This window comes from Leptodactylus fuscus, chromosome 1, assembly GCF_031893055.1.
Source record: "Leptodactylus fuscus isolate aLepFus1 chromosome 1, aLepFus1.hap2, whole genome shotgun sequence".
NCBI classification, from domain to species: domain Eukaryota; kingdom Metazoa; phylum Chordata; class Amphibia; order Anura; family Leptodactylidae; genus Leptodactylus; species Leptodactylus fuscus.
Genome location: NC_134265.1, coordinates 131,732,792 through 132,021,149, shown reverse-complemented (window position 1 = coordinate 132,021,149; position 288,358 = coordinate 131,732,792). Strand labels below are relative to the sequence as shown.

Here is a 288,358-nt window from a genome sequence, read left to right as displayed (position 1 = left end):
ACTGAACTCCTCTTCTGGCTATGACTGTCAGACATATCAAGTGCCCCCTCTGAATCCAAAGGAGTGTTACTATTCCTAAACCTCTTCCAATCTAGAGAAGATGAAGTTGACTAAGAGGTAAAAGCTATTCCCATTCTGTTCCTCCCTCCATGAGTGTATTTCCTTTCAGATATATAATAAAGGGTTCAAATTGCCGTTGTCACTGCTGACAAATTTGTTCGCCTCTTCAGGCCGACACTCTTCCCTTATGAGCCTCCAATGACAGATCTCGAAATAACACAGGGTAACCGCTTTCTACTGCTCGCTCAGAAACTCCAGCATGTTTAAGGTGGCGTTTCAATGAGTTGGAACATCTCAGATTAGGCGGTGCAAAGGCAGGCTGTTTTGTTATTTTAACCGTTTGCTGCAAATTCAGCAAGGTGGATTTTTGCGACATAGGAATGGCTGAATGAGCAGAACCTTTTCTGGCCGTGAGGAGCACTTCTATTAAGTCACTATATATTTTAATAAAGCAACACACCATGAGATTCAACTTGCATCATACAGGGACAATGTGTTATTCAACACAGCTACAGTGCAGTGATAATATTGGTGCCATTGTCATTGGCAATGCTACCCAATAGAGTGGAGGAGGAGCAGAATACAGTGAAGCAGCTGTTCCACTGTGATCCAGACTCATTAATAGTAAAACTGTGTGGCAGCGCTTCACCTCACATGATATGATGGGAGGAGGAGTGGAAGCAAAGCCTTGCCCTGGTGAAGATGGGAACAGGAAATGGTCCACTAAGGAGGATCCAGAGGAGCTGGATGAGCCCTGCATGGTGTTAAAACTGGTCCTGCACAAACAGGGAGAAAATAACATGTGGCCTTGTTTTGTTTCTGGCCTGTGGCCACATCAGCTCAATATATTGACCCAGTGAGTCGTTACAGCCATGTATTTTCCTTGTACATATTTGCAGATTCACATGTCAACAGTGGTGGGCACCTTTCTCCAGACTAAAATATCCAGGGAATGGCCCACATTCTCTGACACAAGGTGAGATAAAGCAGGAGCAGTTTTCCTAGCAAAATAATGCGGCTACGAGGTATCCTCATAGGTATTAACCATCAAGGTTGAGTGCATGCCATCGGTCATCGAAATAAAGTGGAAACCACTAAGTGGTACGGCACCGACTGCACTGTCATCAGCTTGGCCAGGTGTAAGTTACGTGGCAGAATTGCCAGGTGAGTGGATGCGTATTGCTGTTTCCTGGACACACATTCCCTTATGGATAACAGATGTTTATGTAGAAGAGGAGGAGTAGAAGAAACAGTTGGTGCCGAGGATGACAACGACAACCAGGTGCTAGGTGTAGATGTGGACCAACTACAATGCAGATAACAGGGAGAAGGAGTAGAACACTTGCTCACTTCCCCTGCCTGTGCCACTGTCATATCTATTTTGCCAAATAAGACGATGATGGCTTTTCATGTCAGTACACAGAGATGTTGTTCCTATATTTGATCCTGCAGAGTCATAATTACTGTAAGTTTCTGCTAGCAGATCTTGCTCATTGCTATGGACAAAAAAAATTCCTACATGGGAGATGACCCCGTGTAGTTACCGCTGTTAACATTAGCAGCAGTTGAAACCTGTCCGTCACTACCGACCCCAACCTGCAAGTTTCCCCTAGGTGTTCCCTTGGATGTTGGGCCTATGCAATGGCTGGTATTGTTACTATGAGCACTGCCACCTCCCTCATCTGATGTCACTACCCTAAATTAACAGACATTTTTTCAGATAAGTGCTTGTGGAGTCAGTGTTTTGCTGTTAGAACAGCAGTTTGTATATATTTATCGGAAAAAAAAAACTTAAACTCTTGCCCAAAAACCATTAAGATAAGATTTTTCACTAACAGGACTGACTTAGATTTTTACTGACAATGTTAAACAATCTGTGGACAGATCAAACTGCTCTACTGCAAAACAGACAAAATTAGATTATTGGCAATGATAGGGTTATCTGTCCATATAACTACTGCAGTCAGGCTCACACAGTACAGATATTCTCCCTCACTCCTATCTATGATTTCTATCACTAATCTGCCTATAATTGATTAAATCTGACCAATCATCCTCAACTTCCACCATGACTGAAATGCCTCAGGTTCCAGTTCACACAACTTTCTATATTGTACATGATATCATCACTGTAATGTGTCCACCTACCACTAACTATTGGCTGCGAGGCTGTATAACTGTTTGCTGTGCAATACATGAGATGGCGGCCACTTTAGTTTGTCTGAGACATATAGCCATCCATTCACTTGCATTAAAAAATGAACAATTTGGAATAATCGGGTCAAACTCAGCTTGTAACGAATTGGTTGGCCCACCTCTAATTCTAACTGCCTTCCTACACTCAGTGTGTGGTCAGTGCTGCTCTGAGCTCTCCCAACAACCAGCTGACAGAACCTAATGCTGCTGCTCCCCTTCATTGTGAATCTTATAAGACTGGAGCAGTGATTGCAACTTACTACATTGTCCAGTAAAGAAAAATCAGTAGGAGGTACCATCCTTAAATACCTCTGGCACATGTTATTAACCTACATTATGTCCTTGCCTTGACCAGTGCCCCTTGAAATCACTTAGAAGATGGTCCTTTGTGTTTCTTGACCTCCATAGCAAAATGTTGTTTTGGGCCTATTCATCTCTACTGTCTGGTTGTCCAAGAGTGAAGCAAGCCATTAACTACTTTCTGCTTCTACTGATAGCCATGCCTTAAATAGGGTGTTAAAGAATTTGCCTCCTCTTGCACCATATGTGCCCAGTGCCATCCTGTCTGCACCTTCAAGTGTCCTCCAGATACTGTCTAAGGCCTGGTTCACATACGCATTCGGTATTCTGTTCAGGGAATCCGCTTGGGGACCCCCCGAACAGAATACCAAACATATTGACAAGCAGTGAGCAATGAAAGCACACGGACCCCATAAACTATAATGGTGTCCATGTGTTTTCTGCACACAACATGCAGAGAGAAAAATACTTCATGAACTACTTTCCTCTCTGCATGACTCAGGCGGACCCCATTATAATCTATGGGGTCCGTGTGCTTTCATTGCTCACTGCTTGTCAATTGCGTTCGGTATTCCGTTCAGGGAATCCTCACTCCCTGAACGGAATACTGAATGCAGATGTGAACCAGGCCTAAGTCAAGTGAACTGTGCACCTTATCCAGTGCCATAATAGTGGCTTTGGGAATCTGTATGTGACAGTAACTTACTATTTATGACTATGCTCATGAGGTGTCACAAATATATTTCTAACAAGTACCTATTTTAAAATTATAATTAGTTTGCAATGTATCTAGGAGTAATTGCTTCTTTACTTTTAGAGCATTTAGTAAGACCTTTAACTGTATGAGGTAGTATTGACTTTATTCCACTAGGTGTCACTGTTTTATTGTTTGGTTAGATCTCATTGCACTTGCACAGGTTTGCATGTACCAATCATTGTTTTATTTAAAACATTTTTAGAATTATTTTCTTATGATACTATACAACCTGATTTATATAATATATTTATTAACTGATATTTCTCTTATTTACCAGTTTTTTTGGGGTACATGGGACAATGAACCTTAACGGTATGGACAGGATCAACAAAAAAACTGAAAAAATTGTATAAGGCAATGAAGTAGTACAAAACTATTAGATACCCTTCTGTTCTAGTACTACCATTCTGGTGTTCCCTGCCAGTATTTCTTTACTGTGTTGTAGGAATGGTGTTATATGAGCACACATGACTGCACAATCCAAACACAGATCTCAACAGTAAGGCCACTGAATATTTTATATATAATTTTCCACCATTGCCTCATTTTTTTCCCAGACAACCACTTTAACCCATTCCATGCCACACTATTACATCACGCTGAGCATATAGTTAATGCTGAGGACTGTAACAGTATTGAACTGTAATGCTGCAAGCACAGAAACTGTACATACACTGCTCAAAGAAATAAAGGGAACACTCAAATAACACCTCCTAGATCTGAATGAATGAAATATTCTCGTTGAATACTTTGTTGTGTATAAAGTTGAATGTGATGACAACAAAATCACACAAAAATCATCAATGGAAATCAAATTTATTAACCAATGAAGGCCTTCATTTGGAGTCACCCCTAAAATTAAAGTGGAAAAACACACTACAGACTGATCCAACTTTAATGTAATGTCCTTAAAACATGTCAAAATGAGGCTCAGTAGTGTGTGGCCTCCACGTGCCTGTATGACCTCCCTACAACACCTGGGCATGCTCCTGATGAGGTTGCGGATGGTCTCCTGAGGGATCTCCTCCCAGAACTGGACTAAAGCATCTGCCAACTCCTGGACAGTCTGTGGTGCAACGTGAGGGAGACATGATGTCCCAGATGTGCCAGAACCACATAACAACAAAGCTAAGATGGTAAATAATGGAGGCGATTTATACTACCATAGGGGCTCAAGATGTACAATGCACATTGCATCTTTTATTTAAAGGGGTTCTCCACTTTCAGACCAATATTGAGAGGCAAATGTTATGGTTTGTATAATAAAAAGTTGTACAGTTTTCCAATATACTTTCTGTATCAACTCCTCACAGTTTTCTAGATTTCGGCTTGCTGTCATTCATTATGTTACTTCCAGTGGATAAAATTCAGACTATGGTCATGTGATTTACGGTCCATGGTCATGTGATTAGCTCACAGCTCATTATAGTCCCAGCACAGTAATCAGACATCTGACTGGTAATCAGCTCTGTGTGCTCATCACATGACCATGGACTGTAAGTCACATGACCATGGTCAGACTTTTATCCTCTAGAAGTAACAGAATGAATGACAGCAAGCAGAGATCTAGAAAAATGCATCTCATCCTTCAAACAACAAGCCCTTAGGGCTAGTTCACACGTGAACTGCCCGCGCGGGTTTTGACACAGAGAGAGACGCGTCGAGCCGCGTCTCTCTCTTGTCAAAACCCGCCCGCCGCGACCATCGCTGTCGCGGCTTAACCCTCTGCTGTCAGCTCAAATGAATGAGCCGACATAGGAGGGAGCTGCCGGGGGCGGAAGCCACGCGGCTGAGCCTGCGCGGCTTCCGCCTGAAGAAAGGACATGTCCTTTCTTTTCTCTGCTAGCAGCAGCCCGCCGCTAGCGGAGAACAGAAGCCCGGCGGTCTCCATAGACCACCATTATAAGGGGAGGTTTTGGACGCGAAATCCGCTGTCAAAAACCTCCCCTTATACTCACGTGTGAACTAGCCCTTATATGGCCACATCATCAGAAAAACAAAGAAAATATAGCATCTAGCAATGTGAAGACAAAAACCCAAAAAATCGCCAAATCATTAGAACACAACTGGCTGCCGCAGGAAGGGAATATATAAGCTATGCGAGCGTATACCAGGGGAGACCCCCATATTTACAGCTTATAAGGGAAAATAAACTAAAAGTGACTCCCTCCCCAATCATAGGAGCAATTGGGGACATAGTAGGAAATGTGTGTACCCGATGTACTCCACACAGTTTTGTATTCAATTTTCACTATCCGCTGTGCAATCCCGCTTGGGATACTAATGCTCATTACATCCCCTGATAAATTCTGTGAGGGGTGTAGTTTCCAAAATTGGGTTACTTTTGGGGGGTTTTCATTGTTTTGCTACTCTAGGGGCTTTGTAAATGAGACATGGCGCCTGAAAACTATTCAGGCAAATTCTGCTTGTCATACCCCCACTGTCGCTCCTTCCCTTCCATGCGCTACCATCTGCCTAAATATCAGTTTACACCCACATGTGGGGTATTTCTGTGCCCCGGAGAAGTTGCATAAAAAACTGTGGGATGCATTTTCTCCTTTAACCCTTTGTGAATGTGCTAATTTTAGACATAAATTAATATATTATTGGACAAAAATGAAATTTCATCTATGTATTCTTTTAATTCCTGTGAAATGTTTAAAGGGTTCACAAACTTCCCAAATGCAGTTTTTAATTATTTGAGGGGTGCAGTTTTAAAAATGTGGTTTATGGGGATTTCTTTTATATAGGCTTTTATATTCCTCTTCAGAACTGAAGTCGTCCCTAAAAAAAAGGAGTTTGGGAAATTTTCTTGTAAATCTGGAAAATCGCTGTTAGGCTGCTTTTAACACTCCACTCATTCTGACACGTTAACACATTCAGAGTGAGCGCAGTAAAACAGAATCCCGTTGAGTTCAATGGGTTCAGTCTTATATGCGCTACCCATTGAACTCAATGGGAGGCTTTTTTACATATTGCTTTCAATGTGATACGCGCGTATCGAACAGCTTGACGTCACATGGCCTGGGAAATGGAAGCAGAGTTTCAAACAGCTGCTCCAAGGGATTCCCAGGTACCATATTCTCACTGATCTTTGATGACATATGAAAAGGATGTGTATTTACAGAGAATGCAGAATATGAAAAAGTTGGGAAACACTACCCTAATGGAAGGTACATGAGCATTAAGGTTTCTAGTGTCCATGTGAAGGTGGTTTTGTTAGTTTGCTCATTTTCTAACCTATGCCTCATACCTGTTTTGGAACATGTTACCTTTACCTGCCCTGACCTTCCCTTTCTCTATTACTTTCCAATATACAAGGTCAGTAAACATGAGGTCAGTAAACAGAGGAGTACCAAACCATCATGCCACTTCCAGATATTGCAGAACTTCCATTCAATTACGGTTTGGAAAATTTCTATTACAATACTAGTAGATGGGGTTTTCAAAACCTATAGCAACACATAGAGCAAGTAGTAATTCTGGAAATCCGGGGTTTGCACCATATTCCGCTCCCTGGGTGAATAGACTTGCAAACAACCGATACCAGATATTATACTACATTTAAATACATATAAGCACTACATATGATTTCAAGGACTTTATTGGAATACATGTTAATAGAAAGTTAACAAAACTGTACAATGCACCATGAGAACTTCAAAAGGTTTAAGTTATTTGTTTTTACAAATCACAAATACGCAATACAAATAACAAGTGTGACGGTGTAATGAGTAAAAAAAAACACTTCACCCCTGGCTTTGTACAGCGCACTACTGCAACTTCAGTATTTGTTAAAATATCAATATAGAATATATTTTACTTAGTGCTTCTTTTTAACTAGTTTAAATAGAATCAATTTAGTTACACTTAATCTTAAATGTATATATTAGATTATTATATAACTTAGTGGTTATCAATGTGACAAATGAACACAAATTCAGAAATCAATTACAAATAGCCAAGTACTGCCACAAGGGGGCAGCAGCATCTCAAAACCTGCTCTGAATTTTGCCTGAAATCTGCCTGCCATTCATTTTTTCTAGGCTGATATTTTCAGCTAGCAGAAAAAAACAAAAACAACAAATATCATGAATGAATAGGAGGCAGAAAAAAAAACAAAAACACTTGGTTGGGGCAGAATTTCGCAATGTGTACATAGCCCTAGCCTCAAAACGTGTAGTTCTGAAGCAGTTTGAGGAACATTTTATTGAGCCAAACTCAAAATTGGATTCAGCAGGAAGGAGACAAAAGTTTTTGCTTTATGTTTCCCCATTCCTTTCGATTCCATTCCAGATTTTTACTCAAAAATAAAACTACATGTGTGACGCCAGGATTCAGCTGACTCATTTACTGCAAAGATTTGGGGATAGTTATAGCTAGAGCAATATAGTGCCATAGCAATATACTTGTGCAGGAGGAGCAATAACACTTAAGTGGTGATAATATGCAAGGCACTTACGCAATGCCCTGAGACGATAAAGACATCACTAGGTGTGCATATAGTTCAAGATTGCTACACTGTAGAGGTAGGTAGTCCAAAGGCTATGGCTACTGGACGTAACTCCATAGTTGAAGAACATCAGAAGTACAAAACTATAAACTGGGGGGTGAATGCATTAGAAGCATCTATAGAGAAAAACCTACAGGAGTAAAGGTAAATTATAAAGGATCGGTGTAGCCATACATGGTATTTCTCAATAACATGGGCACAAAAATAATATAAAACTACCCATGCTTGACAAAACTTATATCATGGGTTTAAGTGCAAACATGGCCTCTAGAAATACAGTAACATACACATTATATAAATGAAGCCCCCCCCCTCCAAGTACATACTGTATCAATTCATAGGCCTAGTCAAAATTATTACAGTAAATTTCTTGTGTCATAAGATATATAAACTAGTCAGGACCCTTTTTACAAACAGAGGGCTATAGAAGGAGTTAAGATTTTAGCAAAGCCAAGGCAAAGCAGGACAGAACTCACCAAAAATACAAAAACACAATATACTTGGCAGTGAAAACGACTGGCACAAAATTCATTCTTAACATTGATTCTTACAATTACTGGTACCTAAAATCGAGGTAGTTCTATCAACATTCACAATGAGCCCCTCAGGGTTGGGGGCATCCAGTCACATACAAATCCGTATATCAAGCCAATTTGATGTGTGCTTCTTCAGTACTACAGTAACTTGGGGCAGATTGAAAGGAATCACAATTTAAATAGCCTTTTCTTGCAATGGAAGTACTGTGACATATTGATGGCACCTTGCAATAATAAAACATTCTTTGATTTGGGTCTATACATTGCCCTTACATCAGTAGTGAGGATTCAGACTTCAATTTATTTAACATGAGGTTTCCAAAAAGCGGAGTAACCTCGTGCTCAGAAAGCACTTTTAAGACACATAGCTGACATGAGGCATAGAGGTTGGTGAATGTCACCAAAAACGGGTGCTCATCCTGAGGAGGACATCAAAATGGCACAAGGTTATAAAATTTATTGTGCCCTCTAAAAATACCCAGTCACAAGTAGACAGGTCAGAGAAGAGTCGCTTCAGATGCTTTTGTCTAATTTAAAGGAAAGCTTCCTTCCAGGATGGCGGAGTAATCTCAATCCACTGCATCACAAATCTCTTCAACCACAGCATTGAAGACTCTCGGCTGATCGGCATATACATGGTGGGAGGCACCTTTTATGGCCTGCGGATGTAAATGTAAAAGAAATTAATTGTATTTGGGTCTCAAAAACCTGTACCAATTGAAATTATGCAATGGAATTAGGGAATTTATTTAAATAAATAAACAGACCTACAGTTTTCTGCAGCATCATTACTTTAAAAAAAAGACCTTTCACCACCTCTGATTCAAGTTCTTAGTATCCGTTAATAGGCACCACTCGACTGATTCCATCACAGTTGGAATTTTTTGTCTAGCCCCACCATTCCTGAGCAACAAGGACAGTTAGTTTTGGTGTCTGGTGTGCTATTTAAGCTCTGTAATGTCAGAAAGGCGGTGTCAGGCAGGGGAACGTTAGTCAGGGCTCCAATCAGAGGCAGTCAAAGCTCAGAATCACACCCCTTGTGTGCTCCAGCCTGACAACACCCTCATAACCGTACAGAGTCTAAACAGAATATCAGGCACCAAAACTAAGAACAGCTGTGCTAGAACCAGTGGAGCAGCATCTGATGAAATGAACTGGATGTGTTGGAGGTGATGAACAGTTCTTTTTAATACAACTATATAGGCAAGTACAGTGGGGAAGATTTATTAAGAATGGCATTAAATAAACCAGTCTCAATTAAAGGCCTCCAGTGGTGCAAGGTATTGCCTGAATTATCAAGAGGCTCCAGCCTCCCTTTAAAAAAAACAACAAACAAACAAAAAAAACTGGTGTGAACTATACTAAACATGTCATACCAAGGCATACCTGGCCCACACTTCCGCTGGCTGCCCCAAATTGACAAGACACATCTCGGGAGTCAAATCATACAATTCTGACTGCCTGCAGCTGACACTAGGGAATCTAATGCATATATTCTTAAACATCGGCGCGCCCCATTGACTGTAATAGGATCTGCCAGGTATCCACAGTTTCAAAACTAAAACCGGCGGAGAGAAACATCTTTATGCATGACTTTTTTTCTCCGCCAATTTTCTGAGGCAGATTCTCCAACGGAGTGTCCATCACAGATGTTAACTTAGCCTATGGCTGAGGCCACACATTGCTGAACAGCAACTCAGATTTCTGCAACATCTGGTCTCAGTGAGCCCTATTTTATAATAAATGTTGAATATTCACTTTGAGAATGACCTGCTGATTCTCCTTGAATGTATTTTTAACATATATTTGTTACTCCTTATGGAATACTAATTATTGTTATAAGCGCTGCCATACAATGTATTGGGGATCAGTACCTAATGAAAAACCTAATCAAAAGCTTTCACATTGCTAGGTCGACAGAAAAACAAAAGAGTAATGAATTTTGGAAGGTGGGGAAGAAAAACATTTAAAAAGCTGCCAAGCATTAACATACAAACTACCCTGTGTCAAAGGGTTAACAAGATATAAAGCAAAGTTAATATCCCCCTGTACTACTTATGAAATGTGTTTTATAATTGATGGTATACTTTAAAGAGGACCTTTCACCATCTGCGGAACATGCGGTTTTATATACTGCTAGAAAGCCGACTGCACTGAACTCAGCGCACTGTCAGCTTTCCCGTTCTGTGCCCCCGGTGAAGAGCTGTTGGTGCTGGTACCGTAGCTCTTCACTGTCAGAAGGGCGTTTCTGAGAGTCAGGAATGCCCTTCCTTACAGCAGCGTGTATTGCGCTGTACTGTGAGAGGGGGCGTTGCTTACCGCCCAGCGATGACACTGAGCGGTCCTCACCGCTCTCAAAGTACAGTGAGATAGACGCGGCTGTGAGGAGGGGCGTTCCTGACTGACTGTCAGAAACGCCCTTCTGATAGTGAAGCGCTACGGCACCGGCACTGATAGCTCTTCACTGAATTCAGCGCACTGTCGGCTTTCTAGCGGTGTATTACACCGCATGTGCCACAGGAGGTGAAAGGTCCTCTTTAAGGATTGGCTACCTGTGATTTCATCAATCTGGAAAAATGTCAAAACCATGGGGAGTTACAAAGCATCAGAAACAGGTAGATATCATTCTTTGACATGTATATCTTACCAAAGTGTTGACGTAGGAGTCAGGTCGCAGCAGTTTGGCCTTTTCACCTGAATTTCGATCAATCCAAGTCTCAGCTCCATAGACAAATGTGATGGGGACGTCTTTTGGAATTAAATCAAGACGGGACATCATTGGACGCTTAGCCCAGCCAAACTTCTCCATCATGGTTTTAAAGGCACTTTCACCGCTACCAGAAACATGAAGGCATGAGATGGACAGGAAATAAAATATCAAGCAAGTTTACTTAACACATTTATGAGGACCACCTTACCTTGGGGTTTGGGCATTGCAGTGGTAAATATATTCCATGATGGTGTCATCATCAAAAAACTCTTCAAATTTCCTCTTCAGATCTGGACGAAATCTTTGCACCAGCCTGGGCCCTGGTAATTCAGTTACATAAAACAGCATATAAGTTATGGAAGTTTCATCAAAACAAGATATTGAAGGAACAAATAAAAGTCCGTCATTGTGAAGACAAAAATAAAAAGAAACAAATCCAATGTAGAACATCTGTGACACATGCAAGGCGATATAAAGTAATTTATATCAAACTAATCTGAATACAATATCAGTCACAATACAGCCAGTGGGAGCCCATGCAGGAGAGAACTCTCATCATATAGTTAGGAGTCAACTCATGCCGCACATCTCAGAATACGAGGGGCAAAGATGGACACATCTGTAACTGCAGTGACTCTACTTGTCCGTAGAAGGGTTTTCCCTTAGATAGATGTTATAGCATATGAAACGTGACTAGTGGAACACCTTATGATCACAAGATTTTTTCCCTTATAGCACTGCCCCCTACAATCTGCTATACAGGTACCCTTGAATGATTTTGTCTTATAGTTCTCTGTACAGTGCAGCCACTAACCAGATGTCCAATCATTCTTTGAGATCTCCTAGTGGTCATGGGTTTCAACAATCAGAAAATTATGGCATATACTAGTTATACATCACTTAATTTCAAAGCTTTCAAGAAATATTTCTGAAGTTCGACACAATATTGAAAATTTTGCCTAAAGGCAAAAAGATCTATTGTAGAAATTTCTACGACTAAAAATCCATATTACACATTTGAGTGGGATTGTTTTGACAGTAAGTATGTGAATTTCTGAAAACCCCATTTAGATAAATTTCTGCTAAAATCTTGCTGTTTTAGTTTGCTACAATGAACCGATGTGCACTTTTTTCAGATTTTGTATGTTTTTAAGATGCTTTAAAAATGTGTTGGTTCTTCTTGCAGGGATCCAGCTGGCTGGGAGAGCTTTAAGGGTTTTCAGGACTAAAATACTCACAGCCTATTTGCTTAGGTGAACGCCACTTCTGCTCCATAGGACTGTGACATTATATTAATGAATCACATTAAGCTCAGTCCCATCCAAATGAATGGCAGTGAATATGCTACAGCACTTATCCCAACACTGCGTCATCTTCAAAACAGATAGTCTTGGAAGATGAAAGGCCCTTAATAACAACAAAAATTTTGTGGCATACATGTTGATGAATATGGCATGGGCAGTGACCCTGAACCTACATCCACTTTCAGAAAGGTGGCAGGCTGGCACAGAAATACCACATATTACTATTTTAGTTGCAAGTGGTGTGATAAATAAGATAAATTCCAACCCCCCTGTGTACTCACCCCAAGGTCCTGCTGCTCTGACAACTGCCAAAGGGTTAGATCGCCCGAGAACTGCAGCCAAAGCTTTCACCCAAGCTGGGGGAGAACGCATCTCACTGGGGTCTGTAGGCAGAACAGGGAAGCCCCAGGGGTCAACAAGAATAAGATGCCTCACTCTAAGGGATAAAACAAAATGGATCAGTAAACAATGAAAAAAAAAGACATTAATAGCATTAAATCTATGCAACAAAACAGCAAAAATGCCACAATGCACAGTATAAGCCACTCACTATAATATGTTAAAGAGACATCAGTCATACTGAGAAAAACGGTTTCATATATAAAAGAATAGCAGCGTCTACATTTACAGTACTTCCTTCATTTGCTAAGAAAAAACATACCAAAAATATTCTTAACATGGATCTTGTACTCTTTGTCTCAATGAGACAATATAACATGGCGTGGCCACGTTTGGTGGTTGGTTACATTATTGCTGAAGAGAGACAGTGCTGCATCAGATTAGGGAGCATGCCAGAAGGCCGTAAACAGCGAAAAGTACCAGAGTACAGCGAAAAGTACCAGAGCCCCATTACTAGACTGACAGGGAATAGAAAAGGCGAGTAACACTTTTTTTTCCGTAAAGTATCAATACCTTATTACAAATTTTAGTGTTTTTGTCAGATTTTTCTTCAAATCAAGTATCAAGTTAAAAAAATAAGATATTAGTCAATAATTGCAGTTCTTTCTGAACAGGTTCAACTTAGAGGGAGTTAACACTAGCGCTGTTGTCTGTCCTTTGTGATTCCGTCCAAAAGCCAGGCAACACTGCTTAGGGATGTCTTGCCGGCAGTCAGTTTAAAAACCCATTAATTTCAATGTGTTTTTAAAGCAAATCGCCGATGTCCATATGCAGGCTCTCCGCCATGAAACCTTAATTTTTGCAAAAAATAAATAAATTTTTCAGCGGAGAGGCTGCATACGGACACCGGCGGTTCGCTTTAAAAGCCCTATGAAATTAATGCATTTTTAAACTGACCACCGGCAAGCCGTCCCCTATCCAGTTTTTCCAGGGATTTAGGCAGAAACACAAAGGGTGGACAAGTGTGAACACCGCACTAGGTTCATGGATTTTGGCTGAGGGCTGATTTTATTATTAGAATTTTTTAAAAAAAATTTTTTGATGCATTCACCTCAAAATAAAAACATAGATCTGTAGAATAATTTCCCTTAATAGTGGCTATTAAAAGGTTAAAAGGAAACAAATTCTAACGTAACATAAAAAAATAAATCCAAAAGAAGTATCCCCCCAAAAACAAAATGTTAAAATAACCTTTATTGGTCTGCATTAAAACTAGGTGGCTATGCGGCCCCTATTGTATCCAATTACCGTATTTTTCGGACTATAATTTTTTTCCCCCAAATTTCGGAGGAAAATGAGGGTGCGTCTTATAGTCTGAATGTGGGTTTGCAGCATGGCCGCGCTACTGCCACCGCTGGTTTTCTTCAGCGGCAGGAGTGTGACAATCTTGCAGGCCCCGGCAGCTAAAACACTCCCCGGCATCCGCCGGTCTATTACAGCAGATGCCGGGGACTGTCTTAGCTGCCGGGGCCTGCGGATTGCCGCGCTACTGCCGCTGAAGAAAACCAGCGGTGGCAGTAGCGCGGCCATGCTGCAAACCCACTGCTCCTCCGCAGGTCCCGACAGTTAGTTAGCCCCCCCCCCCCCCCCCGGCCTCATACCTTTAGTGATGCAGGCCGGCTCCTGCACGGCGAGGCCGCAGGAGCCGGCCTGTTCCGATGACAGCCGGGAGCCTAATGAAGGCTCCGAGGCTTGTCATAGATATATATTACTATCGCGGCTGGTCTAGGACACTCCGCGATAGTAATGTATAGAATCTCCCATAGACGGCAATACACTTGTATTGCCGTCTATGGGACTTGCAATCAAATGATTGCAGGTTCAAGCCCCCTAGGCGGGGGATATTAAAATAGTAAAAAAAAAAAAAAAAAAAAAAACCACTTAAAAAAAATATAATAAAAAATAAAATAAATAAAAGTTCACCTCCTTTCCCTAGAATACAAATAAAAGTATAACATTACTGTGAAACATATACATTAGGTATCCCTGTGTCTGAAAATGCCCGGTCTACACCTGGCCCCACAAAAAAAACGCCCTATACATCCCCGTACAGCTGCAGGGTCACCTGTCAATGTGGCCTTGCAGCTGTTCCAAAACTACAACTCCCATATATTAAATATTTTACCATTTTTTGCCTGAAAATTTTTTTTCCCTATTTTTCTCCTCTAAAACCTGGGTGCGTCTTATAGTCCGAAAAATACGGTATATATGTGTCGATACTACACATCAAGTTAAACTTTTTTATTTTAGTGTTGGTAATCCCAGATCCACAGTGCTATAACATAAATAAATAAATAAGTCTGCCATATCTCTAGGACCATTTACATGCATAATAACAATGATGGGAAATAATGCCAGTCTCTGTCACCATGAAATAACACACTGCATTCTCCCACACAGCAGGTGCAGATTAAAAAGAATACAGGTTTAGGTTGAGTGCACACGGGGGTTTTTTGTTCCGGAGGCCGCTTCAGTTTTCGGACCAAAAAACAAGTAGCTGCTACTTGATGCTGATGCGCGGTCGCGCACTCCCCTCCGGATTAGGCCCAATGAATGGGTCTAGTCGGGAGGGAGTGTCTTCAGGCGGATTCGCGAGGCGAATCGACCTGAATAATGAGCATGTCCATTTTTTTTTCTGGGAGCCAGAACAAACAGCTCTCGGAAAAAAGAACTGACCGGCTCCCATTGATTTTAATGGGAATCATCTTTTTGGTAAGGATTTTGAGGCGAATTTGGCCTCTAAATCCTGACCAAAAAAACTCTGTGTGAACTCAGCCTTAGTGCCCCTTTAAGCCAGGGTGGATTCCACTGAACTGCTTGTCAGTGTGAGTAATATGTATAACAGCTGCAGAAATGGATCCATCTAAGAATATGTTATATATATATATATATATATATATATATATATATACACACACACACACACACAATGCAGTTTTTTCTTTGAATTTTTTTTTTTTTTTTACACACTATAAGGTCCTGGAAAATTCACTTTAAAAAAAAGAAAACCTGTCAAAACCAACATTGGTTTTAATGAGTTTTTCAAGACGAAATCGTCATGTTGCTTTTTTTTTATTTTTATCCCTCTAGCTGAAAAAAAAAAATCAGCTAGAGGAAAAAACTGCTACTGACTCCCACTGAAATTAGTGGAAGGCGGGTTTTTTTTTCGACAATTTTTTTTTAGCCGGCATGCGAGCGCTCCCCATAGAAATGAATGGAAAAAAGCAGTCCATTCATTTCTATGGGGAGCGCTCGCATGCTGGCTCCCATAGAAATGAATGGGAAGTGTCCGGCAGCCCTGCTGTAACGCCGGCGTGTACGGCTGTGATACACACTGGCGTTCGGTAGTGTGAATGCACCCTAACTGTTTTCCATCTGGTTCACTGAAACAGAATGTGTTTTACTTTCTTCAACAATGACGAGACTTACTAATTTCTAACTCTTACCTCTGAGGGTGCTTGATGGAATAGGCGGTAGCAAGGAATCCCCCTAAACTGTGCCCCAGAAGGATCATGTCCTTGATTCCCATCTCCTGCCTCCACTGCTCAATGGATGAAACAAACTGCTCCTCTGCCCCCTCTGGATCACTAGGGAAGGTTGGTCGAGAGCTGCGTCCAAATCCCAACAAATCAAAGGCATGAAGGGTTCGTCGACTACTCAGAGCATCTATGTTCTGGATCCAGAGCCCCACTCCTCCTCCGAATCCATGAACCATCACTAGTGGAGTCTTATCACGGCGCTCAGGGCTCACAGTTAGAGTCCAGATCTTATTTGCATCAGGTAGGGAGACATAGCGAGCAGAAAATCTGTTCCGGATACCTAAATAAATAAGAATATTTATTTATTTGCTTACTTGTGTAGCGCCATCATATTCTGCAGCACTTCACAGACATTGTCAGTTGCTATACAAAAATTGATGGGTGTATCCAGCAAATATATATATATAAAATAAAAATATATAAAACTTAACTTATATTCATTTCAAGACGCAGTCCATAAAAAACATCGTGACGCTAGGTTCACACCTGCGTTCAGCCCTCCGTTCTGTGCTTTCCGTCTTCTGCATGCCAGAAGACGCAAAGCACAGACCGGGTCCGGCCGTGAGCGGCGGTGAGTGTTTCATGCTCTCCGCCGCGAAACCGGATTGTTTAATCCGGACACAGAGTACTGCATGTCCGATTCTGTGTCCGGATTAAAAAACCCGGTTTCGCGGCGGAGAGCATAAAACGCTCACCGCCGCTCACGGCCGGACATCTTTCTCACCCATTCAAATGAATGGGTGAGAAAGACTCCTGCAGATTTCCGTATCCTGCTCTGTTTTATGCAGGAAACGGAAACCTGCAGAACGGAGTGCCGGGCGCAGATGTGAACGAGCCCTGAGGTTCTGAGTGTGAATAAAAATACTATTTACAAAAACATGCCAAGATGGAAAAAATGGACCAACATATGTATGGTTAACCGCTGACATGTTTCAAGGAGTTCACCTCTTAGTCATAGTAGTTCGCTATGAACAGGGTCTCACGAACAGTAGCTCTATCTCGAGCAGGGCCCTCAATCCCATTGTGTGAATTGATTATTACTCTGTAATGTATCTTTAAGTCTGTACTAGAACACTACATTTTGCAAAGTGCTGTGGAATATGTTGGGGATATATAAATAAAATGTATTATTATATTATTATTTTAATTAAACTATAATGACTCTTTAAAACAAAACAATAAAAAAACCCATAAACTGGACTTCAAGCGTTTGGTGTGAACTAGATTTTATAACAAAGAAACATCATTATTCCTTACACTGAAGAATCCTGGTTTCAACAGCTTTTAACTGAGACATGGAGGTTGGGCACCAAGACGGGATCCAGCCAGTAAACCAACTTTGAGACCTTTGACAGAAAAAATTGAAAATTGAGGTATTGGTTCCTAATATACTTATTTTTACTGAATCATAACACTACCATTTCTTGTATATGATCTACATCATACTGTTATATAACTGTTGATGGGTAACTTATGCAATATGAACCTTTAATACAAACACAGGCATAAGAGTGGCTGTCTACGTCCTTACCATGCTTTCACTCTAAATAGGTACCATTCTCAGAAAATATAGATTACTTTACAAACGTGGAAGGCAGATACGGTAACCGGAATGCATTTTTGTGAGTGAGCGGAGACACCCCTTACTCTAATGTTACAGGCATAATTTTTCTACCTGTTACAGTCCATATTTCTTTTTCAAGTGGTGGTGTAGTACAACTATTTTATTTTGTTTGCCAAGACAACACATTGGAAAATGACAACCAATGAACCAACAATAGCGTGCTGGAAGTTATCACTTTACTCCCCTTTAGGCTAGGTTAGGCTATATTCATTCTTTTTCTATTACTAAAAAATAGGATAAGCAGTATAGTGTAGAAGTCAGTGGCAAACGTATGGAATACCATTACATGGAGCGATATATCCCCTGTACACCTCCAAAGTGCTATGAATAAAGCTTTACATAGAAGCCCGCTCTCTGAATAAGCACTGTGTAATACAACATATTCCCCAAGGAACAAGTACATGGTGCTATCTGATTATTACCAGGGGGGCAACGGGCAGAACCACAGTGATTGTCCGATAATTTTCTTTTCAGACAGGTTGTACCCAGAGTGCAACACACACACATATATATATATATATATATATATATATATATATATATATATATATATATATATATCAAGTCCTATGAAAAAGTTTGGGCACCCCTATTAATCTTAATCATTTTTAGTTCTAAATATTTTGGTGTTTGCAACAGCCATTTCAGTTTGATATATCTAATAACTGATGGACACAGTAATATTTCAGGATTGAAATGAGGATTATTGTACTAACAGAAAATGCGCAATATGCATTAAACCAAAATTTGACCGGTGCAAAAATATGAGCACCTCAACAGAAAAGTGACATTAATATTTAGTACATCCTCCTTTTGCAAAGATAACAGCCTCTAGTCGCTTCCTGTAGCTTTTAATCAGTTCCTGGATCCTGGATGAAGGTATTTTGGACCATTTCTTTCTACAAAACAATTCAAGTTCAGTTAAGTTAAATGGTCGCCGAACATGGACAGCCCGCTCTCAAATGATCTGAAAACAAAGATTGTTCAACATAGTTGTTCAGGGGAAGGATACAAAACGTTGTCTCAGAGATTTAACCTGTCAGTTTCCACTGTGAGGAACATAGTAAGGAAATGGAAGACCACAGGGACAGTTCTTGTTAAGCCCAGAAGTGGCAGGCCAAGAAAAATATCAGAAAGGCAGAGAAGAAGAATGGTGAGAACAGTCAAGGACAATCCACAGACCACCTCCAAAGAGCTGCAGCATCATCTTGCTGCAGATGGTGTCACTGTGCATCGGTCAACTATACAGCGCACTTTGCACAAGAAGAAGCTGTATGGGAGAGTGATGAGAAAGAAGCCGTTTCTGCACGTACGCCACAAATAGAGTTGCCTGAGGTATGCAAAAGCACATTTGGAGAAGCCAACTTCATTTTGGAAACAAAGATTGAGTTGTTTGGTTATAAAAAAAGGCGTTATGCATGGCGTCCAAAAAGAAACAGCATTCCAAGAAAAACACTTGCTACCCACTGTAAAATTTGGTGGAGGTTCCATCATGCTTTGGGGCTGTGTGGCCAATGCCGGCACCGGGAATCTTGTTAAAGTTGAGGGTCGCATGGATTCCACTCAGTATCAGCAGATTCTTGAGAATAATGTTCAAGAATCAGTGACGAAGTTGAAGTTACGCCGGGGATGGATATTTCAGCAAGACAATGATCCAAAACACTGCTCCAAATCAACTCAGGCATTCATGCAGAGGAACAATTACAATGTTCTGGAATGGCCATCCCAGTCCCCAGACCTGAATATCATTGAACATCTGTGGGATGATGTGAAGCGGGCTGTCCATGCTCGGCGACCATCTAACTTAACTGAACTTGAATTGTTTGTCCAAAATACCTTTATCCAGGATCCAGAAACTGATTAAAAGCTACAGGAAGCGACTAGAGGCTGTTATCTTTGCAAAAGGAGGATCTACTAAATATTAATGTCACTTTTCTGTTGAGGTGCCCATACTTTTGCACCGGTCAAATTTTGGTTTAATGCATATTGCACATTTTCTGTTAGTACAATAAACCTCATTTCAATCCTGAAATATTACTGTGTCCATCAGTTATTAGATATATCAAACTGAAATGGCTGCTGCAAACACCAAAATATTTAGAACTAAAAATGATTAAGATTAATAGGGGTGCCCAAACTTTTTCATAGGACTGTATATATATATTATATATATATATATATATATATATATATATATAGCAACAATAAGGCTTCATTCACATCTGCGTAGGGCATCCCTCTGGCACAGATCTCGCAGAAATTGGCAGACAAAAAGTGCTGCAAGCTCGAATTCTTCATCCAGTAGTTTCAGTTGAAAAAAAAAAAATTATAACCGACCATGTTGTCTATTTTTACGCACTTGCGACATACAAGGAGAACAGATAGGACAGAACAAAAGTGAACGTGGCATAACACAATTAGTGAAGTTGGATGAAAACATAGGTTAGATGAAGTACTACATACAGTATAACCCTACAGTAATGATCCAAAGGAAGGCAAAAACCCCATGAGTCTGATGCTCAGTTACCCATGTCGGGGGGGACCTTCCAGATTCCAAATCTGACCAGTAAACAACCCTGGACTGTCTTGACCAAAAGCCTAAATCTAATGGTTAGGGGGTGTTCACACTACTGTTGGTGGCCACTCAGCAGTGTCCGTGGCTATTGTCCATACAAGATTTTAGCAATGGACACTAGCTGGTTTGTTTGCAATTTCCATTCATTTCAATGGGATTTTATCTTGTGTCCTTTAGTGTCCATTTACAACCATGTCCCTTTCTTCAAGCGGACATAAAATCCTAGATGCAGGACTTTTCTGTCCGTTATTTTTTTAACATTGAGGTCTATGGGCAACTGACATATAATGGACAGTAACTGATAGCCTCAGTTACTGTCTGTTTGTGTCCATTTTTTTTTTTTTTTTAAAGGGACACCTGAGCGGACACCAACGGTAGTGTGAATCCTACCTTAGGAGAATATGGCATGGAAGCCCATCAGCAGATAGCTGACAGACTTCTGCAGATAGCCCAGGCAGGCTACCACTGGGGTTCAGAACACAATGCTGATCAGAAGGTCATATTAGGGTACTGAAATGTATGCAAATTTCACTTATAAGTGTTGGCCAGCTTTAATGTATGTATTCCACTTATTGGCTCCTGAGAACCATGGACATTGCGTTATTTTACTAGATAGGAGGGCTCTTAGGGATTATAAATAAGGGTCAGCTTTTCTTCCTGAAACACCACTCATGTCCATGGCTTGGGTGCGATACTGCTGTTCATTCTATGTGACTTTACTGGAATGCCAATAGTCACCATTGAAGAGGGGCAGTTAATAAAACAAAATAACATTCATATCCCAGACAATGCAGTTCACCTCTGGCGTTTATTACTCACTTACCTCCCCTTACTTCATGAACTAACTTCATGTAGTCATACAAGGATATACAGGGGTTGTTCTCTCTCAAGGCCCAAGACCAGCACCCTCATCTGAAATTCTTTGTCCTGCCGTTAAGATCCTATCGCCCTGCTTAACTATGATGTTCTACCCAGCCCAACTGCACACAGATACTCAGGAGATGAGTGATCAAGATAGGTGCAATGAACCTAGTCAAAGCCACCTGAAAGAAAAGGAGAGGAAAGAGAAAAAGAAAATGTAATGCCAACAAAAGAGCAAAACCCATAAGCCCCCATTAACAGATAGTGCCCCGTTAATGGGCGCCTGTCACCAGGGTGAAGCATATTAAACCAGCAACACATTCAAGCTAACCTGATTGCAATGAGGAAACTTCTGCTAACGTTCATTAAAAAGTACTACGGGGAAAAACGGCAATGTGTTACCATCATGGTTTTTCATGCATCCTTTTCTTGCTTCAGGATGCTACTGGGGGGGGTCTTAGTCTTAAGCCCATAAATATCTGATGGATAAGCCATAAATATATGATAGATGTGGGTCTCATAACTTAGATAGCAATAGCAGTCAGCTTTGGTTGTTTCAGTAACTTCTATACCAGTGATCAGAGAGATACACGCATGCACAACCCACCTATACTCAATGTGTGTGTGCTTGCCAAGTCCCTGATGTCGAGAAAGACGTAGATCCCATATATCAGGAATTTATGGTATATCCCATGAATATAGGAAGAAATACCGAGTTGGGAATATTGGTTGCACACAGACATTTGCCTTGTCCAAACAAACATGCCCATGGGGATAGAGTTATTTCATGCTATGTTTTAAGCCTATATCAGAAGAATACATCCATACAGGTATACAATGTATACTACACCCCCATAGGGTTACACTATACAGGTTTATGACAGAAACATTCTCTTATGAATATAACACATGTACAATTTGAGCACCTTATCTAAGAGTATAGGTAAAGTACAGCCTGCTACAAGAAAGGGAAGGTTTATGAGTAAAGTGTTACATACTTATGTACTGTATATACTGTATGTTTGGATTTTTGTTTTTATTTAAATGTAGATTGTGAGCCCCACATAGAGCTCACAATGTACATTTTTCCCTATCAGTATGTCTTTTTGAAATATGGGATGGAAATCCATGCAAGCACAGGGAGAACATACAAACTCCTTGCAGATGGTTTTTTGCCCTTGGCGGGATTTGAACACCAGGACTCCAGCGCTGCAAGGCTGCAGTGCTAACCACTGAGCCACCGTGTGGCCCCTTGTATGTTTGGATTTGTGGGTAAAAATAAGGCAAAATGTTTCTTTGAACTGGATGGAAAGAACAGAAGAATCGGTCATAGAAAAGCCATCCCATTATAAACTTTTATTCTCTGACTCCAGACTCCTATTCTCTGACTCCTATTTGCTAGGCCTCATGTACGGACTGTCCGCAATTCCAACATCAAAATGGAATAGTAAAAAAGTAATATGTATAGTCAGAAATAAGCAATGATGTTTACATGCTACAATAGCATGCTGGACTATATCTAGGTCACTCAAGAACAGAAATAGCTATAATAATCACTTAGTAATGAGAGAAGTGGAACAACTGAATAGCAGCGTATGGAGCGGCTGCAATCACATGACCTCTCTGTCATGGCTGTCAGTCTATGCTGAGTCACTGTCCTGTTAGTTGTCAGGTGAAGTGATTTGTGCAGTCTCCTCCTGCCACATAGTTCACTTACTTCCCTATTGCATAAGGTAAGCACAATGACGATAGAAAAACTCAAGTCACCTTTTATATCTCAACCTTATGCCCAGTAATAACATTGTCACGGTAATATTGGCTTTGTGCTGATCACTGGTTAAAAGCCTTAGGAAAAGCTATGGTGAGCGAAAACAATAAAAATCAGTGATGAAGAAAACCAGCAAAGAGTTTGTAAGTTCTGCCTGTTTCTGCGTGGGAGTCCCCCCATACTGATAAGGAATGTAGATTGTGAGTCCTATATGGGACAGTGACTTGCAATGTCTGTAAAGTGCTGTGGAATATGTTGGCGCTATATAAGTAAGCTAAATAAAAATGGAACTGCAATATTCCACAGGATTGATTAACAGAATGAGGGTTAGAGCTCCTCTATGGCTCCCATATTGAGAGATAAACAAATGTAATGTCACTTAGAATGAACTATGTAGGACCTAGATTTTGACCTAGGCCTGAAAAGTAAAACACAAGCCTGATGTTTTAAAGAGACTGCAGCCATATATCACTGTCCACCGAAACGTGCAAGTTAATGTGACTGCAACATGTTGTACAGCTTTGGCGCTCCTCAGCAGCCATATTCCAATACAAATAAATGACCGTCTCAGAATCTGTCACCACATTCCTGGGTTGTCAGTGTGATGTTGGATAAGCAGAGACCTCTAGAGCCAGACATACAGGCTCAGATTTAGCACTGTGTTTACAATTAGACACAATGAAATGTTTCACATCTAGCTTGGGCTAAAAAAAATTTAGACTAGTTAGACATATGGGTGAGGATTCTCAGAAAAAGGGAGTGTGGCTTAAATGTACGATGCTCCAAAATTGTGTCTCAAAGTCAGCCAAGTTACACTAGGATCACACTAGCGTTCAGGTTTCCAAAAGCAGTTACTCGTGGACCCCACAGACTATAATGGGGTCTGCTGGGTTTCTGTCGATTTCAGGACTTTTCTCTCTGTCTAATTTAAGCAGACTAGGGAATGGAATACGCAAACGCTAGTGTGAACCTTATGTAAAAGGTGTTATAAACGTAGATTAGACAGTGTAAAGATTCACCAGATTTATCTTCCTGCATCAGCCACTGTGATAAATCGGGTGTATTTTCATACTTCCTGTGTAAGCTTACACTATCTAACTAGTCGTAAATCTGGCATATAGCCTCTATAGTCACATGAACCACGTGGCTGCACTAAATAGCTGGTTACCATAGCACTTTGGCTTTCCTAATATGCCGAACGATTCTTCTTCCTACCTTTTTCAGAAGACGTGGAATAAAAAGATTTTTTCTTCTTTAAACTGTAACAGTAAATATGGGCCACTGTCTCTGTTAAACCGGACGATCACCTTAGAGGGCTTATCTGGGAAGTTTAGATTAATTTACCTAATCAGGCAGACTCTGTATGATGGACCCTCGGGTTCATGCTTGGTTCCGACCCCCAGGTCACGTGATTGGAACCAGCATTATGTCCCCCGGGTAGTTCTGCCCTCTTCCTCATCTCACAGGTATTTTACCTGTGTTATGGGGGCTGGCTGACCGAATGAATCTGTGTGTATTTTCTGCTTGGATTTGTAAGTAGATTTCTCTGCGATTGTGAAACTAAATCTGTTTGTGTTACATTGGGATCTACTTTATCTTATATTTTACACTTCACATGGCAAAGGATACAATTTGCAATGATATGCTGTAGATTTCAATATCTACATGGTAAGTCAATTTACACACAGAATTTCCATAATCCTATCTGCTTACGATTCACACTAGCGTCACTTCTCCATTGATGGGGTCCGTCAGGGTACCCAGACAACAGAGAGATGGGCTAAAACTGTGGTCACATACAAAGCCCGAAAAACCCCACTGACTATTATAAGATTCATGCGGGGAGGAAAAAGTTTTCTGTGCAGGAGACTACAAAGGAGTCAGAGACTCCAGGTCAGATATGAACGTAGACTGTTGATGGTACCATAATGTAATCTGCAGATGAGACACAACATGTGTATTCACCCACAATGACAACTAGTTGCGTAATTTACATCAATCTCTTTAACCCCATCCTGCCTGCTGGGTGAAGCCTCAGTTACACAAGCGCAGTGACTAGTGAACCTTATAGCCATTTACCAGAGTGTGAATATGATCAGATCTACAGCGGTCAGTATATGTCAATGAAGAGGACTAACAGAGGTCTATAATGACATAGCTGGCTACATCTATAGAACAATATTGTGATCAAATATTTCCTTCTCCCCAATATAAACAATCAGCTTAGTCTGTAACCTGAAGTGGTCCTACAACTCCCGGCATAACAGGAGAGCTACCCATGCTGGGAGTTGTAGTCACCAGGCCAGATCTCCATCACTATAGCACCTGTAGCTGTTACACAACCATAGAGGAGCCGCTATACAAGCACTGTTGTGTAACCAGGGCCTATGGCTAGGCCGGCCTGTGTATGGTTAATACCCCATCCCATCATTACTCTGCCCCCATGATGGCACTTACTGCTCCTCCAGCTCCTCGGCCATCACAGGATCGCTCTCCTGAAGTCCTGGCATTACACAACCTGGAAGAAGCTGTTCCGCACCGGTACAAGAGAGGCACAACTGGGAGGTGGCAGGAGGAGGAGGCAGCCAGAACTCAGAGGCTGTGGGCGGGGACTGGATGACAGCGGGGCGGGGTTATCAGGGTGTGGGGCGTGTTTATGGCTCGGCACCGCCCACAGCAGAGCAGGCGTAGTGTAAGTGTATTACAAATGAATGGGAGTGGGAGGCAGGGCTGTCTGAGGAGGAGGAGGAGGCAGCCAGAACTTAGAGGCTGTGGGCGGAACTGGACGACAAGATAGGGCTGTCGGAGGAGGAGAGGTGGTGGTGGGAATAGTTTCTGCTCCTTACATCATCGCCTCTTATTATCATACCTGCTGTGTCATGATGAAAGAGAAATCTGGGACACGCGTCATAATATCAGTATACAATGTAACAGGACATGTTCCCGGGGATCCACAGAGAGACTGACTGTGAGAAAGCCTGGCCTGGCCTCTTCAACTGCTTCAAGGACGCTATCTGAAACCGGCTTGTTCTCAGGAGGGAAGAAGTCACCTTTCAGGACTGCTGCAGGCTCATCCATAGCCTGCTCCAGGACTACTCCATCTTGGACAGCCTGAGAGGCGAAGACGAAGAAGAAGACTGAGGCCTTTATCTTCGATTGTTTCCTCCATTTTGTGCTTTTGTTTTTGCAGGACTGTGTATTTGGTATGTTACCCTGCCAAAGCCCTAAGCCAGTCTCCCTCTCTCTCTCTCTCCCCCTCCCCTTCCTCCCCCACGCTGGCTTGGCTGCTCTGGCAGAGCTATTGTTCTAGTTAGAATAGGAATTGTTTGCCTCCCTCATGTCTGTGTGTTCTTCAATAAAGCTTTGGACACTGTGTTTCCCCCCCCTCCTCCTCTGTCAGATAGCTAGTTGTTGAATGCATGCATGCTGTGGGGCTAGGAAGTACTGGTATGGGGTGGGGGTGAGATGGAGCACCTAGGGAGATTTCTTCCTGGAGCTCTGTCTTACCTTGCTCCATGAGGTAGGGGAAATGTAATTTATTTATTATGCAAGTATTGTATGTGGTGTATCATATGCGCTGCGTCGCAGTACTTTGTAATACTTTGGCTTGACGACTGATTGTGAATAAAAGCTATTTTCAATCAAAAAAACAGGACATGGCAGTACTTCTAGACATGTCCATGTACTAATAAGCGCCCACCTAGAGAGAGTGGGAAAAGAGATAGTGTTTAGAGATGAGTGAGTAGTATTTGATCAAATATCTCGCGCCATAGGTATGTGTGTTAGTAGTGTTCTATTAAAATATAATACTTGGCATTCCCAGCCTGTGTAGTTAGCTAGATGTGTTATTATTTCCTATACCATAAGGGGAGTGGGCACAACAGGGGACTGCCAGCCATCCTGTCTACCTGAGGCCTGGTTCACATCTGCGTTCAGTATTCTGTTTAGGGAGTCCACTTGGGGACCCACAAGCGCAAACCTATAAGCATTAAAAAGCGGTTAGGAAACCACACGGACCCCATAGATTGTAATTGGGCCGAGTGGTTTCTGCTCGGTTTTGCTCACGAATCATGTGGAGTGAAAAGTACTGCTACGGCACTATCTTCCACTCCCAGACAGTATAATTTAGGGTGCATTCACACTACGTTTCCTGAAGCTTATTCTGAACGTAAAACACGTTCAGAATAAGCGGCGTATACAGCAGCTCCATTCATTTCTATGGGAGCCGGCATACGAGTGCTCCCCATAGAAATGAATGGGCTGCTTCTTTCACTGCGAGCAATCCCATTGAAGTGAATGGGAAGTGCCAGCGTATACAGCAAGCTCTGCTCATGCTGAGCTGTACACGCCGGCACTTCCCATTCACTTCAATGGGACTGCTCGCAGTGAAAGAAGCAGCCCATTCATTTCTATGGGGAGTGCTCGTATGCCGGCTCCCATAGAAATGAATGGAGCTGCTTTATACGCCGCTTATTCTGAACGTGTTTTACGTTCAGAATAAGCTTCAGGAAACGTAGTGTGAATGCACCCTTACTGGCTTAGCGTCACCGTCTCGGCAGCCTGGCATGGGAAGCGAGCGGTGGATTGGGGCAGCCCTATGGACGCAGCGCTGCTCCAGCGGCCGCCCCTCACGCTTAGCAGAGAGCACGTCCTCTCCCTGCCTGCTAACGACGCTCGCTCCAATCCGCACCGTCCGTTCGGCCCCAACGAACTTTCTGATGTCTACCTCAGGCGGCACAAACCCTAGGTTCACCCCTGGGTGCGTGGGGTCCCCTGAAGGGGAAGTAGGGGCAGAAGGGGAAGCGGAGGTAGCCGTAAGCAGGAGCAGGGATTGATAAGTATGGTCGCGTGATTGCAGCAAGAGTATTTGTTAGGCGAACCCCAACAAATACTGCTATCAGTACAATCGGAGATCTCTTTAGACAGCCAAGTATAATGATCAGAGGCCCAGGAGAGGTCAGTGAACATAAAAACCAGTTTTGGTACAATTCCACAGCATCTTCGGGCCTATGTAGTAACGTCACAGACGTCACGTTGGTCAGGCCAGCCATTCTTGTGACGTCATTGAAGAGGGCCAAAAGTAGCAGGGAGTTACACCAGGAGAAATGAGTAACACTGGTTTTTATGTTTATCACCTACCCTGGACCTCCGATCATAATACTCTGTCTAAACCGAAATTTTTGCAACAAACACCGTAGGGGCCACGATGGGAAATAATACTGTGTTGAGAGGGCCGATATAAAATATGATACTGTGTGGAAAGGGCTGTTATAAAATATTATACTGTGTGGAGGGTCCACTATATTACATTATACTGTGTGGAGGGGTTACTATGCGACATTATACTGTGTGCCGGGGCCTCTATGAAACACATTGAGTGCAGAGGCTCCTATGGGACATTAAACTGTGTGGAGGGGCCGATATCAATCATAACCAGATCATGGTCCAACCAAGCACGGTATACGGTGGGCGTGGGTTCAGGGAGTATTGAGGTAGAGGTCAGGGAGGAGGATCCTATCAATCTTAGCATAGTGGTGATGTGCGGGGGAAAGTATGTATAACCCCTCCAGTTCCCATGAAAGTCTCATCAAGCATCTGCAACGTTGAGGGACTGTAGGGCAGAGCAAATCTCTCCCTTAGCCTTACAGGAGAGCTTATCGGCAGGTGGGGAGGTGCAGTCTAGGGTAGCAGTGTTGTAAGCAATAAAGAACATTAACAGAGAACAGTGGCTGTAAACTCAGAAACAGGGTGAGCACTCCAGGGTAACCGATGGGGCCATTTCCAGTAGGGGCTGTAGATTTTGTGCCTCCGAGAGAATCTGGTTACAGAGCTCTGGGTAGCGAATAATGTCCCTGGGTATATTTGGGCTCTTGGGACGTCCCAGTTCATGGTAAATACAATCCATTTGAAGCAGTGTGGGGTCAACAGAATCCCACAGGGTAAGACACACAGTAGTCAGCACGAGCACATCTCTTGGGACAGCAGGGCTACAGACACAAGTGAGGCAGGGGCTTACCCTGTATGAGATGCAGGAAGGAGGGTTCAGCAGCTCAAGGAAGCTGCAGTGCCTTCAGGGTCCGTTCCCAGAAAGGAGGATGTTGCAGGGGAACCTGTTTGTTGATGTGGGCCAGGAGGAGCAATGAGAGGGCCAAAGGCAAGACAGTGTGGATGTTACAGCGTAACCAAAATGGCGGCTGAGCCACACAAGCAGGTTGGAGTGCAGGCACCAGCTGGATCAGACAACGGGGTCTGCAAAGTAGACAGTATAGAGAGCTAGTATAGATTTTTTTTTCGTCATATTTCGACACACCTAACTTATGTAAATTTCTGTGTACGGGGATGCATAGGGCTTTGTTTTTTGGGTTTTTTTTTTGCAGGGTCAGCTACACCATTTTGGGAAATGTCTATTGCTTTTTATTCAAAATTTTATCGGAGGCAAAACAGAAAAAAAACTGTGGTTTGGCACTTTTTTCTCCACTACGGCATTCACTGAAGAGGAAAAAATTTTTAGAAGTCTGTAGACCGGGATATATAATCTGCTTCACAGTATTTACTTACTATTTACTTAAATGTACAGTATTCTAGAGAAAGGCGGTGACTTCAACTTTTAGACTAATGCCCGGTTCACACATGCTGATGTGTTTTGTCCGGAAGGGTCTGCATGAGGACCCCTACGGACGGAACACAAGCGCAACTGCAAGCGCTGTGCAGTTCAAGCGCACAGGCCCCATAGACTATAATGGGGTCCATGTGCTTGCCGCACACTGCCCACACAAACGATTCTACTCCTAGCTTTGGCTCAAAAAACCGCAACAAAGAAAAGCTGTGTTTCCGCAACGTGGGGCCTTAGGGTCCATTCACACGGGAGCGCTTTATTTGGCGATGAATTTTCAGCGCTGAAAAAAAAGCCTCCCATTGATTTCAATGAGTTCTGCTAGCTTTTTTTTTCACTAGCAGAAAATTCCTAAAAAAAAGCTAGCGGAGCCCATTGAAATCAATGGGAGGCTTCTTTTTCAGCATTGAGAATTCAGCACCAAATAAAGCGCCATTTTCCTCCTTGCTTGAACCTGCATTCTTTTGATTATAGGTTCCAAAGTCTGCAATACAACTGCTTTCAAGTCTACGGGAGTTTTGCTTTGTTTATATAGTGGCTGATCATAGGCCATTGCTCAATAGTATTATTCCTATGACTGGCATGAAAACCTTCAGCAGGCTCCAGGGTGTTTTTTTTTTGTTTGGTTTTTTTTTAAAATTAAAGGGGCTCTATCACTGGGAAAAGTCATTTTTAACTAATCACATCCTTGTATAGCCTTTAGAAAGTCTATTCCACACCTACCTTTAGTATGTAGATTGCCTCAGGGCTCGTTCACATCTGCACCCGGCACTCCGTACTTCAGGTTTCCGTTTCCTGCATAAAACAGAGCAGGAGACGGAAACCTGCAGGAGTCTTTCTCACCCATTCATTTGAATGGGTGAGAAAGATGTCCGGCCGTGAGCGGCGGTGAGCGTTTTACGCTCTCCACCGCGAAACCGGGTTTTTTAATCCGGACACAGAGTTGGACATGCAGTACTCTGTGTCCGGATTTAAAAAAAACGGTTTCGCGGCGGAGAGCATAAAACGCTCACCCCCGCACACGGCCTCATCACATAATCATGGACCATAAGTCACATGACCATGGACAGAGTTTTATCCTCTAGAAGTAACAGAATGAATGACAACAAGCAGAGATCTAGAAAACCGTGAGGAAGTGATACAGAAAGTATATTGGAAAATTGTATATCTGTCTATTGTACATTTGTTTGTCAATATTGGTCTGAAAGTGGCCAACCCCTTTAAGACAGGAAGACCTACAAACAAGCTACAACTGAAGACAGCAAAGTTCTGGCAAAGCATCACAAGGGAGGAATCCCAGCGTTTAGTGATGTCCACGGGTTCTGGACTTCAGGCACTCAATGCCTGAAAAGATTTGTCTACAAAGTATTACAAATTCACTTTTTGTTCAAAACAATGATAAGGTTTTGTAGAAAAATTGTTGCAATTCCTAAACATTTCAGAGGATATGCTTGGACTTTTTTGGAATTTTCTTTTGCCTTTTTTCTTCAATTTATAAATATTTCCACGTCACCAAGTAACACATCGGATGTCTTGCAGCTGTGTCGTATTCTATTATAAGGCATTATTATACATAATAGAGGATGTCAGATGAACCCTCCGGACCAGCCAAGCACCTATAGTACATGAAATGGTGTGCCAACATATCTTTGGGGTGCTGGACATCCTACCCTTTTCCATTCAGAACCTATATTTGGTCATCCAGTCCAAGCAATCTCATAGATTGTAAGCCCTCGCGGGCAGGGCCCTCTACCCCACTGTGCCAGTCGGTCACTGTTAGTATTATATCTACCTGTATATTCTGTGTATTTTATGTAACCCCCAAATGTAAAGCACCATGGAATTAATGGTGCTATAGAAATAAATAATAATAATAAGCATGAATGTGTGTGGTGGGGTTGAAAGAATAAATGAGAATTCAGCCAATAGCTAGTGAAGGCATGTGGTCATCTTAAGTGAACAACACCTATATGCAATACAATTCTACACTTATAATATACTGTCTAATTAGGCAAACCATCTTCCTAGTAAAGACACCTGCTTCTTTTTATGGCATGTATATATTATCATATACATACAGTAACATAGTCCCATACCTGGTGCAAGTAATAGGATAGATTTATGCATTTTATACTACTTCTGCATGCTATCCTTTAATTTCTGTGAAAATCTAGTTACATAAATCAGAGAAAATGGAAGTATCTTGTAAAGCACCATGGGATTAATGGTGCTATAGAAATAAATAATAATATTTTTGCTCAACCCCTTCTGTTAAACCTGAAAGTATAAACTTCAATTGCATCTCAGTTGTTTCATCTGAAATCCAATGTGGTGGCATGCAGAGCCCAAATCATGAAGATTATACAGTCCTATGAAAAAGTTTGGGCACCCCTATTAATCTTAATAATTTTTAGTTCTAAATATTTTGGTGTTTGCAACAGCCATTTCAGTTTGATATATCTAATAACTGATGGACACAGTAATATTTCAGGATTCAAATGAGATTTATTGTACTAACAGAAAATGTGCAATATGCATTAAACCAAAATTTGACCGGTGCAAAAGTATGGGCACCTCAACAGAAAAGTGACATTAATATTTAGTACATCCTCCTTTTGCAAAGATAACAGCCTCTAGTCGCTTCCTGTAGCTTTTAATCAGTTCCTGGATCCTGGATGAAGGGATTTTGGACCATTCCTCTTTACAAAACAATTCAAGTTCAGTTAAGTTTGATGGTCGCCGAGCATGGACAGCCCGCTTCAAATCATCCCACAGATGTTCAATGATATTCAGGTCTGGGGACTGGGATGGCCATTCCAGAACATTGTAATTGTTCCTCTGCATGAATGCCTGAGTCGATTTGGAGCGGTGTTTTGGATCATTGTCTTGCTGAAATATCCATCCCCGACGTAACTTCAACTTCGTCACTGATTCTTGAACATTATTCTCAAGAATCTGCTGATACTGAGTGGAATCCATGCGACCCTCAACTTTAACAAGATTCCTGGTGCTGGCATTGGCCACACAGCCCCAAAGCATGATGGAACCTCCACCAAATTTTACAGTGGGTAGCATGTGTTTTTCTTGGAATGCTGCTTTTTTTGGATGCCATGCATAACACCTTTTTGTATGACCAAACAACTCAATCTTTGTTTCATCAGTCCACAGGACCTTCTTCCAAAATGAAGCTGGCTTGTCCAAATGTGCTTTTGCATACTTCAGGTGACTCTGTTTGTGGTCTGCTTGCAGAAACGGCTTCTTTCTCATCACTCTCCCATACAGCTTCTCCTTGTGCAAAGTGCGCTGTATTGTTGACCGATGCACAGTGATACCATCTGCAGCAAGATGATGCTGCAGCTCTTTGGAGGTGGTCTGTGGATTGTCCTTGACTGTTCTCACCATTCTTCTTCTCTGCCTTTCTGATATTTTTCTTGGCCTGCCACTTCTGGGCTTAACAAGAACTGTCCCTGTGGTCTTCCATTTCCTTACTATGTTCCTCACAGTGGAAACTGACAAGTTAAATCTCTGAGACAACTTTTTGTATCCTTCCCCTGAACAACTATGTTGAACAATCTTTGTTTTCAGATCATTTGAGAGCGGGCTGTCCATGCTCGGTGACCATCAAACTTAACTGAACTTGAATTGTTTTGTAAAGAGGAATGGTCCAAAATACCTTCATCCAGGATCCAGGAACTGATTAAAAGCTACAGGAAGCGACTAGAGGCTGTTATCTTTGCAAAAGGAGGATCTACTAAATATTAATGTCACTTTTCTGTTGAGGTGCCCATACTTTTGCACCGGTCAAATTTTGGTTTAATGCATATTGCACATTTTCTATTAGTACAATAAACCTCATTTCAATCCTGAAATATTACTGTGTCCATCAGTTATTAGATATATCAAACTGAAATGGCTGCTGCAAACACCAAAATATTTAGAACTAAAAATGATTACGATTAATAAGGGTGCCCAAACTTTTTCATAGGACTGTATATACACTGAGCAACAAAAGGGTAACAATGTTTTGAACTTTTGACTTTCAGGGTCAGTTCACACGTGAACCGCCCACGCGGGTTCTGACACAGAGAGAGACGCGGCGGTCTGCATAGACCACCATTGTAAAGGGGTGGATTTTGAAGCGAAATCCACTGTCAAAATCCACCCCTTTGCCCACGTGTAAACTAGCCTTCAGGCTTCATATCTCACCATCCACTACAGCAGGGGTATGTAACCTTCAGCAGTCCAGCTGTTGTAAAACTACAACTCCCAGCATGCATACTTGCTGTTATTCTTTGAACTCCCATGGAAGTTAATGGAGCATGTTGGGAGTTGTAGTTTCACAGCACCTGGAGTGCCGAAGGTTGCGGACCCCCGCACTACAGTTTCAAACATGCGACTATCATCACTTTATGGACAATCATCTTGGCTATCTCATAAATACAATGGCTTGCAAAAGTATTCATACCCCTTGAATTTTTTCACGTTTTGTTACTTTTCAATCGCAAACGTAAATGTATTTTATTGCGAGTTTAAGCGATAACCACCACAAAGTAGCAGATAACTGTGAAGTGGAAGGAAAATGATACATGGTTTTCAGAATTTTAATTAAATAAAAATCTGAAAAGTGAGACGTGCAAAACTATGCAGCCCCTTTTGCTGCAATTACAGCTGCAAGTCTTTTGGGGTACGTGTCCACCAGCTTTGTGCAGCTAGAGACTGAGATTTTTGCCCATTCTTCTTTATAAAATAGCTGAATCTCAGCCAGATTGGATGGACAGCGTCTGTGAACAGTAATTTTCTTGTCTTGTCACAGATGCTCAATGGGATTTAGGTCTGGACTTTGACTGGGCCATTTATACACATGGATATTCATTGATGTAAACCATTCCACTGTAGCTCTGGCTCTATGTTTGGCTGTATGTTTAGGGTCATTGTCTTGCTGGAAGATGAATCTTCTTCCCAGTCTCAAGTCTTTTGCAGCCTCCAACAGGTTTTCTTCCAGGATTGCCCTGTATTTAGCTGTATCCTTCTTCCCATCACCTCTGACCAGCTTCTCGATCTCTGCTGAAGTACAGCCTCCCCATAGCATGAGCCTGCCACCACCATGTGTCACAGTGGGGATGGTGTGTTCAAGGTGTTGAGCTGTTATTTTTTTCATTACACATAGCGCTTTGCATTTAGACCAAAAAGTTCAACTTTGGTCTCATCTGACCAGAGTGCCTTCTTGTACATGTTCGCTGTCTGTCCTATTTGTCTTGTGGCAAACTGAATGTCTTACGCCTTTCTTTCAACAATGGTTTGCTGGATTGGTCCCCAGACCTCAACCCAATCATACACTTTTGCGTAGAGTTAAAGAAAAAGCTGTATTCGTACCCAAGTGAATCAACCAGTATGCACCAACATTAGGAACATGCAGAAAAGATCTGGGATTATATTGTCAGATTTTGCTCTTGAACCCACCAATTTAAAGATCATTTTGGTAGGTGGGTACGAACACCCAGGACTCCAGCACTGCAAGGCTGCAGTGCTAACCACTGAGCCATCGTGTTGCCCCTTGGTAATTTGATTTTTTAGAAGAAGAGAAAGGGAGGCTGTAACTGGGATATAGTCTAAGTAAGGGATCGTACAAACATTTTTTAACCTGAGACAAGCTGCTAACTGGAGCTTGAACTTCCTGTTTAATCAAGGATCTTATCTCTTCTGTACTTTCTTCACAGGGGGATTGCAAGTACATCCAATATGTCAGACATGACGGCGTTTGTTGTCTATTGCGCATGCACGGGCCAGCAGACATTTTTGTGACATTGTCAGGCAGTGCACATGCGCAATTGCTCACAATCACCCAGGAACTCTACTGCACATGCCCGAGGTGAAGATGATGCTCCGTAACAGGATATTCCAGTATCAAGGAAGGTAAGTATGTCGGGGAGGGGTGTAGTGAGGTGAAGGAAGGGAAAGTTAGGGGAAAGGTGGGGAGGGTAAAGGAAGGACAGGGAAGGTAGGGGGACAGGGATATAGTACGTGACGCTCCGTTTCCAGAAGCGGCGAAACGGAACGTCACGTGACCGCTCCAGTGATGATGGTAAATATGCATTTTTGATGAGGCAAGTAATTTATAAAGTAGGTGGAGAAGGGGGGTTTAGTTCAATGTTTAAATCTTTTTTTTTTATCCTGGACAACCCCTTTATACCTTTCTGATTTGAAATTGGCTCCAAACAAAGGAGCCCTGCCTGCTCTACCGCTCAGACTGGAATATAGAGGAAGAACGAACACGACTCTGGCCTATGCAGATTTTCAGACAGCTTTTTCAAATTTCCCAACTGGTGACATCATCAGGCGGAGCCGACATACCGAACTGAATCACACTCATGCCTATCCCTGGAACTGCGCTGCCTGCACACACGCAAGGAAAAGTGGAGGCCCCAGGAAGGACCCACTACAGGGCAACATGGGCCAGGTATGGTGATGCCAGGTACTTGAATTCCCAAGGAGCACAGTTCACCAGCAAAGAAGGAGCCCCAGCAGGAAGATTGTACCCTAATGGCAGACTTCATACAAGAAACGTACCAAGTAAGTAGTGATCCTCTGTTGCCTTAACACCATTGGAGAAAGAACTCTGCACCTGATCCTAATAGAAACAGGAAAAACACTGAAGAGGTGAGGGTTCTTTTAAAGGGATTCTACCACTAAAACACTTTTTTTTCTAGTTACCACGTCGGAATAGCCTTTAAAAAGGCTATTCGTCTCTTACCTGTGGAAGTGCTCTCCGCCGCGCCGTTCGTTCAAAATACCGGTTTGTACCGGTATGCTAATTAGTTCTCTCGCAGCGATGGGGGCGTCCCCATCGCAGGAGCAGCGATGGGGGCGTCCCCATTGCAGCTTGAAAACCGACCGCAGCGCCGCCTCTCTGGTCTTCGGTGTCCTCCCCTTGCTTCTTCAGCGTACTGTCGGACGCCTGCGCAGTACGCTCTGTTCGGCGAAGATTGCCGAACGTACTGCGCATGCGCAAAATTGCGGTCCCAGCCATAGTGCGGGCACCGCACTTTCGCGCATGCGCAGTACGTTCGGCAATCTTCGCCGAACAGAGAGCATACTGCGCAGGTGTCCGACAGACGCTGAAGAGGCAAGGGGAGGACACCGAAGATCAGAGTCGGCGCTGCGGTCGGTTTTCGAGCTGCAATGGGGACGCCCCCATCGCTGCGAGAGAACTAATTAGCATACCGGTACAAACCGGTATTTTGAACGAACGGCGCGGCGGAGAGCACTTCCACAGGTAAGAGACGAATAGCCTTTTTAAAGGCTATTTCGACGTGGTAACTAGAAAAAAAAGTGTTTTAGTGGTAGAATCCCTTTAATCTTTGTTTTAATCCCGTTCCTATAAGGATCAAAGGTCAATCCATCCCGTTTTGGTGCTCTTGGTGGTGAGGTTAAGGATTATTTCGAAAAAAAAATACTAAAACGTTAAGGTGCATGTATCTAAACATGTCAAAGTCCAGTTAATGTTTTTGTGTATGTAATTTAAAAGGAGTCTGTCAGCAGGAAAATCAGTATCAAACTAATGACAGTACATTGTAGGACGGCTTCTCCACTTTTCAAATGCTTGGTTGGTTTTGTATTGCAGCTCCATTTTAATAAAAATTGTATTCTTATACAAATTATCTACAACGTACTTTGGAAGTGTTTTGTCTCAGATGTCACTCAAGCAAAAGAGTGGAGCAGGGTGGCGGTTAAGGCGGAACTCTGGCAGGAGAAGAAACGCCCCTAAAGAACTTTTCAGTTCATTTGTAAAGGAATAAAAAGCTTATCTGAATGAAAATGGAGCTGCAGTGCACCTTACCAGTGCCACTTCTGTCTTCGGTGCTATTCCCTGATGTCACATGGAGTTGCAATGCTTTTATTTATGCGTCACTATGCCACTTGATGCTGACGCCCCGTGAGCCAGAAGCGCCAAAGACAACAGGGAGTCATGTCAGTGAAGTGACTAACACTGTTTTTTATGTTTTCTCAGCTCCCCTGGCACTCTGCTTATTATACGCTGGGGTCTGAAGACATCCCAGAGTATAATAATAGCAGTTTCAGTACAGCCATGTTCTTTTTGAATGAAACCGCCAGAACCTGGCAAGATGAATCTCGCAGGGTTTGCCCAACATTTAATCATATTGTAAAGGGGCGTAACCTAAATAATCACCATTAATCGATATCAAGGTAAAATTATTATTTGCCCGCTTGATTTAGTTTAATTTAGGTCAAGCTTCAAGTAACACGTTTCAGTACTTCACTGGATGCTGGATTGCATGTACTTCAAAAAAAGATGAAGAAATTTTGACACCAACCTTTTCAACATATAAAAACTATCTATATCTCCAGTACACCTGAAACATTAAAACCTGTTTACCAATACAGCATGCTACTCTTTTTTGCTTGATCATGTGGGGTGAAATGGTGCTGTTGCACTGAGGATGCATCGCAGTGAAAGAGTGTGTATACGTTAGTTTGTATACTGTGAATCCTACCTGCCAATTTTTTTAAACTGGCATTTGGGAATAAGAATGTGGTGAGCTAAGTTTAATTCGGAATTTCTCTGTTCATAACCAAGCCCCCATTTCAATAGCTATACACAATATTTTCACTGGCCATGTCCTCTATTCAAAATCACCCACGACTCTACTTTTGGCCACCTGAGTCCCTTCTTAGGATGTAGTTTCCTGGAGGCATGTACAGAAAACACTGCTTGCAGGGAGGCTGCTGTAGCTCAGCTCCATGTCCCAAGTCAATGGGAGCTGAGCTGCAGGGACAGCACTTGGCTGCTATACAAGTCACGGGGCCAACTACGTATATTGGTTAGTTGGCCCCCTACTGACCAGATACTTATTGCCTATGCTAATGATAAACCAGAAAATAATTAACTAGAGTGATAGGTGTAACTCTCTTTCCCATTTCAGGCTAAGACCCCACACTGCAGAAACGCAGCATTTTTTGTTGCAGATTTTGCTGCGGTTTTTTGAGCCAAAGTCAGGAGCGGCTGACGGCGGAATGGAAAATATAAGGAAGCTCTTAGACGTTTCCATTTCGTTAAATCCACTCCTGACTTTGGCTAAAAAAAAAAATACAGCAAAAGCTGCAACAAAAAATGCTGAGTTTCAACAATGTGGGGTAGGCTCAAAAAATATGAGCTAAAAATCTTTCCACTTGAACAAACAACGAATTAGAGGAACCTGTAAGGGTATGTTCACATGAATTTTTATTTTTTTTTTTTTGCTTGGAATTTGATAAGTTGAGCACACCAATATTAAAAACTTGCAAAAACACTGTTTTCAATGGAAGTCAATGATGGATTCATCTGTCAGCTCGCTATAAGTCATAGACATTGCTAAAACCCGGGAGGTTGCCAGTATTCTGGCGCTCTGTGTGGACTATATGCTGACTACTCTTCTCCCACCCATACAGACACGGACAATACAAGTACAGCGGTCTTATGTAGTTATAGTAACACAGTGCATGCTGATAACAGAGAAGCCACAGCTCTAGCACCCGGTCACAGCTATGACGGAGTAATTCACCCAATCCCAGCACTCCACTTGCCTGCTACTGACAGCTGCAGTAACTTCCGGCATCTGGTGATGACGTCACCGTCACTGTAGCAGCGCCACGTCTCTTTGGAGCGGTGTTTCCGGCGGATCCAGTGCCCGGCTACTACCTGCAGTCATGTCCGTGTCCGTTCTCTCCGTTGTGTCCCGCTTTTTGGAGGAATATGTCAGCTCCACTCCCCAGCGGCTCAAGCTGCTGGACGCCTATCTGCTGTACATCCTGCTGACAGGAGCCATGCAGTTCCTGTACTGCCTGCTGGTGGGCACCTTCCCATTCAACTCATTCCTGTCCGGCTTCACCTCCTGCGTGGGCTCCTTCATCCTGGGCGGTAAGACGAGGCTCATGTTATTGCATTGCAGGGCATGGGGTTAATACTCAGGTGTATGTTTACGTGGTGAGTGTATGGGAGGCCCTGCATGTTTCAGTGCTGTGTGTCATCCTCTCCTAAGCATTGACAAAAGCTGAACTTATACAGTGCAGGTTTGTTTGTAAAGGGGCTGTACTACTACAAACACTTATCCCAATTCCACTCTGGTGATCTGACCACTGGAACCCTCTAATGCAAACTGCCGGCGTCCGTATGCTTCCTCTCCGCCTTTAGGCTAAGGCCCCATGTTGCGCAAACGCAGTATTTTTTGTTGCAGTTTTTTGAGCCAAAGCCAAGAATGGCTTCAAAAGGAATGGGAAATATATAGGAAACTTACACTTCTATCTTCTGCACAATCCACTCCTGACTTTGGCTCAATAAACCGCAACAAAAGAAGCTGCTTTTCCGCACCGTGGGGCCTCAGCCTTAAACAGTTTTTTTTGCATGTCCGACTTTGTAGCTGTGCAAAAAAAACAAAACAGTATCTTGGAGGAGAGGCTGTATATGGACACCGGTGGTTTGCTTTGAATGAATGGGTTTTCAAACTGACCACCAGCAAGCCCTCCTCAAGCAGTTTTTCCTGGGATTTAGGCAGAATCACGGCAGGCAGACAGCGGCGCAAGTGTGAATGCCTCATAACTGTGATGCTGGTTTAATAACTTTTATCCTGATGATATGCTTAACTATTTTTTTTAATGAAGCTGGGGGATGTAAAACTTAAAGAGGACCTTTCATGTCCTCCTGCACAGTGCACTTTCAGGAAAGCTTTACTGCAAATCTCCCCGGGTTATTTATTTAAACATATATAGTGTTGCTTAATTTAGCACTCCCCTCCTACTACTGTGCTAATGCTTTCCTGTCCCCAGCCAGTCTCTGTTTACTAGACTGCAGTGAATATTCGTGACTGCATCGGTATCATGTTGACAGCATATAGCTCTGCTACTCAAAAAAATAGATCACCCTCGTGTGTTCAAGATTTCATATCTCAAGTGTGAAAATGACCAATCACAAATTTTCCCATTAAAAAGTAATTAGGTTATTAAGATTCTATTAAGAATCAGGCAGCGGGATAACTTTCCAACTCGGAGTATGTATAGACAGTATGAGCATGTAGAATAAATAATTGGAGGACTTGTGCTGCATGATATTCTCACTTGCTTATATGTAAGAGATGACTTGCTCCTATATAAATGTTGGCTAATGTCTGGTTTCTTTTCCTGCAGTGTGTTTACGGATCCAGATCAACCCCCAGAATAAAGGAGAATTCTTGGGAATCTCTCCAGAAAGGGCCTTTGCGGACTTTCTTTTTGCCAACACTATACTTCACCTGGTGGTTGTTAACTTTGTCGGATGAGTTTTCATTCTTTCTGCATGTTTTGAGGTGAGTATATAGTGCGTGGAGAGTTGAACTAACTTGTCTTATTCTATAATTAGGGATTGACTGTTTGCAACTTTCTAATATGTTTTCTGATTTAATTTTTAATAGAAATTTGTAATCGAAAAATAACAAAAAACGATCATCAGCCAGGATAACCGACCTGATATTGTTCACGTTGGTTATTTTGGTTCACTTATTCCAATACCTGCGGTTTCATTTGGATGAAACTACTTTTAGACTCTGAGGCCCATGGAGATGAGACATTAAAAAAAAAAACGGTTACTCACTTCTCCTCGGCTCTGGCATGACTCCCTGCTGTAGTCAGGGGCCTCAGGATCAGCCTCCGGCACTTCTGACTGACGCCAAAGACAGCAGGGAATTGTGCCAGAAACCAGGAGAGGTGAGTAATACTGTTTGGTTTTTTTCCTGGGCTTCCGCTTATTACACTCTGGGGTCTGAAGAGACAGTAGGGTATAATAATAGTAGTTTCAGTTTAGAGGTGTTCTGTGCGAATGAAACTGATGGGCGTTCCTCATGTGTCTTTGCCCGACACTGTAAAAGTGGTGTAGTTTAAAAGGGTGTGACCTAAATCATCATCATCATTAATTGTAATCTAGGTAAAATGCCTGATTAATCTTGATTTAGTTGATAATGTCCGAGCCCTAATTTGTAAGACCTCTTACTGCTGTCAGTGAATAGAAACATTTGTGCTTACACCTGTATGCTGAAGCCTGATCATGTCCCATTTGTACAGTGGCAGGACTCATTACATTGTATGAGATCTCTTGTAATCTGTGCTTCTGTCTCAGTGGGACATAACCAAAACAGAATTTCTGCTTCTGAACGTAGAGAATAATATTTACATTCACTGACAGCAAACAGATCCTAAGAATCAAGGCTGCAGAGTTGGTGGATCAAACCACTTAAGACTCCTCTATTTTTCCACATCCTGACTCTGAGCCTTCATGAAAGGCTGCCGCCCATAGCTAGGCAGTGGCAGGAAAGCTCCTCTAATTAAAGAAAAAGACAGTGATTTTGATACAGCGAGTGAGACCTGGACCACAAAAAAATGGCTTATTTTACCAACTCCACAACAAACACGTCTAGCTTGGTTTGCATATTCATTTTAGTGGGGTCGAAATAAGGTGCTAACAGGCACCTCTGAAATGAAGCATGTCCAGATCTTATCCACACACGTCTACGGAGCAAGGCTATTATTACATCGCCTGGCCACTGAAGCAAATGGTGTGCCATGTGAAGAGAACATAATGCTTGCATAAACGACACAGAACCTTCAAACAAATTACCAGCTGGGCCCCCAAGTGTCAGATCCCCACTGATTTTTTTTTTTAACCTATTCAGAGGGTAGGTCATCAGTAGAAAATAACTGGGCATCCTTTTTAAAAAGCCATTCTAGACTAGTGTTCTGTGCTATTTATGCAAGGGCATGCAGAGTGTGTGAGTACCTACACATCGTAGATGTAAACACTGCAGGATTTACAGTCTCTGCAGTCCTAGCAAATCCCACCCACACATTGCAGAAAAATATGCCTGGTGGTAATATTGCGATTTACAAAACCGTTGCAGTTTTGGAAATCGCAGCATGTAAATGATACCTTCAGATATGCTGGCAGTTTCCCTATAGGTGTCATGGAAGCAGAAAGTCCATAGATGCGTTGCCGCTGTGGTCTTTCCAGCAGTGCTTTTTTGCTGTATCTTGCTATGTGGGGCCTTAACCTTTGGGAGGTTTTTTTTGTGTGTCTTTTACTATGTAGTTTTTTGGGCTGCAGATGCCACTGTTTGGGTAAACAGTGGAGTATATTGCACCATTTATTTAGATGGATGCTTTGGAAAAATCCTCCTTATGTTTACTTTCGATGGTGGACACTAACAAAATATCAACAGAGACCAAGGTACAAGTTACAACATGCAAAAGATTGATTGTCTTTGGAAGGAAGAAAGCGTTCTTGTCATGTTGTTCCCCCATCTCTCCTTACACCCCTGTCTTGGTTTCATAGAAGTCAAGTTTCTTTTGCATTGGACATATTTGTGAATGAATGTGAAATGTGGTATTCTTATCTAATACTTTTATAGCATGTCCACATATAAACCAATATGATATAGATGTCCTATAGGTGCAGTTCCCAACTCTAGGATCCATATCAGTCTTAAGAACAGGGGTACCTTACCCCATTTCTCAGAGTTTCAGTATTTTGTGCATGCACCCTGTCTGCAGTATCCCTGCTTGGCTGTTGTAAGTGCCCGAGAGATGAATAGAGACAGCCATGCAAACATAGCCAACTCTCCAGTCACAAACAGGAGGAACAAGACACAGTTTGCTAGGGATAAACTACCTAACACCCAGTCTTTTCATATAAATACAAATTCATAATGATCTTCCATAAAGGTTGCCCAAATACTGCAGCATCTTCAGAAGTCGGCCATCTTCAGCATTCAAAATAAAGTGCAGAAAGAGTAGTAAAAATCGGATTCTTATTAATTGCACTTCTCATCATTAGTACAATGTGATTAGAGTCCACAAATCTCCAGTATAGATCCACTCTTTCTCCAGTGGTATTCAAGTTCATTATAAAAGCGAAACAAGGCAGAGAACGCAGTTGTAATAGTATAGCACTGTAGACTGAATCACAGAAAAGCACTTTAATTCTACTCCTAGAATTTCAGTAAAAGGCTATTTTTACCTGTTATGACAAACAGGCCACCAAACAAGGCGTCCTCTGCTCCACTTATTTATTTATTTTGGCCACCAATCTTTTTATGTGGTAACTGGTGTCTACCGTCTTGTTTCTCTACTTTTACAAGTGAAGTACCACCTAGTGAGGAAAAAGTCCTAACCAATAATCCCCCAAAGTGGTGATTTCTTAAAACCATTATATAATGGCTCCTACAGTGTGTATATTACACTCTGCACTGCATGCAGCTCTCGCCTTCCTGCAGGAAGAGCAGTAAGTGCTTCCATCAGTATGGAACAGGGTGCTCCTTATCTGCTCTTTGTAGGGTTAATGGTGTGAGAATTGTGGCTACTTTTATCTATACCTGTTACTGTAGTCAATCGGCTCCTCTGGCACATCAGGAGAGGAGGGAGGGGGTAGAGCAACCTGGGGTCGGAGCTGGTTCTGATCACATGACCTGGGGTCTGAACCCCTGGGTCCAGTATAAAGAAACTGTCAGAGTGTCAGGTAAGGACAACCTCTTTACAGTAATAAAGCTGTTAGATGTCTGATAGATTTCCTTTATAGAGATGCAGTTGGTAATTTTTCTACTACTGTCCTGATTTAGCCAGTAGAGGGCGCCATTTCTCTATTTTGTAATAAACATCTGCCTTTTGACAGCATGGGCTGCCTTGCCATAGCCAAAATCGTATATAGCCATGGAAAATGTATCAGATTTCTATTGTTTTACTGAAGAGAATAACCAGTTACTAGGTTTCATGAAATTAAGATAATCCCTCGACAGAGCCAAGTGTACATGTTTTTAGGAAAGTAAGGAGAAATCTGTTTTAATGACCAACTTTAATAGATTCAACATTACACTAAAAACTGTAGTAAAAAGACGTATTTATTTATTTTTAATTTCATCTGTTCTGTAGCTTGTCTGTGATGCCATAAAATCACTCGTGGGTATTGTCCGTGGATATTGTCCGTGGGTATTGTCCATGGGTGATCTTTAGCCCGTTAATATATGAGCTTATAATCTTTTTTTCTTTTTCAGTTTCTAGAGTTGGTGTTTCGCTGGAGTGAAGACACTTTCCACATTGCTGGATGTTGGCAGAATCTTTTACAAAGTTTTCCTTTCTGTGACCTCATACTATGTTGCCTCCTCAAGAACATGACTTGGAGCCCCCATATGACATGGCCAATAAAGATGTGACTTTCTTAAACTGTTGTCCTATCAGTTTTATTTTGTTGCCACAACAGTGGGTGTCTGTTTATAGCCCTACTGATATATCATGTAGATGTGGTGGCTTTTTTTTTTGTAGATGGGCAACTAGGTACCATTCCTTTAGTTACCTACTGACTTTACTGCCAGTGAAAAATTGGCAAGGTGGCCGTATACCTCATTAGTTACTATGGGCACCACCACTGCTTTGTCTTTTGCACCGCTTATGATACTATACATATACACATTTGCATTATTTCTGTCCTTGTAATCTATGGCTAGGTTTAATCTGTGAGGGGGAGTGTCCTTATCTACAAAATATTTTCTTATATGATGCACATTCATTTTCAAAATGGAAACAATAAAAAGGAGAAGCTTTCGCCTCAGGTGTGGAGATATGGATTGGAACTCATATAAGGGCGGTGCGGTATGGCTACATGTGAGCACAGTCCTTTGCTGGCCTGTATCTCTGCTTTCCATTTGAAGCAAGTACAGGTACAGCTCAGCAAATAGCGCCCACATGTCATTACCACAAATTACTGGGCTGCGCCTGTACTTAATACTGCTCAAAGCCTATTAAATTACTGCCGTCACATACTGCTGGGCCGCACCCTGTTTGAGTGCCCTAAGGGGCTTGGTCATTTTAATTTTATCGTTACATGTATAGGAAAGGTTTCTGTGTTGCTACCTGTCAGGCTGCACAGAGCGCTGCCTTCTCGGCAATGCAGTCTTCTCAGAGTGCGCAGAGCTTTTTTTTTTTAATGTTGTCTTGGTATTTTCCATTGAAAAATTTAGTACATGCACGCGTACCAAGCTGAACAATGGGTCTGGTTACAAGGCATAGAATGTTTATTACTATTATATTACTAAGTTGCCTACAGAACTTTTTCCTACACTTTAGTAAAAATAAGATTACAATGTTTGTGGAGCATTGAGGTATTCTCCCCTCTGAGTCCATGAGGATAGAAAATCATGTAGTTTCTGTGTATGAAAAGCTGGTACAATAAATGCCTTGGTATTAATCCTTAGCAGTAATGCTTGTAATGGAGTAACAGTCTGTAAAATGGCATACACTGGGACATTCTAGGTTTTTATTCACTCTATGAGGAAAAAAACTTCCATGTATAAATCAATTACCCACTTAGGTGCAGCAAGAATTTGCAGTACACCTTTCTATTAGGACACTAAAAACCGCATGATATAGCTATTGAGCCATAAGATGATGGCATATCACTAGATTACTTTAAAGGGGTTGTTCGGTTATGGACCTGTCCTGTGGATAGGGGGATAATTGTCCAATAGCCAGATCCCCCAGTGATTAGGTGAGACCAGCGCCCTATTTTGTTATATAGGGGACTAGTGCACCTGCAGCACCATAGAAGTGAATGAAGTTCTGGTCATGCAAGCGCACTGGTGTATCATTCACACGGAGGCCTTAGGGGAACTTTCAGTCCCCTATCCCGATCACTGGGGTATCCAGTGTGGGGTCTCCAACAATCAGACATTTATACCCATTCCTGTGAATAAGGGATAAGTGTCCAATACAGCACAAACCCTTTAAAAATGAAAGGGATATAAGGCAGTGTGAATACCGCTGGTATTCCTTGCACAACATGGTCCTGGTCACACAAATGCAGAGACTTGCTCACTGCAGTAGTGATGTCTCGTTCACAAACAAGCCAGCTCTATGTGCCCGCTCTTTAAAGTGAACGACTGGGAGCCCACTTTCACTTAACTCACCTTCACAATGTGTGGATAACCATGCCCCTACCTGACAAGTACCACCTGTGATTGAGTCACTACGTTTTTTTGTTTTTACCCTAATATTATGACATCCTGTGGAGGTGTATGAGTGGCTCCACATTATAAGGAGCTGCTCAGGAGCCAAAAGAGGTGGCTCTTTTTGGTGAGCGGATCAAAATCATTCAGCTCACTAAAAAGAGGCGGAGTTCCCACCACTACACTGCAGTTAGCATCATTAACTTTAAAGGGCTTGTGCAGGACTTCAAAAAAAAAAAAAAAAAATGGCTGCATTGTTCTTGGAAAGTCACATCGTATCAGTTGGTCACATGGCCTTTGCTGCAGGTCAATCCCATTCTAATCCCAAATACTTCACAACCCCTTTAAACGGATTTTATCATTAGGGTGACTAGGAGGATTATACTGTGTGGAGGCACAAAGAAAAATGGGTGAAATTTTCAAGTCAATGTAGAAGGAGGCGGAGTTAAATTTGCTATGGTGCGCCACACGTTTTGTTCCTCTTTCTGTCCTTTGAAAGTTGGGAGGTATATAGACACACAATCCTGTGATAATTACTGGTAATAGAGGACAATAGTGAGTGAGTGGTGCATTGTCCAGGAATCTCAGTACTTGGGCAGGAGGCCAGGGTATGTGAAACAAAAAAAAAAAAAAAAGAAATCATACTAATCTGTTCCAGTTGAATCTTCGCTACAAGTGACCGCTGAGCCCAATCAGTGACCTCAGAAAAGGAAGCAGCGATGTATCTATATGAGTGACACTAGTTCTGTTCCTGAGACCGCTGATTGGTCACATGTGGCAGCAGGGACAGAGGAGTATGATTTTTTTTTTTTTTTTTTTTCTGTATATTTCACCTTCGCAGCCCTCCTGCCCAATTACTGAGATTCCTGGACAACTTCTTTAAGAATCTAAGACCTGCAATGTTCTACTGGCTAATACGGCAAATGTGATATAAAGGCAGGTCCTTAATTTTGGAGCCATTGGTTCTATATTTGCATTTGTGAATATGTTAGGAACAGTAGGTCTTAGAGAGATGAAGCCCAGTCTAAAATCTTCAAGAGTGTCTGATTAATCTATGTGCTAAATTTGGTGCCGATTGGTCCAGTCCTTTGACTGTACTGGATCAATATGCACCAAATTTGGCACACGGTGTAGATAAATCAGACACTTCTGAAGTTTTAGACTGGGTTTCTGCATCCAATGTGAATTAAGTTCAACATCTTTTGTATGGCAGTGTGGACACTTTATTGTTACCATATGACAATAGAAAGAGTGATGGATCCTAATCTCTGATCCACCTTTATTATGCAACTCCCTTACGGGCACGTAGGTGGCAGTGCTGCCCACCACTTTTTTCTGTCTACATGTACTGCAGGTGTCATCCGACAACAAACAATATGAAATTAAACCACACAAAAGCATACAAAAAGAAGGCTGACGGCTAAAAATATTCCATCCTTTGGAGTTAACCCTGTCCTCACCTTAACCCTTGTGATATATTTGATTGTTAGGTATATGTGGGGTTCAATAACAGGGCTCTAAACATTTTTAGCGCATGTTGCATTGTTTCCGCTTTCATTTAGCAAAGACATCTACACCAAACATCTCCTTTAGCTTATAGTGAGGTTTCTGAAGACTGGCTGAGATAATAGTGACTCTCTCTGTTATGTGTACACATGTATATATTATATTAGCAGGAAATCTATGTACTACAGAGTCATGGGCATGATCATAGAGACATGCATATGTTACCTCACAATATAACATTGTTATAGGTTTTCGCATAATTGTGTGAAGATTTACCGCACGTACATGATGGCACACTTCTCAGCCCTTGTGGTTGCCCACCTGCCTCACGTACTCGCCTATGATGCGCATCCTGTTGATCATATCTGAATGTTTAGTCTGTATTTTTAAATCGGCAACTTTCAAAAGGATGTGGTCAACAAATTGAGAGAGGCTTCAAAGGCGGCCTAGTTTTGTTATAGAGCGGTTGCCTGAACAATGGGTTGGCCTTGTACACCTGCAAAACTCCCCTTCAAAACCGCTAATCTTGACCTATTTTATATTTTTAAGCAGTGGAAACAAGGAAGTGTCTAAGTGGAAGGTTCCACGTCATGGAACGGACGTGGGAACGTTATGCACCGGATATCTAAATGAAATGAGCTTCAAATAACAAAAAAACATTCTTATGTGTAACGTGATATTACCACATTAAAGTCGGAAGCTGAAACTAGTCTAAGTTTACAATAGATAGACTTCACAAGTGCAACATACTGATAAAAACAGTAATAAATGTGTTTGTATGTGTATTGGCAACACAGTGTTTATGGTTAGCCAGGACATTATAGCTAAAAACTACGATATTGCAAAAAATAAAGTTGAGGAATGGCCAGCTCTATATACCAAGAAAAGTGCAAGAATTGTCTCACAATCCCATATTCTTAAATGGTGCAATGACCTGAGCAAACAGTTTGCTTAAAGTGTTTAAATTAATGTTTTTGTCTACTTCACGTGCCAAGCGCCATGCACTTTGCTATTAGATACTATAGAGGTGGTACTTCACCCATATAAGCTATCCAAAATATATCCATCATCCTCCCCTTATTGTTGGAGGGATAGCGGGGGCATATAGACACTATATTTTCTACACTTTGGGAATACCCGTTAATATATCCTCTATGGAAATCTTTTAATTCGTTACTAAACACGTTAAGCCATCAACGCATCTACATTACCCCAGAACTAAGCCTTTTAAGACTAGACTTGGACATAATTTCCAAACCAATCAGAATACTATCATGATATATACTGTTACCAACTGTTTCGCCTTTAGAGCAAAACTGGAAATCATCCACGATCCCAAAAACAGAGAATATAGTACAAAAGAATATCCATGCATGTAACCAACAGAAAGATAGCAAATTTATGGAGCGGTGGAACTGTTGGATATTGTCCACTCTTGCCGAACCTTTACCAGGCAATTCCATAGAGAGGGAACTAACTTACTGATGTACTTTCTTATTTATCCTATGTATGCTTGAATTAATACTGAGATACAATGAACTATTTTTATAAACTTAGGCATATACAGCATCTCTATGTCAATACTTCAATAATACAAATATTGAAACAGAAATTGACAAAAAATTGTAATGCTGCATATCTTAAATGTATCCCTCTGCAGTATATAGGTACTGTTCCTATCTATGGGCCTCATGTACTACAGTAAATATATATGATAAAGGATTAATAAAGTATAATAGTGTAGCCCTAAAAGAGCTGATAACAGTGGTATAACTATAAGGCCCCTTCACACGGCGTAAGCGCTCGGCTCATTCCGAGCCGTACACACGAGCGCTTCTAAACACTTCCCATTCACTTCAATGGGAGTGCGCGTAAAGCCGGCTTTACAATGAGCCGAGCGCATACGCTGTGTGAAGGGGCCCTAATGCTGAAACTTCTAGTTACAATAATAGTATAATAAATGCTACATTATGGTGGGTGGCTGTCTTCTACATTTTATATTTGGGCTTGGGTGCTTTATGTTACTACTCTGGCTATTATTATTTTATTTAAAAAAAATTCCCACTTTAGACATTTATTATAAATTCATATGTCATTAATATCTTATAGATGCATGTCCAGTGTCTAGTACACATATGTGAAGAAGTGGGGTTCCTTGGCAGCATGCCCTTAAAAAAGTAATGGAAACATGGCTGCACTGTTCCCTCCATTTGCTTATATGGAAATTACATAAAGAACCAAACACAATCACCTACCCCCCATTTCAATGTAGGTAGGACCTGTGCCTACCAAACATTTATGGGATAGCCTGTTAATAACTGTATCTGTATTTTCTCAGAACTTGAAATGTGTGAAATCAGACATTAATGGAAACCGATTTTTCTGGGCTTCATGTCAGATGAGTAAGGCTGGGTTCATACTTGCATCAGAATCTCCATGAAAGACTCAGTCGTAGAAACCGCCAAATATCTTCAGAGATAAAAGTCTTGCACCAAAGCAAGCTTATATAGCCCCTGGAAGTAGATGCCGAAACCTTTGGACACACTTCTACTAACAGTATAGATGTCAAACAGAGGCGGCTCTATCACTAAGACCGGGATTGCTAGATATGGTTGTGTAAACTGGAGATGAATGTGAGGCCAGATAGACATCGATGATACAAAACAGGTTGTGGTATGACTAACATACGGCTACAAAATTATTCAGATAGAGAGCATTGTACAGTAGATCAGGCAGGACAAAATCACCCAGTATAACATGAGGTGATAAATGATTCAGTTATGGTCACCATTTCTCCAAACACAACATGAAGATAAATACAAAACCCGATTATGGGAAGAAGTACTACTGGTGAACAATAGAATAGTTTACACGTCTGCCTTCAACCCTGCATATCACTGAAGTATCAGATGTAGTTAACATCCTACAAACCCATAATCCCTATATGAGTCACATCGTAAGCCCCCTCAGGAGTCTGTATAAAGTCAATATTAAAATAATACACAATATTGGTATCCAATGATTGGATATCCATCTGAGGAAATATTTATTGAAAAAATATCCCTTCAGATCACTATCATCGTAAGAAGCGTCGGCTTCAGTTTGCAACAAGTCTGAAAAGTGTACAGTAGAAAACGAAATGGATGATTTGGAGCAATGAGATGAAAGTCAATAGCCTGGGCTCTGAGGTGTGAATAAGTCTGGAAGCAACAAGGGAAAAGTGGGTTAACAGATCGAAAAATTAAAGGAATTGTCAAGTTTGATGGAGGAAGCATGATGATATTGGGTTGTTTCACAGCCATAGGCATTGGATACTTGACCAGGATCAATGGTGGTCTTAGTGCTGCCCTACAACTAAACTCATACCTTTGCAATGATGACTGTCAGGTCATTAATCTATCTCAACTTATTCTGACAGAGGACAAGTTCTTGGTCAGGAAATTTCTGGTCTGAATTTGGATGATCTCAAAATGTTGGAGAGTCTATGGGACGATTGCCATGGTATTACAGATCCTAGTCCATTTACTGGGCTCCATGTAAAAAGTACTGCGACTCCTCCTGTTATAGATACTGATTTGATTGACATTTTCGAGCAAATGATGGTTGAGGGTTTATCTACTCTGCCATCAAAACAACAGATGAGGAGAAGAAATCTGAATATGGAGCAATTCTGGGCCCTTAGAAACTTAAGTCAAGATAACTGTGTTCTCATTAAACCCTCGGATAAGGGTGGTAACTAGAGATGAGCGAGTACTGTTCAGATCAGCCGATCCGAACAGCACGCTCGCATAGAAAAGAATGGACGTAGCCGGCACGCGGGGGGTTAAGCGGCCGGCCGATGTCAAAGCGGAAGTACCAGGTGCATCCATTCATTTCTATGGAGCACGCTGTTCGGATCAGCTGATCCGAACAGTACTCGCTCATCTCTAGTGGCAACATTGTCATCATGAACAGATTGGATTAAATACAAATGTGCCACACTTTACTACTAGACACAGAAACATATCGGGTTTTGGAATCTGATCCCACCGGTATTTTTAATAGAGATGAGCGAACAGTGAAATGTTCGAAGTTCGATTCGAGTAGCCGCTCAATAATCGACTGTTCGATCAAATTTCGAACCCCATTATAGTCTATGAGGAATAAATACTCGTTTAGGGGGAAACCACTCTTCGACTCAGGAGAGTCACCAAGTCCACTATGACACCTCAGGAAATGAGGACAACACCCTGGAATGCAACTGGGACAGCAGGGGAAGCATGTCTGGTGGCATCTAACATGCCCAAGTCACTTTATTATGTCGGGATCCCTGTCAGCTTACGATATGTGGGAGTTGACTTTTTCCCATAGGAATGCATTGACCAGCATTGATTGGCCTAATGCCATACAGAGTACAGCATTCGGCCAATGAACGCTGGTTTTGCCGGAGGCTCGTATGTGAGGAGGTGGAGTCTAAGATCAGACCAGAATGGAGATTTCTGTGGACTGATCTTAGACTCCGCCTCCTCCGGCAGAAACAGCATTGATTGGCCGAATGCTGTACTCTGTATGGCATTCGGCCAATCAATGCTGGTCAATGCATCCCTATGCCGAGATGTAGCAGTGCTGGCCGTGCGCTCAATTCTCTTGAGCATAGGGAGGAAACTAGCATTTATTTGGATACCATCTTGCACCCATTTGTTTAGCTTTAACATCCTATGTCCGAGACACTATGGACATTTTAAGACACCTTGAAGATGTCCATTTACCTCCGGCTAGTTTTTGTGTCGAGGTTCTGTATAGCTCCATACCCCATGACAAGGGGCTGTCAAACATTTTTTGCAGATGCGTGGCACACATCTGGGCCTACATAATAAATTTCTTTTGGAACTGTTGTAGTTCATCCTCACTAGGAATTACTTCCTTTTTGGCAGATGCTTCTTCCACCAGGACTGCGGTACTGATATGAGCAGTCCCACAGCACCAACATGTTAATGGATGTTTAATTCATTTATTTTTGATTATTGCCCACATATCAGTGAGAGGCAAATCTGAGGTGTATTTTGCATGAAGATCAGCATGGAAAAAGTGTATGTGAACTTACCATCCCACTTCTTTAGTGGGTGGAGATGTATAAAGTTGGTTTGAGTATGTCTTTAATTAATTTGATTTCAATTACTGGTAGACAGTTTTTAGGATAGTTTACATGTACATCTTCTAGTGAAATAGGTATGTGTGGCCTACCCAATAAAGAGGTTTCCTTATTGTAGAAATATGATAAATTATACTACTACTTTTGTCCACTAGTTGGTACTTGTTTTTCACCTTTAACTCACTGCACACACTGGTCAATTTTATTAGACTTATCGATTTTCAGTGTAAATAAATATATGAATACCTAAAACTAATAAAAAAAATGTATCTAAAGAAACCCCAGTGATGTCACCATCAGGTTACGTAATTGGCTGTTCATCTCTAAATTGTTGTATATAATTATTTTTATTTTTAGCTGTAGTGTTTCAGGACTGGAGAGATTGGAATTTTCTCTGATGTTTCCTGTTAAGACCTTTGTGTTCTCAAACCCTTTTAGTATAAGTATAGTAGGAGAAAGCCTAATTCCCTTTGTAAGATGCAGTACCCCTCCTCTTCACAGGGATTTTCCAGACAAACTGTGGGCTAAAATAAAAAAAAAGTGATACCTACCCCTAAGCAATGTGACTCACTGCTATCTGGAGGGGAGGGGGACTGACTTCTGAGGATCACACTTGCTCTCAGAGCTGTTATATAATGCTTCTGGGAAAATCAGGGCAGCTAATTACATTTGCTGATAAGGGAAGGACATTGCCTTTTATCTCGCAGAGATAAGTGTTGAGAATAATACAATCCCACTCAAATTTCTGAGCCCTGGCAGCATGCAAATTGTTTTCTCTAAAAACCTGTCTAATGTAATCTACATTTATTGTGCATATTATGTGATCTGAATTTATATTAGATTTCTAGTAATCACAATAAATAATCTTTCATGGTAAAGGTCCTGTCCATCAAACAGTCACCCACCAGCTTGTTTAATAAGGGCCCCTTCACACGGCGTATACGCTCACTGCTTTGGAGCGTGTAAACGTTCCGTAGCAGCGGCGTCTAAAGCAGTTCCCATTGTTTTCTATGGGAGCCGGCAGACACGCGCTCCCCATAGAAATGAATGGAAAAAGCAGCCCATTCATTTCTATGGCGAGCGCGCGTCTGCCGGCTCCCATAGAAAACAATGCGATCTGCTTTTAGACGCCGCTGCTACGGAACGTTTACACGCTCCAAAGCAGTGAGCGTATACGCCGTGTGAAGGGGCCCCGTAAGAATAAAGGAAGTGTGAAGATTCCCTAACAGTGTTAAAAAAAAACAAGGAATAGTGTAATAGCAGCAACTATTTGAGTGTTTTTTTCTGTTCCTCTTCCTTTCTTCATAGACTAATGATCCTTCTGGCAATGCATGTCTTCCCTCAAATAAAACACTTCTGATCATTCAGTTGTTTGGTCTTACAACATGTAAATACAGAAATGTAACACTTTGCTTCAAGAGTTGCATTTGTGCATTGGCAATCTTCATGGGAGATATCTGGCTTATAAGAAACTAAACTTCCTGTCGCCATGGTGTATTTTCCACCCACCAACGGCTCTGTATTACCAGCAGTGTGATTGTTTCCATCCTTTCACAGTATAAGTTAAATAGGCGTAAACATGACATATGGGATGCTTTCTATATTTTCTGATGTGTGAACTCAATTTCTTTGTTATAGAATGAATTTTTATGTACTTAGAATTGAAACATGATGACACTTGCTTTTGATAAAGGCTTTAATAAAACTTTAGTAATATTGTGTATATAGTACAGAAGCAACATCTATATTACAAATGTATACAGTATAGACATAACATTCATATGAAAATTAAACATACTAAGTATTGGTAACATGCACATGGAAATTAAAACTGCATATAGCGATATATTCTTTATCTTGTACCTATGGTGTAATAAGCTTGCATTTTAATGGTCTCAGGCCACATTGACATTCAAGACATATTATACATACAGTACAAAGCACATTGTAAAGATATATATACAGCTTCAGAAAGAGATTAAGGATTTCATCTCATTCAACAGAACTGATGAAGATAACTGAGGATCCCCTCTTAGATGCCATTGATGTGTTGAGCTCAGTTGATGAGTTCCTGTAGATGGGGAATAAGAGATGATTAGTAACGTACTATTTTAGCATGTGTAGTATGTAGCGTGTTAGCACTGTTATCTGCCTTACAAAAGTTGGATATCTTGCACTGACAGGTTACATTTATACATGTTGTAAATCTTTGAAAAAGAGATGGTCAAACCCACCATTATAGCACTAGATATTAAATCTAGTTTACTCATTATTTTATCATAGTATATTATTCAAATTGTTTACTATATGCTTGTAAGATAGGGATGGGGAAAATTAGGGAAGGAAGATATATTTTCTCCAGGTTTCTTTCACGTGTACTAGAAATATAGTGTCAGGTATGGAAAGCTCCAATTCCTAGTTAATTTCTGTTATTAGGACCAGGGTGCTGGTTAATAGCCGCGCCTGCAGCATCTTCATCAAAAGGCGCCTCCTCTGGGGTTGAGAGAACTCAGAATTTTACAGTATTCTAGAGGAGTCCAGTCTTGGACTCGATATTGCAATGTGTGCTGGAACTGTATTGTTTGGACCTCTGGCATAATAATTTTGGTGTACCATGGCAGATTCTGTGCCATGTGAAATAAAATCTGTACAAGTCAGCAACTGGCATAGTTTTCCGGAATAACTAATGTCAGTAAACCTTTCCTCGGTTGTTTAGATTACTGAAATTCTCACCAACTATTATAGAAAGTGGCAAGTGGGAGACAAAATGGACGGAGTTGAAATTTGGTAGCAAAAATCATCCATGGGTGACAATTTTTTTTATACTGTAGTACGTTAAAAAAATTATAAAAAAACTTGTGATGGCGGGAAAAAAGCTATGGTGTTGGCAATGGGTTAAAGGGTTCATTTATGACTAATAAGTGACAACTTTAAAGAGAGTTATTACCAATATTAAATTAATATATATGCACCTTTCAGTTTAAACAGTTAATGGAATTTACTGGATTTTTTCATTACTTTTGTTCTACGTTATAATATGTTATGTTTATCATTAAAGACCAGTGGTGTAACTAAAGTCTTGTGAGCCCCGGTGCAATCTTTGTCCGGGGCTCCCTATCTCATCCCTACAGCGAATTCTTGATAGTGATGGTTACAGGAGCTAAGGAGTATAATCAACTTTTGTATGGTTAGGGTAATCTGTGGGACTCCTTGGTTTATGGACCAGATGGAAGCTGCAATCTCAATACTGATGCCAGTGCTTATGGGCACCCTAAGGCTCCTGGGCCCCGATGCGACTGCACCCTCTGTACCTCCTCAAGTCACGCCCTTGCTAAAGACAAAATAGCTGCTAGTAGTTTCTATGAAAAAAGATTTTGGCACATGTACTGATGTGTTTGTGCCTAAATTTTGGAGTAAAATGTGCCAACATTTTTGAATTTGTAGTGCAAAATGTCTTATCTAGGTTTGTGAGATTTTTGCTGATTTGCACTGTCTACAACCGTACATGGCTTAAATGGAAAGGGGCACAGTGTGCACAGGGATACAGCATCATGGCCAAAATTGTGCTCAAGTTATGTCATGAAATTATGGCACAAACTAAGCCAACTTTTTTAGCAGGCATCATGTGCTGCAGATTTGTCACACAACCTGAACCACTGCGCTACATTTACAGCGTATTGATACTACCTATCTATTAGTAAACATGGGCCATTATTTTTCCACATTAAACCTTGTAAAGAAGAAAAAAAAAGGTGTTAGAAGATGTGAATTCACTCACCTTATTATGACCAGAGGCGCATGGTTATTATTAAGTTGAAGACAATGGCTTTGGCAGTAAGTATCCTCAGTCCAAGAACCGAAACTGACAATGTGTTCATGCCAGGGTCTGTGAAACAGTAACACACAGTTGTTAAAAAATCAGCATCATTTAATAGACTTCTACACAATGAACAGTAAAGTAAGAGTACTCTGGTTTTGCCAATATCCGCAGATTATAATAATGTAAAGGACATAGTTTTGATATTACTATTATTTTATTATAAACTATATCTCCTCTTATGGCTACTGTGAAATACAATCAGATGCTTTTTGAAGGTAACTTACTTGTCTGGAAACGGTTATTGATAGTTAGGGTTGTACAGGTACTAGTTGTTTCATCTGAAAAATGAAAAAGTTGTGGTTAGTTGTTGTTTGAATGGTGCGTAGTAATATAATGTTAGTCCCAATACTACATTTTATGAGTATGACTGTCTTCTTGGCTTAAGGACCATTAATCCGGCTAGTACAAATGTAATACAAGTAATAGATCACATTTCTTTGCCAACTAACAGTATGTAGAGTTGATGGCTAGCAATGGGAGGTACAACTCCATATAAATAGATCCATGCCATACTGCAATCCTATCAGGTATGTGTCCGAAATATGAAGCTTTAATCTAACTAATGCTGGATGGTCCAGTATAGATCCCTAACCATGAGTGTAAATAGATATGTAACCAACTGTGGAATCTACGAATATGGATGAAATATGCAGATGAATAGATATTAAGTAAAGAATGAACAAACAATAATAAACAATATAAACATGTTCTGTACCTATTGTATTTTCTGGCTGGACACTTTGTTCATCATATTTCACATTACAGGATGGGTTCTTGGAGGGATTGTCCCAGTCCCAAATAACCGCGCTGTATCTCCACACTTCGCCATCGTTGGCTTTATCCAGCACAGCCTGATCATTCAGGTTTATCTCTTGTTCATCTACTTGTATTGTTTTAGTTGGTGATGGGAAATCAGTAAGCAGGCACACTGTGTCCGGGAGACCCGCTTCTGTTTTGTAAGAATTCAGCTGATATACAGAAGGGACAGTCCGATCTGTTTCTGAAATATACAAGAAACAAAATGGAGTTTAATTGTGTATTCTGTGATTAAATATGCAAATGTACAAAAACATTTTCACAGATACTTTTTTTCTACGTTGTTATGTCTGGAGCAGTTAGTAACAAAAACATAAATCTCATCATATATTACTCTGTGTCAGTATACTTAAGTACAGAATGGTAGTATAACAGTCTTTCCCTCCTACATATTAGATTTCCTTGGGGATGATAGACTATACAGTACCTATTGCACATAGCATAATGGCGAATAGAGTAAAAATCAATCTTTACAGGGACTCTACGCTTTGGGTAAGAAAGGGCTGTCCTGTATGGAGATTCCCTGCTATTAACTTAGAACAAACTAATAATGTGTATAAAAAGGCTTTATTCAAGAATCAAACCATATCATGTCATTGAAATATTTTTTTTGCGCAGAAATTTGTGGAAAATAAAAAGATTACTTTTATGTATATAAGTGACAAATAAAAACTTGCTAAACCTGAAGAGATACAGAATAGTTCCTCTTTCAAATATCTTTGTTGGACTTTTCTATCTACCGATTTTCAGGAGTATGTATAACAGAGTTTCCAATGGCGCAGATGTGAATCTATCTATCTATCTATCTATCTATCTATCTATCTATCTATCTATTTGTCTCCTATCTATCTATCTATCTATCTATCTATCTATCTATCGTTCGTTCGTTCGTTATACCTTCCATATTTCCATCTATACATAAATATAGAAATATCTTCAAAATACATACTAGAACACATTTGGAAAAATGTCCATTTTTCATGGCCATCTTGCACCCGAGGGGCAACTATTTTCACAGATCCCCCATACATTTGGGTATATGGACAAAAACGGACAAAAATACATGACCTATATTTTGACGGTCTATTGTAACAGACCAACAAAATTCCGATCATATGAATAGCCCCCCTTCTCTGACATTGAATTTAATGCTGCCAAGTGGTATTGGTAAAAAAAAGGGACGTCACACGGCTATTAATCACTGTCATGTGAATTTAGCCCAACCGTGATGAACAAAAATGCTTGCATTAATGGAAGTAGAAATGCAGATGTGTGATAGCATCCATATTAGATTATTTCCCTGACAATGCAACCAACATATTTAAAACTAAAAAAAAAATTATTTTCAGGATAAAGTACTAATAATTTCTACTTACATACCAGGAATAATTATCAGCTTTGTCCCATAACCAAATATCTGTCTCCCATAGCTTGTCCCACTATACACACTATGATACAAATACATACAATAATATTTTTCCTCTTACTGTCCAGCGCGGGCTTAACCACATTTCTATAATAAGCCATATGAATTCATCTGACGGTATGGCATCAACGGCAATATTTTAAATCTGAGTCCAAGGAATATAGCTTATGTGGTCAAACTGAACAATGTTCAGAATGTTTTTTTAGAATTTTTATATTTCAAGTATTTCCTATATAAGTGTAGTCACTGATTATATTGCAACTCACCGGGCACCACTTGGAGTCGCGTTCCTTGTCCAAATATGGATTTACCATAATTATTATTTACACAGTGTTAGACAGTTTAGCAAGAACACATGGCTCCAGGACATCACACTTATTGGTGGCTTTCTGGTAGAAAGATGTCTGCTTTTCTGATTTCTAGTCTATAATCTATTATTTTAACCTACAATATTTGATAACGTTTTTGTTCTATCACATATCTACCTTTACAGTAGTGAAGCATTGAGGGGCTATATAGACCTTTGCAACCAATTTTGCAAATGTATATATAGCCACAGGTATGTATATATAGCCACAGGTATGTATAGATCATTTACATAATCTAAAATTTGGAAAAAAAAATTTCATATTACTTGCCTAATGCACAAATATCGCCCTTCTTAATCTAAAGCACTTACCAGGCTTAACTATAAGTTCTGTACCAGATCCAAAAATAAGTTTTCCGTATGCGGTACCAGTGAGCACAGTGTTATACACATGTGCAATAAAACATATCTAAATGGAAGTAGGGTTGTGGAAGATAGCATTCACATGACAAAGTATCTTGTTGGCAAAATGTGGAATTTCTGGTAAAATACTTATCTTCATTCAACCCCTAATGCTTTACCAGATTTCACTTTTGTAAGTAGACTATTTTATTGGCGCAAAAACAAGACAACAGCCTATTTGTAATCCATTACCAGTCTCAATCCATTATCTTATTATGTGCTGTCCCTTTAATATGCAAACATTTCAGAATTCCTTGGACAGTACTAGAAGCCAACTCACCTAGCAATACAAGGAGCTTAGTGCCTTTTCCAAATATGAATTTGCCATTAACATTATCACAGTGACACACAGCATATCAAGAACGCCTTATGTAGCCACCTAGTCATGACTTCAGAGGACTATAATAAAAATACCTCCAATACCTTTTACTGATTATTTATATTATTATGATTTGTGTCACAATTATTCCCATATTTGGCAACCTCATAAAGAATAAAATGTAGACACTACAAAAAATACAGAAAATAAGCTGCTTCTATTTTTGCATGGTTTTTTTTTTAATATTATTTTGCAGTTGTATATTTTTACTGATTTTATCTTCATGTACAAAATCAGTTTAATGAAAGAAATTATTAATTGATATATTATGCATTATATGTCTTAAGGTGCCCTTTATGTGCCCATGCACATAAGAGCAACCCACTGATTATTATGGAAGCAGACAACTTTCTTTTTAGTTTTGTATATGAATTTGCCAACTATCCCCTTTTAGATAAAGTTGGGAGTGGAGGAGATTTCCATAACAGAAAGTTATAAAAGATAACCTGATAGCAAAGGAAACATGGACCTTGGGGAAACATATCCTTGGCTGATCCAAGACAGCATATTTATAGGGCAGTTGTTGGCTCAGATGGCCTTTGGTCAACAGCTATTGAAAGTGTATGGCCACCTTTATACTATACTGATATTCCACACCAACATATATTCCATGTACAGCACCATGGAATTAGTGGTGCTATATAAATAATAATAATAATAATAATAATAATAATAATAATAATAATAATAATAATAATGTATTCCAACAATTTGGTTAATTTTGTTAATACTTGAATATTTTTGTAGACCACAGATGATATATTATATTCCATACATACAGATTATGCTCATATACACTAAAATGTATTTGGGATGAATATTAGATGCCTCCTATATATTCTCCATTTTATTAGTCCATGCATACATCTGTATAACAATATGGTGCTATATTTCATTTAATCCAGAAGTAAGATAGTTTACTTACAAAAAATATGTTAATTATTTTAGTTCTATAATAATCAATCAGATTTATTACACATTAGAAGCTACGTTATACCATTATATGGTATCTGCTATAAAGAAAGATGTGTTTTCAAGTGCCATTAAAAAATAAATATTTGGCAGATTTATTAGTGACAAGGACCTTTTGTAGAGTCACTGTCTTAAATAACCCGACTTACTTGGTGCTATAGTTAGTTGTGTTCCAGTTCCAAATATGAGTTTGTTACCTCCTTTCCAATTTCCACAGCAGTTTACACCATTGCAAAAATTCCTTATCTAGAGCAGTATCACACTTGCAGTTTTTGGTGCAGTTTTTTTTTTAGCCGAAACCAGGAGTGACTTACAATTCTTCTTCATTCTGTATCCACTTCTATCTGTGGCTCCAAAATGGCTCCCAAAACTTTAATAAAAACTGCATGTGTGTTTTCAACCTTTGGGAAGAATCATACACTCAGCTTTTTATGCAGTTTATTGAGCTAAATCGCTATATGGATCCAAATAAATAGGAAAGTATCCGTATTTCATTTATACTTTTCTATCTTTTGGGTCTACTCCTTGTGTCTCTTAGCTCAAATAATGGCATCAAAAACGGTGGATGTGATTCTAGCCCACTACATAACAAAATGTTTTGTGGTTTAGAAACTGATCTCAACATATTTGTGATCAAATATGTATTCAAATAAATGTTTAAAATTATTTGGGAAGCCCACCTGCTAGCAATTCTTTGGAATAGACCCAGTCTACCACTGGACTACTATTGTGTTAGAGCTTAGGCCCACCGGAGGATCCTCTGGTGGGCCAGTCCAACACTACTACTACAGGCCTCATTGTGTAGATATCTTGGCCAATACCTGAGTAGAATTTAGATTAGTTGTATTCCACTACCAAATATGAACTTGTCAACTTCTCCCAAATTTCCACAAGTTTATTTCATTGCAAAACTCGATCACTTTCTATTGACCCATTCCTTTGTATTTGCCACAACTTATGCCTAGCCATATACTTGCTAAAATGAGCTTTACTGATTGTTATATTTATTTATTAATAAATAATTTAAAATAATCTGTGTAAATAATGTAATTTATAAAATATCTTGACTAATTATTGTTATGTCTTTAACATAATTACCTATCTCAATATTAAGCCATATTATTAGTATACCTGGCCATTCTACAATTCCATACATACTGTACATAAGGATCACATAATAATATCCACATATACTCACCAATAATCACACTTAACTTGGTTCCTTTTCCAAATGTAAGTTTTCTACTGTTATCACACAGTGATTTATAACATAGCAATAAAACATACAAGCACATGCACACAAACACACACATATACACACATACACGAACAGCTAAACTTTAAGTAAACTCAGAAGAAAGAAAAATGTTGTTTTAAAACCAAAATATTAATTTACAAAAAAATTAAATATGAAAATTTTTATCCTCATGATTATTGGGAATCCCATAGATGTGACCCAACTGATCATAATGTAATGGTAGATATTAGCAATATACCAATACATTATTAGATTGACCTACTACTTACAACTCTTCCAATCAACCCAACCTCTCACTTTCTCCTCATCCATGGACTGATTATTGCTCCCAATGTTGAACCGTGCGGTTTTATGTGACAAAGTGAAAATCTGCCACAGAATTGGGATGAAAGGTTGGTGTTCTTAAAGATGTGGTGTCTTGGATAAGATTCACAGTATCATCATAACCTTTAAAAATAGCACCAAAGAAAGAGAAAATGGTTTGACTACAGTTGGTGGGATTAGAATACTAGAAAAAAAAACTTTTTCAAAATAGTATTATATAAAATAAAAATATATAACAATTTTCTTAGGGCATCTGATATAAATAGAATGGATTAATTAGCTTCATAATCAATAACCTCGTCAATCATCCCATGTATTCTCTGTATTACATAACAAATCCTGTCCAAGTTATTAGGTAGTTATTGGTCTGTTGTCTTATGGTCCACGTTTTGGCCATCTTAAGGAACCTTTTTACATATTTTAAATATTGTGGAATTTATTGTTTGGCATTTTGTTATTCTGATTTATTGTATTTAGAAAATATAAAAAATAAGGTAACATACTAAGGACACTTACCAATATTTACAATTAACGTGGTTCCTTTTCCAAAAGAAAGCTTGTTAAAGTTATTATTACACAGTGATATATTGCAAGGCAATAACACACATATGCATGCAAGTTTTCTTCTTTTTAGAGCTACAAAACTATTACAATAAAATTATCAAAAACAAAACCCAAAACAATAAACCACAAAAAAAAAAAAAAATTATCAAGAGATGTACCTACAACTTTTGTCACATGTATTCATTTTCTTACTGGGAATGTTAGGAATAAAATATTAGATTAGAGTCCAATCCCGAAGGTGTGTAATCTCAAAAGCTCACTCACTCATGACATAAAGGGATAATATAAAGACACCTGAATATTTTTCTAGAATGTTGAATTGGATTGTTGAATTCTAATATTATAGTAATCTGGATTCTAAAATTGTGGTTAAAAATTATACATAAATAAGTTAAAAATCATGTCTACGTTTCTGAACATTATGGCCTCATATTTCAGTATCATTGACTTACTGGGTTTAACATTCAGTTTGGTCCCTGATCCAAAGATTAATTTCCAACCAGCTTGATTCCCACACTGAGAACACTTATTACATTAACCTTACGAGACTGAAGTAGAATGTGTAAAGTATGCTACATGTATACAGTATGTATGGGGCATCTTCAATTATGTGTGGACTGATAGTAAGGTTTCTCTTAATGTATAGATATCTTACTTATATTGATGGCCAGTGAAGTATCTGACCATCCATAGACCCACATATACTACCAAAAAGCTGTTATAGTTCATGCTAAATGAGTATGATAAGCTCCATCCTTTATTCTACTTTGTCACAATTGATGGTTTTATCATACAGATTTTTCAAGAAATATCCACTTATCCAACTCTTTCATTCATTACAATGACTTATTACCCCATACTTGGCTAGATAATGCCCCCATAGTTTGAACTGTTATTGAACTACAATAGCTGTTAGTAAAAACTTCAGAAATATCTCAGATACCTAATTTATGGTAAGTCCTACTACATAATAACTGTAATACTTACTAGGCAATACAGTAAGTTGAGTTCCTGATCCAAATAGAAGTTTATTGGAGCCATAGTCTCACAGTGATAGCTTCCCTTTCAATAATTTCCATAGTACCTAAGTGTTTCAGGTGACATATCTTACCCAGTGCTTGAATAAAGTTCATTACTAACATTTAGGTTTAGTTACATACAAATATCACATAATTTCAGTACATTGCAAATAGTTGGTTTAGTAAGGCTGCAGTACTGTAAAGGTCTATTATGTATATGTCAGTGAGGTTTGGATGAAGAGGTCTGTACTCTGAAATGCATGGCCTGTTTTCTGACCAGTACAGGCTTTGAAACTATACCCAGAACTGGTATGATCTTTGAAGCTATCATTGATGGAGTATGGATAGCTGTTTTTCTGGGTTTGCATTACGACCATCCAAATTTTACTTCATATTATGCAAAATGCAGCACATTTACTACGTGTATCGTCCTTTAAAAAAAAAAATAAAATAAACATATATATATATATATATATATATATATATATATACACACTAAAAATGTATGTAGGAAATTGGGCTTTCTATAAAAACAGATTTTTCTGAATTAGTATTACTAATATGGGCTTGACTGTGGTGTACAATGTTTGCATTTATTGTATATATCCATGTATACTTATTCTATATATCCCTATTCTATATTTCCATGAAGCCAATACAATAGAAGTTGTTCTTTGCCTGGGATACACTAGTATTGGTTTTCCTAATAGTTCAATTAAAAACCCATTTTTGCTCAACATACTGTATTGCCATATTACAGTCTCTCTCTCTCTCTCTCTCTCTCTCTCTCTCTCTCTCTCTGTATATATATACTTGAGTCAGCTCACCTGGTTTCACAATTAGGTTAGTTCCATGTCCAAATATAAATTTTCCGTTGTTATAAGTACCACAATGATGCAAGATATGACAAGAACATGGTCAGACCCAGCTAGATTCACAAGCATTTTATATACTCACTTAAGTGCATTAGACATTTCATTCAATGTCAATAGTTTGAATCAAAGTAAATTCAGTTTTTTAAGCTGTGATCTCTTTTATTGTATATGCCCAGAATGTAATGCTATATAATATTTATTTATATATCACAACTTACTAGGTTTGATATTTAACTTGGTACCTGACCCAAAAGTCATCTTCTGTCCGAAGGTATTAACACCATGACACATTTCATGACAACAACCTAAGACCTACATACTGTATGCACATAGACAAGTTTTCTTAGAACAGAATTCTTATGGAGGCAGAAAAAAAATAACATTTTTGGCCAACGTCTTTGTGATTTTTCTAAATCATTATTTCTCAAAGGGAAATAATGAAGTTACGTGAAAGTAGAGTTACTGGGTGACCCCATGCCACCATGGGCCCTAGCCTTATAGGTTTGTCTGCGACAAGAATACTATTTGTTCCAGTTGTTTAAAAATTTATCTGCTTCAAATTTATTCTCAGCCTTTAATATCTGTATGGTCATAGGAAAATATTAGTGCATGTACAGTGTGTGTGAACAGGGCAGTGGCCCAATAACCTATAAATCTGATATTCTATATTCTTATTGATGGTATTGCAGATTGTAAACAAGGATACTCACTGAGCATCACAGTCAGCATGGTTCCTTTGCCAAATATCAGTTTGTTGCCAGCAAAATTCACACAATGAAACATATTATGACAAATACCTTTGCAGTATATACAAAAGTGGCATCCTGCATGTACAATATATACCATATACCTTGATGACCTGATTGTGTATGTATTATACAAATGCTGTATTAATTTATTATATTAAATACTGTTATAAATGTTTTGTGGGGCTGGATTATAGAGAGTTATCTCAGGAAAATGTGCACTAGTAGCTACAGTACATAGAACTGCCAATATTAATGAGATTTGGGTACTAAGAGCCAAACCAGAAGCTAAAATGAATGGACTGCACAGTGTCACTATGTCACTTATATGTGTCACCATTGACCCTTCATTGAAGGGACTGACGTAGTTCTCAGCCCCTGAACAGTATGAATACTATGTTCAGACATGAGGCTTAGAAACTGGAACAATTACTTTTAAGTGAAGGTGAATCTTGGTGAGGTTTTATACATTACATTATATATACATATCTATCATAGAACAACTTCCATTACAATAGAGAGTAATTTATGTAATAAAGCAGCATACTGCAACGTAACAACTCCTGTATTAACTAAATGTGCTATAGATTTCCTTCCTCTGTCTTGCACAATGACTTCACCTTAATTTATCACATCCTTATTAATTACAAGATAAGTGGACAGATATCTTACCCCGCATTCACATGACCGAGAAAATCAGTCCATGTGTTGGTCAGATTTATTGGCCTGAATAGTATGGCAGGAGAAGGACTCCTAGCACAATAGTTATCTATGCTTGTAGGAGTCCCCTCCACCCAGTGACATACTGTCATGTATTATAATTAGTATGTTGCTGGGAATTAGGGACTCCTAGCAGCGTAGATAACTATTATGTTAGGAGTTCCTCTCCTGGCATACTATTTAGGCCAGTGAATCTGACCAACATACAGACCGATTTTCTCGGTCATGTGAATACAGGGTTAGACTGAGGTCACATCCTCATTAGGAATTCCCTTATTCTGTTCCAACATACGAGAATAAAAACTCAATTTCAAATGATGGAAATTAATGGAACCCAATAAATTCCACTGACTTATAATGGTTATAATGGAACGGTCTGATTCCATCATGGTGTCCATCATTCTAGCAGAAAAAATAATAGGGCTGCACATTGTGACATTTTTTTCTGACAAATATGGCAGAATCTGTAGAGGAAGCAACACAGATATAAACAGAACCTTAATAAAACACATTTTCTGGGTAATGGTATATTAGTGATCTGTTACTTACTAGGTAGCACAGTGAATTTAGTGCCTGTGCCAAATATAATCTTCCGGGTACCATCATTCACACAACCTAAAACCTCTCTACATAAACTTGGTTCTGTTTCTGGATGCCTGTCTGCTTTACATGAGGCAAAGGAAATGGTGCAAAGTCTATCTATCTATTTATCATCAATGTATCAATATCGTATTGATCAACTACCTATTATCTATCTATCTATCTATCTATCTATCTATCTATCTATCTATTCATTTTACATTTCTCACTATATATCTATCTCACTTTTACCCATCTGTCTCATTATCTAATTTATCATCTATCTATTATACATTAAGATTCCAATTATAGTGATATTATTTATAAATGGATTTATCACATCCTTATATCTTGTAGAAGAAAAAATATATCTTTGTACTGTGTTAGCCAGTTAGCCATTAAAAAAGGTATCAACTACTGAGGACTTCTCTGATTTTTTTTTTTCATTTCATATCCTTATATCTTATAATATAAGCAGAGTAAATACATTTATATGCAGTGTAATGATAGTTACATTAGTAATCTGTTACTTACTAGATAACACAGTAAGTCTAGTGCCTGGTCCAAATATAATCTTCCAACCATCATTATTCACACAACCTGAAACTTCCTTACATAAACCCACCTCAGATTCTGGTTGCATGTCTGCTTCACATGGTGCTTATGAAATGAAGGCTACCTATCTAGCTTTATATCTACCTACCCTATTATCTATCTATTTATCTCACATATATGTAACTACTTCATATCTATCTATCTATCTAGAAAAATACAATCTGATCTGCCAGCAACTTGTATAGATGGAAAATGTCATTTTATTGGAAAAAGCAGTATAGCATGAATAGTTCCTCAGACAAACCTTTCTCAAGTTTTCAGGTTCCTGTGAGGACTCATACATGGTGTACTGTTTTTTTAATAAAAGGACATTTTCCATCCATATAAATTGCTGGAAGACTGGATTCATTTTTCTATTGGGAACCCTTTTGGCTGGAAAAGGGTTTCTGCCGTGCAATTTATGGAATGATCCCCAGATTTGCTGATGCAGCTACAATTGCTTTTTTGAGTCTATCTGTCTATCTATCTATCTATCTATCTATCTATCTATCTATCTATCTATCTACCTATCTCACTGTTCTATCTCCTATCTATCTATCTATCTATCTATCTATCTATCTATCTATCTTCTATCTATCTATTTATCTCATTATCTATCTCATCTCTGCATCTTTCTCTAAGTCAGCAATGACAGTGATAATATTTAGGAATGGATTTATCACATCCTTGTATCATATCTTCATCCTTATTTCATATCTTACAATATAAGCACATTTCCAGTGTAATGATAGATACATTAGTGATCTGTTACTTACTAGGTAGCACAGTGAGTTTAGTGCCAGGTCCAAATATAATTTTCTTCCCAGCATTATTCACACAACCTGAAACCTCTCTACATAAACTCAGCTCTGACTCTCTGGATAAAAGTCTGCTTCACATGGTGCATATGAAATGAAGGTTATCTATCTATCTATCTATCTATCTATCTATCTGTCTGTCTGTCTGTCTGTCTTTCTTCAGTCGTGAGATTATCACTGATCTATGTTCAGGATGATAAAAACGAGTACACTGTAAGTGTTGGCTGTCATGTTATAGACATTAAAATTCTGTCACGTTGCTCTCAGGAAGAATGACGAACCCAGCCACTAAAGGAAAAAAGTCATTCTAGCAAAAAAAAAAAAAAGTGCAATATTCTTGTAACTCATTACTTAGTAATTTTATCCCTGCTTTTCTACAGTAACTTACAATGTGAATCACAAATTACTTTCCTACAGTTTTTAATGGTGGCAACCATATTCTTTTCCATCAACATAATATATTCTCAATACATAGTATAGAAATGACTTCCTATGGACATTGCTTCCTACCTATGGAAGGAGAGGTATGATGAAAGAAGTTCCTAAAAAACATTTTCATTATGGATTATGGTATTTAGTGGTTAAACAACAACACTTTCATACATTCATTACATTTATTTTCTATATTTCTATCAGTTCTTTCTATTACAACAATAAACTTACCCGAAATAACAACCAGTTTTGTGCCAGAACCAAATAGTAATTTCCCATATCCTCCAGTATCACAGTGATATGCTGTTATACAATATGTTCCATCTGAACCTCTATACAATATAACACATCTTTTACCATTGGGCTTTTCTATCTGTTACTATAATTATGTCATTACTTTAATGGAAGTTAACCCCTTTGCAGATACTATACATATATGAATTATATTTTAGGAACAAAAACCAATATACTAACACTGCATTTGTGGCACCATGGTAACAATCACTTCTAACCAATACAAATTAACTAAACATATTCTAAACCAATCTCTGCAGATGATTCCTATAATTTACAATATACGTTTTCAAAGGAAATCTCAAAATTTACAGTTGGATATATTTTAGTTGAAGTTAATACTAAAATTGTTGCAACCATGGTGTTAGACTTATGCCCTATTGGACCCAAAATACAAAGTTTCCTCTTATATGGTACAAGTTTGAGTACTTTGTATAGGTTATCTAGATGGATTATGGACCAACTAAATATGGGGCCTAGAAAAGTCCTAGTTGTGCATTGACTGTATTAGCAAAGTTTTAGATATTTAGGTAGCTCAGGGGAAATCCAGGTGCTGAATGGGGACTTATGCAACTCAATGCTCCAAAGGAACAAACAATGAAAATTCACCTTCTTCCAGATGGAAGAGGTTGACTCCTTTGGAGGAGTCTCTGGTTTGGCTGATATGAGAAGGTTTTGTTTCATCTGGAGGATTTTTAGATAATGAAGTTTTGCAAGAAAATGTAAATTGTGCTACTGTATAAATATACTTCCAAAATTTGGATATTGACTATATATTATTTATAGATCTCCATATTTGTTGTGAGGTTTTCTTACTTACTAGGTAAGACGGTTAGCTTGGTTCCCTTGCCGAAGGTTAGTTTCCAGCTGCCTCCAGTATTAGCACAGTCATAAATGTCACTACTTAAACCTCACTCTGTTATAATGGCTTATGAGGAGACACCTGACTGTGGTAACCTTATACACTCTATACTGTACATATCTCACTATAAAATATATGTACTTGGGCAATGACTGTTCACTCCACTTGTACATCCATCTGGATTATAATCCATTATATAGGCTGTTAATTAATATTATGACTGTGTATACTTAAGACCCACCATAATGCATAGACATTTCTTTCTACATTCAATAGAGTATACATACAACAAATAACATATAGTATAATGTAAGGTAAAAGCATCACTTACTCGGCTGAACAATAAGCCGTGTCCCTGTGCCAAATATCAGTTTATTGATGCCTCCAGTATAAGCACAGTCATACATGCTAGTATATAAACCAGACTACCATAGGAGCATCCTGTCTATGCCAACAGTCTAAGAATGTATATTCAGTAAATGACTCTACAATTATTATATAATATATGGAATAACAAAGAAACACAAAGTAAATATTTTAAAGTATATTTTTTTGATTTTGTTTAAGTTGTATCTGCTGGAGTCTACATTGCCATAATTTGTCTCCAATATCACATGATATTTGATAAGCATGGTACACTTCAGTCTAGAGATATTACAACACCCCTTACTGGAGTGAAATTATGGCAATCTTTCAATTGTAGAAAGGACTTCACACTTCTCAATAAAGTATATTTTAACAACACTATAACTGCATATACCTTATTGAGAAGTGTGAAGTCCTTTCTACAATTGATATACTGGATTGGGACCCTATCTTCACATCATAGTCATGTGCAGTCTACACCTTATATTGCTTATGACAATCTTTGTGACACTTCATTTGATAAATCTGTCTTCCTCGGCTTGACAAGCTAGCCATGACCACTTTCCTGAACGCCTTTCAAAAAGGGCATAAGTGGTTCAAAATTGCAAAAAATAGCAAAATTGTATTTTGCATCTTTTGAATGTTAGAAATATGGAGTACATGTTTAATAAATTTCCCTCAATGTGCATTTGAAGGTGCAATACTCCTCAAAGGTGAAATTAAAGGGGAAATTGAAAAATGATTTGTAGTCATTCATTTAATTTTATTTAGGGACAGTATTCAATGTTGTAATAAATAAAAATAAATGATATAGATTTTATAATTTTATGGTTTCAATAATTTTATATTGTATTTCTCGGTGCTCACCTGTGTATGTATGAACTAAATGTAAGCAATAAAAATATGAACTTACTGGGTATAACCATTAGATGTGTTCCTCTTCCAAATACGAGATTCCTGCCGCTGCCAGTATAAGCACAGTCATAGAGACCAATACAAAAACCACTATCATTCCTCTTCTGCTACTATAATATACATATTATATACTATAAACTGACTCTATGTATATTGATGGCCATCTCTTTGCATTTTCTACAAATGTGATGTAAATGGCCCCTAAATATGTATGTGAACTGAAAACCTGTATAGTCCAAGTCCTATCCTCAGCCAAAAGAAGGATATAAATATAACAGTCTGGGCTCTGAACTGATACGTGGTAGCAAATAGGATAGGGAAGAGATATTACTGCCGCTGATCCTCAGAGGATTGAAGCAAAATGTCAACTCTTAGCAATTTTACTTCTATATAGGATTTTAGCTTCTCCATGTAACAAAGAATATTTCCATTTGTTTATAGCAAACAATGGAGAGGACATGAAATACAAAGTATATTATAAAATTGAGTGACTATACATAAATTAAAATGTAGCTATATAACAGCAGAAAAAGCATTGAAAACTGATTTGTTCTTTAAAAGGAAACAAAAAAACATTGTATGAATGAATAGACAATACATGTTATGATGAATGCATCATCTTATCACATACTGTACTCTATCTAGAATTTATAGGGACAATGAATCTAATGTTCGTTTCTTAAAACTTACTTGGATACACCGACAACCATGTGCCTTGTCCAAAAATCAGCTTCCTTGCCCCAGTATCATCACAGTAATATATGTCACTACATATACCTCTATGTACAACCTGCCTTCCCTAATCATAATCAATCACTATATAGAAAATAATCTACCGTATGTAGATTACTATATAATTTGTTAAATATTTCATCTAGTTTTTGCTAAATACTTACTGAGATTAACTGAGAGAACAGTGCCTTGTCCAAACAGCAGTTTGTAACCTCCAGAGCCATATGCACACATTATATAACCTTCTAACAAATACTCCACTTCTGCTATTCACTATGTACTTTGCTAATAATAATATGTAGCCATTTCTAAACAACTTAAATCTAAAGTTCCAGTAATTGCGGGGAAGTTATCATTGGTTGGTGTATCTCCTTCTACATATGCCATGGTAAAGATATTGGGGTGATTTATTATGGCAGTTGTGCCCTCTGATCATACACCAGTCTTTAACATAGAGTATTAAGTGTTATAATCTGCACTTCTACATATGTATGAGAGGGAATATAACCCAGACTACTGAAGGTCTCGCCTGACATTGTTAACACAATAACAATCTTCAAGAGGACCCTGAAGACTCACCTCTCAGGAAGGTGAACAACTTTCAATAGCACTACTGCCAGCACATATGGACAGCTTCTACTCTCACCTACTGCCTCTATCGGGGGATTCTGTTATAAACTGTAATTATTTCTAGGCCCTCAATCCCACTGTACCAGTTGGTCACTATTAGTTTTGTATTTGTTTTGTGTATTGTGTGTATTGTATGTAAATCCTCAAAAGTATAGCACCATGGAATTAATATAATAATGTACAGCACCATGGAATTAATATAATAATGTACAACACCATGGAATTAATATAATAATGTACAGTACCATGGAATTATATAATAATGTATAACACCATGGAATTAATATAATAATGTACAGCACCCTGGAATTAATATAACAATGTAAAACACCATAGAATTAATATAATAATGTACAACACCATGGAATTAATATAATAATGTACAGCACCATGGAATTAATATAATAATGTACAGCACCATAGAATTAATATAATAATGTACAGCACCATGGAATTAATGGTGCCTTACAAGAAACAATAATAATTGTTTATCACTAATTTTCAAACAAGAATTCAGAGAAACAAATTGAATAAATTATCAGAAAAGCATCATACATATGTTGGTGATGCTGAAATGTAAAAAAAAAAAAAAAAAAAAAAACATGATAAAAGACAACGACCAATATATTTGTTTCAGTATGTGATGCCATATTACCTATCTGCCAAATTTACTTTTCCTATTATGTTTTGTATTTGCATGATGTGGTATGACATGTAGAATACTTACTGGGAATAATAGTGAGAATAGTCCCTTGTCCAAATACCAGTTTGTAAGCTCCACTGCCATAATCACACAGTGTATAGCCTTTTAACAAATACTCCACTTCCATCAGGAGTCACACTTACTCCTGACGTGTGTTCTTTCCAGGCTGTTGACTCATAAGTATTTACTATGCCAATAACCCCCCATGTATTAATCTAGAAACAGATAATGCCAATAACAGGACATATTGTGAATGCATTTGGGACAGTTTTTCAGTGCCATTATATTGAAATAAATGGAGACTGAACATCATATTTGTCAGGTTTTTAGAACATTTGCTAAGAAGAAACGTGATAGAGAATATGTAGTAAACTGAAAAATGGAAAGTAATAAATATGTATTTGTGTGATACTATATTCATACCGATCATGGAATGTAGATTGGACTCATTTGCACATGAACAGCATGGTAAACAACAAATACCATATTACATACCCCATCAGTGCATTTTACAAGGGTTTACTACATCTATGATGTCTGATGACAGTTTTATATTTGTGAAATATTTACTCCTATGTGTTATAAAATGTAGATTACTTACGGGGATTAACAGTAAGAATAGTGCCTTGTCCAAAGAACAGTTTGTTTGCTGCACCTCCATAAGCACACAGTGTAAAGCCCTTCAACAAATACTGTACAGCCAGCACAAGTCACATTTACTGTACTGTCATTATCTATAGGTACAAAAGCTGGCTACCACATCTCCTACAAGAATGCCATGGTAAAGACACTGGTTGGTGATTCTGATAGCCTGCTCACCAGTTACTTGGTTTTTACAGTAACTCTTAAGACCCAATGAAGGAGAGGAGCCTCCGAACCTCCTTGGGCAAATGTTCTCCTTGAATCCACCATAGCCTCATCCTTGTATGAGAATATGTTAATGCATGTTATAACTGAATAGATTACTACCACTGGAAACATGAGTCTACAGATAGTTTACCCAATAAAGGAAATGTCATAAATGCACATTGTGAAGCATTGAAGGGCCCAGTAAATAAAGGGGTCCAACTTTCACCCTATGAATACCCAGAGCCTCTTATTTTCTAGTCCATTGAAAGCATAGAACATAATGGCTCATACAGAGTAACTAGTGGATTGTTATAGAGACATAAGGAGTGCACTATGATAAGCTACTGTAAACTAAATGGACCAGACACAGCATGGGTTCTATGTTGCTGTTGGTGTCTACATAGTAGTTCCTACATTGTTATATCACATGGAGATGGCTTCATTTTTTCTAATTTACTTTTTTTTTTTTACATTCCTGTATTATGTTTCATCTCAATTTATAGTGCACTGTACAGTGTCAGGAAATGGTGTTAAAATATATCTAATAGTAGTTCTAAAAGAAATAAAATAGACAAAAATGTGATCTATTACAAAAATGCAATACAGTATATATATGTAGTTGTTTATAAAAAAAAAAAAAAAAAAAAAAGAAAAACTGAGTGCTTGTAAGTGATGGAAATATAAATGAGTACTCACTTGGAGTTACTACTAACTTGGTTCCACTTCCAAAAACAAACTTGTAGCCGACATTACACAGTATTATATCCAGGTACAAAAACATCTCCTCTGCAGATACCTAAATACTGGTATCATCCTCCAAATCCAGTCTCTGGATTCATACCTGGGAAGCTTAACTCTTCTCATTATACTGTATAGTGAACATTATAAAACAATGGTATATGGGTGATATATTATTCAATGTGTATCTGAATACTGGCATATCTTAATGTCTTTTGTGACTTTTTATTATACTTTGCACCAAACTTATTAATGCCCTGTGCAATTTTTATAGCATTTTGTGCCTATTGCACCTTTTCATAACAGTCTGACAATATTGGCATAGTTTGGATACCTGATAGGTTTAAGCCTAAAGCCTTTTAAAATAGGAAAAACTATAATAGTCAGAATTTTTACTAGTATTTAGCAATAACTTTCATTATCCATCTATACATGCAATAAATAACTTACGTGGATTCACATGTAACTGTGTTCCAGAGCCGAATACTAACTTTCCCCAGCCAGATCCACTATTCACACATCCACAATTCTCTTTACACAAACCCTATAGTAGATCTACATAGCACCAGATGTGATATCTGTACCATGTACATCTGGCAGCACAGAATCTTGTAGGACACAATTTGCTAGATTTTATAATATGATATGGGAATCTAAGTAACCTCAATAAGTATGTGATTATTCACAGAGGTTTTCCATGTAAATGGCTTCATTCTCTTATTCTTTTAATTCAAAGATTTGCCAAAAAACCTAAACGCTTCAGTGACATCAGAGTCCAGCAGAAGTGTATACTGGTGGCTTTTGTTACACAACTAAAGCTGCTTTTGTCCACTTAAGTGAATCCTCATTATACATCTGGAAGTGACTGTGAGGGTCAATGACCAATAACTTAATTAGGTTACAGATGGGTTCAATGGTCTCTATCGCCATAGACTGAGCATTTTGCCATACACACAGTGCAAATTCTACAGTATCTCCTCTGGAGCCTGATACCCCATTTTGAGAAGCATGGATTGTACCACTAGGTCACTTGTCTTGTCTCCTTCATTAGTTTTACTTAATGGGTCCAAATATTAAGTTATCAATTGCTTGTATTGTCTCCTTTGATAAGATATTAAACTATAGAAAGTCAAGTTAAACACTGCTACATCTTCACATACAGAGGATTAATAATGTGTATATATACATATAATAAACAGAACAGTTGTAGTAGTAGAAAATCCTCCCTTACAGGGTCTCACAATGACTATTCCCAAAAATAAAGGCTTAAAATAAAAATAATAAAATACTTGTTATATCAATTATAAATTATGTTATGTTTATGTTGTGTTTATTAGGTGTGTTATATTATGTTGTGTTTATTAGTATTAGATGTGTTATGTTGTGTTTATAAGGTGTGTTATGTTATGCTGTGTTTATTATTATTAGATGTGTTATGTTATGTTGTGTTTATTAGGTGTGTTATGTTATGTTGTCTTTATTAGGTGTGTTATGTTATGTTGTATTTATTAGGTGTGTTATGTTGTGTTTATTAGGTGTGTTATGTTGTGTTTATTAGGTGTGTTATGTTGTGTTTATTAGGTGTGTTATGTTAAGTTGTGTTTATTAGATGTGTTATGCTATGTTGTGTTTATTAGTATTAGATGTGTTATGTTGTATTTATAAGGTGTGTTATGTTATGCTGTGTTTATTATTATTATTAATAGATGTGTTATGTTATGTTGTGTTTATTAGGTGTGATCTGTTATGTTGTGTTTATTAGGTGTGTTATGTTGTGTTTATTAGGTGTGTTATGTTGTGTTTATTAGGTGTGTTATGTTATATTGTGTTAATTAGGTGTATTATGTTATGTTGTGTTTATTAGGTGTATTATGTTATGTTGTGTTTATTAGGTGTGATGTGATATGTTGTGTTTATTAGGTGTGTTATGTTATGTTGTGTTTATTAGGTGGTCCGGCCCTGATAATTCACTGCAGAACAATAAGTACAATCATATTTGTGAGCTATGTACATACCAACATCATACCCACTGATCCATTGTTGCATCAGTTACATTGCCCTACTGGGTTTTTATTATTTGTATTTTTGATACCATTTAGTACTAGGAACTAGTACTAGGTAGTTGACATTTCATGGTCCATTATATGTTCAGGTGAACATACTGAACATACTTGTAGATACATGGAGGCAGATTTACTAATCTAATATTTAGACAAAGTAAACATACACAAGCAGTCTGAAAATCTACCAGATTTATCCCAGTTTCTGAATCTGGATAATAAATCTGATGCATATGTAGACTGTCTATTCTTATTCTATACCAAACCAGATGCTACACAATGCATCAAAATTCTACACATGTTGGCATGTTTTCTGTCTGTAGTCATTACTATAATAGTAAATCTGTCCTATTATTTATAAAAATCATACTTACTTGGGGTAACAATTAAATTTGTCCCTTGTCCAAAGATAAGTTTCCCATAGTTGCCTCCATAAGCACACTGAGCACAGTCTTTACATTTACTTAGGATGTTCTCTACACTATGTGATATGTATTGCTCTTTCCATAGTGACTTTAAATATGCTCTCCTACTAAAGCCAAAATTTGCTTCCAGTTTCCTCTTGAATTTCGAATATGTGTGACATATAATATACATATACATATATATACATACATATATATATATATATATATATATATATATATTAGAAGTCACTATGAAATTTCAACACTACTACCTTTAACACTTTTCTTAAGAATCGCAGTATTATCATTCTTATGCTAAAGAGTAGATATAAGTATATCTAGTCTAGATGTAATGTTAAACAATATATACAGGGGCCACACGGTGGCTCATTGGCTAGCACTGCAGTGCTGGAGTCCTGGGTTTGAATCCCGCCAAGGGCAAAAAACCATCTGCAAGGAGTTTGTATGTTCTCCCTGTGTTTTGTGTGGATTTCCATCCCATACTCCAAAGACATACTGATAGGGGAAAAAATGCACATTGTGAGCCCTATGTGGGGTTCACAATCCACATTTAAAAAAAAAAAAAAACAATATATACAATAACAACCAACCAAGTGTTTAGTCAATTTCACATTGCCACATTATATGGTTCATATAACCAAAAGTATATATTCTTCCTTTACACAGTATTGACAATGAAGAGATTCTGGTAGATTTTCCATTACTTACTGGGCTGAACAGTGAGTCTGGTGCCTCCACCAAAGATAAACTTCCAATTCCCACTACTAGCACAGTCATAAACCCCATGACATAAACTGCTGACAACCTAAGTGTTGTGTGCATCAATCTCTCTCAGCTGCAGTCTGTATGGAGTATTTCTGTTCAGCATTCAGAGTGAATAACATTCAGAAATAATTTTCAGACATATCATAATTATAGTACTGTATATAATATAATATAGTATTGTATATAATAGTTATAATTTAAGGCATTGACCAGAAGCAGCAAATAAAATTTACACTTGTTCACACTGTAATATTTAGAAAGTTAGTGCCTTTCTTCTGATGAAAATGCTAGATGTCCACTGCATAGCTATCTATATACAAATGTATACTGTATGTACACGCTCAATGCCATATAATCTGCAACTCAAAGGAGAAAGCTTTACAATTAAAATACTGACTTCAAATTAAATATTAATAATCATTTTACACGTTAAGAACTTACTTGGCCGAACAGTTAATCTAGTTCCGGCTCCGAATATAATCTTGTAGTTGCCCCCGTATGCACAGTGTTACAACTATCTACAAAAATACATCTGATGTCAGCTAAGTAAAGGAGCGGTTAGATATGGTACAGGCCTGTCACTAAGGCCATCTGGTCAATAAACTACTTGTACACTGTAGTAGTGGAGCTGTGCTGATCAGGTCTGTATACGTTATATATAGCTTCTGGTGGCCAAAATAGCTGATCAGTGTGGGGTCCAGTTATTGGACCCCAACTGATCTGTTACTGATGATCTATCCTGGAGCTAGGTCATCAGTATTCAATTTTCCTGGGTCTCAACAACCCCTTTAATCATAGTAATTAGATATGGAAATTACTCACATTTCTGCCAAACATTATCAACAAAGTGTATAAAATATTGCTTTAAGTTTTGTTTTAATTTTTACAAACTGCAATATTGTATATTAATATTCTCTTTAAATTAGTAAAGTAAATGGCTACATTATTAGGAATGATTATTACAAACTTACTTGGTTGCACATTCAGTTTTGTCCCTTTCCCAAATATCAGCTTAGTGACGCCAGTATTATAACACTGTGCTCAATGCCATTACATAAAATGTAACTGCAGGTGCACATTACATGTGACAGGATCTCCCTCAAGTGAGCTCAATATGACAGTAGCATCAATTACAGCACAATACCAACTGTAGCCATATATTAGTATCTACTCTATTTATCTATCTATCTATTTATCTATCTATCTATCTATCTATCTATCTATCTATCTATCTATCTATCCATCCATAAAGTCCTCAAGAGAGCCACAACAAAGGTTAAACAATGCAAAAATGGGTGCAAATCCCACAGATCAACAGCTTATTGACAATAAGTAACTCCAAGAAGACACAAGCAGCACTCCAAAAATGATGAAAAAATGGAGAAACTTTACGTTTCAGTTCCTACACAACTTCTCAAGCCCTTTTTCAAGGCTTCAGAAAGGTTCTGTAGGAACTGAAACGTAAAGTTTCTCCATTTTTTCATAATTTTTGAAGCCTTAAGAAAGAGCTTGAGAACATTTCTGTAGAATCTGATACATTGGTCTTGGGGGCTAATAAAGGCCTTCACCATTTTTGGAGTGCTGTCCGTGTTTTCTTGGAGCTATCTATCTGTAGAACTAGAAAAAACTCAGAGACTAATGAACTCTATTCTCATAATCTGAATGGGTCAATCCTAAAGTGTAACTAAACTTTTCTGGCAGTATTTTGTCATAAATAAATTTTGTATCCTTTCGGTGAAATCTTTTCACTCTTTCCCTTGTTTCTGTATTGAGAGCTGTTTCTGCCCCTCACTGAATGTTACTGTGTATGGAGTACGGGGCCATGTGACATGGAGAAAAATGGGGAGGGGGGGAGGGTCACTTCAAATAATTATATCTCAGACATTATAAAATATGCAAACTTAAAGGACTTAGAATATTTATATGCGGCTGTACAATATATATGATATAAAAATCCCATTCCCAACTGTGTTTTCAACCAGTGATATCTCTTCAAATAATTTAGATGCACTGCAACCTCATGCATATGACTCCAAAATCAAGTTTGTATTTTGTATAATGTCTTAGATATAACTGTTTAAAGTGACCCTCCCCTACCCTAATTTTCTATACATTTTACATAGTCCCATACTCCCATACACAGTAACATTCATTGAGAGGCAGGAACAACTCTCAATACAGAAACAATTCTCATACAACAGAGTGTTTGCCCCAGAGCTTTTAAGTTATTCAAAGTCATCATAATTTTCTGTACCGTGTACTGTATATAACTAATATATTTTCTTATTGCTCGAGTAAAGAATAGAACTGGGGGCTTTACCTCAGAGTCTATGAAACCTGAATCCTTGGATTTCTGACAAGTGCTGTGAATCATGTAATAGTCTGTATTGGACATACATGGAGGGTCACTATTATTTGGCATAATATTCTGAGCCTCAGAGTTACTGCTATTATCTTAGTAACATAGGGGCGTATTGAAGGTACAGAGTATTAGGTAAATGAGTACTATCCTGTAAATCTAGGACCATACCATTATGCAGTCATCTGTATTCCTTGTAAACCTTTCTGGTCTTAAAAAGTCCACTACTGATACTATAATAAAACACATGAATAGCTACTTACGTGGTGTTACTGTTAACTTTGTTCCACTTCCAAAAGTAATTTTGACATTATTGTTACACAGTGTGACATCTCATTGCAAAAAGCTGTGATCATACACAGGATGCAGTGACAAGCACAACTATGGTGAAAATGTATTCTCTACAATATAACCTTCACATACATCCAGATAGACAGTCCATTGTTATGTCTATATAGAACTTCATAAATATCCACTTACCAGATATATTTATCATATTGCCATAACCTGTACCCTCCACATACTGTAGATTCACACTTTATCACTTATTTCACACATATATTTATTAAGCAAGGGGCTAGAGAGAGAGAAAGAAAGAAAGAGAGAGAGAGAGAGAGAAAGAAAGAAAGAAAGAAAGAAAGGAAGGAAGGAAGGAAGGAAGGAAGGAAGAAAGGAAGAAAGAAAAGATGAGATAGACATTAGATAGATAAATGTTAGATAGGTGAATAGATCAATAAACAATAGATAGTAGTGTTTATTAATTTCTCTTTACAGTCTATAAATTTTGTTCTCTTCTTTCGTAGGTCTAGCTAACCATCTAGCTAAGTGTGTCTTAATGTTCCTTAACCACGTACCCCTTCATAAAATAACCCACAAAACTAGGATTATACCCTACATTGTCTTAAATATATGGCATGAGCCTAATGCAAGTACCCTGTAGAAATGCATTACGGCATGTGCCCCTGAAATTGTGAGGGGACATCTCAAGTTTCACTGTATGCATGGGCTGTATCTGTTATTACACACCTGACCTCTTACCTATCATATAGTTCTAAAAACATAAAAGAAAGATCTCTTACTTGGAAGAACATGTAATGTGGTGCCTTGTCCAAATATGAGCTTGTAGCTGCCAGTAGTACACATCACTTTACCTCTTAACATAAACCCACTCAGTGTCCCAGATCACATTCATGTGTGTTCTGTACACACAGCATTTATTCACATACAGTATATTTCTTATAAACCTGCAATGACTACAGTGTAAATTGACTATAATGTTATCTTATTTCTATACTTAACAAATATGTCACCAAAATATCACAACTAGAATTCTGACAGTATGGTTAAGGCTAAGGCACCATGTTCCAGAAACGCAGCTTTTTCTGTTGCAGATTTTGTTGTGGTTTTTTGAGCAGAAGCCAAAAATGGGAAATATATAGGAAACTCTTAGAATTGTACCTCGATCCATTTGCTCGATCCATTCCTGGATTTGGCTCAAAAAAACGCAGCAAAATCTGCAACAATAAAAGCTGTGTTTCCACAACGGTGGGGCCTCAGCCTAATATTGTTTTAGGCTGATATATGGACTGGGAAATATATAGGAATTTATTATACTTCTCCCTTCTGCTCAATCCACTCCTGGCTTTGGCTAAAAAAAAAAACGCAACAAAATCTGCAATAAAAAAAGCTGCATTTTTGCAACATGGGACCACCAGCCTTAAAAAGTTATTCCAGCCATTAAATTTATCACATGTCCACAAGACTGGTGAACAGCTGACCACTTGAGCCTTGAACACTGCCATTTTATCAAGTGAATATATGATACATATTAATGAACAGGATACCCCTTTAATTTGATTATATTACATCTGTCTTTTTAGTTGGGGGTCCACTAACACTATAACCATATGCTGAAAAAAATGTATATAAAGCATTTTAATGAGCAAACTCTGGACTTTCTACAGTTGGTTTGCTTATACATGCAGATTTATAACCCAATGACATACAATGACATACAGGATTTTATGGCTATATTTAAATATATACCAACTGCTCTGAATTGCTAACGTAGGCTTATTTAGTGCTCAGTTGATCTACATGAGCATATTACATGTACTCAGATATGTTTGCATAATTACATATTTTGGGTATCTAATGCATATTTATAATAGAAAAAGTAGTAGAAACCATTTGATAGGCTATATTTTACTGTCAAATACATTACATTCTAAGACTGTGATCCACATACAGCCCATATTTCACATACTGTAACTGTATGATAAATTTACCTTGACATGACTTAAGGTAATTTGTTGAATATATTGCTATAATACTTTTAAAAGCTTCAACATGTTCACTTACTTGGAGAAACGTGCAGTTTGGTTCCACCACCAAATATCAACTTGTTATAACCCGTAGAAGCACAGTGTTATCTACTCATTCAAAAACACTATCTCCCCATCTACTACAACAAAACTAGCCAATATGTAATATAAAATATGCTGTATTGTATAAAATCACAAATATACTACAATGGAGAATCAAAAGTGGTATAGAGCCCCTGAGAATGCAAGGCAGTAGGTTGAAGGCCAACAACAAGATCCATGATGTCTTTGGGATGGCTTTATAGATTGCATTCTCAGACCCCTTATCACATGAAATATTTAATAACTTTTGGAATAGTTGTAGCTTTTTAAGACTGGCTACAAACAGTATCTTAGAGAGCTCGCTCAGCTGGCAGATATTCCTTCTGACTCTTATGTACATACACATGGACAATCTGTTTGGTAGAACTAAGTCCAGTAGCCTCAACCTTCTTTTGGCATGTTCAACTTACATTAATCTAATGTCAAAAGACAACTTAAGACTTAAGGCTCCCAATGACTATTGCCTGAATGGCCGGTCCTTCCCAGTTACATGTTACCTGTATTTGGACAATTGATTCTTCACTTCTCTGTAGATATGCATTGCTATACTGTATCTGATCTTCTGCTGGATATTATTAAAATATCCTGGTACTGATCATACTACAAAAGCTTATACAATGCTGGAATTATTACTGTAAGCGGACAGAATATTTCACCTATGACGTGGTTAAGCATTTGCTTGATAATACATGTCAATCATCTTTATCTCTGTGAGTGGACGCTATTGAGAAGAAGATCTATAAGAATGTCTTGAAAACTTACTTGGCCTCACATTTAAGTTTGGTGCCTTCTCCAAATGTAAGTTTATTGTATCCTGACCCTACACAGTCATCAAAAGCTTTCCAAAAACTATAGAGAGTCAAATGTCATAGAAAATAAACATTCACATGGAGAGTCCTGGATATCAGTGTTTATAAGGCCCACCTGAAAAATGTGACATATCAAGACTTATAGGGCATAATGACATTGAACCAATCTACATATGCAAGTGCATGAATAAAGCTATGTTATATGATACATACGTGGCGTTACAGTGAGTTGTGTTCCGGCTCCAAAGATGACTCTATTTCCAGCACCAAGGCACAGTGATACACAGGCTTACAATAAAGCGGAGCCTACACTCAATATACAGCTGTTCTCAATCCAGTCACATACACAAATAAATTAACTTACTGTACTGCTGCAAAATAACAGCTTTTAACTCATGCTAGCCTGATGCAATGGTCTAAAAATTACAGATAATTGTGATTATAGTAATTTTGTACCATGTGAGTAATAAGGTAGAAATTATTTTTCTGGGTGGGTTATGGTATTCTTATGATCTGGTGAGGACCAAAACTTTGTAAAAATCTGTTGCAAGGACATCATACTATAAATGTCTCAAGAATTGATATGGAGAATTCTACATAGTGTATAAGCATTCTAATGTAGTCTCATTGATTAGATATAATAACATTTCCTATCTATCTATATCACATCTATCTATCTATCTATCTATCATCGATCATATCTATCTACAGTATCTATCTATCTATCTATCTATCTATCTATCTATCTATCTATATCACTTCTATCTAGCTATCTATCTTACATGTAGCTATCTCATTATATATCTAAACTATTATCTATGTATCTTTCACTAAGACACCATTTAGAGTGATATCATTTATGAATGAATTTATTACATCCTTGTATCTTACAAATTCAGCAGAGTAATGATAGATACATTAGTGATCTGTTACTTACTAGGTAGCACAGTGAGTTTAGTGCCTGCGCCAAATATAATCTTCCGGGTACCATCATTATTCACACAACCTAAAACTTCTCTACATAAACTCAGTTCTGACTCTGGATGCCTGTGTGCTTTACATTGGGCACATGAAACAAAGTCTATCTATCTATCTATCTATCTATCTATCTATCTATCTATCTCCTATCTATCTATCTATCTATCTATCTATCTATCTCCTATCTATCTATCTATCTATCTATCTATCTATCTATCTCCTATCTATCTATCTATCTATCTATCTATCTATCTATCTATCCATTTCACATTATCTCTCCATATATCTGTCTGACTGTTACCCATCTGTCTCATTATCTATCTAATTTATCATGTTTCTGTCTTGCACTAAGATTCCAAATATAGTGATATTATTTAATAATAGATTTATCACATCCTTATATCTTACAGTATAAACAGGGTAAATAATACATAATATATGCAGTGTAATAATAGATATATTAGTGATCTGTTACTTACTAGGTAGTACAGTGAGTTTAGTGCCAGCTCCAAATATAATCTTCTGCGCAGCATTATTTACACAACCTGAAACCTCTCTACATAAACTCAGCTAAATGGTGCACACAAAATAGGGGCTGGAATTATAGCGAAAATACAAGACTAGGCCTAGATCAAATGATCTATCTGTCTATCTGCTTGTCTATTTTCATATTTATCTATAATTGTATTATCTATCAAATACATAAAACATAATAAAATTTGATTTTGTCCCACATACGTTTTAAGTAACACAATAACCAAATAAAGAATTGTCTAGAATAAACCATATAGACTGTAATCTGTAACACTACTGTATTATATCACCGTTTCCTATTATTTTCTATTTTCTTCTAAAAGACATAAAGTTATTTTATGCTGCACATTGCTTTATTGGTAAGCTTACAGTGCGTATAGTACCTGTAAATAAGAGACTAATATATTACTGTATATATTAGTCATGTTACATGTACACTTACTTGGTAAAACCTGCAGCTTTGTCCCAATCCCAAAAATTTGATTGAAATTGTTATTACCACAGTATTTCCTGCCATAGCAAAAAGCCATGTGACATCCAGGATCCAGTCTACTGTTACTATGTTTTATTGTGACTACATCATTGAATAATGTGTGAGATTGTTATTATTACTCCTTAATACTATAAAAAGATTAATATTAATAATAATAATATCATGTATACATTATGAAATACCTAGGTAATAAGATATATAAGGTCATCATTTATTATATAATGGTGCTTTATGTTAACACGCTTTACGTTACATCTAATATTCAATATTGCAAAATCGCCAAAGAATTGTTAGTACTTACTGGGCACAACAGATACAAGGGTTCCAGAGCCGAATGTAAGCTTGTACCCACTAGTAGTACCCACAGTGACATCCTGAGGAACAAAAACAGCCACCTGCAGACTATATTGTATATGTGTGTGGAGGGTTTAGTAGAAACATATTTTACTGTATACCTGTCTTTTCACAAGCAGCGGGGGCATTTATCAAGCCTCTACTCCTTGTTTTCTTCTAAATCTTACTCTTTTTAAATTTTATCCAGATTGCACAAGATTTATCATGTGTTTGCTCCAATTTGAACACTTACATAATTTTGTTTGGGGGGGGAGGATGGGGTACAGGGGGTTTATATGTAGTAATATTTTAGAATACATGTGTTAGTTAAAAAGGGGCAACTTTAAATGGTTAGCATAAAAAACCCTGAAATATCTCACAGCAGTGGAATCACAATTTTCATGAGATGAATTTTGCGCAAAATTTATGATGCAATTGTGTTTTTTTAGTAACTTATGCACGTCGAATGGTGACATATAAAAAGGCACAAAATGTTATAATTGTTAGAAGACCCCCAGTAAATTTGTCAATGAGAAAAATTTTAGCATTACATTGCATTACGTTACATTACATCAATGTTGGTATACCTTATTATATCATATTTGTCTTAATAGCCCTGTCTCTATCCTACGTTATTTCTTTGGAAACATCTTTCTCACATCTTGAGTAAATGGATACGATTACTTACTGGGAATGACTGTCAGTTGTGTCCCTGCTCCAAAAGTGAATTTGTTGTAGTTATTATCACAGTAAAAGAGGCCTCAGCAAAAACCTACAGTTACTAAGAGTATATGGGTCACGCATACTACATTATAGGAATATGTTGTACGTAGATTTCTACATAGTCCAACTCCACATATTGTCAAACTATGCATAGATAATAGCAGTGACAATACCTGTGACTATCTATACCTGTTCTCTATCTTATATCTATCAATGGTATCTGTCTGTCTATTATCTATCTATCTATCTACCTATATCCAAGTACCTTTGATGACCCACGAACAAGGAATAGTCACACATTTGGAATGATTAAGTATTTTGCTCTCTATATGATCCTAGAAGATGGAAACAAAATAAGGATTCTTAAGAATAAGTCTGTAGGATGTTCTGACTCAGTAAAGAAGAAAAAACAGATACTTAATGTTATGGTGCACCTTAAGGTAGAATACTAGATATTAATCTTGCTAGAAATTGTCATATTTACTTACTTGGTGACACAATAACTTTTGTCCCTGTACCGAATATCAGTCTATTGACACCAGATGTAGTCACAGTGCTCAGCGTCATTACAAAAAGTCACTTCTGTCACTTGTACATCTCCATAGCACATACTGACAAGTCTTACCACTGCTATAATATGCCAGATTCATTATTACTAGGGTTGCTATCTCATCCTTTTCATCCTACATTTAGATACATTTGTCGCCAAAACTTACTGGGAGTAACATGAAGCTGGGTTCCTTTTCCAAATGTCAGCTTCCCCCAGTTACTTGAGGTTGCACACTGTCTTACAGCTTTACATCTTCCCTCAACTGATTTGTATCACTGAAAGATTTTAGTCATCCAACTTTAGAAGATACCAACAACACTTTACAATTCATTATCCCTAAGGAGGCATATAATTCACATTGTATCTAACCAGGAGTGTGTATTACAAATACCCTCAGACAGATTTATGTAATATTGATAAAGGCCTTTTCAATATTTTTCAAATTTTCATTGTTTCTCTCTCTCTCTCTCTCTCTCTCTCTGTATATATGTTAATTTATGAACATTATGTCAACTTTCTATTTTGATAAGTGGTGAAAAGCAACACTAAATCCAGAAATGTAACTTCAAGCTCCTGGGCCCCAATAGAAAATCTGTGTGGCAGAGGGTCCTCTGTGTCCCCCTCATGTTCCAGGGCCCAGTAGCAACTTCTACCTTTGCAACCCCTAGAGCTATGACCCTGACTAGATCCAACCTAATATAATGTTATAATTTTTTTGCCTATGCCATATTCTTCAATAGGCCATGCAAGTCTGATGCATACTGCTCAGGAAAGACATACAAGCACAGGGATCATATATTGCTCCAGTATTAATAACTCTCCCACAATATGCCGCACAAATACATTATTTTTTTCTATATTATTTTTACATATATAATATGTATGCTGTATGTTTCTCTTTAACTTCATTTTTTTAATTCCTTCTAATTCCTCACAAAAATAAGTTACAGGGTTTTTTTTATTTCTATTACCACATAGCTAGTACAAACTCTTACAGTTACTCTGAGTCACCAGTAATGTCATCCCACTGCCAAATAACAGAAAGCAGTATTTACCACAGTGCTTCAATCCATTTGGTATTGGTACAATCTGATATCAATGGATTCATTTTAGTGACAACTACTGCATTGTAGAATAGGAGAAGAACATTACCTTACAAATTATGATAATCCCATTATAGGATATATGTGAGATAGCTAATAGATACCTTAGATACCTAATAAACCCTATCTTACCATACTCTAAGATTAACAATAGTAAATTAAATCACATTTCTCATAATTTGGTCAATAAATAGATTATTAATAATAGAATGATCTTTAATTAATAATTAGTATAAATCTTATTTATTGTATAATATAATTATAATTATAAAAAATATAACATAGAGAGTTGTGCAACTATCTGACAAAATATTTCTTTCAATTTCTCATCAGTTATACGTACACATATATTATATATCTATATATACATACTGTATACTAGCTGTCTTTGAATGAAAACATTCTGTTTTTATGCAAACATTGAGGCAGAAGCCCCACATGGCAAATCTCATCCATACATTGCAGAAAATACCAGCAGCTGAAGCCATCACGTTTTTGGAAACCGCACCATGTGTCTTATACGTACAGAAACGCTGGCTGTTTCTATATAGTTATATTTAAGCAGAAAGTCTGCAGAATAAAAGTCTGTGGACTTTCTGTGGAAAGCGCTGCGGGAAAAAATGTGATGCATTTCTGCTGCAGTTTTTCCCGCAGCACTTTTTGGCTGCAATCTGCTATGTAAGGCCTTAGCATAAAACGGTGTCCTTAACACGGATTCATGATTTGTTGAGTTTTTAGAGCAACATGGTTTCTGGCTTACTTACAATCTTATCAATTTCAAGTGTTATCCTGTTTTGATATAGAAAATTTACATTTAAATTTACCTCTAATAAAAGCAGCCTGGTCTAAATGCATACAAGAATACTGGAACTTAATATATCAATGTAACTAATATGGTGATTTTCTATCTATCTATCTATCTATCTATCTATCTATCTATCTATCTATCTATCTATCTATCTATCCAATCTCTCATCTATCTATCTATCTATCTATCTATCTATCTATCTATCTATCTAGTTATCTATCTATTATTGGATCTGTCTACAATACCTATATGTATGTTTATCATTTTGAAAATACAGACTAGAATATTGTATATAATGACTTACTTGGGATGACATCTAGTTGGGTGCCCTTTCCGAATACAAGCTTGTCATACCCTGATGTACACAGTGTTCAGAAGCTGTACATAAACTCTCTACTTCACAGGAACAGCTCATGTGTTATTCTGATCCTAGTCTCTGAACTTTACTCATAAATACACTTATTGTACTTAGTTGTAAAATATAGAACAACACCCTAAAAAGACACAGCATGTGATAAACTAGAGGGGAGCAAAACAAAATCCTCTGGTCAACTCTGGACAATCCTGGTAGAGAATCAGACAATGTTTGAATCAGATACTGCTAGGCTTGCTTTGCTATATGAAGACATCCTGGAATAGAATAATACATATCTTGGCATCTAAATGTTCTCTACAGACAAAAAAAACATACTCTAAAAATGAATTAAGAGAAAAATGCATTTTAGAGTAATATTACATCATTATTTTTAGAACACCACTTACTAGGTGAGATAGATACGACTGTTCCTCCACCAAATATAAGCTTATAGCCTGCTCTGCTATCCACAATGATATTTCCAGCAACAAAAACCTCTGATGCTACATACAAAGTATTATGTGCAAGACAATGGAGTCTGGACTTTATGTTTTCATATAATACAAGTTATTTAGCTGTATACTAGGAATAATATAGCGTATATTGCTAGAAAAACATTTTTAATTCAGTTTTGCTGGAGTCCACATTAACATAATTTGCAATAAATTTATCAAATTCTGCACAATTTTTGCAAAATTTATTGCATTTATAAGTCTAACACGTATGACCTAAATTTTATTCCACTTTGTATGCCTCTCCCTTACTCAATTGAGATTGAGACATTTTCTGACACTTCTTTTTTTTTTTTTTAAAAAAGCAGAATTTCATAAAGCTAGTCTACAAACAAAGAAACAGGTTAACAATGGCTACTTATCATCCATCAAAAAGGGTTTTTTTCACACAAAAAAGTTTTTTTTCTAACACTAATATTTTGTATTGCAGGCCTGATAAATTCCACCATTATGGAGACTAGTACAGGGATACAGCTTTTAGAGCACTTGCACATGAGTCCTATCCATGGAAAATGGTCCATGTGTGGGCTGTTTTTCTTGGACTGAACTTGGCCGTGTGCATAGGTGTTATGATGCAGTCAGCTTCTGCACAGCACAATCGCTATAGTAATGAAATATTAGTATTATGTCTGTAGAGATTGGACTGTTCAGGAGCTCTCTGCATCATAACTGACTATAATGTAGGGACTCCTATACATGCGGGATGAGTTCTGTTGGGGTCCTACAGCCCAAACAAAGACCGTTTTTCACGGATAGGACTCGGTTGTATGCAAGGGCCCTAAAGCTTTCAATTCAAGTTTTTCATGCAGCAGCCTGCCTTTACAATCATTACGACTACAGAAAATGTAACGTGCCCCAGTATATGCAGAGCATGAGATGCAAATGAAATGAAAATTACAGAAAATACTACTCACATATAAGCTATGCAAAAATTGTCTGCATAACATGTTACTACTATAAAATAATTTCATTGCAACAAAGACTTACTTATCAGAACTTTGAGATTTGTTCCTTGGCCAAAAATCATCTTACGAGCGTCATTATCACCGTGATTGACATCATTACAAGAACTTAACCAAGCAAAAGCATGAAGGGGGTCATGTATAATAAATGCATGGAGGATGTCATTCTCTTCTGTAAGAAAATCTCTAAAACATATTCTGATACACTACACTACTAAATGGAATGATATTAATGGTTTGGTGTACTATAGAAACCAATTTACAAGTTCCCTGTTAAGGAACTATAGCTCAAAAGACATATATCCTTCAAGGGATAGGTATGGATGAAGGTAGAAGTGTGGCTATCTATACAAAATGAGTTCATCTGTTCGATCCAGAAGCAGGTAATAAATTCATAAATCAAATCTGCCCTAAAAAAGGAAATATCATCCAGATCCCAAGTTGTGATCTGTTGTGTCAGGCCAGTTGTTTTTTGCCTGAGCTGGGCATAACTAGCAAGTTTTTGTGCATTTTGTGCACCTGTACATTGCCCATTGCTTAAAATAGCCAAAACATACAAATGCAACATAGCCTAGGAAGACATCTTGCTATACAACTTATGCGGCTCCCATAGGAGAGCATAGGATTATTGCCGGTATCAGTTTCCAATCTGAATTGAAAATAGACTATTAACTCCTATTGCAAACTCTCTATATAAAATGGTGGCTTAGTAAATTTTAATTTTAACTATTACTTAGAATGATATAATTCTAATAATACTTACTAGGCGTGACAGATAAGACTGTTCCTTTACCAAACAAGATTTTATTGGTTGTTCCAGATGCACAGTGACATCTTCTGTACCAAAAACTACCTCTCTGTCTGCTTCACCTCTCCATGAGATTATTATTTATGGACAGCTGTTATTATACTTTATTTTGTTATAGTCTATTATATTGTGATGATACATATAATACACCTGCGTAACGTATATATATATATATATATATATATATATATATATATATATATATATATATATTTTTTTTTTTTTTTTTTTTTTTTTTTTTTGGCGCCGCCCCCTGAGAGGCTGGCTGCCTTTGATGCAGTGCTCCAAGCTGGGAGCAAACTTTTTCTTTCCTTTTTCACTCTTTTTCTCTATATCTTCAAGAATCCGGTAACCAAGCAATCTAGCACTATGAATTTAGCAACTATAAATCGAATGGAAGACCCTGTGGAGTTTTTTGTTCCTTTTGTTTCCATTGTAAAGCATGGACTCAAGACCTGGTTCAGCTGGTTTCCACATGTGCCTGTTACCATCCCCCCAGCTAGGACAGCATGGCTCAACATGCGGCATGGAAGAGAAACCTACATGGAAATGCGGACTTCTTCGTTCAAGGAGATGATTTCTGGCATCAATTGCTGATGTGTGAAGATGCTACAGCTGACTGGTATTTCTTTCTATTACTGTGGACACGTGGGACACTGTTACAGCCTGGGAACCATCACCCACCTACCCCAGGAGTTATGGAAGCTTGGCAAGAGAGCAGCACCATGTATACCTGGATGGTCTCTGACTTCCTTGGGGCAGTAGAACACTGTGGTAAGGAGGAGGAGGACAGCTTGTGATGAAGGACATTTGGGGCATTTTTTGTGGTTAAAAGGACAATAGTGCTGATGCAAGATACCGAACTATCAGCTGTGAGCAGGAGATCTCACCACCTACCAAAGGAACTGCCACATGTTATCATGATAGCTGCATATGCCCCCCACCTCTGCAAAAAATTTCTGCTTGTTATATCCACATGCTGTGACCCCCCTCCTCGTGTCCTACAACCAAGTCGGCTGTATTACTATTATTATTATTATTATTATTATTATTATTATAATTATTATTATTAACATCAATCTGCACAGAGAACTAAATGATCCTGCAGTGTGTCTGTGTTTCTTTCTTTTTTAGTTGCTATGATTCCTAGGATTTCTCTATCTGCCATGAGCTTCTATGTGTTTCTCTCTTGTTATATACTACTGTACCATCTATGAAACTGTATCACTGAAATTTCCCCATTGTGGGACTATTAAAGGAATATCTTATCTTATCTTATCTTATATATATATTATAGGTTAACTACTAAACTAAATGTTAGGTATTTGTGCAGCAGAAATATATTCATTAAGGCCAAAGTTCACTTACCCAAACCCAGTTAAGCTCTGACATAGAAAGCTGCCTACCACTATTTCGTATATATCATAGTACAGAAATGCAGGTACATATTCTATATAAACTTATAGAAAAATGGTGAATTTAACTTTTAAGCCATACATGGATTCTATAACACTTACGAGGTATCACAGATACTTGGGTCCCTGATCCGAATATATATTTGTTGTTGTTATTACCACAGTAATATACACCATAGCAATAACTCCCTCATAGTACTGTATGCATATAACCAGCAAGGGCCATGACAACAATGTATAATGTGACATCAATGCCACTAAGTCTTTCCTATATTTTTATAACTGGAAACAAATATGGATTGTCCTATCATTTTCCAACTTCATGCCATAGGGGATACACATGGTTTAGATGGCGCATACTCCTTAATAATGATATGAGACTTTTTAAGAAGTTGCAAATGATTGTGCAAGGATAGTTTACTGCTAACTTGCCACCAAATATTCTTAGTGAATTCCCTAAGAGAATTGTAACAACTTTATAAACCTGGGTAATTCATTGTGTTAAATTTGCTGCAAAAAAACTTGCTTGTAAAAAACAATACAAGTCTCCACTGATTTTAGACTCCATTGATTCTAGATAGTCAGATAGAGATATACTCACGTGGATTTACAACAACTTTTGTTCCCATCCCAAAGACCAGCTTTGCATTGTTAGTACACAGTGATTCCCACCTTTACATAAAGCCGACCTACATCTAGTCAGCTATCACAAATGTCAATTTTTACTAACAAAATATGATGCTCTGTGTAAGGCTACTTTCATATCTGCATCAGGGGACCTCTGCAATAAAAGACATATACAGAACCCGAGCGACCCCATTGACTATAATGGGGTACATCAGTTGCAGCAACGTAAATGGACACTGCAATGGAATCTCTGAATATAGGTGAATGCTATACTTCTATAATCTGGGATTTTTACATTACATTTTAAAGAGCACCCTTTATTTTATTATTTTCTATTATGGACACTTGTCTATTAATTTTCATCAGGGTGTATTTATATGTTCCATTTTAGTTGCATTGTTCGCTAAATGAAGTACAAAAAGAATCACAGTTATGTGAAAGAATAGCAATAAAAGTCACATCTATATACATATATGTATGTATATCTACACTCACACACATACTTTATTTCATAAGGAATAATTTTTTTAGATTTATTCACATTATATTTATAATATATATGACTCTCTCTAACATCCATTTTTAATAGCACCAGCGAAGCCAAAATTAAGTAATAAATGCAATCTATCCTGTAACTCCCCAATATCATAATAATATCCAATAAACCTTGACACCTGCAGATAGACTTCATATCTGAAAGTACAGACTATTTGTTAATAAGTACAAATAGAAATGGAAATATTAGATTGTAAACTCTGTGGAGGACACAGGCACTGATGTGAGTAGTTACAACCGGTGTGCTATATATATGAATAGATATGAATAATAGGATCATTCAAATAAGTCTACCATCTTAGATCTATACTTACTTGTTGTTACATAGAGTCTGGTTCCACTTCCAAATATAAGTTTCTGTGCTGTGCCATACACTGTGATATACTTACTTACAATATCATAGCATTGTCTATATTCTTGTCTGAACTGAAATTATTTGCTATAATACTGATTCCACATTATAAATAAGATTATTCACAAATTTCGGAGTCATATTCTCAGGTACAAAAGCTCAATATGCCACCTTAATACAAATATTATTGTCATATTATTAAGCTGGTTGCACTAATACTAATGATGTAATATGGATGTATTCTTGTGTCTACATTATGGCTGTGATACCCAGAGCCCATTAGATCCACAAACACTATAACAGCATTGTATTCACATTTACCATTTTATATCCATGTACAATCATCCTTATTAATGTGCACTGATCCACCTTTCAGTGTATATATGTAATATATTAGTAATTAGTATGAGTAGACTATACATTTTTAATATACATTATGTGGTTTCTACACTAATAGTTGCTACTTACTCGGTGTTACAGAAAGTTTGGTTCCACTCCCAAATACAAGTTTGTCAGCTGAAGTATACACAGTGCTTTACCTGCCTACAATAACCTAGCCTTGTAGAAACCTGTAGAAAGTCTGCTATTTACTGATAATACAGTCTCCGCAACTCCGAACTAAAGATGAGAATACCTCCTTAGTTTGTCATCCAAAGGAACATGGCGCAATTTTTCTTTTTCAAAGATATCACGTAAATCCATATCATTGCAGATGCACATTAGAGAAACATCAACTACTATGGATCTCATAGCTTTGTAAATGGAACTTGTAGAGTTGTAATACAATGTACCTGAACCCTATATCTAATCATTTTTCTTAATTCTGCTGTCTCAAAATTAAGATCAAGAATAAAAATAATAATAAATATCTGGTCGCTCTGCAAAGAACTTGGCAGTCAAGTGCCTTACACATGGTCCAGGCATGTGCCTGATATGGTGTTTAATATTATTGAAACTACAATCCAGTGGGACATGGCAATAATAATTGTACCCCATGATTAAAAAGAATGGTAGACACCCATAGAAAAACATTGAGTTACTATTGAGGCCATATGACCCTGATCAGGATATGGCCTGACTATAAGCCTCTACAGAAAGATGAGAAATTCTAAACTATTGCTATTACTATGACTGCTACTACGGTTACATTGACTATGAGTTCATGGATGGCTTTCTTGAAACTAAGAATATTATAGGTTATGGGACCTAAAAAATTTTGGGATAAAGTGTTGACCCAGGGACTTAGTCCAATTTCTATATTTGGATTTGAAAAGGATTTTTTTTTATCTTTGTGGGTGTTTTTGATCCACCCATCATTCACAGTGAAATATCCCATCGCTCCTTTATGTTACTAATCAGTAAAGACAGTGAAAAATAACTAAATTGTGAACATGTTAAAACTTACTGAGTACAACAGACAATTGGGTTCCAAAGCCAAAGATGATCTTCTCACCCACTCCCCCACAGTGATATTCTTAACTACCAAAACATCAATAGGCCTCCATAGCATCGAGGCAAGTAATAAGGAGTTTTACTATTATAGGTTACTATTATACCGCTCTACAAAACATTTTAATGATCCTACCATTATAAATATTCTACAGATTATTATTTTAGCTCTATGCTCATTCAGAACACTTACTTGGTAGTACAGAGAATATAGTACCACTTCCAAATGTGAGTTTACCAGCTTCATTGTACACAGTGATACACCTTCATACAATAACATAGCCTGCATTACCTGCAGTGTTAACTAGACAAACATGTAGACCATATCAGGGTTGTAACTAGGAAAGACCGGTCTTCTTAGCAAGCTTTTTATTGAGGCCCCTCCAGCTGCCATATAGTATAAAAAACTCTTTACTGCCTCTCCCCCATTTAGTATGACATTCCCTTTGCTGTATCCCCCACATGGTACAATCCTCCCTTTACTGACTCCCCCATGCAGTACAACATCCCCTTTACTCACCCCCCCATGATATATTGCACTTTTATTGGTCCCCGTAGAATATATAATTCCTCCTTTATTGGCCCCTCATACAGTATACTGTCCCTGTTACAGGCCACCATACACTAAGAGCCCCTGTTACAGGCTCCCATACAGTATAGGCCCCCTTTCCTGGCTCTCACACAATATCTTGTAACCTACAGAATTACGTTAGGCCACTATCTGTGGCTGTAGTGCTAACTACTGAGCCAACGTGCTGCCCCAATCTACTGAATTACGTCACCAAGTAACGGCCAATTTTCCGTTACCCATTCTCTCTCCTGTCAACGGTCCTCTACATTTAGGCCTCTAAAGCATTGGTACGTCATATTTTGACAACGTTCAGCATTGGGACACAATATGCCCCTATAGGCCGCCATGAAGACCACCACACACAGGAACGAGCATGGGTATTAACTGCTACTTGATTGGTAAGTGAGAATGTGGCCCTAATGTTGTGGGATCCATATGGCTGCAATGGTGTTAGTTCAACCCCTGGACTATAAAAAAAAAAAAAAAAAAATCAAGGTTATGCAAAAAAAAAAAAAAAAATCTTATTTAATCTTCTAACATAAATTCTTCTCTTTTGTTAGTTAATACTGTAATAATTCACTATGGTGCTTGGGAAACACCTAAAATATTTACATTACAATTTTACATTTTTATATATTAATATAATTATATGAAATATTTTATTGCTAATAAGGTGAGGTGATACTTACTATGTATAACTGCTAGATTTGTCCCTTGTCCAAACATCAGCTTTCTGTCATACATGTTGTATCACAGTGAAACATGGCATCACAAAATCTCCTCTGGAGTCAGCCTATGGATGACTGTGTATGTGTGATGCATGCGCTACCTATAGCACAGGCCGACTATAGACTATATTCAGATAACTGAGGTACAAAAAGCTGTCCATTTTTCACAGCTGTTTTTAAGGATACCCGACACTTTACAGTGTATGGAGGGATCAGTGAAAACAGACAAAAATAAGACATGACCCTTATATTGTCGGTCTGTGACAATGGACCATCAAAATAACAGTCATATGAATAGCCCCCATTCACTGACATTGGTTAAGGTTATGTAGAATATATTCACTGTATAACTACCTCATTGGATGTGGAAATGAAATACAGAAATACAACAATACAACTGGACTTGTAGCGATACTGCTGTCTTATGTTCATTAAAAAAAGGAAGTCACCCAGTCATTGTTCACTGTCATGTGAATGTAGTTGTTGATGCCTTTTTATAGCAAAATAGTATTGTTGCTTATGAAAATATATAGAATTTTTATTTCTTTATCTCATCCATTTAGTCATGCCCTTTCCCATCCCTTTAACTTGATGGACAACCTTACTATATAACTATACATTATGTATCTTAATGCTTTGTGTGTTTCTATAGCCATATTGTTTGCAACCTTTGTAATGCTGGTATTTCTTCTGTCATACCATGGTAAAATGAATAAATGAGTTTTGCAAGTAAAAAGTAGATGCCACTTGGCTACACTGACGTGCAGCTGTATAGTAACATACCGGTTATACTCGGCTGTACCTATAAATGTAAATATATGATATCCCATAAATAACTCACCGTACTGAACAATTAATTTGGTTCCATTTCCAAAAGTGAATTTATCAGAGATCCCGCTGATCACACAGTGAAAGCCTCCTTTACAATAACCCTCTGTGTTATTCCCTTCTGCCGAGACATCAAAGATGTTCATGAAAAATAGGTCAAGCCCTGACTATATTACTATATTACATTCTACTCATTAGCAAGACTGTATGTAGAATAAATCCACGTATTACATGTAGAAATGAAATACAGAAATATAACATGCAATACAACCGGACTTCAATGCAATGTTAAAAAGGAGATTGATTCGGAAATGTATATTGTCTAGTAATAATATGCATACAATATAGTTATTGGTTATGAATTATATTTAAAGAAAAAAAATAAAATACATGAGATTGCAAGATTTTTATAATTGACTTGAATAACTTTCTATGAAAATCTGCATTTTCATTGAGGGGAAACATTGTGATGTGAAGCCTTAAAGGGTTTATCCAGGTTTCTATCATTGATCACACTGTCCTAAGGACAGAAACCAGATAACCCCTTTAAGCATATCACATTGAATATTACAGGATAAATATACATATTATTATAGAATAGTGTATATTATAGGCAATATGTTTTACAACTTACTTGTTAATGTGATAACTTTGGTAAGGAGAAGCTCCAGTGCAGCTCACTATGTCAGACACCCATCCAAATGTGAATAAGAGTAAGTGCACAGGAGTTTACCCACAGGAAGAGGAGAGAAGAAAATCTAGAACAGCTTTAATGTCTTACCCTCAGAAGGTGGTGAATAGATGTCTAACAGAATACAGTAGCAAAGCAAAATATATTCAGAGGATTAATGAACTGAATACGTGTGAACATGTGTACTGGACGGCCATGACTATATTTCAGATTGTATAGTTAGAATGGTCTCTAGTTTATCGATTGATTCATCTGCCTTCGTATCATTGCTGGGATTACAATATAATTGACAATATAGTGTACAAAGCATTTAAGGATTTCTCTCTAGACACGCTTCCAGCCAGTGAAATTCCATCATATTAGTTTTATGCATGGCTTTTTGTGCTATTCCATAGATGGAAGATCAATACAAATATACTTTTTGGTGGTAAATGAAATGTTTAGACTAAACTTTTTACATGGAAAAATATTGTGATATAGGGATAAAATCCAACTTTATTAAATTAAAATTAAAAACACATACTGTATATAGTGATGACACAGTAAAAGGTGCATAAAGTCAAACACATCTGCCTAGATATCCAGATGGTACATATGATAATTTCATGGCCTGGCCACTGTTAGGGAGGATGCTAGTCCAACAGAATGGGTTCAGTGCCTAAATATACCTTTTTCTTTGGTGGCGTGGAAGATCTGTTTGATAACAGTGTGATATGATAAAAATGGGTTACGCATTTGTCTTTGTCATTGCCTGATAGACCTTTCACTTGGTGATTATATTTGGTTCTTTGTAGCCATATAATATGTACTATGGTCTTATGCGATGAGCGAACAGTAAAATGTCCGAGGTTCGATATTCGTTTCGAGTAGCCCCTCAATATTCGACTACTCGAATCGAATATTGAACCCTATTATAGTCTATGGGGGGAAATGCTCGTTTCAGGGGTAGGCAACGTTCGATCAAATTATACTTACCAAGTCCACGAGTGAGGGTCGGGCTGGATCCTCCGAGAAGTCTTCTCCTTGCAGCGTCCCTGCGGCGTCTTCCGGCTCGTCATTCACTCTGCCAGGCATCGGGTCTGGGCAGAGCCAACTGCGCATGTTCGTGCTACAAGCAGACATGCGCAGTTGGCTCTGCCTAGGCCCGATGCCTGGCAGAGTGAATTCAGAGCCGGAAGACGCCGCGGGGAATCTGCACGGAGAAGACTTCTAAAGGTAGGAGAAGAACCAGCGTTGATTGGCCGACTGTATAGCATTCGGCCAATCAATGCTGGTTCTGCATCGAACTTTTACATTCGAATAGCGAGTGGTACTCGATCGAGCACGAGTATTTCGAACACCGTAGTATTCGATCGAATACCTACTCGATGGAGTACTACTCGCTCATCTCTACCTATTACTTATTGTGTTACCCTGTACTACACATACCACCTTGGTTTTTTACTGGTAATATTATCTCTTTTATTCCCCACAATTTTGGATGATGTTATTTGTATCTGTATGTTTTTTATATTTAGATACTAATAAACTTGAATAGTTTTATATTATTAGGGTCAGTTCACACGTGAACTGCCCGCGTGGGTTTTGACACCGAGAGAGATGCGGTGAGCCGCGTCTCTCTCTTGTCAAAACCCGCCTGCCGCGACCATCGCGGTCGCGGCTTTCCCCTCCGCTGAGGCTCAAATGAATGAGCCGACATAGGAGGGAGCTGCCTGGAGCGGAAGCCGCGCGGATGAGCCAGCGCGGCTTCCGCCTGAAGAAAGGGCATGTCCTTTCTTTTCTCTGCTAGCTGCAGCCCGCCGCTAGCGGAAAAAAAAAGCCTGGTGGTCTACATAGACCACCATTGTAAAGGGGCGGATTTTGAAGCGAAATCCGCTGTCAAAATCTGCCCCTTTGCCTACATGTGAACTAGCCCTTAGAGTGTGGAAGTTTTTCTATTTATTCTTAAGTGTAAGTTGCGGATAAGACATCCTAGATTGGTGGACTAGGTTAATAGAATATCTGGGCAATGATACAAAAAAAAAATGTAGCTGCCCTATGTCACTGTAATTGTAGTTGCATAGTACACTGGCGGTCAATATAATGCCAACTACTACTGTACAACTGAAAGAGGTTGTTTGAGTGGTCCATGTATGTATTTTCATTGGATCCTTAAGAAGCCCGTTTCTTCTCAGGACCCCTTGCAGTGTTCAGGATCTTATGGAGCATACATGCCCTGCTAAGAATTCTGGGAAAAAAGAGACATGGGATGTTCCCCGTGTCCCCGCGGCTCCTTTCATTAAATTAATAGGAGGCACAGAAGCAAATTGAAATTCACATCGTCACGTCGTGTGTACAGGCCCATAGAAAAGAATGGGTCAGTGTTCTATCCGTAAGATACACAGATAGCACACTGAACATGGCCAAGGTCATCTGCAACCGGCCTCAGTTTCAGGAAAACTAGAAATTGATCTTTAGGGAGCTAACATCCAAGAAGTGCTGCAGCAGCAAGTTTCTTACTATAGCAGCTGCTAAGAACAGCTAAACGGTGGGGGTGTTGGACTCTCACAGATCTGATATAAATGACCAATCCTACTCCTTATTGATATCTTTAGCCCAGAAAATGCCTTAAGAGGTTTATATAAATATGGTGGCTGTATGTTCATAAGTAAAGGAACTGCAGTACTCTATGTATATAGGGACACTGATACTACAGAACAGATAAGAGGAGATATGTGACAGGTGGTGGCTGAGCTTTGCACACAGTGTCATGGCACAGAAATACTCTGCAGAGTCGCTATATTCAACAACATCTTTTTCCAGATGAAAATACGATTGATCTTTGTTGTCGAGGACAGAAAATCCTTTATGTCTCACCTGGGACAAGTGACTTATAAAAATCTCCAGACTTTTCCCAGGATAAAGGACATACCAAAAGAGATGAGTGGATTCAGAGGCAGAATATGAACATTTCAAGTTTACTGCTTCCCCTGGTAAGACGTAATAGACAGACGGATTCTGAGTGATATTCTGGCTATCACTTACGCCTGTAAGACACAATGAACACAAGCTTAGGCTTCTTTTTCCATCTTGCATGTTACTGTATTAGACAGTTGTACACACAGGGCTTTATTTTATGTCCAAAAGTAAAAAACAAGATGACCTTGTGAATCTAGATGACATTCTATTCCACCACAAATGAACAGCACTATGGACTTCATGCCGCTATACACAAAGACATGATAATAATAATAATAATAATAATAATAATAATAATAATAATAATAATAATGTTCATTTAGCATATAGTCATCATTGCAGAATCAGAAAGCATTGAATATGGAATGACTTACATACCTATAAGGAGCACCCACATCAGAAATGCGAGGCAGCCAGCCATAATACTACCAAAGATGTACTGATTCAGTCTTAAGAAATGTCTTTCCTTTTGTGTTACATGGGTGCATTGTATAGTTACCACAGCACAACATTGGTCTGAGATAGCATCAAAATATGAGATGTCATCAGCTTTGAAACCCTTTATTTCACTTCCTTTACACAACACACATATCTAAGAAGCATTCACATTTTCTCATAACTGAAGATGGAAATAAGTTATTATTTGTGTGACTTATCTTGAGAAAGTGGCTTTGTCTCATATCACAGAATTACTTGTCACACTGATACAAATGGGCAAACTGAGTTCATAATCCAAGATCATGGCATTTACCTGTATATGTCTGGATGAGATTTGGAGGAAGGAAGATTATTGGGGGTGACTACAAAACATAATTCCCCCAGTTATAGCAAATAATAATAATGCCACTTATAAAACCACTTTTCATAAATGAATAGTATAGGTGAATATAAGAAAAATATTTCCTTCTCCACTTAGGCTGTTCTCTTCCTTATCTTCACTCAGACTATTCATGTGTATAGAATCTGTCTCCATATTCACCTAACACATAAAAGTCTATGGAGAAGAGGGAAAGAAGAGGCTAGATAATTTTAGTAAGTTGATTTATTGCCTCATTCTGTGATGTAGTAGAGTTTTATCTTGAAGATACAGAAGGGTTCCCTAATAGAGATGAGCGAGTACTGTTCGGATCAGCCGATCTGAACAGTACGCTCGCATAGAAATGAATGGACGTAGCCGGCACGCAGGGGGTTAAGCGGCCGGCTGCAGTCAAAGCGGAAGTACCAGGTCCATCCATTCATTTCTATGGTGCGTGCTGTTCGGATCGGCTGATCCGAACAGTACTCGCACATCTCTATTCCCTAACTCACATTGTAGCAGAATTTATCAGCTGCAGTTATTAGCAGATAGTAGCTTCCTCCTCCCCTTCCCTCTCCATAGACTTCTATGTAAAGGGTAACTCAGCATGATAAGTGGAGAAGAAAACATTTCTAAAATAAGATATATAACAAAGTTTCTTATATTTTCCTGCAATATTCAATTATTATATTCAATCTCTGTCCCCCATCTCTTCAATCTCCTGTCCCAATCTGGCCACCAGTCACTATAATGATACCCTCAAAAATGCATTGGATGAGGTTGCTCCCCCCTCCACTCGTAAAGTCCCACATAGGAGGCATCAGCCCTGGCACACACCACAGACACAATTTCTTCAGCGCTGCTCTAGGTGTGCCGAACGTCTATGGAGAAAATCACGCTCACCTGCAGATTTCCTCCACTTCAAGTTTATGCTTAAAACATATAGCTCTGCCCTTTACCTTGCCAAACAAGACTATTTCACCGCCCTCATCTCTTCTCTCTCCAGCAACCCTAAAAGGCTTTTTGAAACCTTTCACTCCTTACTCACACCCAAGGTGCAGACGCCATTCACAGACCTTAGTGCTGATGACCTGGCCATGTATTTCCATGATAAAATTGATAAGATCCGTCAGGAAATTACTGCCCAAGCCCCAGGTGGCATTGACTCCCACACCTACGATAGTACTGATCCCCTCACCAGCCGCACTTTAGACTGTCCATTCTCATCTTTTGAACCTGTCACAGAAGAGGAAGTTTCCCAGCTACTTTCTTCATCTCGCCCCACAACCTGCAGTAGTGACCCCCTTCCCCTCACACCTTCTCCAATCTCTGTCCCCTGCTGTCACTACTTACCTTACTAAAATATTTAACCTCTCTCTCTCTTCTGGAATCTTCCCATCCTCCTTCAAGCATGCTGTTATAATCCCGCTACTGAAAAAACCCTCCCTGGACCCATCCTGTGCTGCTAACTATCGACCCGTCTCTAACCTCCCCTTCATCTCTAAACTTTTGGAACGCCTGGTTTATTCTCGGTTAATCCGTTATCTCTCTGCTAACTCTCTGCTTGACCCCTTACAATCTGGTTTCCGCGCTCTGCACTCTACTGAAACAGCTCTCACAAAAGTCTCTAATGATCTACTAAAGGCTAAATCCAATGGTGACTTCTCTCTTCTTATTCTTCTGGACATCTCTGCAGCTTTTGACACTGTTGACCATCAACTTCTCCTCACTATGCTCCGCTCAGTTGGCCTCAATGACACTGCGCTCTCCTGGTTCTCCTCTTATCTCTCAGGCCGCACTTTCAGTGTATCATTTGCGGGCTCTGTTTCCTCTCCTCTTTCCCTTGCTGTTGGGGTTCCTCAGGGCTCGGTCCTCGGCCCCCTGCTCTTTTCTCTCTACACAGCCCCCATTGGACAAACCATCGCCAGATTTGGCTTCAGGTACCATCTTTATGCTGATGACACCCAATTATACACATCTTCCCGTGACATCACCCCTGCACTCATACAGAACACCAGTGACTGTCTCTCTGCTGTCTCTAATATCATGTCCTCGCTCTATCTGAAACTAAATCTCTCTAAGACTGAACTACTACTGTTTCCACCATCTAACAGATCTGTCCCTGATATATCCATTGCAGTCTCAGGCCTTACTATAACTCCTAGGCAGCATGCCCGCTGCCTTGGGGTCATATTTGACGCAGACCTTTCCTTCACCCCTCATATTGAATCACTCGCACGTTCATGTCACCTCCACCTCAAAAACATCTCCAGAATACGCCCTTTCCTTACCAGAGATACACTAAAGACACTTATTGTCTCTCTGATTCATTCTCGCCTTGACTACTGTAATTCCTTACTAATCGGTCTTCCCCTCACTAAACTCTCTCCTCTACAATCTATTCTGAAAGCAGCGGCCAGGCTCATCTATCAGGCTAGACGCTACAGCGATGCCTCCGGTCTGTGCCAGTCGCTATATTGGCTGCCTATTCATTATAGAATAAAATATAAAGTTATTACTCTCATCCACAAGGCTCTCCATAATGCCGCACCTCCCTACATTTCTTCCCTCATCTCTGTCTACCGCCCAACCCGTGTTCTCCGTTCACTCAATGATCTAACACTTACATCCTCTATTATCAGAACCTCCCACGCTCGTATACAAGACTTCTCCCGAGCTGCACCACTTCTCTGGAATGCTCTACCCCGGACAATCAGATTAACTCCCAACTTCTACAGTTTCAAACGCAAACTAAAGACGCATCTTTTCAGACAAGCCTATCACAATTCCTAATGCACAAAATTGTCTGAACACTGTATAAGCAATGCCGCCCCTGCTACCTCTTGTGTCACCCTCTCTACCTCATAGATTGTAAGCTCTTTTGAGCAGGGCCCTCAGTCCCATTGTGTGAAATGATGTTCTTTGTTATGTATGTCTGTATCTGAACCCTATAAATTGTACAGCGCTGCGGAATATGTTGGCGCTATATAAATAAAATGTATTATATTATTATATATTATTAATGGTTTTATACTTGGAGATACACTTTAACACTTTTATATTTGAGTGGATCATATATTACAGAAATTCAGCATTTTGGGCATTATTTCACCATGATATTTTTTTCCTACTATCAAATGAATAGGAAAATGCCTGAAAAAAACACCATGCCCATAGTATAAAGAAAAAAACCCCACTGTGTATGTAAGATTTTTGGTAATTTTTAATGGAATAACCTGTAACATCTGGTTACAATAATTTTAACAGTAAAAACAAGCTGTTAAAAACACACATGAAAAAAACTTGTGTGAAACCAGTATTTGGCTAATGCCCCACGTTGCAAAAATGTCCCAATTTGGCTGCGGTGGTTTCTAGTACCTGAAAAGTCTATTGGATTCTGGCTAATCTCATCCACACATTGCAGAAAAAAAATCTGCAGCGGAAATGCTGTGATTACAAAAACCGTTGCATGTCAATTATACCTACAGAAACGCTGGTGTTTTAGGTATAATAGGGACAGAATGTCTGCAGAGGAAAACTCAGCGGAATTTCTGTGAAAACCACTGGAGAAAAAACATGATATGTTTTAGCCGTGGACGTTTCCACAGAATTTTTTGACTAGGGGCCACACGGTGGCTCAGTGGTTAGCACTGCAGCCTTGCAGCACTGGAGTCCTGGTGTTCAAATCCCACCAAGGGCAAAAAACCATCTGCAAGGAGTTTGTATGTTCTCCCCGTGTTTGCATGGATTTCCATCCCATATTCCAAAGACATACTGATAGGGAAAAATGTACATTGTGAGCTCTATGTGGGGCTCACAATCTACATTTAAAAAAAAAAAAGAATTTTTTGACTGCAGCTTCCTAAGTGGGGCCTTAGCCTCATAGTCAGATCTACCTAGAGCAGAAGCAGTAACCACATCAAAGGTTTCCAAACACAGGAAAAGCCAAATTTACAAATGACAATAATAATTAGTTGGGTGCTAGTGCCATCTCATGGTACATAACAGAACCTCACAGGAAAATATGTTTTCAATGTAATTTCAATATATTAGTCCTAAAAATCACATACTTCTGTTTGTATCCATTAGTCAGGAAAAATTTAATGCCCATTGTTCTGATCCTCTGACTAATCTGGAAAAAGGGTTTATCCAGCCCATAAAAACTGCTAATCCCGTGCCTCATTCTTCGGGTCCATCACCAGTCATGCTTTACTAACCTCCATTGATTACAGTTCAACATGATCATGTGCCCGCTGCAGAACTAGCTACAATAACTAGCTGCAGAAGACAAAGCTAACATCAGCACTCATAGTAATAACTTAACTCGAACTGCGCAGTTCAGGTCCGTGCCGAACATCAGGTACCCAAGCCTGCAATTCAGCGCTGAAGTTCGGGTTTGGCTCATTCCTAAAGCTGGTTGATTGACTGCTGGGAAAGTCAGACCCTTAACTAAATGTAATAATTGTCCTTTTCACGGCAGTGCAGCTAGGTAGGGAGAGGAGCCGGATACTGTGAAACTCCTAGCTCAGTAATAATAACTGCATGTGTACCCATACTGTCTCCTAGCATAGACTTTGACTTATATGCTGGATGAGTATAGGTGGATAAGTCTCCTGGTAGTGAGAGATTGGTCCTCTCCGTTCCATTTCTGGGTAGGGACATTGGACACAGGACCAGAGCTTGCCCTCTATGTATTGCAGGTGCCTGCCCTGCGGCAAATGTCCTATCAGAACGTGTGTTCAGCATCACAGACTTGTGTCATCACTGATAAGAGGATCCGCCAATCCACAGCCAATGTGGACATACTTATGTTCATTAAGATGAACTAGGCATTGATCCCACAGTACACAGTTCAATGGAAAAAGGGGAAAGGAAAAATACTCAGCCCTCCAAAGAGAAATCTTCACATCAGTCTGTATTCCACTCCTAGTCCTATATACTGCACAGCACGGATCCAAAACCTCTTCGGCGTGAGGCAGATGAATAGTTTCAACATGCGGAAAATGATCCAGCAGGCAAAATGAATTATAAAACGTAACCTTTAATCTTCTAATTCATCATACAACAATAGTCCAAGATAACATGGTCATAAAACACTGCCCGGCTGACGCATTTCAGAAAGATCCTTAATCATAGCCATTGAGATGAACAAGGCATGGATCCCACAGTACTTGGCTGTGCCAGCGCCTGAGTGAGTGGTTAAAGTGTGGGATACCTCCTCCTCCGCCTCTTCCACTTACACCGCCACATCTACCTCCTCCTGGACCTCTACCACCTGTTTCAAAATTATTATTTTATTTGGTTTTAATTTATTTTTATGATTTATTTCTTTATTTAACTTTTTTATTTCATGTCATTATTTTAAGTACTTACCCTACCCCATTTTTTGCAGGGCACTTGCCCTGTTATTACCACCATTTTGCAGTCCTCTACCCTTTACTATCACCATTTTGCAGCCCTCTCCCTCTTACTATCCCCATTTTATGGCCAATTTTGGGTCACCAAGTTCAGTTCCCCATTGATTTCAATGATGTTTTAGTTCGGGTCAGATACCCGAACCGAACTTTTGGGCAAAGTTTGGCCAAACTTTGAAAGGTTTGCTCAACACTAGTCATAATCTTCTGTCTCTTCCAAATTTAGGATTATGCCCGATTTGAATTAAAATTAGCAATTTTAATACTTTGGAAAATGGTGAGAAAAGTATGAGGCTAAGGGGAAACTGATATGATTTATTTCCATTTACATCAGAAATTGGCACGAGCTATGGAGCAAATCTATACCATTGTTAGTAGGCATAGAATTCTATTTGTAGCTTACAGACTGACAAAAATTTCTAAGATTTTTTAGCACTGCAGCCTGGAGTCCTAGGTTCGAATCCCGCCAGGAACAACATCTGCAAGGAGTTTGCATGTTCTCCCCGTGTTTGCATGGATTTTCTCCCATTATACAAACACATACTGATAGGAAAAAAAATGTACATTGTGATCCCTATATGGGGCCCACAATCTACATTAAGAAAAAAAAAATTCTCAGATTTAATTAGAGACTTTCATGTCTTTAATTCAGATTTAAGACTAGTATATAAAACTGCAGTGTTTGGAAATGTTTCCTAGTGTATACAGACTATCACATACTTTACTATATATATTTGCTTACAATCATAGTTATCTACTCAACACATTGCAGTGAATAAAGTGCTGCCAAATGCTTTGTGTGGAACTGTCCTCAAGGATAAGGCTTCACGTTGCGGAAAAACTGATTTTTCTTTCGTTGCAAATTTTCCTGTGGTTTTTCAAGACAAATCCAGTAATGGATTGAGAAGAAGGTGGAAGTACTTTTTATATAGTCCCCATTCCTATTGCAGCCATTCTTGTCTAAGGGTGCATGCACACTACGTAACGCCGGGCGTGTATGAGAGCCGTACACGCCGGCGTTACAGCAGGGCTGCCGAACACTTCCCATTCACTTCAATGGGAGCGCTCGTAAACGCCGCTGTTACGAGCGCTCCCATTGAAGTGAATGGGAAGTGTTCGGCAGTCTGCTGTAACGCCGGCGTGTACGGCTCTCATACACGCCCGGCGTTACTCAGTGTGCATGCACCCTAAGGCTTTAAAAAAACAAAACAAAATCTACAATAAAAAAGCTGGATGTCTGTAACGTGGGGCCTCAGCCTAAAATGGGTGCAGATTTTATAAGAGGATACAAGATGCAAAGCAGAAGTGTTAAAAAAGTTGTGCCCCTCTTCAAACTAGTGATGTGAGAATCTAGGACATAAGGTTGATGTTATTTCTGTTCCTTGTCCTGAATAAAGAGGGTATGAGAGGAAATGTAGTGACAGTAGTAGAGATATGTGACAGCTGAGCAGTTAGCTTTAGTCACTGTGTCATTGACAGCAGAGTATATGTCATATAAGTTTGGCTTATTCAGACAACCATTTTTCACAGTGTTGTACTGTCCGTGTTCTTGTTTTAGTGGCCGCATACAGATGTACATTTTTTTTTTCAATAGAATGTAGGTATGGGGAAAAAACGGAAGCTTACACTATTTTGTGGACCCAACAATCCCATTGAAGTCTGTAAGTCATTGAAAATCACAGGCAGCACCAGAACACTGTAGTTTTTCATAGATCTACACACTAATGATTTTTCAGATGTGAAAAACAGATCAACAGTGGTCAAAACAAATCCAAAAACCAATAGGTCTGTGTGCTGTCTGTGGAGAACACTCAATAAGTGTTATGGAATTGCTAGGACAGTAATTCCCCAGTAGCTGCTGCACAGCAATTCCCCAGTAGCTGCTGGAAACCCTGGGAAGGGGCACAAGAGACAGTGAGCCCTAAGCTGAAACCCCCCACTGTCCCTTCCTGCTTGCCTGGTCCTATCCTATGTAATAGGCGGCAACTGAGCGACGGGTCCTACCTATATACGTGAAACACAAAACGCAGACAAGACAAACAACACAAAAGGGAGGTCAGCAAGCCAAGGGTTTGGTAACAGTTGAGTTATGCAGTGCCAAATCGAAGTCCAAAGAATAGTCAATAGCCAGAGGTCGGAAGTCAGTAATATAATAGTAGAAGAAGAAAAGGTTAGCAGGGACAAAGTCAATAGCCAGCACGTCTATGTGAGCTGATGGCCTGTATATAGGAAGCCAAAGACCTTCCCTAGGCTTGATTGGAAGACAGGCTGTCAGTCAAACGGCATTGCTAGAATTAACCATTTCATGAATAGAGGCAAACGAGGTGCAGGAGACGGTTGTGGTGGAAATTCAATTACAGAAATAGAGCCGTGTCCACATAGTGCAACCAAAAACTCTAAGTAAGGAATCAAACTGCACATGCCTTCTGTACTGCAGCATGCAAGCAGGGGGTGGCGCAGTGACCTGAACAGGCAGAGACGTTACAATAAGTGTGAATAAGTGCTCAGTTACTCAGAAATATACATAGTGACTGTAGATAATCGCTTTCACACACTACGGAAATCGCAGCATGTCAATTATACAGAAACATCGCTGGGTTCCCTATAGGTCAAATGGAAGCAGAAAATTTGACTGTTGCAGAGAATGGAAACATACCGATTCTGTGTCCCTTCCCATTGACTCTAATGTAAACAATGTGATGAAGGCTATCTTTTGTCATGTCTATTTACTCTTGTAACAGAAGCTGAAGACACGTATACAGTACTTTATCCTTTCTTCTTACAAAAGTAAGCAAACTTCACTGAAAATAGTGTTAGAGTTTGTCATGTTTACATTAATATCAGTGGGAATTCACAGAATCAGTCTGTATCCATTCTCTCCAACAGTTTAATGTTTGTTGCTGTCATTTTATGATGAAAGACAACAACGGGCATTACCAACAGTACTGTGAATCCAGCCTTAGGCCCCACGTAGTGAGCTGCGCCCACAAAGCACTGTGGAAAACACTGTGGTGGAAATGCTTTTTCTAAATTACTTTTCACAAAAAGTCCATAAAGTTTTCCTCCGTGGACTTTTGGTCTCTATTATATCTATATGGAAAATGACAGTGTTTCCATAGGCATAATTGACATGATGCTATTTACAAACACCAGCGGTTTTTTAAATCACAATATTTCCGCTGCAGAATTTTTTCTGCGATGCGTTGATGGGATCAGCCAGTCCTATCCACTTTGCAGGTACTGTAAAACACTGCAATCAAATTGTGGCATTTTTACAATGTGGGGCCTCGACCTTAAGTGATTTTCCCACTAAACAAGATAACTTGCAGATCAGAAGAAAAGGAGAGTAAAACTGTCCCATTGAAATGAGTAGAATATTGAGCGTTCTGCCTGTCCTCTGCTCCATTCAGAACAGGGGTCAAAAGTTGCCCATTCTCCTGATCAGTAGGGGTCTGAGCATTAGCAACTCCACTGATTCTATGAATAGGGGATAACTTGTTTTGAGGGAAAGCTACATTAAAGGGGTTTTCCCATCTCACTGTTTCAGCTTTACCTTCAGTCTCTTCTCACTTCCTGTGTTTCTCCTCCCCCCCAGCTTGCTGAACAACAGTATGAGGTATCACAATACTTATGCAGATCAGATAATATGCAGATGGTTGTACAGAATTGACTCAGTGTTATCTGTGTGTTTACGTATTAGAGCTAACAGCCTTGGCTTTATCAACAAACTTCAATTAGCTGAACAATATTTCTGACAGTAAGTGATGTCATTGCCCTATCTCACAGGTCTGCAGTTATAGCAATGCTGTGTAAACAATGGAAGGAATAAGTTAACATAGCAGGCAAACAAAGCAGCATTTCTGAAAGCAATATATTTAGGAAAAGTCTTCAATTTACATTACCAGCTACCAGTACAGATAGGATCCTTGAGATTGGACAACCCCTTTAAGGTCAATATGACATTAAAATTTCTTTATGAAAATAAAAAATAAAATAATGCAAAACATTGAGGTCCTATAGATTTAATTAATTAAAACACATATTCAGATATATAATCCAGATTTACAACCAATTTATAATTGGTCAATGAAAAACCAGTGTTTTATACTTGACTCTTGCAACATTACATTTATAAAAATTTCTCTTTTGTCAATAAACTTGAAAAAAATTAAAAATTACTGTTTTATATATATGTATAACTTTAAAACATTTGTGGAGACTGACAACATCATCAGTCTTATTTTAGCTATTCTGTCATATTTGTAATTGCGTGCCATTACCACACTCTTAGGAATTGTTGAGAGTTGTTGTTATATGAGTTCACACCTGGCATACAGGCTTCAGATGAGCCAGACAGACCACCAGCAAAGAGGACAAGAACAAGCAGCTCCCAGTTTTCTTGGCCACGATTCAGACAAAGGTGACACCTCCATTACATTTCTCTATCCCTACCAGGACCATGTCAAGGTGTTTAACAGAAAAAAATATGTTGTCACAATACCCATTCAGTATCCAGCCATTGGCAGCCAGCCTCCATCGTCTGTGTTTGCAGTAGTTTCATGAATGAGAAACCATTACTGCTATGTAGTGGAACCAGGTTCCAGGTTCCAATGATGATTGAGTTTGAATATGGAAGCCTTGTGGTCAGGGCCGCCGATAGGCCAGTATTACTGGTACTGGCGTCAGGGGCCCGGCCAAATTGAAAACTGGTGGGGGCCCGGCTTTGGCCCGCCACCGTGTGCCGGCCCCCTGGCGCCTGTACCAGTCATTCAGGGCCGGCGTCAGCGCAGGGCATAGTCGGGCAAGTGCCGGGGCCCACAGAGCCTCTTGGGGCCCCCGGCACTTGCCTGCCCCAGCACTTGCCGGTCCCGATTTCAGCTGATCGGCGTCCGACGGACGCCGATGAGCTGAATACTTACGCGATTAAAGCAGGAGCTGTGACAGTTCAGCTCCTGGTTTAAACGCTGCTGTCCGGCTTCGGCGTCTGTAGGCGCGATGTGATGACGTCATCACATCGCGCCTAAATTATTTCAGTGGCGTGAGAGCGGAGCGGCGGGTGACACGAAGCGATGGAAGAGGTAAGTGAAGGGGCCCATGAAACAGGGGGGCAAATGGAGGGGAGGGGGGGAACGGCATGGCACGGCACTGTGGAAGATGAAGGGGGTGGGGAGAGCATGGCATGATACTGGGGCATATGAAGGGGGGGGAGAATGGCATGATACTGGGGCAGATGAAGGGGGGGGGAATGGCATGATACTGGGGCAGATGAAGGGGGTGGGGAGAGAATGGCATGACACTGGGGCAGATGTAGGGGGGAGAATGGCATGACACTGGGATGAAGGGGGGGAATGGCATGACACTGGGGCAGATGAAGGGGGTGGGGAGAGAATGGCATGACACTGGGATGAAGGGGGGGAATGGCATGACACTGGGGCAGATGAAGGGGGGGGAATGGCATGACACTGGGGCAGATGAAGGGGGGAGAATGGCATGACACTGGGGCAGATGAAGGGGGGAGAATGGCATGACACTGGGGCAGATGAAGGGGGAGAGAATGGCATGACACTGGGGCAGATGAAGGGGGTGGGGAGAGAATGGCATGACACTGGGGCAGATGAAGGGGGTGGGGAGAGAATGGCATGACACTGGGGCAGATGAAGGGGGTGGGGAGAGAATGGCATGACACTGGTGCAGATGAAGGGGGTGGGGAGAGAATGGCATAACACTGGTGCAGATGAAGGGGGTGGGGAGAGAATGGCATAACACTGGTGCAGATGAAGGGGGTGGGTAGAGAACGGCATGACACTGGGGCAGATGAAGTGGGGGGGGGGAGAACGGCATGACAATGGGGCAGATGAAGTGGGGGGAGAATGGCATGACACTGGGGCAGATGAGGGGGGGGAGAATGGCATGACACGGGCAGATGAGGGAGGAACGGCATGACAATGGCGCAGACGGGGGGACATGAAACTGTGGGCAGTTGAAAGGGGGAGAACAGCATGAAACTGGGGACAGAGATGGAGGGGGGACATGAAACTGGGGGCAGAGGAAGGGTGTATATGAAACTGGGGGAGAGATGGAGGGGGGTATATAATTTACAGGTGACTGTAGGAGGATTATACTGTGTGGGAGCACATGAAAAAATGAATGGGCGGAGTCAGCAGAAAAGTGGGCGGGGCTAAATTTGTCGCGGGGGGGGGGCCCAAAATTCCTGATGGCGGCCCTGCTTGTGGTGAGCGCTTTTGGTGAGCATTCCTGCCTGTGCTGTTGGGGCACACTGTCCCAACTTTTGGTGTGATGATATGGGGAGCAATCACATATGAGCTGGTCACCAATGGTAGGACATCCTGTGACCGCATGTGTTTCTGGAATTTTCAAACACGATAAGTGACCTACACACAGCAATATGTTCCTAGAAATGTCTCTGCCAGATTGCAACACTTCCTTAGACTGCCTGGTCACTGAATTTTTTTTTACTAATAGAGATTTTATGGGACCTGCTGGGATGCCAACTTTACCAACCTACTAGTGTGCAGGATACCATATGGAACCTATATGCCTTGATGCCCAACTGTAGTTAGGATTGATCAGATTTCACACTGATGATTCAAGTCCTTCAGTATTAAAGTGGTGTTATTACCTTTGGCAGTGGCGTAACTAGGAATGGCGGGGCCCCGTGGCGAACTTTTGACATGGCCCCCCACCCCCGACCCCACGCCGAAGACCTCGATCGACCCCCTCCTACGCCTTCCTGCGCACTCTATTGTGCCCCATAGTGGTCCCTGCACACAGTAGTATCCTTCATAGTGGCCCCTGAACATAGTATTATGTCCCTTAGTGGCTCCTGCACACACTATTATGTCCCTCAGTGGCCCCTCCACACTGTATTATCCCCCATAGTGGCCACTCCACACAGTATGATCCCCCATAGTGGCCCCTCCACACAGTATTATCCCCCATAGTGGCCACTTCACACAGTATTATCCCCCATAGTGGCCCCTCCACACAGTATTATCTCCCATAGTGGCCCCTGCACACAATATTGTACCCTATAGTGGCCCCTCCACACAGTATTATCCCCCATAGTGGCTCCTCCATACAGTATTATCCCCCATAGTGGCCCCTCCACACAGTATTATCCCCCATAGTGGCCCCTGCACATAGTATTGTACCCCATAGTGGGGTCTTTTCAGACCCCAGAGTATAATAATCGTAGACCCAGGGGGAGAAAATCATAAAAAAAAAACACTGTTATTCACCTATCTCCCGGCTCCTACGATGTCGGCCGCAGAAGTAGTCCATCTTCAATTACGTCAGACGTCACATGACCCGGGACACAGGCCGGGATCATGAGACGTCAGAAGACTAGGCTGAAGCCTGCCCGGATCATGGACAGGTAAGTAACAGTGTTTTTTATGTTTCTTACCTCTCCCGGGCCGCCGATCATTATACTCGGGGGTCCGAAAAGACCCCCGAGTATAATGATAGCAGCGATAGCGGCTGTCACTGGGCCCCTAATGTCCCGGGCCCTGTGGAAGCTGCCTCTGCTGCTACGGTGGTAGTTACGCCACTGACCTTTGGTATTTATGGCATATCTATAGGATATACAAAAAAATGTCTACTAGATGTGGGTCCACCCCTGGGACATGCATTTACTGTACAGGGGTTAGTGTACAAAATTATAGTTCAACCAGCTTTGTTAGTTGGGAGTCAATTTTATAGAATTTAGAAGCCAAAGTGGACTATGGAGCTTATGAATGATATTTGTCCTAAGAAAATACATTTCAACACAATTAGTCCCTACTTTATTGCAATCAATAAAACATAACCTTTACTTATATTCGTTAAAATATCCCTGTCAAATCCCCACCATATAGTAAAAAATCCTTTCCCCTATTTTGTTTTAAAGAGGAGTATGCCCAAATAGTGTGGTTAATCGGTTCAGTTAGGGGTTGTGGGGCTTCTTGTAATTGATCTCCACTCACCTCCACCCTATTGAATCTCTGCTTTCACCAACACTATTAACGATCCATAGCAATAGCAATTGATGCCCTGCAAACGATGTGCGGTAATAACCACAGTTCGCGGGACCATAAGTAGCGGGGCCAACCACTATGGTCCCGCGAACTGTGGTTATTACCGCACATCGTTTGCAGGGCATCAATTGCTATTGCTATGGATCGTTAATAGTGTTGGAAAATTGCTTTATCTACAAATCATTGAAATTCAAGCTCTCATACCCCGCCGTCCAGATGACTTTTTAGAGTAAGCAGCCCAGTCCGTATATGAAAATAACACAATTTCTGGCCATTATATCACTTGTTCTTTGCTGTTTTTTAACAGTTTTCCCAGCTGTAGGCTCCAAGTCAGTGGAGATTGCTTTGATGTCTCCCTAACTCTCTCACTCGATGAGAAGCAGCATGGATGAAGTTATAGAGAAGCACTGAATAGTATGATGTGAATAAAGACCTTAGGTGAGATAAAAAAAAAAACCCTTAGACTTCATGTTTATGTTTACACTGTAGAACTATTAGTAAATCTGGGCAATTGATTTTAATAGGGCTATTCACAAGTCCAGTTTTTTTAACTGTCCATTTTATCAGATAACCAAAAAAGATGACATCTTCTTTTTTTGATTGCTTTCATATATCTGTAAATAAACTCAGGACTATAAGGCGTCCGTGAAAACAGCTGCCTCATGGATGCAAAATAGACAGCAATAAAACGGACAAAGCATCTGATTCTCATGGACATTTTTTAATGATATTTATCATTTATCTAATTATCATGTAACATCAGCAAAGTCAATTATTAGATATTTTCCATAGCTGGAACAAGGTTTAAAATTACTATAATTTTGAATACTTTTATTTGTGCTGTCCCATAATGACTAGTGTTTGGAATGAAATATATGTTGGATCAGGTAAAAAACAGTGGACAGTGTCTTTTTACACCCAATAGGAAATGTACAGTATATGAGATATAGCAGAGTATTTTTATTAATCTGAAAAAGATACATAAATAAATAGAATATATGAAATAAAAGCAAATCTCCAGATTATGCTAAATTCACACTAGTATTTGCTTGTCTCCATCCCAGATAACCGCTTAAATCGGCAGAGCAAAAAGTTCTGCAGTAAGGGCCCCACTAATAAATGGGGTTCGTAAGTTTCCGTATGTAACTGCTTTTTACGCGGATAGGGTTTCCGTCTATTGTTTCCCTTTGCAGACCCAAAGGATGAAAACCCAAACACTAGTGTGAACATAGCATAACATAGACAAAATCCAAAGTGGGAAAAGTGCAATACTAGTCCCATACAGAAAATGCTTTTATACTGTAATACTTGGATCCTGGTGCAGTGTTTTACAATCTTATTCTGGATGTCTCTTTAGAACAGATCTTAGACAGTTATATGACAGGTGAGCTATGGGCTCTGTGCACTGTGTCACTCACAGCACAGTAATATAGACCTGAGTCCGTCACTTCAGCTTCAGCTTTGCTCATGTGGAATGATTCCTTGCTTTTATCTTGTTTGGCTGTAAATCCATTTTGCTCTTCATTTTCTAAGCCTTTTAATAGAAGATCTGGGGCTTTACCAGGATACTGTACGTACCAAAACAGATAAGGGTAACCAGAAACTTTATAAGTACATTCCAAGAATACGGGATCTCCTTGGAGGACAAGCAGAGGAGCCGATGTCTGGTTTACAGTCTGTGCATTATTTCCACCTGTTAATACAGATCCTTTATTGCGAGCAATATATACTAAATTTTATATAATATATATCTGCAATAGTCATATAAATATTATATATCTATTGTGCTGTTTATAGTCCAGATAATATATTCATATAGACCTTACCTAGTAGAAGTATCCCAATGAGGATAAACATGATGAGGACATCCATACAACTATCTGTGAGTCTTCTCTATTTTATGTCTATAGGTTTGTCTTTCTTTTTGTTCATGTGCAGGTGAGGTTAGAGATCTATCAGAGTGATTTGTAATCTCTATCACTTCCTGTCTACGCCTTCTACCAACAGCCTGTGGTGATAAAGAAGGCAGGTACAATTCTGTGAAGCAAAATTCTATCTTTCAACACAATCCACCACTAAAACATAATTTTATTTTTCTTTTCAATATTTTTTATTGAATTTTCCAGAATAACAAGGGTAACAAAGTAATACAATAGTCAAAAAAAGGACTGCATTAATAGAGATAATATTGTTGTTAGGCATTAACAATTGAATTAACTCCCTTACCAACGCAATCTTTTTTTAAATTGTTGATTTTTACTCCACCCTTCTTTTCAAACGCCATAACTTTATTTTTCCATTCACAGACTTATGAGGGCTTAATTTTTATTTTAAAACCCTTTAATTGATGTGATGTTTATTATGGTAGAAGTCTGCGTAGTGCACGACTATTGTCTTTGATTCACTATGTGGAGGTCGTGTACTATCTGGGCCTTGTAAAGAGGTGGTGTTGGTCTATATGTGATGTGTAATGCCTGGTAATTGTCTGTATAGTGGTTATAATTCTCCCCAGTATAGTGGTACATACATAGAAGTTTCACAACTATACAAATCTTTAAAAAAAATTTTTTGTATTCCTGATCTTTTGAGACTATTAGAGATGAGCGAACACTGTTCGATCGAATACATATTCGATCGAATATCAGGCCGTTCGGGGTATTCGATTGGAATCGAATACCACAGGGCAAACGCAGTAAAAATTCGTATCCCCTCCCACCTTCCCTGGTGCTTTTTTTGCACCAATAACTGCGTAGGGGAGGTGGGACAGGAACTACGACAACGGAGACATTGAAAAAAAAACTGAAAAAGTAATAGGCTACGGAAATCAGGTGACCTCCACTTTATATGAATGGTGGATTTAACATTCGATTAATTTGAGACTGTGAACTATGTGACTGTGAGACAGGGATAGATCTACAGGCAGGGTTAGCTAGGGATTACCTTTATTTAGGTGGGAATGTTACTCACCCAGCTATTTGGGGCTCTATCTGGTCGGGATCCCTGTCAGCTTGCGATATGCGCGAGCTGACTTTTTCCCATAGGAATGCATTGACCAGCGTTGATTGGCCGAATGCCATATAGAGTACAGCATTCGGCTAATCAACGCTGGTTCTGTCAGAGGAGGCGGAGTCTAAGATCGGTCCACAGCAGTTTCCATTGTGGTCCGATCTCAGATGTAGCAGTGCTGACACAGCTCTGCTACACGGAGAAGCAGCAGAACTCAGCACACACAGAGATGCAGCAGAGTTGAGTGTGCATCAGGGTTCAACGCACACTCAGCTCTGCTGCATCTCTGTGTGTGCTGAGCTCTGCTGCTTCTCCGTGTAGCAGAGCTGTGTCAGCACTGCTACATCTGAGATTGGACCACAATGGAAACTGCTGTGGACTGATCTTAGACTCCACTTCCTCCGACAGAACCAGCGTTGATTGGCCGAATTCTGTACTCAGGAGTAGCCGAGCTCAGCACACGGCCAGCTCTGCTTCAACTCTGATGTAGCAGTGCTGGCCGTGAGCGCAAGGCCAACACTGCTACATATTGGCCTAGGAAAGCATTGACCAGCGTTGATTAGCCGAATGCCATACAGAGTATAGCATTCGGCCAATCAACGCTGGTTCTGCCAGTGGAGGCGGAGTCTAAGATCGGTCCACAGCAGTCTCCATTCTGGTCCGATATTAGACTCCACCTTCTCACAGACGAGCCTCCGGCAGAACCAGCGTTGATTCGCCAAATGCTGTACTCTGTATGGCATTCGGCCAATCAATGCTGGTCAATGCATTCCTATGGGAAAAAGTCAGCTCCACCATATCGCAAGCTGACAGGGATCCCGACATAATACAGTAACTTGGGCATGTTTAATTCCCCCTAGACATGCTTCTCCTGCTGTCCCAGTTGCATTTCAGGGTGTTGGCATCATTTCCTGGGATGTGATAGTGGACTTTGTGACTCTCCTGAGTCGAATGGTGGGATCCCCTAAAACAAAGCATTTTTCCCCATAGACTATAATGGGATTCGATATTCATTCGAATAGTCGAATATTGAGCGGCTATTCGAAACGAATATTGAATATTTTACTGTTCGCTCATCTCTAGAGACTATATATCACTGCCGCTGGAAGTGCAGCCCTGACTTCTGAAATGACTGAATATGATAGTGTTGTCTAAAATCAGCCCTGATGTTCCTATATATATATATATATATATATATATATATATATATATATATATAAATATATATATATATGTATCAGCTCTGCTGCATCTCTGTGTGTGCTGAGTTCTGCTGCTTCTCCGTGTAGCAGAGCTGTGTCAGCACTGCTACATCTGAGATCGGACCACAATGGAAACTGCTGTGGACCGATCTTAGACTCCGTCTCCTCCGACAGAACCAGTGTTGATTAGCCGCATGCTGTACTCTATATGGCATTCGGCCAATCAACGCTGGTCAATGCATTCTTATGGGAAAAAGTCAGCTCACGCATATCGCAAGCTGACAGGGATCCCGACCAGATAGAGCCCCAAAGAGCTGGGTGATTAACATTAACATATATATATATATATATATATATATATATATATATATATATAATCTGTAGGGGCTCAGTTTACGCATTGAGTATTTTCATTAATACAGATGAAAGTGTTCATTGTATTATTAATAGAGATGAGCGAACACTAAAATGTTCGAGGTTCGAAATTCGATTCGAACAGCCGCTCAATGTTCGTGTGTTCGAACGGGTTTCGAACCCCATTATAGTCTATGGGGAACAGATACTCGTTAAGGGGGAAACCCAAATCCGTGTCTGGAGGGTCACCAAGTCCACTATGACACCCCAGGAAATGATGCCAACACCTCTGGAATGACACTGGGACAGCAGGGGAAGCATGTCTGGGGGCATCTAACACACCAAAGACCCTCTATTACCCCAACATCACTGCCTAACAACTACACACTTTCCACATTCAAAAAAACCTCTATCAAAGTGGGAAAATACCTGGAAACCTTCTTTACTCCCCAAATGGATGGACACAAACCCCAATTTAAGCTCAACAAACAGTAACAACCACCCCTTTAAATCACGTTCCCCATGACAACCACAAATGGAATAGGCAATGGGAATTCCAAAAGCCCTCACCCTTAACTGTCATTTTGAGTGTGTGTGTGTGTGTGTGTGTGATGTGGTAAGACCTTCCAAAATTCACTTTTCTAGCCCTTAACATGAGCCCTTCCAAACAAAGTTACATGACCTTAAGCTGAGCTACCAGCAGAGATTGAGGCCCTTGGCATGAGTAGAGCCTTGCACCAGCAGTGTTTTTGGCACTTAGGGTGAGTTGAGCCTTGTACCAGCGTGTGTCCCTTAACATCAGGCGGGCCCTAAGTTCTGCGCTTTGCACAAAAGTTCCACATTAACTAGGCTGAATGGTACAAAGATTAGTAGGCCCGAGAACCAGGAACAGGTCTTGCAATGGCTGTCGGATAACGCTTAAAGCACATTGTCCACCAGCCAGTCAGCCTCTACCTCCTCTTACCCAACAGTCTTGTCCTCCTTCCACCCAAAATTCCCAATCTTCTCAGAACAATAACCCCAACTGTCCCTGCTCCCCAGAGCTGTTCTCCCTTCCTTTGACTGTACCGCAACCTGCCCCTCCATTTCGCGATTCCACGGACCTAACAGACGAGTATCTGTGTCCAGATGCTCAAACACTAGAGTCTCCTCCATTCCATCTCCGGTCGATTTGGTGGCGGATGACCAGCAACCCACCCTCATCGACGACGATGAGACGCAGTTGCTGTCAGGGCAGCCAGTTGACATGCGCATTGTGCAGGAGGAGGAGGCGAGACAGGAGTTGGAAGAGGAGGTGGTGGACGACGAGGACACCGACCCCACCTGGACAAGGCAGATGTCAAGCTGGGAAAGTAGTGTGGATGTTGAGGCAGGTGCAGCACCAAAAAGGGTAGCTAGAGGCAGAGACATGTCCAGAGGCAGAGGTCAGCTGCTTTGCCGAAGCCAGGCCAGACCCGGAATGTCCGAAGATGTTCCCTTTTGTACCCAGCCCAGAAAAACTCCCCCATCGAGGGCACGTTTCTTGAAGGTGTAGAGTTTTTTCAAGGAATGCGCCGAGGACAGATATAGTGTCGTCTACACAATTTGCCTCTCGAAATCGAGTAGGGGCCCTGAGAAGAGCAACCTGTCCACCACTTCAATGCACCGTCATTTGGAATCCAAGCAATGGAATCAGTGGCAGGCAGCAACGGCAGGACAAACGTCGCCCGCCGTTCATGCCACTGCCTCTGCTCACAGTGCTGGCGATGCACTCCAGAGGACGAGCCAGGACATCACTTCATCTGCCTCCGCCACTTTGTTGACTTCTCCCTCATCCTCCCCTGTTTCTGTCTTATCTCCTTCTCCTGCACCATCAAAGGCACCATCAGGCGCTTCTTTACAACAACCCACCATCTCTCAGACATTGGAGCGCCGGCAGAAATACACCGCTAACCACCCACCCACGCAAGCCTAGAACGCCAACATCGCTAAACTGCTGGCCCAGGAGAGGTTGGCGTTCCGGCTTGTTGAAACTCCCGCCTTCCCGGACCTGATGGCAACTGTGGCACCTCACTATGCCGTCCCTAGCCGTCTCAACTTCTCCCGGTGTGGCGTCCCCGCCTTGCACCAGCACGTGTCACTCAACATCAGGTGGGCCCTTAGTTCCGCGCTTTGCTGCAAGGTCCACTTGACCACCGACACTTGGACAAGCGCCTGTGGTCAGGGATGCTGCAGTGCTTATCTTTAATGACAGGCAGGGTGAATGTGGTGGAGTCTGTTCCTCGGGTGCAAACTGGGGTGGCCTATCTCCTCTCCCAGGCCAAAATTCATGGCAGGAGTAGACTGAAACCCTACGACGCTGCAACCTCCACCACAGCTACTAGCGGCAAACGCTAAAACACTGGTGTGGGGAGACGTCAGCAGGCGGTGCTGAAGCTCATCAGCTTGGGGGACAGACAGCACAGTGCCTCCGAGGTCAGGGATGCCATCCTGGCTGAGATGGCATTTTTTTTTCCCTGCTACACCTGGGGCCTGGCATTTTTACGCCTGTGATAATGGCTGGAACCTGGTAGCGGCTCTGGAGCTTGCCAGCCTCCAACACGTTCCATGTTTGGCCCACGTCTAACCTAGTGGTGCAAAGTTTTTTAAAAACATACCCAAATGTACCGAAGCTACTGTTGAAAATGCGGCGCTTGTGCGCCCACTTTTGCAAGTGCACAGGAGTCGCTGCTAGCCTAAAAACACTCTAGCAAGGCCTACATCTGTCCAAACACAGGCTGTTGTCCGTCATTCACACACGCTGAAACCCTACAATACCATATCTTGAGCAGGGTGTGTGAGCTGCACAGACCTTTGATGGAGTTCCATCTACAAAACCCAAGGGTTCCTCAAAGTCAGCAACCAAAGTTTCTGCACCATGAGTTTCCAGGGGTGGCAGAGTTATGGCTAGGGGAAGAGGCATGGATAGGGATGATGTCTAGGGGCAAAAGCAGTGTGGATGTGGAGGCAAGCTAAGCAGGAAAAACTGGGGGTACAAGCTAAGGCATGGACTGGGGTGATGTCTAGGGGCAAAAGCAGTGTGGATGTGGAGGCAAGCTAAGCAGGAAAAACTGGGGGTACAAGCTAAGGCATGGACTGGGGTGATGTCTAGGGGCAAAAGCAGTGTGGATGTGGAGGCAAGCTAAGCAGGAAAAACTGGGGGTACAAGCTAAGGCATGGACTGGGGTGATGTCTAGGGGCAAAAGCAGTGTGGATGTGGAGGCAAGCAAAGCAGGGAAAATGGTGGCTAGAGGCAAAGGGATGTCCATAGGCAGCAAGGGCAAAGATGCAAAACTCTCCCGTTTCAAGAATTTTCCTGACTTGTTTCCCCACAAAACATTCCTGGGAGGAGGGCTGAAACACCACCCTCCTCCTCCTCCGCTGTTAGATTTACCCCAGCTACGAGCTGAAAACGCTGCAACACTGGTGTGGGGAGACGTCAGCAGGCTGGGCTGAAGCTCATCAGCTTGGGAGACGGACAGCACACTGCCTCTGAGGTCAGGGATGCCATCCTGGATGAGATGGCAATTTGTTTATCCCCGCTGCCCCTGGGGCCAGGTTTTTTAGCTTGTTGGAGGGCTCTGGAGCTTGCCAGCCTCCAACACGTTCCATGCCTGGCCCACATGTTCAATGTAGTGGTGCAATGATTTTTAAAAACATACCCCAAATTAGCTGAGCTAAGGGTGAAAGTGCGGCACTTGGACACCCACTTTCCCAAGTCTACAGTACCTGGAGCTAGCCGCAATACACTCCAGCAAGGCCTACATCTGCCTGAAGCACCTACTGTTGTGCGAGGTCACCACACGCTCTAACCCTAGATACCGTATGTTCAGCAGGGTGTGTGAGCAGCAGAGACCTTTGATGGAGTACCAGCTACAAAACCCAAGGGTTCCTCAGAGTCAGCTCCCTCACTTTCTGCACCATGAGTTTCCATGGGTGGCAGACTTATGGCTAGAGGCACAGGCATGGATAGGGGTGATGTGTAGGGGCAAAAGCAGTGTGGATGTGGAGGCAAGCTAAGCAGCAAAAACTGGGGGTACAAGCAGCCGGTGACATCATCACTGACAAGCACAGCTGTCTGTCAGCTGACAGGCTGACTTTCACCAAAATGAACAGACAATGGATAGACTCATCATATACATGTCAGTTACATGACAAATTTAGTGCAATTTGCAAGTCCAAGATGGTTTGGAGATCTGCGGAGAGGAATCTCACCACCTCTTGCGGGTGCCATCATTTGGAAGGCAAGCCCTGGGCTGGGGTGAGAGCAAGCGCAGGATAATCGTCGTTTGGCCTGGCGGCCACTGCCTCTTCCACTGTTGACAGGGCTGGCGCTGCAGTCCAGACCAGGAGCCAGGACACCTCCACATCTGCCTCTGACACTTTGGGGAGTTCACCCTTATCCTCACCTTTTCCTGCCATTTCTCCTTTTGCCCGCGCCATCATGCGCCTCTTCCCAGCAACTCCCCATCTCCCAAGCCTTTCATTTCATGCTAAAGTACAGCGCAACCCACCCACATGCCCAAGGCTTCAACGGCCTCATCTCAAGAAATCTGGCCCAGGAGATGTTGGAATCCCGGCTGGGGGACACTCTGCCCTTTTTGGGCAGAGTGTCTACTGCGCCACCGCACTGTGCCGTCCACACCAGCACTTTCCCCCAAACATGAGGCGGTCCCTAAATTCAGCGCTTAGCCCTAAAGTTCCATGTGACCAGTTACGAATGGACAAGTGCATGCGGACAGGGACGCTACCTTTCAATTTGGGCACAGTGGTTGAATGTAGTTGAGGCGTGGATCGGGTCGCAAAATGTGGTGGCCTGACTTGTCTCCCCACACAACATTCCTGGGAGGAGGGCTGAAACACCACCCTCCTCCGCTGTTAAATTGACCCCAGCTACGAGCTGGAAACGCTGCAACACTGGTGTGGGGAGACGTCAGCGGGCCGTGCTGAAGCTCATCAGCTTGGGGGCCAGACAGCACACTGCCTACAAAGTGAGTCATGCCATCCTCGATGAGACGGCAATGTGGTTTTTGCCACTGCACCTGGGCCCAGGCATGTTGTCATGTGTGATAATGGCCGTAACCTGGGATTGGCTCTGTAGCTTGGCAGCCTGCAACATATTCCATGCCTGGGCCACGTTTTTAACTCATTGCTGCTAATCTTTTGAAAAAGGTACCCCAATGTTCCTGAGCTACTGGTGAAAGTGTGGCGCTTGTGCGGATAGTTTTTAAAGTGTATAGTTGCCGCTGCTAGCCTCTATGCACTCCTACAACGCCTGTACCTGCTGGAACAACGGCTGTTGTGCGACGTCTCCACACTGCTGGCACTAAACATATCATGTGTTGAGCAGAGTGTGTGAGCAGCACAGACCTTTGATGTAGTTCCAACTCCAAAACCCTCGGGTTCGTCAAAGTCAACTCCCTCAGTTGCTCAACCATGAGTGGCCATGGGTGGCAGACTTATGTGAAATCCCATCCCATCCATTGCACTGGACACGAAACATTAGCATGCGCTCAGCACAACTTCGGATATGGCAGATGCGTTAAGCAGGGTGCAGGGTACAACACAGACCAGGCCCGAGCACCAGGAACAGGTGTTAGAAATACTGCAGCATCTGCCATTTCCTTCCAATTTTGGGGTTTTGGACCCGCCACCGACTTGTCTGGACCTAAGTGGGGATCATGAGACACAGTTGCCATCAAGGCAAGCTGTGGTCATGTGCGGTTTGCAGTAAGGGGGCAGTGCGCAATTGGAAGAGGAGTTGGTGGATGACGAGGCCACCGACCCCACATGGACAGGGGTGATGTCTAGGGGCTAAAGCAGTGTAGATGTAGAGGGAAGCTAAATCAACAAAAAACCTGGGTAGAAGCAAAGGCATAAACTGGGGTGATGTTTAGGGGTGAAAGCAGAGTAGATGTGGAGGGAAGCTAAGCAGCAAAAACAGTGGGTAGAAGCAAAGGCATGCAAAACTCTACCCTGTTGGAAGACTTATTCCTAGGTCTGGAACACGTTAATGGCCCCCCTGGACAAATTACTGCCACTCAGGGGCCTAGTGTCACCAGGAGGGACAAGTATAGGCGCATGTTGTGGGAATACCTGGCCGACACCAGCTCTGTCCTCTCCGATCCCTCTGTGCTCTACAGCCTAAACTTATTTTCTCATCTTTTTTTCTGAACTGCACATCTCTTGCCTGCTTCCTTTGGGATCTTAGAAATGGTGGTCCACTTCCACAGATGGTAACTTCAATAGACAGTGTAACGGGAGTAGCTGAGGGATCGCTGTCTTAACCACTTTTTGGCACAAAATTAACTTCCAAAGCCAAATATGGTGCAAGTATATGATGCAAGGACACCTACACACCTATCTCTGACACATTGGGGAGTTCACCCTCATGCGCCCTTTTGGCCTGCACCATCATGCGCCTCTTCCCAGCCACTCCACATTTCCCAAGCTTTTCATTGCAGGCAGAAGTACAATACAACCCACCCCCATGCCCAAGCCTGTAACAGCCTCATCGATAAACTGCTGGCCCTGGAGATGTTGGTGTTTGTTTATGCTTCTGGAGACCCAGGCCTTCCGTCAGCAGATGGCAGCTGGGGCACCTCCCTATGCTGGGCCTAGCCGTTACTACTTCTCTTGGTGTGCTGTCTCTGCCTTGCGCCTGCATGTGTCCCATAACATCAGTCGGGCCCAGAGCTCTGCGCTTTGCTGCAAGGTCCACTTGACCACCGACACATGGACAAGCGCCTGTGGTCAGGGATGCTGCAGTGCTTATCTTTAATGACAGGCAGGGTGAATGTGGTGGAGTCTGTTCCCCGGGTGCAAACTGGGGTGGCCTATCTCCTCTCCCAGGCCATGGCAGGAGTAGACTGAAACCCTACGAAGCTGCAACCTCCACCCCAGCTACTAGCGGAAAACACTGTAACACTGGCATGGGGAGATGTCAGTAGGCCGTGCTGAAACTGATCAGCTTGGGGGACAGACAGCACAGTGCCTCCGAGGTCAGGGATGCCATCCTGGCTGAGATGGCATTTTTTTTTCCCTGCTACACCTGGGGCCTGGCATTTTTGCGCCTGTGATAATGGCTGGAACCTGGTAGCAGATCTGGAGCTTGCCAGACTCAAACACGGTCCACGCATGGCCCACGTTTTCCAACTTGTTGGTGCCATGTTTCTTTGAAACCTACACCATTGTGCCTGATATACAGGTCAAAGTGGGGCCATTTTCGTAAGTGAGAACTAGCCTCTGCTAGGCAGAAAACATTCAGAGCACACTCCTCTCATCTTCGCACCGTTGGCTGGCGGAGGAAGACGAGGGGGTTGGAGTGGCATCTGATGTCCCTATCCCACACGAGGCTAGAGGGTGCACTTCAGTGCATCCCATTGCTTCACCACAAATGGTGTGAAGGGGAGTGGAAAATGGAGGAAATGGAGAGTGACCCTTACAGTTGGGGCCAGCAAAGGCATGCCAAGTAACACACTGGCACACATGGCTGACTTCATCTTGGGTTGCTTTTCAACACATATTTCACATCATGAAGAACAAATAATACTGGATTTTTTCAAGCCTCGAACCCCGGTCTAGGTCTAATGTCTGTTCCTTTCTTATATTAGGGGAGAGGGAAAAAAAATTACTTCAGTGATACGTTTAGCGTACATAGACTGACTATTAATGTGTATCCCACTTAGTGTTGTTAGGGTTACACACCGTCACAACCTGGCTAAAGCTTCTATAGCTGTTAATAAAGTCAACATAACTTTACGGTATCCAAAAAGACAGCTGGTACCGACAGAGAGCAAGACAAATGTCACCCAAAGCTGTGAGCTCTGAACACCCACAGTGACTTTGGCGTCATCATCATTATAAGGGAGTGGGTGGTAATAAATAACTTGGCAGTGCCTAAAACCCAAAAAGCTTATACAACTATATTTACATTAAGATACACAAATGAAACTTTTCAGTAGCATGTCATGAGACAAGCTGATAAGCTCTTCCTTTGTGCAGTGCTATTTGAAAGTTAAACGCTGCCTTTATTTTAATTCTGGAGAAGGTGCAGACATTAGATTTAGAACATGTTGTCTTCATTGTCCAAATCCTCTATATAGGTAACGCGTTTTTCGGGCCGAGCTGTCTGGGAACGAGCTGGTGCAGCACTGACAACCTGGGTGAATATGGCAAGAGCCTGAGATGTAGGGTGAATGAATCCCCAAATTATTTGTGGAATTCCCAGTGAGACAATGGCACTGTATACCAGTATTAAAAATTGTGGGTGCACGTAACCCCCATATATTCTTTGAATTCCCAGTCAGACAATGGCACTGTATACCAGTAGTAAAAATTGTGGGTGCACATAACCCCCATATATTCTTTGAATTCCCAGTCAGACAATGGCACTGTATACCAGTATTAAAAATTGTGGGTGCACATAACCCCCATATATTCTTTGAATTCCCAGTCAGACAATGGCACTGTATAGCAGTATTAAAAATTGTGGGTGCACGTAACCCCCATATATTCTTTGAATTCCCAGTCAGACAATGGCACTATATACCAGTATTAAAAATTGTGGGTGCACATAACCCCCATATATTCTTTGAATTCCCAGTCAGACAATGGCACTGTATACCAGTATTAAAAATTGTGGGTGCACGTAACCCCCATATATTCTTTGAATTCCCAGTCAGACAATGGCACTGTATACCAGTAGTAAAAATTGTGGGTGCACATAACCCCCATATATTCTTTGAATTCCCAGTCAGACAATGGCACTGTATACCAGTATTAAAAATTGTGGGTGCACGTAACCCCCATATATTCTTTGAATTCCCAGTCAGACAATGGCACTGTATACCAGTATTAAAAATTGTGGGTGCACATAACCCCCATATATTCTTTGAATTCCCAGTCAGACAATGGCACTGTATAGCAGTATTAAAAATTGTGGGTGCACGTAACCCCCATATATTCTTTGAATTCCCAGTCAGACAATGGCACTATATACCAGTATTAAAAATTGTGGGTGCACATAACTCCCATATATTCTTTGAATTCCCAGTCAGACAATGGCACTGTATACCAGTATTAAAAATTGTGGGTGCACGTAACCCCCATATATTCTTTGAATTCCCAGTCAGACAATGGCACTGTATACCAGTAGTAAAAATTGTGGGTGCACATAACCCCCATATATTCTTTGAATTCCCAGTCAGACAATGGCACTGTATACCAGTATTAAAAATTGTGGGTGCACATAACCCCCATATATTCTTTGAATTCCCAGTCAGACAATGGCACTGTATACCAGTATTAAAAATTGTGGGTGCACATAACCCCCATATATTCTTTGAATTCCCAGTCAGACAATGGCACTGTATAGCAGTATTAAAAATTGTGGGTGCACGTAACCCCCATATATTCTTTGAATTCCCAGTCAGACAATGGCACTATATACCAGTATTAAAAATTGTGGGTGCACATAACCCCCATATATTCTTTGAATTCCCAGTCAGACAATGGCACTGTATACCAGTATTAAAAATTGTGGGTGCACGTAACCCCCATATATTCTTTGAATTCCCAGTCAGACAATGGCACTGTATACCAGTAGTAAAAATTGTGGGTGCACATAACCCCCATATATTCTTTGAATTCCCAGTCAGACAATGGCACTGTATACCAGTATTAAAAATTGTGGGTGCACATAACCCCCATATATTCTTTGAATTCCCAGTCAGACAATGGCACTGTATACCAGTATTAAAAATTGTGGGTGCACGTAACCCCCATATATTCTTTGAATTCCCAGTCAGACAATGGCACTGTATACCAGTAGTAAAAATTGTGGGTGCACATAACCCCCATATATTCTTTGAATTCCCAGTCAGACAATGGCACTGTATACCAGTATTAAAAATTGTGGGTGCACATAACCCCCATATATTCTTTGAATTCCCAGTCAGACAATGGCACTGTATACCAGTATTAAAAATTGTGGGTGCACGTAACCCCCATATATTCTTTGAATTCCCAGTCAGACAATGGCACTGTATACCAGTATTAAAAATTGTGGGTGCACGTAACCCCCATATATTCTTTGAATTCCCAGTCAGACAATGGCACTGTATACCAGTAGTAAAAATTGTGGGTGCACATAACCCCCATATATTCTTTGAATTCCCAGTCAGACAATGGCACTGTATACCAGTATTAAAAATTGTGGGTGCACATAACCCCCATATATTCTTTGAATTCCCAGTCAGACAATGGCACTGTATAGCAGTATTAAAAATTGTGGGTGCACGTAACCCCCATATATTCTTTGAATTCCCAGTCAGACAATGGCACTATATACCAGTATTAAAAATTGTGGGTGCACATAACCCCCATATATTCTTTGAATTCCCAGTCAGACAATGGCACTGTATACCAGTATTAAAAATTGTGGGTGCACGTAACCCCCATATATTCTTTGAATTCCCAGTCAGACAATGGCACTGTATACCAGTATTAAAAATTGTGGGTGCACATAACCCCCATATATTCTTTGAATTCCCAGTCAGACAATGGCACTGTATACCAGTATTAAAAATTGTGGGTGCACATAACCCCCATATATTCTTTGAATTCCCAGTGAGACAAAGGAACTGTATAGCAGTATTAAAAATTGTGGGTGCACGTAACCCCCATATATTCTTTGAATTCCCAGTCAGACAATGGCACTGTATACCAGTATTAAAAATTGTGGGTGCACATAACCCCCATATATTCTTTGAATTCCCAGTGAGACAAAGGAACTGTATAGCAGTATTAAAAATTGTGGGTGCACGTAACCCCCATATATTCTTTGAATTCCCAGTCAGACAATGGCACTGTATACCAGTATTAAAAATTGTGGGTGCACGTAACCCCCATATATTCTTTGAATTCCCAGTCAGACAATGGCACTATATACCAGTATTAAAAATTGTGGGTGCACATAACCCCCATATATTCTTTGAATTCCCAGTCAGACAATGGCACTGTATACCAGTATTAAAAATTGTGGGTGCACATAACCCCCATATATTCTTTGAATTCCCAGTCAGACAATGGCACTGTATACCAGTATTAAAAATTGTGGGTGCACGTAACCCCCATATATTCTTTGAATTCCCAGTCAGACAATGGCACTGTATACCAGTATTAAAAATTGTGGGTGCACGTAACCCCCATATATTCTTTGAATTCCCAGTCAGACAATGGCACTGTATACCAGTAGTAAAAATTGTGGGTGCACATAACCCCCATATATTCTTTGAATTCCCAGTCAGACAATGGCACTGTATACCAGTATTAAAAATTGTGGGTGCACATAACCCCCATATATTCTTTGAATTCCCAGTCAGACAATGGCACTGTATAGCAGTATTAAAAATTGTGGGTGCACGTAACCCCCATATATTCTTTGAATTCCCAGTCAGACAATGGCACTATATACCAGTATTAAAAATTGTGGGTGCACATAACCCCCATATATTCTTTGAATTCCCAGTCAGACAATGGCACTGTATACCAGTATTAAAAATTGTGGGTGCACGTAACCCCCATATATTCTTTGAATTCCCAGTCAGACAATGGCACTGTATACCAGTAGTAAAAATTGTGGGTGCACATAACCCCCATATATTCTTTGAATTCCCAGTCAGACAATGGCACTGTATACCAGTATTAAAAATTGTGGGTGCACATAACCCCCATATATTCTTTGAATTCCCAGTCAGACAATGGCACTGTATACCAGTATTAAAAATTGTGGGTGCACATAACCCCCATATATTCTTTGAATTCCCAGTGAGACAAAGGAACTGTATAGCAGTATTAAAAATTGTGGGTGCACGTAACCCCCATATATTCTTTGAATTCCCAGTCAGACAATGGCACTGTATACCAGTATTAAAAATTGTGGGTGCACATAACCCCCATATATTCTTTGAATTCCCAGTGAGACAAAGGAACTGTATAGCAGTATTAAAAATTGTGGGTGCACGTAACCCCCATATATTCTTTGAATTCCCAGTCAGACAATGGCACTGTATACCAGTATTAAAAATTGTGGGTGCACGTAACCCCCATATATTCTTTGAATTCCCAGTCAGACAATGGCACTATATACCAGTATTAAAAATTGTGGGTGCACATAACCCCCATATATTCTTTGAATTCCCAGTCAGACAATGGCACTGTATAGCAGTATTAAAAATTGTGGGTGCACATAACCCCCATATATTCTTTGAATTCCCAGTGAGACAATGGCACTGTATACCAGTAGCAAAAATTGTGGGTGTATATAGCCCCAATTCTATTGCTAGGGGACTTGCAGGGTATTTCTGAGGTGAAGGTGGGGGGGCACACCGTTGGAACGGGGATTTGGGGTGTATATATGGGGTATACGGGAATACACTGTCAGTGTGTTCCATTCAGGATCCTGGGAAAGCTGGGTTGCGGCGATTGAGCCCGTCAGTGCCACGTTACACTGACAAGCTTCTCCCTGGAATTGAAGTTATATGTAAGCCCAATATATTCTTTGAATTCCCAGTGAGACAATGGCACTATATGGCAGTAGCAAAAATAGTGGGTGTATATAGCCCCAATTCTATTGCTAGGGGACTTGCAGGGTATTTCTGGGGTGAAGGTGGGGGGGCACACCGTTGGAACGGGTATCGGGGGTATATATCGGGTATACGGGAATACACTGACAGTGTATTCCATTCAGGATCCTGGGAAAGCTGGGTTGCGGCGATTGAGCCCGTCAGTGCCACGTTACACTGACAAGCTTCTCCCTGGAATTTAGCTCTTATAAGAGCTGTTGGTTGTCTTCTCCTTCCTATCCTAGCCTGTCCCTGCCTACCCAGAATCTAAGCCCTAGCTAGCTGGACGGAAACCTCCGTCCTCGGTGAATTGCAAGCTCAGAATGACGCGAAGCTGGGCGGCGCTGTTCTTTTAAATTAGAGGTCACATGTTTTCGGCAGCCAATGGGTTTTGCCTACTTTTTTCAACGTCACCGGTGTCGTAGTTCCTGTCCCACCTACCCTGCGCTGTTATTGGAGCAAAAAAGGCGCCAGGGAAGGTGGGAGGGGAATCGAGTAATGGCGCACTTTACCACGCGGTGTTCGATTCGATTCGAACATGCCGAACAGCCTAATATCCGATCGAACATGAGTTCGATAGAACACTGTTCGCTCATCTCTAATTATTAACAGTATCAGGCCCTGTTCACGCAGTGGAATCTGGTACTGATTTTGCAGTGGATTCTCCCTCTAAATCAGCGTCAGATTCTTCTCTCATTCTGACTCCCATTGAAAGCAATTGCAACAGGAGGCTGGGAAAAAAAGAAGGTGTCCTGCGCAATCTTGGCACGGATTCTTCAGCCAATTTGGGGGCCATGGCTTGAGACTCTGCACTGGTTAGGACCATTCATTTAGACCTAATCAGTGGTGGAAAGCCAGAACAGTATGCTCTTTACCCACTGCCATGAGATGGGGTAAAGGGGATAGAAAATAAAGAAGAGTCCGAATCAGATGTCCACCTCAAATTCCAATAAGTCCAATAAGAATGTACTTTCTTGAAGTCACCATCCAGCACACATTTTTCAAGTTTAAATAAAACTCAGCCTTTTTTTCTCCATTTTAGAGTAGGAAGACATCCATTACAAAGTTTAAAAAGCGCTCAGCATGGCCAGCATAGGAAGGAAAAACGCAGCGTCCGGCTGACGCGTTTCGGAGCCCTTATACTAGCTCCTTACTCATAGCCTGAGGCTATGAGTAAGGATAGCCTGGATGGTGACTTCAAGAAAGTATATTATCACCCTGGGCTGAAAGGCATACAACCTCCGTGCATACCATTTATGCCTTTATGCAAAGTTTCACCTGAAATTAACAAGAACAGTGTACATTCTCCTTTACATCAAAGTATCTGGACACGAAGGTGAGCTGACATATTATTTGTTTATTCAATAAGAATGTAGGACTCACTGTTTGGCATGTATTAGGCCTTTATGTTTTAAATACCATATATGGGACAATAAATCACTAGTGCAAGGATATGCTGGTGGTTTAAAAGGGCTCTATCATTGGGAAAAGTCATTTTTAACTAAGCACATACATGCATAGCCTTTAGAAAGGCTATTCCACACCTACTTTTTGTATGTAAATTGCCTCAGTGGTTTTTGAATGAGCTTGTTTTTATTCATATGCTAATTAGACTCTCAGTGCACCCCGGAAGTCTCATTGTGCACTCTCTGCTATTCTTTCCTATGTATGTATACAGCACAGGCTGCTGCTGATGACTTCCTGCTTCCTGTTTGCACACACACACACACACACACACACGGATAGGAGATAATAGCAGAGAGGAGGCTGCTGGGAATTTGCTGAGTTGGCTGGAATCTAATTAGCATGTGAATAAAAACAGACTTATTCAAAAACTACTGAGGCAATTTACATACTAAAGGTAGTTGTGGAATAACCTTTCTAAAGACTATGCATGTATGTGCTTAGTTAAAAATTACTTTTCCCAATGATAGAGCCCCTTTAAAGTCCCAAACCCACCTGACAATCTGTTTTACAACATATGCTAGATATGTAGATGCTGAGAAATACTCCGGATTAATTATACTGATGTCATTGATCTACAGTATGGCAGTGACCACCATCATAAAAAAATGTTAAGTATATAATATTTAACAAGAAAAAGATGAACTTGCATGAATAAAAATATGTAATTTATCTATCTTAGAAAATACTAGACTCAAAAAGCCCACTACATAAATTTAAAAACTATAGTCCCATAAACTAAAACCCTGCCTTAATCCCCTACAAATATGTATCAGACCAACATCCATATGTATATACTAAGTGCTGGACTAATCTATAATAATAATTATAATAATTAATGGTAATAATAATAATATTAATAGTAATAGTAATAATTAGAGATGAGCGAACACTGTTCGGATCAGCCGATCCGAACAGCACGCTCCCATAGAAATGAATGGAAGCACCTGTGATGCCGGCCGGCCGCCAGCAAAGTCAACGTCACAGGTGCTTCCATTCATTTCTATGGGAGCGTGCTGTTCGGATCGGCTGATCCGAACAGTGTTCGCTCATCTCTAATAATCATCATCATGATCTAAGTGTCATTCATATACATTCACTTTAAGGAGGTGTGTCAGCAGTAAATTGATTACTGCTGTTTAGCTTTGGAGCCCTATTTGCATGTAAATTGATGATTTATTTATATGATAATGAAGGGACAAACATTTTGTCCAGCAATCTAGAGCTGAAACTGAAGCAAAGACAAGCTAATATACCTCAAAAGCACTTTCCCTCATTTACAGATGGACACAAAGATGATTTAGAAGGGTCTCCAAAGCTGAATAACCTTGTGGTGGAAATTCTACAGTTGCCAAATATGCCTCTGTGATTAGGTTTATAAGCAATATATTGATGACAGACTCCATATATTAGATAGTAAATGGGGCAATATCTATAAGCCAAATACTATAATAATAATAATAATAATAATAATAATAATAATACACTAGTGTAATCCATACTAATATATGCTGTCAGACCAACATGCTTACAATCTATGAAGTAGAAGGAGTGACACGAAGTAAAGTGACCTTTATTATAAGATGTTCAGTGGTTGAACTTTAAAAGGATTTATGCTCAATGAAGAAGCAAAAAGGAAGAGTCAATTCTTTGTACATACCAAACAATTGGTTTGACTAATGAAATTTGGAGCTATTCTTTTGTACAAGAGTAAAGTCACATAAAAACAAACACTAAACATTTCTAAATGTGTCTTTAGTAGAAATAATCTGTTATTTGATGAAACCTTGTCTTTCATTACTGAGAAGAAAGGAAGTTGGATCTTTAAGACCATAATAAAGAAATAATAAATATATAATTTCAGAACATAACAAATAATACTTCTAGAAACAATTGTGATATTTTGATACATATTTATCACTTCTACCGTACATATCTTTAGAATACAGACTCCTATCAGAGTTACGTGACAGGTGAGCTATGGGCTCTGTACACTGTGTCACTCACAGCACAGTAATATAGACCGGAGTCCATCACTTCAGCCTCATCTTTGATCATGTGGAATGATTCCTTGCTTTTATCTTGTTTGGCTGTAAATCCGTTGTGCTCTTCTCCTCCCAAGCTTTGTAATAGAAGATCTGGAGCTTTACCAGGATACTGTACGTACCAGAAAAGAGACGGGTACCCAGAAACTTTATAAGTACATTCCAATAATACGGGAACTCCTTGGAGGACAAGCAGAGGAGCCGATGTCTGGTTTACAGTCTGTGCATTAGTTCCCCCTGTTAATATAGATACTGCTTTAGGCAACATACAGTATATATTGTGTATTACATGAGGGGAGATATATTGTCTCAAGAATAAACATTAATGAATACATTATCCTTATAATATCTTTATATACATGCATGTGCTGTTTCTAGTATAATGTATTTATATAGAGACCATACCTATTAGAAGTATCACAGGGAGGATAAACAGGATGTCATCCATATTTCAGTTATCTGCTCTTACTGTGTTTTCTGTATGTCTAAGAGTTTATTTAGTAGTGAAGATGAGGTTAGAGACTTCTCTATCTTTTCTGTATTTTGTGTCATTTCCTGTCTACCTCTCCCACCCAACCCATCCATACGTTCTACTCTTATTTACAGCTTTGCAAGTTTTTAGTTTTGGTTCATGATTTTTTTTTAATGTATGTTATAATTAAATATAGGGTTATACTTTAATGTTAGATACAGGAAAATAAAAAAATATATTTGTTTTAACCTGAAATAAGCCTATATGAAAAAGTTGTGTGCATTTTATGTCCTTTTTCTAGTGGTATCTACAATAAAAGGGGCTATGTGGTTTAGAAATGCAGTTTATCTGATGATCTCCTTGCAGCGCACCAGAGGAAAGATTGGTCTTTGTAGTTCTCCTCTTTAATATAGGATGGTCTCAAGCAGGGCTACTTTAACCATAGGGCCAATGGTGTACTTGCACCAGGCCCAATCTTAGCGGGGCCCCCTTTGAACAGTTGCACAGTCCTGCATTATGGGGCCACTAGGGAGGTATTAAGCACTAAGGGACGTTAAACTATGTGGGGCCCATCGAGGTGGGCATTAGAATTTTTGAAGGTCAGGTATTTCTAGGTGGTGGGGATGAGGGGGGGGGGGGGCACTTATGAAACACTAGCACAGGGCCCACGAATATTTTAAAACAGCCCTGATCTCAAGTAAGAAACCCTTCTATGTTACTAACCATATATTATTATATTATTAGACAGGGTTCCATTGCTGCAAATGAATGTACAGTTAAGTTTAGTGGATGATGCTGGAATAACTCCTGTAATATACCAAGCACCTACTGCAGCAGGATGTCATTTATTTAAACCCTTAGATGTCACAGTCAAAGGTGCTTTGACAGATCAATGTCCTCTTTCAGGGGTGTAACTGGGCCCCATAGCAAACTTTTGACTTGGGTCTTTCATCCCCACACAGCACAACACCACTTTTCCTGGCCCCACATGATATATTGCACAATTTGCACACACTATATTGTTCCATAGTGGTCCCTTTTTAGACCCCAGAGCATGATGATTGGAGGCCCAGGGGAGGTGAGCAAATATATATATATATATATATATATATATATATATATATATATATATATATATAAAAGTGTTACCTTGGGTGCAGGTCTTTGGGCCTCTTCAATGATATCACAGACATAGCTTATGCCAGTGTCCTTATTCAGCACCAGCCTGGCCCCCCCGTGATGTCTGTCAGATCACTGAAGAGGCCCGAAGACCCACAATGTAGCCCAGGAGAGGTGAGTAACATTGTTTGTTTGCTCACCTCCCCTGGGCCTCTGAACATTATACATGTTTGGTTCAAATGAAACCACCAGGCGAAACTTTGCGACATTCACTGAACAAATACTGAGTGCCACAGCCTTACTTATCGATCACCGCTCCTGCACACCTCATTTCTCCTTCAGCCCTCCAGAAGTTTCTGTGCATCTCATATCATGTTATTGTCGTCGATGTTCTGATGCTGCTCAGCAACTTGATATGGGATGAACAGGGGCACCTGGAGTTTTGAAAGGGAAGTGAAGGCGACTGTGGCGGGAATAGGGACCAATAAGTAAATAGGGCCCATTTCCTGCTGGAGGTTAATAAAGGCATTAAGGCCCACTGTGGCTGTAGGGCTATTAGTCCATACTAGAAGCATGGCCTAATAATTTGCATGCCAGTTTTACTCTAACAGACAACAGTTCTTTAGTATACTGAATAGACATACCAAGGCATGATAGAAGCAGATCAAATCATGAAGTCCACTAGTGATATTTAGCAAAAATAGGGTAAGATAGTTGCTTTAAACAAATGTATGGCTACATTCAAACTACCATCTTTCTGTTCATTGCACTGATCCGTCATAGGTGAGAACAATGGACTGAAATATTGACAGAATGAAGGCTATAGATGGAGCAACTTGCATTTGCATTCATCATTATTTACTTTAATGTTAAAGGGGCTCTATCATTGGGAAAAGTCATTATTCACTAATCATATACATGCATAGCCTTTAGAAAGTCTATTCCACACCTACCTTTAGTATGTAAATTGCCTCAGTGGTTTCTGAATGAGCCTGTTTTTATTCATATGCTAATTAGCTTCCAGCCAGCACAGGAAGTTCCCAGCAGCACTGTCTCTGCTATTCTTTCCTATCTGTGTGTGCAAACCGGAAGCAGGAAGTCATCAGCAGCAGCCTGTGCTGTATACATACATAGGAGAGAATAGCAGAGCGTGCATGGTGAAACTTCCGGGGTGCACCAAGAGGCTAATTAGCATATGAATAAAAAACTGTCTCATTCAAAAACCACTGAGGCAATTTACATTACAAAAGGTACGTGTGGAATAGACTTTTTAAATGCATGTATGTGTTTATCTAAAAATGACTTTTCCCAATGATAGAGCCCCTTTCATGTCTTTTCTGCTCCACAGTGGTCCCCACACAGTATAATCTGTTCCACAGATGGGTGCCCACAGAGAGGGCTCCGAGTGCCACCTATGGCACGTGTACCATAGGTTCGCCACCATGGCTCTAGACCAAACTGCAAAAAACAGTCTCTGGTATTCTTGGACCTCCTCATTGCCAGGTACCACCTTACTACAACACCTGACATTGACAAGCATCAGAGTGTTCAGGTCACCCTTACTAGGACCCTGTGTGTAGTGTGTGTGTGTGTGTGTATGTGTGTGTGTAGCACACTGTCTCCACAATAAATGCTGTGGTACATTGACTCCACAATAAATGTCATTTACCGTGATACATTATCCTCACAGTCAATATTGTCATAGTACCAAAATATGGTCTTAGGCCTGGTCAATATGGTCCAGAATGGTCTTAGGCCTAGTTCACTTCTGCGTTTGGTATTCCTTTCGGGGCGTCCACATGGGGACCCCTCGAACAGAATACCGAACTCAGTGAAAAGCGGTGCGCAATGAAAGCACACGGACCCCATAGACTACAATAGGACCCATGTGTTTTCCGCGTGGTGTCCGCACAGAACATACGAAGAGAAAAGTACTTGATGAACTACTTTCCTCTCCGCATGACTCGTGCGGACACCGTACGGAAAACACACGGACCCCATTATAGTCTATGTGCTTTCATTGCTCCCTGCTTGTCAACGTGTTCAGTATTTCTTTTGGGGGGTCCCCATGTGGACTCCCTGAACGGAATACCAAATGCAGATGTGAACCAGGTCTTACTGCGTTAGCAGGTATTTCGCATCATCATCTGTTTCCATTAAGTAGAAGTTTAGGTAACTGTCTTAACCTACACTCACGCTCAGTCCCCAATATGATGTCTGCCCTGACAAAGGCCGTTCCCAAACGTCACCCTATTAAATTCTCATTGATCATACATCACCTAAAGCGTTTTGTCTACAACAGACATTTTTCAACATTTTTCATAGGGGTAAATCCCATTAGAAATGTCTTATAATGCTTTATTACTTTCTTCCTCGGGATTAATAAGCAAAATATAAATTAAAAACTTAACAAAACTGTTCAAAAAATAATTTAAAAAATCATTGCCAATCATGAGGATATATTCACTTCGTATTCCACACTATATATATGATGGATAGTGTTGTAAAACTGATTCAAGACAGGGCTGTTAAGTGACAGGTGAGCTATGGGCTGTATTCACTGTGTCACTTATAGCACAGAAGTATAGACCGGCATCAGTCTGTTCAGCTTGAGATTTCCTCACGTAGAATAAAGTGTTTTTCTGATCATGCTCAGCTATAAAGCCATTGTGCTCTTTCTGTCCTATGCTATTAACAAGGAGTTGAGGACCTTTTCCAGAATGCTGCACATACCAGAACAGATAAGGAGAGCCAGAATATGTATATGCACATTTCAGGGTGATAGGATCTCCTTGAAGGATGAGCTGAGGAGCTGATGTCTGGTTCACAGACTGTGCATTATTTCTTCCTGGAAATATAAAGAATTTGTTATGGCACATACGACATTGAAGGAGGAGTAAATAAGTAAGTGAATAGCCATATCTTCACAAGTAATTCATGTCTTTTATCTTATGATGATTTCTTCTGGGCAATGAAATATATGTATTTAGTGGCATACGTACCTACTAGAAGAAGACCACAGAGAATGAATCTGACATCCATAGTCTATGCTTTTACTTCTGTCTACTGGTAAATGTGAAGTGGCGCGCTCTGTATTTCATGCTTTGCCCTCGGCTGAGGCTGTCACTTCCTGCCTACTGTCTCCCACCTTCCTAAAATCTTACATAAAACATGTGTCATGTAATGTTCACTGGCATAGCATAAGATGAGACAAATTATCACCCTGATGGTTGTGATCTCACTTATTATTACCATTAGTCCAGCGCTATTGTCATATTACCACATTGTCTGAAGACGGTATGAATGAGATCATATGACAGTGGTGGAGAATCCATTCCGGTCTATTAAGGACATTTTGTTTATTTGAAGATAGCAAAAAAGTGGACGAGAAACCCAGAATATGCCATACATGCACGTGGCACTCTCCATTACAGTTTCCATAAGTCCCCATATAATAGTGGAGATTTTGTTTAGTTTCCTGAATTCTTCAATTATAAGGAGAGGCTCTAACACAAGGACAGAGCTATGTTGTCAGTCTTTACCATGGTTATTGGTATATATCGGGGTCCTTGATGAAGATGTAGCAGAAACTCAGACAGACAGATAACTGGAATTGATTGAGGAAACCGTCTTATTGGCTGCAGAGACCTCACAAGAGGCAATAAGCTATGTGGTTATTAATAGCCTGAGGGGGTGCAGAGATTAGGCATCATTTACGAGTCCGTGTGAGGTCTGTGATATTCATGGACAGCATTGTGGGTTGTGTGCTTGTGCTGTCTGTGTTTGACTAGTTATTCACATCATGAATAACAGATCAACTTTACGTTTTTTTTATAATGTCATATATCCGTGTTGGGGATCCTATGGAATGCGTGCTTGAGGGTGCACTCAGAGCCCGCTCTGCTGGCATGCATGATGTCACCCAGATTGCTCACTAACGGGGAATCCAGTATGCCCTGCGGACCACTATGGAGCAGATTGTACTGTGTGGGGCCACTGTGGGGCAGATTGTACTGCATGGGGGCCATTGTGGAGCAGATTGTACCCTTCACTATTTTATCACATAGTATCTGTTTTATAGCAGACGTGATATGATTACAGGCTGTAATGACATTGCACAGTTACTATAAAGCAGATCCTGTGCAATGTAAATAGTGAGCATTAATTGTCCAAAAGTACCAAATGCAGTACAGAGTTGTTTTGTATCATTGAAAGCTCGGTAAAGCCCTATTCACACAACTACATTTTGCGGGTCTGTAACTGTCTGCAATTGTGTTGGCACTTTGCAGTAATTTAGTGGGTTTTGTGTTGCAGTTTCGGCACTCGGTCTCTAAAAGGTTCGCCATCACTGTCATATATTTTTCAATATCTCTGGGTCTATGAAAAATGGACAGTTGCATGCAAACAAGCATTTGCTTTGTTAGTGTGCTAGCCATATTAGCCAATGACCCCCGCCATACTATCCAATCTATCCCGGTGGGGGAGCTTTTGAGAACTAAGCGGGCTTGCTCTTTGGACAATGATTTCCTGGAACAGGAACGTGTAGTACACACTAGACTCAGATACAGAGGTTACCCCTCTTGGCAGCTGCAGAGGGCATCGGCCATTGTCAAGAAAAAAACTAGATCTTCCTTGTTATTAGATCAAAAAAATTTAAATGACAAGAGTGTTTCGAATAATATTTATTTTTGTACAAATTACAGCAGGGATTAAGATGCGATAGTGAAAATCATTAAAAAACATCTTCCGATACTCATGCAGGATGATGTGGCTGCAAAAATTTTGGATAGGGGATGTAGGTTTATTTCTCGCCGTGGTAAATCGTTGGGTAGTTTTTTGTCCCCTAGTCTGTATACAAACTCGATTATTAGGGATAAAAAAAACTGGCTCGATACTCAAGGTTTTTATAAATGTGGTGCCCCGAGATGTCAGGTGTGTCAGTTTGCAGTCAAATCTACATCCTTTGAAAATATGCATACTCATAGAAAGCACCGTATCAAACAATTTTTGAACTGTAAAACAGATCATGTAATCTATCTAATATGGTGTAACATCTGCAACCTTTTTTATGTAGGCTGTACGATTCGATCTTTAAAAGTTCGAATTTCGGAGCATCTATCAGACTGCAATAAGGTTGTAACCAGTAATGTGTCTGGAGCCTCTAAACATTTTATTCTTCACCACAATGGCAACACATCGTCATTTCGTTTTTGTGCAATCGAACATGTTGACCGGCCATTCCGGGGTGGGGATTGGCGGAGAAAGGTGTTGAAACGTGAGGCATTCTGGATATTCGAACTTGGCACACGTTTTCCCAAGGGGTTAAATTTTAAATCGGATCTTATCTATTTTTATTAAAATTGCCCTATGCATCATTTGAAAAAAAAATTTTTTCGGTATCTGTTTTCTCATATTTATATAATAGAACAATTCTTTCTATTTACATATGGACGCCGGCCCCCCCTTTTTCTTATAGTATTCCGATCATGTGATTTGTATCATGTGATCGTGGGCTGAAAGTCACATGTCTTTTTATCAGGATGTTTTGGTTATGGAGACGCTCTCTTCCTGTCACACAACGGTTATGTATAGACCGGGGATTCATTTTTTCGGGTAAGTGAGCTCTTTAATATGGAACATGTGTGTTCTTGTATTAGCTCTCATTTTTATAATTATGGTTCTGGGAATCTTTTGGATTTCGTAGCGATTTCACTTGGGGATATAGTGTAGTCCTTTTCTTTTCCTCCTTGGTTACACCTACATTATATGGTGAGGTCCGGGAGCGGGGACTTGATGACGATGTGTTGTTTTTTGCTTGTTTTTTCTTTCTTTTTTTCTTTTGAATAGTCCTCTGTGTATTTTGTGCTTTACCATGTGCATATGTTTCTCTGCATGTTTTGTTTTTTATTGATTGTTTTTAATCACATGCCATTTGATTGCTATACTTACACCTGTGAGCTTGATTACTTATAGCTCTAATGAGATGGACACAAGGGTATTGCCATGAGTAAGGGACGGATGTCCTGAAACGCGTAGGCTTGTCTGCTCTACTTTAACATGCACATTCTTATGGAACATATTATGTAAGTTTTGCTTTTTGCCTTCTATATCTGGTGCCTATTTTTATGCTTTTCCAATAAAAGCTAAGTTTTATTATAAGACCTTTTGTGCTGGGAATTTTTCCAATTTTGGTTTTTGTGTTGCTTTGCCCCAGCCGGGGGTGTACTTTTTCGTGCACTTAAGGTCTAGCTGACTCACGTTGATATTGGGGAGCTGTGGACTGTATGTTTTTTTCTTTACAATGACCCACTTGTCCCTATAGCCCCATACACATATCCGTGTATTATCACCGGTGTGTGTATGCAACAGTGAGCTGGGGCCAAACTTAGTGCAGGTTCTATACCTGTCTGTATTGCGGCCTGTGCTCATTAGATGAAGTTAATAGGTCCATATCCAATGGCGTAACTACCACCATAGCAGCAGAGGCAGCTGCCACAGGGCCCGGGACATTAGGGGGCCTGGTGACAGCTACCCCTGCTACCCCTGCTCTTATCACAGACAAACTGTTGTAACTGTATCTCCCCTCGGTCTCCGATTATTATACTCTGGGATCTGAAAATACCACAGAGTATAATAATTGTTCATGGGTGTTCATTATGGGGCATAATCCCATGTGCAGGGGCCACTGAGGGACATAATAGAGCGCACAGGAATGCGGCGTGGGGGGGGTAGGGGAGGGGGCGGTCGGTCGGTCAAGGTGTTTGGTGTCGGTCAGGAAGGGGGGGGGGGGCATGTCAAAAGTTCGCCACGGGGCCCCGCCATTCCTAGTTACGCCACTGTCCATATCCATGTGCCGTCTGTGCAGTTTTATCTCAGACCAGGCACATGCACATAGTTGTGTACATATACAGTCCTATGAAAAAGTTTGGGCACCCCTATTAATCTTAATCATTTTTAGTTCTAAATATTTTGGTGTTTGCAACAGCCATTTCAGTTTGATATATCTAATAACTGATGGACACAGTAATATTTCAGGATTGAAATGAGGTTTATTGTACTAACAGAAAATGTGCAATATGCATTAAACCAAAATTTGACCGGTGCAAAAGTATGGACACCTCAACAGAAAAGTGACATTAATATTTAGTAGATCCTCCTTTTGCAAAGATAACAGCCTCTAGTCGCTTCCTGTGGCTTTTAATCAGTTCCTGGATCCTGGATAAAGGTATTTTGGACAAACAATTCAAGTTCAGTTAAGTTAGATGGTCGCCGAGCATGGACAGCCCGCTTCAAATCATCCCACAGATGTTCAATGATATTCAGGTCTGGGGACTGGGATGGCCATTCCAGAACATTGTAATTGTTCCTCTGCATGAATGCCTGAGGATTTGGAGCGGTGTTTTGGATCATTGTCTTGCTGAAATATCCATCCCCGGCGTAACTTCAACTTCGTCACTGATTCTTGAACATTATTCTCAAGAATCTGCTGATACTGAGTGGAATCCATGCGACTCTCAACTTTAACAAGATTCCCGATGCCGGCATTGGCCACACAGCCCCAAAGCATGATGGAACCTCCACCAAATTTTACAGTGGGTAGCATGTGTTTTTCTTGGAATGCTGTTTCTTTTTGGACGCCATGCATAACGCCTTTTTTTATAACCAAACAACTCAATTTTTGTTTCCAAAATGAAGCTGCCTTGTCCAAATGTGCTTTTTCATACCTCAGGCAACTCTATTTGTGGCATACGTGCAGAAACGGCTTCTTTCTCATCACTCTCCCATACAGCTTCTATTTGTGCAAAGTGCGCTGTATAGTTGACCGATGCACAGTGACACCATCTGCAGCAAGATGATGCTGCAGCTCTTTGGAGGTGGTCTGTGGATTGTCCTTGACTGTTCTCACCATTCTTCTTCTCTGCCTTTCTGATATTTTTCTTGGCCTGCCACTTCTGGGCTTAACAAGAACTGTCCCTGTGGTCTTCCATTTCCTTACTATGTTCCTCACAGTGGAAACTGACAGGTTAAATCTCTGAGACAACTTTTTGTATCCTTCCCCTGAACAACTATGTTGAACAATCTTTGTTTTCAGATCATTTGAGAGTTGTTTTGAGTAGCCCATGATGCCACTCTTCAGAGGAGATTCAAATAGGAGATCAACTTGCAATTGGCCACCTTAAATACCTTTTCTTATGATTGGATACATCTGGCTATGAAGTTCAAAGCTCACTGAGGTTACAAAACCAATTTTGTGCTTCAGTAAGTCAGTAAAAAGTAGTTAGGAGAATTCAAATCAATAAAATGATAAGGGTGCCCATACTTTTGCACCGGTCAAATTTTGGTTTAATGCATATTGCACATTTTCTGTTAGTACAATAAACCTCATTTCAATCCTGAAATATTACTGTGTCCATCAGTTATTAGATATATCAAACTGAAATGGCTGTTGCAAACACCAAAATATTTAGAACAAAAAATGATTAAGATTAATAGGGGTGCCCAAACTTTTTCATAGGACTGTAGCTTGACTTACAAGTCTTTGCAGAGGAATATTTCTTGGCAGTTTCTCCTTACTCCTTACAGAGGCACAAACAGAACAAACAGAACAGGCGTAACAGAACACAGTCTCTAGCAGATACAAATGACATGTTAAGCTTATTATGTTAGTTTGTGACTAGGCTAAGGCTCCACATAGGGAAACACTATGGAAAAATGCATTAAAAACATATTGGGAATTTTTCATTGAGTGTTTGCTATATTTGCCTTATTATTCCTCAACTTTTCCACAGTGCTTTTATTCTGCAATATATAGATGAGCGTAATGAAATCTCATTCACTTTTCCTAGTACTGTAAAATATAGTGTTGCTGCAGCATGGGGCCTTAGCCTTATACTGTGGGGGCCACTGTGGAGCATAATACTGGGGGGATGATGCTCGAGTGGGGAGTATATCATATTGTGTAGAGCCACTGTGGAGCATTATACTGTGTTGGGGCTCTGGGGAGCATATTATACTGTGTAGGGCCACTGTGGGGTGGCTTAAGGGAGTATTGTATACTGTGGAGGGCACTGAAGAGCGTTATATATCATGTGGAGCATTATACTGTGGTGGGGGGGGGGCTGCTGGCAGCCCTGTGTGCTATGACAGCATCACAGCTCCCTCACTATAATCTTGCAGATACATGTAGTGCTCCATGGCCATGTCATTCCCCATACAGTATAAAGCTATTGGGGCGTTCACAGTACTATAGGGGATGACTATACTGGCAACATACTCAGCAACACCAGATAGTCAGCACATATGTAACATTTCAGTGACGGAGCCATGGTCTAGACTATTAGCAGGAAGCTGTTGGCTGGGCCCCCAGAACAAGTTCCACTGGTGGGCTGGTGTTCAGTCCGACACTGCATAAAGGGGTTTTTATTTATAAGGGAGGAACTATTATAAAAGGATGGGCTACTATATATAAGGGGGAAACTGTTAAATATAAGGGCAGGTTATAAAAAGGTGGAACTATTATACATAAGGCACCTATTATAAAGGGGGAGCTAATGTTTATAAGAGGGGAGTTATTTATAAGGGGGTATAATTGTTAAGTGGGTTTATTTATAAAGGGGGTTATTATTTATAAGAGGACTATTAGTGAAAATGGGGAATGTTATTTATAAGGCTATCTATTATTTATGAGAGGGTAATATTAATAAGGGGGAATCATTTATAAGAGAGAGTATTATTTTTAAGGGGTGATTGTTACTGATAAGAGGGAACTATTACAGATAAGTGGGAATATTACTGATACAGGGCACTATTTATAAGAAGTAACTATCATTTATAAAGGAGCTATTACTGACAGGGGTGAGCCTTCCTTTTTCACCGCCTGAGGTGGACGACAGAAAGCTGCCAGTGCCGGGAGGAGGGGGTGGAGGGGGCGAATGGGGGGGGCGGAGCGAAGGGGGCGTGGCGGAGCGGCGTTAGCAGGCAGAGAGCAGGCCGGGAGAGGACCTGCTCTCTGCCTGAGCGTGAGGGGAGGCCGCTGGTGCAGCGCTGCGTCCACAGGGCCTCCCCAATCCACCACTCGGTGACGGTGACGCTAAGCCAGTCCAGGACAGCTTGTCCTGGACTGGCTTAGGTAAGCAAATTTGCCGCCCTCACTGGGGCCCTGGTCATTTCAGGTCGCCTCATGGGAGGTGCGGCGCTGATTACTGATAGGGGTATAATATTATTTATAAGGAGGCGCTATAATAACTGATGACTGGGTACAAAAAGCTATTAGGTGGTACACAGGTGGTCATCTGAATTGTATGTGGGAAAATGGGGCTTGTTATTACCGTTTTAAGGGCAGAAGGGAAGGGAGGCATTATTGTCATGATCTGATTGTTTGTGTTGGTGTACTGTTCTGTCGGGGATTTGATCTGGGCTTCTGTGATCTGCGGGTGGGTTCCCTACCATTGAGCCATCAGTGTGCACATAGTGTTCTGGTCTTCTGAACACACTTGAGGTTATAGGAGTCTAGTCTGGGAGGAGGAGTGTTCTGCTTGTGCTTACTGACTAGAAAGGAGTTTGAGTGTTGTTTGTGTGTGAGTTGGTTTCCCTCCACACTTCTACTCTGCCCTGCCCTTCACGTCTGTTTGTTTGGCACTATCTGGTTGTTTGAGGTGGGTTCCAGTTTATTTTACCCCAGTCTCGTGTTTACCCTTTCCTCACCTCTCCACTGTCCCTCTCCTCATTTCTCTGGTTTTGTATTGTGTTGTGCTGCGTGTCAGTTGTCCAGCACCTCCCATCCTGTTTGTTTGTCCGCAGCTGCATCTTTATTTCTGCAGGGGTCACCACCCTAGAATCCCCAGTCCCTAGCTTCTTGCAGCTCTTGCCCTGTCTGTCTGTCAGGTCTTCGTGCTAGAGAGCCAGGAGTCGTCGGGGCCAAGGTTAGCTTGGAGACAGCTGACCACCACCCGTAGGCAGGGCCTAGCTAGCCACCATAGTGCCAGGGATAGTCTCCTTCCCCTGTCTCCTTAGCGGTGCAATCTGCAGCCTGGAATCTGTGTCTGGACTCTGACACGAACGTGACAATTATTAAAAGAGTTGTCACTGGAAGACAATGGTGTTATTTGTATATCAGAATTTGGGACCCTGCTTTTTATTTTGCCCAGGGCCACACTTTGTCTAAAACCGGTCATAACAGGAAGCACAGGGAATTCTCCAAACCTTATACAGGTGAACGGGCATTCACAGAAATTGGTATGTCCCAGATGGAAATATTAAATACTTCTGCCAATACATTAATTTTAATGTTCAATGTTAATAAAGTAATTGCCATTCTAACATTTCTCAAAGCTTATGTAGTTAAACGATAATGTCAGTTCTCTATTGTTATAGTTGTATCAAGCTCTTTCTGCCATCCAGTGCTTGTTCAGAATATTACATCCCAACAATTACATTAAACTCCTTTTCATTATGCCTCAGAAATGTGTTATATGCTACATCATTGTAGTGTGTTTATTCTTATAAATAGAGATGAGCAAACAGTAAAATATTCGATGTTCGTTATTCGTTTTGAATAGCCGCTCAATATTCCACTATTCGAACGAATATCGAACCCCATTATAGTCTATAGGGAAAAATGCTTTGTTTCAGGGGAAGCCACCATTCGACTCAGGAGGGTCACCAAGTCCACTATGACACCCCAGGAAATGATGCCAACACCTCTGGAATGCAACTGGGACAACAGGGGGCATTTAACAAGCCCAAGTCACAGTTTTACCCCACCATCACAGCCGATCAACCACATACTTTCCACACTCAAAAAAACTACTATGAAAGTGGGAAAATACCTGGAAACCTTCTTTCCTCCCCAATTGGATGGACAGAAACCCAAATTTTAAGCTAAAGAAACATTAACAAGCACCCCTTTAAATCACATTGCCCATGATAACCACACATGGAATAGGCAATGGGAAATCCATCAGTACCCACCCTGAACTGTCATTGTGTGTGTGTGTGTGTGTGTGTGTGTGTGTGATGTTTTAAGACCTTCCAAAATTCACTTTTCTGGCCCTTAACGTGAGCCCTTCCAAATTAAGTTAGAGGCCCTTAAGCTGAGCTACCAGCAGAAATTGAGGCCCTCTAGGTGATTTCAGCCTTCTACTTGCAGAATTTTAGGCCCTTTGGGTGAGTTGAGCCTTGCACCAGCAGAGTGTTAGTCTCTTTAAAATTCTTAGCCCCTAAAACGGTGGTTCCAGAACCATCACTCTCATTGTGTTGGATTGATGCAGTGGACTGGACTGAGGACCCAGACATTGACCTTGATTTGGATTATGAAATTGATAACATTTTGGCATCAAGTCCTGGGGGTAACTTTTATTTAGAGGACCGCAAAGGTGGAGAATTGGCTGCAACCACTACTAACAGTAATGGTCCTCTAATATCGGACTCTACATGGATCAGTTGTTAATAGTCCAAACAACATGTTTCAGTACTTTAGATGTAGATAAGAAACCACTTTCCCTTCCGACACCAGATTTAACCAAGCTTCACCATCATCATCCTGCTGAGATGGAGCCACTAAAGGAAATCTTGCCTTCCAAGGCATGTTCTGGAGCTGCAACTGAGCCAAATCTAAACACAGAGTCCTTTGGAACTGAACAAAATTCACCAGCAGTGTTTTTGGCCCTTAGGGTGAGTTGAGCCTTGCACCAGCACGTGTCCTGTAACATCAGGCGGGCCATAAGTTCTGCACTCTGCACAAAGTTCCACTTCACCACCAATGCGTGGACAAGTGCATGCGGCCAGGGACGCTACATCTCAATCACGGCACACTGGCTGAATGTAGTTGACGCTGGGACCGGGTCGCAAACTGTGGCGGCCTGCCTTGTCTCCTCGCCCGATATTCCTGGCAGGAGTGCTGAAACTCCACCCTCCTCCTCCGCCGCCATTAAATCGACCCCAGCTACGAGCTGGAAATGCTGCAACACTGGCGTGGGGAGATGTCAGTAAGCCGTGCTGAAGCTCATCAGCTTGGGGGACAGACAGCACAATGCCTCCGAGGTGAGGAATGACATCCTGGATGATATGGCAATGTGAATTTCGCCGCTGCACCTGGATCCAGGCATTTTCTCGTGTGATAATGGCCGGAACCTGGTAGCAGCTCTGGAGCTTGCTAGCCTCCAACACGGTCCATGCCTGGCCCACGTTTTCAACTAATTGGTGCAACAGTTTTTAAAAATGTACCCCAATTTACACGAGTTACTGGTTAAAGTACGGCACTTGTGTGCCCACTTTGGCAAGTCTACAGTAGCTGCTGCTAGCCTCAATACACTGCAGTAATGCCTACATCTGCCTGAAGCACCTGCTGTTGTGCGAGGTCACCACACGCTGAAACCCTAGATACCGTATGTTGAGCAGGGTGTGTGAGTAGCAGAGACCTTTGATGGAGTTCCATCTACAAAACCCAAGGGTTCATCAAAGTCAGATCCCTCAGGATCTATTTTCGGGTCCTTTTACTGTCTCCCTCTGTTGAACCACTTCCCGAATTCCAGGAGCTACCAGACAACTGTGTCCTGATGCCCAAATACTGGAGCATCCGCCATTTCCTGCCAATTTTGTGGTGGTGGACCTGCAACCGGCGTTTCTCGGCCTCAGTGATGATGACGAGACACTGTTGCCATCAGGGCAAGCTGTGGTTATGTGCGGTTTGCAGTAAGAGGAGAGTGAGCCATTGCAAGAGAAGTTGGTGGATGACGAGGCCACCGACCTGACATGGACAGGGGTGATGTATAGCGGGGAAAGCCGTGTAGACGTAGAGGCAAGGTAAGCAGGAAAAAAGGTGGCTAGAGGCAGAGGCATGTCCAGAAGCAGCAAGGCCAAAGATTTTCCATGTACTAGCCACTCGTGCAAAACTCGCCCATGTTGGCAGACTTATTCCTCCAACAGGCTAACAACTGCCATCCGGTCCACACCCACCAGGGGCACACTCTCCAAGGTCTGGAACATGTTAATAGCACCCCCTGGCCAAACTACTGCCACTAAGGGGCCTAGTGTCACCAGGAGGGACAAGTATAGGCTCATGTTGAGGGAGTACCTGGCCGACCACAGCCCTGTCCTCTCCGATCCCTCTGCGCCCTACACTTATATGGTCTACAAGTTGGATTTGTGGCTAGAACTTGCGCTGTACACAGTGACCGTGGTGCTGGCTGAGGACTGAGTCTGGGGACACAGTGACCGTGGTGCTGGCTGAGGACTGAGTCTGGGGACACAGTGACCGTGGTGCTGGCTGAGGACTGAGTCTGGGGACACAGTGACCGTGGTGCTGGCTGAGAACTGAGTCTGGGGACACAGTGACCGTGGTGCTGGCTGAGGACTGAGTCTGGGGATACAGTGACTGTGGTGCTGGCTGAGGACTGAGTCTGAGGACACAATGACCATGGTGCTGGCTGAGGACTGAGTCTGGGGACACAGTGACCGTAGTGCTGGCTGAGAACTGAGTCTGGGGACACAGTGACCATAGTGCTGGCTGAGAACTGAGTCTGGGGACACAGTGACCGTAGTGCTGGCTGAGAACTGAGTCTGGGGACCTAGTGACCATGGTGCTGGCTGAGGACTGAGTCTGGGGACACAGTAACCGTGGTGCTGGCTGAGGACTGAATCTGGGAATCTGTAATGATGCAGTTTTTTCCCATTGTCACATTTTATTTTTTGTTAACCATGTAAGGGTTTATTTTTTGCATGATAATTAATAAGATGTATCTCAAGTACATATACATTAACTTTTATAAACTCTTTATCTTGTGTTTTCATTGTTTCATATCTTTTTCACGTTTTAATTATGTGAGGTTTGTTGGTTATGTCTTTAGGAAATATGCCTTTGTAGATGGAAGGGCATTCCAGAATATTCCATTTCCAGGAAGAAAAGCTCCTGTGAAGTATGTAGCATGGTGAATTTTTATAGCTCATGCCCCCAAATTTACTTCTCTTTTTACGGGCCATAAAATCTGGCCAAAATGTAGCAAGCTAAGCCCTATGCTGCACCCCTCCATTTTTGACACATGACTGATTTTTATAGTATAATGCCTTGTTAGTGCCCCCACATAGAATAATTACACCTTAGAGGTCCGCACAAAATATTATTCCATCTTAGTGGTCCACATACAAAATCTGTTATTGGACCCAAGCTACAATGTGCCATTTAGGATAATGGTACATTTTACATGGTGGAGAGACTATAATATGATTTTTCAGTGAGCTGACCGTCCATCTTTAGGATATCAAGCTTGGGGCAGGTTCTTGCTACCCTTTATATAGTCTTCTAGCCCTCACTTGTTTGCTTTCTATTGTTTCTCTGAACGTGCTATTTACTGTTTTGCTGATATATTTCTGACCTTGACTTTTTCCCTTCTGGTTCTGTACAGAGCTGCCGGATTGGTTCTGACCCCTGGCTCGCTTAATTACCCATGCCTGTTTGTTTGTCTTGTCTGTATTTTGTGTATACACTTGTATTAGAGGAAAGGACTGTCACCCAGTTGTCCTCTACCGCCTAAGGTAGTTGAGGCAAGTAGGTAGGGACTGGGTCTGGGTCGAGCATTAGGACTCACTGTCTCTGTCATTCCCTCCCTGCCAAGTTTCAGCAGTAGCAAGTGGGGAATTGCTAAACTGGCGATTCTCTAATAGCAGGGCTTAATAGTTATATTGCTATGGCATGACTGGAAACCTTCAGAAGGCTGCTATAGCAATTGATCTTGTTGTGCGGGAGCAGTTCATAGGAGGGGGGAGTGAAAGTGATCACGACACCTGAGGGGTTAAGTGCCTGTGATCAGAGATGTCTCTGTTCACAGGCACTGCTGTAGATTCACTGCTATGTAAAATTGCACAGACACAGTAGGCACTATATTTAAAGTCCTGACATTCGCCATACTGCTATGGTGGATGTCAGGAAGTAAACAAGTACCAAATTTAAGAGCTTAACATCTCCGAAGGTGCTACACTCACTAATGACTACTATTTCCAGCTCCATCCTCCATTATGCCCTCTTGTGGCACCACACAGTATAACATCCCCTACTTAATCCAGTACAGTTGAGAGGTTTGAGTTTATTGCAGAGTTTAAGACTTACATTTACACATATTTCGAGATTATCAAGAAAAATACAGAAAATGTATTTGATATAACAGGTTGACATAACAACAGGTTTGGTTTTGTAATTAAATGGTCATACATTGTAGTGTTTGCTGCCACAGCAATATTGTTGCATATAACTAAGTGTGTTTCACAGAATATGAACTGGGAAGTACACATTGTTTGTGACAGACAAGCAACAAAGTTGCGGCCCGAGAACACCCTTGAGTACTGGAAGTTATTTTTTATTTTTTTTATCATGGAGATTACCTTGTAATAGGTTACTTTTTGTGTAGGAAGTAGATGTTTCTTAGTAATTCAGAATATATAGTAAAAGTAGGTATTCTAGGTGATAATGTGCATATACATGTATGTAGTAAATGTAGATATCTTTGTACATATAGAGTAAATGTGCTTACTACATACTGTATGTGAACTGCTATCATTTATTAGCCTGGGCTGAATTTTATTTCAAGACTGGACCTGGCTTGTGTTCTACTTGATAGGAGCTACTATATGTTGTCATGTATATCCACAAAAGGATTTCAATCATCATGAAAGTTACCAATGCCCAATATATTAAATGCTAGTTGATGAGTGGTATGTGCTGAGGATACTATTCATATATGACTGACATATGAACAATATCATGTAACAAGGAAGTGTATGCAGCAGAGAGTTATGTGACAGGTGAGCCCTGCAGTTTGTTCACTGTGTCTCTCACTGTACAGAAGTAGACACCACTGTCTGTCACTTCCACATTTTCCTTCCGCAGGTGGGAAGCTGAATTAATCTTATCTTCTATCAATGAAAATCCTTTGTTAGATTTTTGTGTCAGATCATTGACCAGCATTAATGGAGCTTTTCCCGAGTACTGCACGTACCAAGCAGCATAAGGGGTGCCAGACACTTTATATGTACATTCTAGGAGTACAGACTCTCCAGAGTGTAGAATCTGAGGAGTGGATGGCTGGTTTATAGTCTGTGCATATCCTTTATCTGCAGACAGAATGACAGCATAAACCATTAACATATACATTATAGTAATATATATTCACAGTCTCAAACATACATCATATACAAAGTGAATTTATATAAAATATATAGCATACCCATAAGAAACATCCCAGTAATAAAGGTGATGAAAGCGAGATACATGATGTCTCTGAATGCACAGTTATACATCTTGTGTAAACTACAGGGGAAAGAAATGAGCACAGAAGATGAGGGTGAGCTCTTATCACCCTATCAATGCGAGTGTATGTCACTTCCTCAACAAAAGATGTCACGCCTTCAGCATTTACCCCAAGACCATTGTTGGGAGAGCTGACAAACTGAAGTGGAGTTCATGTTCATGGTTCAAAATATTAGTAGAGGACACTGAGTAGTATTCAAGGGCAAACACATTGGGGAAATTTATCAAAACTTGCATTTCCAACATCAATATGGATCTACATTGCACCGTGGAAAGATATACCTAAATTATTATGAGACTGTACATATGTCCTGCCTTCTCTGCACCAGAATCTCAAATCTACACCAGCTAGGAACTGCTGTAAAATGTTTGATGAATCTCTACCAATAAATTTATAAAGGGATTCCCAAATATATTAGTGTTTTCAAACATTCCATCGCCGGTGTCTGTATGCAGCTTCTCTGCAGTGAAATTGGGTTTGTTTTTTTTTGTTTTTTTTTGCACAGACACAAAGTCCTGCATGTCTGACTTTGTGTTTGTGCAAAAAAAAATGCTTTGAGTTTTGTGACATGGACTCGCTGCCTGCACACGTACCCTTAAAGGGGTACATACCTTAAAAGGGGTACATACCTTAAAACTTGTGAACTGACCCTAAGAAAAGAAGGATTGGATACATTGAACACCTGATCCTTTGTCCTGCCTATTGTTGGTAGTGCTATTTCTCTGTAAAAATAAAAGCTGTTGCTGTATTATTTTACTATGTATCATAGTTTATACCTGATCCAGATGATTCTTTCTTATATGCCACAGTCATGGCAAAAAACAAATAAAGAATATGTCCAATAAATAGCCTGAAATAAACCAATCAACAGGTTTGGCGCCACTGAACCACCAACTATATGTATGGAGTAAATAATAGCAAACTTCTAGCATGGCGAGCGCCTACTATGCTGAAAACGAGATTCTAACAAAGTTACAGTATTACACGTACATTAGGCAGGGTAGGTGTCGTCTATGTTTTGCTATAGGTCTGTGTGAACTCTCTGTACACTAACAATTACATCAAAGTTACTGTAGGTCTATATTTAATTTATACCTGACAATTACATATTTATTGATTTATTGGTGAATATATATATATATATAGCATGACTGTTCAATGTGGCCGCCATCATGCATGGTGAGCATGGTCATCCTATGCAGAACGTGCTCAACGCATGCGTGTAACGTTTCTGGTGAGATACTGCGCACTTCCAACGTGATGCGGTCTTTGAGGTCAGGCAGGGTTTCGACATTCCGCCGATAAACACGCTCCTTCAAGTGTCCTCACAACCAGAAATCACAAGGAGTGAGTTCCAGAGAACGCGGTGGCCACGCTGTAGGGAATGAGCGGCTCAAAAACCCGTCATCGGGAAAATGTGCACGAAGAGCGTTCTTCACAGGATTTGCGATGTGAGGTCGTCGGCCGCGCCCTGGTTGCACACTCAGTAACCCAGTTGCTTCAAAATGTTTCATCATTTGTCTCAGCGAAGTTACAGACATTGGGCCTGTATGCAGGTCTTTAAAAACGACGAAAAGCTCTCAGGGCAGTTGTGGCGTTCTCGGCACTCTCATAAAACAAGCTCACTAGACGCGCACGATCTGGCAAAGAGACAGGCATCGTGACGACTGAGTAAGACTGAGTAGAGAATAAGGGACGTTTACTGTACAGCACCACATTATCCCCTGGTGGGGAGTTTCCGTATTAAAAAATTTTTCATGCCGTCCGTTTCCCCATGCCTTGATTAGCACACATACAAATTTTCAGGCAATTCCGTTCATTGGGTCAGCCTGCACACGACTCCAAACACCTGAGGTTACATTATGGCCACCCTGTATATTACCAATGTTACTGTGTTATCATGAAAAGAAACCCTCCACCCTACAATAGTGTTTGGGAGTATGACATTGTCATGTGGCAGATACTGCAGGTTATTGTACATCCTGCTCATGTACTTAGTACAATGTGGCACTGAACACACAGTAATATGTCCCTGTGTCAGATGTCCTTATGTTGGTGATATTCAGAGGGAACTTTCTGCTTGTCTTGTCATGGGAAGAAAATACTCGACCCTTGTATTCTTCTTCTACTCCTGTCTCATCCTGGTAACTACTGAGTAGTAGCTTCATGGCATGTCCCGGCTTCCATATATACCAATACATATAATAAGCTGTCTGATCATAGCCACAGCTTAATTCAACTTCTCTTCCTTCACTTAGTAATATATTCAGGGGGAACTGGGTAACCGTCTGGCCCAAGGCAAAATCTGAAAAAAAACCAATATTACGGTTAATACAGATGTGTATAGAAAATATATTGAAATAAAGCTATCATACAGTATGTTCTGAAGAATCACATTACATGGTAAGGATGATGATAGGAGAAGATAGAGAAGCATTGAGCTGTGCATCTTTGCAGGAGCTGTCTGACATTGAGGATACAAAGAGTAAATACGCTATAGAAAACACTATAGCTCTCAGGAAATGACAGCATTCTTGAGGAAGGGGGCTGGGTACTATCAAAGCTCTGTCACTAAAGGCTTTTACGGCAAACTTAGATCTATATGAAAGAGCTACAGACAAACTCTTGGCTTCTTAAAGCTTATAAAGTCAGGTCAGACAGCTGGGACTTTCATTAGTCTGTACAATAAAGGATCCCCTTACTGAGCCACAGTTTCCCGTACAGCCAGTGGCCATGAAGGCCAATGTAAAAGGAAGACTTTAAAGGTGACTCAGCACTAAATGTTTAGTTAGAACTGGTGAGGATTATCATCATTTTACAGTATGCCATTAGAGATGAGCGAACAGTGTTCTATCGAACACATGTTCGATCGGATATCAGGGTGTTCGCCATGTTCGAATCGAATCGAACACCGCGTGGTAAAGTGCGCCAAAATTCGATTCCCCTCCCACCTTCCCTGGCGCCTTTTTTGCACCAATAACAGCGCAGGGGAGGTGGGACAGGAACTACGACACCGGGGGCATTGAAAAAAATTGGAAAAAGTCATTGGCTGCCGAAATCAGGCGACCTCCATTTTAGACGAATAGTGGATTTCAAATCCGGGTCATATGAGAATGTGAACTTTGTGACTATGAGACAGGGATAGCTGTACAGGCAGGGATAGCTAGGGATAACCTTTATTTAGGGGGGAATGTTATTAAAAATAACTTTTTGGGGCTCTATCGGGTGTGTAATTGTGATTTTTGTGAGATAAACTTTTTCCCATAGGGATGCATTGGCCAGCGCTGATTGGCCAGAGTACGGAACTCGACCAATCAGCGCTGGCTCTGCTGGAGGAGGCGGAGTCTAAGATCGCTCCACACCAGTCTCCATTCAGGTCCGACCTTAGACTCCGCCTCCTCCAGCAGAGCCAGCGCTGATTGGCCGAATTCCGTACTCTGGCCAATCAGCACTGGCTAATGCATTGTATTGGCGTGATGAAGCAGTGCTGAATGTGTGTGCTTAGCACACACATTCAGCTCTACTTCATCGGGCTAATAGAATGCATTGGCCAATCAGCGCTGGCCAATGCATTCTATTAGCTTGATGAAGCAGAGTGTGCACAAGGGTTCAAGCGCACCCTCGGCTCTGATGTAGCAGAGCCGAGGCTGCACAAGGGTTCAAGCGCACCCTCGGCTCTGATGTAGCAGAGCCGAGGGTGCACTTGAACCCTTGTGCACCCTCGGCTCTGCTACATCAGAGCCGAGGGTGCGCTTGAACCCTTGTGCAGCCTCGGCTCTGCTACATCAGAGCCGAGGGTGCGCTTGAACCCTTGTGCAGCCTCGGCTCTGCTACATCAGAGCCGAGGGTGCGCTTGAACCCTTGTGCACACTCTGCTTCATCAAGCTAATAGAATGCATTGGCCAGCGCTGATTGGCCAATGCATTCTATTAGCCCGATGAAGTAGAGCTGAATGTGTGTGCTAAGCACACACATTCAGCACTGCTTCATCACGCCAATACAATGCATTAGCCAGTGCTGATTGGCCAGAGTACGGAATTCGGCCAATCAGCGCTGGCTCTGCTGGAGGAGGCGGAGTCTAAGGTCGGACCTGAATGGAGACTGGTGTGGAGCGATCTTAGACTCCGCCTCCTCCAGCAGAGCCAGCGCTGATTGGTCGAGTTCCGTACTCTGGCCAATCAGCGCTGGCCAATGCATTCTATTAGCCCGATGAAGTAGAGCTGAATGTGTGTGCTTAGCACACACATTCAGCTCTACTTCATCGGGCTAATAGAATGCATTGGCCAATCAGCGCTGGCCAATGCATTCTATTAGCGTGAACTGAGTTTGCACAGGGGTTCTAGTGCACCCTCGGCTCTGCTACATCAGATTGCTACATCTGATGTAGCAGTGCCGAGTGTGCATCAGATGTGTAGTTGAGCAAAACTGACTCAGCACTGCTAAGTCTCTGCATTCGCATAGGAATGCATTGGCCAGCCTTCGGCCAATCAGCGCTGGCTCTGCCGGAGGAGGCGGAGTCTAAGGTCGGACCTGAATGGAGACTGGTGTGGAGCATCTTAGACTCCGCCTCCTCCAGCAGAGCCAGCGCTGATTGGTCGAGTTCCGTACTCTGGCCAATCAGCACTGGCCAATGCATTTCTATGGGGAAAAGTTAGCTTGCGAAAATCGCAAACTGACAGGGATTTCCATGAAATAAAGTGACTTTTATGCCCCCAGACATGCTTCCCCTGCTGTCCCAGTGTCATTCCAGGGTGTTGGTATAATTTCCTGGGGTGTCATAGTGGACTTGGTGACCCTCCAGACACGAATTTGGGTTTCCCCCTTAACGAGTTTATGTTCCCCATAGACTATAATGGGGTTCGAAACCCATTCGAACACTCGAACAGTGAGCGGCTGTTCGAATCGAATTTCGAACCTCGAACATTTTAGTGTTCGCTCATCTCTATATGCCATCACTTGATCAAATGGGGAAATCCATATGAAATTGTTAATCCATAATGCTTCATATGTACATTAATACAGTATAACATGATGTTCACTGCACATTACTCAACAGGTATAGTTCTGAAACACAGGAGATTATGCTTTGTTATGGGTTTTGTGTGCAGTTTTCATGAAGGAGATATACCCTCCTTGGCAAAAACATGGAGGCATACAGGTTCCATATGGTATCCTGCAGCACATTTGCCTACAGATGGTACCATAGCTGGTCCTATAAATGCTTGCTTGGCAATAAATCTGGCCAGTGGGCAGGCCAAGGAAGTGATGCAATCTAGCCGAGACATTTGTGGGAAACTCTTGCTGTCTGTGGGTGACCATTATTGTGTTGAAAAATATCAGCTGGAAGCCCTGCAATGGGAGACAAAACATGTGGCCACAGGTTGTGAACATGTCCTGAACGTGTGGCCACAGGTTGCCTGCACATATGGCTGAACTGTTAGCATCCCTCATATCCCTACTATGGATAACCAACTGTTGTATGCAGTGGCTCCCAAGATCAGCGCACCAGCAGTTGGGGCAGTGTGTCTCTCCACAGCAAAGGTAAGATTTAAGAGCTCACTAAAGGCCTCTATGCTGGAATCTGTCTATCATGGGATCCCAAACAGAACCAGGATTGATCACTAAAGATGATACAGCTCTAATCCATAGTCTATAATAGTTCAGCTTTCTGACACTTAATGGGTACCATGACTCCTAATGTCTATCTGATGAGCACTTAAAAATGGTTTACACATAGGCTTGGGTGTGTAATGAAGATGCCACCTGTGTCTGGGTGATAGACAAAGAATCTATGGCATCTGCTCATGCTTGTCAGCAGATCAAACAATCCTTTCTACTGCTGGTCAGTCTGGGTCTGCTAGAGCCTGTCCACCTGTGTGCATGCCTACAGTTAACCATCACTCTCAACACCTCCTGACAGCTAGAGCAGATGGTCTAAATCAGTGGTTCTCAAGGCAAGGTCCCCCAATGGTAGTTTGTGGGTTACTCCACCACTGGGGCACTGGTGGTGCCATTATACTTAGTGTGGGGGCACTGAGGGAGCCAGTATACTATATGTGGGGGCACTAAGGAGGTCTTCACATAATTGTTAATAAAAGATCCAAAAAAAAGAAAAACCTTATTTTATTAGCATTTATAGGTGATCACTACTTTGGGGGACTCAGTTGGGACATTTTCTCACCAAGGAATACTTTGCTTCAAAACAACCATCCTGCTGCCTTGCTTCTGCCCCATAGTCAACTTAAGGTTCAAATTCACCTTAGCAGCATCAAGCGGATCTTAGTGCATTAAATGATGCGCCACGTCTCAAAGTCTGTCAATTAGGCAAAATGTCATAGAAGTACATCATAGAGGCATGTCCTCAATCTCTCACCACCAGTTATATTACCAAAAAGTAGCCTCTGAGAGTCTTTTTTAGGTCAGTTGGGGAAGCACTGTTATGACCTTTTGTAGCAAGACTCAATGTCTAAGCAGACCATATGGGATATATATATATATATATATATATATATATATATATATAGTATGTATATGTATGTATGTATATATTAGCATGTAGTTATGTCTCAGGCTGTGTTTTGACATTTCTACGAGTGCGTGATTTTAGCGTATATAGCTTCAACTGATCAGTTATTACACAGGTTAGTAATAGTAACATAGCTGCATAGTATGACATTGATACACCAGAGACAGATAAATTAGATATATTAGCTAATATATATTTTGACATTGGTTGACCAGTTGAGTTCGCCTGATCTGGCTTACGTTTCACAGGTATCATTGATCAGATTTTGACTCACCTTATATCTCACCATATCTTGCTGGAACGTTACTACTGCCTTTACTGAAAATCTCTGTGTCTTGCATCTTAGTGTTTGATTTTGACAGGTCAATGAGGACAGTAACTACGGTAAGCTAAATTCACCTGAATTGTGGCTTAACTTGCATTAAAAACTTGCCGTACATGCTAAGAATGACATTTATCCTATGCTTGCCAAGGAGGCATTGGTTAGTGGGTTTAGTGGTGAATGGCTAGAAAGGAGTGAAGCCTGAAATGCACCAGTGTTCTAAAAATTGAGCCAAGTAAATGGAAATAAAGATTGGCACAAAGTAAGACAGTAAGTGGTTAAAAGTTAGCCAAAAGCGTCTTAATATTCACCAAATATTCCCTGTATATTCTTTGTATATTTTTTGAAGTCTTTAAAAGCCTTAGGTCTTCCAATATAATGATGACAGCAATGTATTGAGAATGGAGGTGTTGCTTCCATCTTGTGGTGGAAATCGGAAACAGCAAACAGCAGATAAACATATAGATGGGCACCCCTTAGACCTACCTACCCCATTTCTCAATTTGACAGCTCTGAGAACAAATGCACCATTCTTCCCCTGACATCTATCATCAGGGTAAAAGTGGGTCACCACCATATAGAATAGATGGTAAGCCAGTTCCACAGGCAAGTTTAGTCAACATTAAGGGGTTATCTAGCTTTTAAAAATTGATGGGATATCCTTAATACAGGCCATCCATTTTAGATTGGTGATGGTCATGGTCAGGATTCCTGCAGATTAACTGTGTCCTGGAGTGTGCAGCCCTTGGCATTTTTTAAATGCCGATGCACTGACCCCAACAAACCCCATAATAGTCAATAGGATCCATTGGTCACTGTTGGTGTCCACTGTTTTAGCAGTCCATATGTCCAGTGTTCTGGTCCTCTGATGGACCAGAACAACGGGCACAGGGGTGCAGATGTGAACATAGCATAAAAGATTTCCCTGGAGTCACACAGTTTTAATGGCATGTCAGTCTGGTCACCTGATCACTTGAGCCGATTAAAGACCCGGAAGAAACTTTCTCCATATTAAGATTTTTTTTTTTTTTAATTTAAAATGCCTGGAGAGAATCATTGAAGCGCAGAGATACTGAAGCCCGTCTCTAACGCCAGGGCTACACTACAATTTTTTTGCAACATTGTTAATAATTAATATGAACTATTTAGCTATAATTGAATATACTGATTGTATCCAATCTTGTGTGCTCTTGTGATTAGAATGAATTAGTCCTACTACTAGAAGTCGCAGTGTAGCCCTGACCTGACTCTAATGCTGACTTATCCCCTATTCCTGGAGAAGGAGTCTATATAAGAGTATGAGAGTTGCTGAGCCAGACACAACTAATAGACAACAGATCTGGAGTGAAACTGGTGTGTCCTAAACAGAAAGATGAGTTCTGAGCATGAAGCCTCGGAAGCTAGTATAGTCAGTGCAGCAAGTGCAGGGACCAACAGTGATGAAGACTGTGCTGAAGTCGTGGTGAAAGTGGGTGTGACCTATTTCTATGTGGCCTTAAAAGGGCACAGTTACTTATACTCATACCCCATATAATAATATTAGGTCCCAAATTGTTACTGGTTAAATAAAATAAACAATTATGCCATTTACTGATTATGGTAAAAACAAAAAATTGCAATATCAAATATATCTATGTTAAAATGTTTTTTATTTTTCATTTAATAGAGTGTATTACTAAAATGGTTTTAATGTAATTTACTTTACTATGCTAAAGCTTTCTATATACAGTATGTATAGCTTGTGGCTCAATCAGTAAGGGGACTGCTAATTTTTACTGTGAGACTATTGTTTTTTCACTAATCTCAATGTATGCTTCAGGTTGTTGTCCCAGTTGGAACAGCAACCTGAGGCATACATTGAGATTAGTGGGAAAAAAAATAGTTCAATGAAAATAAAGTAGAGGTGCTGGATTGTCCCCACAGTTCCCAGCCCTAAATCCAATCAAACACGAGTAGGTAGTTGAAGAAAAAGCTGTATTCATACCAAAGTGAGTCGACTAGCCTGCACCAACATTGGGAATGTGTAGAAGAGATCTGGGATCAGATTTCAGTTGAGACATGCTTGACTCTAATCCAGAGGATGCCCAGAAGGATTCAGTCAGTGTTGGAAGCCAAAGGTAGATTTATGAAATACTAGCAAAATAATAAAAATGTTGATTTTTGGGTGCAAAATAGTAACAATGCAGTTACATGACAAGAATAGGAGATGGAGGGCTGTAACCAACAAGACCTACTGCTCCTACAGAATGGAACATAGCCATAGGAAGTACCAAGGTAACAGTTGCATCTGGAATTTGATGCTTGAGGAGCCCTAAATGTCCCTCTACCATGTAAGTAGAAACCAGTATTATAAGTTGTACATGCAATTTGTGTTGGAGTCCAGAAGCTTAGTTTTTATGTCTGCTGTAGGTAAGCCTCACCCTTTAATCAATTCAAAAAACAGATTGGCTTTTTATAAGCTTGGCTTTGACCAGCTGCTGGAGTATCACTGTGCAATAGGTTCTTCCAGGTTGGCATCTCTTACCGAGTTATCAGCACTGAGCAGCACATTGGTTTAGTAGTTAGCACTGGGTTCAAATCCAAACAAGGGCGACACCTGCAAAGAGTTTGGGTATTCTCTCTGTGGGTTTCCTCTGGTACTCCAGTTACAACCCACACACAAAAAATGTAGTGATAAGAGAAGGCTGAAATTGGTATCTCTCCACTGGCACTAAACTCTACCATCTTACATTTACTTAGGTACTATCCTCCTTGTCGATCCTCCCCTACTCTGACGTAGCGCCCTCAGAAACCAGGAACCTTGCCTCACACTGGTAATATTTACAATTACACCTCACTAAAACAAACACAAAACCTTCACAGGTTTCCTTCACCCTTTGAAATCCCCATCTTTGCCGCTCTACCCTGTCTATAGCTTACTCTCTGATACGGCAGATGATCCCCTCCCAGCATTTACCACAAGTTGGGAGAGGAAACTTGGTGCTACATTTCTACCAGATCTGTGACTCTCTGACTTCCAATTCAGCCACAAATTCTCCATCTCTTGTGAAGTTCAAGAGACTAACTACAAAATCCTATCCCGATGGTAAAGAGTGACCTCTGTTCTTCAGAAGATTTTTCCCTTGTTTTTGCATCACTGCTGGTGATGTGGCACTGCCTGGGGCACAATGTTACACATCTGGTGGAACTGCCCCCTTCTGTGGCCTTTTTGGCGCAAAATTCATGGAATTGTTGAGTCGGTCGCTGCAGTGACCCTGGAGGACCCTGCACCCCTCCTCCTTCTCTCTATTGGAGGCCGTATCCGCCTCAAAATCCTGACTAAAAAGACGACTCCAATTGAAATCAATGGGAGCCGCTCATTCTTCAGGCCGTTTCGCCTCGTGATTCGGCGTGAAGACACTTCCTCCTTCGGACTAGGCCCATTCATTGGTCTTAATCCGGAGCGGAGTGCATGGCTGGATGCCAGTGAAGTGCACCAGCTTTCAGTCGCGGCCACCCCATTTTTGTTCTGGAACCTGAGGCGGAGGCTGCCTCAGGTTCCGGACCAAAAATCTCCATGTGAACTTACCCTATATGTCCCTCTTCCATTCTATCTTGGCTTCAAGAATTCCTATGCACCCAATGCATGGAGGACCTGGTTGCAGAACTCAGATCAGATGATAGTGCCCACCTACAGGTATAGCTGGAATATTTTCCATTACTCCTCCGAATTCCAGTCCCCTTTCCCCACCATCCCTCCTCCTTAAACTCATGTCACTACCCTAACCTGCTGTAATAGGTCATGTTTTTAACACCAAATCATAGTGTCTTATTGATATGATATAACAGGGTTAATGTCTTATTGATCTGTCTGTATACGTATATTTCTTGTTGCATATCTATAGGATATTTGCTGTTACTGATCACTCTGTTGTTCTGTATACTATTCTGTATTTCTGTATATTGTACTGATCAGTAGATAAGCATTTCTTCAAATTCCTGTACCATAAATGGTCATGTTATAAGCTGACCATTAAAAATCTGTAGGGGCTATTGTTTGGTAGTCTTGGCTGGAATCAATGGAAAGAAGATGTCCAGCACGTCTGGAAGTCATTGAATGATAGATATATATCAGGGCAAGATATATAATGGGGCTCACAATCCAGTGAGCTATTACATCATGTGTAACCACAGCTAAGTATTATATCTTCTGATTTATTAAACACTTATTAGTTTATTATATTCTGATTATAGTCATTCTTTGACCATTCTTTATGTTAGGTTCACACTAGCATTCAGGTTTCTGTTCTTTGGGTCCGCTTAGAGACCTAAAAAACAGAAACCCAATCCGCTTAAAAAGTGGTTACCTGTGGAAACGTGCAGACTCCATGGACTATAATGGGGGTCGCTGGGTTTCCACCCGCAAAATGCAGAGCGAAAAGTCCTTTTTCCAAGCGGAATGAGGAACGGAATATCCGAATGGAGACTGAGTACTATTGTGAACCTAGCATTTCAGTTAAATTGTTGAAAAATAAATCCAATTGCCTACACCTACCAACCATATTACCTCCGATTTGTCGTCTGTCCCGTCTTTTTACCCTCCACCCCAATCTCACTAGATTCTATTTTCTTACTTTGCTATGTTGGAGGTTTGCCCTCCTTTCTGTTATTTGCCTCATTTATAATATATTGTGTTCATGATTGTTGCTCTGCGGCGACAGAGCCCTGCTCTCGCTCCCCACCCCCATCCTTTTTCGGTGCTCCCTTTCCCATACCAGCTGTCACCCCTCCCATTCCCCGTCTATTTCCCTCTTTATGATGTTATTTTTTCATATTGTTTTCATTTTTGTAAAATTCTTGAAAAACTAATAAAAACTTTCAATGGTAAATACAGTCCTATGAAAAAGTTTGGGCACCCCTATTAATCTTAATCATTTTTAGTTCTAAATATTTTGGTGTTTGCAACAGCCATTTCAGTTTGATATATCTAATAACTGATGGACACAGTAATATTTCAGGATTGAAATGAGGTTTATTGTACTAACAGAAAATGTGCAATATGCATTAAACCAAAATTTGACCGGTGCAAAAGTATGGGCACCCTTATCATTTTATTGATTTGAATTCCCCTAACTACTTTTTACTGACTTACTGAAGCACAAAATTGGTTTTGTAACCTCAGTGAGCTTTGAACTTCATAGCCAGATGTATCCAATCATAAGAAAAGGTATTTAAGGTGGCCAATTGCAAGTTGATCTCCTATTTGAATCTCCTCTGAAGAGTGGCATCATGGGCTACTCAAAACAACTCTCAAATGATCTGAAAACAAAGATTGTTCAACATAGTTGTTCAGGGGAAGGATACAAAAAGTTGTCTCAGAGATTTAACCTGTCAGTTTCCACTGTGAGGAACATAGTAAGGAAATGGAAGACCACAGGGACAGTTCTTGTTAAGCCCAGAAGTGGCAGGCCAAGAAAAATATCAGAAAGGCAGAGAAGAAGAATGGTGAGAACAGTCAAGGACAATCCACAGACCACCTCCAAAGAGCTGCAGCATCATCTTGCTGCAGATGGTGTCACTGTGCATCGGTCAACTATACAGCGCACTTTGCACAAATAGAAGCTGTATGGGAGAGTGATGAGAAAGAAGCCGTTTCTGCACGTACGCCACAAATAGAGTTGCCTGAGGTATGAAAAAGCACATTTGGACAAGGCAGCTTCATTTTGGAAACAAAAATTGAGTTGTTTGGTTATAAAAAAAAGGCGTTATGCATGGCGTCCAAAAAGAAACAGCATTCCAAGAAAAACACATGCTACCCACTGTAAAATTTGGTGGAGGTTCCATCATGCTTTGGGGCTGTGTGGCCAATGCCGGCATCGGGAATCTTGTTAAAGTTGAGAGTCGCATGGATTCAACTCAGTATCAGCAGATTCTTGAGAATAATGTTCAAGAATCAGTGACGAAGTTGAAGTTACGCCGGGGATGGATATTTCAGCAAGACAATGATCCAAAACACCGCTCCAAATCCTCAGGCATTCATGCAGAGGAACAATTACAATGTTCTGGAATGGCCATCCCAGTCCCCAGACCTGAATATCATTGAACATCTGTGGGATGATTTGAAGCGGGCTGTCCATGCTCGGCGACCATCTAACTTAACTGAACTTGAATTGTTTGTCCAAAATACCTTTATCCAGGATCCAGGAACTGATTAAAAGCTACAGGAAGCGACTAGAGGCTGTTATCTTTGCAAAAGGAGGATCTACTAAATATTAATGTCACTTTTCTGTTGAGGTGCCCATACTTTTGCACCGGTCAAATTTTGGTTTAATGCATATTGCACATTTTCTGTTAGTACAATAAACCTCATTTCAATCCTGAAATATTACTGTGTCCATCAGTTATTAGATATATCAAACTGAAATGGCTGTTGCAAACACCAAAATATTTAGAACTAAAAATGATAAAGATTAATAGGGGTGCCCAAACTTTTTCATAGGACTGTATGTACTTATAGGTAAATTGGCTTCCTACGAAGAACTGACCCTAGTGAGTGTCGATGATGTATAGCAGTGACTGTCTCTCCGTGACACAACTCTTGCTGCGCTTTGAGTCATTACTAATGTTTGTCATTGTCATTTTTTATTATTGCAATGGTGTCCAATTCAAGTCTATGGGACACTGCTACCACTTCTAAAAGTACAGTGCAGGACCAAGCACGAAAGCAATGCCAGAGCTATACACTTTGGAAAATAGCTGATCTTCGTGGGTCCCTTCTTAGAGTCAGATTCCAACATTTCTTATATTGATAATCTAACTTAAGTACAGGCCAGCCATTTTTAAAAACTGGAAAAGTCCATTTAAGCTAAAGCATACGTATACCATGCTAGTTAACTTTTGGTTTCGACTTTTGATTTTCCCAGTAAGTGGGTTTTCTGAGCTGAGTAAAAATTGCATGGGACTAGAATAAATATAAAAATAAGATAAAATAATAAAAGATGCATTTCTTTACTTCCCCCTCCCCCTTGTCTCTCCAGTAGAGCTGCTCTGGTCCTCCCTATTGGTTTTTGTTTACTTGTTTGCAGAGATTATATGACTATGTACCCACATGGCCGTTACAGCCAAACCCTGGTGTCAGCAGTCCGATGTGGCACTCCTCCATTGATGGCTACAGTGGTCACATGGATATAAGCCATATCACCATCATGGCCAAGAAAACATGGTAAGGTGAGGGGGACACAAGAGGTAGCTCTGGAGCAGCAAGGAGATAAGAAAATAAGTAATAATGATTTTATTATTTCAGTTACAATCAAGGTTGTAAGTTTGTGGTGTAAATGGCTGCTACAAAAATCTTACAAAAGATTACAGGCGCACTCAGTCTGCAGCTTAATGTGACAAAGGTTGTCAGGTGACAGACACTGTGGGTTATTGTACATCCTGCTCATCTACTTAGCACAATGTGGCACTGAACACACAGTAATATGTCCCGGTGTCAGACGTCCTTATGTTGGTGACATTCAGAGGGAACCTTTTGTTTTCCCTGTCGAAGAAGGGAAACATGCGACCCCTGTATCCATCTTCCAGATCTGAGTCTTTAGTATAGCTAGCAAGTAGTAGCTTAATCGTATGACCTGGCTTCTGCACATACCAAAACATAGTAGAAGCTGTCTGGTCATAGCTACAGCTCAATGTGACTTCTCCTCCTTCACTGATGAGTACACCCAGAGGGGATTGGGTCACTGTCTGGCCCAAAATACAGTCTGAAAGAAAAATGATAGAAATTGTTGTAGTAAACAATGTAATATATTATATAAGCAAAAGAAACAAAGTAACTGCAAAACAAAATGTAGAAAATAAATCCTGCTGACCGGACATTAAATGACAATATGTGAAAGCTTACATAGAAAAGATGAGAGAAGCAGAGGATAAAGGAAAACTGAGCAGGACATGTTTGTTGGTGTCTTGGTAGTGATGAAGGAGCTCAGAGAATATATGCAAGGTTATGACTGCAGGAAGTGACTTTTAGGGGGAGGGTATTCTGTACAGAACACATCTATAGGTCAATCTATGACAAGTGTCAATCTATGACTTTTGAATGATTTGTTATATAAGCTATAATACTATAAAGCTGTAAATCCGACATAAGTCTATAAATGTTGTGACACTGGTGGTAATGCTTAAATTGGGATCTTAAAAAATAGAACAAACCTCAAAGATTTCCTGGCATTTGGCTTGGAGATCTCCACGCAGTGGGGTAACGATTGTGATTGCAGGGTACGGGACTCACGCCCATTTGGACCACTATAATAGCGGTCGGGCAAAGCCTCATTCCCCAGCCGCTATAAACATAGGGTAGATGCTAAATCCTAGTGGGCTAAATGACCTTTGACGATGAAATGACCATGTGAACAGACTCATGTGTGAGCGGAGCTATTCTGGATACTATAGGACAGTGTGGTTGGTGTTACATAAAAAGAGGAAGCTGTGAAAAGAAACTGATGGAAGGTAAGGAGGAGAAGAGACAGTATGTGTGAACAAGAGGGGGGGAACTGGGGCAGTTGAACTGAATGCAGATGAAGGGGGCAATTAAACTGAAGGAAGATGAAGAGGGATATTAAACTAGGGCCAGATAAAGGGGGACATTAAGCTGTTGGAAAATAGAGGGGGACTTTAAACTGGTGCAGATGGAGGGGGACATTAAGCTAGTGACAGCTGAAAGGGGGACACTAAATTGGTGGCAGATTAAGGGGGTCATTAAGCTGGTGGAAGATGAAGGGGGATATTAAACTGGGGGCAGATGGAGGGGGACATTAAAATTAGTAGGTGGGACATTAAACTTGGAACAGATCGAGTGGTGGATATTAAACGGGGGGGGGGGCAGATGGAGGGTGACATTAAACTGAAGGCAACTGGATGAGGACATTCAATCATGTGGTTGCCTCAAGTTTAATGTCCCCCTCCAACTACCCCAGTTTAATATCCCTCTCTAGTTTCTGCCAGTTTAAAACTGGGGCATGAGGAGAGGGACTTAATACTGTGGGGCAATTGGAGGGGAACATTATAATGTGGGGGCATATAATGTTAGGGTGACTGTAGGAGCATTATACTGTGTGGGGGCACCTGGAAAAATGGATGTGAATGGGCGGAGTCATTGCGGAAGTGGGTGGAGCTAAATTTGCTGCAGCACCTGTTAATGTCACTGTTAAAAAATTGCTGTAGAGAGTGGTAGGGGCCCCAGGACTAAAGTATGCACCCAGGCCCATAAGAATTTTGTTATGCCACTGTCTTCACATATCTGTGTGACAAATGCTCTCTTCATAAAGAATTGATTTAAACATTTAGTTTTAAGATATATGAAGATTCAGAGATCTTTAAAGGAGTTTTCAGTGCTGTTAGTGCTATCAATGGGTTAATAAGTGTCAAGTCTGAGAACATGAATCAAGTTTCATATACTTTATATGTATGATGTGTTTTGGAAATACTAATTTTTCCTACAGTTCTGAGACAAAGGACTTTGAAACCAAGATGGAGCTTGACTCTTATTTGACACACCCTGTAACAGAATTCCACAGACTGGAGCAAGGAGGTGTCTGGCTGGACATTGAAGTTTGGAGCCAATGGGAGATGGACAGCAACTCAGGAATGTCAAAGGGGGCAGTAACCCCTCCTTTCTTTGTCTCTAAAGTGTGTGTACTTTCAATAAAGAGCCAGTAATGCTGAGGTGGGCGCAGAGCATGGCTGGTTTGATAATGAACTCTGTGTCTGTCTCATTATTGGCGATTTGTGCACAAACATGCTCATTTAATTTGGACTGACTGATTGATCCAAGATATAGTCAATTTGACTTTAAAATAAGTACACCCATATACCTTAGCAGTGTTTTGAGTGATTTCTATGTTTCTCTAGGAGCTCCTGGCATCTTCTGCATTTGTTTTCATGGTGTAGCTTCCTGTGCTTCTAGCCTACAACTACTATAATGTTTTGTCCCCTCCTCCTCTCTCTCTCTCTCACTCCCTTACAACCCTTCCATGTTTCCCTAGCTAGTCCGCCCACTACTAACCCTTCCCAAGTAACTAACTCAGCAAACCCCTCACCCCACCTCACCACATAATACTTATCTGTCTTCCTATCTGCAGCATTGCAGGCCTTCCACATTGCCAGAGGTGCCGTCACGGCTCAGCTCCAGATCAGAATCAAGAGAAAATAGGTAAATATTGTGTGCCAACCTCCAGACACTATTGCGTGTGCATGGAAGCTGGCATACAGAAGAAGAGGGGGCGGCCTGCCCTGGATGACGCATTGGCTTGGGTCTAGAGAAAATGGTAAAGATTAAGGGGCTTGGGGGGGTTAAGTTGGAGCGAGGCATTTACATAGACATAATGGATCAGGATATAGATTCTACCGATGACCCTTTACATCAGAGTAAAGGTAAAAAAGTAATTTATGTAGATCACATGACTTACATATATTGCTGAAAAACTATAGAATATGGGTAAAAAAGATATGTTAAAAAGTTGGAGGGGAAGGGGGGCATGGGGGACTTAGCCAGGTATTGTCAATTTATCCAGGACAACCCCTTTAAGTTAAAGGATTTCCTAGCTAACTATAAATTAAATTTACCCTGAAACTCGGGTTTACTCAGTTGTAAGTTGTAAGCGCTTGTAAGGACAATTAATATTTATACAAGTGCATGTTCCATGTACATTTTATTACATTTGTGTGGGTGATATAAAGCTAGTAAAGAAACAGTAGCAAGATGAATGTAATATACTGTATGTATGCTGCTGCCATCCTGTGGAGTGAATATGGAATTGTGTAGGATCATTAACAGTTCTCACAATCTTAGGTTATGTTCACTAGAGATGAGTGAACAGTAAAATGTTCGATATTTGTTATTCGTTTCGAATAGCCGCTCAATATTCGACTATTCGAACGAATATTGAACCCCATTATAGTCTATGGAAGAAAATGCTTCGCTACAGGAGATCCCACCATTCGACTCAGGAGAGTCACCAAGTCCACTAAGACACCCCAGGAAATGATGCCAACACCCTGGAATGCAACTGGGACAGCAGGGGAAGCATGTCTGGAGGCATCAAGTTCCTTTATTATGTCGGGATCCCTGTCAGCTTGCGATATGCTGGAGATGACTTTTTCCCATAGGAATGCATTGACCAGCGTTAGCATTGATTGGTCAGTGTACAGCATTCGGCCAATCAACACCGGTTCTGCCTGAGGAGTCGGAGTCTAAAATCGGTCCACAGCAGTTTCCATTCTGGTCTGATTTTAGACTCCGCCTCCTCCGGCAGAACCAGCGTTGATTGGCCGAATGCTGTACACTGGCCAATCAACGCTGGTCAATGCATTCCTATGGCGAGATGAAGCAGAGCTAGCCATGCGGTTAGCTCAACTACTCCGGACACCGGAGATGAAGCAGAGCTCAGCTCTGCTACACCCAACCATTCCTCCAGCTACTCCTCCTGTCACACACATCTCTGGTGTAACAGAACTCATCACACACTCAGCTCTGCTACATCTCTACACTCTGTTGAAGAGATGTAGTAGAGCTGAGTGTGCGCTGAGCTCTGCTACACACGAGAAGAGTGTGACAGGAGGAGTAGATAGAGGGATGGTTGGGAGTAGTGCAGAGCTGCTACACCAGAGATGTAGCAGAGGTGGTCGATGTTAGCAGTCCGATGCAACAGAGCTGAGTGTGTTAGTCTGCTGCATCAGCGTGCTACATCTGCCAGCTCTGCTACATCGGGCTGTGCGCTCAGCTGAACTCCGGTTCAGTTTGTGCTACAAGCTTAACCCCTTCCCGACATCTGCCGTATTAGTAAAAAAATTTAGCATTGACAACCTGTTTAAGGCTAGGTACATACCTGCACCCGGTCTCCTCTTGGGGGTTTGCATCCCCGAATCCACTTAAAAAAAAATGTGCAGAGAAAAGTCTTGCAGCCTGAAACCCATCAGACCCCATTATAGTATATCATTAGAGTCTATGAGGTCTGTGGGTTGTCTTGGGTAACTGCTTGTTCAAGGTGATTAGGATTCCATTATTGGGTTTTCCAAGCGGACCCCACAAATGGAAACATGAACCTAGTGTAAGACTGATGCACTGTCTTTTATTAGCAACATATTGACAAATTTTTATTTCATTGGGTGTTGGTTAAAAAGGTAAATTCTGCCATATAAATAAACTAGCAGTTACCCGCGACTTCGTCTACGGTTTGGCGGTGGCGCCGAGCCACTTATATTTCGTGTCCCCCTATCTGTCGTGTCCCCCTATCCCCCTACCAGTATCTTGTCCCCCCCTCTCTGCCCCCAGTATCTTGGCCCCCCACCATCTGTGCCTCCAGCTTCATGTCCCCTCCATCTCTGCTCCCAGTTTGTTCTCCCCCCATCTCTGCCCCCAGCTTCATGTCCCCCCTTCTCTGCCCCCAGTCCACTTCATTTGGCCCCAGTTTCTTCCCCCATCTCTGCCCCCCAGTTTCATGTCCCCCCCTCTCCGGCCCCCAGTTTCTTCCCCCCCATCTCTACCCCCATTATCTTGTCCCCCCATCTCTGCCACCAGTATCTTGTCCCTCCCATCTCTGCCCCCACTATTTTGTCCCCCCCATCGCTGACCCCAGTTTCTTGCCCCCATCTCTGCTCTCAGTTTCTTCACCCTCCATCTCTGCCCCCAGCTTCATGTCTCCCCTTATCTGCCCTCAGTTCACTTCATCTGCCCCCAGTTTCTTTCACCCCCATCTCTGCCCCCAGTTTGTCCCCCCATCTCTGCCCCCCAGTCTCATGTCCCCCCATCTCTGCCCCCAGCTTCATGTCCCCCCCCCCCCCCTACATCGGCCCCCTGTGTAGTACGACTCACCTTTGTCCTCCGCTGCTGTCTGTGCTGGCTGAGTGCACACACTTCTCGTGCTGCTGCCTGTGGTGTATATGTAGCAGAGCAGGCCTGGCATCATAGTAACCTGATGCCGGAGCTCGCTGTGCTTCATATAGGACACAGGCAGCAGCAGGCCGAGATCTGTGTGCACTCAGCCAGCACACACAGCAGCGGAGGACAAAGACAAAGGTGAGTCGTACTACACAGGGGGCCGATGTAGGGGGGGACTGAAGCTGGGGAGACCGACCGGGGGACACCCCCTCCCCCCGGACACCCCCTTCCCCGGGACACCCCCTCTCCCCCCCCGGGACACCCCCCCTGGGACACCCCCTACCCCCGCTGCACTGACCTGTATGTGTTGAGTGGGGTGCAGCAGCCTCCTCCTTAGCCTTCGCAATGTGTGTAGGCAGCCTGGTATAGCTACAGCTCCGGGACCCTGTGGGCGGCCGCCATGTTGTTCAGTGTGTCCCTGCTGAATCGGCACGCCCACATTCAGCCCCCAACCTATGGTGCCGCAGCCCTGGCTCTATAGCCCGCCCAGAGCCTGCCATGCACCAATAGGAGGAGCGTGGACAGACCAGCGCTGGCAGAATGCATCTATAGCCGAGCCCGGAGGGGTCTTTGGAGGGTGACGGTGGTGATTTGGGGTGAGTGAACCACATTTAAAGTAGCCTATTACACCTTTCTGGGAAATATGTAGGTGTGTGTGAAATTTCACCAAAATCCGTTCAGCCGTTTGGCTGTGATTGAGGAAAAAACATCCGAACATCCAAACATCCAAACACACAAACCCACAAACATTCACCTTTATAATATTAATAGGATAAGCTGTGTTAAAGAGGACTTTTCATGTCCTTATGAATATGTTGTTTTATATACTGCTAAAAAGCTGACAATGCACATCATAACTTAGCATCATTGCTGGGCGGTAAGGAACGCCCCCTCCATGACAGTACTCTAACATAGACTTGTGATGGGGGAGGCGTTCCTCACAGCTTAACGCATTGCTGGGCAGTAAAGAACGCCCCCTCTGACAGTACAAGGCTATGTTAGCGTTCTGTCAGAAGAGACATTCCTCACAGCCAGGGCACACCTGTAATGAGTCGAGGTGAAGTGGTCGCTCAGGCGGCACTATTGAAGTGGGGGCATTTTGACTGACCTAAGCCAGTCCAAGAGAGGGTGCTTTAGAAAAAACAAGCTGAGCGGGACCTGTCCTGGGCCGGCTTAGCGTTTTAGGCGGGGAGGAGAGAGATAGCTTGGGGCCACTCACCCCCTCGGCAACAGCACTACTCCAGTGGCCACCCATTATCCCTAAAGCACTTACTAGGCCTTGTTCTCTGCTTCCGCCCACACCCCCCTTTACTCCCGCTGGCTGACGTGATGCACATAAGCTCAGGTCATGTGTGTGTCTCCTGTCCTGCACAGTCTTCTGTCCCTGGCAGTACCTGTCTCAAGAGTACTACGCTGCCTAGCAGAAGTAGGTGCTTCTGCTTCATATTAATGACATACTTTTCTAAATATTTATCCTCTATCCTCTAGATTAATGATAATAATGGGGGGATGGGTAGGGTGGGCCACTGTGGGGCATAATAGAGGTAACATAGGCCACTGTAAGTCACAAAATGTTACTGCCTGAATTCAGGCTTAAAGAGATGAAAGAAAGAAGGGAAAGAGGGTGAGGGTGTGTGTATTTACATTAAAGGGATCCTATCTTTCAAACACATTTTTTTCTGAGTAACACGTTGGAATAGCCTTAAGAAAGGCTATTTTTCTCCTACGTTTCGTTGTCTTCTCCGCACCGCTGTTCCGTAGGAATCACGGTTTTTGTTGGTACGCAAATGAGTTCTCTCACAGCACTGGGGGCAGGCCCCAGCACTCAAACAGCACTGGGGGTGTCCCCATTGCTGCGAGAGAACTCTCTCTAGCGCCGCCTCCATCTTCGTCAGCAACGTCCTCTTCATTCTCTTCTGCCGACACAGCCCTGCCCCCAGTGCTGCGAGAGAACTCATTTGCATACTGACAAAGCGGGATTCCTACGGAAGAAGACAACGAAAGGTAGGAGAAGAATAGCTTTCTTAAGGCTATTCCAACGTGTTTCTCAGGAAAAAAAAGTGTTTGAAAGATAGGATCCCTTTAAAGAGGACCTTTCATGGATTTGGGCAAATGCGGCGTTATATACGGAATTCAGCGCACTGTCGACTTTCCCGATCTGTGCCCCAGGTGAAGAGCTATCGGTGCCGTTACCTTAGCTCTTCACAGTAAGAAGGGCGTTTCTGACACTCTGTCAGGAACATCCTTCTGCACAGCAGCACCTATCGCGCTGTGCTGTGAGAGCGGGGAGGAACGCCCCCTCCCTCTCCTCACAGTACTCGTCTATAGACGAGTATTATCAGGAGGGGAGGAAGTCGTTCCTCCCCGCTCCCACCGTACAGTGCTATAGGCGCTGCTGTGCAGAAGGACGTTCCTGACAGAGTGTCAGCCTGACACAGCCATTAAGTAAAATGGTGAGTGAGCCTGCGCAGTAGCGCTCCAGAGGGAAGTGCTACTACACAGGCACGGGATTTGAAGAGAAGAAGCCGGAAGACACGGAACCAGAGGGCATTACTACAAGAAGACAGAAGAAGCAGGCATGCCCAAAGCTGACGTCACACCGTTTATCCCCGCCCTTGGTGCACGTTCGGTAAGATTTGCATATATGTTTTAATGCTTTTATTTAAAAACAGGACCGGGATTTAATATAACATTTACGGTGCCTGAATAGCCTTTTTAAAGGCTATTCACGCATATGTGGGGCTCTATTAGTATAATTTTGCTGATAGAGCCCCTTTAAATCATTGACAGAATAGAGAGCATAAGGAAGGAGATGTAGGGAGTAGAGATGAGCGAACAGTGTTCTATCGAACTCATGTTCGATCGGATATTAGGCTGTTCGGCATGTTCGAATCGAATCGAACACCGCGTGGTAAAGTGCGCCATTACTCGATTCCCCTCCCACCTTCCCTGGCGCCTTTTTTGCTCCAATAACAGCGCAGGGTAGGTGGGACAGGAACTACGACACCGGTGACGTTGAAAAAAGTAGGCAAAACCCATTGGCTGCCGAAAACATGTGACCTCTAATTTAAAAGAACAGCGCCGCCCAGCTTCGCGTCATTCTGAGCTTGCAATTCACCGAGGACGGAGGTTTCCGTCCAGTTAGCTAGGGGTTAGATTCTGGGTAGGCAGGGACAGGCTAGGATAGGAAGGAGAAGACAACCAACAGCTCTTATAAGAGCTAAATTCCAGGGAGAAGCTTGTCAGTGTAACGTGGCACTGACGGGCTCAATCGCCGCAACCCAGCTTTCCCAGGATCCTGAATGGAATACACTGTCAGTGTATTCCCGTATACCCGATATATACCCCTGATACCCGTTCCAACGGTGTGCCCCCCCACCTTCACCCCAGAAATACCCTGCAAGTCCCCTAGCAATAGAATTGGGGCTATATACACCCACTATTTTTGCTACTGCCATATAGTGCCATTGTCTCACTGGGAATTCAAAGAATATATTGGGCTTACATATAACTTCAATTCCAGGGAGAAGCTTGTCAGTGTAACGTGGCACTGACGGGCTCAATCACCGCAACCCAGCTTTCCCAGGATCCTGAATGGAACACACTGACAGTGTATTCCCGTATACCCCATATATACACCCCAAATCCCCGTTCCAACGGTGTGCCCCCCCACCTTCACCTCAGAAATACCCTGCAAGTCCCCTAGCAATAGAATTGGGGCTATATACACCCACAATTTTTGCTACTGGTATACAGTGCCATTGTCTCACTGGGAATTCAAAGAATATATGGGGGTTATGTGCACCCACAATTTTTAATACTGCTATACAGTGCCATTGTCTGACTGGGAATTCAAAGAATATATGGGGGTTATGTGCACCCACAATTTTTAATACTGGTATATAGTGCCATTGTCTGACTGGGAATTCAAAGAATATATGGGGGTTACGTGCACCCACAATTTTTAATACTGGTATACAGTGCCATTGTCTGACTGGGAATTCAAAGAATATATGGGGGTTACGTGCACCCACAATTTTTAATACTGGTATACAGTGCCATTGTCTGACTGGGAATTCAAAGAATATATGGGGGTTATGTGCACCCACAATTTTTAATACTGGTATATAGTGCCATTGTCTGACTGGGAATTCAAAGAATATATGGGGGTTACGTGCACCCACAATTTTTAATACTGCTATACAGTTCCTTTGTCTCACTGGGAATTCAAAGAATATATGGGGGTTATGTGCACCCACAATTTTTAATACTGGTATACAGTGCCATTGTCTGACTGGGAATTCAAAGAATATATGGGGGTTATGTGCACCCACAATTTTTAATACTGGTATACAGTGCCATTGTCTGACTGGGAATTCAAAGAATATATGGGGGTTATGTGCACCCACAATTTTTACTACTGGTATACAGTGCCATTGTCTGACTGGGAATTCAAAGAATATATGGGGGTTATGTGCACCCACAATTTTTAATACTGGTATACAGTGCCATTGTCTGGCTGGGAATTCAAAGAATATATGGGGGTTATGTGCACCCACAATTTTTAATACTGGTATATAGTGCCATTGTCTGACTGGGAATTCAAAGAATATATGGGGGTTACGTGCACCCACAATTTTTAATACTGCTATACAGTGCCATTGTCTGACTGGGAATTCAAAGAATATATGGGGGTTATGTGCACCCACAATTTTTACTACTGGTATACAGTGCCATTGTCTGACTGGGAATTCAAAGAATATATGGGGGTTACGTGCACCCACAATTTTTAATACTGCTATACAGTTCCTTTGACTCACTGGGAATTCAAAGAATATATGGGGGTTATGTGCACCCACAATTTTTAATACTGGTATACAGTGCCATTGTCTGACTGGGAATTCAAAGAATATATGGGGGTTATGTGCACCCACAATTTTTAATACTGGTATACAGTGCCATTGTCTGACTGGGAATTCAAAGAATATATGGGGGTTATGTGCACCCACAATTTTTACTACTGGTATACAGTGCCATTGTCTGACTGGGAATTCAAAGAATATATGGGGGTTACGTGCACCCACAATTTTTAATACTGGTATACAGTGCCATTGTCTGACTGGGAATTCAAAGAATATATGGGGGTTATGTGCACCCACAATTTTTAATACTGGTATACAGTGCCATTGTCTGACTGGGAATTCAAAGAATATATGGGGGTTACGTGCACCCACAATTTTTAATACTGCTATACAGTTCCTTTGTCTGACTGGGAATTCAAAGAATATATGGGGGTTATGTGCACCCACAATTTTTAATACTGGTATACAGTGCCATTGTCTGACTGGGAATTCAAAGAATATATGGGGGTTATGTGCACCCACAATTTTTACTACTGGTATACAGTGCCATTGTCTGACTGGGAATTCAAAGAATATATGGGGGTTACGTGCACCCACAATTTTTAATACTGGTATACAGTGCCATTGTCTGACTGGGAATTCAAAGAATATATGGGGGTTATGTGCACCCACAATTTTTACTACTGGTATACAGTGCCATTGTCTGACTGGGAATTCAAAGAATATATGGGGGTTACGTGCACCCACAATTTTTAATACTGGTATACAGTGCCATTGTCTGACTGGGAATTCAAAGAATATATGGGGGTTACGTGCACCCACAATTTTTAATACTGGTATACAGTGCCATTGTCTGACTGGGAATTCAAAGAATATATGGGGGTTATGTGCACCCACAATTTTTAATACTGGTATACAGTGCCATTGTCTGACTGGGAATTCAAAGAATATATGGGGGTTATGTGCACCCACAATTTTTACTACTGGTATACAGTGCCATTGTCTGACTGGGAATTCAAAGAATATATGGGGGTTACGTGCACCCACAATTTTTAATACTGCTATACAGTGCCATTGTCTGACTGGGAATTCAAAGAATATATGGGGGTTATGTGCACCCACAATTTTTAATACTGGTATACAGTGCCATTGTCTGACTGGGAATTCAAAGAATATATGGGGGTTATGTGCACCCACAATTTTTAATACTGGTATACAGTGCCATTGTCTGACTGGGAATTCAAAGAATATATGGGGGTTATGTGCACCCACAATTTTTAATACTGGTATACAGTGCCATTGTCTGACTGGGAATTCAAAGAATATATGGGGGTTACGTGCACCCACAATTTTTAATACTGCTATACAGTTCCTTTGTCTCACTGGGAATTCAAAGAATATATGGGGGTTATGTGCACCCACAATTTTTAATACTGCTATACAGTTCCTTTGTCTGACTGGGAATTCAAAGAATATATGGGGGTTATGTGCACCCACAATTTTTAATACTGGTATACAGTGCCATTGTCTGACTGGGAATTCAAAGAATATATGGGGGTTATGTGCACCCACAATTTTTACTACTGGTATACAGTGCCATTGTCTGACTGGGAATTCAAAGAATATATGGGGGTTATGTGCACCCACAATTTTTAATACTGGTATACAGTGCCATTGTCTGACTGGGAATTCAAAGAATATATGGGGGTTATGTGCACCCACAATTTTTAATACTGGTATACAGTGCCATTGTCTGACTGGGAATTCAAAGAATATATGGGGGTTACGTGCACCCACAATTTTTAATACTGGTATACAGTGCCATTGTCTGACTGGGAATTCAAAGAATATATGGGGGTTACGTGCACCCACAATTTTTAATACTGGTATACAGTGCCATTGTCTGACTGGGAATTCAAAGAATATATGGGGGTTACGTGCACCCACAATTTTTAATACTGCTATACAGTTCCTTTGTCTCACTGGGAATTCAAAGAATATATGGGGGTTATGTGCACCCACAATTTTTAATACTGCTATACAGTTCCTTTGTCTGACTGGGAATTCAAAGAATATATGGGGGTTATGTGCACCCACAATTTTTAATACTGGTATACAGTGCCATTGTCTGACTGGGAATTCAAAGAATATATGGGGGTTATGTGCACCCACAATTTTTACTACTGGTATACAGTGCCATTGTCTGACTGGGAATTCAAAGAATATATGGGGGTTACGTGCACCCACAATTTTTAATACTGGTATACAGTGCCATTGTCTGACTGGGAATTCAAAGAATATATGGGGGTTATGTGCACCCACAATTTTTACTACTGGTATACAGTGCCATTGTCTGACTGGGAATTCAAAGAATATATGGGGGTTACGTGCACCCACAATTTTTAATACTGGTATACAGTGCCATTGTCTGACTGGGAATTCAAAGAATATATGGGGGTTACGTGCACCCACAATTTTTAATACTGGTATACAGTGCCATTGTCTGACTGGGAATTCAAAGAATATATGGGGGTTATGTGCACCCACAATTTTTAATACTGGTATACAGTGCCATTGTCTGACTGGGAATTCAAAGAATATATGGGGGTTACGTGCACCCACAATTTTTAATACTGGTATACAGTGCCATTGTCTGACTGGGAATTCAAAGAATATATGGGGGTTACGTGCACCCACAATTTTTAATACTGCTATACAGTGCCATTGTCTGACTGGGAATTCAAAGAATATATGGGGGTTATGTGCACCCACAATTTTTAATACTGGTATACAGTGCCATTGTCTGACTGGGAATTCAAAGAATATATGGGGGTTATGTGCACCCACAATTTTTAATACTGGTATACAGTGCCATTGTCTGACTGGGAATTCAAAGAATATATGGGGGTTATGTGCACCCACAATTTTTACTACTGGTATACAGTGCCATTGTCTGACTGGGAATTCAAAGAATATATGGGGGTTACGTGCACCCACAATTTTTAATACTGGTATACAGTGCCATTGTCTGACTGGGAATTCAAAGAATATATGGGGGTTACGTGCACCCACAATTTTTAATACTGCTATACAGTGCCATTGTCTGACTGGGAATTCAAAGAATATATGGGGGTTATGTGCACCCACAATTTTTAATACTGGTATACAGTGCCATTGTCTGACTGGGAATTCAAAGAATATATGGGGGTTATGTGCACCCACAATTTTTAATACTGGTATACAGTGCCATTGTCTGACTGGGAATTCAAAGAATATATGGGGGTTATGTGCACCCACAATTTTTAATACTGGTATATAGTGCCATTGTCTGACTGGGAATTCAAAGAATATATGGGGGTTACGTGCACCCACAATTTTTAATACTGCTATACAGTTCCTTTGTCTGACTGGGAATTCAAAGAATATATGGGGGTTATGTGCACCCACAATTTTTAATACTGGTATACAGTGCCATTGTCTGACTGGGAATTCAAAGAATATATGGGGGTTACGTGCACCCACAATTTTTAATACTGCTATACAGTTCCTTTGTCTCACTGGGAATTCAAAGAATATATGGGGGTTATGTGCACCCACAATTTTTAATACTGGTATACAGTGCCATTGTCTGACTGGGAATTCAAAGAATATATGGGGGTTACGTGCACCCACAATTTTTAATACTGCTATACAGTTCCTTTGTCTCACTGGGAATTCAAAGAATATATGGGGGTTATGTGCACCCACAATTTTTAATACTGCTATACAGTTCCTTTGTCTGACTGGGAATTCAAAGAATATATGGGGGTTATGTGCACCCACAATTTTTAATACTGGTATACAGTGCCATTGTCTGACTGGGAATTCAAAGAATATATGGGGGTTATGTGCACCCACAATTTTTACTACTGGTATACAGTGCCATTGTCTGACTGGGAATTCAAAGAATATATGGGGGTTACGTGCACCCACAATTTTTAATACTGGTATACAGTGCCATTGTCTGACTGGGAATTCAAAGAATATATGGGGGTTACGTGCACCCACAATTTTTAATACTGGTATACAGTGCCATTGTCTGACTGGGAATTCAAAGAATATATGGGGGTTACGTGCACCCACAATTTTTAATACTGGTATACAGTGCCATTGTCTGACTGGGAATTCAAAGAATATATGGGGGTTATGTGCACCCACAATTTTTACTACTGGTATACAGTGCCATTGTCTGACTGGGAATTCAAAGAATATATGGGGGTTACGTGCACCCACAATTTTTAATACTGGTATACAGTGCCATTGTCTGACTGGGAATTCAAAGAATATATGGGGGTTACGTGCACCCACAATTTTTAATACTGCTATACAGTGCCATTGTCTGACTGGGAATTCAAAGAATATATGGGGGTTATGTGCACCCACAATTTTTAATACTGGTATACAGTGCCATTGTCTGACTGGGAATTCAAAGAATATATGGGGGTTATGTGCACCCACAATTTTTAATACTGGTATACAGTGCCATTGTCTGACTGGGAATTCAAAGAATATATGGGGGTTATGTGCACCCACAATTTTTACTACTGGTATACAGTGCCATTGTCTGACTGGGAATTCAAAGAATATATGGGGGTTACGTGCACCCACAATTTTTAATACTGGTATACAGTGCCATTGTCTGACTGGGAATTCAAAGAATATATGGGGGTTATGTGCACCCACAATTTTTAATACTGGTATACAGTGCCATTGTCTGACTGGGAATTCAAAGAATATATGGGGGTTATGTGCACCCACAATTTTTACTACTGGTATACAGTGCCATTGTCTGACTGGGAATTCAAAGAATATATGGGGGTTACGTGCACCCACAATTTTTAATACTGGTATACAGTGCCATTGTCTGACTGGGAATTCAAAGAATATATGGGGGTTACGTGCACCCACAATTTTTAATACTGCTATACAGTGCCATTGTCTGACTGGGAATTCAAAGAATATATGGGGGTTATGTGCACCCACAATTTTTAATACTGGTATACAGTGCCATTGTCTGACTGGGAATTCAAAGAATATATGGGGGTTATGTGCACCCACAATTTTTAATACTGGTATACAGTGCCATTGTCTGACTGGGAATTCAAAGAATATATGGGGGTTATGTGCACCCACAATTTTTACTACTGGTATACAGTGCCATTGTCTGACTGGGAATTCAAAGAATATATGGGGGTTACGTGCACCCACAATTTTTAATACTGGTATACAGTGCCATTGTCTGACTGGGAATTCAAAGAATATATGGGGGTTACGTGCACCCACAATTTTTAATACTGGTATACAGTGCCATTGTCTGACTGGGAATTCAAAGAATATATGGGGGTTATGTGCACCCACAATTTTTACTACTGGTATACAGTGCCATTGTCTGACTGGGAATTCAAAGAATATATGGGGGTTACGTGCACCCACAATTTTTAATACTGGTATACAGTGCCATTGTCTGACTGGGAATTCAAAGAATATATGGGGGTTACGTGCACCCACAATTTTTAATACTGCTATACAGTGCCATTGTCTGACTGGGAATTCAAAGAATATATGGGGGTTATGTGCACCCACAATTTTTAATACTGGTATACAGTGCCATTGTCTCACTGGGAATTCCACAAATAATTTGGGGATTCATTCACCCTACATCTCAGGCTCTTGCCATATTCACCCAGGTTGTCAGTGCTGCACCAGCTCGTTCCCAGACAGCTCGGCCCGAAAAACGCGTTACCTATATAGAGGATTTGGACAATGAAGACAACATGTTCTAAATCTAATGTCTGCACCTTCTCCAGAATTAAAATAAAGGCAGCGTTTAACTTTCAAATAGCACTGCACAAAGGAAGAGCTTATCAGCTTGTCTCATGACATGCTACTGAAAAGTTTCATTTGTGTATCTTAATGTAAATATAGTTGTATAAGCTTTTTGGGTTTTAGGCACTGCCAAGTTATTTATTACCACCCACTCCCTTATAATGATGATGACGCCAAAGTCACTGTGGGTGTTCAGAGCTCACAGCTTTGGGTGACATTTGTCTTGCTCTCTGTCGGTACCAGCTGTCTTTTTGGATACCGTAAAGTTATGTTGACTTTATTAACAGCTATAGAAGCTTTAGCCAGGTTGTGACGGTGTGTAACCCTAACAACACTAAGTGGGATACACATTAATAGTCAGTCTATGTACGCTAAACGTATCACTGAAGTAATTTTTTTTCCCTCTCCCCTAATATAAGAAAGGAACAGACATTAGACCTAGACCGGGGTTCGAGGCTTGAAAAAATCCAGTATTATTTGTTCTTCATGATGTGAAATATGTGTTGAAAAGCAACCCAAGATGAAGTCAGCCATGTGTGCCAGTGTGTTACTTGGCATGCCTTTGCTGGCCCCAACTGTAAGGGTCACTCTCCATTTCCTCCATTTTCCACTCCCCTTCACACCATTTGTGGTGAAGCAATGGGATGCACTGAAGTGCACCCTCTAGCCTCGTGTGGGATAGGGACATCAGATGCCACTCCAACCCCCTCGTCTTCCTCCGCCAGCCAACGGTGCGAAGATGAGAGGAGTGTGCTCTGAATGTTTTCTGCCTAGCAGAGGCTAGTTCTCACTTACGAAAATGGCCCCACTTTGACCTGTATATCAGGCACAATGGTGTAGGTTTCAAAGAAACATGGCACCAACAAGTTGGAAAACGTGGGCCATGCGTGGACCGTGTTTGAGTCTGGCAAGCTCCAGATCTGCTACCAGGTTCCAGCCATTATCACAGGCGCAAAAATGCCAGGCCCCAGGTGTAGCAGGGAAAAAAAAATGCCATCTCAGCCAGGATGGCATCCCTGACCTCGGAGGCACTGTGCTGTCTGTCCCCCAAGCTGATCAGTTTCAGCACGGCCTACTGACATCTCCCCATGCCAGTGTTACAGTGTTTTCCGCTAGTAGCTGGGGTGGAGGTTGCAGCTTCGTAGGGTTTCAGTCTACTCCTGCCATGGCCTGGGAGAGGAGATAGGCCACCCCAGTTTGCACCCGGGGAACAGACTCCACCACATTCACCCTGCCTGTCATTAAAGATAAGCACTGCAGCATCCCTGACCACAGGCGCTTGTCCATGTGTCGGTGGTCAAGTGGACCTTGCAGCAAAGCGCAGAGCTCTGGGCCCGACTGATGTTATGGGACACATGCAGGCGCAAGGCAGAGACAGCACACCAAGAGAAGTAGTAACGGCTAGGCCCAGCATAGGGAGGTGCCCCAGCTGCCATCTGCTGACGGAAGGCCTGGGTCTCCAGAAGCATAAACAAACACCAACATCTCCAGGGCCAGCAGTTTATCGATGAGGCTGTTACAGGCTTGGGCATGGGGGTGGGTTGTATTGTACTTCTGCCTGCAATGAAAAGCTTGGGAAATGTGGAGTGGCTGGGAAGAGGCGCATGATGGTGCAGGCCAAAAGGGCGCATGAGGGTGAACTCCCCAATGTGTCAGAGATAGGTGTGTAGGTGTCCTTGCATCATATACTTGCACCATATTTGGCTTTGGAAGTTAATTTTGTGCCAAAAAGTGGTTAAGACAGCGATCCCTCAGCTACTCCCGTTACACTGTCTATTGAAGTTACCATCTGTGGAAGTGGACCACCATTTCTAAGATCCCAAAGGAAGCAGGCAAGAGATGTGCAGTTCAGAAAAAAAGATGAGAAAATAAGTTTAGGCTGTAGAGCACAGAGGTATCGGAGAGGACAGAGCTGGTGTCGGCCAGGTATTCCCACAACATGCGCCTATACTTGTCCCTCCTGGTGACACTAGGCCCCTGAGTGGCAGTAATTTGTCCAGGGGGGCCATTAACGTGTTCCAGACCTAGGAATAAGTCTTCCAACAGGGTAGAGTTTTGCATGCCTTTGCTTCTACCCACTGTTTTTGCTGCTTAGCTTCCCTCCACATCTACTCTGCTTTCACCCCTAAACATCACCCCAGTTTATGCCTTTGCTTCTACCCAGGTTTTTTGTTGATTTAGCTTCCCTCTACATCTACACTGCTTTAGCCCCTAGACATCACCCCTGTCCATGTGGGGTCGGTGGCCTCGTCATCCACCAACTCCTCTTCCAATTGCGCACTGCCCCCTTACTGCAAACCGCACATGACCACAGCTTGCCTTGATGGCAACTGTGTCTCATGATCCCCACTTAGGTCCAGACAAGTCGGTGGCGGGTCCAAAACCCCAAAATTGGAAGGAAATGGCAGATGCTGCAGTATTTCTAACACCTGTTCCTGGTGCTCGGGCCTGGTCTGTGTTGTACCCTGCACCCTGCTTAACGCATCTGCCATATCCGAAGTTGTGCTGAGCGCATGCTAATGTTTCGTGTCCAGTGCAATGGATGGGATGGGATTTCACATAAGTCTGCCACCCATGGCCACTCATGGTTGAGCAACTGAGGGAGTTGACTTTGACGAACCCGAGGGTTTTGGAGTTGGAACTACATCAAAGGTCTGTGCTGCTCACACACTCTGCTCAACACATGATATGTTTAGTGCCAGCAGTGTGGAGACGTCGCACAACAGCCGTTGTTCCAGCAGGTACAGGCGTTGTAGGAGTGCATAGAGGCTAGCAGCGGCAACTATACACTTTAAAAACTATCCGCACAAGCGCCACACTTTCACCAGTAGCTCAGGAACATTGGGGTACCTTTTTCAAAAGATTAGCAGCAATGAGTTAAAAACGTGGCCCAGGCATGGAATATGTTGCAGGCTGCCAAGCTACAGAGCCAATCCCAGGTTACGGCCATTATCACACATGACAACATGCCTGGGCCCAGGTGCAGTGGCAAAAACCACATTGCCGTCTCATCGAGGATGGCATGACTCACTTTGTAGGCAGTGTGCTGTCTGGCCCCCAAGCTGATGAGCTTCAGCACGGCCCGCTGACGTCTCCCCACACCAGTGTTGCAGCGTTTCCAGCTCGTAGCTGGGGTCAATTTAACAGCGGAGGAGGGTGGTGTTTCAGCCCTCCTCCCAGGAATGTTGTGTGGGGAGACAAGTCAGGCCACCACATTTTGCGACCCGGTCCACGCCTCAACTACATTCAACCACTGTGCCCAAATTGAAAGGTAGCGTCCCTGTCCGCATGCACTTGTCCATTCGTAACTGGTCACATGGAACTTTAGGGCTAAGCGCTGAATTTAGGGACCGCCTCATGTTTGGGGGAAAGTGCTGGTGTGGACGGCACAGTGCGGTGGCGCAGTAGACACTCTGCCCAAAAAGGGCAGAGTGTCCCCCAGCCGGGATTCCAACATCTCCTGGGCCAGATTTCTTGAGATGAGGCCGTTGAAGCCTTGGGCATGTGGGTGGGTTGCGCTGTACTTTAGCATGAAATGAAAGGCTTGGGAGATGGGGAGTTGCTGGGAAGAGGCGCATGATGGCGCGGGCAAAAGGAGAAATGGCAGGAAAAGGTGAGGATAAGGGTGAACTCCCCAAAGTGTCAGAGGCAGATGTGGAGGTGTCCTGGCTCCTGGTCTGGACTGCAGCGCCAGCCCTGTCAACAGTGGAAGAGGCAGTGGCCGCCAGGCCAAACGACGATTATCCTGCGCTTGCTCTCACCCCAGCCCAGGGCTTGCCTTCCAAATGATGGCACCCGCAAGAGGTGGTGAGATTCCTCTCCGCAGATCTCCAAACCATCTTGGACTTGCAAATTGCACTAAATTTGTCATGTAACTGACATGTATATGATGAGTCTATCCATTGTCTGTTCATTTTGGTGAAAGTCAGCCTGTCAGCTGACAGACAGCTGTGCTTGTCAGTGATGATGTCACCGGCTGCTTGTACCCCCAGTTTTTGCTGCTTAGCTTGCCTCCACATCCACACTGCTTTTGCCCCTACACATCACCCCTATCCATGCCTGTGCCTCTAGCCATAAGTCTGCCACCCATGGAAACTCATGGTGCAGAAAGTGAGGGAGCTGACTCTGAGGAACCCTTGGGTTTTGTAGCTGGTACTCCATCAAAGGTCTCTGCTGCTCACACACCCTGCTGAACATACGGTATCTAGGGTTAGAGCGTGTGGTGACCTCGCACAACAGTAGGTGCTTCAGGCAGATGTAGGCCTTGCTGGAGTGTATTGCGGCTAGCTCCAGGTACTGTAGACTTGGGAAAGTGGGTGTCCAAGTGCCGCACTTTCACCCTTAGCTCAGCTAATTTGGGGTATGTTTTTAAAAATCATTGCACCACTACATTGAACATGTGGGCCAGGCATGGAACGTGTTGGAGGCTGGCAAGCTCCAGAGCCCTCCAACAAGCTAAAAAACCTGGCCCCAGGGGCAGCGGGGATAAACAAATTGCCATCTCATCCAGGATGGCATCCCTGACCTCAGAGGCAGTGTGCTGTCCGTCTCCCAAGCTGATGAGCTTCAGCCCAGCCTGCTGACGTCTCCCCACACCAGTGTTGCAGCGTTTTCAGCTCGTAGCTGGGGTAAATCTAACAGCGGAGGAGGAGGAGGGTGGTGTTTCAGCCCTCCTCCCAGGAATGTTTTGTGGGGAAACAAGTCAGGAAAATTCTTGAAACGGGAGAGTTTTGCATCTTTGCCCTTGCTGCCTATGGACATCCCTTTGCCTCTAGCCACCATTTTCCCTGCTTTGCTTGCCTCCACATCCACACTGCTTTTGCCCCTAGACATCACCCCAGTCCATGCCTTAGCTTGTACCCCCAGTTTTTCCTGCTTAGCTTGCCTCCACATCCACACTGCTTTTGCCCCTAGACATCACCCCAGTCCATGCCTTAGCTTGTACCCCCAGTTTTTCCTGCTTAGCTTGCCTCCACATCCACACTGCTTTTGCCCCTAGACATCACCCCAGTCCATGCCTTAGCTTGTACCCCCAGTTTTTCCTGCTTAGCTTGCCTCCACATCCACACTGCTTTTGCCCCTAGACATCACCCCAGTCCATGCCTTAGCTTGTACCCCCAGTTTTTCCTGCTTAGCTTGCCTCCACATCCACACTGCTTTTGCCCCTAGACATCACCCCAGTCCATGCCTTAGCTTGTACCCCCAGTTTTTCCTGCTTAGCTTGCCTCCACATCCACACTGCTTTTGCCCCTAGACATCACCCCAGTCCATGCCTTAGCTTGTACCCCCAGTTTTTCCTGCTTAGCTTGCCTCCACATCCACACTGCTTTTGCCCCTAGACATCACCCCAGTCCATGCCTTAGCTTGTACCCCCAGTTTTTCCTGCTTAGCTTGCCTCCACATCCACACTGCTTTTGCCCCTAGACATCACCCCAGTCCATGCCTTAGCTTGTATCCCCAGTTTTTCCTGCTTAGCTTGCCTCCACATCCACACTGCTTTTGCCCCTAGACATCACCCCAGTCCATGCCTTAGCTTGTACCCCCAGTTTTTCCTGCTTAGCTTGCCTCCACATCCACACTGCTTTTGCCCCTAGACATCATCCCTATCCATGCCTCTTCCCCTAGCCATAACTCTGCCACCCCTGGAAACTCATGGTGCAGAAACTTTGGTTGCTGACTTTGAGGAACCCTTGGGTTTTGTAGATGGAACTCCATCAAAGGTCTGTGCAGCTCACACACCCTGCTCAAGATATGGTATTGTAGGGTTTCAGCGTGTGTGAATGACGGACAACAGCCTGTGTTTGGACAGATGTAGGCCTTGCTAGAGTGTTTTTAGGCTAGCAGCGACTCCTGTGCACTTGCAAAAGTGGGCGCACAAGCGCCGCATTTTCAACAGTAGCTTCGGTACATTTGGGTATGTTTTTAAAAAACTTTGCACCACTAGGTTAGACGTGGGCCAAACATGGAACGTGTTGGAGGCTGGCAAGCTCCAGAGCCGCTACCAGGTTCCAGCCATTATCACAGGCGTAAAAATGCCAGGCCCCAGGTGTAGCAGGGAAAAAAAAATGCCATCTCAGCCAGGATGGCATCCCTGACCTCGGAGGCACTGTGCTGTCTGTCCCCCAAGCTGATGAGCTTCAGCACCGCCTGCTGACGTCTCCCCACACCAGTGTTTTAGCGTTTGCCGCTAGTAGCTGTGGTGGAGGTTGCAGCGTCGTAGGGTTTCAGTCTACTCCTGCCATGAATTTTGGCCTGGGAGAGGAGATAGGCCACCCCAGTTTGCACCCGAGGAACAGACTCCACCACATTCACCCTGCCTGTCATTAAAGATAAGCACTGCAGCATCCCTGACCACAGGCGCTTGTCCAAGTGTCGGTGGTCAAGTGGACCTTGCAGCAAAGCGCGGAACTAAGGGCCCACCTGATGTTGAGTGACACGTGCTGGTGCAAGGCGGGGACGCCACACCGGGAGAAGTTGAGACGGCTAGGGACGGCATAGTGAGGTGCCACAGTTGCCATCAGGTCCGGGAAGGCGGGAGTTTCAACAAGCCGGAACGCCAACCTCTCCTGGGCCAGCAGTTTAGCGATGTTGGCGTTCTAGGCTTGCGTGGGTGGGTGGTTAGCGGTGTATTTCTGCCGGCGCTCCAATGTCTGAGAGATGGTGGGTTGTTGTAAAGAAGCGCCTGATGGTGCCTTTGATGGTGCAGGAGAAGGAGATAAGACAGAAACAGGGGAGGATGAGGGAGAAGTCAACAAAGTGGCGGAGGCAGATGAAGTGATGTCCTGGCTCGTCCTCTGGAGTGCATCGCCAGCACTGTGAGCAGAGGCAGTGGCATGAACGGCGGGCGACGTTTGTCCTGCCGTTGCTGCCTGCCACTGATTCCATTGCTTGGATTCCAAATGACGGTGCATTGAAGTGGTGGACAGGTTGCTCTTCTCAGGGCCCCTACTCGATTTCGAGAGGCAAATTGTGTAGACGACACTATATCTGTCCTCGGCGCATTCCTTGAAAAAACTCTACACCTTCAAGAAACGTGCCCTCGATGGGGGAGTTTTTCTGGGCTGGGTACAAAAGGGAACATCTTCGGACATTCCGGGTCTGGCCTGGCTTCGGCAAAGCAGCTGACCTCTGCCTCTGGACATGTCTCTGCCTCTAGCTACCCTTTTTGGTGCTGCACCTGCCTCAACATCCACACTACTTTCCCAGCTTGACATCTGCCTTGTCCAGGTGGGGTCGGTGTCCTCGTCGTCCACCACCTCCTCTTCCAACTCCTGTCTCGCCTCCTCCTCCTGCACAATGCGCATGTCAACTGGCTGCCCTGACAGCAACTGCGTCTCATCGTCGTCGATGAGGGTGGGTTGCTGGTCATCCGCCACCAAATCGACCGGAGATGGAATGGAGGAGACTCTAGTGTTTGAGCATCTGGACACAGATACTCGTCTGTTAGGTCCGTGGAATCGCGAAATGGAGGGGCAGGTTGCGGTACAGTCAAAGGAAGGGAGAACAGCTCTGGGGAGCAGGGACAGTTGGGGTTATTGTTCTGAGAAGATTGGGAATTTTGGGTGGAAGGACAAGACTGTTGGGTAAGAGGAGGTAGAGGCTGACTGGCTGGTGGACAATGTGCTTTAAGCGTTATCCGACAGCCATTGCAAGACCTGTTCCTGGTTCTCGGGCCTACTAATCTTTGTACCATTCAGCCTAGTTAATGTGGAACTTTTGTGCAAAGCGCAGAACTTAGGGCCCGCCTGATGTTAAGGGACACACGCTGGTACAAGGCTCAACTCACCCTAAGTGCCAAAAACACTGCTGGTGCAAGGCTCTACTCATGCCAAGGGCCTCAATCTCTGCTGGTAGCTCAGCTTAAGGTCATGTAACTTTGTTTGGAAGGGCTCATGTTAAGGGCTAGAAAAGTGAATTTTGGAAGGTCTTACCACATCACACACACACACACACACACACACACACACTCAAAATGACAGTTAAGGGTGAGGGCTTTTGGAATTCCCATTGCCTATTCCATTTGTGGTTGTCATGGGGAACGTGATTTAAAGGGGTGGTTGTTACTGTTTGTTGAGCTTAAATTGGGGTTTGTGTCCATCCATTTGGGGAGTAAAGAAGGTTTCCAGGTATTTTCCCACTTTGATAGAGGTTTTTTTGAATGTGGAAAGTGTGTAGTTGTTAGGCAGTGATGTTGGGGTAATAGAGGGTCTTTGGTGTGTTAGATGCCCCCAGGCATGCTTCCCCTGCTGTCCCAGTGTCATTCCAGAGGTGTTGGCATCATTTCCTGGGGTGTCATAGTGGACTTGGTGACCCTCCAGACACGGATTTGGGTTTCCCCCTTAACGAGTATCTGTTCCCCATAGACTATAATGGGGTTCGAAACCCGTTCGAACACACGAACATTGAGCGGCTGTTCGAATCGAATTTCGAACCTCGAACATTTTAGTGTTCGCTCATCTCTAGTAGGGAGGTGTAGCACTGTGTAGAGCTTGGTGGATGAGGGTAGTAGACGAAATTGTATCCTAAATTGACAGACAGTCAGTGCGCTAACTGGTACAGTATAGAAACATTTGTGTAGGGACTAGGGTTGAGCGATCGTGTTCGGAAAAAATCAGATTCCGATCGGCGATCGAGAAAATTTCACGATCGCGATCGGAATTCCGAACACGATCTTTTTAGGTGGGATCGGTAGTATTTCCCACAATGCCTTCACACTGAGTATATAGTGTATACTCAGTGTGAAGGCTCCACTGCGGTTTCATAGGAATGAATGGAAGCAGCCGACACACAGCCTTAACCCCCTGCGTGCTGGCTGCCTCCATTCATTCTAATGGGAGACTAAACTAACATGTCTCGTAGCTACTTATCTCCAGAGATGGCTGCTCCGCTGCTGTTCGCCTCGCTGCCGCTCCAGCTGCAGTCTTCTTCGCCTCGCGGCCCCCTCTCAGTACCCGCCCACACTCTCCTAACCCGCCCACACTCTCCTAACCTGGCAGGGAGGGGGCAGCGAAGGGAGAAGAAGACTGCAGTTGGAGCGGCAGCGTGGCGAAAAGCAGCGGAGCAGCCATATCTGGAGGTAAGTGGACACCAGGGGGGACTAAGTAGCCAGAAGATTAAAAAAAAATCCTCTGGCTACTTATTGATTCACTACACAGCGTGGATTCTAACAATTGTTAGATTCCATGCTGTATAGTGAGTAGGATTGCTTTTAAAATCCGATCCCCGATTAATAAAAAAATCCCATTGACTTGCATTGGGATCGGAATTGGGATCGAGATCGGGTTCGAATGAAAAATGATCAGAAATCGGATTTTAAAATCGATCCTGAAAAGTCAAGATCGGCTCAAACCTAGTAGGGACTGGACAGATGAACCTGCTGAATTTAGAATAGACGGTAGGTGGAAGAGTTTAGTGAGGAGCCAACTGATTAGAAATGAGTTACTGTACAGTAGTCAGGACAAGAATAGTTCACCTGCATTCAGGTTTCTGTTCAGGGAGGGGGGTGCACTTGGGGACCCTCAAATGGAAACCTTAAAAAAATGGTTATCCAAGACAACCTGTGGACCTATAGGGTCTGTCTGGTTTCCACCCATCTTTCACCCAAAAAGGTTGCAATGCTTTTCTCGTCGCATTTTTTAAGTGGGTTTAGAGATTAAAACCCAAAAAGTAGTTCACGCACTGTTGTGAACCCAGAATGAATTAGGGAATAATAAGGGTTTATAAGAACTTTTGACATGGGGCCCCCCCAACACCGAAGATCTCGACCGAGTCCCTCCTACGCATTCCTGCGTGCTCTATTATGACCAATAGTGGACCCTGCACACAATATTATGCCCCATAGTGGCCACTGCACACAGTATTATGTCCCATAGTGGCCCCTACAGGACTAAATACTGTCATGCCACCGCTGACTGCTAAACCAGGACAATTGTGGATAAAAAATCTGGTCATGTGCATTACAATTTAGTAACCCCTTGTGCCTCATATTAATAGCAGTTAACCCCATCATGTCCCTCACATTAACCCCTGTGTGCCTCACCATAAGAGTTACTGATATGTGAGAGACATGGAGGTAATAATAAAGTATCTTCATTATTATTACCCCCATATGACTCACATATTAGTAACTCTTATGGTGAGGCACACAGGGGTTAATGTGAGGGACATGATGGGGTTAACTGCTATTAATATGAGGCACATGGAGTTACTAAAACAAAAGTAATCACCCCAAATGCCTGACATTAATAAGTATAGTAACCCCAGTATGTACCTGTGTACCTGATATTAATAAGTATAGTAACCCCAGTATGTACCTGTTTTCTTTCTTTAGTTTCATTTTCCTGGAGCAGCTTCTTCTTCTTTTCTTGTGTGCAGCTCGGCAGGGATAAGCCCCGCCTCCCGGGCTCTCCTCAGCCCTCTCATTGGTGGGCAGAGGACAGGCAGAGAAAGGGAGGGGGAGAGAGGGGGAACGTTCTGAAGCGCTGAGAGGAGCCAGACCTGGAGCTCCTGTGTGTCAGCCGTTGCTGCAGCTTCGGGGCCCCCTGTTGGTGGAAAGTATTCCACCAACAGGGGGCCCCGATCATTATACTCGGGGGTCCGAAAAGACCTCCGAGAATAATGATAGCAGCAGTAGCAGCTGTCACCGGGCCCCTAATGTCCCCGGCCCTGTGGCAGCTGCCTATGCTGCTATGGTGGTAGTTACGCCACTGAATAGGGGTGATTCTGCAGATGCTTTTGAGGTGAAGGTCATAAGTTGATTGAATATTAGAAGTAAAGGAAAAATCTAAGTGTCTCTCTTCTAGCTTATTTGTTGTTCACTTCCTATTACAAGGGATGTTATGTCCATAGATACCGCAAGCTTAAAGGGGTATTCCCACCTCGCATACTCATCAGTCTTTACTGCTGTAAAATCTTCTTTCTTCCTGGTTTCTTGCATCATTTGGTGGGCGGGGTTTCACATGCAACCTGCCGTTTAGCTCCGCCCCCAAATTCACCCATATTGGACTATGAAGTACAGGCAGCAGCAACTCCATTCTGTGTTACATACAGAGACTGCCTGTCTCTGCCATAATGAACACAATTGAATTAGCTAGCCTGATAACTGGGAGAACAGAAGACGTTCAGAAATGAAAGCAGCTCCTCTCCCCTATCTGAGTGCAGGAAGGTCACGTGGTGTAGACACAGGAATAGCTAGATACACAGGCTCGCTCCCTGCACTTAGCCCCTCCTCCCTCCCCTCTGAGAGCAGGCAGATACATCACTTGACTCATGAGCAGCTAAGTCAGTGCTGTGGCCACAAAGAATTGAATAAAGTAAGATAGTGGACAAACAAAGCAGTTTTGCTGAAGCAGTGTATTTAGGAAAAGTCTTACATCCACATTAACAAGCAGTATAGATAGGATCCTTGTGATGGGACAACCCCTTTAAAGAGGTTGTCCAGGCATTGGACATTGAGCATTGTATTGAAAATCTCAGAGTTTACTATGTAAGTAAAGTGCGCTGGTCCTCTCTATTGGTCCTTGTTTACTCGTCTGCAGAGATTATTTGACTGTGTACCCACATGGCAGTTGCAGGAAAACCCTGGTGTCAGCAGTCCTATGTGGCACTCCTCCATTGATGGCTGCAGTGGTCATATGGATATAAGCTATATCACTGTTGCAGGCAAGTAAAAGAGTAAGGTGAGGAGGGCAGAAGAGGTAGCACTGGAGCAGCGAGGAGATAAACAAGTAAGTAAGGTTGTCGTGTGCTAAAAAAAAATCAAAAGATTACAGGCGCACTCAGTCTGCAGCTTAATGTGACAAAGGTTGTCAGGTGACAGACACTGTGGGTTATTGTACATCCTGCTCATCTACTTAGCACAATGTGGCACTGAACACACAGTAATATGTCCCGGTGTCAGACGTCCTTATGTTGGTGATATTCAGAGGGAACCTTTTGTTTTCCCTGTCGAAGGAGGGAAACATGCGACCCTTGTATCCGTCATCCAGATCTGAGTCTTTAGTATAGCTAGCGAGTAGTAGCTTAATCGTATGACCTGGCTTCTGCACATACCAAAACATAGTAGAAGCTGTCTGGTCATAGCTACAGTTCAATGTGACTTCTCCTCCTTCACTGATGAGTACACCCAGAGGGGATTGGGTCACTGTCTGGCCCAAAATACAGTCTGAAAGAAAAATGATAGAAATTGTTGTAGTAAACAATGTAATATATTATATAAGCAAAAGAAACAAAGTAACTGCAAAACAAAATGTAGAAAATAAATCCTGCTGACCGGACATTAAATGACAATATGTGAAAGCTTACATAGAAAAGATGAGAAAAGCAGAGGATAAAGGAAAACTGAGCAGGACATGTTTGTTGGTGTCTTGGTAGCGATGAAGGAGCTCAGAGAATATATGCAAGGTTATGACTGCAGGAAGTGACTTTTAGGGGGAGGGTATTCTGTACAGAACACATCTATAGGCAAAAGTGTCAATCTATGACTTTTGAATGTCTTGTTTTATAAGCTATAATGATATAAAACTGTAAATATAACAGAAGTCTATAAATGGTGTGACACTGGTGGTAATGCTTAGATTGGGATCTTAAAACGTAGAACAAACCTCAAAGATTTCCAGGCTTTTGGATGGGAGATCTCCACATATCTGTCAAAAAGCTCTATTCATATAAAAGCATACCTCCCAACCGTCCCAATTTCCGCGGTACATTCACAATTCCGGTGACGTGTCCCGCGGTCCCGGTTGAAGAGGACACAGATCTGAGTTGAACACATACGCGGCTGAAGCAAGGAGCTGTCACAGTTCAGCTCCTTGCTTTGCCGCTGAACGCCACCTACTGGCTGTGTAGACGCAATGTGATGACGTCACATCGCGTCTACAACTGTGCGCGCGAGAGAGAGAGCGGTGAGGGAACGAGGAGAAGGTAAGTATAATGTGTACACTGAGGTGGAACGTGAAACTTGGGGCAGATGAAGGAGAGGACGGCATGACACTGGGGGCAGAGATGTGGGGACATGAATCTGGGTGCAGAGATGTGGAGACATGAATCTGAGGGCAGAGATGGAGGGACATGAATCTTGGGGCAGAGATGGGGGGACATGAATCTGGGGGCAGAGATGGAGGGGACATGAATCTGGGGGCAGAGATAGAGGGGACATGAATCTGGGGGCAGAGATGGAGAGGACATGAATCTGGGGGCAGAGATGGAGGGACATAAATCTGGGGGCAGAGATGGAGGGACATGAATCTGGGGGCAGAGATGGGGGGACATGAATCTGGGGGCAGAGATGGAGGGGACATGAATCTGGGGGCAGAGATGGAGGGGACATGAATCTGGGGGCAGAGATGTGGGGACATGAATCTGGGGGCAGAGATGGAGGGGACATGAATCTGGGGCAGAGATGTGGGGACATGAATCTGGGGGCAGAGATGGAGGGGACATGAATCTGGGGGTAGAGATGGAGGGGGGACATGAATCTGTAGGCAGAGATGGGGGACATGAATCTGGGGGCAGAAATGGAGGGGACATGAAACTGGGGGCAGAGATGAAGAGGACATGAATCTGGGGGCAGAGATGAAGAGGACATGAATCTGGGGGCAGAGATAGAGGGGGGACATATAATTTACCGGTGACTGTAGGAGGATTATACTGTGTGAGGGCACATGAAAAATTAATGAGAATGGGCGGAGTGAACACAAAATGGGCGGGGCTAAATTTGCTGCGGCGCACTATGCACGCCGCACATTTTGTCCCTCTTTCGGTTCTTCAAAAGTTGGGAGGTATGTAAAAGTGACTTTATCTTTTAGTTTTTACATATATGAAGATGCAAAGGTCTTTAAGTTAAAGAATTTCCTAGCTAACTTTAAATTAACTTCACTCTGAAACTTGGGGTTATTCAGTTGTGAGTTTTTAAGAGTTTGTAAGGACAATTAATATTTATACAATGCATGTTCCATGTGCATTTTATCTCTCTTGTAGAGGTGATATAAATCCATCAAAGAAACAGTAGCAAGATGAATGTAATATATGTATGCTGCTGCCATCCTGTGGAGTGAATATGGAATTGTGTAGGATCACTAACGCTTCTCAGAACCTTAGGTTATGTTCACATGTAGGAATCTGCCACAGATTTGGGGGTGGATTGCATGATCTGCTTGATCTTGCTGCGGATTCCGCAGCTCGGGTTTAATCAGCGCAGGAAAGTCGTGAGGAATGCCAATGCCAAAAGAAGAGTAATTTCACCCTTAGTTAATTTGTCGTACGGATGTATGGTAGAAGTAAATTTATTAATATATTCCTCAACACTGAAATTGCAACACCAACAATGAAAAATGTTGGAATAATGGAAATCAATAGACATGTTAATGATATGAAAATGATAAAAAAATGGAATCAAAATATTAAAAACATCTTGATTTATTCATTATGATTAGTATTCAAGGATGAGCACCACGTGCAGAAATACATGCACTTACATACCTTGTTCTGCTAGCAATGAGGTTATTAATGTTGAGAATGTTATACCGGGCTGAATGCACTTGTTGAAGAGAGCGTATTCAACAGTTTCATATATAACCCATAATGGCAACCTGTAAGGTCTGCGAATCCTCTAGAGATAAACATTATGGCTCATGTTTATCAAAAGTGCCATCGTTTTAGCCAAAGTTAAACTAATCTAATTTCCACTAATTGACAAAAAATAACGCACTAAGGCCGGGGCCCCACGGGACGTAAACGTCTCGATTTGCCCACAGGGGAGACGCTGCAGGAAAAATTGCGGCGTTTTACAGTGCAAGCAAAGAGGATGGGATTCATGCGAATCCCTTGCCCACTGCACAATGACTGGATACAATCACCACTGGTGATACATAGTGTGTCCCAACCCATACTAACGACTGACAGGATAAAGATACTGAACTCGAACAAGGAATATAGAATTCCAGGTACGTTCAGCTGCAGCACGCCCAATGTAGTGTATTTAATAATATGCACCAAATGCTCCACTGATAATCTGTATGTTGGAGAGACCGGACAGCAGCTTAGAATGCAGATGAATTCACATCGTCATACAATCAAAGAACGAAGAATTGACCTTCCCGTATCAAAACATTTCTGCAGTGGGGACCACAATATCACCAATCACATGAAAATTTTAGTTTTGAGAGGGAATTTCAGATCAAAGAGAGAACGACGCATTCATGAATGCAAATTCATGGCCCTGCTTCAGACACTAGAGTGTGGATTGAATGTGTCACAGGGCTTCCTGTCTCTTTACCGGAACGTGTGAACTGATAAAGAACTGGAAGTTGTTTACATAGTCTCTACTAGAGATGAGCGAACACTAAAATGTTCGAGGTTCGAAATTCGATTCGAACAGCCGCTCAATGTTCGTGTGTTCGAACGGGTTTCGAACCCCATTATAGTCTATGGGGAACAGATACTCGTTAAGGGGGAAACCCAAATCCGTGTCTGGAGGGTCACCAAGTCCACTATGACACCCCAGGAAATGATGCCAACACCTCTGGAATGACACTGGGACAGCAGGGGAAGCATGTCTGGGGGCATCTAACACACCAAAGACCCTCTATTACCCCAACATCACAGCCTAACAACTACACACTTTACACACTCAATACCACCTCTCTGACAGTAGGAAAACACCTTGAAACATGTGTATTTGGCACTTGCAGTGAGGAGAGCTTGTCACCAGCAGTGAATTTGGCCCTTGTAGTAAGTTGAGGTTGGCACCAACATTTGTTTTGAAAATCAGGGTGGATTGAGCCTCTAACCAGCAGAGTTTGGGCAAATTCATGGTGGAGGGAGCCTCTAAAAACCCCAGTTTGGACCAATTCATGGTGGAGGGAGCCTCTAAAAACCCCAGTTTGGACCAATTCATGGTGGAGGGAGCCTCTAAACAGCCTAGTTTGGGCAAATTCATGGTGGAGGGAGCCTCTAAAAACCCCCAGTTTGGACCAATTCATGATGGAGGGAGCCTCTAACCAGCCCAGTTTGGGCAAATTCATGGTGGAGGGAGCCTCTAAACAGCCCAGTTTGGGCAAATTCATGGTGGAGGGAGCCTCTAAAAACCCCCAGTTTGGACCAATTCATGGTGGAGGGAGCCTCTAAAAAACCCAGTTTGGGCAAATTCATGGTGGAGGGAGCCTCTAAACAGCCCAGTTTGGGCAAATTCATGGTGGAGGGAGCCTCTAAAAACCCCAGTTTGGACCAATTCATGGTGGAGGGAGCCTCTAAAAACCCCAGTTTGGACCAATTCATGGTGGAGGGAGCCTCTAAACAGCCCAGTTTGGACCAATTCATGGTGGAGGGAGCCTCTAAAAACCCCAGTTTTGACCAATTCATGGTGGAGGGAGCCTCTAAAAACCCCAGTTTGGACCAATTCATGGTGGAGGGAGCCTCTAAACAGCCCAGTTTGGGCAAATTCATGGTGGAGGGAGCCTCTAAACAGCCCAGTTTGGGCAAATTCATGGTGGAGGGAGCCTCTAACCAGCCCAGTTTGGACCAATTCATGGTGGAGGGAGCCTCTAAAAACCCCAGTTTGGACCAATTCATGGTGGAGGGAGCCTCTAAACAGCCCAGTTTGGACCAATTCATGGTGGAGGGAGCCTCTAAAAACCCCAGTTTGGACCAATTCATGGTGGAGGGAGCCTCTAAACAGCCCAGTTTGGACCAATTCATGGTGGAGGGAGCCTCTAAAAACCCCAGTTTGGACCAATTCATGGTGGAGGGAGCCTCTAAACAGCCCAGTTTGGACCAATTCATGGTGGAGGGAGCCTCTAACCAGCAGAGTTGGTGGAAATCAGGGTGGAGGGAGCCTCTAACCAGCCCAGTTTGGGCAAATTCATGGTGGAGGGAGCCTCTAAACAGCCCAGTTTGGGCAAATTCATGGTGGAGGGAGCCTCTAAAAACCCCCAGTTTGGACCAATTCATGGTGGAGGGAGCCTCTAAAAAACCCAGTTTGGGCAAATTCATGGTGGAGGGAGCCTCTAAACAGCCCAGTTTGGGCAAATTCATGGTGGAGGGAGCCTCTAAAAACCCCAGTTTGGACCAATTCATGGTGGAGGGAGCCTCTAAAAACCCCAGTTTGGACCAATTCATGGTGGAGGGAGCCTCTAAACAGCCCAGTTTGGACCAATTCATGGTGGAGGGAGCCTCTAAAAACCCCAGTTTTGACCAATTCATGGTGGAGGGAGCCTCTAAAAACCCCAGTTTGGACCAATTCATGGTGGAGGGAGCCTCTAAACAGCCCAGTTTGGGCAAATTCATGGTGGAGGGAGCCTCTAAACAGCCCAGTTTGGGCAAATTCATGGTGGAGGGAGCCTCTAACCAGCCCAGTTTGGACCAATTCATGGTGGAGGGAGCCTCTAAAAACCCCAGTTTGGACCAATTCATGGTGGAGGGAGCCTCTAAACAGCCCAGTTTGGACCAATTCATGGTGGAGGGAGCCTCTAAAAACCCCAGTTTGGACCAATTCATGGTGGAGGGAGCCTCTAAACAGCCCAGTTTGGACCAATTCATGGTGGAGGGAGCCTCTAAAAACCCCAGTTTGGACCAATTCATGGTGGAGGGAGCCTCTAAACAGCCCAGTTTGGACCAATTCATGGTGGAGGGAGCCTCTAACCAGCAGAGTTGGTGGAAATCAGGGTGGAGGGAGCCTCTAACCAGCAGAGTTGTGGGAAAGCAGGGTGGAGGGAGCCTCTAACCAGCAGAGTTGGTGGAAATCAGGGTGGAGGGAGCCTCTAACCAGCAGAGTTGTTGGAAAGCAGGGTGGAGGGAGCCTCTAACCAGCAGAGTTGTGGGAAAGCAGGGTGGAGGGAGCCTCTAACCAGCAGAGTTGTGGGAAAGCAGGGTGGAGGGAGCCTCTAACCAGCAGAGTTGGTGGAAATCAGGGTGGAGGGAGCCTAGTATTAGCAGAATTGTGCAACACTTATGGTGGATGAGTATAAGGATGCGGAGGAATTGGAGAGGTTGAGTACAGACATGGAGTTTCATGTTGGGGTGCTTTACACAGGTGGGCCCAAAAATGAAGGCTCTATCCAGTGGTGGTTCATTTTTATCAAAGTGAGCCGGTCGGCACTCTCAGCTGACAGACGGGTGCGCTTGTCAGTGATGATGCCACCGGCTGCACTGAACACCCTCTCAGATAGGACGCTGGTGGCAGGACAGGACAGCACCTCCAAGGTATATAGGGCAAGTTCAAGCCACAGGTCCAACTTCGACACCCAATAAGTGTAGGGCGCAGAGGGGTCGGAGAGGACAGGGCTGTGGTCGGAAAGGTATTCCCGCAACATGCGCCTATACTTCTCACGCCTGGTGACACTAGGACCCTCCGTGGCGGCACTTTGGCGAGGGGGTGCCATCAAGGTGTCCCAGACCTTAAACAGTGTGCCCCTCGTTTGTGTGGACCGGTGAGAACTTGGTTGCCTACTGGAGGAACTGCCCTCCCTGCCGCCAATGTCACATGCTGGAAGCATCTCCATCATATTCTGCACCAATTGCCTGTGGCAAGCATTGATGCGATTGGCCCTCCCCTCTACCGGAATAAAAGACGAGATGTTGTTTTTATACCGGGGGTCAAGGATAGCAAAGATCCAGTACTGGTTGTCCTCCATGATTTTGACAATACGCTTGTCGGTTGTAAAGCACCCCAACATGAACTCAGCCATGTCTGCCACAGTGTTAGTTGGCATGACTCCTCTGGCCCCACCGGAAAGTTCAATCTCCATTTCCTCCTCATCCTCCATGTCTACCCATCCGCGCTGCAACAATGGGACGATTCGAAGTTGCCCGGAAGCCTCCTGTATCACCATCACATCATCGGACAACTCTTCTTCCTCCTCCTCCTCCTCCTCCATTAAACGCAGTGAAGCGGACAGATGTGTGGACCTACTCTCCAGCTGTGACGGATCGGATGCTATCCCTAACTCCTCTGTGTGATCTGAGTTATCCCTGATGTCAATCAGGGATTCTCTCAGAACACACAAGAGCGGGATTGTAAGGCTCACCATCGCATCCTCAGAGCTCACCCTCCTTGTGGACTCCTCAAAGACCCGTAGGATGTCACAAAGGTCTCTCATCCATGGCCACTCATGGATGTGAAACTGAGGCAGCTGACTTTGTGGCACCCTAGGGTTTTGTAGCTGGTATTCCATCAAAGGTCTCTGCTGCTCAACCACTCTATTCAACATCTGAAACGTTGAGTTCCAGCGTGTGGGGACGTCGCACAAAAGCCGGTGTTGTGGCACATGCAGGCGTTGCTGGAGAGATTTTAAGCTAGCAGCGGCTACTGTCGACTTGCGAAAGTGGGCGCACATGCGCCGCACTTTCACCAGTAGCTCTGGAACATTGGGGTAGCTCTTTAGGAAACGTTGCACCACTAGGTTGAAGACGTGGGCCAGGCATGGAACATGTTGGAGTCCGGCAAGCTCCTGAGCTGCTACCAGGTTCCGGCCGTTATCACAAACGACCATGCCTGGGCCCAGGTGCAGCGGCTCAAACCATATTGCCGTCTCATCGAGGAGGGCATCCCTCACCTCGGAGGCAGTGTGCTGTCTGTCCCCCAAGCTGATCAGCTTCAGCACAGCCTGCTGACGTCTACCAACGCCAGTGCTGCAACGTTTCCAACTCATAGCTGGGGTCAATCTAACCGCGGAGGAGGAGGCGGTGGCGGAGGAGGAGGCGGTGGCGGAGGAGGAGGCGGTAGAGGAGGAGGAGGAGGGGGGTGTTCTTCTCGTGTCCCTGCCAGGAATGTTAGGCGGGGAGACGAGGTACACCGGGCCAGTTTGGGAAGCAGTCCCAGCCTCAACTACATTCACCCAGTGTGCCGTCAGTGAAATGTAGCGTCCCTGTCCGCATGCACTTGTCCACGCGTCGGTGGTCAAGTGGACCTTTGTGCAAAGCGCGGAACTAAGGGCCCGCCTGATGTTGAGTGACACGTGCTGGTGCAAGGCAGGGACGGCACACCGGGAGAAGTAGTGACGGCTAGGGACGGCATAGCGAGGTGCCACAGTTGCCATCAGGTCCAGGAAGGCGGGAGTTTCAACAAGTAGGAACGCCAACATCTCCTGGGCCAGCAGTTTAGCGATGTTGGCGTTCAAGGCTTGCGCTTGTGGGTGGTTAGCAGTGTATTTCTGCCGCCGCTCCAATGTCTGAGAGATGGTGGGTTGTTGTAAAGAAGCGCCTGATGGTGCCTTTGATGGTGCAGGAGAAGGAGATAAGACAGGAACAGGGGAGGATGAGGGAGAAGTCAACAAAGTGGCGGAGGCAGATGAAGTGGTGTCCTGGCTCGTCCTCTGGAGTGCATCGCCAGCACAGTCAGCAGTGGCAGTGGCAGAGGCAGTGGCGTGAACGGCAGGCGGCCTTTGTCCTGCCATTGCTGCCTGCCACTGATTCCAGTGCTTGGATTCCAAATGACGGCGCATTGAAGTGGTGGACAGGTTGCTCTTCTCAGAGCCCCTAATCAATTTCGAGAGGCAAATTGTGCAGACAACACTATATCTGTCCTCGGCGCATTCCTTGAAAAAACTCCACACCTTCGAGAAACGTGCCCTCGAGGTGGGAGTTTTTCGGGGCTGGGTATGAACTGGAACATCTTGGGAGATTCCGGGTGTGGCCTGGCTTCGCCTAAGCTGCTGACCTCTGCCTCTGCCTCTAGCTACCCTTTTTGGTGCTGCACCTGCCTCAACATCCACACTACTTTCCCCGCTTGACATCCCCCCTGTCCAGGTCGGGTCAGTGTCCTCATCATCCACCACTTCCTCTTCCAACTCCTGTCTCATCTCCTCCTCCCGCACAATGCGCCGGTCAACTGGATGCCCTGACGGCAACTGCGTCACATCATCGTCGATGAGGGTGGGTTGCTGGTCATCCACCACCAAATCGAACGGAGATGGAGGAGACTCTAGTGTTTGAGCATCTGGACACAGATGCTCCTCTGTTAGGTTCGTGGAATCGTGACGTGGAGAGGCAGGTTGAGGGACAATGAAAGGAGCGGAGAACAGCTCTGGGGAGCAGGGACAGTTGGGGTTATTGTTCTGTGAAGCTTGGGAATTTTGGGAGGAAGGAGGACAAGACTGTTGGGTAATAGGAGGAGAGGAGGCAGAGTCTGACTGGCTGCTGGACAATGTGCTGTAAGCGTTCTCTGACAGCCATTGCAAGACCTGTTCCTGGTTCTCGGGCCTACTAAGGTTTGTACCCTGCAGTTTAGTTAATGTGGCAAGCATCCCTGGCACTGTGGAGTGGCGCAATGCTTGCTGCCCCACAGGAGTAGGCACGGGACGCCCTGTGGCTTCACTGCTACCTTGCTCCCCAGAACCATTCCCCCGACCTCGCCCACGGCCTCGTCCACGTCCCTTTCCGGGAGCCTTGCGCATTTTGAATTCCCAGTTAGAAATTGGCACTATATACCAGTAGCAAAAATTGTGGGTGCACGTAACCCCAATATATTCTTTGAATTCCCAGTCAGACAATGGCACTATATGGCAGTAGCAAGAAATGAGGGTATTTGTAACCCCAATATATTCTTTGAATTCCCAGTCAGACAATGGCACTATATACCAGTAGCAAAAATTGTGGGTGCACGTAACCCCAATATATTCTTTGAATTACCAGTCAGAAACTGGCACTATATGGCAGTAGCAAGAAATGAGGGTATTTGTAACCCCAATATATTCTTTGAATTCCCAGTCAGACAATGGCACTATATACCAGTAGCAAGAAATGAGGGTATTTATAACCCCAATATATTCTTTGAATTCCCAGTCAGACAATGGCACTATATACCAGTAGCAAAAATTGTGGGTGCACGTAACCACAATATATTCTTTGAATTACCAGTCAGAAACTGGCACTATATGGCAGTAGCAACAAAAGAGGGTATTTATAACCCCAATATATTCTTTGAATTCCCAGTCAGACAATGGCACTATATACCAGTAGCAAGAAATGAGGGTATTCATAACCCCAATATATTCTTTGAATTCCCAGTCAGACAATGGCACTATATACCAGTAGCAAGAAATGAGGGTATTTATAACCCCAATATATTCTTTGAATTCCCAGTCAGACAATGGCACTATATACCAGTAGCAAGAAATGAGGGTATTTATAACCCCAATATATTCTTTGAATTCCCAGTCAGACAATGGCACTATATACCAGTAGCAAGAAATGAGGGTATTTATAACCCCAATATATTCTTTGAATTACCAGTCAGAAACTGGCACTATATGGCAGTAGCAAGAAATGAGGGTATTTGTAACCCCAATATATTCTTTGAATTCCCAGTCAGACAATGGCACTATATACCAGTAGCAAGAAATGAGGGTATTTATAACCCCAATATATTCTTTGAATTCCCAGTCAGACAATGGCACTATATACCAGTAGCAAGAAATGAGGGTATTTATAACCCCAATATATTCTTTGAATTACCAGTCAGAAACTGGCACTATATGGCAGTAGCAAGAAATGAGGGTATTTATAACCCCAATATATTCTTTGAATTATCAGTCAGAAACTGGCACTATATGGCAGTAGCAAGAAATGAGGGTATTTATAACCCCAATATATTCTTTGAATTCCCAGTCAGACAATGGCACTATATACCAGTAGCAAGAAATGAGGGTATTTATAACCCCAATATATTCTTTGAATTCCCAGTCAGACAATGGCAGTATATATCAGTAGCAAGAAATGAGGGTATTTGTAACCCCAATATATTCTTTGAATTCCCAGTCCGACAATGGCACTATATACCAGTAGCAAGAAATGAGGGTATTTGTAACCCCAATATATTCTTTGAATTACCAGTCAGACAATGGCACTATATACCAGTAGCAAGAAATGAGGGTATTTATAACCCCAATATATTCTTTGAATTCCCAGTCAGAAACTGGCACTATATACCAGTAGCAAGAAATGAGGGTATTTATAACCCCAATATATTCTTTGAATTACCAGTCAGAAACTGGCACTATATGGCAGTAGCAAGAAATGAGGGTATTTATAACCCCAATATATTCTTTGAATTCCCAGTCAGACAATGGCACTATATACCAGTAGCAAGAAATGAGGGTATTTATAACCCCAATATATTCTTTGAATTCCCAGTCAGACAATGGCAGTATATATCAGTAGCAAGAAATGAGGGTATTTGTAACCCCAATATATTCTTTGAATTCCCAGTCAGACAATGGCACTATATACCAGTAGCAAGAAATGAGGGTATTTGTAACCCCAATATATTCTTTGAATTACCAGTCAGACAATGGCACTATATACCAGTAGCAAAAATTGTGGGTGCACGTAACCCCAATATATTCTTTGAATTACCAGTCAGAAACTGGCACTATATACCAGTAGCAAGAAATGAGGGTATTTGTAACCCCAATATATTCTTTGAATTCCCAGTGAGACAATGGCACTGTATAGCAGTAGCAAAAATTGTGGGTGCACGTAACCCCAATATATTCTTTGAATTCCCAGTCAGACAATGGCACTATATGGCAGTAGCAAAAATAGTGGGTGTATATAGCCCCAATTCTATTGCTAGGGGACTTGCAGTGTATTTCTGGGGTGAAGGTGGGGGGGCACACCGTTGGAACGGGTATCGGGGGTATATCGGGTATACGGGAATACACTGTCAGTGTATTCCATTCAGGATCCTGGGAAAGCTGGGTTGCAGCGATTGAGCCCGTCAGTGCCACGTTACACTGACAAGCTTCTCCCTGGAATTGAAGTTATATGTAAGCCCAATATATTCTTTGAATTCCCAGTGAGACAATGGCACTATATGGCAGTAGCAAAAATAGTGGGTGTATATAGCCCCAATTCTATTGCTAGGGGACTTGCAGGGTATTTCTGGGGTGAAGGTGGGGGGCACACCGTTGGAACGGGTATCGGGGGTATATATCGGGTATACGGGAATACACTGACAGTGTATTCCATTCAGGATCCTGGGAAAGCTGGGTTGCGGCGATTGAGCCCGTCAGTGCCACGTTACACTGACAAGCTTCTCCCTGGAATTTAGCTCTTACAAGAGCTGTTGGTTGTCTTCTCCTTCCTATCCTAGCCTGTCCCTGCCTACCCAGAATCTAAGCCCTAGCTAGCTGGACGGAAACCTCCGTCCTCGGTGAATTGCAAGCTCAGAATGATGCGAAGCTGGGCGTCGCTGTTCTTTTAAATTAGAGGTCACATGTTTTCGGCAGCCAATGGGTTTTGCCTACTTTTTTCAACGTCACCGGTGTCGTAGTTCCTGTCCAGGCGCCAGGGAAGGTGGGAGGGGAATCGAGTAATGGCGCACTTTACCACGCGGTGTTCGATTCGATTCGAACATGCCGAACAGCCTAATATCCGATCGAACATGAGTTCGATAGAACACTGTTCGCTCATCTCTAGTCTCTACCAATTACTAACAACCCCCCCCCCCCCTTCCTCCTGGAATTCTAACACTATGTGCCTCCTCTGTATATATATATATATATATATATATATATATATATATATATATATATATATATATATATACATCCTTCAGAAATGTTTTAAATTTACTTTGATAAAGGACCCTGGAGGTTCCGAAACGTCAGCCATTTGTCATCATTATGAGTTAGCCATTAAAAAGGTATCAACTACTGAAGACTATCAAGCTCTTTTGTTTTTTATATTTTCTACCCCTGTGCTAGAGACTCTGATTTCAGATTCTCAAGAGTGCTTCCCTAATAACTTTCGTTGCAAAACTGGCCTTGGTCCCTCCCCACACTCCATTCACATTCACAAGGAGATAAGCAAGTAAGTATGGTTGTGGTATGCTAAAGAAATCTGACAAAAGATTACGGGCGCACTCAGTCTGCAGCTTAATGTGACAAAGGTTGTCAGGTGACAGACACTGTGGGTTATTGTACATCCTGCTCATCTACTTAGCACAATGTGGCACTGAACACACAGTAATATGTCCCGGTGTCAGACGTCCTTATGTTGGTGATATTCAGAGGGAACCTTTTGTTTTCCCTGTCGAAGGAGGGAAACATGCGACCCTTGTATCCGTCATCCAGATCTGAGTCTTTAGTATAGCCAGCGAGTAGTAGCTTAATCGTATGACCTGGCTTCTGCACATACCAAAACATAGCAGAAGCTGTCTGGTCATAGCTACAGCTCAATGTGACTTCTCCTCCTTCACTGATGAGTACACCCAGAGGGGATTGGGTCACTGTCTGGCCCAAAATACAGTCTGAAAGAAAAATGATAGAAATTGTTGTAGTAAACAATGTAATATATTATATAAGCAAAAGAAACAAAGTAACTGCAAAACAAAATGTAGAAAATAAATCCTGCTGACCGGACATTAAATGACAATATGTGAAAGCTTACATAGAAAAGATGAGAAAAGCAGAGGATAAAGGAAAACTGAGCAGGACATGTTTGTTGGTGTCTTGGTAGTGATGAAGGAGCTCAGAGAATATATGTAAGGTTATGACTGCAGGAAGTGACTTTTTTGGGGGGAGGGTATTCTGTACAGAACACATCTATAGGCAAAAGTGTCAATCTATGACTTTTGAATGTCTTGTTTTATAAGCTATAATAATATAAAACTGCAAATACGACATCCTACTAATATTATAAACTAACAGTTACCCGCGACTTCGTCTGCAGATTGGCGGTGGCGCCGAACCGCTTATATTTCTTGTCCCCCTATCAGTGCCCCCAGTATCTTGTCCCCCCATCTCTGTCCCTAGTTTCATGCCCCCCCATCTCTGCCCCCAGTATCTTGCCCCCCATCTCTGCTCTCAGTTTCTCCCCCCATCTCTGCCCCCAGCTTCATGTCCCCCCTTCTCTGCCCTCAGTTCACTTCATCTGCCCCCAGTTTCTTGCCCCCCATCTCTGCCCACAGTTTCTCTCCCCCTATCTCTGCCCCCAGTCTCATGTCCCCCCATCTCTGCCCCCAGCTTCATGCTCCCCCACCATCTCTGCCTCCAGTTTCCCCCCCATGTCTGCCCCCCAGTGTCATGTCCCCCCATGTCTGCCCCCAGCTTCATGGCCCCCCCATCTCTACCCCCAGTTTCTCCCCCCTATCTCTGCCCTCCAGTCTCATGTCCCCCCATCTCTGCCCCCAGCTTCATGCCCCCCTCCCTACAGCGGCCCCCGTGAAGTACCACTCACCTTGGTCTCTTTCCTGTGCTCCTGTGTGTGCTGGCTGACTGCATAGACTTTTCGTGCTGTTGCCTGTGTGTCGTTTATGTAGCAGAATGAGCTCCGGCGTCATAGCAACCAGACCAGGAAAGAGACCAAGGTGAGTGTTACTACATGGGGGGAACTGAAGCTGGGGACCTGGGGACACCGACCGGGGGACACCCACTACCCCCCCTTCCCACCCAGGACACCCTCTCCCCGCCGGATACCCCCCTCCCCTGGGACACCCCCTCCCCCCGCTGCACTGACCTGTATCTGTTGGGTCGGGTGCAGCATCCTCCTCCGCGATGTGTGTGGCAGCCTGGCATAGCTGCGGCTCTGGGACCCTGTGGGCGGCAGCCATGTTGTTCTCTGTGTCACTGCTGAATCGGCATGCCCACATTGAGGCCTCAACCTATGTTGCCGCAGCCCTGGCTCCATAGCCCGCCCACAGCTCCATAGCCCGCCCATAGGAGGAGCGTGGACAGAGCAGCACTGGCAGAATGCCAGCTTCTATAGCCGAGCCTGGAGGGGTGTTTGGAGGGTAACGGTGGCAATTTGGGGTGAGTGACCCACATTTAAAGTAGCCTATCATTCCTTCCTGGCAAATATGTGTGTGTGTGTGAAATTTCACCAAAATCCGTTCAGCCGTTTGGCTGTGACTGAGGAACAAACATCCAAACACACACACACAAACTCACATACATTCACCTTTATAATATTAATAGGATATGAAAGTTTGTGTGTTTGGATGCTTGTCACTCAATCACGTAAAAAAAAAAGCTGAATGGATCTGGATGAAATTTGGCACATAGATAGTTTGTAACCTCAATTAACACATAGGCTAAATGACATGGTAAATGACATGGCTTCACGACTGTTATGAATTTATGTTCACATACTATATTAAACTGCTCTTGCAGCAGCTTATCTCAGGTTCTGATAAAGCCAGGTCTGTTATCTCTCTGTGTAAACACACTGCTAACCCTCAGTCCATTGTGTACCTGAATTTGCATATTATCTGGTATGCTCCAGGCAGTGCTGACACACTTGATGGGAAAACACCTTTAATCTAAATTGCTAGTTTGCCAATTTTGAACATGTCTGGAAAAAGAAAATCTAATTTGTTGCAAAATTCTAAAACAATGAGAGATATGAAGGTAGCCAAAAGTCAACAGACTTCTCCTCAAGCGGCGCTCAGAGAGATCATCGATGCTAACAACACACTCATTAAAGGGGCTCTATCAGCAAAATTAAGCTGATAGAGCCCCACATATGCGTGAATAGCCTTTAAAAAGGCCATTCAGGCATTGCTAATGTTATATTAAACTACCCCCCTGTTTTAAAATAATACCCTAAAAAAATATATGATAATCATACCGTATTGTGCACGCTGGGCGGGCATGCACGGTCCAATGTCATGTTTAGCCACGCCTACATCTTCTTTCTTCTTGCAGCGATGTCCTCGGGTCCCGTCTTCCTCATCTTCTTCTTCCGGCATCATTTCTTGTAATCCCACGTCGGCGCAGTAGCAGGGGAACAGTAGCGAGGGAACTGAGCATGCTCAATATGCTCAGCTCCCCTGCTACTGCGCCAGCGCGGGATTACAACCAATGATGCCGGAAGAGGAAGACGAGGAAGACAGGACCCGAGGACATCGCTGCAAGAAGAAAGAAGATGTAGGCGTGGCTAAAGATGACGTCGGACCATGCATGCCCGCCCAGTGTGCACGATACGGTATGATTATCATATTCTTTTTTAGTGTATTATTTTAAAACGGGGGGGGGGGGGGGTAGTTTAATATAACATTAGTGTGGTATCCCAAGGGATGCAGGTGTTATAGTAGGACCTAATGGGGGTAGTAGTCCCTCTGATAGATGAGCTGTTGTAATGGTCACGGTAGCTGTAGTGGTGGTCCAGACTGTGGGGCACCTCTCATAGGACACACAGCAAGTCAATTTTCCAAAAGAAGGATATCAAAAGACACAGTCCTTTGTTAACCAAAAGTTTCTTTACTGAGGACTGATAAAGTGCAGCAATACCTCCCAGTGATACAGTCTCATGTACAATGCAGCGGGTGCATGTGAGGAGGACTACCATATAGTGCCGCCATACCTCCCAGTGATACAGTCTCATGTACAATACAGAGAGGGTATGTGCAGAGGACTACCATATAGTGCCACCATACCTCCCAGTGATATAGTCTCATGTACAATACAGCGGGTGCATGTGAGGAGGACTACCATATAGTGCCGCCATACCTCCCAGTGATACAGTCTCATGTACAATACAGAGAGGGTATGTGCTGAGGACTACCATATAGTGCCACCATACCTCCCAGTGATACAGTCTCATGTACAATACAGAGAGGGTATGTGCTGAGGACTACCATATAGTGCCGCCATACCTCCCAGTGATACAGTCTCATGTACAATACAGAGAGGGTATGTGCAGAGGACTACCATATAGTGCCGCCATACCTCCCAGTGATACAGTCTCATGTACAATACAGAGAGGGTATGTGCTGAGGACTAAAATATAGTGCCGCCATACCTCCCAGTGATACAGTCTCATGTACAATACAGCGGGTGCATGTGAGGAGGACTACCATATAGTGCCGCCATACCTCCCAGTGATACAGTCTCATGTACAATACAGCGGGTGCATGTGAGGAGGACTACCATATAGTGCCACCATACCTCCCAGTGATATAGTCTCATGTACAATACAGTGGGTGCATTTGATGCAGGATTCCCTTGTAAGCTGACAGGTAATGGCTGATGCTGACACAACTTTCCTCAGATTTGGTATTTAGAGTATTGAGGAGACACAGTCCAGGTTATAGCTACAGAAGAGGGATCTTCACCGATTGGCTCCCGGCGGGTGACTAATTTGGGGTATATGTAGTTACTCACGGTTACTGGGCCGCGGTATCCGATAGCCGGACGCAGACCTAATACACGTGGCCTGGAAACCACGGAGCACTGGACTTGAGCGGAGGCCTTCTTTAGGTCCAGGGATGCAGAAAGGCTCCTCTATAGCTGCTCCTTTGTCAGGTTCTCTCCTTCTTGGAGGCAGTAGCAGTATGGCTGTTATCCCCTCTGTATGGACTGGTGAATGGTCCTAGGAGACTCTGTATCTTACATGGCCTGTCAGATTCACCATGCAGCTCCTAGGTTTGGCAGGAGGAATCTGAAAATCCTGCCTGGAGTTGGAGTAGCAGCAGGTGCTGTTACCTCACACACTACACTCTCCACAACATGGCTGCTCTGGTTTCCTTTCTCCTGCTAAGAGGAAGGCGGGGCTAAAGTCTCCACCCACAGCTTACTAGAAAGTTCTGCTTGTGCTGTGTATGGAGTGATTGGGATCCTATATCACATGCACCTACATAGAGTGAAACATAGGTGGCAGCAGAATAGTACATGGCAATGACCACAATGTATGCACACAGGAAATACAGATTATACAATAGATAGTGATACTCAGTATTAGTACATTGTGAGAGACATGACATTACATAGCATACAACTATTATAATGGCAAGAAGGAGTGTACTGGTGTGTACTGGTGTACTGGAGTGTACTGGTGTCCCAGGAGTGTACTGGGACACTTTTTAAAGGCTATTCACGCATATGTGGGGCTCTGTCAGCATAATTTTGCTGATAGAGCCCCTTTAAATGGTGTCCCAGGGAGCTGCTGAGATGCCGGAACAATCACAGGCACGGTGTGAGGAACAAGTTCAGTAGAAGGCCAGCTTGAGAGCTGCTGAAACGCCAGAGCAGGTGGGTCATTGACACCAACAACATGCTCATTATATGGTGTCTCAGCGAGCTTCTGAGATGCCGGAACAATCATGGGCATGTCGCCAGGAACGAGTTCAGCAGCAGGACAGGTTAAGAGCTGCCAAAACGCTGTAGCAGACGAACCATCAACAGCAGCAATTTGCTGAATATAGGCGGATCATCGACACCAACAATACGCAGACAAAGTCGCGGGCAGAGGCTAGTAAGTCTATAAATGTTGTGACACTGGTGGTAATGCTTAAATTGGGATCTTAAAACATAGAACAAACCTCAAAGATTTCTTGGCTTTTGGCTTGGAGACCTTAATGGTCATGTGAATGCTGAGGCCAATCAGTGGCCTCAGGAGGTGAACCGGAGACAGATAGAATGGCGGGTACTTTCCCTGGAAGACAACAATAGAGCTGCAGGACCAGACCATGTGGGGAGGTGCCAGAGCACTAGGAACTGGTAAGTATGATTTTCTTTTTTTTTTTAACCTTCCCCGGTCTAATTATTAGATAAAATGTTAGGCTGGACAACCACTTTAAGACAACTTTACAGTGAGTAAACAGTGAGGGACTGTTCTGTCTTCACAGAGTGAATAGAGAGGAGAGGGGTTGCTATTTGTGTACTTGTATCTCCTTCTGTGTGCTTCTGTGATTACAGATGGGATGTTAGCCACAGACAGCAAGCAGTTTTCCCATCTGTGCTTATATATTTCTATATTCCTGTGTCAGGGATATTTTTAGCTGCAAGATGCCTGCATGTATTTGCCCTATATTTGCAGTCCGGTGTCCCTGGATCCCCTATATTATGGTCACTTTGGATTTTCTCAGGTATTTATTTGATATTTTAGAGTTACTCATTTCAATATTACTTGTAAGAACAGTAGTAGTAGTAATGGACAGGCTGCTCCAGGTAGAGAGAACAAGGTAAAATGTGCTGCTGGCTTAATGTGATTATTAACAGCAGAGAATCTTAAAGGGCACCATGTATGAAGGCTTATAGAGTCTGTGTGGCAAATCCCTGCAGATATTTCAGCGTTTCATAAAAACTGAGGTACCTTTAAATGGCATATTGTTGTGGGTTGGCATGCACACTCACCTTTAGGGAACCCTTTTGGTATTAATTGTTAAAGGTTATGTTTTATGTGCACAGGTTGGAAAAGATTCTTGAGTATTTGTGGTGGACATTGACAGGTATTACTAATTGTTCAAACATTGGTGTTTTGTAGTAGTGCAAGGTTGATGTCACAGGTTCAGGTACAATACAGTGTATTGGGTGTCATCAGCACATATTGTAGAGTACTTGGTAGTGAAAATCAAAGCTTCTGAATCCTGTGAAACACCAAAAACAACAGTAAATAGAGAAGAAATAGGTCTGGTAAATAATGCAATTTATGTGTGGTCATAGGGGTATAAAGAAAAGAGAGCAGCCTCTTTGCAGCCAATAGAGTGAAGCCTCCTGAGCAGGAGTTCGTGATCTAGCTAACATAGGGATTTTTCTATAGATTATTATACAGTGATCGCTTCTTTTGGCCCTGTGAGTGAAGTTGGCCAAAAAAAAAGAGATTTTTTTTTTTAAATGTATAAAAATATTTTTAAAAAATCTACTTATATAATCATTAAACTCACCCACTTTCCTAATTTTACATATAAAAATAAACAATATAACCAATATTATTTTGGCATTGCTGTGACCCACAGTATAAAGGTAACGTTACACTTACATCTTACAGTGTACGCTGCAAAAACAAAACTTGCACGAAAATGGCTCAAGGTATTTTCTTCCAACTCCTCCCCATTTAGATTTTTTCATTCTCCCAATACATTATTATACTCTGCTATTGGGAAATATAATTTGATGTACGAAAACAAGTCTTCATATGGTTCTGTAAGCAAAATATAAAAATGTCATGGCTTTTGGAAGGCGGAGAGTACAGAATAGAAATGTAAATATAAAATGTGACATTGGCGTTAAGGGGTTAATTAGGTCATTGGTTGGGGAGATCCTCAATATCTTAATGCTTGTAAAAAAAAAACAAAAAAAACAAAAAAAAAAACTTTAATGAATTCATATATTGTCTAAATTTTATAAAAATCCTAAATGTGGCCGCTAAGTTTCTACATCATACTTGTATGTGACTACTGAAATGTTGTACAGGCAGGAAGTTTCTGTGTAACTCTGTGTCACTCTGAGCACACAGATATACCGCACTGTCTTCAGGCATGACTTGCTGTATACTGAGGACACTGGACTTTCTGCCTTCACTAAAAGTCAGTCTCAGTTTATGATCTGGTGACTCAGTGTCTGAATAGCCACCTATTAGGTGCACTGGCCCCTGACCGGGAAATAACTTATACCAGTGGATGTAGTCAGATGTAGGAAGTGAGGCATGGTCACATCGGAGATTAAAGCCTTCTCCAGCCAACGTCTCCAATCTGGGTGCCTGAATGATATTGGAAGAGCAAGAAGAACCTGGAAAGGAATAGAAGACATTATTTAGAGTCTGCAGATCTATATAAAAAGTTAAAGTAGTACGGTACAAATAGGCAGATCATTGGAGTAAAGGCTAAGAAACTAAGGATCATTTCTTCTTTACTGCCGTAAGGCTATATCTGCTGTGCAAAATTTCATTTCTACTCACATAGCAAGAAGATGAACGTGGCTCTGAAATAGAACATCTTGTAGCAAGCTGCTTAAGAGCACAGACAAAGCACAAATCTCTGAATGCATATATTGTATGAACAGATCTTAGCCACTACCCTTTTTAGCTTAGCATTTCCTTTCTTTATTTCCTTTTTGCATTGAAGAATATACAGTAGTACTCCTGTAATCCTCCTCTTCTCTTCTCAGCTTATCTGTGTCTACGTCTGTAACATATTACTCTGTATTATCCTGTATCTGTATTACTATGCTGCTGTAACACGCTGAAATTTCCCCAAGGTGGGACTATTAAAGGATTATCTTATCTTATCTTAATAAAAATGCAGTTATTTAATTCAGCATTTAAGTCATAGCGCCACCTAGTGTAGTAGAGTTATAATCATTAGAGATGAGTGAACAGTAAAATGTTCGAGATTCGAGATTCATTTCGAGTAGCCCCTGAATATTCGGCTACTCGAATCGAATATCGAACCCTATTATAGTCTATGGGGGGAAAATGATCGTTTCAGGGGTAGGTAACGTTCGATCAAATTATACTTACCAAGTCCACGAGTGAGAGTCGGGCTGGATCCTCCGAGAAGTCTTCTCTGTGCAGCGTCCCCGCAGCGTCTTCCGTCTCTGAATTCACTCTGCCAGGCATCGGGCCTGGGCAGAGCTGACTGCACATGTCCGCACTGCAAGCGGACATGCGCAGTCGGCTCTGCCTAGGCCCGATGCCTGGCAGAGTGAATTCAGAGCCGGAAGACGCCGCGGGGAAGCTGCACGGAGAAGACTTCTAAAGGTAGGAGAAGAACCAGCGTTGATTGGCCGACTGTATAGCATTTGGCCAATCAATGCTGGTTTTGCATCGAACTTTTACATTCGAATAGCGAATGGTACTCGATCGAGTATGAGCATTTCAAATACCGTAGTATTCGATCGAATACCTACTCGATCGAATACTACTCGCTCATCTCTAATAATCATGTTGTTACACTATGTGTGGATGCTCTGTGGACACCTATGGCTGATAGGGGACATGCACAGCAGACAATAGTTACAGCAAAGAAGAGACGAACTTACAGTCAGTTGCAGCACAGCTGGGTAGCGTTCGGCCGGTAGTAAAAGGCAGGTTGTGTAGCACTAGAGGTTTTCCTGATGAGAGACTGAATCAATCAGGGGGAGCTCATGTGCAGCTGAGGGGATAAGCTGAAGGGCAACAGCCGGGAGGAAGACAGGTATCAAGATGCAGGTATGGTAGGAAATGGCAGAACTCTGGAACAAGAGAACCACAGGACTCTTCACAATAGAGGCGGAGAGCTAGAGGCAGCCGAGACAAAGATCTGACTGATACTCAAGCAGGGAGGAACACAGGTGCATTCATTAATATAGCCTCAAGAGCAGGCAAGATGGCCACCGAAGCTATAGCGGCCATCTTACAACGAGGCAGACTTGCCCACAGACAGGTGAAACGTAAAAACAGAACTGGATCCTTACACTACCCCCACCTTAGGAGTGGCCTCCGGACACCCTATGGGCAGGCTTACCGGGATGTCTTCGGTGGAACCTGGACACCAGACGGGGAGCATTTATATTATCAACAGGTTCCCAAGAATTTTCTTCAGGCGGGTACCCTTCCCACTTGACCAGATACTGTAATTGGTTCCTATGGATTCTAGAATCCAGAATCTCTTCCACCAAAAATTGTTCCTCACCATCAATCAATACTGAATCGGGTGGTTGGGCAGCGCGTCCCGGGAACGGATTAGGGATAGCAGCCTTCAATAGGGAAACATGGAATACTGGATGGATTTTCATGGTGTTGGGGAGCTTTAATCTAACGGCCACTGCACTGATGATGGCACTTATCTTAAATGGTCCTACAAATCTTTGCCCCAGCTTCGGGGAGGGTACTCTCAGTTTTAAATTTTTTGTAGAAAGCCAGACTAAGTCTCCAACTTTGAATATGGGTTCTGGTCTGCGGGACTGATCCGCTGATCTCTTATATCTCTCCTGAGCTGCAGTCAAGGTTTCCTTCAACACTTCCAAGTTTTGCTGAATGATTGCCACACGTTCCGTAACTGCCGGTATGGTGACATCACTTGGCAGCCTGGGAAAAACTTTGGGGTGGAACCCCAGATTGGCATAGAAGGGTGACACCTTTGTAGAAGCACTCTGGGAATTGTTATAGGAGAATTCTGCCAGAGGAAGGAGATCCAGCCAATCATCCTGCAAATGACTGATGAAACAACGCAGGTACTGTTCCAAAGTCTGATTGGTCCTCTCGGTCTGGCCGTTTGACTGCGGATGGTAGGCAGAGGACAAGCGGACTTTAATGTCTAATGCTGAACAAAATCCTTGCCAGAATCTCGCCATGAATTGCGCTCCTCGATCTGAAATGACTTCGTCGGGGACCCCGTGCAGCCGAAAGACATTTTGAATAATTAATTCCACAGTGTCTTTAGCAGTTGGTAGTCTGGGGTAAGGTATAAAGTGGGCAGCCTTCGTTAATCGATCAACCACAACTAGAATGGTATTCATACCCTTAGAGATAGGTAATTTGACAATAAAGTCCATAGATATGGATCCCCATGGACGAGAAGGCACTGGCAGAGGTTGTAGCAATCCAGTCGGAGCAGACCGAGGTGTCTTACATCTGGCACAGATGACACAAGAACGGACATAGTCTTTAACATCCCTCTGATACCCCGGCCACCAGAAGAATCGTGAGAGGAACTCTTGAGTCTTCTGCACCCCTTTATGACCTGCCACCTTGGAGTCATGCATCAGTCTTAGTACTCTTAGTTTGGCAGACTTAGGCACGTAGAGGCATTGGCCTTGGAACCATACTCCATTTTTAAAGGTCAGATGAACGTCATTAGCCGGCTGGGACAAGAGAGGATCAGTGACATAGGCTTCCTTAAAGGCGTTAATTAAGTCTTCATTCTGTATCACTCCCACCACATTGGCGTCGGGTACTATAGTCTCAAATGAGGGAGCCGAATCCGATTCGGTAGAGAACATCCGGGAAAGGGCGTCAGCCTTGCCATTACGGGAGCCCGGTCGATAGGAGATGATAAAATTAAATTGGTTTAGAAATAGGCTCCAGCGAACCTGTCGGGGAGAAAGACATCTTGCGGATCGGACAAACTCCAAATTACGGTGATCGGTGAGTACGACAATCTGCTGAGAAGCCCCCTGCAAATGATGCCTCCATTCTTTGAACGCGGAGATGATCGCCAACAGTTCCTTGTTTCCGACATCGTAATTCCTCTCAGCAGAAGATAACTTTCGGGAGAAGTATGCACAAGGGTGCAAGAGACCCTTCTCTCCTGTTCTCTGAGATAAGACAGCTCCCACGGCACTGTCTGAAGCGTCCACCTCTATTATAAATGCCAACTCCGGATCAGGATGTATTAATACTGGGGCGGATGTGAACCTTGACTTAAGGCGAGTAAATGCCTCCTGGGCTTGGGGTGTCCAACGGAACACTGTCCCCTTCTTGGTAAGTTGGGTAATGGGACTGACAATCTCTGAGAAGTGCTTAATAAAGCGCCGGTAAAAGTTGGCAAAGCCTATGAAACGTTGTACCTCTCGGGTATTCTTCGGGACCGGCCAATCCATGATTGCTTGGATCTTACTGATATCCATATACAATCCTTGTTGTGAGATTACATAGCCCAAAAACTGGATCTCAGTCTTGTGGAACTCGCATTTTTCGAGTTTAATGTAAAGTTGGTTTACTCGTAGGCGGTCCAGAACAATCTTCACATGTTCCTCATGTTCTTGTAGAGAGCTGGAAAAAATAAGGATATCGTCCAAATACACCACCATGAACTGATCCAAGAGATCCCGGAAGATGTCATTAACCAAATGTTGGAAAGCAGCTGGGGCATTGCATAGACCAAACGGCATGACCAGATATTCAAAGTGTCCGTACCGACACCGAAAGGCAGTTTTCCACTCGTCTCCTTTTCTAATCCGCAGTAAGTTGTATGCTCCTCGAAGATCTAATTTGGAAAAAATCTTGGCATGGCGAACTCGTTCCAGAAGTTCGGGGATTAGAGGAAGTGGATAACGGTTTTTAACAGTGATTTTGTTGAGTTCCCGATAATCTATGCAGGGTCTGAGGGACCCGTCCTTCTTTTTCACAAAAAAGATTGGAGCACCTGCTGGAGATGAGGAAGGACGAATAAACCCCTTTGCCAGGTTTTCATCAACGTAGTCCTTGAGGGCCTTTAACTCCGGCCCGGCTAGAGGATAGATGTGGCCAAACGGAATTGCTGCACCGGGCAAAAGCTCAATTGGACAGTCATATGGCCGGTGTGGTGGAAGTTTATCTGCATTCTTCTTGTCACTCACGCCCAAGAAGTCAGAATAGACTGATGAAAAAAGGTTAGAAGGATTGTCAGGAACAGATGTGACCGGGCAAATGGCTGACTTCTTCTTTGCAGGGAAGCGTAACTCTCTAGTTTCCCAGTTGATAGCTGGGTTCTGCTTTTTCAACCATGGGAGGCCTAGGATTACTGGAAAATGAGGAGAGGAGATAAGCATGAAGGATAGTTCTTCCTGATGATCAGGCGGCATGGATACCCTTAGGGGTCTGGTTTCCTGATCTATTGGCCCCGATACCAGGGGGGAACCATCCACAGTCTCCATAAGCACGGGTGAGGCCCTATGTTGGGTTGCGATACCATGTTCTTTAGCAAAGGCCAGATCCATGAAGTTGCCACTAGCTCCGGAATCCACCATTGCTGAGGTGGAAATCCAACGAGTGTTGGTCCAAATCTGAATTGGCAGGAGGCAATGGGTCTCCTTCTTCCTCTTCTCCAGGTGTGAAGCCACCGACGACAGGGTCTGAATAACTGCATTCAAAGGCTGTGACGCTTCCGAGGCTTCTGATTCACAGTCAGACAAATCTCCTTCGGCCACGGCTGCGACAGTCCTGCGAGGTCGATTCGGGCAATTTATGAGAAAATGACCGGACTCCCCACAATAGAGACATAGACCGTCACGCAGCCGGCGTTCCCTACGAGCATTACTCTCAGACCTCTGTACAACATCTAGTTGCATTGGCTCAGTCTCCTGTGGGGGCCTATTAGAAGGTTCCTTGGGAAATGCAGGAGAAAATGCTGGTGGGCTGTCCCTGCGATTCATTGCTGCCCATCTCTCTTGTCTTCGTTCGGATAAGCGGATATCAATCCGTATGCAATGGTGTACATACTCTTCAAACTTGGAGGGAGCCTCAGAACGGGCCAGTTCGTCCTTAATGGCGCTGGATAATCCTCTCCTGAACAACGGTAGTTGCGCCTCCGATTTCCAAGTCGTGTCCACTGCCCATCTCTTAAATTCCATGGCATACTCTGTGACCGTACGTCGGCCCTGTCGAAGCGCCAGTAAGTTGGTCTCTGCAGTGGCGCGACGATTAGGATCATCAAACATCAGGGCCATGCCATCAAGGAACTGAGTCAGACTATCTAGACAAGGATCAGCGGTCTCAATTAGCGGGTTTGCCCATGCTAGAGCCTTGTGTGTCAGAAGCATGATGATGCAGAGTACCTTGGCGCGATCATTTGGAAATTGACCGATATGTGCATCAAAATAGAGTTTACACTGGTTTACAAAGCCACGGTACTTGTCGCGGTCTCCACCAAACCTAAATGGTGGCAATTTTGGGGGGCTCAGTACTACGGGGGGAGCTGACTTCAAAGCCTCAACCGCGGTTGTCCGTGTATGCAAGTACTGCATCGCTTTGCCAAGATCCTGCACATTTTTGTTAGCTTGTATCTCTAGAGAATTTATCTTGGACTTTAGCGACTGCAACTCTGTATACAAAGAAGTTGTGTATTGCTGTATTCTCTTAATACGGGTCTCCAAGTCCCCAGACTCAGCGGCCTCCATCTTGTGGGCTTGAGTATCCTGTTACACTATGTGTGGATGCTCTGTGGACACCTATGGCTGATAGGGGAAATGCACAGCAGACAATAGTTACAGCAAAGAAGAGACGAACTTACAGTCAGTTGCAGCACAGCTGGGTAGCGTTCGGCCGGTAGTAAAAGGCAGGTTGTGTAGCACTAGAGGTTTTCCTGATGAGAGACTGAATCAATCAGGGGGAGCTCATGTGCAGCTGAGGGGATAAGCTGAAGGGCAACAGCCGGGAGGAAGACAGGTATCAAGATGCAGGTATGGTAGGAAATGGCAGAACTCTGGAACAAGAGAACCACAGGACTCTTCACAATAGAGGCGGAGAGCTAGAGGCAGCCGAGACAAAGATCTGACTGATACTCAAGCAGGGAGGAACACAGGTGCATTCATTAATATAGCCTCAAGAGCAGGCAAGATGGCCACCGAAGCTATAGCGGCCATCTTACAACGAGGCAGACTTGCCCACAGACAGGTGAAACGTAAAAACAGAACTGGATCCTTACACATGTGTGGGAAAGTATTTTAACTATAAATTCAGAGTTTCTGAAACGCCAGAGTAGGTGGATCATCAACGACAACAACACGCTCATGACATGGCGTCCCAGCGAGCTGCTGAGATGCCGGAACAATCACAGGCACGGTGCAAGGAACAAGTTCAGCAGCAGGACAGCTTGACAACTGCCGAAATGCCGGAGCAGGCGAACCATCGACGATGGCAATTTGCTGAATATAGGCGGTTTAAAACACATATTCTTGTTGTGACATATGCAAATGAGGTTGACCTTTACTGCGTATTCAAATGAGGTTGACCTTTTGCATTGGAATTCCAAGACCATTATGACATCATCAGAACATGATGACATCACAATGATTACAAGGGTATAAATAGACCTGACACTACCGCAGCTGCTCAGAGGATGGCGACAAATGACAATGTCCAAGCTGTATAGTATGGAAGATTTAGCCCAGTACTATAGGGGGCGTGCTGGGGAGAATTTTGGATTCACTGAAGATAGATCTAACATTCCTCTATTATCAAATAACACAGCGCCCCCCAGTTTTCACCTTTTGTATGTACACATATGAGCATCTGTGACTCTTATCCTATTAATATTATTAATATTATAAAGGTGAATGTGGGTTTGTGTGTTTGGATGTTCGGATGTTTGTTCCTCAATCACAGCCAAACGGCTGAATGGATTTTGGGGAAATGTCACACACACCTACATATTTCCCACGAAAGTGCAATAGGCTACTTTAAATGTGGGTCACTCACCCCAAATCGCCACCGTCACTCTCCAAACACCCCTTCGGGCTCGGCTGTAGAAGCTGGCATTCTGCCAGCGCTGCTCTGTCCACGCTCCTCCTATTGGTGCATGGCAGGCTGTGGGCGGGCTATAGAGCCAGGACTGCGGCAACATAGGTTGGGGGCTCAATGTGGGCGTGCCGATTCACCAGGGACACAGTGAGGAAGATGGCGGCCACCCACAGGGTACCGGAGCCGCAGCTATACCACGCTGCCTACACACATCGCGGAGGAGGCTGCTGCACCCTACACTACACATACAGGTCAGTGCAGCGGGGGGGAGGGGGTGTCCTGGGGGGGTGTCCCAGGGGGAGGAGGTGTCCCCAGGTTGGTGTCCCCAGCTTCAGTTCCCCTCCTACATTGGCCCCCGTGTAGTAGCTCTCACCTTTGGCTCTCTCCTCCGCTCCTGTGTCTCCTCCGCTCCACACACTTCTCGTGCTGCTGTCTGTGTCCTGTATGAAGCAAAGCGAGCTCCGGCATCAGGATGCTATGACGCCGGGCCTGCTCTGCTACATAAATGCCACAGGGAGCAGCACGAGAAGTGCGTGCAGGCAGCCAGCAGATACAGGAGCAGAGGAGAGAGACAAAGGTTAGAGCCACTACACGGAGGACGATGTAGGGGGTGGGGGCAGGGATGGGGGGAACATGAGACTGGGGGGCAGAGATGGGGGGGACAACACACTGGGGGCACATGAAGTGAACTGGGGGCAGAGAAGGGGGGGCATGAAGCTGGGGGCAGAGATGGGGGTGAAGAAACTGGGAGAAGAGATGGGGGGACAAGATACTGGGGGCAGAGATGGGGGGGGACAAGATACTAGCACTTCCTTCTAATTGCCCCAAGGATATGGGTAAATATACCTTTTTGATAAATTATTTATTTATTATTTAGAAAGTAGGTGGGGGAGGGTGTTTATGTGATCACTCCAGGGACATTTTCTGGTTATCCAGTGATGACCCATTTCCCCAAACGGTACGTCACTATTACTCACCCCCCTTCCGCCCCACCCACTCCATTATACTTACCTTTCTTCTTTCCAGTCTTCCTACTACAGGACGGCTCTTCCCTGATTTTTGACTGTCGGAGTGCGCAATAGTCCCGGCTGCTCTGGTGCTCTGCAGCCAATAATCCACCTCCATTGTGCAGCTCCCACGCCTGTGTGGTAGAGGTGGATTGCCTGGTTAGTGAGGAAGTTACATAGAAGGACGCCGAACCTGTAATCAAATGCAGGAGCTCCGAGAGACACCCAGAAATCACTCAAAGCACTGCTAAAGGTATATGGGGGCACTTATTGACCAATTAATAGCACTAACAGACTTTTTTTTTTTTTTTTTTAAGATTTTTTATTTTGCCCAGAAAACCCCTTTAAGTTTGCTGCAGTTTTGTGTTTAGCAGGTTATGTGGCAAGCTGAAGTTTGCTACATCTGTATCATCCTTCTTATCATCAACATAACGTACTCTAGGTATACTGTGTGAATCTGCATTGTAGACTACTGACATATTGTACAGGCAGGAAATACAAGTATATCTTTGTGGCAGTCTGAGCACACAGATACATGCCGTTGTCTTCAAGTTTAATATTTTGTATTCTAAGGAAGCTGTATTTCTTTTCATCACCGAAGGTTATTGTGAATTTTTCACTCGATGGCTTACTGTTCTCATAGCCACTGATGAGGAATGCAGGTCCTTTACCAGGAAATATTCTGTACCACTGGATAACATATGCCGTGTTAAATGAAGGATGATCACATCTAAGCATAATGTCCTTTTCTTCTAATGTTTCCAATACTGGTGTCTGGATAATATTAGAGGAGCTGGCAGAGTCTGTAACGGAATAATAGAAGACAGTAAGTAAATGTTTGCAGTAAAGAATATACAGCAATATACCTTATTTTGGGATTTCTACTTACATAAAGAGAAGACAAAAGTAACTTTGAACAAAAACATCTTGCATATGTATCAGACAGTAGCTAATGTAAGGATGTGTTGTAGAATTGTGTCACAGACACTTTATAGCCTTCCTATGTGCTGAGGAGTGCGCAATCCTAACCACAATGGTCTCTATATAAACCTGCACGTAGAATATATAGGGTAGTGCCACCTAGTGCAATATCAAGAAAACTCTCTGAGAATAAAATGAATTCAATGAAAGCAAAAAATTGCATTTCTCCAAAAATCTTCAACTGTTAAAGTAAAAACCAAATTTTAGTGGACAGACTTCTCAATGATAACACTTTTTTTTGCAAATTAAAAAAAATAAAATCCACCAAATTATTCTGCACAACAGGATTTCTAAACATTGTATAGCTTGTAAAGAACTGAAAATAGTCATTTGGAGAATTTACAGCAATAACCCCTTCCCGCTGCAGGCATTTTTCGAATTTTGTTTTCTGTTTTTGACTCCCCCCTTCCAAACCCCATAACTTTTTATTTTTCCACTCTCAGAGCCATATGAAGTCTTAATGTTTGCGGGACAAATTGTTCTTCATGATGCCACCATTAATTATTCGGTACCATATACTGGGAAGCTGGGAAAAAATTCAGAATGGGGTGGATTTGAAGATAAAGTGCATTTGTGGGACTTTCCTACAAGCATTATTTTTATGGCATTCACTGTGCAGTCAAAATAACTTATCACCTAAATTCTATGTTTCGATATGATTCCGAGGATACCAAATTTATATGGTTTTATTTACATTTTAACCCCTTAACAAAAATCTAAAACTGTGCCAAAATTTTTTTTTCTAAAAGTCGCCATATTCTGACACCCGTAACTTTTTTATACTTCTGTGTATGGGGACGTATAGGGCGTCTTTTTATGTGAGAACAGGTGTAGTTTTTAGTAATATTATTTTGGGCAATTGCTATTGCTTTGATCACTTTTTATTGAATTTTTTTTATCAGAGGCAAAACAGTACCGTACGGGAAAATATTTTTATAGATATGTAGAGTGAGCGTTTTCAGACACAGGGATACATAATGTGTATGTGTTGCATAGTTTTTAAGTACTTTTATATGTGTTCTAGGAAAGGGGGGTGATTTGAATTTTAAATATATGTATATTTTATTTTTTTACTTTTTTTACTCTTTGGGGTCTTGTATCCCAGGGGTTCTAATGCATTGCAACGCATAGCAAAAATCCGGCTTTTCTATTGCAGGCTACATACAATAGCCTGCAATAGAAAGTATAGAATGACAGGCCGAAGCCTTTAGCTTGCTTGCTTGCTCTGGGTGCCTGCAATCACTGGGAAAATGGCAGTGCCCAGGCACCGCCAGTAAAATGGCACCTCGGTCACCTTTGACTGAGGCCACCATAGTTAAACACCCGACATCCGTCGTACTAGTACAGCGGATGTCGGGAAGGGATTAAGAGGTCACATTTACTGACATCAAATGCTATTTCAATCAAAAACATCTTAACAGGCCAAGTTACAAGTTAACATGGGACCCCTCTCCTTGTTATCACCTTCACAATTCTTGTATCCAATGAGTTTTTGGATAGTTTCTGCTTGAATCTATTTGCAGGATGTCAGAATAACCTCCAGAGATGCTATATGATGTGAACTTCCATTTTTTTTACCTTTTAATAGGGAAACACTTGGTGCATTATTAATATGGGGCACTATTTTTGGGAGTACACAGGGTTATTAATTTAAAGATTCACTTGGGGGTGTTATTCATTATGGGGTGTTATATACTTTATAATTGGGATTTGGAAGGACAATGTGGGTCAGGTGGCTGGAAAAGTAAGGGGCCAAAGATGTCTGTGCTGCAAACTTTGAAAGAAGTGGCCATGGCGGTCCAGATGGAAGAGACAGGGAATGGAAACAATTAGTCAGAGATGTCACTGGTAAGTCCCAAAATATTACTGCACTGTATTCACCTAATTGGTTTGCAGAGCCCTGTGTACAGCAGATATATATACCACTATATGGTCACCATATAGTGATAATATAAGTATACGTAAGTTGGGGGCCCACTTGCACATGTCCGCCCTCGCTGTGCCAAACCCCTAACTACGCTTTTGCCTATAAGTTTAGGATTTATGAAGGAAGGGACACAAGAATTGAGCCCCCAGAATGCCCCCCCCCCAATCCTAGGAGTTGGGGGAAAATAGTGTGGGATTCCTTCCACCCACTGCTGGACCAGAGTTAACACCTATATGTGGATAACTTCTACACCAGCATCCTACTCTTTAGGTGTCTGAGTCCTAGAGGAACTCCCTAATGCACAGGTTGTTCAACCCCACAGGAGTGAGAGCAGCATGTTGTTGGTCAAGTATAAGAACAAGAGGGATGTTCTTGTACTGTCCACAATTCATGCTAATGCCATTGCCCCTGTCCCTCTACATGGTACCAGTACCCTCACCCCCGAGCCAGATTACATCCTTGCATATAAAAGGTACATGGGATTGTTGTTAAAGGGGTTGTCCCATCACAAGGATCCTATCTATACTGCTTGTTAATGTGGATTTAAGACTTTTCCTAAATACACTGCTTCAGCAAAACTGCTTTGTTTGTCCACTATCTTACTTTATTCAATTCATTGTTGACACATCCCTTGACTTATCTGGTCAAAAGTCAAGTGATGTATCTGCTGCTCTCAGGGGGTAGGGAGGAGGGGCTAAGTGCACGGGAGCGAGCCTGTGTTACTAGCTATTCCTGTGTCTACACCACATGACCTAGCTCCCTGCTATCAGATAGGGGAGAGGAACTGCTTTCATTTCTGAACTCGTCTTCTGTTCTCTCAGTTATCAGGCTAGCTAATTCAATTGTGTTCATTATGGCAGAGACAGGCAATCTCTGTATGTAATAGAATGGAGTTGCTCCTGCCTGTATTTCATAGTCCAATATTGTGCATATAGTGTTTTTTGAGGACCTTTGATGACATCACAGGCCCTTCAGCCGCCCCATAGGATCATGCTATGTGGTGGGCGGAGCTATACGCTAATTTGGGGGCAGAGCTAAACAGCAGGTTGCATGTGAAACTCCGCCCACCAAATGACGCAAGAAACCAGGAAGAAAGAAGATTTTACAGCAGTGAAGACTGGTGAGTATGCGACGTGGGAATACCCCTTTAAGGGGTTACAATGTAAATAAATCTATAGAAATTTGGTATCCAAGGGATACCAAAACATACAGAAACATATAATACATATAATTTTTTTCCAGCATTCCCAGTGCATTGTACAAAATAATAAATGATACCATTATGAAGAACAATTTATCCTGCAAATAATAAGCCCTAAGACAGCTCTGTGAATGGAAAAATAAAAAAGTTATGAGGTTTGGAAGGCGGGGAGTCAAAAGCAAAAATCGAAAAATGCCACCAGCGGTAATGGGTTGTAATTTTATAAAACAAAATAATTCCTGTATGAAACCAGAGGTACATTTTTGTAATATTGGTGCTGGATACAAATATAAATTCTAAAGCATAATAATATTTTAAATACCAGAGTATACCAGTACATAAAATATCTGTTACCATATATACATTTGCACAGTCCTGTAACAGTAACATATTGTACAGACAGGAAATAGGTGTGCAGCATTGTGTCACTCCGAGCACACACATACACTGCACTGTCTTCAGGTGTAGCCTCCCGTATATAGAGGACACTGGACTCTCCATCTTTATTGAACATTATCTTGAACTTGTTTTCTTGTAGGTCAGTATCCTTTAAGGCACGTATAAGAAATTCTGGACCTTGGCCAGGAGATATCCTGTACCAAAGGACGTATTCAGATGAGAGAGAACCATGAGAACACGTGAGGTTTAAGTCTTCTCCTGCTATAGCCTCCTGTCTGGGTATCTGTATAATATTAGATGTAGAAGAAGAGCCTGGAAAATAATACTAAACGTCAGACAACCATATAACGTCTTAGGTATAACATAGTTACAGCAGTGCACTTACATAGACAAATGATGACAGTAGCTTTTAACCAAGACATCTTTCACAGTAAGGAGCAAATGAGCTACTTTAAGCTTTGACACTGAATATATATGTCTTGTGTAAGGCACCAACTTCACTATGAAACAAAACTATATGTGAACTACAGTGCCACCTAGTGAAATAGTGATAGTACTATTAGGAAAGAAGAATCTAGGACCTGTTTGATCAAGCATAGCGTAACTGCAGCAGCTGAAGGGGGACATTAAACTGTGGGTGCACTGGGAGAGAGACTTTATACTATGGGGTCAATCTGAGGAGAACATTATAATGTGGGGCCATATAATATTAGGGCGATTGTAGGAGCAATATACTGTGTTGGTTACCCAAAGAGAAATGGATGGGAATGGGTGGAGTCAATTTAGAAGTGGGTGGAGCTACATTTGCAGTGTCATGATAAGCGCACCGCACATTTTGTCTCTCTATCCTTTGAAAGTTGGCAGGTAAGTCTATGTCAGTTTGTTTGCTTTATGTACTCTGTGCACTTTGGCTTCATTTCTCTTAGGAAATTGGCTCGTGTGTGTGTGTGTGTGTGTGTAATTTATGCACAGAATTGCATAACTTATGGAACAACATTGTGGCTCAGTGGTTAGCATTGCAACCTTGCAGTACTAGAGTCTTGAGTTCAATTCCTGCCAGACCCCCGAGTATGATGATCGGAGGCCCGGGAGAGGTAAGGGAATGTAACAAACAGTGTTACTTACCTCTCCACGATCCGTGCAGGCCTCAGGCAGTTGTCTGGTGTTGTATGATCCCGGCCTGTGTCCCGGGTCATGTGACATCCAACGTCATTATAGAAGGACGAGAGCGGCGGCCGACAGCATAGGAGCCAGGGGACAGGTGAGCAACAGTGTTTTTTTTTAATGTTTTTATTCCCCCGGGTCTCCGATTATTATACTCTGGAGTCTGTAAAGACCCCAGAGTATAATAATTGTTTATGGGTGTCCACAGTGGGACATAATACTGTGTGCAGGGGACACTATTGGGGATGATACTGTGTGCAGAGGCCACTAAGGGACATAATACTGTGTGCAGGGGCCACTAAGGGACATAATACTGTGTGCAGGAGCCACTAAGGGACATAATACTGTGTGCAGGGGCTACTAAGGGACATAATACTGTGTGCAAGGGCCACTATGGGCTATAATACTGTATACTGGGGCCACTAAGGGACATAATACTGTGTGCGTGTGCCACTAAGGGACATAATACTGTGTGCAGGGGCCACTAAGGGGCATAATACTGTGTTCAGGGGCCACTATGGGCTATAATACTGTATACTGGGGCCACTAAGGGACATAATACTGTGTGCGTGTGCCACTAAGGGACATAATACTGTGTGCAGGGGCCACTAAGGGGCATAATACTGTGTTCAGGGGCCACTATGGGCTATAATACTGTGTACTGGGGCCACTAAGGGACATAATACTGTGTGCAGGGGCCACTAAGGGACATAATACTGTGTGCAGGGGCCACTAAGGAACATAATACTGTGTGCAGGGACCACTAAGGAACATAATACTGTGTGCAGATGCCACTAAGGGACATAATACTGTGTGCAGGGGCCACTAAGGGGAATAATACTGTGTGCAGGGGCCACTATGGGCTATAATACTGTGTGCAGGGGCCACTAAAGGACATAATACTGTGTGCAGGGGCCACTAATGGACATAATAGTGTGTGCAGGGGCCACTAAGGGACATAATAGTGGGTGCAGGGGCCACTAAGGGACATAATACTGTGTGCAGGAGCCATTCTGAACATAATACTGTGTACTGGGGCCAGTATGGGGGCATAATACTGTGTGCAGGAGCCACTATGGGACATAATACTGTGTACTGGGGCCACTATGGGACAGAATACTGTGTGCAGGGACCACTAAGGGACATAATACTGTGTGCAGGGGCAGTGAGGGACATAATACTGTGTGCAGGGGCACTGATGGACATAATACTGTGTGCAGGGGCACTGAGGGACATAATACTGTGTGCAGGGGCCACTAAGGGACATAATAGAGCGCGCAGGAATGCGGAGGAGGGGTCGGTCGAGGTCTTCAGCGTCGGTGTCGGTCGGGCAGGGGGGCCTCATGTCAAAAGTTCGCCACGGGGCCCCGCCATTTCTAGTTACGCCACTGCATTACTCTATGGTCCAGTTTTGATGCTCATGTGCCATTTATAAACACCTTCAGCAGTATACAGGGGCCAGCATGGACACTCTGACCAGCAGTGAGCAGAAGAAGTCAAGGCCAGTACATCTTGCTTCATTGAAATTCTGCAGGATGCCACCAGGACTGACTTATGAATCATGCCAGAAACAACGTATTTTGCAGGACTCCTTAAAGGGGTTGTCCCATCTCAAGGATCCTATCTATACTGGTAACTTATGTAAATTGAAGACTTTTCCTAAATATATTACTATAGAAATTCTTCTTTGTTTACCTGTAATGTGACCTTATTCCTCCCATTGTTTACACAGTGTTGTTATAACCATGGACCTATAGGACAAGTGACATCAGTTACATCCCAGCAGGACAATCAGTTCAGCTAATTGCAGTTTGCTGATAAAGTCCAGTCTGTCATCTCTATTCATTAGTCAATTTTTTAATAAATTGACAAATGAATGTTTGTTACCAGTTAGGGGAATGTTCCAGGCTGGCATATTTTGGCATTAAATAACCAGTACTGGCTATATAAGAGCACAACCTATTGAGAAAGGTAATGTAATCTCCTAGAACAGGGGTCGGCAACCCCTGGCACGCATGGCATACTTTGCTGGCACGGCAGCCAGCACTGTACCTTCGTGTATTAAATGAAGACGGAGCGTCCATTCAGTTCTCTGCTAGAGCTGAGGTAAAGGACACTCCCCCTTCTCTTACTGCCCTCTCTGCCCACCAATGAGAGGGGTGAGGAAAGACCAGGAGGCGGAGCTCTCACTGTACAGCACAAGGATGCTGTCTGGACCCTGCTGTAACACATGAGGAGCTCCTGCCGTCTTCATCACTGCAAAGAAAAGGAGGAGAGCTCCTTTAAGCAAAGTGAAAGTGAAACAACACCAGGTACCTGCTGGGGATATTATGGCTATTAATGTCAGGCATTTGGGGTTATTAATTTAGTTTTAGTAACCCCATGTGCCTCACATTAATAACAGTTAACCCCATCATGTCCCTTACATTAACCCCTGTGTGCTTCACATAAGGGTTACTAACATGTGAGACATATGGAGGTAATAATAAAGGACCTTAATAATGAAGATACCTAATTATTACCTCCATATGTCTCACATATCAGTAACTCTTATGTGAGGCACACAGGGGGTTAATGTGAGGGACATGATGGAGTTAACTGCTATTACCAAGATCCCCATGGAGTTACTAAACTGTAAAGACCAGACTTTTTATCCACAACTGTGGTTAAAAGTACAGACCTATACATTTCAATGGACCCATATATACAGCCATTTTTTGTGGTTGTGTATCTGGGCTAAATTGAAGAGCTGAAAATGATGGAGCAGGTCCTATATCTGTCCTATACATACTCGATATCTGTCTGCATTTGTGGCCCTGTCAATTCATTTTTAATGTACAGGTCAGTGAAAACCACATCGGTACCATTTGTATGCAGGAGGCTAAGGCCCCACATTGTGGAAAACGCAGTGTTTTTGTTGCAGATTTTGCTGGGGGGGGGGTTTAACGCTAAGAATAGCTACAAAAGTAATGGAAAATATATTGGAAGCTTCTTATACTTCTCCCTTCTGCTCAATACAATCCTGGCTTGGCTCAGAAAAACACAGCAAATTCTGCAACAAGAAAGCTGCATTCCTACAACACGGGGCCCAACCTTAGGGCCCCTTCACACAGAGTTTACGCTCCGCTGTTTCAGACACGTATACACAAGCGCTTTATGAATGGGATGTGTTTTGAAGCGCTCGTGTATACATGTCTGAATCAGCGGAGCGTAAACTCCATGTGAAGGGGCCCTTAGACTGAGGCCCCACATTACAGAAACACAGCTTTTTTTATTGCAGATTTTGCTGTGGTTTTTTGAGCATAAGACAGGAGTGGATTGAGGAGAGAAGTACAAGAGATTCCTATATATTTCCCATTCCTTTAGTAGTCACTCTTAGTTTTGACTGAAAAAAAAAAAAAAAAAAACGTAGCAAAATCTGCAACAACAAAAAAAAAAAAAAAGCTGTGTTTTTGCAACGCCTTAGGGTAATTCTTTTTGGGTGGTGACACACTGTGTACCCCACTATAACTTTGCCCAACTGTGCAACTATAGCGAAATCCAGTCTCCTTGCACCTGTGCTGTCACTTTGAGGTAATTGTGACACTCATTAATTCCTGGCTGTGGTTTTACTGTTATCACACAGTCAGGAATTAAAAGTGGGTGAAATTAATCTGCGTTTCACATACAGAAAAGTGAAGTTACCGATGGCCGGGGACTAGATTCAGCATCTAGGTATATAGTGTGTTTAGCGCTCTACAGGTGTTACCTCACTCTGCTCCCAATCACATACATTTACCACTATTTGTGGGTTACACATGTATTTCCATTGCTTCTACTGGAAAGGTACAGGTGTATGAAGGCAAAAAGCGGAAGGGTTTGTGGCTGAGAGCACAGAATGACAGCACCCCTATGTTATGATTTGTGCTATAAGAAGTATAGGGTTTGTCAGCCTTAGGGTGCCTTCACACGGAGTAACGTGCAAAAAGACGCACACAAAAAGACGCGCGTTAAAAAAAAAGCCATTGAACTCAATGGCTAATTACATTCTACACGTGTATTTTTACACGTGTAAAATGGACAAAAAGCACAGTGCGTAACTTCGTGTAAAGGCACCCTAACAATTATTGCGCAGCACTCCGAGGACCACAACTTTGATTTTTTTATTTAAATCGGCACACCGAACAAAAAAGGTTGCCTACCCCTGTCCTAGAATAATGGAAGAGGAAAGGCACAATACACAGTTTTAAGTCAAGATGCTAAGAGTAAATTCACATGGAATACAAGTATGTAGACGTGCCAGAAGAGAGCCCCACAGTATAAAGTCCCCCTTAGTATGTCCCCTTAGTATGATGCCCCCCTTAATATGGCCCCCACACTACAGTAGCCCCCCCTGATGCCCCACAGTATAATGTCCTCTTAATATGCCACCACAGTATATTGCCTCCTTAACCGGTTAAGGACTGGGCACAAAAGTATGTTAAAGACCAGGCCTAATTTTCAAATCTGACGTGTCACTTTAAATGGCAATAACTTTGAGACGCTTTAAATTAGACAAGTGATTCTGAGGTAGTTTTTTTGTAACACATTGTACTTCATGTCAGAAGTAAATTTTGGTCGGTATGTTATGTCTTTGATTATGAAAAAATATGAAATTTGGCAAAAACTTTGAAATATAATTAACCATGTCTCTCATTTATGTAGCAATCAAATTTTAATCACCCTTTCATTTTTTTCAGATATTATAAGGCTTACAATTCAAGCAGTAATTTTCAAAATTTTCAAGAATATTTCCAAAACACATTTTTCCAGGGACCAGTTATGTTCTGAATGGAACTTGAAAGGCCTCTCTAATAAAAACTCCCATAAGTCACCCCATTCTCAAAACTGCACTCTTGAAAGAATCCAAAACAACAGTTAGAAAGTTTCTTAACCCTTTCAGCATTTCACAGCAATTAAAACAAAATGGAGGTCAAATTTACATTTTTCAATTTCTATCACTAATATATTCATTTAGCCCTAGAATTTACACATTTACTAAGGGTTAAAAGAGGAAATGCATGCGGCCCCCTGGGAGACGGCTCAAAAAATCCTTCTACGCTGGTACAGATCTCCTGTACAGTTGGCGCATATTGATGTCTCCTTCTTGAGACTCTGTTGGCAGGGTTGCAGTCGCGAAGGTGCTCTATTGCACATCTGGTGGGAATGCTCCCCAGTTCAGGCCTTTTGGACCGCTGTCTTCGGCTTCATGTCCTCTGTAGCTGGTCTCCCCATCTCCCCTTCCCCAGGGATGGCGTTATACTTTCTAGACGCTGGGTCTTTCCCCCACGGGTATCCATATGGTGCTGGATCAGATATTTTTAGCGGCCAGATCCATGATAGTGAGGCAGTGGAAGTTTACACCCTGTATGACAATAAATGAGCTGATCCATCATGTGGACTTGGCTTTCACCCTGGAGTGGATGTTGGCCACTAAAAACCATACCTTCTCCAGTTTCTGCTCCAGATGGGCCCTCTGGTCCACTTTTATGGAAGATAGGAGAAATCCCCAGGCCAAGACTCCCCTCTCCACCCCTAGTGCAATTCCATAACGGGTCATGCGCACCGGACCATGGTTGCTATTATTATTGTTGGTACTCCAATTGTTATGGCCATTTGTACTTCTATTTGTATACTGACCTCCTTATCATTGCCATTCCCATTTGAATTGCACCATTCTGCTCTGAACATGTGGTGTTTCTTTTTTTTTTTGCTCTTAGATACTTATTGACTTTATTATGCCAAATTTGTTTTTACTTTTAACAATGTTTGTTTTCCTCCCTGTCCACCACTTTCCCTGTGACTGTAAACTGGAATTCCCCAAGAAGTGACCCCATTTCGTAGTGGCAAGTTTAGGGTCTCTGCAAAAGTGTCATGGCATCAAAAAACCAAACCGTTTAAGTCTGTGCTCCAAAAACCCAATAGCCCTTCTTCCCTTCTGTGCCTGGCTGTACCCTAATATCAGTTTATACCCACATATAGCATTACGTATGGTATCCTGGGTACACCAGTGTCATACAAGTGGCATAAACTACAGTTTGGGCACATAGCAGGGCGCAGAAGGAAAGGAGCGCAATGCGGCTTTTGGAGTACAGATTCAGATGTTTGGTATCTGGACACCATGTCATGTTTGTAGAGCCTGTAAGGTACCAGAAAAGTGGATTCCCCAAGGGAGTGACCCCATTTCAAAAACTGCACCCTTCAAAGAATTTATCCGGGGGTGTAGTGAGCATTAGTATCCCAGACGTGACTGCACAGCGGATGGCGAAGAGGGAATATACTGTATAAGCGGTGCGGAGGACATTGCAAACACCAAATTCCGTACTATGTCCCAGTAGCTCCTACGATTGGGGGAGTCACTCTGGGGGTCACTTTGGGGGTCACCTCTGGTGTCTTTTCTCTCATAAGCTCTAAATCTGGGGTTTCCCCTGATATACGCTCACACAGCTTATATATTCCCCTACTGCCGCAACCAGTTTTATTCTAATACCGTATATACTCGAGTATAAGCCGACCCAAATATAAGCCGACCCCCCCTAGTTTTACCACAAAAAACCGGGAAAACTTATTGACTCGAGTATAACCCGGGGGGGGGGGGGGGGGCGAAATTCAGCAGCCACTGGAAAATTTCAAAAATTAAAATGGTCGGAGTTTTTGGGTGCAGTAGTTGCTGGGTGCTGGGGAAGGGGAGGGAGTGTTTTGGTTGTCTGTCTGCCCCTTCCCTGAGCTTGAGGACTGCTTTTTTTTCCCTCCCACTTGGATTTCAGTCTGGCTGAATATAGGGTATCTGCAGTGCTCCTATTAACCCCTTCCTGACAGAAGAGGAGCACTGCAGATAACCTATATTCAGTAGACCAGGCACTTTCAGACACAGGGATACCTAATGTGTATGTGTTTCACAGTCATTTTCTACTTTTGTGTCTATTCTAGGGAAAGGAGTGATTTACAACTTTTAATTTTTTTTAAAGCTTCTTTTTTTTCCACTGTTTTATGGGAGATTCTATACATTGATATTGCTGCTGGTCATAGACCTCCCCCCCTAAAAAAAAAAGAAGAAAAATTTTTTTTTTTTTGCTGACTCGAGTATAAGCCGAGGGGGGCTTTCTCAGCACAAAAACTGTTCTGAAAAATTTGGCTTATACTCGAGTATATATGGCGATTTTGCGGGTTTTTGTCTTCAAATTGCTAGATGCTATAAATTCTTTATTTTTCTGGTGACGTGGCCATATAAGGGTTTGTTGTCTGCGGGATGTGATGTAATTTTGTAATGACACCATTTTTGGGTGCTTACAGCTTATTGAATACATATTATTAACTCTTTCTTGCTGGATTTAAAAAAAAATATATATATTCTGGGATTGAGTTTTACCTTTTTAATTTTTTGCCATGCAGCGTACAGTATAAGTAACATGTGTCCTTTATTCTGCGGGTCGGTATAGTTACGGCAATACCTCATTTATATTATATTTTTATGCGATACTAATTCTGCAGAGGAAAAACACATTTGGGGACATAAGTCAATGATTTTTGCATCGCCATCTTCTGAGAGGTGTAACATTTTTATTTTTCAGTTGACAGTGTTGGTTGAGGGCTTATTTTTTGCGGGACAACCTGTGCTTTTTATTGGTACTGTTGTGGGTTGCATATGACTTTTTGATCACTTTTTATAGCATATTTTATAAGGTGAGATAGCGAAAAATCATTACTTTCGGCGGGTTTAATTCCGTTTTTTTTTTCCGACGTTCACCATGTACATTAAATATTATTTCAGTTTTATTGTACAGATTGTTACAGACGCGGCGATACCAAATATGCATTATTTTTATTAATTTTTAGTTTTTTTTTAAAATATATAATTCATTTTCTATAGAAGAAAAGGGATTTTGGGGCTTTATAACTTTATTCATTTTTTTCAAAGACTTTTTTTTTTCTTCACTTTTTCATGTGCCCCTTTAGGACACTTAAATCAGTTGATGCTTTGATGAAGTGCTAAGCATCTCTGGGAACTCCTTCAAGACTGTTGAAAGACCATTTCCGGTGACTACCTCTTGAAGCTCATCAAGAGAATACCAAGAGTGTGCAAAGCAGGAATTAAAGCAAAAGGTGGCTACTTTGAAGAACCTAGAATAGAAGACAGATTTTCTGTTGTTTCACACTTTTTTGTTAAGCATATAATTCCACATGTGATAATTCATAGTTTTGATGCCTTCAGTGTGAATCTACAATTTTCATAGTCATGAAAATACAGAAAACTCTTTGAATGAGAAGGTGTGTCCAAACTTTTGGTCTGTACTGTATGTGCTGAAGTTGTTTCAAAAAAGACTTGGGTAAGAGGATAGTGAGAGTGCATAGAAGCCATAAAATAGTACGTATTGTCAGCATGTTAATAATGGATATTTGTCCTATTCAGGAAGCAAAACATGAGAATATAATTGTAATGTTTAGCAGAAACAGTAAGGAAACCCAAATATGATATTTTGTTCCATTGGTAAGTGACGGAGGACTTAATAGTAACATGTTAATGAGAAATAACATTAATTATTCTGATTAGTTACAATAATTGTATTTGATATTGGGAGCAGGGAATAGGTATAGGTCAGATATAAGATCTTCTCCGTAATTTTCAGCTCTTCAATTTGGCCCAGACACACAGCCGCAAAAACGTCTATGTGTATGGGCCCATTGAAATGTATAGGTCCATACTTCTATCCACATTTGCAGATAAAAAGTATGGTCATGTGCGTTACAGTTTAGTAACTCCATTTGCCACATATTAATAGCAGTTAATCCCATCATGTCCCTCTCATTAACCCCCGTGTGCTTCACATAAGAATTACTGATATGTGAGAGACACAATCATTAAGCAGCATTGAGATTTCAGTCTCGAACAGAACAGCATCGGAAGATGAAGGGGGGAGTGAACATGTAGCAAGGGGTGGTGAGTGGCGATGACGCAGGTGTGCTCGGAGCACAAGGGGAATGCCCCCTGTGCTCTCTGAGCATAATTTGCATATGAAAGTGAACATTGTTTTCACATAAACGGTGGGGAGCATAAGAAGAAGAAAGGTATGAGTAGAATAGCCTTTATAATTCCTGCAGGTCCTGTGCTGGCTGCCATGCCAGCAAAATATACTTTGCGCACCACTTTTGACATACGTGCCAGGGGTTGCTGACCCCTGCTCTAGGGGGCCTGCTTATATATAAATGAAAATTCTATGTGTGAATGTAATGATGATGCAGGATGTCCTGCACATATCTCTGAGCCGCTAATGCCTCTCATAACACTACTAGGGGTGACCAACTGTCGTCTGCAATAGCTCACAAGATTATCACACCAACAGTTAATGCAGTGTGTGGCCCCGCATCAAAGGCAGGGATGAGGGTGTCATAACCACCAAGGTCACCATACTAAAACCCAACCATCATCGAACTGTGCTTGGTAGATCAAACAATTTTTCAACTGGTAGTCCGTCTTGACTGTTCGAAGCCATCCCCCATATTTGATTGTCCTCATGTAATTTTTGCATCAAAATCTCCTATCAGCTAGGTCAGAATTGCATATATGGAAAGCAGTTTATGAAAAGACTATTGGCACATAACACTATTATGCACCCCCTTTACCGACTCCATAAAATAACCACTGGCACTGTGTATTATGGTTACAGCTGGGACTGGCCACAGCGATTTTATTAACAGAAACTTATATTTAGAAATTGATATCTTTAGAAAACTTGAACCGAAAACAAAAAACCCTCCAGACTTCACCCGGCCGTTGACCGCTGCCGGACAGCGGACATGTAGGCTAAATCTTCATCTCACAAGGTGCATGGACCTTCCACCACAGGAGAAGGCAATGTAACCCTACACTAGCCTACGACCAATCCCACCCAATAGCACTAAAGCTTTCTCCACCCCATCTTGTAGACCAGCATCAAACCTCCTATCAGCTAGGTCAGAATGGCATACATGGAAGGCAGTTTATGAAAAGGACTATCCTTTGCTCAGTGCAATGACATGTACCCTCTCAAAGTTTGTTTGCTTAGAAAAATGTCTTCGAGTGCATTGTAGAGGCGTATCTAGCAGTTCTCACCAAGCGGTACAATACCTAAAATTAACCACTGAGATCCTTTTGTAAGACAGCAATGGAAACAGTTTTAGGCTGGGGCACCACGTTGCAAACACATAGCATTTTAGCTGCAGTGGAAACGCCACGACAAAAACTGTGTCTTACAGTATCTGCAAAGTTGATCGGATTCTAGCTAATCCCATCCACACATTGGATAAAAAAATCTATAGTGGAGAAACTGCAATTTAAAAGATCTTACTTTTTTGAAAATCTCAGAATGTCAATTCTACCTACAGAAATGCTGGTGGTATAGGTATGTGGAAAAAAATGCAGGTCAGAGTTGATCGAAGGCCACTTCAGAATAGTCCAATGTTTTCCTCTTAGCCATCCTCGGGTGTTTTTAGCTGTGTGTTTTGGGTCATTGTCCTGTTGCAAGATCCACGACCTGTCACTGAGACCAAGCTTTCTGACACTGGGCAGCACATTTCTCTCTAGAATCCCTTGATAGTCTTGAGATTTCATTGTACCCTGCACAGATTCAAAACACTCTCTGCCAGAAGCAGCAAAGCAGCCCCAGAACATAACAGAGCCTCCTCCATGTTTGGCCGGGTTCACACGGAGTATTCTGGCTCGTCATTTGGTACATAGACGCCGCCGCAAAATCACGGCTGCAAAATAGAGCCGTGTGTACGGTACCGGCTCCCATTGAAAACAACGGGAGCGTATACGGCCCGCAAATCCTCCCGCGGCGTCTACGTACCAAATGACGAGCCAGAATACTCCGTGTGAACCCGGCCTTTCACAGTAGGGACATTGTTCTTTTCAAGATATACTTCATTTTTCCATCTGTGAACATAGAGCTGATGTGCCTTGACAAAGAGTTCAATTTTTGTCTCATCTGTCCATAGGACACTCTCAGAAGCTTTGTGGCTTGTCAACATGTAGTTTGGCAAATTCCAGTCTGGTTTTTGTGATTTGTTTTCAACAATGGAGTCCTCCTTGGTCAGTTCCCATAAAGTCCACTTTGGTTCAAACAACAACAGATGGTGCGATATGACACTGATGTTCCTTGAGCTTGAAGTTCACTATTAATCTCTGTAGAAGTTTTTCTGGGCTCTTTTGTTACCATTTGTATTATCCGTCTCTTTGATTTGTCATCAATTTTCCTCCTGCAGCCATGTCCAAGAAGGTTGGCTATAGTCCCATGGCTCTTACATTTCTGAATAATTGTGCAACTGTAGTCACAGGAACATCAAGCTGCTTGGAGATTGTCTTATAACCTTTACCTTTAACATGCTTGTCTATAATTTTCTTTCTAAGCTCCTGAGGCAACTCTTTTCTTCGCTTCCTCTGGTCCATGTTGACTGTGGTATACACCATGTCATCAAACAGCACAGTGAGTATCTGTAACCCTATATACAGACCAACAAACAGCACGGTGAGTATCTGTAACCCTGTATACAGACCAACAAACAGCACAGTGAGTATCTGTAACCCTATATACAAGCCACTTACTGATTACAAGATTGTAGAAACCTATGATGCTAATTAGTGGACACACCGAGATGTAACAGGTCCCTTTGGTCACATTATTTTCAAGGGAACATCATTTCTTTCTAGGCCTGTTTCATTCATTTTTTCTGTTGAAGCGAAAAGCAATGTCTGACTTTCATTTGTTCATTTTCATAGAATTTTTATTTATTATTACTTTTGTAAGATTCAAATTATTTCTGTGACCATTGTGGGTTTTTCTTTCATTAAACGAGGGCCACTACCAATTTTGTCTATGTGTGTATCTATGTGGATATACATAGATTTAGGTATTATACCAATATATTATAGGCCAACACTGTACATGCCATGTAATGCCCCATTTACTATATTACATAATGATAACTTTTTCATAAAACCTAATATCATAATTTGGGAATATAGCCAAACCAGAACAACTCCAAATGGAAGAGGCACCCATAATAACATAACATGAGCAACATTAAAGGGGTATTCCCACGTTGCATACTCACCAGTCTTCGATGCTGTAAATTCTTCTTTCTTCCGGCTTTGTTGCGTCATTGGTGGGCGCGGTTACATATGCAAAGCCAGCGGCGAGAAGACGCCGCTTCTATGCCGCTGGCCCTGCGCGTGCGCTCCTGATGCAGCTAGGCATCGGACGTACAGCCTTCACAATGCAATTTAGACCCAGCATCCGCTGTAATAGAGAGGCGGATGCCGGGGAGTGTAGGTGCCGGCACAGGTGCCTGCAACATCGCTATGCTCCTGCCCTACATGAAGTAAGCAGTGGCAGGAGCGATGCTGCTATTCCGCTCCTCCGCCCCCCCCCCTCCCCTCCGGAATAGCAGCATCGCTCCTGCCGCTGCTGGCTTCATGCAGGGCAGGAGCGTAGTGATGTTGCAGGCACCTGTGCCGGCGTCTACACTCCCCCCCCCCCCCAAAGTGTAAACTACCTCCCCCTCCAGGCTCGCTCCCATACACTTAGCCCCTCCTCCCTCCCCCCTGAGAGCAGCAGATACATAACTTGACTTTTGACCAGATAAGTCAAGGGATGTGTCAACAGAGAAATGAATAAAGTAAGATAGTGGACAAACAAAGCAGTTTTGCTGAAGCAATGTATTTAGGAAAAGTCTTACATTCACATTAACAAGCAGTATAGATAGGATCCTTGTGATGGGACAACCCCTTTAATACAGTCCTATGAAAAAGTTTGGGCACCCCTATTAATCTTAATCATTTTTAGTTCTAAATATTTTGGTGTTTATAACAGCCATTTCAGTTTGATATATCTAATAACTGATGGACACAGTAATATTTCAGGATTGAAATGAGGTTTATTGTACTAACAGAAAATGTGCAATATGCATTAAACCAAAATTTGACCGGTGCAAAATTATGGGCACCTCAACATCAACAGAAAAGTGACATTAATATTTAGTAGATCCTCCTTTTGCAAAGATAACAGCCTCTAGTCGCTTCCTGTAGCTTTTAATCAGTTCCTGGATCCTGGATAAAGGTATTTTGGACAAACAATTCAAGTTCAGTTAAGTTAGATGGTCGCCGATCATGGACAGCCCGCTTCAAATCATCCCACAGATGTTCAATGATATTCAGGTCTGGGGACTGGGATGGCCATTCCAGAACATTGTAATTGTTCCTCTGCATGAATGCCTGAGGATTTGGAGCGGTGTTTTGGATCATTGTCTTGCTGAAATATCCATCCCCGGCGTAACTTCAACTTCGTCACTGATTCTTGAACATTATTCTCAAGAATCTGCTGATACTGAGTGGAATCCATGCGACTCTCAACTTTAACAAGATTCCCGATGCCGGCATTGGCCACACAGCCCCAAAGCATGATGGAACCTCCACCAAATTTTACAGTGGGTAGCATGTGTTTTTCTTGGAATGCTGTTTCTTTTTGGACGCCATGCATAACGCCTTTTTTTTATAACCAAACAACTCAATTTTTGTTTCCAAAATGAAGCTGCCTTGTCCAAATGTGCTTTTTCATACCTCAGGCAACTCTATTTGTGGTGTACGTGCAGAAACGGCTTCTTTCTCATCACTCTCCCATACAGCTTCTATTTGTGCAAAGTGCGCTGTATAGTTGACCGATGCACAGTGACACCATCTGCAGCAAGATGATGCTGCAGCTCTTTGGAGGTGGTCTGTGGATTGTCCTTGACTGTTCTCACCATTCTTCTTCTCTGCCTTTCTGATATTTTTCTTGGCCTGCCACTTCTGGGCTTAACAAGAACTGTCCCTGTGGTCTTCCATTTCCTTACTATGTTCCTCACAGTGGAAACTGACAGGTTAAATCTCTGAGACAACTTTTTGTATCCTTCCCCTGAACAACTATGTTGAACAATCTTTGTTTTCAGATCATTTGAGAGTTGTTTTGAGTAGCCCATGATGCCACTCTTCAGAGGAGATTCAAATAGGAGATCAACTTGCAATTGGCCACCTTAAATACCTTTTCTTATGATTGGATACATCTGGCTATGAAGTTCAAAGCTCACTGAGGTTACAAAACCAATTTTGTGCTTCAGTAAGTCAGTAAAAAGTAGTTAGGGGAATTCAAATCAATAAAATGATAAGGGTGCCCATACTTTTGCACCGGTCAAATTTTGGTTTAATGCATATTGCACATTTTCTGTTAGTACAATAAACCTCATTTCAATCCTGAAATATTACTGTGTCCATCAGTTATTAGATATATCAAACTGAAATGGCTGTTGCAAACACCAAAATATTTAGAACAAAAAATGATTAAGATTAATAGGGGTGCACAAACTTTTTCATAGGACTGTATATAAACCGGTCCAACTTTAACCCATAGGTGCAGTCTAAGTAAAGATGAGGGGAACAGCAACAGTCTGTAGTATATTTCAAGTGCATGAGATTGTGCCTTGAAAAATATTTATCCATTATTCCTCAAATAAAGTACAAACCATACAGAAGAACTGTAATATTGTTACCTTTACTGATTCGTATGAGCTAGTGGAGCTTTATTCACATACTGCTTTTCAATACTTATTCAACTGCTGGGCAAACTTTCCCTAAACTACTCATAGAGGATAGGCTGGGAAATTATTTCAATTATTTTCATTACCGATGATCTAAAAGGATAACTAATATAAAGGATAATATAACGGATAATATAAAGGATATATGAATGTATATCACCCTGTGTTGACAAAGACGCTGCTGCTTATATAAGTGATCTCTCCTCACCCTATAGATTCTGCCATGAGTTCTCTCTTATTCCTCTCTCTACATTGATACAGCCTGTATGAATATCGCCCTCTCCCTGGTGAGGCGAGCCTGAAGCTTCAGCATCTGACACATAAAATATACCACTATATTAAATGGTACTAGGTAGATAGGTAGGGGACCCCTTACAGACTTTGCATTGGAGCCCATCCCCTCTGACAAGCTGTAGCTTCAGTCACCTTACTGCACCAGGAATCCCTCTGCATACTTGCTGGAGCTAAGAGAATAGCTAAACTGAACACACATGTCAACCTATGCGCTTTTATTGAAATGGACACTGTAACATTAGAGGGCACTATTCTAACATCTGGGGATATGAACATGTTTTTTACAAAGTGTAGTTCCAAAAATGTGTTCATATGGGCTATATTTAACTGGAAACTATTTTTTTGTGGGACAACCCATTTAAGACTCTTGACAAAAGTACCAAGTACTGTCTACTAGAGATGAGCGAACACTGTTCGGATCAGCCGATCCAAACAGCACGCTCCCATAGAAATGAATGGAAGCACCTGGAACGTACGCTTTGCCGGCGGCCGGTCGCTTAACCCCCCGCGTGCCGGCCGCTTCCATTCATTTCTATGGGAGCGTGCTGTTCGGAACGGCTGTTCCGAACAGTGTTCGCTCATCTCTACTGTCTACATTACAACAGTAGGAAACCAGATCTAAAAGGAAGCTTTGGGACAGTGGACATTGACATGGTTTGATGAACTCTCTTCACTTTGTCTGGCCTCAAAAGGACATCATTGATAATATGTAATCTTCTGGTTTATGGCAGCAGAGGTATATTACATATTCACCTGCAGTACACGTGCTGTTCTCCTCATACTTATTAGTTAAATGTCCTGTATTACTATTTCCCTTTCATGTTATTTCTATGCATTATTGTTGCTGCCATCTGCTGGCCAGAATTTGCATGCTGCAGGCCCTTGTTCTTGTTAATAAAGTTTTTTTCTCTCTGGGCGTGGTTTTAGGCAAAGCCCTGGTCCATGTCACTCCCTGCAGCCATTTTAGTTTTTCATAGCTGTGTGACTGGACTTGCTTATACTTGAGCTTGTGAAGGCATCAGTGTTTGACCAGCAGTTAGCTTAAGGAAAGACACCAACAGGACTGCATTTAATACCACTACTACCAAGGCTATTACAGTATATTGTTATCGCTTGTCGCTGTTCTTGGGTCAAATAAACCCACGTTGGTTCATCATATCATCGTGTCTACATTTGAATCCATCTATCCTGAGCTCCTGCCGGTCCGGTCTGCTCCACTGCTTGGATATGAAGGTAGGAGAGTCACACGGCCACTATTAGTTACACCTTCATGTGGGGACAGAACAGTACATTCCAGTTTACCTGTATGATAATGAAATAACACTTTTGGTACCGAGCGGTGTAACCTATGTTATACTGCACAAACTACTGAGAGCTCCTTGAATAATATTACACATATAATACAGTATAGCAGTATATAACAGTATATAGTGCCTGTATAACAGTGCAGTCACATATTGTACAGGCAGGAAATGTGTCTGTGCTGCTGTGTCACCCTGAGCACAGAAATATGTTGCGCCGTCTCCAGGATTTACGTTCTGAATATAGAGGACGCTTTGCTTTCTGTCATTGCTGAAGGTTATCTTATACTTGTTATCTCGTAGGTCAGTGCTCTTATAGTCATTGATCAAGAAAGCTAATCCCTGACCGGGAAACATTCGGTACCAATAGGTGTAGTAGTTTGTAGTGAAAAACTCATGGCCACAGGTAAGGTTACAGTCTTCTCCGGCCAGGCAGTCTTCTGTGGGTGCTTGTTTTATATCAGCAATACAGGAAGACCCTGGAGAGCAATGGCAGAGGTCAGATATATACATATATATAATGTTACAATGTTATGTCAGCTTTTCTACTTACAGAGTAAGAGGATGAGGATAAGCCAGCACATCTTGTATACTGTGTATGGTGACAGTGGTGAGAGTTAGACATGAATGATACCAATGTATGTATGGATCACATCACACCCACAACAGCTTAGTTTACTTATGTAAACCACAGCACCACCTGGTGGTGAACAGTTTAGTCAAGCTGTAGTAACTGAAGAATAATAGTCCACAACAATACAATTTTTTTTATTATGTCACAATCTGATTATTTTACTGAGACCTTAATTTTTCATTATTTCTCAGAGTCGCTACTGTGGAGTTTATATAGAGAATGATGAAAGTAGATAGCACAAATAGTGTAGTATCCGGGATGCGGAGCTAGCATTTCTTATCTTCTGACTAATGTAGTCAAAATTATTGCATTTTCTTTGGGAGGAACAGTCAGTTTTGACATTTGCTAATAGGTACTTACTAGCTGGTACCCGCAACTTCGTCTGCGGTGATTGTAAAAGTGGGTATATACAGGCGCCGGTAAGGTTTTAGTACTGTGTATAAGGTATGGGATATGAAATGTAACTTTGTATCTTGTTGTTGCTGTAATTCTGAGAATACGTGAGACTTTTGTGTTGAAGTTAATTTGTATTTCAGCTGCTATACGGTGTTGTGAGAAACTGTACATAGTGTCTTTGGGACAGAGGTATTTGAAGTTACTATACCTCGATATACGACATTGTATGATTTGTTATTTTCTGCCAGTAGTGTGTTGACATTTTTTTGTTTTTAAAAGTTGCAATATTCTGACAGCAGTCACTTTTTTATTTGTCTGTGTCGGCGGATGTCTTTTTTTGCGGGGCCGGGTATAGTTTTTAGTTGTAGCATTTTCGGGAAATGCTATTGGTTTGATCACTTTTGATTGATATTTGTATGATAATGAAAATAGTGAAAAAACAGCGGTTTGGGACTTTTCAGTATGTTTGCCGCTACGGCGTTAAGTGTCCAGGCAAAATATTTGTATAGCTTTGTAGAGTGGGCGATTTTGGACGCGGGGATACCTAACATGTATGTGTTTCACAGTATTTGACTACTTTTATATGTGTTCTAGGGAAATGGGGGGGATTTGAATTTGTAATACTTTATTTTTTTTTCCTTTGTTTTTGTTTTTGCGTTTATTAGACCGCCTAGGGGTATTGACATGGGTGGGCGGTGTCGCGGATTGTCAGAGCGGTGGGGGTCGTCAAACATGGCTGCTCCTGAGCGTTAAAGAGAGCCTCCTGGAGTATCGTTAAGGTGAGGGGCAAAGTGGTAAAGTATATGTATATGTGATTGTGTGGGGTTAGGGGCTAGGCTGTAGAGGGCAATATGAATTTTGGGGCTTGCTATGGTCCAAAGTGTGTGAGATTGCAGAGATGGTGGTGTGAGTTTGGGTTTTGTGGGGGTCCTGGCACAAACGTTTGTGTGCTATTGTGACGAAACGTAGCCTATTGCACAATCGGGTGTATTAACTATGTTTGTGGAAACTTTCAGCCAAATCAGTCAAGCGGGTTTTGCGCGATTGAGGAACAAACATCCAAACACCCAAACCCACAAACTCACAAACTTTCACTTTATAATATTAATAGGAAGGATTACTTGTAAGTCTCTGTAACTGAGAGCTGTTTATAAGCCTCCTTAGAATTTATTATGTGAATGCTGGTGCGATGGACCGAGAACTCTGTTTATTACCTCTCATTTTCACGGATGCCATAACTCTCATTCCTATGTGTACCCTGCTGCCTTTCCATCTGTACTCTATGGACCTGAAACTGGGGTAGAGAGGAGTCAGTGAGGTCACATAGAGTTGGAATGACATCAGAAGAGGGACAGATTTCCGGCACCCCATTGCACTGCTAATTTAAACATTGGGTTCTGGGGAGCCTGCCTATATATGAGAAAAAAAATAATGCATCAAGAAGGAGTTTTCGGAATGAAATGAAACTTTAAATCTATGCGTGTAATGATATTATATGTAAATGATTACAATATTAGAGCCAAAGGACATGTTTATTGGGGGAAAACTGTACAATTGGAAGGAGGCTCTAGTACAGTGATGGCGAACCTTTTTGAGACCGAGTGCCTAAACTGCAACCCAAAACCAAATAAATTATCACGGAGTGCCAACACGGCAATTTAACCTTAAAACTCTGTGGGTCCACAATTGCGGACCCACAAATTACAGTCATGTGACTGGGGCTTTACAGATCTTGTACTGAAAGGTAAAGGTCTCTGCATTCTGTACTTTTAAACAATTAATTTTCACTATTTACATCGCACAGGATCTGTTTTATAGTTTACCGTGCAATGTTATTACATCCTGTACTAATTTCACGTCTGCTATAAAACAAATACTGTGTGATATACATAGTGAGGGGACCCCACACAGTACAATCTGCCCCTCAGTGGCCCCCCACACAGTACAATCTGCCCCTCAGTGGCCCCCCACACAGTACAATCTTGCCCACAGTGGCCCCCACACAGGATTATACCTGTATACTCCACAGTAGCCCCCTCCCACACAGCATGAACTGGTCCACAGTAGCCCCCTCCCACACAGCATGAACTGGTCCACAGTAGCCCCCTCCCACACAGCATGAACTGGTCCACAGTAGCCCCCTCCCACACAGCATGAACTGGTCCACAGTAGCCCCCTCCCACACAACATGAACTGGTCCACAGTAGCCCCCTCCCACACAACATGAAATGGTCCACAGTAGCCCCCTCCCACACAACATGAACTGGTCCACAGTAGCCCCCTCCCACACAACATGAAATGGTCCACAATAGCCCCCTCCCACACAACATGAAATGGTCCACAGTAGCCCCCTCCCACACAGCATGAAATGGTCCAGAGTAGCCCCCTCCCACACAACATGAACTGGTCCACAATAGCCCCCTCCCACAGAGCATGAAAGATCCACAGTAGCCCCCTCCTACACAACATGAAATGGTCCACAGTAGCCCCCTCCCACACAACATGAAATGGTCCACAGTAGCCCCCTCCCACACAGCATGAAATGGTCCAGAGTAGCCCCCTCCCACACAACATGAACTGGTCCACAATAGCCCCCTCCCACACAACATGAAATGGTCCACAGTAGCCCCCTCCCACAGAGCATGAAAGATCCACAGTAGCCCCCTCCTACACAACATGAAATGGTCCACAGTAGCCCCCTCCCACACAACATGAAATGGTCCACAGTAGCCCCCTCCCACACAGCATGAAATGGTCCAGAGTAGCCCCCTCACACACAACATGAACTGGTCCACAGTAGCCCCCTCCCACAGAGCATGAAAGATCCACAGTAGCAGCATAAAATGGTCCACAGTAGCCCCCTACCCGCACAGCATGAAAGTCTACAGTAGCCCCCTCCCACACAACATGAAAGGTCCACAGTAGCCCCCTACCCGCACAGCATGAAAGTCTACAGTAGCCCCCTCCCACACAACATGAAAGGTCCACAGTAGCCCCCTCCCATACAGCATAAAATGGTCCACAGTAGCCCCCTACCCACACAGCATGAAAGTCTACAGTAGCCCCCTCCTACACAACATGAAATGTCTACCGTTGCCCCCCTCCCCTGACAGTGCAAACAAACACAATATAGTTACCTGAAGAGCTGCCGGGTGTTCTCTCTTCTGTTCACTGCGCGCGCTGATGACTTACGTCATCACGCCCGCGCTTGTTCAGAGGTCACACTCTGTAGTCAGTGTAGGCCGCGTAGTACGCGTGGCCTACACTGAGCTACACTGACAGCTTTCAGCTGGATGCGCATTTGCACAACCAGCTGAAGGCAGCGATCGCTCACTAACGGGGAATCCTGCATCGGATTCGCCGTTAGTGAGTGATCAGGGCGACAGCACGCGTGCCAGCAGAGGGGGCTCTGCGTGCCCTCTCTGGCACGCGTGCCATAGGTTCGCCATCACTGCTCTAGTACCTCGTTGGATCACTTTTAGCTTGGATACAAGATGAGATACGGTTGGGCATGAAGGAATACAGGTTCAATATGAGATCCTGTGCTACAGAGTATACAGGCCAAGAAAGTATGGCAGAATAATTCTTTAAAAAGCTTTGCTGTGTGTGGGGGTGAGCATTATCCTGCTGCAAAATGCCAGCTGGAAGCCCTACCTTGAGAAGACATACATGTAGCCACAGGATGTCCTGCACATACAGCTGAGTTGTTACTGTCCCTCCTATCACTACTAGGTGTGACTAACTGTTGTAAACAATGGTTCCCCACATCATCATACCAGCAGTTGGAGGAAGATTCTCTTCAATTCACATAAAACCAGTGAAATACAGATGAATCTGAAACTTCTGAAAATCCTTTGAAAGCCAGAGAAAAAGCTGAGTCAGGGTAAGTTCACACAGGATTTTTTGGTCAGGAACGTGAGGCAGAGGCCGCCTCAGGTTCCGGACCAAAATACGGGTAACTGCGACTGGATGCCAGTGCAGTGCACCGGACTAGGCCCAAATGAGTGGGCCTAGTCAGGAGGGAGTGTCTTCAGGCATCAGGTAATCTGAGACAGTGTTAGGGCTAGTTCACACGTAAAAACCTCCTGGCTTATTTTGGTCCTGAAAAAAAAGCTTCCTAATTAGGAAGTGGTTTTTTGACCTTGAGGTGTTTTTTGGAGCGTTTTCTGGAGCAGTTTTTTAGTAAAAAACTGCTTCAGAAAACACCAGGCACTGTTTTTTTGCAAAAAGCTAGGCTTTTTTTTTGCCTCCTATTCACTTCTATTGCTTTCCTCAGGCGGAATCCGCCTGAAGAAAGGTCATGTCGCTTCCTTTTTCTGCTAGCAGAAAAAAAAAGCTAGCAGTCTCCATAGACCACCATTGCATGGAGGCAGATTTTGAGGTGAAATCTGCTGTCGAAATCTGCCTCATTGCCCCGTGTGAACTAGTCCTAGAGTAAATTCACATGGGGATTTTTGGTCCGGAACCTACCAAAATATGGGTAGCCGCAACTGAAAGCAGTGCACCGCCATCCATTCATGCACTCCGCTCCGGATTAGACCCAAATAAATGGGCCTAATCGGGAGGGAGTGTCTTCAGGTGGATGTCGCAAGGCGAATCTGCTTGAAAGAATAAGCATGTGATTTCAATGGGAGCCGTCTTTTTGGTCAGTATTTTGAGGCAGATACGACCTCAAATTCCTGACCGAAAAACCTGTGTGAACTTACCCTAAAAGTTATGTGTAACTGTTTATTTAACTCATTAAGAGTTAAGTTAAAGTTTGCTACATCTAATGAGACTAACTCATGAATGTGCACTAAATCCAGGGCTGTATCTGAATATCTTACCTCAGACGGTAGATTGTTGAGTCTTTCTGTAGTGAATTCTGAGGCTGCTGATTGACCTCAGCGGAAACGTGGGGTGCAGGGCTTCGGAGGTAGAGCGTGTGTCAAAATGGGCTGCGGTGATGCACATCAGAGTGCCAGGGACAGGTGAGTATATATTTTTTTATGTTGCACCTGCACTGCATCGGTATCCAGGCGCGGTTAGCTGTTTTTTTGGTTCGGAATCTGAGGCAGCCTCCGCGTCAAATTCCGGACCAAAAAACCCCATCTGAACCCGGCCTTAGATATTTGCCCAGGATGGGTGTCTAAAGGGCAGGAGCATTCAGATGTACGTGGTGACTCCACTGATTCCTGAACATTAGGAATTTGTCCCCCACCATTCCTGAGCAATCAGTACAGGTATTTTTAAAACCGGATATGCTAAACAGGCATTTTACCTATGTTAGAATCAATGGAGTGGTGAAAAATAAAGGATGTAAAGAGTTGTAGTGAAAAGTTTTCTTTAAATTTGTGTCGCCCAGTAGTAACTGCTGCCTTTGGCAATGTCTGATGTGCTTAAGTGCATACTGCATATATAGTGAACACAGTAAGTGGGGTTTTACAGCTTCAAAGAAAAACAAAAACAAAATAAAACCCATACTTCCCAACCTTCCCGATTTCCGCGGGACATTCACGAATTCGGTGTCCTGCCCTAGCGGTCCTGGTCAGCAGGAGGTAAGTCCCGATTTCAACTCATTGGCGTCCGAGGATGACACTGGGGCAGATGAAGGGGGGGGAGAACGGCATGACACTGGGGCAGATGAAGGGGGGAGACATGAATCTGGGGGCAGAGATGGGGGGCATGAATCTGGGGGCAGAGATGGGGGACATGAATCTGGGGGAAGAGATGGGGGGACATGAAACTGGGGGCAGAAATCGAGGGGGGACATGAAACTGGGGGCAGATAAAGGGGTTATATGAAACTGGGAGAGATGGAGGGGGGAATATAATTTACAGGCGACTGTAGGAAGATTATACTGTGTAGGTGCACATGAAAAATGAATGAGAATGAGCGGAGTCAACATAAAAGTGGGCGGAGCTAAGTTTGCAGCGGCACGCACTGCATATTTTGTCCCTCTTTCGGCTCTTCAGAAGTTGGGAGGTATGAAAACTTATAACCCTTATACACCTATATGGTGTATAAATCAGATATGTGCCTACTTATTTTAACAATCACCCCTATCAAGAACTTAATGGAATACCATACCAACACATGATTTCTTTAGCCAATTACTGGCCACTTCAGTCACATGCCATAACTATCACAACTATTTATCATATGATTAGTTATGGAAATAGATTCTAGTCATGTAACTGCATTGTTACTGTTTTGCTCCTGGTGGTAGAAAATTTTTTTTTCTTCTTGTATGATACAAATTACAACCAGTTCCCACATTCTCTAGTAGCTCAGTGTGTTATTAGGTTGATTGTCAATTTAAAGGTGATAGCATCATCCTGCTAATGGATAGAGGTATCTTGGCCAAGAAAATTTCCGAACTGCATCATGTGAGTGCCATGACAATTGGAAGAATATGAAATGAAGTCCATCCATCCATACAAAAGCCAAAAGGTGGACGTCCAGGCAAAATATCAGAGTCAACAACTTGGCTCAGAAAGAGGTCTATCAGTTCTGGCACAATAATAAACATGGCAGTGGAGGTGACTCGTATTCTTCGTAAAAGTGAGATCACAGATGTCCATGAATATGATGTCCATGTGTAACGCATGTTATACAAGTCTGGAATAGAGGCCCGATAAACAATGAAGAAGCCTTGAACCAATTATTTTCATAAGCAGCGTTGGCTCAAGTTTGCAAAAAAAAGTACAAAAAGTAGACAATAGAAGATTGGAAATGGCTGATTGGAGCAAAGAGCCGAAGGTCAATTGGCTGGACTCTGTTGGGTGCAAATGGGTTTGAAAGATACAAGGGAAAAGGGGTTGACGGATCAAGCAATTTGAGGAGCTGTCAAGATTGGTGGAGGAAGCCTGATGATATGATTTTGTTTTACAGCCAAAGGTGTTGGATAATTGACCAGGATCGATGGTGGTCTCAATGCTGAACTATATATGAGTATTCTATAAGACAAGTTACTTGCATACCATGAGTATGAAAAGGACAATATAGTGTTCCAGCAGAACAACGACCCAAAGCATATGTCAAGATTAGTGAAGAAATGATTCAATGAGAATGAAGTAGAGGTGCTGGATTAGTCCCCAGACCTCAACCTAAGTCAACACTTGTGGGTAGAGTTGAAGAAAAAGCTGTATTTGTACCCATGTGAATCTAACCAGTATGTACCAACATTAGGAACATGTAGAAGAGACCTAGGATCAGATTTTGGTTGAGACATGCTTGAATCTGATCAAAACCATGCCCAGAAGGATTTAGGCAGTGCTGAAAGCCAACAGTGGATTTACATTTGGATTTTACTAAAATAAAATATAAAAATTAACATTTAGATGTTTAGGAGTAAAGTAGTAACAATGCAGTTACTTGACAAGAATCTGCATAACTAAACATATGCTAAATAGCAGGGGCGTAACTACCAGCGTAGCAGCGGTAGCAGCTGCCACAGGGCCCGGGACATTAGGGGGCCTGGCAACAGCCGCTACTGCTACATTGTTTTTTTTTCTTAATAGGCTCCAGCTGGTAACGGGCCCTATTTACTTACCAATCCTGGCAGGGGCCGGGATCAGTAAGTGATGCCACGGGCCCCACAAACACTATTGTTATACTCGGGAGTCTTTTCAGACCCCCGAGTATAATGATCGGAGGCCCGGGAACACTGTTACTTTCCTTTCCTGGCTCTAGACAGGCTTTGGGCCTACTTCTGTGGTGACCCTGATGTCACATGACCGGGGCCTGCATCCCGGGTCATGTGACATCCCAGACATCATTGAAGATGGCCGACACCACCGAGGAGTGCAGCGGAGCCAGTGATAGGTAAGTAACAGTGTTTTTATGTTTGTATCCCCCTCTGTCTCCGATTATTATACTCTGGGGTCTAAAAAGTAATAGTATGTCCAGGGGCCACTATGGGGTATAATAGGTGTGTGCAGGGGCAACTATGGGGCATAATAGTGTGTGCAGGAGCCACTACAGGGCATAATGCTGTGTGCAGGTGCCATTATGGGGCATAATAGAGCGCGAATGCGAGGGGGGGAGGCCGGGGTTTTCAGCGTCGGTCGGGGGGGGGGGAGAAGTTAAAAGTTCACCACGGGGACCCGCCATTCCTAGTTGTGCCACTGCTAAATAGTTACAAGTCAAATTTATGTATGAAATAGCCAAGATGTTTGCCTGTAAAATGATGGTAATCTCACATTTGAAGCTGTAGTGGATAGTGAGATATGGATCCTGAAAGTCAAAAGTTCAAAACATTGTTACCCTTTTGCTTGTCAGTGTATATTGTACAGGCAGGAAATATGTGTATAGCACTGTGTCACTCTGAGCACAGAGATACACAGCACTGTCTTCAGGCTTGGCATCCTGTATACTCAGGACACTGGACTTTCTGTCTTTGACAAAGGTTATCTTGTAGGTATTGTCTTTGAGGTCAGTGTCCTGGAAGCCACTGATTAGAAATACTGGTCTTTGCCCAGGAAACACTCTGTACCAGTGGATGTAGTCACCAGTAGTTATAGTGGCATGGCCGCATTCAAGATTCAGAGTTTCTCCTTTCATGATGTCTTGTCTGGCTATCTGTACAACATTACAGGTGCACAAAGAACCTGAAAAACATACATTAGAAAAGTAAACGTCATCACTGATATAACTATAAAATATATAAAGTAAACATGTTGCATAGTATGGAGCAGTGGTCGTCAACTTGGGGCTCTGTACCTGTTGTAGCATATAGCCTGAATAGTCACAGATTAGAGAAGACTGGCATAGAAAAGAACTACAGATTTTAATCTACAAAAGAGACAATTCGTTATGATAGACCATAAAGTATAATCTCATATCAGACATACGAGTATACTTACATAGACAAAATATTAATGTGGTCTTAAGGGAAAACATATTCCATGAAAGCATCTCTGCAAGCAATCTACTTTAATATAAGTGAACAGTATATGTGTGACTGCAGGCGAGTAATGTTTGTGTGACGTCTTCCTTCTCTTTCCTTCAGTGATCATACATACATCCCACCCACTAGTCTTCAGAGAGGTATAGACCTATATTCAGTACTAACACTATAGTGACACCTAGTGAAGTCTAGTGAAGTGTAATTTACATGATAGGGCTCGTTCACATCTGCGCCCGGCACTCCGTTATGCATGTTTCCGTTTCCTGCATAAAACAGAGCAGGAGACGGAAACCTGCAGGAGTCTTTCTCACCCATTCATTTGAATGGGTGAGAAAGCTGTCCGGCCGTGAGCGTCGGTGAGCGTTTTATGCTCTCGGCCGCGAAACCGGATTTTTTAATCCAGACACAGAGTCGGACATGCAGTACTCTGTGTCCGGATTAAAAAACCCGGTTTCGCGGCGGAGAGCATAAAACGCTCACCGCCGCTCAAGGGCCGGACCCGGTCTGTGGTTTCCGTCTTCTTGCATGCAGAAGAGTTCAGAACGGACGACCAGAACGCAGGTGTGAACCTAGCGTAGGAGAGTGAAACAGCCCTTGTGTAGTGAAAGTGCCTTGTTCTGTAAATAAGTTTTGATTTTTCATAATCTGACATTTTGTTGTTTGACCACAAGAGGTCACTGTTGGAAGACCACAAGTCAAAGGAAAAGGCTGTATGCCCCTGGAGTACTGGCGTGGAGACCCTGTTCAGAGGAGGTGAGTTCAGAAGGAGGAGAGTGTGTATGCAGCCATTTTGGGCAGTGTGTGCTTTGATCCGAAGTAGAAGGAAGGACTGCAGTGGCATCCTTGTGTAGAGAAGACCCTTGAAGGGCTGGAGTTACAGCAAGTGTAGCTGAAGTACAGACTTCCATAGTTTATCCAGATACCATCCTAAGGGGAAGATTGCTGTCAGAGACTTGGCTAAGACACTGTCAATGAGACCGCATGCTGTCTGAGGAGACCCTCTTCCAACTGTTGCAAACAAAGGCTAAAAGGTACCTCACAGAAGTAACCGTGCACGCACCACACTGCAAGTTTGACGCCAAAATGTTTGGGACTGAATAAGAGCCTGTAGTTAGATAGTAGAGATGAGCGAACACTGTTCAATCAACTATCTTCGATCGAATATCAGGCCGTTCGAGGTATTTGATTCCAATCGAATACCACGAGGCAAACGCACTATAAATTCGTATCCCCTCCCATCTTCCCTGGTGCTTTTTTTGCACCAATAACTGTGCAGGGGAGGTGGGACAGGAACTACAACAACGGAGGCATCGAAAAAGAATCGAAAAAAGTAATTGGCTGGCTAAATCAGGTGACCTCCAATTTATACGAATGGTGGATTTAACATTCGGTTAATTTGAGACTGTGAACTATGTGACTGTGAGACAGGGATAGATGTACAGGCAGGGTTAGCTAGGAATTACCTTTATTTAGGTGGGAATGTTACTCACACAGCTGTTTGGGGCTCTATCTGGTTGGGATCCCTGTCAGCTTGCGATATGCGTGAGCTGACTTTTTTCCATAGGAATGCATTGGCCAGCGTTGATTGGCCGAATGCCATACAGAGTACAGCATTCGGCCAATCAATGCTGGTTCTGCCGGAGGCTCGTCTGTGAGGAGGCGGAGTCTTAGATCGGACCAGAATGGAGACTGCTGTGGACCGATCTTAGACTCCGCTTCCACCGGCAGAACCAGCGTTGATTGGCCAAATGCTGTACTCTGTATGGCATTCGGCCAATCAACGCTGGTCAATGCATTCCTATGCCGAGATGTAGCAATGCTGGCCGTGCGCTCAGCTCGGATAGACTGGAGATTTCAGCCAAGCTGAGCACACGGCTGAGTGTGCAGCAGGGTTCAGCACACACTCAGCTCTGCTACATCTCTGATGCAGCAGTGCTGAGTGTGCAGCAGGGTTCACATCTCCGGTGTAGCCGAGCTGAGCGCATGGCCAGCACTGCTACATCTCGGCATAGGAATGCATTGACCAGCGTTGATTGGCCGAATAACATACAGAGTACAGCATTCGGCCAATCAACGCTGGTTCTGCTGGAGGAGGCGGAGTCTAAAATCGGTCCACAGCAGTCTCCATTCTGGTCTGATCTGTCAGCCATGCCAGGAGGAACTACGGAGAACTCTGAAAGGAGAAATCTATTCGGGCCTAGTATTCATGTACCCAGATCCCTGTCAGAGCTCCTTGTTCTACTACTAGCCTCAGCATCCTTGGTTGGGAGTGGCATGAGAGGAGGAGTAGTGGGGAATTGCAATTTAAAGCCTGAAGATTCCTGGGTAACCTCCCGTGACCAAAGCTGGGGTTTGGACAGTGTACTACAACCCCCATCATAAAGCTGCTGTTATCCCTCTTTTCAGTTGTGCACAAATAAACTGTTGCCTGTTCACTACAACCTGAACTCCTGAGTCGTATCTGCATCACCAGCAGGGCCCTTCTGAACACTATCACATTGGCTCAGAGAGGAGAGGTCCCTTCTCCAAGTAGAAGTGCCCCAGGGGAATACTACTACTACTACCACCACTATCAGGTAGCGCAGGAGGACCCCCCTCGACGGTTTCCGACCCTGGAGTTGGATAGGGGGATATGTGAAGTTTTCTTGGCCTTACAGGTGGCACTACTACTCCCATCCTCCGGTCTCCTCTACCAGGTTGCTGTATAATTACATGAAGTGCTAGGACAGTGACTGAGTTTTTTCCCTGGATTAAGGGAGGCTAAGCTACAACTCTGTCCAAGTCCCCATGACATCATAGATATGTTTGTAGGAGGCAGTATGACCCCAAACGAATGATCCCCATATTTATGACCCTCACCCAGTTTATGACCAATTTCTATACCCCCCCCCACAGTTTATGACCCCTTTTATACCCCACCTACACTGTATATGGCCACCTTATTTTTACCCCCCACCCACAAAGAGTAGCAACTGATAATGTTTACTCATCTGTCCACCCTCTTGTCCTGGCCACTCTCCATGTTGCTGCTGCTACACTTACATCACAACGTGGAAGAACGGCAGGACACTGTTAGTAGCTTCCTGGTGTTCTACAGTGTCATGACTTAAGTGCAGCGTGGCCAGCAGAGGGCAACCTGGTCAGAAGTGTGGACAAGTGAGTAAACTTTACCTGCAACTACAGGAGCGGCGCTGTCTCCATACAGCTGCCCAGACCTGCCTTGCATATTGGCTGTACTGTGGTAACAGTCATGTGTTGTATGATAAAAATATACCTGCAGCAATGTAAAAAGAGAACTATAGTGGACTAATGAATTGTGGCAGAGTAGTAAATACCATGCATTGGATTCAAAGAACTCCTATAGTGTTATATTGTACAGGCAGGAAATATGTGTATAGCACTGTGTCACTCTGAGCACAGAGATACACAGCACTGTCTTTAGGCTTGGCATCCTGTATACTCAGGACACTGGACTTTCTGTCTTTGACAAAGGTTATCTTGTAGGTATTGTCTTTGAGGTCTGTGTTCTGGTAGCCATTGATTAGAAATACTGGTCTTTGCCCAGGAAACACTCTGTACCAGTGGATAAAGTCACCAGTAGTTATAGTGGCATGGCCGCATTCGAGATACACAGTTTCTCCTTCCATGATGTCTTGTCTGGCTATCTGTACAACATTACAGGTGCACAAAGAACCTGAAAAGCAGAGTAAATAAGTAAAGTAAATAAGTCATCACTGAACTACAAAATTATAGATGAAGTATATTATAGAGCAGTGGTCTTCAACTACAAATCCCATCATCTGTTTTCAGGCCAAAAACCGAAGAGTCACAAGTTAGAGAAAACTGACATAGAAATAACTACATATTTTAATCTAAACAAAAGTCAACTCATTATGATAGTCCACGAAGCATAATATCATAGTACTGTATATCAGACATATACTTACATAGACAAAATATTAATGTGGTCTTAAGGAAAACCAAATTCCGTGAAAATATCTCTGCAAACATTCTACTGTAACATAAGTGAACGGTATATGTGTGACTAATGCAGACGAGTAATGTTTGTGTGATGTCTTTCTTGCCTTTCCTTCAGTGAAGACAAGTGTGATAATCCCACCCACTAGTCTTCAGCCTCTAGACATACTGTATATTCAGTACTAGCACAATAGTGACACCTAGTGAGATTTAGTTCACAGGTCAGCTCAGTACAGAACAAAATACTCACATAGAGGTGTTCCATTTCTTCTTTTTAACCTGAAGGGAGGTGTAAAATAACAAACAATATATACTACTGTATGTTCGGTAGGGGATCTAGAAGAGACTAGGTCCCCCATCTGCTTGTACAGAAGTGCATCAGCCAGTCAGTAGCTAAGCGCTGCTGCCCCATTTAAACAGAACATTGCTGCTCAACCTCTGAGTGGCTGATGCGCTGTGTTAGCGAGAGGTCAGGAAGACTGGGAGCCATACAGAGACTTCTCTAGTCTTAATAACTTTGTTTTATCTAGATAAAACAATAGTTTGACTAATGATATAGATATAAGTTATTGTCAGCTATAGAAATTGTCGGCTCTCTATCTTCTGGACTTAATCAGATACTACCCCTGAGCAGAAACCTAAATTTATGCCCCAGATGCATGAAAGTTAAGCTGCATATCTTTGTTAGTCAAAGGATTGAGTGGAATGATGTACCTAAGTCTTCATGTGCAGCATCCCAGAGTGCTACTGCTCTACTGTTCGTCTTTTGTGCCTCTAGGATGTGTTGGTATGTCCCAACCTCTGTGTTCTATGTCACTCTTTTGCTGCTTTCCTTTGTTATTTTTCCCCCTCTGTTTTCAAACTTTCCCTTGGTTCAGCCCTGGCCAATCACAACCACTGAGTGGGGTTGTAGGAGACCTAGGTCTCCATGGAGACCATTGAGAGCTCAGCCTAGTGGAAGCCTGTGCAGTTCATGCTGGACTGAGCAAGAGGTACTTGTCAGCAATGAGACTGGATCTCAACGGCCGTCCATACAGCCTCCAGGAGGATAAAGACTTGCCCTAGGCTCATCCAAAGATAGCCCTGATAAGGGAGTTCAGCTGTCTGGACTGTTGGAATCTGGAGGAGTAGTGGAGACACTGACAAGAGGAAATTGATTTGGGCCTAAGCAAATGTAACCAGATCCCTGTCAGGACTCCCTGTGCTACCAACCCCAGTATCCATAGCTAGATGAGGCAAAAGAGGATTAGTAGTCGGAGAAGAAGTCTGCCATAGAGCCTTCAAAAACCAAGGCTGTGGAATTGGACACTGTGGTTCTACCACCTCCATTGTTGGAAGCTACTGTTGTTCCTGTCTCCAGTTGCTGAATAAAAACTGTTACTCTGTTCAACTGCAACCACTTGCTGTGGTGCCTGCTTCACCAACAGGGCTCTTCCGAGCAACACTGGCTCAGAGAGGAGAGGTGGTCCTCCCTCCAACTGGAAGCACTCTGGGGCAAACTACTACCACCAACAACCAGGTAGTGCTGCAAGACCCCCCCTCTCCTTAGTGGTCTCCAGCTCAGGAGCAGGGCTGGGGAGCGTTTTTGAGTGTGTTTGGCCTAGCAAGTGGCACATCCTCCAGTTCCCTCCAACTGGGTTTTCGGCACATGCACATTACTATATAGTTTTCTTATGTGTCAGTAGCATTTTAAATGCTACTTGTAACAAAAATGTTTTTTATGCCACCCTCACTGCATTCTGAAAATAGGACATTGTAGGAGAGGAGCCATCACCTTTGAAAGATTTATTGTCATTTACATCAGTCTTCTGGCTTAAATGATGACTGAAATATATACCAATAATGAACCTGATTTAGGACTAGGATCCCAGTCACTTGGACAATGCACCTATTTATGACAAGGTGTGTGTCTTGTAATAAATTAGACGCATCCTTTGCCCCGTGGGGGATATCAAGACCAATGTCAAAAGTGCTGTTGTTGATAAATATCCCCCATAGTCTATGTAACATTGTGTAAGGGAGCGGCATAAACTAAGGATTGGTTCACACTACTGTTTTTAATGTCCGTTGTCACCCAATATAGGATATCAGCAACGGACATTAAAGAGGGCACAGGCAGCTCTATATACTGCTAGAAAGCTAACAGTGTGCTGAATTCAGCGCACTGTCGGCTTTCCCGATCTATGCTCTGGGTAAGCAGCTTTCGGTATCGGTACCGTAGCTCTTTACAGTCAGATGGGCGTTCCTGACAGTCAGTCAGGTACGTCCTTCTCCACAGCAGCGCCTATTGCACTGTGCTGTGTGAGCGGGGAGGAACTCCCCCTCCCCTCCTGATAATACTCGTCTATGGATGAGCACTGTCAGGAACGCCCTTCTGACTGTAAAGAGCTACGGTACTGGAACGGATAGCTCTTTACCCGGGGCACAGATCGGGAAAGCCGACAGTGCGCTGAATTCAGCGCACTGTCAGCTTTCCAGCAGTATATAGAACTGCCTGTGCCCAAATCAGTGAAAGGTCCTCTTTAAATGTGACAGAGAATGGACTCAGACTGAGTCCTATTGTGAAGTTTATAATCATGTAATGTATAAAAAACATTGTTATCCTTAAAAGCTGAACGCTATGTATAGTTGCTTCTGCTTGAAACCGGGATATAGTGATACGTTGAGAAGAAGATGGCACCTGCACTTCAGAGTGCAAGAAAAACAAATGCTTGACTTGCTACCAGAAGACAGCTCCTCAAGGTTACCACGCAGGATCGGGAGCAGCTGGCTCTGTATGGAGCTAATTAAACTTTCTTTTTCTATTTGATTGAGATGTACTATACCAATCAGGAATGAATATGAAACTTATGTTGTTATCTATCTTACTTTCTCGGCTACTATTTAACCCCCGTGGTCTTGAATAAAGGTGCATCTGCATACATTTTTTCTGAGAGACGAATGAACGCCAACACAGAGTGGTGTGATTTCTTGACCGCCTGGTACTCAGCCTTATTAATTAGGACGAGGACAGTTACCCAGGATTATTGATCATTGATCATTTAGTCATAAATGCGACTCTGACCTTATCACTATGATGGATGACAGTAACGGACATTAACTCCTTCTCGACATCCACTGTACTATTACGGCAGATGCCAGGTTATACTGTCCATTATACTGTCTGGTTTTTTTTTCTGCTCATGCTCAGAAATTGGATTTCTGTTATTTTAGGTGTGGTAACCTATTCTGTGTGTAGTTAGAGCCTAGCCGAGCAGGTATTTATTTTTGTATTGCTTCCTTTTGTTGCTGCACTACATTTTTGAGTGAAAATAAACTCTACCTTTGTTTTGGGCTAAAAGAAACTGGAATTTTGTGTCTATGCCACTCCACCTAGCAACCCCAGATCCTGACAGCATATAGGTTTCTGTTCGTGGAGTGGAATGGAATGGAAACCCAAACGCTGATGTGAACCACGCCTCACACAGCAGGAGGATAGAGATGGCACCTTCAAAGTTCAACAGAAGTACAAACAAAAAGCAGGATGATCATACTAATAACAGTAGTAACAATAAACAAGCAGTGATAGGGTTAGTTCATACGGCAGAAACCTTTTCCACTCGGTAAATTCTCCACGTGGCTAGCCGCAACGGGATGCCGATGCAGTGCATAGGCATCCCATCGCGGTATCCCACTCCTAATCAGGCCCGAATGTTGCTGCTTTTTGCCTGAAAAATCTAAACTTTCTGCCACTAGGTGTCTCCCTTCTAACAAATTTACAGTTGACTGTTTTGTTATCAGGGAAGTACATCCCTATAAACAAGATGGAAAGACAGTGAGGTAAGGGGAGAGGGGGGTTTCCCTCTTCAAACAGTGAATTCACATGGGAAGGGCTGATTCTCCTCACAGCTATACATGTCTGCAAACTGCAAGGACTGAACATTCTGTTCAGCTCAACAGCTAATAACATACCTCCCAACCGTCCCGATTTCCGCGGCACATTCTTGATTTCGGTGATGTGTTCCGCGGTCCCGGTTGGACGGAGGTATTTCCCAATTTCAACTCAGATCTGCATCTGGAGGACGCAGATCTGAGTTGAATACATACGCGACTAAAGCAAGGAGCTGTCACAACTCAGCTCCTTGCTTTGCCGCGGCACTCCGGCTAGTGGCTGTGTAGGCGCGATGTGAGGATGTCACATCGCACCTGCAACTGTGTTAGCTAGACTGCGGAGAGAGCGGCGGGGGAGCGAGGAAAAGGTGAGTTTAAGTGGTTTTTGTGTGTAGACATTGAGGTGGAACATGAAACTGGGGGCAGATGAAGGAGAGGACAGCATGACATTGGGGGCAGAGATGGGGGGACATGAATCTGGGGGCAGAGATGGGGGACATGTATCTGGGGACTGAGATGGGGACATGAATCTGGGAGCAGAGATGGGGGGACATGAATCTGGGGGCAGAGATGCGGGGACATGAATCTGGGGGCAGAGATGGGGGGACATGAATCTGGGGGCAGAGATGTGAGGACATGAATCTGGGGGCAGAGATGGGGGGACATGAATCCGGGGGCAGAAATGTGGGGACATGAATCTGGGGGCAGAGATGTGGGGACATTAATCTAGGGGAAGAGATGGAGGGGACATGAATCTGGGGGCAGAGATGGGGGACATGAATCTGGGGCAGAGATGGAGGGGACATGAATCTGCAAGCAATAGCCTATGTATTGCCATACCAGTGATTTGTATAGAGGCATACTGTAACTATGTCCTTGTCATGAGAATCTAGACCTCTTTTAATGCATCCTATAATTTTATTTGCCTTGGTAGCAACTGCCTGACACTGGTCACTAAAGATAAGCTTCCTGTCCACCAAAATCCCTAAGTCTTTTTCATTGGCAGTCTTACCCAGTAATTTACATAATCATACATTTTATTTCATCAACCAAAATGCATATCTTTATATTTATCAACATTAAACTTCATTTGCCAAGTCTCCACCCAAGCTTCCAGTTTCCTTAGATCCCCCTGTAATATTCTACTATCCTCCTCATTTTTAATTACTTTGCAGAGTTTAGTATCATCTGCAAACATGAATGTGTCCATATCTGTAAACCCTCTGCAAGGTTATTAATAAACATATTAAATAGGAGAGGACCCAATACTGACCCCTGTGACACCCCACTGGTAACTGTGACCCAGTCTGAATATTTACCATTAACAAGTACCCTCTGTTTCCTATCAGTGAGCCAGTTGCCAACCCAAATGCATATGTTTTCCCCCAGTCCCAACAATCTCATTTTGCATACCAACCGTTTATGTGGAACAGTATCAAAAGCCTTTGAAAAGTCCAGGTACACCACGTCTACTGCATTACCCATGTCCAGTCTTGAACTGACCTCCTCATAGAAGCTGATCAGATTAGTCTGACAGGACTGATTCCTCATAAACCCATGCTGATTGGGTGTTATAAGATTATTTTTACATTGAGATATTCCAGGACAGCATCTCTTAGAAAGCCCTCAAATATCTTACCCACCACAGAAATCAAACTTACTGGCCTATAGTTTCCAGGATAAACTTTCAGGCCCCTTTTTTGAAAATTGGCTCCACATTTGCTATGCACCAATCCTGTGGAACAGACCCAGTCATTACTGAATCCTTAAATTTTAGCGATAAGGGTCTACCTATCACCATACGGAATATCCTCAGACATTGGGGGTGTATTCCATCTGGACTCCGGACCCTGCAATTTCTCTATTTTAGTATTTTGAAATTTGGGTTAAACAGGTGACATTTAATTGAGTGTTAACATTACCCTTAATTATGCTGCCGGCTATTGGATTTTGTGTACACACCATAGAGAAGATGGCATTTAATAGTTGTGTACTTTCCTCATCCTCCTCCACATTGGCAGTGTCCCCCACACAGTATAATGTGCTTCACGTTAGCCCTCACAAAGTATAATGTGCTCAACAATTGCCCCCCACACAGTATAATGTGCTTGACAGTGGCCCCCACATACAATGATATGTTCTATAGTGGCCCCACACAGTATAATATTCTCAACACAGTGGTCTCAACCATTATAAAATGCTTCCAAATGTCCCCCTTATGCCGTATCAGACGAACCCTACAAAATTCAACAAACATTAATGAGGTTCGGCACTCACACTAGTGTTAGTGCTATTATTGTACAATGAAATTGCCTCATACCCCAGAGTATAACCGCAGGCCCAGGGGAGGTGATGGAAAATACCAAACACACTCACCTTACCTCACCTCTCCTGGGCATCGCTGTCTTCTGCACCGTCTTCTTTTGTGTGCGACTGAGGTCACAGGCCCCAGACCTCACTGCTGGGGCTTGTGATTGGGCCTCAGCGGTCATGTGAGTTGTGCTGACGCCATTACGGCCCTGTAGCACTCTGGTTGTGGTTGCACCCCTTGTGACTGCGATCGGTACCAGAACTCTACTGCCCATTTAAAAAAGCAGTGGGGGTCCATTAGGATCCACTAAAGGCACAGGGCCCACTGGGGTATTCACCGGCTCCCCTGTTAAACCAGTCTGACCCTTTGCCCAGAAAGGCCATTCACATATTTCAACTTTTCATGAAAACTCTGGTACCCTGTAAGAAATTACTATATGGCTATATGGAGATAAACTGCATAAGCAGAGCTTTGAGTCAACTGGAAAGTTTGCTGCTCAATAGCAAGCTACCTCACATACAGTTCCTGCACATGGGTCTTATGCCTACTTTCTAGTACATTTTTTTTTTCTTGTGTGGTGGTATCTTGTTCTTGTACAGAGCTGCAGTGTGTCAGTGTCACTGTGTCAATCACGGCACAGTAATATACAGCTGTGTCTTCCCCCTTCACACTCCTTATAAGAAGCTGAGTAGTCAGAGAGCTTCTTTCCATAGTCATTGAGTATCTGGGGTGAAGGTTTTTAGCTTCCGCCAAACCATAATCACAGATCTGTAGTCCGAGACCAGGGATGTGCTTGTACCAGATCAGCAAATCATAATTTGATATTTTGTGAGTACAATTCAGGGTGACATCTTGGTCCTCTGTAATGTGAAGATCAGGATCCTGAGACACCTGAGAATCTGACTGCACATCTGGAAAGAACAATAAAGATTATTGGGTAATATATATATATATATATATATATATATATATATATATATATATATATATATATATTATGCATATATTTTGTGTTATCATTTGGGATAATGATATGAAACATTCAATAAAATACATCATTAATTATGTAGCCACACAATATACTGTATTTAGTGTAGCAAAGTGTAACAATACCAGTAAAAGCCATCCTCACCTATAATAAGAGTAAGTAGTAAGAGGCCTGGAAGGATTGTGCTGCTATACGTCCACATCATGTAGTACTGTGTATACCGCACCTTGTATCATCAGGTGTCTGAGCACTGTGCGGGGGAGATGTGACATATAGCACAGACCACACCTCAGTCTTTCCTCTCATGTCACAGATGCCACAACTCTTCTCATGTATGTGACACTGTATAGAAATAGAAAAATATGTTCTTTAAGTCAATTCTCTGAACTCTGAACTCTGATGTGGTTCCAGGCAGGGCTGTTTTAACACATTGGTGGGTCCAGTCAAAAGGTTTCACAAGTGCAACCCCCCTCCCTCATCACCACACGCTATTATACCCATCTGAAAGCTGATAAAAACTGGGATTGTATATGGTTACAATTAATGGGAGAAAATGTGTTTTCTGAGTGATGGAACTTTTACACCTGTCAGAAATTGGTTTATACATTTATTTCTAGTAACAATTAGAGATGAGAAAATACTGTTTGATCGAGTAGGTATTCGATAAAATATTAAGGTATTAAACATATTAAATTTCGATCGAATACCACGCGGTAAACGCAGTAAAAATTTGTATCCCCTCCCAGCTTCCCTGGTGCTTTTTTTGCACCAATAACTGTGCAGGGGAGGTGGGACAGGAAGCAGGAAAACATAGGCATAAAAAAAAAATAGGAAAAAGTCATTGGCTGCCTAAATCAGGTGACCTCGGATTTATAAGAATAGTGTCAGCCATGTTTGTGTCAGATGCGGTTTGGTGAGATAGGAAGAGACTTACTGCTGAGGGTCAGATAGCGATTAGCTTCTGCTAGGCAGGAAATCGGAAAGCAAACAGCTCTTTTCAGAACTACACTGCAGGAAGAGCCCTTTTTAGGGCTCAAATTGATTGGTGGTATACACTATATACCTGTCCCATAGGGGTGAGAAGAAAGCTTAATACTGTCATCACCTGCACACATCTGAAAATGTGTCAGGGTATCACAAAGGGACGGGGACGTGGAAATCCAGCTGGGAAACCAGGCCGCAGTCGAGCTACTGCGGATACAATGGCTACTGGAGAGGGGCAGCCAGCAGTGCCCTCATCCACAACATCAAGCAGGGAGCAGGGTAACCCGCTGATGAGGCCCGAGCACCAGGAACCGATGTTACAGTGGATATATTGCAGATATTGCTTCTAGCGGCATTTGCACCAGCCAGTCAGCCACTACCTCCAGGCATGTAGTAACACAACAGTGTGCCTCTCCTGGCGATGTAGTGGATTGTCAACAGTATGTCCCGTCAACAGTACTAATGACGAGACACAGTTCCATGTTTCTGTGCCAGCTCACAAGTTCCTCGTCCACCTCCTCTTCCTCCTCCAACACCACCATCACAGTTAAAAACTAATTAAAATAACCCCATTAAGGCTCACCCCAAGGGCCTTACAAATAATGTTTTAGGGCTCACCCCAAGGGCCTGAAAAATAATTTTTAAGGGCTCACCCCAAGGGCCAAAAACTAAAATTCTGCTGGTTAAAGGCTCAACTCACCCCGAGGGCCAAAAACACTGCTGGTTAAAGGCTAAACTCACCCCAAGGGCCAAAAACTAAAATACTGCCGGTGCAAGGCTCAACTCACCTAAAGGACCAAAAAAAAAAAAACTGCTGGTGCAAGGCTCAACTCACCCAAAGGGCCTAAAACTCTGCTGGTGCAAGGCTCAACTCACCCAAAGGGCCTAAAACTCTGCTGGTGCAAGGCTCAACTCACCCAAAGGGCCTAAAACTCTGCTGGTGCAAGGCTCAACTCACTTTTTTGATGATACAAGCACTATATGACCACTCCACCACGGCTCAACTCACTTTAAGGGCCTAAAACTCTGCTGGTACAAGGCTCAAAAAAGTAATTTTTGGAGGTCTCACCACAACACACACACACATAAACAATGACAGTTAAGGGTGGGGACTGTTGGATTTCCCATTGCCTATTCCATCTGTGGTTGTCATGGGCAACGTGATTTAAAGGGGTGCTTGGTAATGTACCTTTAGATTAAAATTTATGTTTCTGTCCATACTGATGTAGAGGAAAGAAGGTTTCCAAGTATTTGTGCACTTTCATACAGGTTCTATTGATTGTGGAAAGTGTGTAGTTGTTAGGATGTGATAGTGGGGTAATACTGGGACTTGGGCATGTTAGATTCCCCCAGACATGCTTCCCCTGCTGTCCCAGTTGCATTGCAGAGGTGTTGTCATCATTTTCTGAGGTGTCATAGTGGACTTGGTGACTCTCCTTAGTCGAATTTGGGTTTCCCCTGAAACGAGCATTTTTTACCCATAGACTATAATGGTATTCAATATTTGGTTACATAGCCGAATATTGAAGGTCTACTCGAAACGAATAACGAATATCGAATATTTCACTACTCGCTCATCTCTAGTAATAATCGTTATTGCTATTATTTTAACATGTAATGGATATTGCTAGGTCAGCATATTTTACTCTATAAAGAGCTTGCACAGTATTTCAGTACATTACAATATGACACTGGACAGATTGTACTGTCAAACAAGACCAAGAAGGAGGTATGAGGTAAACTTTAGTAAGGAAAGCTTAAGCACATGCCAGTCCTAGGACTACCCAATTGCAAACTCATTTGTATATCTATATAATATATCATTTTCTAGGCAATTAAAGCTCTTTCCAAGGACATAAAAAGTATGCTGGCACCGCTGTGTTAGTCTTCTACCTGGGACCGAAATGAGTTTAATATACAAAAATACAGACTCCCCTCAACAAAACTAGAAAATATACCAAGCCCTGATATTTACACTGATATTTGATGTCTGGGTAAAGGAGGGGAAAAAAAACTAGAACACTTTGAAACAGCTTGGACACAATTCCATCCTCTTATCACGGCTAAATTTTTGGTTAACCATTACAGAAGTATTTTGCATAAACATTTTCATATTCAGTATACAACTATATGCACTCCAGTTACTGCTATATGGTGCCTCAGATAGATAGATAGATAGATAGATAGATAGATAGATAGATAGATAGATAGATAGATAGTACATTGCTTTTACATGTAGTCAGTCTCCCTTCAAGAGAAGTCTAATGGAATCAGCCACATAGGTCCCTAAACTCGCTTGCTTTTTATGTTTTTATGTAAGTCAGAATAAATGATACTTTTTCTCTCCAATGCTTGGATTAGATTAGTATATCCGGTATGTATTTTGCTAAGCTCATTTTTTATTGTAATACTATTTTACTTCTGAAATTCCTTTTCCTTTTGCAATTTATTATTCAAGTGAAATAGCGCCCTCTAGTGCTTTTTATGTTTATATTCACCAAGCATGGACGTTGTATAGCTCGTATAAGCTGCCGTGCCTGGTATTGCAACTCAGTCCTAGTCATTTGATCTTAAAATTTAAATATGATTATGTTCATGGGAATACTCCTTTAACAGGTTTATTATTAGGAGGATAAATAATGGTGAAAATGAAATAATACGAACAGAAAAATGGTTCAGTAATTCACATAACAACGTAATATTAAATCCCTAATGGTGGAAATGGGTTATGTGCCAGCCCTCCCTGGTATATTTAAAGGGGATCTCCAGGATAAAAGCTAATTCCTACACTAATCTAAACACCCCCCCCCACCCACCTACTTTCTAAATTACATAATTTATCAAAAATGTATATTTACTCATATCCTTGGGATGGTCATGTAACTGCTCCAGTGACATTTTCTGCTTATCCGATGACGATTCATTTCCTCGTTTCCATCACTACTACATCTCCCCCTCCTCCCCATCCACCGCATCATACTTACGTCTCTTCCTGACTTACTCCTGAGGGACGGCTCCTCCCTCATTTCTCACTACTGGGTTCCCACGCTCTGACAGAGGAATACATATTGGCCTGAAGAAGACGCTAGACAAGCGTCGAAACGCTTAACCATATCATTTTATCTTCTGTCTTTTGGAACCATTAGGCTCCATTCCCACAGAGTAACGCGCCGCTCATTCTGACACGTAATGGGTGCCGGCTTACGCACGCTACATATTGAAATCAATGGGAGGCTTTGTAACCCATTGATTTCAATGTGTAGTGCGTGTAAGTCGGCACCCATTGAAGTAAATGGGATCTGTTTTGAAGCACCTCACTCGGACACATGTTTGCATGTCAGAATGAGCGGCCCGTTACTCCGTGGGAATGGAGCCTTAAAGTGACAATACCAATTAACCCTTGGACTCACTCTTCCTTCAGTAGCGCTTCCCAGGTCCCGGTTTTTATTCCCTTTCTCTTATCTGTTTTGCTCACCACCTTATTTTATACCTACGGGCACCAGTCTTTTTATATTTTTTATTCTAATATTTCTGACTACTGGCACACACAATTCTCCCAGCTCCCAATACTCCAGTAATACTTACAGTATTGTAAGTGGCCATTTTCTTGTGGCCGGCGGGCATGCGCAGTCAGCTTTGCCCTAGGACCGAGGCCTAGAAGTTTGAAGCCAACCCCTGGAAGAAGATGCGGTGAAGAAGATGGAGAGTTCTCTCTCAGTATTGGGGACGCCCCCAGTGCTGTTTGAGTGCTGGAGCTCACCTCCAGTGCTGTGAGAGAACTCATTTGCATACCGGTGGAAAACAAGATTTTAACCGAACGGCGGGGCGGAGAAGACATCTAAAGGTAGGAGACGAATAGCCTTTCTTAAGGCTATTCCGACGTGTTAGGGAGTAAAAAAAAGTTTTTAATGGTAGAATCTCTTTAACCCTTTCACTGCCAAGCACGTAGCTCTATGTTCTCTATGTTCTCCCAAGGTGGCACCACAGTAGCCAAGGAGGTAGTTACTACGTCCTCCCTACGAATGCCGATATCTCTGGACTGCATCAACATATCTTGATGCTTTAAAATGCAGTTTAAAGAGGACAATCTCAGCTTTAAAATGATAGCAAGAACGTTATTGAACTTACAGTTTCGGAGCGATTTCCCTCCAAACGGAAACCCGAACACAGGTGTGAACCTAGCATCAAGTAAATGTTAGGGCCCCTTCACACAGCGTAAGCGCGCCTTCAAAACAGAGCCCATTGATTTCAATGGGAAGCTGGGTTTCCAAAAAAAGCTTTTTTCTCTCCGTATTTTTCAAGAGGAATGGGGAACGGAATCCCCAAGTGCAGCGCAGGCTCAGGTGTGAACCAAGCCTTATTTGGTTAGCGGATTAGTGGATGTGTTACTAGCCTGAGCATAGCATTTATCACAGTGGTTCTCAACCTGTCTAATGCTGTGACCCCGCAATACAGTTCCTCATGTTGAGGTGACCCCAAGACAAAAAATAATTTTGGTGGCTACTTCATAACTGTAATTTTGCTAGTTATGATTTGGAATGTAAATACCTGATATGCATTATGTATTCTCATTGCTAAAAATCAAACATAATTTAAACATAGGCATACCTCCCAACTTTTGAAGATCAGAAAGAGGGATAAAATGTTCAGTGCGCCGTGACGAATTTAGCTCCGCCCACTTTTATGTTGACTCTGCCCATTCTCATTCATTTTTCATGTGCTCCCACACAGTATAATCCTCCTACAGTCACCTGTAAATTATATGTCCCCCCTCCATCTCTCTCCGAGTTTCATATAACCCCTTCATCTGCCCCAGTTTCATGTCCCCCCCTGCATCTCGGTCCCCAGTTTCATGTTCCCCCATCTCTGCCTTAAGTTTCATGTCCCCCCGTCTCTGCCCACAGTTTCATGCCGTTCCCCCCCCCCCCCCCCCCCCGGCTTCATCTGCCCCAGTATCATGCCGTTCTCCCCCCTTCATCTGCCCCAGTGTCATGCCATTCTTCCCCCAGTTTCATGGGCCCTTCATTATGTTCCAACTTAATGTTTAACACACAAAAAAACACTTATACTCACCTTCCACCGCCACTCTCTCCGCAGTCATCGGATGGATGATGCTATCACGTTCGCACATGCGCGCAGGATTTCAGTTTGGAACGCATGTCCATAACGGCGTGTGTTCCAGCTGAATAGCGCTGCTGAAACTGTAGCGCGGCTTCTCAGCGGCTAAAGCCATCGGAAATATGTATTTTCCGATGGCTTTAGGCGACCCCTGTGCTTTGGTCGTTCGACCTCCGCCGGGGTCGCGACCCACAGGTTGAGAACTGCTGATCTATCAGCTATTCTCTCTTCTTTTGTAAAGTACTGTATATGTAATGTCCCAGTCCTGCTCGTCCAATTCCCTTTAATAGTCCTTGCAGATCGAGATGGTATGGACATTTGCATATAAGGTAAAGAGGTTCCTCCCCCTTCATTCCTTCTATATATTTACCAGTGTTTTCATTTCACCATAGCCAGCACGCCTGGGGGTCTATTAATGTGCCATCTTGTGGATGTTTTGTGAACTGCACCTGCCTATACTTTGCATTGTAATTTTTGTCAAGGAGTGTCCAGTGTGATCAGGTGACCTTCAGAACCAATCAAGCTCCCTTGATTGGCCTGGAGGAGGAGTTGAGTTACAGCCTCTCTAGAGAGTGGGGGTTGGAAACCCTGTGTTGTTGGTCTTTTGTGTGGAGAGCCCAAGACATGTGGAGCTAAAAATGGCAGCCAAGCATCAGGGGACTTCAAACAAAGATGGCTTTTCCTCTGTCCTCAAGATCCTCCTCAGAGAGTATTTTCCTCTGAAGCTCCAAGCCTACAAGTACTAAAGTTTACGGACCTGTTTATCCATCTCATCTGGACCTCTACACGTATCTCTCTATTCAAGTAAGTCTTTGGGACAAATCTATATTTAAGAAACCCATAGCTAGTCTGACAGAATTTGAGGGTCTCCCGCTGTCGACAACTCTATTTCCTCTCCTACATATGTGTACCCAGTTTGTTGAGGACTAATCCCCTGGATACAGGCCATCTTTACAAGTATATACAAGTTTAACTACCCAAGCAACTACTAATTAAACTATCCAAAGCATCCCTGCTCCAAGCTCCATCACCTGCTTAATTGGACACTAACTACAAAGATCGCTGTATTGTATGTGAAGAATTACTACATATGTACATTTCTATTACCTTGTCCTGCTAGTAAAAGAGCAACGGCTACCCCCGAGACCTGGTTGTCTGTTGTCATTGTCAGGTACCACGTGGGAGTGGGTAGTCGGGGACATCAAAAAGGAGATTTTGTGCACATTTGGGACCCCCAGGGACCCCCTAAAAGCTGGCCACATCTGATATATTACCCGTGATACCTAGCCCTCCTGAGTTTTACATATATACAAAGCTAAATAATCTATCTAGTAGTGTTATAGGACCTAGAATTTGTAACAAACAATTAGTTCATAGTTACAGTATAATCTAATTGTATACATATTGTGGCTACTTGATTCTTGTACAGAGCTGCAGTGTGTCAGTGTCACTGTGTCACTCACTGCACAGTAATACACAGCTGTGTCTTCCCCCTTCACACTCCTTATAAGAAGCTGAGTAGTCAGAGAGCTTTTGTCTACAGTCATTGTGTATCTTGAATTCATACTCTTGCCTTCAGTATAACCATAATCACAGATCTGTAGCCCAAGTCCAGGGATGTTCTTGTACCAGATCAGAATATCATAGCTTTTCATTTTGTGAGTACAATTTAGGGTGACATCTTGATCTTCTGTAACGTGAAAATCGGGATCCTGGGACACCTGAGAATCTGACTGCACATCTGGAAAACACAACACGGATTATTTCTTATCTTTTTTTTTTTTCCATTTCTTGTTTATTGTTTTATTATGTGCATTGTACTAATTCTAATTATAATATTTAGTAAATTATATTTCATGTTTACTATCTTTCCTATATTTTGTGGAAAAGGTATATCTTACCAGGAAATACTATTGAAATAGTGATAAAAGCCATCCTCACCTATAATAAGAGTAAGTAGTAAGAGGCCTGGAAGGATTGTTCTGCTATACGTCCACATCATGTAGTACTGTGTATACCGCACCTTGTATCATCAGGAGTCTGAGCACTGTGCGGGGGAGATGTGACATATAGCACAGACCACACCTCAGTCTTTCCTCCCATGTCACATGACAGATGTCTATACAGCTGTTTTTATGTTAAAGCCTTACTCACTAGTGAGTTTCATGTCTCTAAGTTCTATATTTGGACGTTATACTGAATGCACAGGCAATGTTAGTAGTAATTGAAATCATTCATATTCAAAATTTTCAGTATGCAGAATATTACAGTATATTGGCTTTATATGTATTAGAGATAAGCAAACCTTTTGTTACTAGCCTGATTTGACATAAATATTCCAAAATGTTAGGTTTTGCAACACGTCCTGGTGCACGTGAATAAACATGGTGGCCGCTCTGAAACAGAGTGGCTGCACTAGCCAATGGGTCTGTGCTGTTTCATACAGCAGGGCCTGGCAGCATTGCCTGTGATCAGAGATGACTCTGACCATAGGCATTTAACCAGTCAGATGCCCTGGTCAAATGTGACCACAGCATCTGAATACTTACTTTCACTTTCCATTTACTCTTCGGTAATGGGGTGCCCCCCCAGAGGCTTCCCATTACCATGGCAATTGGGAGACTTCTGAAGCCTTCATGACAGCAGGCGTCAATAGTTACTTAGTAAGTCTGCCATAAACTGCAATACACCATCTACTTTCTAAGCCGCCTGCTGTCACAACTAACCTTAGTAAAATATATAACCTCTCTCTCTCTTCTGGAATTTTCCCATCCTCCTTCAAACTTGCTGTCATAACACTGCTATTGAAGAAACCCTCTCTGGACCTGTCCTGTGCTGCTAACTATGGACCCGTCTCTAATCTCCCTTTCATCTACAAAATTTTGGAATGCCTTGTCTACTCTCGTTTAATCCGCTATCTCTCTGCCAACTCTCTGCTTGACCCCTTACAATCTGGCTTCCACACTCTACACTCTACTGAAACCGTCCTCACAAAAGTCTTCAAGGATCTCCTGACAGCTAAATCCAATGGTGACTTCTCTCTTCTTATTCTTCTGGACCTCTCTGCAGCATTTGACACTGTTGACCATCAACTCCTCCTCACTATGCTCCGCTCAGTCGGCCTCAATGACACTGCGCTCTCCTGGTTCTCCTCTTATCTCTGAGACCGCACTTTCAGTGTATTATTTGTGGGCTCTGTTTCTTCCTCTTTTCCCCTTGCCATTGGGGTTCCTCAGGGCTAAAACCTAGGCCCTTGCTCTACACAGCCCCCATTGGACAATCACCAGATTTGACTTCCGGTACCATCTTTATGCTGATGTTACCCAATTATACACATCTTCCGGTGACATCACCCCTGCACTAATATAGAACACCAGTGACTGTCTTTCTGCTATCTCAAATATCAAGTCTTTGCTTTATCTCAATCTCTCAAAGACTAAACTACTATGTTTCCACCATCTAAAAGATATGTCCCTGATACATCCATTGCAATCTCTGGCCTTACTATAACTCCTAGGCAGCATGCCCACTGCCTCAGAGTTGTTTTTGACTAACAGCTTTCCTTCACCCCCCATATCCAATCACACGCACTCTCATGTCATCTCTACCTCAAAAACCTTTCTAGAATACGCCCTTCCCTTACCAGAGATACATTAAAGACACTTATTGTCTCTCTGATTCATTCTCGCCTTGACTACTGTAACTCCTTACTAATCGGTCTTCCCCTCACTAAACTCTCCCCTCTATAATCTATTCTGAATGCAGCGGCCAGGCTCATCTATCAGGCTAGACGCTACAGCGATGCCTCCGGTCTGTGCGAGTCACTACATTGGCTGCCTATTCATTATGGAATACAATATAAATTTATTACCCTCATCCACAAGGCTCTCCATAATGCTGCACCTCCCTACATATCCTCTCTCATGTCTGTCTATTGCCCAACCCGTGCTCTTCATTCACTCACAGACTTATATATATTCATGCACAGACCCAGTGACCTAAGACTAATAACCTCTATTATCAGAACCTCACAATCCTGTATCCAAGACTTCTCCCGAGTTGCTCCACTTCTCTGGAATGGTCTATTATGGACAATCAGATTAACACCCAATTACAGCTTCAAGCACAAATTAAAGACACATCTTTCCAGATAGGCTTATCACAATTCCTAACGTAAACCATTCTGCAGTTATAAGTGCCTAAAACGAACCCTTCTCTGTTCACGCTCCCGCCTTACCCTACATGATATGATGCCGTTTCACACTGTAATTTTATATGTCCAGGCATCATCTGCAAATTAAAGAACACTGACTGGTGACGACTCATACAGCTTTTTTTATGTATGTAGTAACCTTTATCACAAAAATTATCTGGACCACTGTATAAGCAATGCTACCTCCGATGCTGCCCCTGCTACCTCTTGTGTCATCCCCTCTACCTCATAGATTGCGAGCAGGACCCTCAGTCCCATTGTGTGAATTTACTATTTCTCTGTAATCTATCTTTCTGTCTGTATTTGAATCCTACATTTTGTAAAGTGCTGCGGAATATGCTGGCGCTATACAGGTAGTCCTCGGGTTACGATGGTCGCGGCTTACAACGTTTCGTGGTTACGACTAGAGATGAGCGAGTACGTCCTTGCTAGTCGGGAGTGCTGGCAGCTTGCATTTATGCGGGAGCTAACTTTTTCTCATAGGAATGCATTGGCCAGCGTTGATTGGCCAGTGTACAGCATTCGGGCCAATCAATGCTGGCCAGGAGGCAGTGTCTAATATCGGACCACAATGGAGACTGCTGTGGTCCGATCTTAGACTCCGCCTCCTCACAGACGAGCCTCCGGCAGAACCAACATTGATTGGCCGAATGCTGTACACTGGCCAATCAACGCTGGCCAATGCATTCCTTTTTTTTTTTTTTTAAATGTAGATTGTGAGCTCCACATAGAGATCACAATGTACATTTTTTTTCCCTATCAGTATGTCTTTTTGGAATATGGGATGGAAATTGCATGGAAATCCATGCAAACACGGGGAGAACATACAAGCTCCTTGCAGATGGTTTTTTGCCCTTGGTGGGATTTGAACACCAGGTCCCAGCGCTGCAAGGCTGCAGTGCTAACCACTGAGCCACCGTGTGGCCCCGGCCAATGCATTCCTATGAGAAAAAGTCAGCTCCCGCATAAACGCAAGCTGCCAGCTCTCCCTATACAGTATGTGATTTAGTGTGCAGCGGCTCGGAACCGAGGAAGACTGTACTGTACTGTACTGTATATGGTACAGTCTTCCTCACTGCACACTAAATCACGTTGATCCGTTCCTACGCGGCGTGGTGTGGTATGTTTCCGACTTATGTTGAAATTCGGTTTACAATGCCGCGTAAGAACGGATCAACGTCGTAAGTCGAGGACTACCTGTATAAATAAAATATATTATTATAATAGGGCTCCCTTATCAGTTAATGCCCCATTATAAATAGCATCCCCTTGTAAATAAAGATGAACCCTTATCAGTAATAGTTCCACCTTTTCAGTTAGTGGCTGCTTATAAATAATAGTACTACCTTACAAAAAGTAGCCCCTGATCAATAATACTGCCATCTTATAAACAGTCCTTCTAATCAATCATACTAACATGTTATTATATGCCTTATATACAACTGTAATGTATACCTCTACACAAAAGTTTAAACATTTTTTGTAAAATTTGCTTACTTTGCATTTTCTATTCAAAAAGCAACTGTATGATTGTACCATATTTTATAGGAAAACCTCGTAAAAGTCACAAGTGAGTAAAATTAGATGACAATTGTCACAATCTTTTCAAGCCCAATCACATAAAATGTTGCATGCAAATTTATGACTAAGAAATTTTGATATAGTTGAAATTGTACAACTCTTTATTTAAGTAGTATAGCACCCTCTTGTGCTTTTAATGTCAATCTTCAGGAAGAAATACTTAAAAATGCACATTTTAGAAAAATATTAGTTAATGCCTATTTGTACTTTACTGCTAAACTCATTGTGTTCTCCATTTCACAGGTTCCAATAGAAGTACGCTACAGATTAAGGGGGCGTTCACACTACCGTCGGTGTCCGACAGCTAGCGTCCCCTGCTAATGTCTGTGCAAAATCTTGTGCGGACATTAGCATCGGACACTAGCTGTGTCCGTGACATTTTGCATTGATTTAAATGGACATCGCCTTTTACTGTCCGTGTCTGTCCTTAACTGTCCGTTCCCAAAGATGTCCGACTTATCAAGTGGACAGCAAAACCCGACATGTAGGGTCCTAAAGGACCTAAATCGGTCCTGTAGTTATGGACAGGAGGTTGTATTCCTCCTGTAACTGGAGTAGTTAGTTAGTAGGTAATCAGTCCTAGTTACAGATAGGCCGAACCAAGGACGCAGCCTGGGGGAAGGCCGTCATGATAGGTCCTGATGGTGGTGCTGATTGGTTGCCAGGAGTAGGCATTCAGTCCGGCGGCCTTCGCTGGGAAGTAGCTGCAGTCCCGCCCGCCTCTCCTTGTTTTTAGTGGGGAAACATGGGGGTTAGTTTCCTCGATAAATAACTACTGCTTTGGTTGGTCTGGCTGCTTTTCGGATCCTGCTGGGTGGTGGCTGGGGAGTGGTTTTTGTTTTATATGTGGTGATACTGCTATCTGTGTTTTATGGTTTGCTGCTGGGGGTAACTTGTTGTGATGGACAGTTTGGCGGCCAGATCTTTGTAGCTCCAAGGACCTCCCCTTTGGGGAGCATATAGATTTCAGGAAAGTTGGGGTTAATTTGTTATTTATTTATTTATTTATTTATTTATTTATTATATACAGAGGGTTTATGGTAAAGGTATTTATTTAGGTAGGTTGTTTAAATTCAGTTTTTGTTGATATTTTGTATGTTTTATGTAATAAAATGGTTGCTGTGGCCAATTAATCCAACTTCACTTGTGTTTGTCTTTATTCCCAGGTACAATTAGGGATTGGTGTAGGGGGGAGGAAGGTGGTCACAGCATTGGAAAGTATGTGGGCAAGGTAACATCCTCAGTGTCAATGTCAAGAAGAAATCTGCCTCCCCCACCAAAAAAATAGTGATTAGATGTCCCCAAAAGTCTATTATAACCTTATGGGGACACAATTTGCTAAGTAAATCTCCCACATTACACATCAGAAACACATTTGTTCAATAACTGCCCTACAAATAGTTTAACTAATGGCCCCCTTGCCAAAGCCAGGAATGTATTCCTTCACTTTGCTAGTGTGCATGCTGGCAATATATCTACATTTAAAGTACAAGGTATAAACAGGCTGTGATGTCCTGCAGGAGGTGCAGATTATATCAGGAAACTAATAAACCATGACATTTACTGGATTTTTATCCTAGGCACACGTGTCCCTCATGGATTAAATGTGAGACAAGATGTTTTCTGCACTATTGAACCAAAGAGATTTATTTAAAGAGGACCTTTCATCAAATCGGGCACATGCAGTTTTATATACTGCTGGAAAGCTGACAGTGCGCTGAATTCAGCGCACTGTCGGCTTTCCCGATCTGTGCTTGGTGTAAAGCACTATCGGTCCCGGGACCGTAGCGCTTTAGTGTCAGAAGGGCGTTTCTGACACTTAGCCAGGAACGTCCTTCTGCCTCGCGGCGCCTATCGCGCTGTACTGTGGAGCAGGGAGGAACGCCCCCTCCCTCTGCTCACACAGCTCGTCCATAGACGAGTATTATCAGGAGGGGAGGGGGCGTTCCTCCCCGCTCACACTGTACAGCGCGATAGGCGCCGTGAGGCAGAAGGATGTTCCTGGCTAACTGTCAGAAACGCCTTTCTGACTGTAAAGCGCTACGGTAACAGGACCGATAGCGCTTTACACCGGGCACAGATCGGGAAAGCCGACAGTGCGCTGAATTCAGCGCACTGTCAGCTTTCCAGCAGTATATAAAACTGCATGTGCCCGATCTGATGAAAGGTCCTCTTTAATTGTTTTTTATGCTTTTTTCATATTTGTATTTAGCGTTGCATTTTAATTCATTATTTCTTTTGTGAAGTGTAATTCACTGTGTAACTGCTTCACCTAAGAGGCTGTCAGTGTACTGTCTGACAAATGTATTGCTTGGCCAACCGTTCACTGCCGTAGTCTGGCATTTATAAAGACTGGTGAAAAATATGACAGTATTAATAAATTTACCCCAGAGTGATCTAATTGTGTACAGTATTATTCCAAATGCTGAGATGAGATAGGTCTCAAAAGATATGTCGAAAAAAATATACATTTTAACATTTATTAAGAATATAAATAACCATATGAGTGTGTTCCCACTCCTTAAAAACAACTAAATGATGAATACATCCAGAGACGTATGAAAACACCTCATAGCAAGTGAGATGTCCCCTTTAAATATTATGCAAAAATACAATATAGGAATATATAATATACAAGGGGAGTTCAATGTATTCTCGGTATAGGTATGAAGAAAAAAGTCGAAAATTCTGAATACATTTTCTTTTTCAATGTAGTCCCCCATAACCTCAATACACTTGTTTGATCTAGAAACTAACTTTGCAGTACCCTGTAAAAAAATAATTTTCCTCTGTCCAAAAAATGTGCATTTATTGCTGCCTTCAGCATCTCATCATCGAAAAAATGCTTTCTACAAAGATCTTTCTTGAGGTTGGGGAACAGAAAGTCATCACTGGGGGCCAGGTCTGGGCTATAGGGTGGATGGTTGATTTCTTCAAAACCACAGTCTTACTAAATCGCCCCGATACCTAGAATACATTGAACTCCCCTCGTACAATATACAATATAGGAACAGAAGATTCTGGTAAAATATCTGCACCTATTTTGGCATAATATTTAAAGGGGACATCTCTCTCTCTACATTTCCCTATGAGGTGTTTTCATACTTCTCTGGTTGTATTCACCATCCAGTTGTTTTTAAGAAATGGAAATACAATTATATCATCATTTATTTATATTCTTAAGAAATGTTAAGATTTATTTATATTTTTTCTGCATGTCTTTGGGGACCTATCTCATGTCAGCATTGTGTGGTTAAAACTGATAGAGTCAAATATCCACATTTTGTCCTATATTCTAGTTTCTTGTACAGAGCTGCAGTGTGTCAGTGTCACTGTGTCACTCACTGCACAGTAATACACAGCTGTGTCTTCCCCCTTCACACTCCTTATAAGAAGCTGGGTAGTCAGAGAGCTTTTGTCTATAGTCATTGAGTATTTTGAGTGCAGGTTAGTATTCGACCCGTAACTAAAATCACAGATCTGTAGTCCGAGGTCAGGGATGTGCTTGTACCAGATCAGCAGCCTAACATCTGAAATTGTGTGAGTGCATTTCAGGGTGACATCTTGGTCCTCTGTGACATGAAGATCAGGTTCCTGAGAAACTTGAGAATTTGACTGGACTTCTAGAAAAACAATAATATAAAAATATTACTAAGTATGAAGATTTATGTTAAATATATTTATGCAAATTTTATGTGGCTGTTAGATACAACATTTAATCATCTGCCAAATAGTCCTACCTGTAAAGATAATAAGTAGTAAGAGGCCTGGAAGGATTGTTCTGCTATACGTCCACATCATGTAGTACTGTGTATACCGCACCTTGTATCATCAGGTGTCTGAGCACTGTGCAGGGGAGATGTGACATATAGCACAGACCACACCTCAGTCTTTCCTCTCATGTCACATGGCAGATGCCACAACTCTTCTCATGTATGTGATACTGTATAGAAATAGAAATGTATAGTCTTCTCGTCACTTCATACAGCTTTTTTTTATATTGTTGAATTTTAAGCCTATATTACTAATGTTGTTAGTGTAAGCATTAAATATGCTGAATTTTCTAGACTGGTGTATCTTTCTTCTTTATCATACTGATTTCCCAGCAGAACTGAATTTTCTACATCTTTCTTATTTTACTTTATTCTTTATTTTTTAACACTTTCTCATTTTTACATTTTCTTTTTAAGTCCCACTATGGAACTGGAACCATCGATGATCCATATTGCAGTGTATAGAGGAAGTCAGACTATGCAAATGCATAGGCTGACTTTCTCCCATCACGGCAGGATCAACCAGGTATATGGGCTCCTGACTAGTGATCCCGGGCTGCCAAACATACATATCGGCAGCCCCTTGCTGTGGAGGGGGGTGTTGAGGAAGGGGGGAGTGAGGGACATTATGGCAGCAGAACCACTAAGATGCAATGGATCTTCCATACCATACCATACCATACCATACCATACCATGAATGCTGTAACAGTAGGGATACCTATTTGTACTAGGAGAGCTTGCTCTGTGGATACTCTTTATCATGCACATGGCAATGAAACAACTAATAGACTTGCCTTGAAAGGTTACCCTAAATGGGCTTTAAATAGAGAAACTTAGGATATGTAATATATACAGTGGGGGCCACAGATTGACACAATATCCATGACAAATATTGCCCTCCCACTGGACCACTGACCTGAAACAAAGTAATGAGATTCTCCACAAAAAGTTGCGACATTCTGCTGTCAATGGTTACAATGCTATCTACACAGACTTTGATATGGTGCTAAAGCAGTCCAAATTGAATGTGACATACACACTTTATGGCACCCTGATAAATTTGGCACCTACCAACTCTTCGGCAATTGCAGACAGCTATGGATATTCATCCATATAATATCTGCAATTTGCATACGCACATAGACATGTATGGGTGAGCTGTGCTGTCATTGTGGGAGAAATGCAGATCTGCTTCATATTTTGTGGCCATATTGTACGGCACAACTACACAGCTACAAAACCTGCAGCATTAAGTATGGGCTGAGAGAAAATGATACATCCATATACTGTATTATCCTATCATATTCTAAGGGGATTTTTTTTTTTTTTTTGTTTTTTTTTTTGAGTCAAAGCCAAGAGTGAATTCAGCAGAAGGGAAAAGTAGACCTTCCTTTATATTTCCCATTTCTTTTTGGCTAAAAGAAACCTACAAAATCTGCCAGGCCCAGTTAGGTATTTTATGCAAAATTCCAGACACACAGGTTGCTCTACCTGTAGTCCATATAGATGAATAAAAATGAGCATGAAAAAATGGGCTGCCAAGGTGAAACTCTGGACTGCAGCACAGCATTAGATAGACTTAATGTAAACAGGCAATATTTCACCAGCATGCCATATAAAATATAACTTTTACCAAATCATGTTAAAATAATACAAACATGGATCCATAATAAAAACATCAGC

At 42.2% G+C, this 288,358-nt stretch overlaps 3 protein-coding genes across 4 annotated transcripts; 1 reads left to right on the top strand and 2 right to left on the bottom strand.

The window, feature by feature from the left end:
• Positions 1–8,225: 8,225 nt before the first annotated feature.
• Positions 8,226–25,714, bottom strand: ABHD4 (abhydrolase domain containing 4, N-acyl phospholipase B). 2 transcript variants are annotated; one of them, XM_075276691.1, is made up of 8 exons: positions 25,600–25,673; positions 21,337–21,556; positions 17,572–17,660; positions 16,222–16,594; positions 12,658–12,812; positions 11,281–11,392; positions 11,010–11,196; positions 8,226–9,021 (listed from the first exon to the last, which is right to left on the bottom strand). In XM_075276691.1, the coding sequence occupies exons 3-8, from the start codon at positions 17,609–17,611 to the stop codon at positions 8,932–8,934; spliced, it is 957 nt and encodes a 318-aa protein (XP_075132792.1). In that variant the 5' UTR covers positions 17,612–17,660; positions 21,337–21,556; positions 25,600–25,673; the 3' UTR covers positions 8,226–8,931. The 2 variants fall into 2 exon arrangements, with proteins under 2 accessions (XP_075132792.1, XP_075132791.1); XM_075276690.1 differs by lacking the exon at positions 21,337–21,556 and having other exon boundaries at positions 25,600–25,714.
• Positions 25,715–39,386: 13,672 nt separating this feature from the next.
• DAD1 (defender against cell death 1) lies at positions 39,387–44,989 on the top strand. The gene is made up of 3 exons (XM_075263228.1): positions 39,387–39,671; positions 40,934–41,091; positions 44,821–44,989. Exons 1-2 carry the CDS (start codon positions 39,461–39,463, stop codon positions 41,062–41,064), a joined length of 342 nt encoding a protein of 113 aa, XP_075119329.1. The 5' UTR covers positions 39,387–39,460; the 3' UTR covers positions 41,065–41,091; positions 44,821–44,989.
• A 10,240-nt stretch (positions 44,990–55,229) lies between these two features.
• Positions 55,230–279,109, bottom strand: LOC142208707 (T cell receptor alpha chain MC.7.G5-like). Its single transcript, XM_075277379.1, has 8 exons — positions 279,049–279,109; positions 270,651–270,928; positions 270,088–270,092; positions 76,115–76,173; positions 58,000–58,284; positions 57,509–57,562; positions 57,183–57,290; positions 55,230–55,475 (listed from the first exon to the last, which is right to left on the bottom strand). Exons 1-7 carry the CDS (start codon positions 279,107–279,109, stop codon positions 57,187–57,189), a joined length of 846 nt encoding a protein of 281 aa, XP_075133480.1. The 3' UTR covers positions 55,230–55,475; positions 57,183–57,186.
• Positions 279,110–288,358: the final 9,249 nt, after the last annotated feature.

Coding starts and splice junctions, on each gene's coding strand:
- LOC142208707 (XM_075277379.1), bottom strand. CDS start 279,109: ATGATGTGGACGTATAGCAGAACAATCCTTCCAGGCCTCTTACTACTT. Junction 57,563..57,999: donor CCAGCCAGAAAATACAATAG/GTACAGAACATG, acceptor TTCATTTTTCAG/ATGAAACAACTAGTACCTGT. Junction 57,291..57,508: donor CAATAACCGTTTCCAGACAA/GTAAGTTACCTT, acceptor ACTGTTTCACAG/ACCCTGGCATGAACACATTG.
- ABHD4 (XM_075276690.1), bottom strand. CDS start 25,652: ATGCCAGGACTTCAGGAGAGCGATCCTGTGATGGCCGAGGAGCTGGAG. Junction 11,393..12,657: donor CAGAGCAGCAGGACCTTGGG/GTGAGTACACAG, acceptor CTGAATTACCAG/GGCCCAGGCTGGTGCAAAGA. Junction 11,197..11,280: donor TGCAATGCCCAAACCCCAAG/GTAAGGTGGTCC, acceptor TGTTTCTGGTAG/CGGTGAAAGTGCCTTTAAAA.
- DAD1 (XM_075263228.1), top strand. CDS start 39,461: ATGTCCGTGTCCGTTCTCTCCGTTGTGTCCCGCTTTTTGGAGGAATAT. Junction 39,672..40,933: donor GGGCTCCTTCATCCTGGGCG/GTAAGACGAGGC, acceptor CTTTTCCTGCAG/TGTGTTTACGGATCCAGATC.